Source organism: Cupressus sempervirens, chromosome 10, assembly GCF_028749045.1.
Source record: "Cupressus sempervirens isolate cs-2001-9-10 chromosome 10, ASM2874904v1, whole genome shotgun sequence".
Classification (NCBI taxonomy): domain Eukaryota; kingdom Viridiplantae; phylum Streptophyta; class Pinopsida; order Cupressales; family Cupressaceae; genus Cupressus; species Cupressus sempervirens.
In genome coordinates this window covers 651737067-652014558 of record NC_143127.1, presented here as the reverse complement: position 1 = coordinate 652014558, position 277492 = coordinate 651737067, and the positions used below count along the sequence as shown (strand labels likewise).

General features: G+C 34.4%; 6 protein-coding genes across 7 annotated transcripts; 4 read left to right on the top strand and 2 right to left on the bottom strand.

Moving 5' to 3' along the window:
- Positions 1-33948: 33948 nt before the first annotated feature.
- Positions 33949-34643, bottom strand: LOC149535518 (uncharacterized). The gene is made up of 3 exons (XM_089806154.1): positions 34314-34643; positions 34121-34198; positions 33949-34038 (listed from the first exon to the last, which is right to left on the bottom strand). Exons 1-3 carry the CDS (start codon positions 34626-34628, stop codon positions 33949-33951), a joined length of 483 nt encoding a protein of 160 aa, XP_089662280.1. The 5' UTR covers positions 34629-34643.
- Positions 34644-49790: 15147 nt separating this feature from the next.
- DEG8 (Trypsin family protein with PDZ domain-containing protein) lies at positions 49791-175071 on the bottom strand. Its single transcript, XM_089803330.1, has 13 exons — positions 174810-175071; positions 164394-164521; positions 128972-129054; positions 128720-128818; positions 127858-127924; positions 127295-127370; positions 127107-127173; positions 126736-126953; positions 75443-75510; positions 57607-57686; positions 50659-50745; positions 50416-50523; positions 49791-50281 (listed from the first exon to the last, which is right to left on the bottom strand). Exons 1-13 carry the CDS (start codon positions 175007-175009, stop codon positions 50153-50155), a joined length of 1410 nt encoding a protein of 469 aa, XP_089659456.1. The 5' UTR covers positions 175010-175071; the 3' UTR covers positions 49791-50152.
- On the top strand, positions 95251-96556 carry LOC149535517 (uncharacterized). 2 transcript variants are annotated; one of them, XM_089806663.1, is made up of 2 exons: positions 95251-95413; positions 95606-96556. In XM_089806663.1, exon 2 carries the CDS (start codon positions 95635-95637, stop codon positions 96253-96255), a length of 621 nt encoding a protein of 206 aa, XP_089662789.1. In that variant the 5' UTR covers positions 95251-95413; positions 95606-95634; the 3' UTR covers positions 96256-96556. The 2 variants fall into 2 exon arrangements, with proteins under 2 accessions (XP_089662789.1, XP_089662788.1); XM_089806662.1 differs by having other exon boundaries at positions 95603-96556.
- On the top strand, positions 96989-98756 carry LOC149535516 (uncharacterized). Its single transcript, XM_089806661.1, has 3 exons — positions 96989-97362; positions 97467-97872; positions 98008-98756. The coding sequence occupies exons 1-3, from the start codon at positions 97030-97032 to the stop codon at positions 98577-98579; spliced, it is 1311 nt and encodes a 436-aa protein (XP_089662787.1). The 5' UTR covers positions 96989-97029; the 3' UTR covers positions 98580-98756.
- On the top strand, positions 170985-171749 carry LOC149535515 (uncharacterized). The gene is made up of 2 exons (XM_089803331.1): positions 170985-171131; positions 171277-171749. Exons 1-2 carry the CDS (start codon positions 171031-171033, stop codon positions 171614-171616), a joined length of 441 nt encoding a protein of 146 aa, XP_089659457.1. The 5' UTR covers positions 170985-171030; the 3' UTR covers positions 171617-171749.
- LOC149535514 (uncharacterized) lies at positions 171780-174040 on the top strand. Its single transcript, XM_089803493.1, has 5 exons — positions 171780-172115; positions 172213-172436; positions 172547-172734; positions 172831-173302; positions 173869-174040. The coding sequence occupies exons 1-5, from the start codon at positions 171888-171890 to the stop codon at positions 174038-174040; spliced, it is 1284 nt and encodes a 427-aa protein (XP_089659619.1). The 5' UTR covers positions 171780-171887.
- Positions 175072-277492: the final 102421 nt, after the last annotated feature.

Genomic DNA, 277492 nt, shown 5'->3' with positions numbered 1-277492 from the left:
AACACTTTCATTGTTTTTCAATATACTCCAAACCTATTGCATAATATATCTGGTTCTCTAATTGCATAAAGATCTTTTGTTAGTTTCATGGATGACTAGAGTTGAATTACCTTTGATGTGCAACGTTGTAACACCCTGCAAAACTACCACTTAGAGGCCAAGACTAGTGTCAGTACTTCATCTTAGTTTTTTATGGCATAAGAAATAGAAGAAAAACCTTCGAGAATGAAACCTTTTCTATTACAGATAACAAACCCCACACCAAATTTCCCTATATTTCCATGCAATGCCCTATCAAAGTTCAATTTAAAAAAAGATTGCAAGGGAGGTTTCCATCAAACCTCATTCTGATTAATGCGTTGTGGAAGATTAGGAGATAATACCCTTGAGGTAGGAATATGTAGATGCTTCTAATTCTTCAATATTAATTCATCCCATGTTGTAAAAATGGAAGATGGGTTATTCTTTGCAAAGACGTGAACATTAATTGTTTCGGCACTGTACTTCTCAATACTTGCAATGAAATTTTGAAAGGAGGGTTCTTGATGTTTGAATATCCTCCTATTTTATTCCTAGCATAAGGCCGATATAGTGGAAGATGGGCTTATTTCCCATAATGATGCAAACAAAGAGGACTGATACAAGAGTTCCCATGATTCAACTAGGTTGAACAAGTTGTTTGATAGGAGGAAAGGGTTAGTTTATTTAAAATATGATACCAAGAATCTTGAGAAAATTGACATTGAAAGAACATATGGTCAATTTCTTCAACATGAATTTTGTAGAAAATACATAAAAATGGATTGCAGATATTTAATCATGCAAGATGATTACTCGTAAGGACCCACTTTTTTAAAGACATCCATGTGAAGCATCCTTCCTTCAGGGAGATTGAAGAGTTCCAATAGAATTTGTATGGTCTTTGAGGTGGTTTATTGTTTTGTGTAATAAGTAGTGCTTCATAACCTTCTTTAACTGAATATTCTCATGTTATGGAGGGCACCCATTTGATCACATCTTTAGTTCCTAATAGGAAAATATGACACTGATTTAGGATATTTGTTAGTAGCACTTGATGAGCCATAGGAATCGAAAAACTAGAAAAGTATTTCTAGAGAACTCTCTCTATTGTGTGTTCGAGTACTCCAACATAGTTACAAAGTTTTTCCCCCCAAATCTTAGATACAATATCTGTAGTGACCCAAACATCTTGAAATGTAATCATTGGAGGATATCTAGACCATGAGTCAATTTAGAAATTTGCATCTTCTCCATTGTTAATATCCCATGTGATATAATTGATGAGAACATCTCTAGATTGGGAAATAAAGTTCCACATGGCTGAACGTAATGGTAGATTCGCAACTACAAGGATGCAAGTGTTATGATTAATATCAAGTTAGTTTTCATACATTATACATGCCCAAAGGGATTCTAATTTAGTATACATCCTTCATGCAAGTTTCATCCCAAAGTCAAGGTTTCTAAGGTGTAGATCATGCAGGCCTGCCCCACCAACTATTTTCTCTTAATTCATGATCTTAAGAGAAACCAATAAGATCTTATTTTTGGTTGTCATATTATCTCTCCATATGAAATTTGAGATATTTTTTTCTAATCTCCCTAATAATTGGTGAAGGAGCTTTAAGAACTGATACGAAGCAATTTGGGATTGGCATTGTCAAACAAGTTTTGACTAGTAGCATCCTACTTGAGAGGGAAATCCACCTAACTTTCCAAGAAGATGTTTTCATATTGAGCTTATCTATAATCAATGTCTAGTAGTTCCTTTTATTCACACCCACGAAGAACGGAATACCATGATATTAACTAGGGAGGTTTTCTTCTTAGAAACCCAGTAGAGAAAGAAGTTTGTTTTTCAACGAAGGTTTGGCATTAAAGATAAAAATTGTGGACTTCCAAAGATTGATTTTTTGGCCAGATGTAATTTCATACTGGTTTAAGATGGCCTTGACATGAAGAGTTTTAGTCATTGTAGGTTGATCGGAGAGAAATGTAGCATCAAGAAAAAGGGAGTGGTTTATTGTGATTGTAGATGGAGATACCTAGCCATTCCCCTTACTCGTGAGAGGCTGAAATGGATTTTCTTTATGCTTCTACCATGATAATGAGTAAGAAAGGGGATAATAGAAGTCCCTAATGGACTCATTGTGTGTTGTTAAAAAAACCAATTGGATTTCCATTCATGATTACTAAAAAAATTACACATTTGATGCAAGTAAGAACTCACTTGCACCATTTTTGCTTGAAGCTAAAAGCCAACATTTTTTATGAATGCCTTGACCATGTCAAGATTAACCACACAAGATGACAAATGGTTTTGTTTTATAGTATGTAAGACTTCATGAGCAACCATGGCACCCTCAAACACTTCACTATTAGTGATGAATCCTCCTTTCTCAAAAGATATTTTCTTAGGAAAGAACTGTTGTAATCTCACATAGATTTCTTTTGTGAAGATCTTATAGTTAATATTGCATATAGAGTATTTGGTCTATAGTCTGCAAATGTTTGAGGTCGATTCACTTTTGGAATTAGGACAATGTTGGTAGCATTAAAATGACTCAACATAGCTTTTTTCTTTCTCAATTCTTCCATGGCTAGTAGGAGATAAAAAGAAATGGTGTCTCTAGCTTTTTAAAAGAAAATAGAAGTGAAACCATTTGGGCCTAGAGCTTTGTCTGGACAGAGGGAAAAAACATCTCTAATTCCCTCTAGCATAAAAATCTTGAGTAGAATCATGTTATCAACATCTGAGACAATAGTTGGGATGGAATTCAACGTCGTGTTGTATCTTGTGGGATAGTTATCCCACAAATCCTAATTCAGAAGGCACCAACACATTTGTAAAAACACTAATCCTTCTTGAGAAATATCCTAATTTTTAGAGATGTTGTCACACAAGATAGCACTATGAATAAAAAAATGGTATTTATGGATTTTTGAAGTTTCGTTGCATTATGAAAAAGGGATGTATTTTTGTCCCCCTCCTTAAGCCAAACCTCTTGGGATTTTTGTTGCCAATATATCTCCTCCCTACAATGATGTTCTTCCCATTCATCTTGGAGAATTTTTTGTCTATCATATAGTTGAGAAGGGAGCCTATGTTGTATTACATATTCATGAATTTCTTTTAGATCCTTTTCCACTCAATCTGTTTGCTAGAAGATTTTTTTGAACACAAGTTTGGTCCATTCTAATATTTTTTATTTGAGATATTGTAGCCTCATGTGATACTAGTACATGTGGGTTCCCTTAACAAAAGGTGTAGAAACCCACTAGTGATTGATATTTGGAAGCAAATGTGAGTGCCTAAGCCACATCTTTTCAAATTTATAAATGGATTTCTTCCTAGGCGGCTTTAATGCTTCACAAATTGCTATGGAGATCAGATAATAGTGGAAAAATGTGAGAATGAATCTAATAACGTAAATCAATCCCTACACTCGAGATAAGAAATTTGTCCAATCATTCTACAATTTCATAGAAACCCTTCTCTTGTGTATTCAAGTAAATCTACCTTATGAGGGTTGAATATAAGCTAAAGCATTATTTTGGATCTTAAAAAAAAGATAAGTCTTCCAGAACAACTGGAGGAGGACAGATTTCCCCTTGTTTTCCTATAGTGAGACAATTGCATTGAAGTGCCCCGAAGGATAAAGTTTTGAATTGGAATTTGTTGGATAGAATTTGACAATGCTTCCCAGAAAATTGCACTTTGCATCAGTAGACATAGGAGCTTGGATATTATAGAGCATGAACTACATATCAAATAAGCATGCCTAAAATTAATGCCAATGCAAATGTGAAGATATATTGTTTACTTGCAGAACTTTTGGGTTCCACAATAACACTAATCCACCTTATGATCATTGTGTCAATTCAAAAAAGAACTTATTTTTCTTACATTTTGAGGTGTCCTAAGTGACTAAACATGAAAGCTTGGTTTCTTGAAGCTTTTTTTGCATGTTGAGTTCGTATTTTGTAGTTATTTGTTTTAGAAACCCTAGTCTGATTAGGTTATTTATAATAGATGTCATTTAGTCATCTTGAGGATATGTTTTATCATTGAAAGTTTGGTCTAAATTTTGGGAGCAATTAGAGATGTTTTTTGAAATCTTTGAGTTAGAGATTTGTCAATTGGTCTTCATTATCATAAGTCAACTTTGTAATTTGAGGTAGGTTTTTTAAATCCTTTGCAAATCTCAATCAGAAAGATTGTCTTCTTATTTTCCAAATTGTTTAGAAAACTTGGTTGTTTGTATTAAGATTATCTTGTTTTAGGTATTTGAAGGGAAGAAAAAAATGTTGGAAATAACAATGGGAAAGTAAGTTCTAAGAAGGGGGGGGTGAATCAACACTTAAACTTTTGCTTCTAAAACATATCACCATCATCCATCTCATAACTTAACATGCATCACTTCCATGGCATAAAGTAAATAACACATAACACAATAAATTGGTTACCCAGAAACCCTACAATGAGGAGGTAAAACTAGGGTGGGGATGACACCCACAAATCTTCACTATTGTAGTTGCAAAGTGTGGCCAATTAAGGCTACAAAGTATTTGATCATACGCTATGATCTACCCTATAAGGGGTTTTCCCTGTTAAAGGCTTACAAAAACTATTAGGTCTCACCTTGCTAAAGGATTTCAACTCATAATTAAGTAAGCAATCGGTTAAGAGATTTACAACAACATGTTCAGACTACTCAATTAAGAGATTTACTTTGCATCACCAGTTAGAATGATTCAGCACCTAATCTTGGGTTAGCACCTTTCTACTTGATATTAGATCTCCTCTTTACTGATTGAATCTTGATCCTTCTGATCAGATATGTCCTTTATAATCCTCTCACTACTTATCTTTTTTTTTCTTAGATTGATTATGCTTTGCCTAACTCTGTCATAGCCACCATAGCCACCATGAATGCTCTCTCAACACTTAGAATTCATCTCCTCTTGCTATTGATAAACTTCTTAGGGTTTTCCTTTCTTAAACAAACATAGGTGAAGATGAATTAGGTTAGAATCAACGGTTATGGTTGATCCTTATTGTTGCCTAATGTTTCCCTTAAGCTGATTGGTTGCATGTATTGCATAGGGATTCAAAATATGACTCCATACTTATCTCTTATAATCATAAATTCATGATTATGTTAGCCAAAAATGGTTTACATAGGATTTTGTACCATAACAAAAAACTATGCCAAAAAATATTCACTTGGCATCCAAGGGCTCTAATGATCAGCCTTCACTTTGCTTTGAATGTTGTAACTCAACTTCTATAAAACTTGGCACTTACTATTACTCGGCACCTGAATCACTCGACATATATAAATAGCTCAGCATTTGAGTGACTCGGCACATACTATCTACTCTAACTAGTCATATTACTCAGTTGTATTGTCTGAAAACTTATGCTTGATATTTTTTGACCACTCAGCTTGCACTGATTGCTCGACTCACTCGGCATGTACTATGCACTGTAATTCTGCTAGATAATGACTAAGTGTTTTGTCATTGTTTTATCAAAACCAAAATGAGATCAACAATCTCCCCCTTTGACACGAGTGGAAAAAACACGTTGTCATGGCATATACATCCTTATTTTGTGCATAAGTTAGACAAGATATATACATTGCTCGGCTTCTATACAAAACTTTCAAAATTTGTAAAATTTGTTCTCTATCTTCCATACCTTATTACTCCCCCTAAGTAGGTACTTCATTTATTTGTTTGCTTCAATTACTCCTACTGATTAGATCTCTACCTTGGCAAACATTTTGATCCAAAATTTTATAATCCCCCTTTTTTGACACTTATGTCAATTGGGTTGTACACTGCCAATGTGTTTATCTAAAAGTGGTTTGTGTAGCTCAATTATTATCTTCAATGCTGCATCCCAATTTTATTTTATTGCATCTAGGGATTGATATTGAATATCTAGTTGTGCAGCAACATCAACTAAGCCTTCATGTGTAGAAAGATGAGAATCTTTCTTCAACAATGTCTCTGCACAAGCTAGTTCCTTGTGTAATACTTCCATGTGAGGTATCAACATGGATTGGATACTAATTAGAGTAGACTAAAAATTTGCATCCTGTTCTTACAGCTAGACAAGCCTACTAATGATAGTAACCTTTGAAAATGTAACTAATATTACTTGGAGATTATTGTAGTGTGGTACCTGTGAAATTGCAAATCTCCATGCAGTTGGTCAATAGCTCATTGAGTCTCCTTAGTAAATATCCCAACATTGCATAGCTTTTTGTATAGAGAGAAAATGTTCTCTAACACCTTTACATTTTCCATTTTGATTTCTAGATCAACCTATCTAAGTGCAATAGCACTATATATCTTCTCCAAAACCTTGGTATGAAAGTTCCTTTCAGACCATTCTAATAATTTGGCATTTGTGTCTAGGTCTTCATCCTTAATCTTGTCCACAATGCTGACAAGTTGAGTTATTTCTAGGAGGCTAAAAGCATCAATGAATATGTCTTTGATTTCATGCAAAACTTTATTTTGCTTATGCTTCCTCCTTAAGATTTCTTGCCTCTTCTTCCTTTGTAGAGTGTCTTGAAGAATGCTCATTTCTCCAATTGTGATTTTGTTCAAATCAAATTTTGGTAGCTCAATCACCTCATCTAATCTTACATCCTCAAATGATGTAACTTCAGCACTTTTGGGTGTGTTGGAACTCAGCCTTGATATTTTCAGTGGAATATCATGTGTACTCAGTCTCTAAAGAGCTTGACTACAGATGTAGAGGTTGGAAAAGTAACCAGTGTCTGTATGGAAATTTGCTCCTCAGATGCAGTAGTCAACTTATCCTCTTTAGTCATTTCTCATTCTTGTTCAACTTCACCCTGAGATGGTGGAATAGGTATAGGACTTGCTTCCTTGCCTTTTTTCTTTTTGGTTCCATCCTTGTCAACAATCACTATGGATGGTAAATTTGAACTATGTAGGCTCAGCAATGATGTAGCTGCTAGTTGTGCCTTTGCCTCTTTCATCTGAATGACAAATGTCTTTGGTGTGACATCTTCCTATTCAAAGTTTACACTTTGATCTATATGTAGATTCAGTGATTCCTTTCTTTTACCTCTGTAGTTTGTGGGGGTACATTGGATGTTTATTGTGGCTTCTCCCCTACATATGCAACTTCTACCTTTTGGATCTCATCCACTCTCATCAATATTGGATTACTGCATAAAAGTGTTGCATTAGTAGAGTCTTGCAGAATTTTCTTCAAATCATCTTCAGTCAAAGGATTAACATTATGTGATGTAGTGTTGGGAACATCCTTGATGCTCATTGAGTCTTGTTGAATCTCTTAGTCATCATGTGGGGGATTAGCACTTGGCACTTGTACATCTTATGCATCCTATTGCTCTTCTCTAGCTATGGCTTCCTCTATCGTTCCTTCAGTTCCCTCCATAGTACCTTCCTTAACTAGGTTATATTTTTCAATATCTGCAACTACTTTCTCACCTTTCTCAATTATTGCTTTAGTGGATAACCCATAAATAGATTTCCAAATTGATGTACTCTTAGTTAGCACATCTTCTATTTGCTTCTTTAAAATATTGAATGCTCGATATTTGGGAGCAAGTTTCTCTTTGTGCTTCTCCATTGCCTTAGCAATTATTTGCTTATCCAATTCAAGCATCACTTGAGCTAAAGTGGTTTCCCTAATTTGTCTTTCAGTATTTAAACTGAATTACCACTTTTGCTCAACTCTTTCATATAGACTCTTTGGTAATGGGTTGGCAATTTCTAGAGGAGTGGTCTTAAAAGTTACCATCATGTCATATATGGCCTCCTCTATAGTATTTTTCTCTACACTTCCTAGATAATCAAAATCAACATGTGTGAAACTTGACAAATTTGCATCGGTCTTAATATTTTTGCACAAGTTATCAATGTCAAAAGAGGGATTGTGGCTTACCCTTTGAATTGACTCAAGTCATCAAACTTTGTCTTCTCCTCATCTAAATCTTCTTGTGGCTTATACTTCTTCCTCAATCTCTTGAAAGTCTTTTGAGTAGGCTACCTCGGCTCTATTATGATATTTTATATTTTCCCTTTAGGCTTTGCAACTACTTTAGCATGTTCAGTGGCAGCCCTAGTGCTTGACCTAGTTAAAGGTACAATTGGCTTTTGTGGAGATTGCTTCACAGTCTTCTTTGGTTTTTCCACTGCTTGTTTCTTTTCTTTCCTCTTCTTCTTGGCAACCTTAGGTGCTTCCTCGTCTTCTTCTCCCTTGGCACCTTCTACATCAAGATCTTCACCCAAACCTTGTGTAAGCTCCAAAGGTCTTTGACCTTGTGCTTTTTCTTCTTCTACTTCCTCACCACCTTCACAAACTTCTCTTTAAGATTCTTTACTATCGTGTTCTTCTTTCTGATTACTGAGGCAATTTGTAAATTTATTGTTATTCTTGATTTAGTCTCATCATAGTTTCCAAAGGATATAGAATCCTTGTTAATTTCCTCAGCTAGTAAAGTTGTGATGGTTGTAGAGGCTTCATCCACATTGATTTCATATGGCAAGAGTTTTAATCATCTAACCCTAGGTATTGTTGCTTGCACATATGTGTAATATGCATCAACTAGGAAACAAACATCATTGTAGTGTTGTTCCACTAATGATATAGGTATCCTCAATCATTGCTTCATGGATTTCTTGAAATCCTCAAAATAACTAGTCATTACTAACTCAAAATTTTCTACAAGTTACTCAATGAGCTCTACTATTTATTTTGTTACTGACATGTTTATCTTCCAAGAAACTTTTCCAAAAGTGGGGAATGTGTTTTGCACAAACAAAAATATGCAAACAATCAAAGATCCAAATTTACAATATGCACTTTTGGCCTTCTTGATGGCTTCTAGGTTTTCTGACAATTGTTGAAGTTGCAACTTGGCTAAGTCATATGAATGGTCTCTCTTTACAATCTTGTAACCAAGATCAATTGCCATGTAGGAAACACTATTCAGTCGGCTAGACTAAAAGAATTTGTGAGCAATCACTCTGACTACAAAGGCTACCAAGGGGTCTAAAATTATATCAATTGGCATGCCTAGCTTGTTCCATAAGGCACCTCTGTTCTTCTCAATAACCTCCTTTACATCACTTTGCATGTTCTTCGTTCTATCTAGGGTAGGGTACCCTGATACTCTATGCACAATCCTTTTTGTAATCCTGATTGGTCCATCCTCTAACTAGATTTGATTGTCATGTATATAGCTCAACACAATTCTGATCCACTCAGTTTTAAAACCTTGAGGAAATTTTAGGGCACATGTCAACCCTTTTCGCTTGATAATCTTATTTTCCTCCTTCAAAACTCAATTATCACATATCTTCTTATAGGTTTCTCTAATCTCCATGTCTCCAACTTCTCCAATCTTTCCAGTGTAGCAACATCTCACATCGTGAACCATTAAGACCTTTGGTGGTATCATGGATAATGCACCAAACGGATCTCCCTTATATACAATCTTAGGAATAGCTTAGAATGGAGGTTGTCTCACATCATTACTAATTAACTAGACATTGAAAACCTCCTTCCCCTCATTCCTAACTATTGCAAAAGAGTTAGCTGCCATTTCAACTTCCTAATGTTTACAAAAAACAAAACAATGAAACTCGGCACAAGATAAATACCTCTCGAATCTAATGAATGATGCCAAGTAGCGATTAAATCTAGTTTGCAAACACTTGAAACTCCTTTTGCAATTCATCTTCATGCATGTCAAATTCTGGTAGGTGGAAATGATTCAAAAATTGACAATCTAACCCTTCAAAATTGACATTAATTTCTCAATGCATACACAATTGTAAGCTTGGCTATCATAAGATTTTCAACATGCTCAGCTAACATAGCGAGCTCGACTCACACTACCATATCTACATTACTCGGCAACAACTACAATTCCTTTCATGCTTGGAAACATCATAGAAAACAATAAAATGATAGACTTTCTATTGGTTCTAATCACTTCATTACATCTTAATTCATGCTAATATGATCTTTGTAGATCTTAGATATTGATGCATAATACAACTTTTCAAATGTCAGTTCCACACATACCTTTGATTGCCTAGTTGGGGGTGATGTGATCACCTAATCCACTGGATGAAGTGATCTCATCTGCATTTAATGTTTTGCAATCTACCTTCTTTTTCCATGTCTTGTTCATCTGTATCTTCATATTTTCAACATCAACTTTTCCTTTTCCTTTGTTGCCTTCATTGTTTGGTGCAGGTGACCGAGTTGGATTTTTTCTGCTGACATGACCAGTCTTAAGACAACTAAAGCATACAATCTCATTCAACCATCTATTTTAGTTACCTCTAAAATGCATTCTTATGCAATTTTTAGGAATGTGACCATATTCTTGGCAATAGTGATAAATGTACCTTGTGTTGTAATCCCAGTCATAAGAGTTTTCATTGTGGTGTACCTTTGTCTGTGTGTTTGATGTCAATTTGGATTTGGATCTGCATTCATATGCCTTATGTTCATACTTCTAATAGTTGTAACAATAACCTTTAAATCTCTGTGTATTGGTGGTCTTGGTCTTGCATTCATGTGTTTGATGTCCTTGCTTCTTTCAGTTGTGACAGTATCCCTTGAATTTCTTCTTAGGGTTTTGATTCCAAGTGTTTCTTCTGTAAGCATTTGTTGTATGACCCAATTTTCCATAGTGATGAAAAGTGGATTTGTTGTTCTTTCCCTTATTTTTCCTTTATTTACCACTCCTAGATGATTCTCCTTGTTCAATAGTAGACTATCCCAAATCAGTAGTGTCATTCTCTAGCCTTAGTGCTTCCATCAACTTTTCAAAGTACTTGATGGCTTCACTAGGCTTGTTAAGCTTTTCCTTCTCATCCTTCATTTCATTCTATAGTAGGGTATTTTGTGTTTCCAAAGTTCTAATCTCAATATCTTTCCTATTCAGTTGTTGATTTGCAATCATCAGTTGATTCATTGTATCCAATTGCATGTTTGCAATCTTTTGCACATCTAATGTATTTTATTCAATTCTGTTAGCCAGTAATCTATTTATCTTATTCAATCATGGCTTTGTCTTCTTCAACTTTCTTTTTTAGTTCAATTGTCTCACATACAATAACGATTGAACTTCTTGTTCTATTTTCAGGTTCCTGACTTCTTCACTTAGGGAATTGTTCCTTTCCATCTGATGTGCAATTGTTGCATCAAACTCTTCTAAGTTTCCATCTTTAAATAATTCAATAGTGTTAACTTCTTGATATTGAGTGTCATCTTGTTGAACAACTATCTCTTTCCTTCTCTTTAATGAATTTTGTGGTTCATCTCTTGCCTTCTTAAGTTGATGTAGGGCAAGTTGTATTTTAATCTTCTATTTCTCAATAGTCATTCCCAACTTGTACACTTCCATCTTCAATATCTTACCTCCAAAGCTATAAAACTTTCTATTCTAAAGAACAAAGCTGGGGTGCAGTGAATCAGCACTTCAAACTTTTGCTTCTAAAACATATCACCAACATCCATCTTAGAATTTAACATATAAACTGAAAAAACTTAACATTCATCACATCCATAGCATAAAGTAAATAACACATAACACAATAAATTGGTTACCAAAAACCCTCCAATGAGAAGGTAAAACTAAGGAGGGGATGACACCCACAAATCTCCACTACTGCAGTTGTGAAGTGTGGCCAATTAAGGCTACAAAGTGTTTGATCATAAGCTATGATCTACCCTATGAGGGGTTTTCCATGTTAAAGGCTTACAAAGACTATTAGGTCTCACCTAGCTAAAGGATTCCAACTCACAATTAAGTAAGCACCTAGTTAAGAGATTTACAACAGCCTGTTAGGACTACTTCATTAACAGATTTACTCTACATCACCTATTACAATGATTCAGCACTTGATCTTCGATTAGCACCTTTCTGCTTGATATTAGATCTCCTCTTTACTGATTGATTCTTGATCCTTCTAATCATATGTATCCTTTATAATCCTCTCAATGCTTGTCGCTATCTCTTAGACTAATTTTTCTTTGCATAACTCTATCATAGCCACCATGGATACCATGAATGTTCTCTAAACACTTAGCATTCATGTCCTCTCGCTATTGATAAACTTCTTAGAGTTTTCCTTTCCTAAATAAACATAGGTGGAGATGAATTAGGTTAGAATCCACGGTTGTGGTTGATCCTTATTGCTGCCTAATGTTTCCCCCAATCTGATTGGTTGTATGTATTGCATAGGGATTTGAAATATGACTCCATACTTATCTCTTATAGTCATAAACTCATGATTATGTTGACCAAAAATCAGCAAATCAAGTTTATGTCAAATTGATACATAATTTTAAAGTGGTTATGGACTTTATATCAAAAAGTTGTAAGAAAATAATTTGTAGAAAATTGAATGTAGTTTCTAAACTACTAGGTCTTATCAGGAGAAAAAAATAATTGATTGGTCAAAAGTTTGAATTTTAATGCAATACTAAGAAAATTTCAGGGCGAAAATAAAAAGTAGGTGTATGTCTGACCACCTTAATCAAAATCAAATCATAATATTTTTTTAATATAATTATAGATATGAAAACTAGACTCATGCCTGGATGTGAAGCATATTTTTTGATATTTTTATTCCAAATAAATAATTAAATATGAATTTTCTACCAAAACTTTTTCAGATTAAAAAAAGTCTCGTGTCTGACCACCCTAACTAATAGAAAATTTGATCAAATTTTATTTTTTATTTTTTTCTTATACTAGGTGAAGTATAGAATGTGACGCAACTTTTAGATTTAAAAAATGTTATATCGTTTGAAAGTTATAGCTATTTTTCATTCAGTATGTCAATCGGCACTTTACAATAACCTTCATTGATAATTAACTAATAAATACTTATCGAACTTAGAATTTGACAGAAATTATATTGATGGAATCTAGAGAGCGATATTAAAAAACTCATTTCGTTTCATTCAATTTCGATCAAAATAACATTGTCAGATGGCTACCCAAACTCTGAGTATCACTAAAACTCTCTATAAACACGTCTTTGGGGTTGACCGAGTAGGCTTGGTAAATACCAAGCCTGATCGGATTTTCGATTTGAAATCAGATATCCGATATGGCTCGGTAGTCAAATTCCAAAAATATTCAAATTTTGGAGGGAAATTCGATTTAAACGTTCTAGTTTTTTATTTTTAAATTATTTCACTTATATTAATATGTAAAGGCATATTTTAATATATATATATATATATATATATATATATATATATATATATATATAATAACGTAATGTAAACATACAAGATATAATCTAGTAATATATAATAATATCTTATGTTAATCTTATTACAATCTATAAATATAATTTATATTATTATTATTTTTACTAAACATAATAACGTAATTTATATATATATAAAATACGTATTATATATTATTATATTAATATGTATGTTATTAATATATACAATAACATAATATTTTCATTAAATGTAATATGTATTATATATTATTATATTAATATGTATAATAATATAATATATATATATATAACAACGTAATATTTTTATTAAATATAATATATATTATAAATATTATATTATTAATATGTATGTTATTAATATATCTATATAATAACATAATATTTTCATTAAATATAATAATGTAATATGTATATATATATTATTATATTAATATGTATATTATTAATATATATGTATATTATTAATATATAAGAGTCAAAGGGGGTCATAAGGTGACCTATGACCCTCTTTGACCCATTAAACAATGATATATGTCTCTAAGGGTCCTAAGACCCCAAGGGACATATTCGAATGGGTATTATGGGTCAAAGGGGGTCATAGGTTGACCTATGACCCTCTTTGACCCATTAAACGATGACATATGTCCCTAGGGGTATTAGGACCCCTAGGGACATAGTCGAATCGTTCATATGGGTCAAAAGGGGTCATAGGGTGACCTATGACCCCTTTTGACCCATTAAATGATGACATATGTCCATATGTGTTCTAAGACCCCTAGGGACATAGTCGAATCGTTCATATGGGTCAAAGGGGGTCATAGGGTGACCTATGACCCCATTTGACCCATTAAACAATGACATATGTCCCTAGGGGTCCTAGGACCCCGAGGGACATATTCGAATGGGTAATATGGGTCAAAGGGGGTCATAGGGTGACCTATGACCCTCTTTGACCCATTAAATGATGACATATGTCCCTAAGGGTCCTAAGAACCCTAGGGACATATTCGAATCGTTCATATCGGTCAAAGGGGGTCATAAGGTGACCTATAACCCCCTTTGACCCATTAAACAATGACATATGTCCCTACGGGTCCTACGACCCCTAAGGACATAGTCAAATCGTTCATATGGGTCAAAGGGGGTCATAGGGTGACCTATGACCCTCTTTGACTCATTACACGACGATATATGTCTCTACAGGTCCTAGGACCCCTAGGGACATATTCGAATGGGTAATATGGGTCAAAGGGGGTCATAGGGTGACCTATGACCCTCTTTGACCCATTAAAAAATGACATATGTCCCTAGGGGTCCTCGGACCCCTAGGGACATATTCGAATGGGTAATATGGGTCAAAGGGTGTCATAGGGTGACCTATGACCCTCTTTGACCCATTAAATGATGACATATGTCCCTAGGGGTCCTAGGACCCCTAGGGACATATTCGAATTGTTCATATGGGTCAAAGGGGGTCATAGGTTTGACCCATTAAACGACGACATATGTCCCTAGGGGTCCTAGGACCCCTAGGGACATATTTGAAACGTTCATATGGGACAAAGGGGGTTATAGGGTGACCTATGACCCCCTTTGACCCATTAAACGACGACATATGTCTGTAAGGGTCCTAGCACCCCTAGGGACATATTCGAATGGGTAATATGGGTCAAATGGAGTCATAGGGTAACCTATGACCCTCTTTGACCCATTAAACGATGACATATGTCTCTAGGGGTCCTAGGACCCCTAGCGACGTATTAGAATCGTTCATAAGGGTCAAAAGGGTTCATAGGGTGACCTATGACCCTCTGAACCCATTAAACGACGATATATGTCTCTAGAGGTCGTAGGACCCCTAGGGACATATTCGAATCGGTAATATGGGTCAAAGGGCGTCATAGGGTGACCTATGACCCTCTTTGACCCATTAAACGATGACATATGTCCCTAGGGGTCCTCAGACCCCAAGGGACATATTCGAATGGGTAATATGGGTCAAAGGGGGTTATAGGGTGACCTATGACCCTATTTGACCCATTAAATGATGACATATGTCCCTAGGGGTCCTAGGACCCCTACGGACATATTCGAATCGTTCATATGAGTCAAAGAGGGTCATAGGGTGATCTATGGCCCCCTTTGACCCATTAAACGACGACATATGTCTCTAGGGGTCCTAGGACCCCTAGCGACATATTCGAATGGGTAATATAGGTCAAATGGGGTCATAGGGTAACCTATGACCCTCTTTCACCCATTAAATGATGACATATGTCCCCAGAGGTCCTAAGACCCCTAGGGACATATTCGAATCATTCATATGGGTTAAAGGGGGTCATAGGTCACCTTATGACCCTTTTTGACCCATTAAACGACAATATATGTCTCTAGGGGTCCTAGGACCCCTAGGGACATATTCGAATGGGTATTATGGGTCAAAGGGGGTCATAGGTCACCTACGACCCTCTTTGACCCATATGAACTATTCGACTATGTCCCTAGGGGTCTTAGGACCCCTAGGGACATAGTCGAATCGTTCGTATGGGTCAAAGGGGGTCATAAGGTGACCTATGAACCCCTTTGACCCATTAAATGATGACATATGTCCCTAGGGGTCCTTGAACCCCAAGGGACATATTCGAATGGGTAATATGGGTCAAAAGGGGTCATAGGTGAAACAGGGGGTCATAGGGTGACCTATGACCCCCTTTGACCCATTAAACGATGACATATGTCTCTAGGGGTCTTAGGACCCCTAGGGATATATTTGAATCGTTCATATGGGTCAAAGGGGGTCATAGGGTGACCTATGACCCTCTTTGACCCATTAAATGATGGCATATGTCCCTAGGGGTCTTAGGACCCCTAGGAACATAGTCGAATCGTTCATATGGGTCAAAGGAGGTCATAGGGTGACCTATGACCCCCTTTGACCCATTAAACGACGACATATGTCCCTAGGGGTCTTAGGACACCTAGGGACATATTAGAATCGTTCATATGAGTCAAAGGAGGTCATAGGGTGACCTATGATCCTCTTTGACACATTAAACGACGATATATGTCTCTAGCGGTCCTAGGACCCCTAAGGACATACTCGAATGGGTATTATGGGTCAAAGGGGGTCATAGGGTGACCTATGACCCTCTTTGACCCATTAAACGATGACATATGTCCCTAGGGGTCCTAGGACCCCTAGGGACATAGTCGAATCGTTCATATGGGTCAAAAGGGGTCATAGGTCCCTTTGACCCATTAAATGACGACATATGTCCCTAGGGGTCTTAGGACCCCTAGGGACATAGTCGAATTGTTCATATGGGTCATTAAACAACGACATATGTCCCTAGAGGGACATGTTCGAATGGGTAATATGGGTCAAAGAGGGTCATAGGGTGACCTATGACCCTCTTTGACCCATTAAATGACAACATATGTCCCTAGGGGTCCTAGGACCCCTAGGTACATATTTGAATCATTCATATGGGTCAAAAGAGGTCATAGGGTGACCTATGACCCCCTTTGACCCATTTAACGACGACATATGTCCTTAGGTGTCCTAGGACCCCTAGGGACATAGTCGAATCGTTTATATGGGTCAAAGGGGGTCATAAGGTGACATGTGACAACCTTTGACATATTACACAATGACATGTGTCCCTATGGGTCTTAGAACCCCTAGGGACATATTCGAATGGGTAATATGGGTCAAAGGGGGTCATAAGGTGACCTATGACCCTCTTTGACCCATTATATGACGACATATGTCCCTAGGGGTCCTAGGACCCCTAGGGACATATTCGATTCGTTCATATGGGTCAAAGGGGGTAATAGGGTGACCTATGACCACCTTTGACCCATTAAACGATGACATATGTCCCTACGGCTCCTACGACCCCTAGGGGCATAGTCAAATCATTCATATGGGTCAAAGCGGGTCATAGGGTGACCTATGACCCTCTTTGACTCATTAAACGATGATATATTTCTCTACGGGTCCTACGACCCCTAGGGACATATTCGAATGGGTAATATGGGTCAAATGGGGTCATAGGGTGACCTATGACCCTCTCTGACCTATTAAACGATGATATATATCTCTAGGGGTCCTAGGACCCCTAGGGACATATTCGAATGGATAATATGGGTCAAAGAGGGGTCATAGGGTGACCTATGACCCTCTTTGACCCATTAAACGATGACATATGTCCCTAGGGGTCCTCAGACCCATAGGGACATATTCAAATGGGTAATATAGGTCAAAGGGGGTCATAAAGTGACCTATGACCCTCTTTGACCCATGAACATATTCGAATCGTTCATATGGGTCAAAGGGGGTCATAGGTTTGATCCATTGAACGACGACATATGTCTGAGGACCCCTAGGGACATATTTGAATCGTTCATATGGGTCAAAGGACCCTATGACCCCCTTTGACCCATTAAACGATGACATATGTCCCTACGGGTCCTAGGACCCCTAGGGAGATATTCGAATGGGTAATATGGGTCAAATGGGGTCATAGCGTAACCTATGACCCTCTTTGACCCATTAAACGACGACATATGTCCCTAGGGGTCGTAGGACCCCTAGGGACATATTCGAATCATTTATATGGGTCAAAGGGGGTCATAGGGTGACCTATGACTCTCTTGACCCATTAAACGACGATATATGTCTCTAGGGGTCCTAGGACCCATAGGGACATATTCGAATGGGTAATATGGGTCAAAGGGGCTCATAGGGTGACCTGTGACCCAATTTGACCAATTAAACGATGACATATGTCCCTAGGGGTCCTCAGACCTTAAGGGACATATTCGAATGGGTAATATGGGTCCACCCTATGACCCTCTTTGACCCATTAAACGACAACATATGTCCCTAAAATTCTTAGGACCCCTACGGACATATTCGAATCGTTCATACGAGTCAAAGGGGGTCATAAGGTGACCTATGACCCCCTTTGATCCATTAAATGACGACATATGTCCCTAGGGGTCCTAGGACCCCTAGCGACATATTCGAATGAGTAATATGGGTCAAATAGGGTCATAGGATAACCTATGACCCTCTTTGACCTATTAAAAGATGACATATGTCCCTAGAGGTCCTAAGACCCCTAGGGACATATTTGAATCATTCATATGGGTCAAAGGGGGTCATAGGGTGACCTATGACCCTCTTTAACCCATTAAACGATGATATATGTCTCTAAGGGTCCTAGGACCCCTAAGGACATATTCGAATGGGTATTATGGGTCAAAGGGGGTAATAGGGTGACCTATGACCCTCTTTGACCCATTAAACGATGACATATGTCCCTAGGGGTCCTAGGACCCCTAGGGACATAGTCGAATCGTTCATATGGGTCAAAGGGGGTCATAGGGTGACCTATGACCCCCTTTGACCCATTAAGCGACGACATATGTTCCTAGGGGTCCTCAGACTCCAAAGAACATATTCGAATGGGTAATATGGGGCAAAGGGGGTAATAGGGTGACCTATGACACTCTTTGACCCATTAAACGATGATATATGTACCTAAGGGTCCTAGGACCCGTAGGGACATATTCGAATTGTTCATATGGGTCAAAGGGCCTTTGACCCATTAAACGATGACATATGTCCCTAGGGGTCGTAGGACCCCTAGGGACATATTTGAATCGTTCATATTGATCAAAGGGGGTCATAGGGTGACCTATGACCTTCTTTGACCCATTAAACGATGACATATGTCCCTAAGGGTCCTAGGACCCTTAGGGACATAGTCGAATCGTTCATATGGGTCAAAGGGGGTCATAGGGTGACCTATGACCCTCTTTGACCCATTAAACGACAATATATGTGTCTAAGGGTTCTAAGACCCCTAGGGACATATTAGAATGGGTATTATGGGTCAAAGGGGGTCATAGGTCTCTTTGACCCATTAAACGACAATATATGTGTCTAGGGGTTCTAAGACCCTTAGGGACATATTCGAATGGGTATTATGGGTCAAAGGGGGTCATAGGATCTTTTACTCATTAAACGATGACATATGTCCCTAGAGACATAGTTGAATCGTTCATATGGGTCAAAGGAGGTCATAGGGTGACCTATGACCCCCTTTGACCCATTAAATGATGACATATGTCCCTACGGGTCCTAGGACCCCTAGAGACATATTTGAATCATTCATATGGGTCAAAGGGGGTCATAGGGTGACCTATGGCCCCCTTTGACCCATTAAACGATGACATATGTCCTTAGGGGTCCTAGGACCCCTAGGGACATATTCGAATGGGTAATATGGGTCAAATGCGGTAATATGGTAACCTATAACCCTCTTTGACCTATTAAACGACAACAAATGACACATTTGAATCGTTCATATGGGTCAAAGGGGGTCATAGGGTGACCTATGACCCTCTTGACCCATTAAACGATGATATATGTCTCTAGGGGTCCTAGGACCCCTAAGGACATATTCGAATGGGTAATATGGGTCAAAGGGGGTCATAGGGTGACCTATGACCCTCTTTGACCCATTAAATGATGACATATGTCCCTAGGGGTACTCGGACCCCAAGGGACATATTCGAATAGGTAATATGGGTCAAAGGGGGTCAGAGGTCTCTTTGACCTATTAAACGATGACATATGTCCCTTGGGGTCCTAGGACCCCTAGGGACATATTCGAATTGTTCATATGGGTCAAAGGGGGTCATAGGGTGACCTATGACCCTGTTTGACCCATTAAACGATAACGTATGTCCCTAGGTGTCCTAGGACCCCTAGCGACATATTCGAATGGGTAATATGGGTCAAATGGGGTCATAGGGTCACCTATAACCCTCTCTGACCTTTAAACGATGACATATGTCCCTAGGGGTCATATTCGAATCGTTCATAAGGGTCAAAGGGGGTAATAGGTCACCCTTTTTGACCCATTAAACGATGATATTATTCTCTAGGGATCCTAGGAACCCTAGGGACATATTCGAATGGGTATTATGGGTCAAAGGGGGTCATAGGGTGACCTATGACCCTCTTTGACCCATTAAACGATAACATATGTCCCTAGGGGTCCTAGGACCCCTAGGGACATAGTCGAATCATTCATATGGGTCAAAGGGGGTCATAGGGTGACCTATGACCCCTTTTGACCCATTAAATGATGACATATGTCCCTAGGGGTCCTCGAACTCCAAGGGACATATTCGAATGGGTAATATGGGTCAAAGGGGGTCATAGGGTGACCTATGATCCTCTTTGACCCATTAAATGATGACATATGTCCCTAGGGGTCCTAGGACCCCTAGGGACATATTTGAATCGTTCATATCGGTCAAAGGGGGTCATACGATGACCTATGACCCCTTTTGACCCATTAAACGATGACGTATGTCGCTAGGGGTCCTAGGACCCCTAGGGACATATTCAAATCGTTCATAGGGTCAAAGGGGGTCATAGGTCACCCTCTTTGACCCATTAAACGATGGCATATGTCCCTAGGGGTCCTAGGACCCCTAGGGACATAGTTGAATCGTTCATATGGGTCAAAGGAGGTCATAGGGTGACCTATAGCCCCCTTTGACCCATTAAACAATGACATATATCCCTAGGGGTCCTAAGACCCCTAAGGACATATTCGAATCGTTCATATGGGTCAAAGGGGGTCATAGGTCATAGGGTGACCTATGACCCTCTTTGACCCATTAAACGACTATATATGTCTCTAGGGGTCCCTAGGGACATATTCGAATTGGTATTATGGGTCAAAGGTGGTCATAGGGTGACCTATGACCCTCTTTGACCCATTAAATGATGACATATGTCCCTAGGTGTCCTAGGACCCCTAGGGACATAGTCGAATCGTTCATATGGGTCAAAGGAGGTCATAGAGTGACCTATGACCCCCTTTGACCCATTAAACAACGACATATGTCCCTAGGGGTCCTAGGACCCCTAGGGACATAGTCCAATCGTTCATATGGGTCAAAGGGGGTCATAGGGTGACCTATGACCCTCGTTGACCCATTAAACGACGATATATATCTTTAGGGGTCCTAGGACCCCCAAGGATATATTCGAATGGGTAATATAAACGATGACATATGTCCCTAGGGGTCCTACCCCTAGGGACATATTTGAATCATTCATATGGGTCAAAGGGGGTCATAGGGTGACCTATGACCCCCTTTGACCCATTAAACGACGACATATGTCCCTAGGGGTCCTAGGACCCTTAGGGACATATTCGAATGGGTAATATAGGTCAAATGGGGTCATAGGGTAACCTATGACCCTCTTTGACCCATTAAACGATGACATATGTCCCTAGGGGTCCTAGGACCCCTAGGGACATATTCGAATCGTTCATATGGGTCAAAGGGGGTCATAGGGTGACCTATGACCCCCTTTGACCCATTAAATGACGACATATGTCCCTAGGGGTCCTAGGACCCCTAGGGACATAGTCGAATCGTTCAAATGGGTCAAAGGGCATCATAGGGTGACCTATGACCCCCTTTGACCCATTAAACGATGACCCTCTTTGTATTATATATTATTATATTAATATGTATAATAATATAATATATATATAACAACGTAATATTTTTATTAAATGTAATATATATTATAAATATTATTATATTAATATGTATGTTATTAATATATCTATATAATAACGTAATATTTTAGTATATATAACGTAATATTTATGGATATATTATTTATACTATTTTAGGATAATAATTATAATATAAATAAACACTAAATATTAATATTATTATATGTATAGTAATAATATTATTATTATTATAGCTATAATAATATTATTATTATTATAGCTATAATATTATTATTATTATTATAGCTATAATATTATTATTATTATTATAGCTATAATAATATTATTATTATTATAGCTATAATATTATTATTATTACAGCTATAATAATAATATTATTATTATAGCTATAATATTATTATTATTATTATAGCTATAATATTATTATTATTATTATAGCTATAATATTATTACATATTAATACTATATATTGTAGCTTAATATAAATAAACACTGTATATTTATACTATTATATCTATATTAATAATATTAATACTATTATAGGTATAATAATAATATTGATACTATAGGTATATTAATACTTTTATATATTAATATTATTGATACTAATACTAATATACTATTGACTTAGTTATAAGTTAAAGTCGTTTGCCTACAATTATTTTCATAATATTAATATTATTATGGAAAAGGAGGGAAACCTTAGCAAGTTTTCCCCCCCAAAAGTCATTTTCCTATATCGGATATCCAATTTCAGATCGGATATCCGATATCCGATTTCTTATCGGATATCCGATATCCGATTTCTTATCGAATATCCGATTTTACTGGCATCAATTTCAAATATTTGATTGTCCCTACAGACCGGACAACATTACTTTTTTACCTTCTTTTTCATAGGATTTGTAAAAAGTCGCGTTTTGGGGCCCAACCAATCGAAAAGAATTCAAAAATATAACTTTAGGTGTTCGAATTTGTCATCTGAATGGGGAGCAACAGTCGTCGAAAGGATAAACGTAAAAGGAAGATATCCAATGAAGACATTGCAGCATATAGGGAAAGGGACAAAATGAAACACCGAAAAAAAGACAAGGTATGCTAAATATCAATCAAGTTGACGATGAATTAATAGAAGGTGAAATCATAGAGTCAGATAATGAAAATGTATAGTTGGGGAATGAAAATGTACCTATTGAAAATTATAATGCGGAAATTGAAAATGTAGAGATTGAAAATTTTGAAGAAGAAATGCCACCAAGTCATAAACCAAATTGCATAATTGACCATGTCGAAGATGACAATGCACAGGAACCTAATGCACAAGAACCTTACATATCTCCTAATTATAATCGACATGGAGGTTCTAAAACACCAAAATGGATAATTGAAATTGATGAAACGATTATGACTGGTTTGGAAGGAAAAAAATCAGAAAGAACCATTCGATTATGGGCTTCAAGACTATATTAGATGTTTTTCGGCAACAAAACAGTGGTAGAGCAATGTCAGCTTTTCATGCACTTATTAAAGATGCAAAAGATGAGACCTATGCTTTCCAAATTGAAAATTCATGTCAATAAAAAGTTGGAAAGAAATGCCATTATTGTGAAGAATCTTTTCAGTGCTCTCAATAGCGTTGGAAAAAATAGCAGAGAGAAGGATAATAGAGCTGCTCGAAGGGTTATTACAACCTCTTTGGTAAGTCATCATTTGAGAAAGGGTAGATATATGAGACAAACTTTTATTGATTTGAATCTAAATCATACTACTTTGAGAAGAGCACTTAGTCGACGAGAAAAAATTGATGATCCTCTTCAAAATGAAACATGGGCATTTGGTGGGAGACTTCCACGTTTTGATAAGAAGCTATCCGATGATGTGAAGGAAGAAATTATACAATTTTGGCACTCTAACTCACGAGTATCACCCAATGCTAAAGATGTCTTAAAGTTGAGAATTGGCATCAGAGACCGCACGCCACATCCTAAACACTATTTGGAGGTAAGTCAAACTATGTTGTTCAAACAATTTAGAGAGAGTCATCCAAGTGTTCATATATCACAAAGGGCTTTTGAATCTTTGAAGCCATTTTATTGTGTGCCACTCAAAATTTGAAATACATGTTGTTGCAAATATCATGTTGAGTTTTCTATGCACCATGAACTATTACACTCCATCCGTTCTACTTTGCATAGTAAAGAAATGTTGGAGGATTGTGGGGCTAGTGGGCTTCCAAAATCATCAAGAGACTTGTTAGATCAACTCTTATGTCGTAGAGTTGATGGTTGTTCCTTTTATAGAAATGCTTGCTTAAATGAGAAGTGTTCAGAATGTGGTGGCTTATCCAAGTTTGACACATGTTTCCATGAGGGATGTGAACAAGATCTTGTAAAGACAATAGTGAAAAAAAGGGTCTATGAAATGGTGAAATACACATTGAAGAGTGGGAGTGAGAGCTCTAGATGTGAATTGGTTGGAAAAGATATCAATGTGGCTAATTTTATTTCAGATTTCAAGGCAAATCTTTTTTACAAGTATGCAAGACATAGTCACAGGTCTCAGTGGTTGGATCAACAATTTAGAACGTGTAAGGAGACTTTTCCCATTAGCACTATTATATCAGTTGTTGATTTTGCTAAGAATTACACATTGCAACTTCAAAATGAGACACAATCTCAGTATTACAACTCTATTCAGATTGCAATTTTTGTTCACATATTATATAAACATGACCCTGATAGTGCGGAAGATAATCGAAAGATTATTAGAGAGTATCATTTTTATATGAGTGATGATAGATCTCACTCTCACGAGTTTGTGCAACATTGTTTCGAGAATTTTTTTGATTTCTTACACGAGCATGCAATTGCTATGGATAGACATATCATTTGGTCAGATAACTGTACAGGTCAATTCAAGAATGCTCGCATGTTTTATTGGTTGTGTAGGATGCACCTAGAGAGAGGGGTGCCTCATATTTGGAGTTTTTTTGAGTCCGGCCATGGAAAAGGGGAACATGATGGAGCAGGGGCATGTGTGAAGAGAGCTCTAGTTAAGGAGCAACTCAAGATTTCAACAACAGAGCTTCTTGATGCTCGTAGCATTGTTGATTGGTGTAGTTTAGCATTATCACAGGGGGGGACTCTTAATTCAGTGGTACACAGGTTCTTTTGGTTGGTTGAGGAAGGGTCCATAGTTGATAGATCAGATTGTGCTACAGTGAGAGACTCATCAAAAATGCATTCATTTCGGAGCTCTAATTCTAGTACATGGACCATTTGGACATGACAACTAGCTTGTTTTTGTCGTACTTGTTTTTAGTGTGATTGGGATCACTGTGAGTCAAGTGAGTGGGTGGACACATGGGCTCCACATTATCTTACTCCATTGTCTATCATACCCTCTATCAAAAATGATGACATGGAAAGTTCACTTGAGCATAACCATCTATCAGATCTACTTCAGCCAGGACATGTCTTTGCATTGGTTGCACCACAAGGGAATGATGAGAAATCCAATTATTGGTTAGCACGTTGTGTAAGAGGCAAACAAAAACTTGCACAACCGATCACAGATGATGATGGATTCGCGTATCCTACTGGTTCAGTGGTTGTTGTTGGAACATGGCTGCGGACATACATGCTTAGAAGGAAGGAAATTCCTGCATTTGAAGAATATCAGAAGCACAAAGTAATTCTCATATATTCGCATCTTATTATAGCAACAAATGTAAAGTTATTGAAGCATCAAGGAAGACCAAAAGTAAAAGAACTTTTTACTATTGCTAATGCTAATCATGAAGCCTTGTTGGAGACCCTAAAACAGAGAGAGGACCCTATTGGAATACTCGACTAGGTATATATACTTCTTATGTTATTTTCTTCATAATGATTTAATGAATTGATGATTATCTTGTTTAATACAATAAGTTACTAATTTTTGTATGATATTGGAATGTAGGTACATCATGAAGAGTTGGAGGGGGTGGTATTGGGGAGAATTTCTAAAATTTATGATGTATTATGATGTAAAATGTGTAGTTTTTTGTATATGGTTTTTGTATTTTGGTAGGTTCTTTGTAAGGAATTATAAGAGGAAGATATTGAACAAGTTCTTCCAAATCATATTTGCATGTGATACAAGGCTATAACAACAATTTTAAGAGCATTTATAACTATATGAAAGATAATTGCATGCAGATATCTTATTACAAATTTGGTTTTTTCCTTATCTGACATAAAGCTGACATTATGATTATTAAAACTATTTTTATCAAACTAATCAAATAAGAAAAATCTAGAAAGTACGGATGAACAATTAGAATACTTGATTTCTTCCATTTTGTAACCAATCATAGCATTTGAAAGCATAAAGAGTCATAATATTGTATAATATTGAAAATCAAATTCAATTTATGAAACTCCCCTTAGCAAAAAATGTAATCAAATATTTGCATTTGACGTTTTGACTTGGTTGAAAAAGTTTGACAATAATTGATAATATTGCAAGCTTGATGTTCAAAAGCAATTTTTTTTCCAAGAAAGATAGTGACACATGGAGTAGTCTTCAAACAATCAAGCAAGGCACAAAGCAACCTTTCATGATACAAGTCAAAGGGGTCAACCTTTCTTGACAACTTTTCAAAATCTAACTCCTAACGGCTACAAGTCAATGCCATTAGCTCCGAGTGGGTGGGTGAACCATAGTGACACCCTTGTTCCAACCACGTAGACCCTCGATCGAATCGTCAGTGCCATTAGCTCTAGATGGGCGGGTGAACCCTAGTCACACCCTTGTTCTGGCCATGAAGACCATCCATCATTTGCGGCCACCCCGTACCGAGGAGTCTCCAAGGTGCTCTAAGTGCATTTGGAGGTCGATCTTTCGAGGGTCATAACTCAGAGCTCATGAGGGCTATCAATGAACTATCAAATGCTACAGGACGGGGATCTTGAGGCTTAAAATAACCTATCTCATTTTTTAGATATCACATTTCGTTTGGATTCAGCACAGCGATCTCGCTCGATGCCAAAACTCGTAGTGTGCCTTAGTTCATAGGTGCACCACAGCGTAACTTTGAAACCGCTGATCTTGGCATCGAATCATCAGTTCCATTAGCTACGAATGGGTGGGTGAACCCTAGTCACACCCTTGTTTCGGCCATGAAGACCATCCATCATTTGCGGCCACCCCGTACCGAGGAGTCTCCAGGGTGCTCTAAGTGCATTTGGAGGTCGATCTTTCGAGGGTCATAACTCAGAACTCGTGAGGGCTATCAATGAACTATCAAGTGCTACAGGACAGTGATCTTGAGGCCTAAAATAACCTATCTCATTTTTGAGAGATCACATTTCGTTTGGATTCAGCACATCGATCTCGCTCGATGGCAAAACTCGCAATGTGCCTCAGTTCATAGGTGCACCACAGTGTAACTTCAAAACCGTTGATTGGCATCGAATCGTCGGTGCCATTAGCTTCGGATGGGCGAGTGAACCCTAGTCACACCCTTGTTCTGGCCACGAAGACCATCCATCATTTGCGACCACCCCGTACCGAGGAGTCTCCAAGGTGCTCTAAGTGCATTTGGAGGTCGATCTTTCGAGGGTCATAACTCAGAGCTCGTGAGGGCTATTGATGAACTATCAAATGTTACAGGGTGGTGATCCTAAGGCCTAAAATAACCTATCTAATTTTCAAGAGATCACATTCCGTTTGGATTCAGCATAGCGATCTCACTCGATGCCAAAACTCGCAGTGTGCCTCAGTTCATAGGTGCACCACAGCGTAACTTTGAAACTGTTGATCTTGGCATCGAATCGTCAGTACCATTAGCTCTAGATAGACGGGTGAACCCTAGTCACACCCTTGTTTCGGCCACGAAGACCATCCATCATTTGCGGCCACCCCATACCGAGGAGTCTCTAAGGTGCTCTAAGTGCATTTGGAGGTCAATCTTTCGAGGGTCATAACTCATAGCTCTTGAGGGCTATTGATGAACTATTAAATGCTATAGGACGGTGATCCTAAGGCCTAAAATAGCCTATCTCATTTTTGAGAGATCACATTCCGTTTGGATTCAGCACAACGATCTCGCTCGATGCCAAAACTCACAGTGTGCCTCAGTTCATAGGTGCACCGCAGCATAACTTTGAAACCACTGATCTTGGCATCGAATCGTCAGTTCCATTAGCTTTCGATGGGTGGGCGAACCCTAGTCACACCCTTGTTCTAGCCACGAAGACCATCCATCATTTGCGGCCACCCCGTATCGAGGAGTCTTCAAGGTGCTCTAAGTGCATTTTGAGATCGATCCTTTGAGGGTCATAACTCAGAGCTCGTGAGGGCTATCAATGAACCGTTAGAGGAGACAAGTTTGTAAGGATGGAGCGGCTTAGTGTTTTTGCTAAAATAAGTTAGTGGGAAGGCTTTATTAGAGGGTCTTGGCCAAACTAGTGGGGTGTTTGTCCACTCTCTAATTTTAGAGACACGTAGGTTTTGGAGGGAGATTAGGGGAGCTCTACTAAAACTATCCTTACCCTAGCTTGGACCAAGATTGGTATCTCAAACTTGCTTCTTTTCCATTTCTTTATTTTAGCATGGTTAAGCAAATATGCAAGTGTGGAGTTTATCAATGGAGTATGCATTGCATTGCATTATGGAGTAACATTCATGTGAGTGCTTGAATGGTGTTCATTCCATGTAGATTAGTGTGACACCATTGTGCATCTTGTTGTATTGTGTGGAGTATTGTGAGTATGAGGTTTGGATTTCGTCTATTTCCTTGTTGTATTATGGGTGTTGATATTGTGTTGTGAAAATGTGATGTGCTCTTGAAAATTTCTTGTTTTATTTCTACTTGGTTTTGTTTTCTTGTTTTGTGCTTGAGTATTGTTATGGGCGTGGAACTTACACTCAACCTTGTGGGAAGAGAAGAGAAGTCCAGGGTGAAGGGCTTAAGTTGGCTTCGAAAAATGTATTGAGAACCTTGGAGTATGGGCTCCATTGTATGCCATAACATTTCATATCTTGCTAGGGGTGATAAGGAAAGTATGGTGTAGAAAGGAAGTTTGAGCAGTTACAGCTGATGGTAGTGGGTTTGGAGGAGGAAATGTGGAGGCCCCAAGAGGGCATTAAATGGTTCATTTATGATAGCCCCGAGAGGGCATGAAAATTGTTTATTGCAAATATGGTTTGGTATGGCAAGTCTCCATTTTAGAACACACATTCACCCTATGTTTATGGTTCCATCTGTGAAGCCATTATGAAATAGTCTTGGGGGGAAATTGTTCAAGATTGAAATGTAATGGTTATGCATTGAAAGATTGTATGTGTATCCCAGTTTGAGCCTTGTTTCCTAGTGTGGGGGTGGTCTCTTTGAGGCCTATGGTTGGGTGGAAAGCACCCATGGTCCTTGTTATTTTGTTGTGTTGCATATGCAGATTTGTGTCCAAGGGAGCAATGGAAATGGCTTGGAATGATCATCTTGCATATTGATGTTGGATGAGAAAACTTGACATTGTGCCCTCATTTGTGAAGGAGGATTCACCAGCTTGTTCATGTTGTCAACGATCATGTTGGACAATTTTCATTCTACTCATTGTCCATATCTTTCAATGTCCATGTTCCTTATGATTTTGAAAAGTCCCTTATGTTGCCCCATTGTGATGGAAGGAGATTGTATCATTGTTACCTAATGTACGTGTAGAAGAAACAATTGATAAGGTCATATATGCATGTTTCATTTGGAGTTTATATTGTTATGAAAGCATTGGTACGAGTCACAGATTTTCTTTGACATCATTGTTATCATTTGAAAATGTGAAAGAAAGTTTTCTCCTTGTGGTATTGTAAATGACTAGTTGATAATAACAATCCATAGATGTTATGTGATACCATTGATTGTATAAATTTAAAACTTAGTAGATTGCTTCCAATCTTGTTGTGCACTCAATAATTTGGAAGGAAATTTTTATGTTCATATCACATGCATGGATAACATTGATTTTAATTACCAAGCTTAATGCAATTCTAAGCAAGAAAATCATCAAATTAATTTTATGATATAACAAAATGAAGTTTGTTGTAAGAGAAGACATAATAAAATCTATGAGATACATTGTTGTAGGCATGCATTTTCCTCTCTAGAAAATGTATGGTAAAGGCAAATAAATCCCTTCCTTAATATAGAGCAATAAAATATTAAAGAATATTCCCATATTCTAGACTGCTATCCAATAAAAATAAAAATAATAATAGCATATAGAGACTAATGAGTGTCCTACACTAATATATTTTCTAATGACAGAATGGTACACATTACAATCTTGTGACCTCTAAGTCACATCCAACACTCAAATAATAAATTAGTAATTAAATAAATAAAGGCATATTAGTGTGCATGTTAGAGAATATGAAAAATTTAAATATTTAACTCAAAAATAAAATAAAAGCCAAGATTGATTGGATGTACATATAATAGGGTTTTAATATGAAGTAAGTTGTCGGGATGATGGGATTGGAGAATCAAGGATAAGGATGGATGGTGGATTAAAATAATAACTCAAATCTAGTTTTATCTAGTCAATAAAGCACATTGATACATTGATACATATATGTCAGAACGACAAGGTATGTTATATACAAACCTTATTTATACGCTTGCACCTAATCCTTGCATAAACAATTCATCTAACAAATTTAAATTGACACACTCAATACGATGGTGTAGTAGGATGTGTTTAAATATGGATCGTGAATTATTATTGAGTTAAGTACTTTGAATTGGCCCTTAGACTTACTAAGAGTTCCTCATTTTATGTGCTTACTAATTCGTACTATGAAACTACTTTGAATCTTAACATGCTTTGATAATAATAATATTGATAGTGAGAAAGTGAGCTTATGGTGAATAGTTAGATGTAATTTAATGTAAAAAGTAAATGTAATAGTATAGTAATTATAGTAATTAAAATAGTAAATGTAAAAGCATGGCAATGTAGCTAGATTAGTTAGTAGTTGATGAGCTAGATAGTTAACACCTTTGACTAAAATGTTAACACCTTCACACTATTCACATGAGTCTTGAACTCCTATTCAATGATAAACTTGTTTTACAATATGTAATTTCTTATGCGACTTCATAAGCTACAAAAAAAATAAAAAATTGTTGTGTTTTTACTAGTAAAATTTAGGGCATGACACATGATCCACGATAAATTGAACAATACTAGATACTAAATTAATATGTATATCATTGTGCATGTAAATGACAAAAATATATATCAAAATACATGTATCCATAGACAAAATTTTACACAAATATATATCAAAGATCATGTATCCATAGACAAAGTACTCAAATATATATATATATATATATATATATATCAAAATACATAGATCCATATACAAAATGTGGCTGATCCTGCCATCAGAATGTGTATAATATCAATGTTTCTGTATACAATGTGGCATATGCCATCTCAAAATGTCTCATGATGCATCCTACGAAAACTATACTATCCTAGGGTGTTGGTGGATGATCAAAATGCAGCCTCTTCGCTGCACTAGAAACAAAAAAGGAAAACCCAAAGTTAGACTACTAAATTTATATGATTCTACGTATCTAACATTGAATTACTCAAATGCATAATGATCTTTTCCGTATTAGAGATTAATACTATCAAAATTTCATAATAAATACCTCTCTCGTCGACCTCCTGCGCTGGTCAGGAGTCCTCTCGTATGCCCTCGGCAATGCTGGTACCTCTGTGATTGTGGGTTGTATATGTTCAAATACCTTTGTCAGATGAATCTACAATTCAAACTATAACATTATAATTCATAGCATGCTAAATTTATAACATATTTAATCATGAATTCAAACTACAACTTACTATTGTAGGCTCCTCCTCAGGAGTGAGTGATCGCATCATCAAATCTACATAACTGTCCCGTCGAACCTCATGTGCACTAGGAGTCTCCTATGAGATACAAAATAGTAGTTGTTAATATCACGAAAATTAGTTTTGAATTTATTTATGAAGATAAGTGATGCAAGAGCATCCCATGCTCATCAGGGGAACATTGAAGATCCAAGGCATTACAGAGGTCATGGAACATCTCTTGAAGTCAATTGGGCAATCCTTGCACCAATTATGGCTCATGGAAGCATACAAAGTTATAATGTTGGGCTCATATGTGGAAGAAAGTTGTAATTGGGCATGAGATAGGATTTTAGGATTTCATATGGTAGATGAGTCATTTGATAGGTTCATGTAGGTTGTCATGATCATATCTTGTCATTAGACAAGTCAAAACGTTCTAGAATTGAGTTTTCGGGTTTGAACAAGCATGCCCTGGTTTTTAAGCCATTTTAAGGAGGGTTTTGAAGTTTGGGTGTTTAGGAGTGTGACCAAGACCTATAATCTTGAAAATCCTTAGTGTGTTGGTCCCTTTGTTGAAGCCTTGGTGTGTCTAATTCCTCCTTGTGTGTCACACAGTTGAAAGGTACATAAGTGGTGTCCAGAGATTTCTTGGTGAGGAAAGAAAGAGAATCAGTGAGTTGGCCCTTGGGAAGGAAGAAAACTTGTTGTGAAAATGCCTCCTAAAAATCAAATGGCTAGAGAACTTGAAGAATTGAGAGAAGAGTTGGCAAAAGAGAAAAGAGAGAGGAGAGAACTTGAAGCATCTAGAGTGAGGGAAGAAAGACAGATGAGAAGAGAGAGGCTGAAGCTTATTGCAAGGATAGAATCCTTAGAAAAGGAAAGGCAAGAACCTAGAGGAGAAGAGGTTAGAGGAAGAAATCATGGAGAGAACCATGAAGAAGAAGAGGTTGGTAATGCAAGGCAAGAGCATGAGACAACAGATGATCCTAAAGAAAGGCGATTTATGAGAATCATTAAGGCAGTACAAGGTAATGGTGGGAAGAACCATATTGATTTTCCAATATACCAGGGTAAAATGGATAGTGAAGAAGTGTTAGGGTGGATAGAGGCCCTTGAGAACTACTTTGATCTTGAAGACATAGAGGCAAATAAGAAGGTAAAAGTAGCAACAGCAAGACTGAGAGGAACATCACTCACTTGGTGGACTAGTGTTCAGAATGAGAGAGAGAGGAAAGGTGGTGCAGGGCACCTAACCTATGTGGCAGGGGGGAACAAGTATCTCTGTTGCCGGACACCTTGCCACTCCATGAAAGCGAGGATTCAAGTAGATTAGGAAGTTGGAATAAAGGTTTGGTCCATATTTTACAAGTTGGTCTATGTTTTGTAATAAAGGCACATGTAAGGCCCACAAGCATTTTGGTGTGGTTATAAACCAAGTGACTCCATGGGACCAAAAGGCCTTAGAATAGGGTATTTAGAGTCTAAATAGTATTAGCAAAAAGTGGTTGTTTGTTTGTTTTATGGTTGGGAACGCCTATATGGTTGTTCCAATGGTCATGTAGACCTTTATATATGTCATATGTGATCTCAGTTGAAAGGGGGAGATTAGAGTGTATGGTGGTTTGGAGAAAAAACAATAAAAACTTCAATTTTCTGGAAATTTACTTAGTTGCATTTAATAAATCCATATGACCAATTTTGAGTCAATGGAATAGTTTAGAAAGTTAGGGAATGCATAAAAACTATAGTTTGAAATTTGAATTTCAAATTCAAATGGTCATATTAGTTTTGGAGGGAAAGTAGTAATTTGGTATTTGTTTGATTAAATAAACCTTTGTAACCAACTTGGTCGGTTGGACAGGTGCATATAAGCCTATTTAAGTTGAAATGAACATATGCAAGACATGAATCATTATTGTTACGGAAAAAATCACAGAAATTGTATAGAACAACAATCATACTTTCTTCTGCATCAATTAAAAAAATAAAAAATAAATGATACTTATACATACAATGGGGCTCTCTGTGCGAATGAAAATCCCTGATGATCTAGGACACCAAATCTGTACAGGCTCATCGCCAGTAGCCACACCCTATATACAATAAATAATGTAATTAAATGAGATTACCACAAAAATTTTACAAGAATGCATCAATATTTAATCAATTAGAAAACATCTAATTACCTTTCCTTTGTCAATGCATGCTGGCTCACCCCCCGCACTTTGTCCCCCTGGGGCAGGTGGTATCTGCAAGATAAAAGAAAGATTAGCAACCATATATGCTACAATATCAAATAGAAGAAAGAAATGCGAACACAACATAATGTACCGTAGATGTCTCAAGGCCAAATGAAATAGCCGAGAGTGTAGCATCATCTATCTGTCCGAGCTCCTCCTCGGTCATCAACTAAACATGAATGAAGATCACATACATGTAAAAGTCAGCATGGCTTAAAAATTAAAATTACTCTATTATAAAAATTAACTTTAAATCACATATGTCATAACAAAAAAATGTATACATGTACCGACACCGAAGGCGTCCATGCCTCTACATTCCCCTCCTCTCTCGCATCAAGGTCTGTAGCCTCTGCACGTGCGTCTGGTGTATCCTCGTCTAATACAAAATGATACTCAGGAAGATCACCTATGGGACCCAGGAAAATATTCTTGCATGTAATGCAAGTGTGAGGCACACAAACGTGTGATGAGCTAGCCGATGATGAACTGGCACCAACATCATCAACACGAGGAGGCAGGACTGACCTAGCCTGAGATATCATTAGGTTACTCAGCCTATGAATGGCTCTGATGGTTTGAGAGCTAGCCTTTGCCATAATATCTGGATGCTGCACTCGAGGAGGGGGGGAGATATCCTAGGGGGGACAAAAGTGCCAAGTTTCTTCCACTGGGAAGAGGGTCTATCCTGAGGAGCTCCTAGTCCTAAGCCTATGTTGGGCTTCATGCTCCAATAGTTCACTTTAAGTTTCAACACAAATTCTGCATATAATTTTCTAAGGAAATAAAATGGTATGTCTAAATTGCCATGTGGAGGGATATCAAAGACCATCCACCAATGGTCCCAAAAATTTGCACGTATGGCATCATTTGTGCACCATTTAATTGATAGTTTGGTTTTTTTTGTGTCAACTGGTATACCCATTTTTGGGTTAGCAAAAAGGCTTGCCAAATCGTCTTTGGTTATGTTGAGGGCCACGACCTCATCATAATCCAAACCATCATCAAACATCTAGTGCATTTCATCACACCAACAAAGAGCGGCATTTTGTTGGTTTGTAAGGGTTTCAATGTTATCCACTATGGTGTTTAACGTGGATAACATAGGAGCCAGTGCAGGTACATTATTGTATGTTCTATGCAAACCTCTCAACTCAGTGAGATTTTCATTTATCAAATCCTCGATTCGAGGAGGGTTTTGAGGAGGTAGAGGATCATTTGGTGGACGATTTTGTGGGGATACTGGATCGTTTGGTGGTGGGTTGCGAGGAATATTATTCCCTGCCTCAGTGTCATCATTTTGATCAGCCATTCCTATTGAATTGCAAAACGTAATATATATTAAAAAAAGTTCTAAATTTTAACCATTTTTGTCAAAAAAACCCTAGATTCAACTAAAACAAACAAAATCATGTTAAAATCTATTAAATTTAGGTTTAAAATGAGTCAGGGGGGGAAAAACATACTTGATATCTGATATCCGATTTGGTATCTGATATCCGATTTGCTATCTGATATCTGATCCGCGATGGCAATACTAGCCCAAATTCACGTAAAATAAGGGTCGTGCGTCTGTGATTTTGTTTAATCCAATCCACAGGTATCGAATATTCGATATGACAATATATATAATATATAATATATATTACATTTTATATATTTTTATATTATATTTTATATTTATTATACTAATTTACTATATATTATAATATAAAATATTATTATTATATTATATTATATATATATATATATTATATTACATTACTATATATTATAATATATGAAATATTATATTATATTATTATAATGTAATATGTTATTATAATATTATTATTATAGTATAATATTATACAATTATAATATAATAATATTATTATTATTATATTATAGTATAATAATTATTATAATAATATTATTATTATATTATAGTATAATATTATTATTATTATATTACAGTATAATAATAATTATAATAATATTATTATATTATAGTATAATAATTATTATAATAATAATATTATTATTATAATATGATAGTATGATATATTATTTAATATTATTATTATTATTTTATATCAATAATAATAATATATCATACTATTATATGATTTTAATTATTAGTCGGATATTGGATTTAAAATCGAATATCCGATATGATATCGGATATCCGATATGGCTCGGCTTAACCTTCCAGGTTTGGTTCCTGGATAGGTAAAAAAAAGTCAGAGCGGATTTCGAAGCGCTTTTAGGCGTCTTCAAACTCTCTTTTTTTCACATCGCCACTTTTTGGCACACCATGATCCTGCACATACCCAGGACTTTGTCCCATAACAAAAAATTATGCCAAAAATTGTTCACTTGGCATCCAAAGGCTCTAATGCTCAGCCTTCATAATGTTCTAAATTTTGTAACTCGACACTTACTGTTACTCGGCACCTAAATCACTCGTGTATAAACTGCTCAGCACTTGAGTGACTTGGCACAAACTATCTACTTGACACATACTAGTGCTCAGCACTAACTAGTCATATTACTTGGCTATACTATCCGGAAACTTATGCTCTACTTGCTTTGATCACTCGACTCACACTATTTGCTCAGCTCGCTTTGATCACTCGGCATGCACTATGCACTATAATTCTACTAGACAATGACTAAGTGTTTTGTTACTACTTTGTGAAAACCAAAATGAGATCAATAAAAAAAGGTTATGAGAGTTTTCTTGTAGAAAGCTAAGTTAATTCTAGTCAAACCATAGAATTCATTTTGGAAATTTGAGGTAAATGGATGCAATAAAGCTTAAATATTTCTCAATTAGGTTTTTTTAAAGAAAGATCATTATATTGATTTACTAAATTACATGTCTATATTAGTTGTATAGTTGCATGGAGACTTGGGACTATATATATAGAATGTGTAAATATAAGATATTTTGATTTAAGAGAATATAAATATAATATTTTCATATTAAATAAAAAATTATTTATACTATTATGCACATTTGTGAAAGTAAATCATGTGTGTGTATGTTTTAAGGAAAAGATTGTGTTTAAAGAATATTATATGTGTGTGTGTGTGTGTATGTGTTAGTTTTAACGAAAATATTGTATGTACATACAGATACATAGATGCGTACATACATATACATATACATTCATACATATATATATATATATATATATACACACACATACATACACATGTATATGTGTACATATACATATATATTTATGCACATGTATGTATATATATATGTGTGCGTGTGTGTGTGTGTGTGTGTATATATATATATATGCATGCATATATGTGTGTATTTTTAAATGTGTACATGTATATATGTGTGTGTGTATATACATACATACATGTACACATATATGTATATATCCATATGTGTGTGTGTGTGTGTGTGTGTGTGTGTGTGTGTGTGTGTGTGTGTGTGTATATATATAGAATGTTTGAATATAAGATATTTTAATTTAAGAGAATATAAATATATTATTTTCATATATAAATAAATTTTTATTTATATTATAGATATACATGTTTGTGAAAATAAATCATATGTGTGTGTGTTTTAAGGAAAAGATTGTGTTTGAGAAATTTTATATTAAAGAAAAGATTGTCTTCACAAAATTATTATTATAATATATATATACACACATAAATACATACATATATATACATACGTGAATACATATACATATTCAAATACATACATATACATATAAACATATATACATATACACATAAACATATATACATACATATACATATATATACACATGTATATATACACATGCATATACATATATATGCACATGTATGTATGTATGTATATTGGTTGGAGAGGGTTGCTTTCTGTTAACCCCTTACCCACCCCCCCTCCCCCGAGTCTTTTCCCCCTCCATATATGTGTGTGTGTGTGTGTGTGTGTGTGCGCGCGCACATGTATGTATGTATATTGGTTGGAGACGGTTGCTTTCTGTTAACCCCCCACCCCCGAGTCTTTTCCCCCTCCTTTGTATATATATATATATAATGTGTGTGTGTTTGTGTGTATACATATGTATGTGTGTGTGTGTGTGCATGCATACATGTACACATACATGTGTATCTATACATATGTATGTATGTATGTACATGTATAGATAGATAGATATGTATACATAGATATATATTTATATATAGATGGTGAGGGCACGACCCAAGACAAAAATGAACACAACAAGAAAAGGGGAATATTATTATCAGAAGTGATATGCTATTACATCCAGTACAACAAAAATAGACTCCACGACATGACCTATGGGCTTACAATGTTATCAGATTCTAGAGAAAACCCTTCTCACAGTACCTTCTCCCAAACTCCACCAAAAACTGTCTTTACAATGCCAGAAATATCCTTAAGTAGGTTTAGGGTTAGGAATACATTTTAGAATATGCCATTTGGCATCCACTACCAAAATAGAAGGTTCTAAAAAATACGTCAAAAGTTAGTGTGAAATTAGAAGAATTCAGAAATGGTAGTCCAACTTCCAAGAGGCATAACTTTTGATCTAAGACTCTGATTGATGAACCGTTTACATTTTTGGAAAGCTCTCCAAGTGCTCTATAGCCCTACAGACCAACTTTTCTCATCCCCCATTTTTTGGTCCCGTGCAAGGCCATTTAGTGCCTCAAACCTGACTTTGAAGTGCTCTTAGGAGGTCTCTAGGCAACTTAAAACTGTAATAACTTTCAAACCATAAGGTCTTTTGACCTAATTCTTTTTTTGGAGTGCTTTAAATTACAAGTATAATCATCCCTCCAACTTACACCAACTCATTATAATTATGGCTCAATTACAAAATAACCTATTTTCTACATTGGCACGTATCCCAAGGTGCTCAAAAACTCTAACCTAGAAAACCAATAGTGGAGCTATGAGAGTTGGAATCTTTATTTGACCCAAATGGGTATCTAGAAATGAAAACACCTTAAACAGAAACTAGCACTAAGAATTTTTTTGGGTGATATAGAATTCACCTTACACCATTGGATGCTCCTGCATCAAACACCCAAGGTAGATTGAAAAGTGACCCTGTCATTTTATAGCTGGTAGACGAAAACCCAAATGGGAAACCTCTGTTGTGGATATCCAAGTTGAGTCTTCTATCGGTTATCCTTTCCACTTCACCAGGTATTCTTCATACTATCTATTTTTGGTACTCCAGCCCATACGACTATCCAGAATTTCTTCAATCTCTTCTTTCGCAGAAGTAGGAATTAGACATGGCTCCAGCATCAACTCCTCATCTGCACCATATCATGATATTCTGTTAAGTCTACAATACTGAAAATAGGACAAATGTGAATCCCATCTGGCAGCTCCACCTCATATGCATTCCCTGAATCATGTTTCTTCAAAATTTTGCTAGGGCCAAATTTCTTCATCTTCAGCTTGTTGTAGGTACCCACTAGAAAGTGTTCCTTCCTCAAATATACCATAACCTAATCTCCAACTTGGAACTCCTTATGTCTCCTCTTTTGATTTTTCCTAGCCTTATATAGTAGGTTAATCTTGGTAATATGTGCTCACACCTCCTCATGTAGGTTCTTGACATGTTCAGCAAAGTCTTCTGCCTCAGCACTTCTCCTCTCCCCTTGCTCCATCTTCCTCAGCTCTGGTGTAGTCCTTGGACTACTCCCATACACAATTTGGAATGGTGATCTACTAGTACTCCTATTTACAGAATTATTGTAAGCAAATTCTGCTTGTGGTAGAATCAAATCCCATCCCTTGGGTATATCTCCTACTAAACACCTCAACAAATTGCCCAGAATCCTATTCACTACTTCTGTTTGTCCATCGGTCTACGGATGATGTGCAGAACTAAACTTCAATTTTGTCTTCAACTTCTTCCACAAAGTCCTCTAGAAATACCCCACAAATTCAATATCTCTATCAGAAACAATACTTTTTGGTAGACATGTAACCTCGCCACCTTTCTGAAAGACAAATTTGCAATATGTATTGCATCATGAGTCTTGTGGCATGGAATGAAGTGTGTCATCTTGGAGAACCTATCAACCACCACAAATACTGAGTCATTACCCCTTTGTGTCCTTGGCAATCCAAGAACAAAATCCATACTTATGCCCTTCCAAGGCTTCAATGGAACAGGCCATGGTTGATAGAGTCCAGTATTTTGACTGAATCCTTTGGCTATTTAACAAACTTGACTACTCTGCACAAACTTCTTCACATCCTATGACAATTGAGGCCAAAAATAATGCTCTCTAATAATGGCAATGGTCTTATCTCAACCAAAGTGTCCTGCCATCCCTCCACTATGCTTCTCCTTGATCAAGTTCTCCCTCGTGGAACTCCTTGGAATACACAATTGACTTCCCTTGAACAACATACCACCTGAATCATGTAATCTAGCCACCTGGTCCTATCTAGAGTAATAGGTTCTTTACAAGCCTTCCAAGCCTCTGCAAAGTCAGGATCCTTAGGGTACAGATTCTTGAGTTCATCAAACCCAACCACTTCAACCTGCATTACTGTCAGCAACAACTATCTCCTACTTAATGCATTTGCAACCCTATTAGACCTTTCACTTCTATGTTTTAAGACAAATGTATAGCTTTGCATGAACTCTACCCATTTTAAATGTCTCTAATTCAATTTTCCTTGGCTATTTAGGTATTGCAATGCTTGGTGATCAGTATACAAGACAAATTCCTTTGGCAACAAATAATGCCTCCATTTCTTTAAGGCTTGAACTATTGCATAGAACTCCTGATCATAAACAGAATACTTCTTTGTATCATTCAATTTTTCACTAAAATAGGCAATAGGCTTACCTTCTTGGCTCAACACAACCCCAATCGCACTGCCACTAGCATCACAATCCACTTGGAATAATTTGTTGAAATTAGGAAGTGCCAATACAAGTTGTTGTGTCACCTTCTTCTTCAGCATTTCAAAACTCCTTGCGGCTCTTGTAGTCCACTTGAACTCTTTTCTCTCCCCCCTCATTGTTTCAATTAAGGGTGCACATATAGTACTGAAATTCCTAATGAACTTCCTGTAAAAACTAGCCAAACCATGGAATGACCTTACCTCAGCGGCAGACCTTGGAGTAGGCCATTCCAAGATGATCTTCATCTTCTCTGGGTCCATTTTGAGACCTTCAGTTGATACAACAAACCCCAAATAGAATAATTCCCTTTTGACAAAGCTGCACTTCTTCAAATTAATCAACAATTTCTCTTCCCTCAACCTTTCAAGGACACTACGAATGTGCAATAAATGTTCATCCAAAGACTTACTAAAAATAAAAATATCATCCAAATAGACAATAACAAATTTTCCCAAAAATTTCTTTAGTACCTCATTCATAAGCCACATGAAGGTGCTTGGCGCATTGGTTAGTCCAAAGGGCATGACTAACCATTCATATAGACCCCCCTTGGTCTTGAATGTAGTCTTCCACTCATTTCCCTCTTGTATTTGTATCTAGTGATAGCCACTCTTGAGATCTATCTTTGTGAAATACTGAGCTCCACTCAAACAGTCCATAAGATCTGATGCAGGAGCATCTTGCATCCAAAATAAAGGGGAGACATGTGTTGAATGTAAAATTTAAAATTTAAACAAAAAAAAAAATTGGAGGAGAGAGAAAAGTGGCAAAAATTAGAGGAGAAATAATTTAAAAAAATTATAAAAAAGGAAAAAGGAGAAAAAAAAGAAAAAGAAAAGAGGAATTTCTATTTTCAAGGTGCGTAGGTGGCGTAAATAGAAAAATAAAAAAAATAGTTGTCATTCCATTAATCGAGGTGTGTAGGTGGAAATTCTAGAAGGTTTTGGATAAATCATGTATTTAATATTTGTTGGGTGCTTAGTTGTATTTGGGTGGGAATTTAATATTTATTTGAAGGTAGTTGTATTTACCTTTTATCCCACATTGGTTGTGTTTGTAATGTCTTGGATTAGAAATGCCTATTTAAGCAAGGCTTATTATCATTTGTAATGAAGTTCGGAAAATAGAAGCTCTTCAAGTGTAAGCTCTTGTAGTGAATTTTCAAGTATTAATGGATGCTTTATGAAGCATTTTTATCATCTCTATCTTCATATTGTTTCATTCTTGATTGTGAGTGGGTAGAGTGGTGTGGCCCTCCATCAAGATCATCCATTCTTGGAAAAGGAAAGTGATAATTGATAGTTAATCTATTTATAGCTCGAGAGTCTATACACATTCTCCACTCTCCATCATTCTTTGCTGCCAGCACTGCAAGTACTGCACATGGACTCAAGCTCTCTCAAATCAAACCTTTCCTCAACAACTCCTTAAGTTGTCTAGTTAGCTCCTCAATCTCAGTAGGAGTCATCCTATGAGCAACCTTGTTAGGAAAACTAGCTCCAGGGACTAAATCTATTTGATGACTGATTTTCCTTACTGGCAGCAACCCTTGTGGAACATTATCAAAGATGACATCTCCATACTCAATAGACTTGAAACTTCAAGTGGAACTTCACTACTACCTTCCTTATCTTTTCAAGGAATTAAAGCATAACATCTATGTTGATGTTTCATGCCATCCAAAAAAATTATTCCATCAACAAGACATACCCTAGCACTACTAAATACCTTTTCACCCTCCTTTATCAAGGGCTTCAATTTGTGGCAAACTCCATCCTTTGTCAGAGAGTATTTATTTGCATGACCATCATTTATAGCATGCCTATCAAACTGCCATGGCCTTCCCAACAATAAATGGCAGAAATCCATTGGAATGATGTCACAGAGAGCCTCATCATGGTAACTCCCAATCTTGAACTTTACCACACATCGCTCACTAACCAAGACCTTATGATCATCCTACACCCAAGCAATCCAATAGGGTTGGGGGTGTTTCTCCCTCTTAAGCTTTAGCTTTGAGACCATCTCCTCTGATACCAAGTCGTCGATGCTTCCACCATCAACAATCACATCACAACATTTACCCTCACACTTGCACCTGGTACGAAACAAACTCCTCCTTTGTCCAGTTTCAGTCTCACTGCTCAATAAGACCCTTTCATTAACTAGAACCTCTCCTCTTTCTGCATCTTCTAAATGTGATGATTGTGCATCATCATCCACATGGGCAACGCTTGCTTGATCATCAGCTCTCCTATCTGTCCTTCCTTGGCGTTGAGGGCATTCGAAGGCACAATGACCTTCTTCATTATAATGAAAACAGGTACCATGGAAGCCTCCTCTTCCTGAACCTTGTCCATGTCCTCTACCTCTTCCTCTCTGATCTCCAAAGTTTTGATCATGGGAGTGGTTGAAACCCTCGTTCCTATGATTTTGGCTAGTACCCACATCTTCATTTTTCTTCTAGTTCTCATTTCGGCCTCCAAATGACTTGTTACCACCCCTTCCTCCTTGACTGCACCCTCTTTGTCTTTCATCAAACTTTTTGTTTATCTTCTCCTCAACTCGCAAGGCAAATTGGTATGCCTCTTCAATGCTAGTCATTCTAACCAAACTTAACTCCTCCTGAATGCTAGGTCTTAACCCACTAAGGTAACGGGCAACCTTCTCCTTGTTTGCTTCAGCATGCCTTGCCCTAATAAGGACTCAATAAATTTCCTTTGTGTATTCCTGGATAGATTTTCCCACTTGCTTTAACGCTTGCATCTTTTTGAACAAATCAAGCTTGTAATCAATAGGAATGCACTGCTTATTTAGTATGTTGACCATGCTATCCCATCTTGTGATTTTCTCCTTTCCTCTTCTATTTCTTTCCAACTGAATCTCTTACCACCAAATTTTGGCATGGCCTTTCATTTTTCCCTTCACAAACTTAACCCTATTAGGGTCCCCAATATCCTCATACTCAAAATATTCCTACAGCTCATTGATCCAGTCGATCAACTCATTCGGGTTTAGATTTCCCAAAAACATGCTGACGTCAATTTTAAGTCTTTTTCCAAGCTTGGTAATGGCCCTAAAAAGCCTCTCCTCCGCCTAGTTTAGGACTTCTCTATCTACTTCCCCTTCCTGCCCAATATTTCCTTCTTCTTCATTTTCTTCCTCACTTTCATCACCTACGGCAACATTCATCCCTCTATGGATCTCCCCCTGCAATACCTGGACTTGTCTCTAAAGGGCTCTAACCTCAGGAGTAACAACTCCAACCCTTCCACCACACTCCCTTCATGGAGGCATCTTCTTGTATCAAAACCCACAACCACACAGTTCTCGTACAAACTGCTTCATAGTCGACGCTCTGTCTACACACTCAGGAAAACCTGCTCTGATACTACTTGATGGGGGCACAACCCAAGACAAAAAATGGAGACAATAGGAAAAGGGGAATATTATTATTAGAAGTGATATGCTATTGCATCCAGTACAAAAAAAATAGACTCCATGACATGCCCTATGGGCTTACAATGTTATCAAATTCTAGAGAAAACCCTTCTCACAATACCTTCTCCCAAACTCCACCAAAAACTACATTTACAATGCCAGAAATATCCTTAAGTAAACCAAATTAGGTTTAGGATTAGGAATACATTTTAGAATATGCCATTTGGCATCCACCACCAAAATAGAAGGTTCTAGAAAACACGTCAGAAGTCGGTGTGAAATTAGAAAAATCCAGAAATGGTAGTCCAACTTTCAGGGGGCATAACTTTTGATCTGAGACTCTGATTGACGAACCATTTACATTTATGGAAAGCTCTCCAAGCGCTCTATAGCCCTATGGACCAACTTTGCTTGTCCCCAATTTTTTAAGCCCACACAAGTCCATTTAGTGCCTCAAATCTAACTTTGAAGTACTCTTAGGAGGTCTCCAGGGAACTTAAAATTGCAATAACTTTCGAACCGTAAGGCCTTTTGACCTGATTCTTTTTTTGGAGTGCTTTAAATAGCAAGTATAATCATCCCTCCAACTTACACCCTCTAACTCATTATAATTATGGGTCAATTACAAAATAACCTATTTTCTACATTGGCACGTATCCCAAGGTGCTCAAAAACTCTAACCCAAAAAATCAATAGTGGAGCTATGAGAGTTGGAATCTTTATTTGACCCAAATGGGTATCCAAAAATGAAAACACTTTAAACAAAAACTAACACTAAGCATATTTTTGGGTGATATAGGGTTGCCCTTACACCACTAGATGCTCCTGCACATGTGTGTGTGTGTGTGTGTGTGTGTGTGTGTGTGTGTGTGTGTGTGTGTGTGTGTTTGTGTGTGTGTGTGTGTGTGTGTGTGTGTGTGTGTGTGTGTGTGTGTCTTCTTTGATAAATAAATATATTGATTGTGCATTACATGCATGACTCTTGACACCATTATAGAAGGATTTTTAGCCTTTGTTTCATGAAGTTAAATAATAATACTAGCAATCAAACCTTAGTGTGCAATGGGTATGTCGAAGAAGTTCTATTAAGAAAAAAAAATGTCTCCTTTAATACAATTGTGTGACTAATTAAATCATACAAATAGATATAGATAGTGGTAAATTTTAAATATATGTAGATAAATGAAAATTATGTAATGGAGGAGTTTAAGAAAGCTAATAAAGGAACATTATGAATCTAAAATAAACATAAGATTTTCATGGTTTGATCTATTAGATCATAATATATAACTCATATACCATTACCACCTTACAATCTTATAAGGTTAGATTACCTCTCCAATAATATTTCCCCTCTCTTATGATGTGTCACTCCATTTGTTCAATACACACGAATAACACCAAAGCATCAATCCATGATGTAAACATAATAAAAATTCAAGTCTAACATTCTCTTATCTCAATGCTTTCATAAATAAAGCTACATAATTCCTTAAAATTAAAATAATGCACATGCATAGTTGTGCTTAATTTACCATAACTTGATCTCATATTGGATTGATCACATTAGTGGATGCTACTTTGTATCAAATTCCTATAATACTCATGTTCAGACACAAAAAATATATTATATTAGTATAATTATACTCACAAATGTGTCTCTCTGTGTGCGCGCATGCATGCATGTGCTTGTGTGTGTGTGTGTGGGCATGTGTGCACCCGTGGGCGCGGGCGCACATGTGTGTGTGTGTGTGTGTGCGTGCGTGCATGCGTGTGTGTGCATGTGTCTGTGTGTGTGTGTGCGCGTGTGCGTGCGTGATTATACATAAAATAGTGTTATTTTGTAAGATTTTTTTTAGAGTAAATAAATGCAATTTTATGATGACAAGCAACTTGCAAGATTCACAAGGAAACACAATTTTACAATGCCTCTACAATAGTTTAAACATGGCAACCATAACCAAAATGCATGGGTCGAAAAAGGCAAAATAGACAATTTAGATCAGAACTAATGATTTTTTAGGATAAGGAAAAAGTTGATTTAGGTATTTTCTTTTTTGCATTGTTGATGGAATAGCTAAATGGGAGAGAGAGAGAGAGAGAGAGAGAGAGAGAGAGAGAGAGAGAGAGAGAGAGAGAGAGAGTTGTTGTAGGAACATCTCAGACATGTAAGCCAATTGTGGAAGCATAGTAAAGGTTGGTGTTACTATTTGAAGAAATGTATCAACAAAGTGAGGTCTCATTAAATTTGATAGAGTAGGGTATTGTATCTATGCAATTGGCATGTGTATTAATTCTGCAATCTTCTCCACATCTTCCTATTCATGCTAAATGCAAGATTGAAATAGGCTAAATACATACATCAAACATATATAACTAAGGATATTTTATCATGTAATATATTTACATATGCCTTACTAGGGAAACGTGCAAAGTGTTGAATCATAGACCATGCCTTATAATTGTTTGACAGAATGTTTTAAAGAGATGCAATCTAAATGTAAACTATGATCAAATAAATTTGTTGAAAAGGATTTAGAAATTGGCAAGAAAATGGAAGTTACAAAGCTAAATTGGAAACCTAGCCAACATCCTTCCAAGACATAGAGAACCAATTCTAAAGAAAGGAACATGGATGCAAACATAGTTGTATGGTGGTTTTCTTGAGTTTTAATCATTGATTAGAGTATTCTAAAATATTTAACAAGTTAATTTAATTCTGAAATTTAAAATTTCAATACTTATTAAATCTTTAATTATATCTACAAAATAATTTATTTTAATTTTAGAATTACAAATTTACTACATAAATGTATATATAAAAATTTTAAATATATTATATAGATAATTGATTTTCATAAGTAATATTTTTCCTATTGTTAAACTAATTTTAAATAATACTTAAAATTTAGTATAATTTTGAAATACAATGAAATGTATTTATATTGGTTATAATGGGTTATTTAAATACAAGACGCTGCTTACTTTAGTTAATTTAGAATGATCAAATGGATTAGTAGTTAGTGTCTTTATAGTAAGCATTATTGCATTATTGGTAATCATTTTTGTTGGCATTGCAAGTATTCACACTGTTTGGATAGGGTACCCTATGCCCCCAAGCGCCCTATAGCCCTACTATCTAGTAAGTTCATTGGCACTCAACTAATAAAGATAAGACAATTGATGTGTAGAAAATAGTCGAGACTTGCTATAGAAAATATCTCCTACTTATCACTATATCATTAATTTTCAATAAAATAAAAATATTAGATAAAAATAAATACAGAATCTTCCCCAAGATTATTGTTAGAAGTTATTGAAGTCATTGGTGATTTATTGAGAAACTATTCAAAATGTTCCTTAACTATTAATGGAAGCCAACTACAAACTTGTGCTTGTGTTTGTGTAAATATAGATATTTCAAAGCATGCCAAGTGGGTTATTATACTAAAATTGCATTCAATAATTATAATTTCGTGTTAGATTTTGAGTATCTAACTTTGAGATGTTTTAAGTGTTGTAAAATTGGTCATATTACAAAGAATTATTGGAAAGTTGGTAGTAATGTAAGTGAAGTTTTGCAAGCATGCATCCAAGACTATCCATACCTAACCAAACATGACTTTATCTTGTCCTGGCAATTATTTAAATAAATATTTATTATTTATATATATATTCTACCCTTCACATTTACCTTTGACTTTAATCATATTTATATTTATTTACCAATGTCTAATTTTACCCGTAAAATATTCGAATTTAACTAATTAATTAATTAGCCCATTTAAGCTAATTAATCTCCACCACAATTATCTCTCAATCCTTATTCATTTAATTTTTTGTTATTTAATTCATTCGCATAAATCACTATCCAAACTAGCCATCATGTGACAAGTTTTCTGACATATCTAACCAACATTTTTTCTAAACTCATTTGAACTCAAACATTAGTCAAAAGTCTAACTAACTTTTAATTTATTTTACCACATATGATACTTGTCTCATGACAACTTTGATCCAAAATCCTAACCCTCGTTCAATTCTAGCCATCTATTAACCAATATATCTTGGCCCTTGGTTTTATTATTTGGAATTCTATAAATTAGATACATCTTCCATTTGGCATTGTGTTATATTATTGAATTTTCTATCCAAACTACATTATGATATCTCCAACATATCCTTGTTCCATGTATTTGACCATTTATTGTATTAATTCTATAAGCACACTCTTAATTTTATAAGAAACTGCATTTCTACATCAAAGGAGCAAATGAAGTAGAGCTAGGGTACATTCCACTTTAGCTCATGATGAAGATAGAAAAGGGTTTTAAGTGAAGGTGTTATCTATGTATTGCATTTGTCTTCCATTTCTTATTTTCTTATCTTCATTTTCATACATCATGTGGGACTCACATTCCCATCTATTTGATTTTGAATGTTTTTTTTAACCCAGTCTGTAAAAGTGAATTTAAATTTTGCCATGCAAACAAACCATTTCAAGACTAACTTGTTTAAAGGGAAATCTTAAAATAAAGCCCTTGGATTTTAAAAAAATTTACCAATAACTTTTGAATGGATTAAAAAAATAAAGAAATTATTTTCTAATGTAGTTCTTTCTTTTTCTTTTTTTCTTTTTTTTTTTCTTTTTTCTTTATTAGAAAGATGGTTTAATTCTTGGTACATCATAAAGTACATAGATACATCCAAATAATCATTTTTTAGTCCCAAATTACATTTTTTACTTCCTTCTAGGCCATTCCTCGGCTTTCCCTTCTTTTGTCTTCGATCAAGGTATGTATATAATCTAAGCACTACATCTTGTACTTATGTTAACAATAAAGTTCTGAAACATCAATAGAAAGAACATAGAAACAAAATGTTAAAGTGATAAAAGCATTTTTTTAAACAAAAATAAAATATACATTTAAACCATCGAAAAATACATCTAATAGAAAGCATATCTTAAGCGGCATGATTATCAATTTGTTACACAAAAGGTGTTTTGCCAGCTTAATTAAATAAGAATACAACAGTAATAGACTTAAATTACTCTAAAATGCAGTGCTTTCTTATTGATTATTTAATTATGAAAATTAATTGTTTCTAAAATATTTGCATTTCTAATTTACATAATATTAAGACTAATTTATCAAATCCTTTAGGTTGAGGGGTTTCAAATTAGTTAGCTATGCCTACATATATGCTAGCACCCATAATAGTTTGCCTAATTGTCATTTCCTTTTTCTTTATTTTAGCCCTCGACCACGACTTGGGTCTACCTTGGGCACTAACATATTTATATATATTAAAGACAACTAGCGATGACAAACTTATTAATCTTTGAGTATGTTAACTTGGGAGAACTCGGTGAGAATGCCAAGATCAGTAGTTACTCCCGTATAGACTTGGTTTTGGATGAGATTTTACTTCAGCATTATGAACAGCTTGTTTGCATTTTACAATTGGGAGTAAGTCCAAGAAGGGGTTGAAACATTAAACTTCTACACAGAGACCTCAAAATGGTTAAAACAAATTATGGATCACGTACAAGTCTAGCTCCCGGAAATGGGAGAAGTTTAAAAACCAACAAATGGTTGTGCCAAATAGCTCGATCGGGGATACTAAATTGACTAATTTTGTAAGAGCTTATAAAGCAGACAATAAATTGAATAATCATTATAATTGTGATTACTCGACTGTACAAGACGGTGCACTTATATATCACCGTAATTGTTGTTCTTTGAATAAGATATTCATTTGTCCACCGAATTTCATATCCTGCTCTCTTCCAATGTTAATGGTATTTCTACCATGCCAGTGTTTCGTTTAACTTTCAGTACCACGTTATCTCCCACACTATAATCCTCCAAGACCTTAGAAAGTTCTGTAGCATTTTTAATCTGCTTCATTCAAAATGCAAAATATACAAGGTTGGTTATCACGATTAAATGTCATTTTAATTGCTTGGAATACTTAATAGAAGTGAAAAAACAAGGACAAATGGAAGATACGGGTGTTGAATTGACAGTCATACAGGTGAATTCCCGACTCCAATAATTACATCGCCAAGAATTATGTTGCCAGTAAATCCTCTCTTTGTTGGAATCAACCCTACGTTTGCTGCAGCACTTTCCCCTGGAACCTTTAATAGATCCCACAGATCACATGTCATTTATATGTTTCAAACCGAGCAAAATAAAGATGTAAATGGTCCATGGTGGCTTCTTGATTGTCTAATCACTCTTCTTATATTAATCATAGTCAAGAAAACTATTACCGATAATATAAGAGCCCCGGTTCTGACATTTAATTGATTTGCAATCGCATCTGGAGCTATCTCTATATTTAAACCTGGACGGACTACCTGGCCATCAATGTATTTCCACAATTAGTATCTACTGATACATTACAAAGCATGTTATAGTGACTTGCAATAGTATACCAAACCCTTTATGAATGAACATTGGATTATAGAACTTCAAATATATAAATTCTAAGAATTTTGTCTTCAAGTTTTGTAAATCTTGCAGTCATTCAAATTCTGATATTTGGTAATATGTTGATATCATCAAGGAATGTGCGGCATCGTAGAAAATGTAACATTTCATGAGAGAGACTATATGTAGAACTCTTCTTATGCACAATTACAATAGAGTGTTATACAAGTTTTATAGTCTTCTTTGTGCTAAGTAATCGTATTACATCAAATAATTACAGCATGGACGAAAAGCCCACCCTATGTATCACCACTACTAATGATCAAAGTCTACCTCCACGTTCTTTATGAGCTCCAACCCTTTGTGAAACCTCCCATCTGTGCTACCATATTTAGGTTCCAAGTCCACCCAATGTTTAACCTTAACCAACAAATTAGGGGCAAATGATACAGCGTGACTTTTAACACCACAAACCCAAATTCACATTCTCACCAGCAGGGCACCTTATATAGCCTTAAGGATATCTTGAGAGGGTTATATTTGTTTGGATGGTAATATTTGCACTAGTATTTAACCTCATGGGAGCGCCCTTTTTTGTGATTAGCTGTCATATATCTTTAAAATCTCGACATTTGATTTAAATGATTACTTTGTAGTTGTCAAATTATAAATATTACACAGCAACGTAGAAGTCGCTAAAAGTAACTGTGACCCGTGTAAGTTGTGTAAGAGTTGCTAAGATTGAAAAACCGTGAGAAAAGGGAATTCGCTATGGACTTCAAGAAAATCAGGGAGGCTCTTTGGTCAGCGATGACACATGAGAAATCTTTCCTAAAGATGAGTTAGTCCAAAATGGTATATACTCTAAATTGATGAAGGAAGATATGTGATGCTTCAAATTCATTTCTAATTTCATTGTACTTTATGGGGCCACACGATTTTGTGCATGATTCGGATGCATAAACTTGCTCATAGTTTTAGCACATGGATTTAAAAACCATTTATGGTTTCTAACTTTCTGTTTATGGGCTTGGCTTTATATATTGGGTTCTTAGGATAATGGAGATTGAGACGGATTGGTCATCTTGCAAGAGTAATCCAACTAGAATTTATCCAAATACAGTTGTTGATTGTGTAGAGAATACACTCTAATATTGTATAGTAAGCATGGTATTGGTGGTTATTGAATAATGCACTGAGACTCCTTTGTTGTCGGAAATATTGCATCATAGGATGATGCATAAAATAATTATTTGTTAGGTTTGTCATAGTTCATTAAACAGGTTAGTATAATGGTGGTACAAATGTGTTGAGATAAAAAAAACTCAATAATTTAGGAAAGTTATTTGAGGAGTTCCCTATTTGCAGCTTCTTTAGTCCCTGATTAGATTTTCTCATATGGTATCAGAGCCAAGATGAAGCGTTGGCGAAATTGTAGAGAAAGCCTGGCATTTTGAAATCCTCTTTCATTGTATAAACTGCCCAGCATTGCACAACAGCATGGAAACGGAGGGATTCAAGCCAGAATACAGACACACCACCATATGATGCTCAGCTCAATATGCAAACTCTTTTACTGTTAGAACACTTAATAGAGAACAAAATTATCCCCAAAATCAGATCACTGTTAGAAGTAGAACAGTTTCAAAAATAATTTACTGTCATTGTTATACCTGATTGGTTTCTTGGATGAGCAAGAAACAGGATTGTATTTCACAGAGTACAGCAGAAGCAGAATATGTAGCAGCAGCAAATAATTGTAATCAGATAATTTGATGAAGCAAATGCTGAAGGATATTGGAATTGAGTTTCCTAAGCTATTATCATACAATGTGACACACAAGTACAGTGAGTATGTCAACGAATCCAGTTCTAGATTCAAACACAAAGCTCATTTCAATTAAGTATCACTTTTTGAAAGAAAAGGTAGCAGAGAAAGAGATCAGATTGGAATATGTTAGCACAAAGGAACAGAGAGCAGACATATTTACAAAACCTTTGGCTAAAGATACATTTGAGTATTTGAGAGGCATGCTTGGGGTTGTGCCCCAACCTTCTTCAGAATAGTTGATGCAAAGAATGCAGCAGTCGAGTATGGTCATGATGCTTCTCCTATGGGGGAGTCTTTGTGCTTGAGCTGAGTCATTGAGGACTCTTGGTATTGGTATTTAACAATGTTTTTGGACACTTTGTTGAGAGCTCAAACAAATTGTTTTGTAAATGATTGAACTGACATAATGATACCTTTGTCATTGATGTCAATGGGGGAGAGTACTACATTAAAAACATTATTTTGATATATGCTCGATAGGAGAGAAAGAGTAATCCTTATGGGGGATAGTTACATATTGATTGATATCAATGGGGTAGAGAGTATTGATGTTTCTGTATAGGGGAGATTAACACCTTGGTGCATACTAATTATTTGATATACTGTATGGTTGTGATCAGAACATGAAAAACTTTTTACAACATATCTGAGTTTGAGATGTATGTTTGCAATCATGGGCAGCATGAATGAAAGGAGAAAAGGCAGATAAGAAAGAAACATATTTTGGTATTCTATGTTTCCATCAATGCCAAAGGAGGAGATTGTTAATCATGAATGTTTGATGCAGTTGTATGGGGAGTTTAGCAGTGTGTTAGAGATATGATTGAGTGCTTATGTGTTGCATTCATATAGTGTTTTTCGTTGATGTCAACATATACATTGTTCTGTAAAGATTAGCAGAGTTGTAGAGGAAGAGGCATTTGACGCAGTCAGTGTATTATGAGTTGGGTTCCCGCACTCAGGGAGATATTCAAAAATGTCTATAGATGCTATGTCTATGAGCACAAACAAAAATGTGAAAATATGTCAAATTTATGCAATGTTTTATGGAGAGAGTTTGTGGAAAGTGGGTACTGGTAAATCAGTTGTATCTTTTAACAGAGATGGAATTTGGTTCAATGAGCATAGAAGATGGTCAAAGACATGTTCAAGATGCTATGTTCAAGATGGCGAAATCATATATGCAGTTTGAGACCACTTATGAAGTCTATTCAGCATGTTGTTTCTAATGTGCCATTTGTTGATAAAATCATTATGGGAAGCATTAATTGTAATGTAACATGTATTGTTATATCCTACTGATGTCCTATATTATTCACTGTAAATTGGGAAATCCTTAAGGCCGACTCATTACTTATTTTAGGACTTGGTATAAAGGAAAGGTCGTTTCCTTGGTTGTAAGTGTGGTATCATTTGGATCAGTGTGATCATTGTGTTTTGCAAACTTTGGATGCAAATTATGTTTGATCAGAGCAGAGATTGATGTTAAGGATGTACTGTGAGCTTCAAAGGAATTGTATAGGCAAAGAAGTTGTTGTTTAGTCAGTTCAAAATATGGATATGTTATCCTGAAAATTGTTTAGCAAAGACAGTCTGAGACTATTTGAAGAGTGGGTTCAATTGTCCTCATTTCAACTCCTAACAGGGTTGGAATCTTCTAACAAGGATTCAAAGTCTCCTAGCAGGGACTCATATGTAATGATTGTATTCCATTGGCTCCTAATAGAGTCCATCCTTTCACAAGGAACTTTTTATATTAGTACATCATCTTGTGAGCATCATTCCTGCCGAGGTCTTCCCTCTAATCAAGGGTTTCCCTAGTTAATATATCTGGTGTTATTGTGCATGGTTATCTTCTATGATTGTTGCATCTATTGTTTACATGTTTTAGAATCAATAAAGATATTGAGAGTTGTTTTAAATGCATAATTGATTCATTGCCCTCCCCCCTACCCCCCATCTCAGTTATCTTGGTGGACATTGTTTTCTAACAAAAACATTGTAATTTTCTTATTGGCCCATGATTTGGTACCCCCATGTAATTGGTTGTAAATTTGGCCACCCTAATTAGGGTTTCTAGGGATGAATCTCGCTCCTTGATCTTCAATTAATCATGGGCCTTCATTGTATTGGAACAACTATAAATGGTCAAGGCCTTATCATTTGTAAGGACTTAAAAAGTTAGCAAGTTAGTGAAGCTTGAAGCTAGAAGCTATAAGAGCTAGTTAAAGAATTAGAGAGGGTGGACTGAGGGGAAGACTTGATCAAATTGTTGCTATGACACTTTTGAAGCAATAGCTAATTGTATGGTTTCCTCGATCTTTCACTTGGAGTACATTTCTTTTCATGTTGAAGTAGTTTAATTGAATGAAAGTTATTGTGGATGTTTCTTGCTTGACTCGAGCATATCTAGGCCACTAGCCTCTTGCTGATGATAGGAGTGTCTTGGGTGGTTAGCTGATGATTGAATGCACTTAACTTAAATTGGTATTGAATCCTCAATTCGCATTCATTTGATGGGATTCAAGAGGAGATATCGATTTGAATATCATTTAGGTGTTCCTTAGAAGCTTGCACTAGGTGGGTGTTGTCACCGATTAGTAGAATCCAAGCAATCCATGATTCCTTCCATTCATAGTTAGGAGGAGTATTAGAAGATAAGTTTAAGTTGAAGTGGATGTTTGAAGATCAAAACTATTTTCATTGTACACTATGAAGCTAAACCTTTAGAAGTGCAAGCAATTAATATTCATTGAATGAATAGTGTAAGTCTCCTAAGTGATTACCAAAGAGTCACATTATTTCACCGAGAAAGTATGCACAGTTATAGGAACCTTGAAGTCATTTCCTGATCTTACTTTAAAAGCTTAGCATGAGAGATGACCTTATATGAAGAGAGTATTGAGTATTTTGTGTTTCATCTTGAAGCATTAAATGATTGATTATGAATGTTGTAGTGGAAAAAAACTCATGCTATTAGAAATTGGCGCTAGAAGGAGGGCTTGAACCAACTTCATTCCTAGTAATATTAACAAGTGAGCTTTCAAATTACATTTGAGATGAGGAGATCTTTTAAAAAGTGAAAATCCAAAATAGCGTAAGTCCCCTTAGTGCTTACCAAAAAATCACATTATTTCATTGATCATCCATAATTAAAAAAACCGTGAAGTCATTTCATGATCTTACTTTGCAAGCTTAGCATGAGAGATGACCATTTATCAAGAGAGAATTGAGTATTTGGTGTTTCATCCCGAAACATTGGATGTTTAATTATGCATGTTGTAGTGGAAGAAAACACCCACCACTTATGTAACAATGTTACTTGTAATTGTTCTACAATAGTGTTGCATTCAACATGTTTAAAAAAAATAGTTGTCTTACCCGAGGACGCATCCCCTGCCTAACACTCTCATCCCCATACCAGAATCATTTTTGAGACTTGGGGATGGCCAATGGACGTCAGCAGTCCGTACCCACTTTTTGAAAATTTACAGGAAACATCCTGACAACCCGGAATTTTTTCGGGGACAGAGAGGGATGCTTTGGATGTCCCTAGGATGGATTTTCGGGGACAGACAGGGATGCCTTGGATGTCCCTAGGATGGATACGTGGTATCATCACTTACAAAAACACATTTTTCTTTTATAGAACTTTCTTTTATAATTTAAAAGTGGGCCCATCCTTCCAAGTTTGCCTTAACATGGTCTCCTCTGATTAGTATTTAGCAACATTACATTAAGAATCGTGAAGTTGAGAATCTTGTTACAGTCATGCTACACAGTCAGAATCAAATGGCAGATTATTTTCAAGGTGTTGGAAAAGTCTGAATACTGCAATTTCAAATGTGGAACATGCATTTTTATGTCATTTTGTGGCACTACATCAAAGTTGGATTGGTTTTGGGTTGATTTGGCCTGTGTGAAAGATTTGGTGAATATTGAAGTCTGCATCAAGGTGTCGTCGTGCTGTAACAGACCTGTATTGTGATCAGTTTTATATAGAAGACCTGTTTGTATTCATATCAGTCCACTTAGCTGGAGGTGTTGTTTTAGGGGTGTAACTGTGTAACCCCTATTTAGATCGCTATTGAAGAGTATTGGAAGACATACTTGATCCACTATCTATAGCAGCCCTTCTTGGAGTCAATGTCAAACCTGCAACAGTCAACTCCAACACAATTCCCGAGGTTTTTCATGTTAGTATTTCATAGGAATGTCATTTCATATACTGGCACTACTGCGTGAATGATCATCTTCCAAAGCAATTGAAACACTATACCTATAATGTGTATCTCATTGATAATTATATCAAATTTAAATGATAGTAGTGTTTTTCAATTTGGCGGGTTATTGTTCATGTTGTTATTGACAATGAACTCTGAATTATGTTCTTAGATGTATTTCAATTTTGTATGTTATTATTAATATTACATGCATATTGACAATGAATTGCAAAATATGAATGCATATTGAGTTTGACTATTGAAATGTTGTATGTTAAGGTTCTATGATGTTTAAATGGCATCCTCTATCCATGATTTCATATAAATATAATGTATATATGCAAATTTCCCTATATATTTTAAGTTTTCCCCATATTTATATAGCCATCCCCTTTCTTGTCCCCAAACTTGGGAAAAATATTTGCCATCCCAGAAACTTGTCTCACCATCCCCTGCTGCCCCCATCTTGGAAACTTGAGCTCTTAGATAAGTTTGGTTTGGTCAATGCATGAGAATGCTTTTCTTTGTTTTTAGTAAAAGCCACATTTATAGCTACCATACATTATCTATAATACATCATGAATATCTTTTCTGGTTTTAACTCCTTATTATGACCAAACTTCATTTTTAAAGAGGCAATTAAATCTTTAAGATACGCAATAGTGCATTTAACTTAGTAATTCATTTCAATTAAAATCATGGCTCATGGAAATGCATGAAGTATAAAAGCTTACCTTTCCAGATTGGATCAACTGAGGTATAATTTTAAGGACTATGTCAGATGGAATAGCAAAACCTACTCCTGCTGATGTCCCTGTAGGACATACAAAAACAGAAAATTTAAGTAAACATTTTATTTGATAGGACAAAATATGCAAACCTTCACATAATTTGCAAGCAGGAGAAATACACTGGAAACCAACAAATATGAAATGAGAAAATACTAATAGGATCAAAAAAAATTATATCAAAGCATTGGGTATTTCAAATCCCACTAAACAAACAACAAATTACCCAAGTGTATGTAATTTACTAAAGGCTCCCTAGAAAGCATGCAACGATACCCAACAATTTGAGAAATCATGCACACATCTATACTATGACTCACCAAATCTTTGACAAAATCTACATTTTCTAGAAGATTATCATGACATGCCAAGATTTTGCAGGAATTTCTGATCAGTCCTGAAATTTGGAACTCTTAAGCTTTAGATCACTAGAAGCAAAAAGTGAAAAAGGTACCAATTAAATTTTTTAAACATATAAGATGTCTTCACCTTGACTTTGGGTGAAATTACACCCTGTTTTTGGGCTGGGCTTCTGTATGCTTTGTTATTTCTTGTTTCTAAGAATCTTGTTGTTCTGTAGCTGTTGATAGGTATTTTTCTGGGCTTAATGCTTTATCTTTATACATGGGACCGGGGCCCTTTCAAAATCCCTGCTTGCTTAATCAAAAACATATAAGATGTCTTTACCCCAACGCTAAATTTTTAGATGGTTTCCATGCAAGTGTAAGATTGTGGCTTAGGCAATGAAATGAAGGCCACAAGAAAGTGCCTTGTGGTATAGGCTCATAGTGATTGCCCAAGTTTATGATGACTAATAGAGACAGTCCAAACTTTTTTAGGGTTGAAAGAATTAAATACTATTCCTGATTTCAATCATAACATTATCTAATGATGGAAATACCACCATTTGGTGGCATGAACAAATGAATAGAAACATACCGGTACTAACTTACAGACTTAGTATACAGTGCAAAGCCTGTTGAAAGCATCTTTCTAAAACTAATTGTGATGCCAACACAGCCGCAAAGTAAGTCAGTATTCCCAGATTAACTAGTAAATTAAAGAAAACAATTTCAATGTCCCTTTTCCTCAATTTGTTCATTGCTACCTACATTATAATTAGCAAAGTAATGAGAATCGGAATTGGCATGGCCGAATTAAATCGTGAATCGGGGGTGAATCGCCGGTGAATCGGCGATGAATCGGCAAATTTGAAAAAACCCTTTAAATGTAGAGATTTTAACAATTTAAGACTTATTTCATGCACCCTTTATTGAATATAACTTAAACACACTATAAAATCATCAAATAGAAGTTAAAACTTAACATACATAAACATGAAACATAAAATCCATCACATACGTAACTATGTTATCATTATGTACTAAAATGTAAATTGTAGGCTAGCTGAAGTAAATAAAAATCAAATGATCATAATGATTCAAATCATAGAATGTATGTAAGATGAAATCATGGAGATCTATAAGACATCAAATCATAAATGTATGTATAAATCTAAGATGAAGATCCATGAAAGTTTGAAATGGATGTCTATCAGTGATTCAGTATCACTATCAATATCTATACAGTGTAAACAAAATATAAAAACAAGGCTCCAACTCAAGCCTCATCATCCTCTAGCTTTGCTGCAGCCTCAACCTCAGCCTTTGAGTATCCAGTGTGCCTATGAGAAAGGCATCTAAGGTATGTCCTAGAGGACTGTCGAGCCATGTCCCCTGCATGGGCAATGGGCTCACGAACAACGTCGCTAGGGCCTGCATCTGTGCATGCGCGTGTGTGTCTACCAATATCAAAGTTTGAAGCTAATAAAAGCTAAAAAACAACAATCCCTAGTTTGCAACTTAGTAAGAATAAAGAACATTCAAGATTTAAATTAAAAATCTTGAAAACTATAAAAAAATTAACAAAAAATGCATAAAACACTAAAAATTTAAGAAAAAATGCATAATACACTAACATGCAAAAAAAATGAGCACTTACCTCTTGCAAATGAGTTGAGTGTTGATATTGGCTCCTTAATGCTCCCAATGCAATTGATGGCCCCCCCAAATGGACTGTTGATCTCTTTGGTGCTCTTCCTTCTTGCCGGTTAGAAACCTATGGCTTTTCTTTTCTCTTCTTCTCTCTCACTTTTCCTCTCTTCTACTCATGCTTAACAAATAGAAAGCCCTTTAGGGTTATAACAAAGAGAATAGGTCAAAAAGAAAGTTAAAAAAAAAAAGTTATTTTTTAAAAATTTACAACTCCATACTTTTCTGGCCGCGGGCGATTTCTTGCCGATTTTTTCATCTGATTCATGCGATTTTTTTGATGAATCGCCGATACCAGCGATTTATGCGATTCATCCAAAAAAATCGGGTGTGGCGATTCCCGACTCCAAAAAAATCGCCCACCTTGAATCTTATCGCTAAATCGCCGATTCATGCTATTTTCGAGCGATTCTCGTTGTTATGATAATTAGTAATTACTCCTGTTAATTGATATGTTGGCATATTAATCCACTCCAAGAGTGAAAATCATGTGTATATGGCTTGTCTAAATTTGATCTTTTAACATTGACACATCATTACGAAAGGTAGAGCAATTGTTCTCTACTGGTTGTGATAAAATATAATAGTTCTCTACTATTGTATTTTATCACCCTCTTCAAATTTTTCCATATTCACCCTTCCAGATGTGGTGCATGCGATTTTGACAAACCATTTGAAGCCTATTTTCTACACATTTTTACATCATCATGAATCTTAGAAGATCATTTTCATTATTTTTACATGAAAATATTGATTGAGATGTTGCACATCATGTAAGATAGTGGAATAGTTCAGGCTAGTCAAATCCATAATTACTCCATAAAAAGGTTAAACGTTTCTGTTACTGAAGCATCCTAAAAATCAGATTTTATAGCTCATTATGATCATAGGATAAGCATGTAAGCTATGTAAGTTTGCATCTAAACCCTCTACAGGGATTACATGTGTAGTTTGATGCTCAATACATAATACCTTGTGTAATGTATTGGTGGCATATGGGAGCTGCGTGGATAAGAAAAATCAAATTATGTGAGAGGGATGTACCCATGTTTTCTTAGGCACTAACCACACTAAACCCAGATTGGCATTGTCATGTCCAGTCTCACATTACATATTCTTATCTTTGGTCAGAAAACATGAAAGCATTTGAAACAATATTTTAAATATGCCCATGTCATACCCAGACTAGCATGGTCAAGTTTGGTCTCACATTTACTTGTTCATATCTTTGGTAAGTGAATATGGAATAATTTGACAAACTGCAATTTGCTCATAGGATAATGAAAAAGGGACATAGCCATGTTTAACTGCATCTTGTTACAATTATGCCATGGAAAAATTATGGTATGGTGGTATCTTTAGACCATTATTTTCTCTATAATTTCTTGTTTGGTTACAGTAACAGTAAGATAGGACTTAGTTACTTCTAATGGTTTACCAATCCTAGACAAACAAATTAAAATTTTATTTTATCAAAGAAAGGTTCTTAGACTAGCTTTAACTGCATCTTGTTACAATTATGCCATGGAAAAATTATGGTATGGTGGTATCTTTAGACCATTATTTTCTCTATAATTTCTTGTTTGGTTACAGTAACAGTAAGATAGGACTCAGTTACTTCTAATGGTTTACCAATCCTAGACAAACAAATTAAAATTTTATTTTATCAAAGAAAGGTTCTTAGACTAGCTTTTCTGCCTCTTTTTTCTTCTATTCCTTCATGTTTTATTCTGTTGAAGGTTCTTCTCCCTCTTCTAAAGCATCATCAAATTGTGCTAAGTTGCTAACCTTTTTTGCACTTGTTTTTTTCTGTCTAGATTTTTTCTATTGTTCGCTTGTAGCTTTCTCCTTTTTTGAAATCATTTAGAGAAGTCTCTAGGATTTATTCTGCTAGATTCTTTGTTGGTGAACATTCTTCAATACTAATGGGTTCTTCATGCTGTCTTCTTACCTTTCTTCTCTTTTTGCAATTTCTCTTCTATGACCGGTTTTTCTTTTTATGTGGGGTGCTCCCAATAGTAGAGCTGAACCACTTAGATCTCCTTTTTCTTTGCTCCAGTAATGATTGTGTGACTCGTTCCTATAAGAACTCTTCAACTATTGGGTAAAAAGGGTTTTGTGTGGCCATGGCTTCCTTTGTTGCCTTCTCTTTCTTGTTATCAATCTTTTCATTCAGGTTTTTATTGGCCTTTTATCAATATATCCCATCACATATCAAATATTTTTGTATTTGGATCCCTAGTGTGGAAAAGTACTTAAGCTATACCTTCTAAAACTCATTTGATGCCTTATATGACAGTGTCAGTATTATGAAGGTATATTGCTCAACTACTTCCAAATGGACAAAAAAATTCCATCTCTGAATCCCTTGTAACAATGTGGCTCAACCATTCCCTCTCCTAGATCCTTTTTTCACATTTGTTGAAGACTGACTCGTATCCATACAAAAAAACATTTGGAAATCAATCTTATATTCCCTTATTTTCTTTGCAACAACAATATTGGGTCTTCATAAATACGGATTAATTCTCAGTAATTCTCTTAAAATATATGAAGCTAGATTAACCATCTTAAATCATAGTCATAGTCCCTCTTTGCATTTCACATAGATCATAGTCTTTGCCATTGCTGACCATTTTATATGTCGCTTAGATGGAAGTTGCTAGCATATATGCTCTCTTCCAGCATTAAAAAACTTGTATGCAATGTACTTCAAGATCACCAATCCTATGGACAAAAAGGAATCCCGTATCAAATGTGGAACCTACTGTTGTCGTGGTGGCTTCGTTGTCAACCTTAGATTTTCCTCTTTTGTTCCATAGTCTCATTATTCTACAAATAGCTTCCTTGGTGATTAGGAAGGGCTTGTCCAAGTACATTAGTTCACTTGCTGTTTTTGCTGCTCAATACCAACTAGATCTATTTGTGGTCATTACAAAAACTTGGAAAATATTCTCTAATATCAAGTTGTAGCTTTTAATTGTCAATATACTTAATAGATTTCTTGGGGTTCTACTTTAATATGCGAAGCTATTATACACCTTTATGAGTTTTACATGGATGCACTTTAAATGTCTTCTGCATATTCCAACTTGTCTAGAATGTTTGTAAGAGATCCTTTTTGGCTTGTTCTACATCTCATTCCTTCATAGGTATTTTACGAAATGGATATAGTACATTTTTTCTCTCATTTCTATCTAATATGCCTTTGAAGATTTTATAAATATGATAATATCTATGACTTAAAAGTTATTTGTTTGTATTTATACTCAATGAAATCTACTTGTACATCTCTCCTAGTCCCTACAAAGTGTAGACACCCAAAAATTGGCAAAAATATAAATCACGCAATTCTGATCAATCAGTGAAAATTAAACAAAAAATCATCTATCAAATTAATAAGACCTAAATCAACTTCAAAAGAGGAGAGAAGCAATTCAAAATCATAAAATAAAATTCAAAAAAAAGAGAGGGAAAAGACAACTTTTTGAGAATAAATGGAACTTTTATTAAATCAATAAATCCATTTATTCTCACAAAATGAAAATCCTCCTTTTATATAAAGAATTAAAATAAATCCAAATTTAGTCATAAATCATGACTTTTTGGGCTCCTCTTTTTGTCTCTCATGAGACATTTTTGTTAAAAATAAAAGTCATATTTAGCCACAAATCATGACTTTTGGGCTCCTTCTCTTGTCTCTCATGAGACATTTTTGTTGAAAATAAAGTCATATACTTTGTTAAAAATAAAAGTCATATTTAGCCACAAATCATGACTTTTGGGCTCCTTCTCTTGTCTCTCATTAGACATTTTTATTGAAATAAAGCCTTATTTAGCCACAAATCATGACTTTTGAGATCCTCCTCTTGTCTCTCATGAGACATTTTTGTTGACATGAAAGTCACATGGACCCTCCAATCAAGACTTTTGAGCTCCTTTCCAATTTCACTTCCACCCACCAAGTGAAAAGCTAAAACCCAAATTCTTACCCCAAACCCTTCTAAAATCCTATAAATAGAAGGAGAATTCAAGAGAAAAAGAACCCAAGTCTTAGGCATTTGCACGATAGGCACATTTTGATTCATCATCTAGCATTCTTATTGTAGCATTTTCATAGCATTTTAGCATTATTTTGTGTTATTTAGCATCATTTATCACTTGTTAGTTCATTGCATATTTATTTTTCAGCATTCTCCCATTCTAGAACTGTCACTAAGATGCTGGTCTGAGAGCTATTTTAGCAGTTGTAGTTAGGGAAACATGAGACGCTTGTAGAGATTACATTCTGATGATGATATCTTGGGTTTAGTTTAGTTTGTCGTCAGTACATTTGCATTCTACACTAAGGTTTCATGAATACGCATTCACACCATGTACAAATTGGCGCCCACCGTGGGGCTATTGTTGTGGACTTCCCTAAACAACACAAGGCCTTCAATGCTGAAAAGGGGCTATAGTTGAATGGTTGATTTTCCATCTCTGAGACAAATTTTGGTTCTTTGTAGCTTTCCATTGCAATTAATCAAAGATAGCAATAAGAGAAAGGGGTAGCACTTACAGTTGAATTATTTGGAGGTATTTGGTAGAAGATTATTTGTTTATCTAGGGTTGAGAAGCTTATAGCCTAGGCTAGAGTAGTCTGTCAAGCTATTATTTGATCTAGAATTAATTTCACACATACCCAATTGAGAAACATTTGTGGGTTACAGTTCTGAAGTCTTTTGGCATCAGATGTGGATTCATAGCAACAAAAATAACCAATATGGCAGCAACAGTAAATCAAGGGAAACAAAGCTTGTAATGGCAATAATAATAACAATAACAAGAGCAAATCAAAGCCCTTTTCCTTGATGGAATGTACACAGCAGTGGAAACAGCTAGCATGACAGCAACAACAAGGAGCACAACACATTCAACAACACATGGAGTCTGATTATGCTTCGAGATACCATAAACATGAATTGCAGGAGAATCAATGCACATCTGCGCCATTCACCTTGCCCAATGATCTCTAATATAAATTTTAGCCCTTAGTCAACCCACTTGGCGTCATGAACTTCCTTCATTACCTCTTTAGGTACCTCACATGGTCCTGATTACCCCCGTATTCCACCAAATCTCACTCACATCCTCCGTTTCACCCCTACAGATGCAAAAATCATCCAAAATACCAAAAAATTCAAAAATCATCCAAAATTATCAAAAAATATCCAAAAAAATTTCAAAAATCATCCAAAATTATCAACAAAATTCAAGACTTGTCCAAAAATGCCAAAAAAATCAAAAAATAGCTTAAAACTATCAAAAAAAAATCCACCAATGCCAAAAAAATTCAAAATAACTCAAAACTATCAAAAAAATTCACAACTAGCCAAAGGCATTCAAAACGAGGGCAATTCCTGTCAACAGCACCCCAAAATTCCTGTCAATTTCTCAATTTGACTATCCAACAAGACATCAGCTCCCCACCCACCTCGTTAATATTAAGAAGAAGCGTGGTAATGTCCTGAAACATTTCGTAGGACTTTGGAAAATCCAACACAACGCGACTAGTACAAGAGGTGCTCTGTTTTCCTCCTCTTGTCAAGAGCAACAATTCTCCACGAATCATTAGTCTTATTTAAGTTGCAGTGGCCACGATTAGTCTATACCCCCCTCCTACGCCTTTTTAGGTCCAAAGCGCATTTTTCAGGCCCCTCTAGCGCCTTTTACAAGGCCCACACGTTCTTTTTGGACCACTCTAGCACCATTTTAGGCTCACAGTGCCTTTTTAGACCCCTCAAACAACTTTTTCAGCCTAAACGCCTTTTCGTAAGCCTCAAGAATGTCCGTTTTGTCACACACCTAGAAAAACGTCCCCCCATTGGCTTTATTCTTATCTATAATGGTTCTTGATATACACACAAGCGTTCTTGCCTACCAATCACAGTTATCCTCACTCTACAGATTGTATTGTTCCCACCTTTACAAGAGCCAAGCCATTCCAACATTAATCACAAAAACACAAAAACATTCAAATATCTGCCAAAAATCCCACAAACATTTAAATATTCGATAAAACCACAAAAACATCCAAATATATTTCAAAAATACACATGACAATGCTTTACAATCAACATCAGTTGCTTCCTAGCAGAACTAAACAAAACTCGATACTATTTTGCACAACTGGAAACATGCCTGGTCTGCAAATAATGATTTCCTATGCTATCATGTGCTTTTAGTGCCTCGATGATGTACTTGACTATAGGTACCAGGATAAAGTCATAATTTTTTATTGATTTTTCACTATTTTATTTCAATGATCCTGTGGTTTTGCACATTATTGGCGTCCACTTATAAGTGCCTCCTCTCATATGGAACGCCATGTGAACCTCAACCAATTTTGTGCGATATCTTAAGTGAGATCTTTTATCTGCCATGTGACTATTTGCGTGCCTACTTTTATTATTCTATGGCTATAGCTTCTAGTTCTTAATGGTTGCCATATGTTCTTGTAAATTGTTCATCCTTTCTAGTACTTCTCGGTGTGACATAGTATTCATATCACTATAGCTGAGCTAGTGGTGGTTGTACTTCGTCACTTTTGTTTTATTACAAGCTCTATGATGACAATTAGTTTGCATCTTTTAAAAAAAAAACAAAGTGACAATTAGTTGCATTCATTTAGTCTGCATATTCATCTTAGGTTCCTTTGCAAACAAATGGTTGGCACATAAATCAGGATACAATTCACGAATGTCAGTTCACAACTTCATGACTGGTTATCAAAAAGTGGACAATAACATCAACATCAACATCATGACGAGCTCCTAGCACTCCACTCTCATAGACTTTGTCTCTTCACAATATCCACGCTAGCATTACACTTCATGCATTCACCTTCTCATTTCACTCATTGCATTATATGGCTTTCGCATCTCAAAGAATTCTAGTCATTATCAAATTGCCCAACATCATATGCTGCCTTGCACGACTTTCGCATCTCGAACAATCTTGTTTCACCACATTCCATCTCCTCTGATTCACTGCATCATCTTTTCCCATTCTCCATCTCCTTTCATTTTCACATTCTATCTTACCACATTTGATGTCATGTCATATTACCAACTCACATTTTCATTACATCATTAGTAACATACCATCTATTCTACCTCATGATCCATCTACATTAATCATTCACATAGATATACACATCTGCATCCACTGCTACCATAATCATCACGTCAGACCATCACATGCATGCATAAGTCCATGATATCTCAAGTGCACAAGTCCGAACATCAAAAAAGCTCAAATGTCTCATATATCAAAAAGATTGAATCATCAACATCAGAGGTTCTCACCACAAAAGGGTCCTCATCATAAATGACATACATGATGGCCAATAAAATGAAGCTCCACAAATCAACCCTATGTCACACCACCTACATCGTCTGTTTGTGATTGATTTGAGGATCCCCTGTCACTCGAGAGCACTCACCTCATCTTGAACAATCGAACACCGAAAATTGACATCAATATTTCATCACAAATGATCATCCTACATCAATCAAATCTCAACATCTAGCTATTCAGCTAATGGTTCTATCTTGAACCAGTTATTTGTCCTACTCTGTATCCTGAGATGGACATGTTAGTTTTCCCTACTCTATATCCTAATGGGGGCACTTTTTCAATGCATCAACATTACTTGATTGATTCTATCCATCACTTTGTGACTACACCTTCCCTACCAACAGTTCTCATCAAAATTTTCAAAAATCAAATTGGAACGTCCCTATTTTGCACATACATTTTTTCCAATTTCATTTCTGAGGGGGCAGTATATCCATATCAAACCAGGGACATCCAAGCTAGGGCATCAAAAAAAATTTGAAACACCAAAAACGTCCTACCCTAGCCAAAAAATTTCAAACATCAAGCCCACCAAAACCAAGGCATCCAAACAAAACTATTGCAATACCAAATCAACGTCACAATCAAATCATCAAATCAATGACAATCAAATCATCAAATCAACGACAATCCAATCACCAAATCAATGGCAATCAAAACATCAAGTCAGCGACAATCAAATCATCAAATCGTCAACAATCAAACATCAACGAACAGACATCCAATCATCAAAATTTGACCTAAAATCAGAAAATCAAGATAGTCTTTGAACTAATATGCTTCGCATATTAGCTCAAAGAGGGGCATTTGTAGACACCCAAAAATTGGCAAAAACATTAATCACGCAATTCTGATCAATCAGCGCAAATTAAACAAAAAATCATCTATCAAATTAATAAGACCTAAATCAACTTCAAAAGAGGAGAGAAGCAATTCAAAATCATAAAATGAAATTCAAAAAAAAAGGAGGAAAAAGACAAATTTTTGAGAATAAATGGCACTTTTATTAAATCAATAAATCCATTTATTCTCACAAAATGAAAATCCTCCTTTTATATAAAGAATTAAAATAAATCCAAATTTAGCCATAAATCATGACTTTTTGGGCTCCTCCTTTTGTCTCTCATGAGACTTTTTATTAAAAATAAAAATCATATTTAGCCACAAATCATGACTTTTGGGCTCCTTCTCTTGTCTCTCATGAGACATTTTTGTTGAAAATAAAGTCATATACTTTGTTAAAAATAAAAGTCATGTTTAGCCACAAATCATGACTTTTGGGCTCCTTCTCTTGTCTCTCATGAGACATTTTTATTGAAATAAAGCCTTATTTAGCCACAAATCATGACTTTTGAGATCCTCCTCTTGTCTCTCATGAGACATTTTTGTTGACATGAAAATCACATGGAGCCTCCAATCAAGACTTTTGAGCTCCTTTTCAATTTCACTTCCACCCACCAAGTGAAAAGGTAAAACTCAAATTCTTACCTCAACCCCTTCTAAAATCCTATAAATAAAAGGAGAATTCAAGAGCAAAAGAACCCAAGTCTTAGGCATTTGCACTATAGGCACATTTTGATTCATCATCTAGCATTCTTATTGTAGCATTTTCATAGCATTTTAGCATTATTTTGTGTTATTTAGCATCATTTATCGCTTGTTAGTTCATTGCATATTTATTTTTCAGCATTCTCCCATTCTAGAACTATCACTAAGATGCTGGTCTGAGAGCTATTTTAGCAGTTGTAGTTAGGGAAACATGAGACGCCTGTAGAGATTACATTCTGATGATAATATCTTGGGTTTAGTTTAGTTTGTCGTCAATCCATTTGTATTCTACACTAAGGTTTCATGAATACGCGTTCACACCGAGTACACAAAGCATATGGAGCCTCTGTCTACAAGGGAAATGCCGGGACACATTTCATTATTTGATATTTCCTTTGGCACAATGCTTATGTCTATACCCGAATCTAGTAAAGGTTTTTCTACAATTTTTTCCTTTTACTTTTACATCCAAAAAGACTAGCTTCCTTTTCCACTTTTTTCTTAGTGTCTGCAAAGAATCTGATTTGAGGTTCTTTGTATTACTTCTACCATTTCTTTCAGGCTTGGGGTCTCGTTTTCTTAAAAACAGCCCCTCTTATTTTCTTCTTGTTTTTTGTATTTTCTCTATTAATTCTTTAGATTTTCTAACTACTAATTCATGTTCTTTTTATCACAGTAATTTTGTTCTTTCTCACTTTTGTCTGTCTCTTCTAATATCCACTTCTTTCTATTTGCATGTGTCCCTCCAAGGATTATCACTTCATCTCTATTCTTGTTTTGTTTTTTTTGTTTTTTTTAAATTGCTTTCCTTCTTAGTTTTTGCTTTATTTCTTTACTCTTTTCCCAATTTTTCATCTTTTGTCATAGAAGGTTCCCCTATTTTATATTTAGCTTCTATATCAATTTTTTTGCATCTTCTAAAACCTTATCCTTTCTTAGGTTTTTTTTTAACACATTAGTCTTGTGTAATGCAATTGGACAAGGTAGTTCTTCACTTTTTGTTTCTTATAGTCATGCACAAAGTTGGAAGACTCAGACTCAACAGCCCAAAATAGGATCCGGACTTGGGACTTGGCAGATAAACTCAGCTAGGACTTGGCAAAGAAGAAATACATGGTTTGACAACAATAAAATTTTATGCATTTAGAGAACATAAGAGCCACAATTCAAAGTCAAACATTACATGTCATATGATCTTCAAACACTCAATATTTGAAATTACATTATTCATACTCAAGGTTTTAAAGTTTTAAATATATAACAGTATCATAAGTTTGAAAATGTTTAGAAAAGTACATATAATGATATGTCCATAACAAAAAAACGATCAAATAAAATCTATATCTTCCTCTTTCCTCTCCTAATGTAACTCATTTTTTGCAATTTTGAACAAGTACATGCTACAATAGCGTATGCCCATGTTCTTCAAACCTACTTCACAATGCAAACCTATTTTGGGCACCAAAGAGAAAAATGAAGTGAAAACAAAACAAAAAAAGTTGTTTTCTAATTGGATGGGCGTTTCTAGACAGGTACAAAAGTCTTAGGTCAAGACTCGTGAGTCTGACCCTAGGATTTCCACGACTTGCAATCCAAAACTCAAGGGTTTTGGGGGAAGACTCATCTGGACACAGCTGATGGGTCTATGGCAAGTCAACTTGGCAAGCCAATGAACTCACAAATCCTATGAGTCCAAGAGTTCCAAGCGAATTTTCAAATTTTGATCATGCATTCTTGTAAAACTGTGCAGTGAGGCAACTAAAAGCATTATGTGTAGTATCACCAAGAAACCCACAACTTGACTCTTCTTTTTTCTCTTATCTTCATTAACATACTACCCTAGCTAAAACATAAGCAAATTGGTCTTTTCCTTTTCCACAACCACTTCTATTGTTGTTGTAGTAGCCTACCTTGCCACATCCTTTAGAATAACCATTGATTTAGCTTGTTAGAGGCTCCTCATTTTGATTATGGGATAATGAACTGTCCATATTATTAATTTTATTTGTTATTTCCTCCATTGGAGTCTTGGTAACTATGAGTTGTATTCACATTTAGTGCTCATGTGGCCAATCTTTGTGGTCCACATCTCTAGATATAAAGGATTTTTCTCCACTCACTCCTTTGACCAATGGTTCATATCCTTCTTCAAGTGGCACTAGAAAACCATTTGTTTAATGTTTACCCCATTGTCGACCTAAACCTCAATATGAATTTACTTTTCTTTTGGAAAATTTTACAGATTTTACAGAGCTCTTTTTATTCCTTTTTTCGTCAAACATTCAATCCCCATGCATCCTTATTGTAGTAAGTAGACAAAACATTGGTCCTTTAGGCTAAGAGAACCATCACTTCTGTGACCTTTTTGCCAAAATTTCCTAATTAGTCTATTTCCTCACTATCATGAGTCATTTTCTGCTCTCCAATATTGGGATTCCATTATTGGTGTTAACTCTCCTACCTCCTAATATGTGGTGAATACACTTATATCTACCAAAACTCTAGTACATAATCTTAATCTTAATCTTGATACAAACCACTCGATACTTTACTTTTATGTCAATGATCCCTTCAACTTTCTAACCACACTTTTAAAATGTTAAGTCGTACTATTTCTCTAATTGGCTTATCCTTTGTCTCATTTCTCCCATTTAGCTCATACTTTTAGTTGGGACATCTTGAAACTAGAAATTTGTTTAAAACCAATTATTTATTTCTCTCTGTGATTTATTTGATTATGAGTATGCCATAGCGTCTACATATGCAAGGTGATTGTCAATGTGGAGGCATTAGGTCTTCTGATACATGTGGTATGTTGATGGCATTAATACGGTTGTTATATATTTTTGTTGCTTTTGGTGGACAATTGGATGGTTAAGATTCCCTGTTCCTATCTATTTGTATCATCTCATCTAAGGTGCCAAGGTTAGGTAGCTGGACAGATTGAAAATGATTAGCGTTGGATAAAATATTGTTGAAGACATGAGAGCAATTTTAGATGATTGTGTTATACATTAAGACTACATAAAAGATTCATATTGAGCTCTTAATTTTGAATTAGAGTGACTATCTTTTGATGGTGGAATTTCCTCTCGTTAGGGTTTCCCACATAAACTTTAAGTCTTATGTAATCTTGTGTAAGAATACTATTCCATTTACTTCCATTAATGTTATTAGATTTGGAAAGTATCATTGACTATATGTTATTCTTTGACAAAACTTGTAAAGTGCCACCAACTACATATGATAGAGGGATGAGATGGGTTTGACCCATTCTCAAAAAAGATTAACTGCACTTTCCTATAGAAACTATCAAATGAGGGAATATTGAGGCTTGGATTATATTTACGTGCAAAGAGTTCTTGAAATAAAGTTTGTCTACAAAATGCAATGAAGTCAGATAAAATATATTTTAAATATTGTAATACAATAAACATATTGGTTTACATGTGGTGATGTTATGATAGCAATTGTAAGTCATTTGGATAAAAAAACTCACAACTAAATATAAAAAATAGTATTGTTGGAAGCCCAAATAATAATGCAGGAGAACTTCTAACAGAGTTGGAGTTATGCAGCACTATTTTAGAGCATTGATAATATTCAGGAAGATTACAGTACCAAAAGTGATGTAATGTTTGTGAGAACCATCACAATCTTGGAGCTATCATGTGTTATACTGGCCCTAATTATCAAACTCTAAAATTATTAATGTAATCCTTCACTTCAATAGTTTCAACCTCAAACTTTGTAACTTCGTCAACAAATTTAATTGGTATTTGGCAGGGATAAACTTGGCTTTCAATTTTGAGATCATCTTAACTCAGATTTCAGTCTTCTGTTTTCCTCTTCTATGTTTTTCTAGCTACAATTCTTTCCACTACAGTGCAACATGAACTTTCGATTTTATCTTAGGAAACGAACTCATAGGATCCAAGATTTCACCATACTCAAAATATACTTTTATTTAAGTCAATTAAACTATCAGCTCTTTAGAATTCAAACTATCAATATAATTAAGATTGCCAATTACCAATTTTTAAAATAACAAGGTTATTTTAATTATATTGATAGTTTGAATTCTAAAGAGCTGATAGTTTAATTGACTTAAATAAAAGTATATTTTGAGTATGGTGAAATCTTGGATCCTATGAGTTTGTTTCCTAAGACAAAATCGAAAGTTCATGTTGCACTGTAGTGGAAAGAATTATAGCTAGAAAAACATAGAAGAGGAAAACAGAAGACTGAAATCTGAGTTAAGATGATCTCAAAATTGAAAACCGAATTTATCCCTACCAAATACCAATTAAATTTGTTGACGAAGTTACAAAATTTGAGGTTGAAACTATTGAAGTGAAGGATTACATTAATAATTTTAGAGTTTGATAATTAGGGCCAGTATAACACTTATGATAGCTCCAAGATTGTGATAGTTTTCACAAACATTACATCACTTTTGGTACTGTAATCTTCCTGAATATTATCAATGCTCTAAAATAGTGCTGAATATTACATCACTTTCGGTACTGTAATCTTCCTGAATATTATCAATTTTGATCTTCATCCTCAAATTCTTTCGTAGCATGATCAATTTTTATTTTGGTTTCTCCGTTACTTTAATAATCTTTAGATACATTACCTATGCATCTATTCTATTCAACAACATGCAATCGAATTTAGAGATTTTTTATTGACTTGAATACTTAGTACATTCTTACTATCTCTATCCACTCTTCATGAAGCCACAATGACTTAAATCTAATGCACAACACCTCACAATTTAGATATCTCTTTAGAGTTGAATTTCACTCAAAACCTTCTACCCAACTCAATATTAGAAGATATCTTTGCTCCTCTTCAAAAATCAATATTGAAGGACACAATTACATATTATCCAATATGTCTATATATATGACCTATTCAACCATCCTTCTTCAAAGATATACAATTGAATATGGACAACTCAAAACATTTCTTCCATTCTTAAGCTGTAATATAGGCAAGACCTTGATCTCTACCCACTCTTCAAGGAGACATTATGACCTAAGTCTAATATAAACCACCTCAAATTTGGCAATTTATTTACAACTAGATTTCACTAGGATACCTTCTACCAGACAATTGTTTATTGAAAGATATCTTCTCCTTTCACTCTTCTTAATGGAATCAATATTGCAGGATCCAATTCAGGATTATTCAACCATGCAGCCTAGCACAAAAAACTCCTAATTTCAGGCAACAAAATCCAAATTCTCATTATCTTCACATCACATATAAATGCATTGAGCAATATTTTATTGAATCACAAATTGAAAAACATTAGTATGCTCTCCCATTAAGGCTTACAATCAGAATCAGGCTTCAACCTTCAATTACAATCATAAAAAAGCACCAAACACATTTGGCTCCTCAAAAGCTAAGCCATTGAGAAAATAATTTATATAGTACTCTCTAATCTTTCAAACTCTAGCTCCTTATCTAACTTTTACTTCCAAACAAAATAATCTCTAAAAGGTAAATGAGGTAAATGTTGATCTTTTATACATGGTAATGAAGTAATATCAGTGTGACCAAAAAAATTGTATGTTTTGTCCCATAAACATGGAGTAAGAATCATGGATCCCATATTGAATGACTGCTCTGTCATTTTACTTTTGAATTAGATGTCTTGTGAAACATGCAAATGACCCCTCTTTACATGAGTGTGACAAGATGTAAGCTTTGAAACTCAATACATCCTTTAAAACAAATCTCCATTGGACCAAGAACTCCCTAGGTAACATTATCAATTGTCAGAAGATTCAGATATATTGTACAAACCTTCCTTAAGTAGGGGCAACAAGTCATGCCACATCAGTCTACATAAAACACTTGAGCAAACACGTGGACATGTCATTAAACCTTAAAGAGACTAACTACAATTTAAGGCATTTTGATTAGCCAATGGTACTACACAACAGAATAACTATCAGCTATTTTGCATTCTCAAGATGAAGATTATAGTAAAATTTTAAAATTATGACAACAAGAGAATAATTGTACCAAGAAAGAAAACCTGCAAAAGTTCAATAAATACAAAACAAATATTTTGTTGTGACAAAAGATTTTTCTTACCTGTTTGATGTTGTTGCATCATACATATGTGTGTGTGTGTATATGTACACACACACACATATATATGTGCACACACACACACATATATATATATATACATATTTACATATATTTATATATCTATGAAAATATATATATATATATTTATTTATTTATTTATTTACACACACACACACTATATTTATATATATATGAAAAGATATATATATATATATATATATATATATATATATATATATATATATTTATTTATTTATTTATTTACACACACACACACACATATATACACATCTCTCTCTCTCTCTCTCTCTCTCTCTCTCTCTCTCTCTCTCTCTCTCTATATATATATATATAGACACATACATACATACATGTACATGTATGTATGTAGGTACATACATACATGTACATGTATGTATGTAGGTACATACATATATATGTGTATATATGTATGTACATACTTATGTACACACACATATATATGTATGTCTTATGTATGTATGTACATGCATACATATATGTATGTGTGCGTGTGTGTATATATAGATAAATCGATAGATAGATAATTTGTGCAACATAATGGAATTTTGATGCCAAGTCCTTGATATGAAAGGTATACATATGTTTACTCATAAGACATTACAAGTTAATCATTTCTCTCAAGTTACCTGTTTGAGTAAAAATTGCTGTGTTGATCCCAATTAGTTTTCCTTTGGAGTCTAGTAGAGGACCACCGCTACATAAAATAATTCAAAAATAATCATTATATTTTTAAGAGGATGATGGTAACATCTGCGTGGAAGTGAATAAAATTAACATAAAATAACTCAATAGCACTATATTAAGCAAATGGAATTCAATTGTCTAAGCATGCAACAGTGTATCATTTTTAAGATAACAATGGTGTGAAAAAAATAGATAAGTTGTCATAAAGTCTTTGAATCTTTTCTAATTATATAAAGACAATTCTGTGCCAATAAATAGGCTTTCTCAGATTCATGTTACATGTTGGAATGTGTATCTTGAATAATAACATGCTCCACCAACTATACATATTTTCTGGATAACTGTTTTTCCATCCTTATTTTTTAAGGGAAAATAGATTATAGAGACTAAGTTTTGATTATAGCTAATGAACAAGAGACATCCTACATCTTAGGGTAGTGAAATGTACTATGTTGCATGTAGATGTCTGGCTTAACCAATGTGTTTATCTATTGGGTACACTTTGTCATTTTTCTATAGTTCAATAACAAGCTATCAATGAATCTTTCAGCGACCTATTAAGTGAAAATCATTTTTTGTTGTATGCAATAGTAGAATCCTTCAGCAACAACAAACAAGAGGTTAACCTAAGAGTTGATAAGTTTAGGTATAGAGGTATGTAAGATATGTTTAAAAGGCCATTTGACAATTCAAATTCTAAATTCTAATAATGATTACAATATCCCATCCTTTTCTGGATATTTGACTTCACTTTGTTTTTTAGTTTTCCATGTATTTTGATATTTTGTGAATTTTGGCAATTTTCTGATTTTTCTTTTTAATTTTGATTTATGGACACTGAAATATAATCACTTGGAAACAAATTCTATAAATTAAAAAATGACAATCCAGACAATACAATAAACATTTTTTTCTATCCCTAAATCCAGATTGCATCTAAATATTTTAACAAACATACTAAATCAGCTACGGGAAAGAACAATAATTCTGAAAATGTAAATCCAGTGTACCAAACCCTACACTTCAAATCTATCTGGCAAGAATACTCCAAAAGCCACACAAGAAATAGTTGGAATGAAGAGGAAGAGGGTGGCTAGTTCCAGCCTTGCCTATAAACCTTGTAGATAGCAGACATTGTCTTTTGATTGGATTCCCAATCTTTCCTAGCAACTCTTTAATAAATTCAATCAGCACTGTAGTTCTTCATATAACATATTAATCGATATCACCTAGTTGTAGAAAGATGGTAGACACAATACCCAAAACCAAAAAAAGCTTCCTCCAAAAATACGAACCAAAACCAATGGTTAATATTTTGTAGCTTTAGTCAAGATAAACCTTTGAATAATTATAGTTGAAACATAATTTATTCATTATATATAAGGTTATTATATCTATCTATCTATCTATATATTTGTTATTATATTAATGAATAGACTTGTCCCTTAAAGGGACATGTCTCTTCGTAACCTTATTCCCAATATAAATGCGAAAGAGATTGCTGCGTTTGAAATATACAGAAATTACAGGCAGTATTAATTCACGCACAGCAATCCTCTAACTTTAACATGGTATCGGAGCAGGTTCTTTTACGAGCATGTAGATTTTGTTGAGTAATACATGTGTGCAGCCTTGAGTTGATAATCAATGCATAAATTTACAGTGTTAAAAAGATTCTCAGACAAACCAGATCAAATAAAATAATAGATATTATTGAAGGAAACAACGAATGGTCAGTTTTTTCCTTGGAAGAAGTAATAAGAGACTGTGAAAGCCGTCATACACTGATACTGGTTGGTGATGCAATGAATGTTGTGATGAGCGAGATGCCAAAAAGAGCGCCTAAGATGAAGGAAAATATGTTGCTTGTGAAAACTAAATACTAGCACATATACAGTAAAGAGGGAACGAATCGTGTGCTATTCTGTGAAGAGAAATAGACTTGACAAGCCATTACCGTAATCGGCGTTAAAGTAGAGAATTGTTTTAAGAGCACACTCATATCTTAGACTACAACGTAGGAAGATTATAGTCTGGTTAACCATATTATCCGAATCAATAAACCAAAATATATGAAGCTTCGTCCATGATTTCTTATCTTTCAAAACGGCTGAAGGTGAAGAATAAATAATATACACAAGGATGATTTGTGAAGTTTGAGATCCCTCAATCGAGCATGGAAAAAGAAATTTTCAAACACACTAAACAAAGAGTGCTACACCATTTGCAGTGGTCTCAAATTTTAACTTGTTCCCCTTTGAACTATCTAAATGGCATTATATTCTACACTGGTGCAATTTGTTTAAGATTTGGATGTACACTTAGAACATGGGTATTTACATTTGATGTGGGTATCTCTCCTATGACTTGAGAACTTGAAAGAGTTTGTATGTTGAACTCTCCACTGCTAAAAGGAGTCTTAAATCTGAGTAGTCTTTAGACAACCATGTATAATGCTGCAGCTGCTCTATTTTATGAGCAATCGGCTTCATCTATGAGCATTGAGATGAATGATGTGAGGAGGAAGAAAATTGTATGCCAAAAGGGGGGTACCTATAATTACTAATCCATAGTTTGAGGGAGTCTTTTTATTAGATATGTGTTGGAGGTTTTGACTTGACATAAAAATAAATAATAATAGTAATTATGATCATTCATTCACTTAAGACTATATGTTGATGTGGAGGGATGGTTTGGATTCATTATAGAACCATGGGTCGTCACATACAGCCAAGGATTCTTCTCGTTTGTTGTATATAGACTACATGCATATCTTCGTGTATAGACATCTCTGTTGCTATTGGTAAATTTATGGATGTTTGGACCTTCGTCAATGAAAGCACTAAACTAAAACTTGGAAGAAGACTAATAGTCATAAAGAAGAAAGATGTAGATTACATAAAGACAAATGTTAAGAGGGGGGAACAATAATCAATGTTTCATTCTTGTTGTTTTTTATTTAATGCATATGGACCTTCATTGTAGAAACCTCTATCAAAGATGTGCAGATAAGTATTCATTAGCTTTGAGTATTACTAATCTCGACATTCTCTCTCTTAATTGTATTTCCATATATACTATAAGAGTTACTTGCCTTGACCTTTTTTCCTTGTCTCTAAGGATGTTCTTGCAAGAAAAAGAATGGTACATTAGGCATGCTACTTAATATGAGTACCCTTCTATAACAAGAGGGAGTTTGCCACATCTGTCAGAGAGGGAGCAAATAAATGATATGTTTCAGTTTGCTTCCAAGAACCTTGGTCATATTGGTTCAGAAGGAGTAGACTATGCTGAGATGGTTTCTCTACTAATTAGAAAGTTATAGCAGTTAAAGGGACTATGATTCATGGGATGAAGTTCCATGTGAACCAAGAATGTCTAGACTATAACATTCCTAGATAGATGGATACTTGTTGAACCAGGGAGCATGACAATTCATTAGAGGCAACTTTGGACAAAGCGAGGGAGATGATAGAAGATATTTTTCATATTCAATGGGAGTCTTGACACCTTATTGGAAATAACCTTGACAAGGAGGTCAAAAGGTTAGTATTTCTTCAAGAAGAAGAAGTTCCAAGCGAAATCCCTCGTAATACATTCTTCTCTATGAGAGATAAGTTTAAGTTGAAAACCTTACTCTCTGATATGATCCATGGTGGATGTCATGACAACACCACATGATAGTATTCGTGGTGACTTTATGTGTGTATGGGCCTACCTCCAGTGTACATCATGAGGAAGTGACGACTTCCAAATGCTAATCACTTGTACTTACAGAAGTTATTGAAAGGTGACGATCTTACAATAACTTAAGTCATGATATACATTTTATGTAAATGTTGAAATAGATCATGAAAGGCTTTATCTTGTAAATCAACTAAGTGTTAGATGTCATTGAATTGATGGTCTATAAGTTGTTTTTATAGATATATGGTAGGTATTTGGTGAATAACTTGCCTTGATATTCTGATAGGTCATCACCGTATTGAGTTCTTGGTGGATATCATTAATTTGATGTTCTGACAGGCCATTACTCGAAGTCATTGGTGGATATCATTCAATTGATGTTCTAATAGGCCAATGCTCATGCTATCTGATATGATATCGAAGTCGTACTTGGTGAATATCCTATGTTGATATTCTGATTGGCCAATACTTATATGATATCATATATTCGAAGTCTTCTAATCAAAGACTTCCTTTGTTTTATTATTTCTAAATAATACCAATGGTGTTCTATTTATCTTGTGTTTATCCTCCCTAGCTAAGAGGGAGTATAATGTTTTGTAGCTTTAGTCAAGATAAACCTTTGGATAATTATATATGAGATATAGTTTTTCATCATATATAAGGTTATTATCTATATATATATATATATATATATATATATATATATATATATATATATATATATATATATATATATATATATATATATATATATATATATATATATATATATTTACGTTATTATATTAATGAATAGACTTGTCTCTTGAAGGGATGTCTCTTCATAACCTTATTCCCAAAATAAATGTGAGAGAGATTGCTGCATATGAAATATATAGAAATTAGAGGTAGTATTATTTCATGTGCAACAATCCTCTGACTTTAACACCTATAATTGAAGCTCAAATGCAAGCCTTGAAATAATTGACCAAAATCTTCAAATAATGGCTTAAATGCAATCTTTGATCGAGGCTACCTATAGTTATGTCTTTCGGTGATCTCTCACACCTGCATACACATGAATCTAAGGAAAATTTCGTTCTCAAAGATAAAAGTTTTCCAAAAACCCCTAGTTCTCCTCAAGCTCTCATTTTGGCTTCAAAGGAAGATAACAGAATGTTATTAGAACCAATCACTCTGAAGGAATTAAAGGCTGTTGTTTTTGGATTAGGAGATAAAGCACCACGCCCAGACGGTTTTCAAGCATTTTTCTACCAAACGTTTTGGGATACATTGAAGGATGATCTGCTGAAGTGGTTGAGGAGTCCACATCCAAAGGTTTCATGTTAAAGAATTTTAATAGCACTCTTGTGACCTTGATTCCTAAAAAGGAGAAAACTGAATCCTTTCAGGAAAATCGCCCCATTTCATTGTGTAATACTGTTACATCCCAAATTTTTGCTTAAATTAAAATGTTCATTATAGCCATTGAGACTTCAAATGTCATTTAGTTGGTTGTTTAAATTGTTATTCATCTTTGATTTCATGTGAAAATGAAGTGTTAGTTGTTCATTATGGTTTCATGTGAAATTGAGGAGTTGGTTAATCATTATGTTTCTTGAGAAATTGAAAGAATGGTTTTCGTTATGATGTTATATGAATGGCAAATGTATTAGCTAATATGATTGTCTTTTATTTGTTTAAACAATTTGCAAATATGTTATTATCCTGATAAACTTCTTTTGCAAGATCGCAACGAAGGGGGCAAGCATTGCTAGAAAAGGAAAGCGGATGAGGGCACCACCTACCATTGAGCTAATAGTTATGGGTTCTAAACCACCTTGGTCAAGGGAAAGTTGGACTAGGCAAGTAAGGGTATACCCAGTGATTACCATGAGCTAATTTGGTCATCGCACTTAATAAGATAATAAAATAATTAAAATAGAACAAATTGTTACCTTATATTTATTGGATTCTTGGAATGATCTCAGAGCTTCTTGTGATAATAGACGAGGTACGTACATTTAGAATATTATGAATGTATATGTGTATGTGCACATGCATATACGAGTATAGGTAGATACACGATGGTGTCTTTATATTAACACATCGAAAGCAAATTAATAATTCCACCTTTGGTAATGTTTTAATATTATTATTTTGAGTCATCGGCATTTATATTTCCAGCGGCCAATTTTTTATATTGTTGAAATAGTCATTTGTTCTATCGGCCTTTCAATTTTATAAAGCCAAGAATATAACTCATGCCTCCACCACCTTCACTCATCTGGTTTGTAACTCCAATCAAGAGTGCATGTCTTGGTATCAGGCATGTATTTGAGAAGGGGAAGCCATTCTTCTTTGGTGTGATTTGCAAAGATACTAGCTTATACAATCAAATTCATATATACAGTTGCATTCAAGTCTACTATCTACGTTGCATCCATAGCCCCGTGAATACATATCTATGAATTACATTCTTGTATGTTGTTCATATCATAGAGTTGCATTCACTGTGTTGTTGAATACCTCCGTGAATTACATCCATGCCTGGTTGATTTCATATCACAATCGACATATTGGTGGTCATTTCCTCTACCTGTGATTTCGCTTTTGGTGATTGTTTTTCATACTTGTGTTGCTAGAGGCTTGTTGATTGGCAGTCAAGGAGTCATGCTAGGCTTCATCAATTCATACCAACATTGAAGGGAATCAACCCACTGTTTACAAAGCCAGGTCGTGCATCCAACTACAATCCTCTTCTCTTAATCATTTTGATTGATAGTTTTGTAATTTTAAACTAGTAGCATCAATGCTGCAAGTATTATTTGGATAGAGCCTGATGGATTAGTGTAAAGTTTCCTACCAGATTTCAATGTGAGGTTGACTGATGCACAAATTTGATTGCAGGTTTGAACATTGATGTCAATGAATCTTATTTGCTCCAAAATCTATATATGTTAGTACAGAAATAACAGAGATAACAAATATGTTCTTGAACTTGAAATGCTAACAATCCTTTGATATGCTTGCATTAATTGATTTTGATGCCTTGTTATGTCAGGAAAATTGAGTATATATGTTACACGGAGGGGTGTGAGAGTGAATGGGCATGTCTCCGAATGGAAACATGACAATTCACCGTCATACCTGTTTAGTGTTTGTTTATCATACCCGATATTAGTTAGACTTAACACAAGTCTAAACATATATTACAGATCATAATGAACTTGATTCATATGCAGCCTGATATTTATATAGATCAATGATGATCTTTAAATCAAAGGAATCAGAATAATATATATGTATGTTCATCGGTTCAACTATATCGATCATATACAGAATTACATATACTGAGATTATATATATATATATATATATATATATATATATATGTATGTATGTATGTATGTATGTATGTATGTATGTATGTATGTAAAACATACTAGTATACATATATACATACGTATATAGATCTATAGATCTTTGATCACAGTCATTGTCAGACCAAAGCTACATGCTTTAACACTCCCTCTTAGCTAGAAAAGACAAAGTGCATATATATATATACAAGTTCTTATTTGAAAATGATATCTCCTAGTTATTGATATACATAAAAAAATCAAGTCTCGTGATATTCTTTCCAATTATGGTGCGTACACAGATATCAAGACTCATGATATCTACCATACGAGATCATGGTATATCCATAGATATTATGTCACATAATACCCACCATGATAAGATGACCATGTTGATCTTCTACAGATATCACATCACATGATATCTATCAATATGTCCTTTTAACTATCATGCCTTGTTCATGAATATCAAGGCACATGATATTCATCATGAAAGTAATTTAATCATTATAAAGTCATCTTATAATAATGTACTTAGGGTAGGCCCATAGAGTCACACATATGACAAAAAAATTTACACTTAAAACATCTTTATTAAAAATAATACAAATTTACAAGTTGAGACTCAATCTCATAAACTTACATTTCAACTATACCAAGCCTCAATATGAAATGATCAGCCTTCACTTTAGGAAGAGGCTTGGTGAGAATGTCAGCTGTTTCATCCCCTGTATTAATATATTCCAACTAAATAGCTCTTCTTTCCACCATGTCTCTCACGTAGTGGTAAGGGATTTCTATATGCTTGGATCTATCATGAAATACCGGATTCACAAACAACTTAATACAAATTTGGTTATCACAGTGAATAATGATAGGTTTCAGAGGTTCGCAAAATAAACTTGAAAGCAATTTTCGAAGCCACACTACTTCTATTGTTCCCATTGATGTTGTAATATACTCTGCCTCAGCAAAACTGTGAGCAACTGAAGCTTGTTTTATACAAATCAATGAGATCATAGCTGATCCTAAACTAAAACAACATCCTGATGTGCTCTTCTGGTCTTTTACACTTCCGGCCCAATCAAAATCAGTATATCCATGTAACTCCAAGATGGCATTCTCATATTTAAGTTCATACCTAATTGTGCCTTAAAGTTATCTTAATATATGCTTCAAAGCAACAAGATGTATTTCACGAGGTTCACACATGAACTGACTTAATGCATTCACACCATAGTAGATACTAGGTCGACTATTCACAAGATACATCAAGGACCCAATTATCTGTCTATATAAAGTGGGATCAACTAGTCTGGATTCAGTACTTGCTTCCTTTAGCTTGTGTAAGCTGGTTTCCATAGGTGTTGACATAAGTCGACAATTCCACATTCCAAATCTTTGAAGATATCCCTAGACTTTTAACGAACTTCCAATCCAAGGAAGTAATGAAGAATCCATAAGTCCTTCATGTCAAATTCAGAAGTCAATTTTTTCTTACACTGATTAAGGAGATGGTTTTCTTCTGTAATCAGAAGGTCATCAACATAAAGAATTAGAATCAACATATTACCTTTAGTTACTTTAAAGTAAAGATTTGGATCAGCATCATTCTTGGTGAATCCAAGACTTAGAAAATATTTTTCAATCCTTTCATACCAGGCTCAAGGAGCTTTAAATCCGTATAGAGCCCTTTTCAATTTACATACATAGGAGGCAACATCATGAGTCACAAATCCTTCTAGTTGTTCCAAGTATACTTCTTCCTCAATTGTTCCATTTAGAAAAGCAGTGTTTACATCCATTTGATAAATTTTCAAACCTATAGTTGCTACAATGGCTATTATAGTTCTAACTAAGGTATGCCTGGCAACTAGTGCAAAAGCTTATTCAAAGTCGATTCCTTCCTTTTGAGAGAATCCTCTAGCCACAAAACGAGCTTTATGTTTTCAATGCTACCATCTGCAACATACTTAACTTTGAAGAGCCATTTGGATGAAACAACAAATTTTCCTTTAGGTCTAGGAACTATATCCCAAACATCATTTTTCAGTATAGACTGATACTCTTCCACCATTGCATCTTTCCAAACTTGATGTTTAAGAGCTTCAGAAGCATTAGAAGGTTCAAAGTTTGGAATCTCACACATAAATGCATTGTATGTTAATTTTCAAAGTCTTTTGTTTTCTCTAAATGTCCCTGAAGGTGTTGCAAATTGATCTCCTTCCTCTATAATATTTCTTGCCCAAAGTAGCCTTTTAGAATTATTGTCAAGACTCTTCTTGAGTCTCAGGAAGTATCTCATTTTCATTTGAAGTTTCTTCAGGGTACTCCCTCTAAATCTCAAGAGCAGTAGCCTCTTCTAGGGAACAGGACAAGTCATCGGTATCTAGTTCATCTGAAATTTTGGCTCTTTTGAAAGCATGCCTTCTTCAAAAATGATGATTATAATGTATCTAAAAGAAAAACCTGAAGCTTGTCAAAAGTTTAAAAGGTATCTGGCAAGAGTAGAGAAAGAAACTAGAAAGAAGCTGAAATGTTTGAGATCAAATAAAAGAGATGAATTCATTTCCAATGAGTTCAATGAATTATGCATTGAGAAAGCAATTAAGATACAAGTATCAGCGCCTTGTACACCTCAGCAAAATGGTATAGCTGAAAGAAGGAACAGATCCATCATGGATTGTGCAAGAACCTTAATGATAGAAAAGAGTGTTGGAATCAAATATTGGAAGGAAGAAATCAGTACTATAGTGCATACCTTGAATAGAGTACAGTTGAAGAAATACTCAAATAAAACTCCTTATGAAATATGGTATGGCTACAAACCTAATGTAAGTTACTTGAAAGTATTTGTTAGAAAATGTTATATCCTAAAGGAATCTAGGAAAGGTAAATTTGATGTCAAAGGTGATGAAGGCATATTCCTAGGATACTCCTATAGAAGTAAAGCATACAAGTGTTTGAATCTAACTATTCATAAGATCATAGAAAGTGCACATGTTAGAAATGATGAATTTGCAGAAAAGAGTAAAGAAGAAAGCAATAGGGAACCTGAGGATTACAGAAAGTTTATTTATCATGAGCTTGATACATTGCCAAATGTATTTGGAAATTAGGAGGCCTTGCCTCCCAAGTCTCCAAAATCTCCAAAAGCTACCAAGTTGCAACCAGTGCAACCTTAGTCACAATTTGAACGACTCGAGTTGCAATCAAAAGCTACCAAGTTGTTGCCAGAGCAAACCAAGTCTAATAGACCTCACTCACAGACAATGGGACCTAAGCTTAATATAGAAGATCATGAAGAGGTTAATGGAACATATTCTAAGTCCAAAGAACTTGTGTTAGCAAAATAAGTTAGAAGGAACCATGCACCTAATCAGATCATTAAAGACAAGTCATATGGAACAATGATAAGAAACAAATTGAAAGGTACATGTTTGCTTGTTGAATTTAAACCCAGAAATGTAAAAGATGATTTGGATAATCAAATTTGGATTGAAGCTATGAATGAAGAAATAGAATAGATAGAAAATAATAAGACTTGGACTCTTTTTCCTAGACCCAAGGATAAAAATGTAATTGGCACAAAGTGGGTATTCAGAAATAAGTTGAATAAAGATGGAAAAGTTTTAAGAAACAAAGAAAGGTTGGTTTGTAAAGGTTAAGGTTATTCTCAAGAAGAAAGTATTGATTATGGTGAAACTTTTGCTCCTATTGCAATATTAGAAGGTTTTATAACTTTATTAGTATATGCAGCACATAGAGGATTTAAAGTTGATCAAATGGATGTAAAATCTGCATTCTTGAATGGAATTCTTGATGAAGAAGTCTACATAGAACAACTTGAAGGTTTTGTAGATCCTAGCAAAAGAGATATGGTTTGCAAATTACACAAAGCATTGTATGCTCTCAAGCAAGCTCCCAAAGCTTGGTATAAAAGACTTCATAACTACTTGATAAAGATTGGTTTTCAAAGAAAAAATGATAAAAATAGTTTGTATATCAAGGAAGGACCAAAAAAAAAGATTGTGTTGGCATAAATATTTGTGGATGACACTTTATTTATAGGAATTGATAGCTTATGCAAGGCATTTTCAGAAAAAACGAGTAAATAATTTGAGATGTCCATGTTTGGAGAGATAAAATTCTTTGTTGGATTGTAGATCCAGCAGAAGAAAGATGGTATTCACATTACTCAATCCAAATATATCAAGCAAATACTAAAGAATTTTGGAATGAAAGATTCAAAACCTATTGGAACACCTATGTCTACTGGACATAAGCTTTCTAAAAATCATGATTCCAAAGAGGTAGATCAAACCACATATAGATCAATGATTGGAAAATTGTAGTATGTAGTGCACACAAGGCCTAATATTGCATTAGCATTTGGTATGGTGGCAAGATTCTCAACAAATCCCAAAGAAAATCACATGATGGTAATTAAAAGAATCATGAGATATCTGAAAGAAACTAAAAACTATGGACTATGGTACAAAAAGGGAGGCAATTTGGATTTGAAATCATTCACAGATGTTGATTGGGCAGGAAGTGTTGATGACAGAAAGAGCACAAGTGGTGGAGCATTCTTTCTTGGTAAAAGACTAGTGTCTTGGACAAGCAAGAAGAAAAAAATGTATTTCTTGGTCCATAGCAGAGGCAGAATATGTGGTACCAATAGTTATTTATTCCAATGTTGTTTGGTTCAAGCAACTATTGGTAGGTATGAAGATAGAGATCAAGGATCCAGTGGCAATCTTATGTGATAACACTAGTGCAATTAATATATCCAAGAATCCTATGATGCACACCAAACCAAAGCATATTGCTATAAAATATCATTTTTTGAGAGAATTGGTACAAGACAAAGAGGTAAGATTGGAATATATAAATACTAAAGGTTAATTGCAGATATATTCACTAAGTCATTACCTAAGGATGCATTTTTTTATCTAAGAGGTAAGTTAGGGGTGATTCCCCTATCTGAAGCTCACTAAATATTGTTTAGTGATGCATCAACCAAAGCATGATGAAGATTGGATAGTTGATGCAGTATTGATAAGTCAGATTGCAAATAAATTTGTACATAAGGCACATTGATATTCACTAAACATTGTCTTTGGCATGAGATGTCAAAGAGGGAGAAGTTCATTATCATATCTCACAGAAATTTTATTACTTTAGAGATGTCAAAGAAGAAGAGCTTGGTCTAATTACAAAGAAGGAAAGTTTTCTATCAGAAGTAGATGTTGAAGGCAAAGTTTTGTTGGTAGAGAAGTTCACACTAATAAAGGGAGTTCTCATAGATGAGAATCAAAATAAAACTAAGGATATATTCCTTACTTTATTCTTGCTCTAAAATTTCATTGTATTATGACATGTTGTGTTGCCATCAATGCGAAAGAGGGAGATCATTGATTAATTGTGTATTGTCTTTGATGTTACACAAAATGTCATATCATTACCAGTTAGTGTATGCCAAGCTCACTCAAGTGATGAAGACAGTTTCTTGTGTCTATCGAGCATTCCAAAGTCTACCAAGTTTAGAAGTTAGTGTCTACTAAGTTCACTCAGTTGTCAAAGGAAAGTTTTCAGAAGTTGAGTGTTCACCGAGCTCACTCAGTTAATGAAGAAAATTTTGGATGGAACCAGTGTTAACCGAGCTAACTTGGTTACCAAAGGAACTTTGTGAATATGTAGTGTTAATCGAGTTCACTTGGTTAACACAAGAAAATCATTTCTGAGTTAGTGTCTACCAAGCATGGTTAGCTAATGAAGGATTTTCTTGTTTTGGCATATTGAGTTCAATTGATTTAATTGTTGGTTCTAACCGACTGAGGGGATGAATATTAAGTATTCTAAGTTGTATTCAAGCCAACTTGACAATGTGTAATATATAAATATAAGGTCAAGTTGAGGATTGAATGTGTAAAAAAAAAAAAAGAGAGATTTGATGATGGTTAGAGGAAGTAAATTAAAAGGATAAGCGGAATATCCTTGTTGAGCTGCAAAGATACATTCGATCAGGAAGGATCAAGTATTCAAGCCAGAATTGAGATCTTTAATCAGCAAGTTAGTTGCATCATAAATTAGGTCATCTCATTGTTACTATCTAACTTTTGTAGTAGTGATATAAATCTCTTAACAGAGTTGCCATTATAGCAGTGATCTAAATCTCTTAACAGAGTTGGCTTAACAACTATTTATAAATCGTCTTACAAGGTGGCATTTCTAGATTGAAATGTCGAAAGACCTCTAATGGGGTCACACCTAACAATTTATTTTGTAACCTTTAACAAGGTTAGATCCTAATAGAGCTCACTTCATAAGAGTGAAAATCAGTAACTAGTAGCATTTGGTGGTTTTTCTGAAATTGGGTTTCCACATCAAATCTTGGTTTCACTTGTGTTCATGGTATTTATTTTGTGTGTATGAAACTAATTTAACCTTAAGGCTAATCACAAAAAATATCTTAAGTTTTACATTTTTTGAGTTACTGTTCTTATTTCAGTTATTGTCAAATGATAGTATTTTCTAGTGTAAATCGAGTGCATGTGTGTTTGTCGTGTTACAACATAATATAGTTTAAAAGAAAAACCTGGAGAATCAGCACTAAAAAAATCAGTTTTGAATATAAGCAAGTAAAAAAGATTGAGTCAGCTCATGTTGATCAATGGGTGTAGATCTTGTTGTCAACTCGAGTGGTGGATGATCGGGCATATAGTGTCCATGTAAATCCCTGGCCAAGGTAGGTTTAGTGGCATGCTTGGTGTTGTGATCACTAGAGGTCAGGGTTGCACGCAGTTTGATAGATGGGTTGATGAGAAAGACTTCATAGCCTAGCTGGCTGTATAGCCGACACTCGAACACTAGGATGCTCAATGGCAGGACAAGGATGTCCCATGTCTAATCCCGAGTAGGGAGGGCCTTTCTCAATTGAGATTGTGTGGGGAAACTTAAGAGTCCACAGTTGGGAAGTTCAGCCCTTGACAATGCTTCTCCTCTCCACCAGATGCCAAGACTTGCACAAGATAGAGATATGATCTACATTCAAGTTATCTTTTTTTAACGGCTATTTTACTTTTATGTTCTTGTATTCAGTTGAAGATATGTTTAGATGGTTTATATTCTTACGTAGTATCTCTCTTTTCAATTGATTAGGATTCAATTAATCTATTATAATCATTGATCTCTTTCATTTGATTACGTGTAGTTGTTATAATTGTCTTTCGTGTGATTATGAAAAGTAGCGTATCATTTATTTATATTATAATTGTCATGGAAAAATAGCTTGTTACAAATACTAGTTAAAAAATCATCACAAAAGTTGCAGCCAATAGATTGAAGAAGGTGTTGAGAAAATTGATATCCTCAGAGCAAAGTGGATTCACACCCAATAGATCTACTGTAGATGGTATAATTATAGCACATGAGGTGATTCACTCCAACCAATCAAGTGAGATGAGGAAAATGTTTCTGAAGTTGGACATTAGAAAAGCATATGACAAGGTGGATAGGGCTTCTTGGTTAAGGTATTGCAGAAGTTTGGTTTTGATGATTCTTGTGTGGATTGGATCAAAGGTATGACTCTGGAATAATGGGCTTCCATCCTTGTTAATGGAAGTCTATAAGGTTTCTTTCCCACCTCAAAAGGGATCCACCAAGGTGATCCAATCTCACCTTTCCTTATCATTTTGTTGGCTGAAATCATTGGCAAGATGATCACTAGGAAGAGATCTCAGGGCCAATGGAAAGGTGTATGAATTACAAGGGGTACGAATCCAGCCTCCCACACTCAGTTTGCAGATGATAACTTCTTGATGGGAGAGACCTCTATGACGGAAGAGGGAAGCAAGATTAATAAAGAGTCCTAGACACCGACAACCAAGCTTTGGGTCAATCCATTAAATAATACAAAACCTAATTCTTCGAGGGATATTGCTAGGGCCTTTGGTGGATATGCAAGCTTCCTGGTAAGTTTCTTGGTATCCCCATGTTTGTTAGTGCACGTAATTCTTCTCTATGGAATGACATAATAGATGGGTGTACTTGGAGGATAGAGGGCTGCAAGGGTCAAAGACTTACTTTTGCCGAGAAGAGTCAAAGCGTAACAAACATCTCTGCTATGCCACTTTGTTCAATGACCGACTCAAAGGTACTAGTAAAAATAAACAAAGCAATTAAACAGTGAGTGAGGAGATTTCTGTGGAATGGTAATAAGTGAAATCTCTCAAATCGATTTTTCTCTACTGCTGCTATAATTTTTAATTATTTAAATTATATTTTCCTATAGAATTTTTGTCATCTTATAAAGCTAGACAGAGGTTGCAGAAGAATGTTGGTTCTTTTTGTATTTTTCAGAATATAGGTATTACAATGAATAAATAACAGTAACTGATAAAATATAAGTGATAGAAATCATATGCAGCAATACATACTAATCTGGAAATAATTCTAAAACTGTACCAACAAAGTCTGATTTATTTTGGAAGAGTCCCAATACAGATGTACTTCAAACAAGGTTAACGTCAGCTGAAGATGGGAACCAGCTATAGCCAAACAAGTTCAAATGTAAAGCCTAGACTGCTGCAATAAAACAATTCCAGTCTGCTGCAATAAAACACCCCAAAATTCTTCATGTGAGCTACTGCAAGGAAACGCCAAGTTGAACCAAAGTGGTAACCTTCCCTAAAATCCACTCCCTGCAAAGTGTGACTACAATACTAGAAATCAATCATTTGCCTTGATCAAACTATATGCCTAAGAACCTTCAAATCTGATCTTGTTGAAGGCTACGTCCCAACAAATCTGCTCTCAGCACTAGGGTTTGCGTCCTAGGTGAGGAATACTCTTCCAAAGCAATGGCGTTCAAAATAGGCTGACAAAATGATAAAAGATACTCACCTTTAGGTTACCATCTCCTTATATCCCCTCTCCAAGGAAAATCAAACCCTAAAAGAACCCTAAAGTGGATTTCATTTGAACTTTATAATATAACATTATTTCCCCAATAAAGGCGTCCAAATAGAAAGAAATCATTACTTTATTAATGACAAATAGCTCCAAACATCAAATAAGTCCCGGCAAGTGATAATCAAATAGTAGAGACTGAGCTCTTTCCAACAAGCTATCACACATAGGCAAATCGATCCAAATGGAGCCAGAAAACTCCTTATTACTCCAAAATGGCTAAACACTTAGCCTTATTTAAATTATTAAAATGCTAACTTAGGAGAATATTTAAAAATATTAAAATATTTCCCAAGTAGCCAAAGAACAACCCAAACACTTCTAAAACATGAAACTGAATTTGTCACCTGCCTGTGACTGATGTCGAACAACCTAGGCCAACTAGCAATCTCACCCTCAAATCTAGGGATACTCCTAAAAAATAGGGAACACACCCAAATCTCCTAAAATTGAGACTAGGGGCTGATCTCATAGAACCTCAACTCTGGAAAACGTCACCACCTCCTAAAAGGTAGGAATATCCTCCTACAATCAAGTAACTGCTCTCAACTGATCTACTACTACCTGTAATACCAAATTTGGACGCTAAAAACCCTGACTGAGTCCCTAATCACCAGTGCCAGCCTACACGACTCCATAATAGGCTAACTATCATCTCACTGCTAGACAAAGCTAAAGAGGGGACATGACATCAAGAGCAAGATAAGATCCCTCTCCTTGCCTGGGACTAGATTTGTAAGCCAAAGAGGTGATGGTGCAAGTCTTCGGAATTGGAAGTTGACGAAAGAAGCGATGTGTAGTGCCTGCCCCTAATTCGCATTTCAGTTATCATTGCCAAACTCTTTTATGCCAGTTTTATGTTTGATGATTAGTACTATTGTTTTGAGACTATCAGATATTGTTTTACATCCAGTTTATTATATGATGAGGTTACTTGGTACTCTATATTTCATGTATGCATGATGATTATTTAGTGTTTTCAGTTATTTATGATGATTAGTTAGATGGATTATATGTGTTTGACTTATGGATACTTACCCCATACTGCATGTGTATGGTGTGTGTGTTTGTTTTCTTTATGTATGGCGTTTCTGATGTGGTTAAGGAAGGGAGTCATAGTCACCTGCTAATCGGGATCTACACGATGCACCACTTCCTACCATTGCCTGTTTACCTTAGAATATTGTGTTTGTACATGCGTAGATTTTATGCAGGTTGCAAGTACCGAGTATCGACTTCCCTGAATTGCTAGGATGAGCGTACCCTATCACATTATCTCAATGGTAAGAGAGGGGAGATAAATTCTCAAGTCCAAATCCTAAACCTTTAAGCCATTGTCCTAATTAAAAATTAGGACAAGAATCTGAGTCAAGTACCCTCCAAATGCGTCGAATGACGTAATTTCGTGATTATAACCCTTTTATTTGATTTAGTATGTGTTTTTCTATGATGGGTTTTTGTATGTAGTTTTATGAGTCCTTGGTGTATTTTCTATTAATTAAATTTATTAAAAGATTAATTAATGATTTAATTTAATGAAAAATTATTATGACATTTTAATATTTAATTATATTTAATTAATTGAAAAATTAATTAAATAAAAAGAATTAAATTTGGAGATAAATTTCTAAGTTTAAATTTTAGAACGTGATAATATTTATTTAATTTAATAATAATATATTTAGAGTTCTTTTTTAAATAAATGCTAAATATTATTGTTATTTAAGTTAATAGATATTTTATCAATTAAGTTTCTAAAATAAATTAGAAGTGAAAAAGATATTTAATTATTAAAAAGTTTAAGATCGCATGATCTAAGCATGAGTTTAAATATGAGAAATTAATTAAAAAGATAAAATAAGTGAAAATAATAATGTTATTTTAATTTCATAAAGTGCACATGGGATTAAAAGTAATAAATTAATTAAAAATAGAAGTTAAGTGGAAAATTAAATAAAGTTATTTAATAATTCAGTTAATGTGCATGAAAAGATAAAGCAAAGATTAATAAAAGTTAATTTAGAGTTTGAGTCTTGTGAGCAAGGAGTCCTCTTGGGTGAACGCACAATTAGTGCCCCGATTTGAGGAGAAAACTCCTTATCACAACTTTGGGGTTCATTTTTGAGGGATCGCGAATTTTGGAGACACGAATTTTGGGAGACGAATTTTGGAAGCGAATTTCAGAAAGAGAATTCTAGGAAAGATTTTCAGAGGAAAGTTACTGAAGAGGAGCGAATTCTCTCACAGTTTTTCGGGGATTTCGTATTAGCATCAGGATCAGGTAGGGTCTTGTGCTTTGATCGCTGATTAATTTCACAGTTATCCTTTCCTGTCTTCTTCGTGTCTGTGGATTGTAAATCCGAATTCTCTATGATGGAAGTTTAAACATTTCAATATTATGAATTATTAGATGCTGGTCAATTAACTTCTATACACGTAGGGATTAGAAAGGAAATCGGAAAAAAAAAACCCTTGTTTTCTAAATTAAAGAACATAGGATTTAATCAGGAAGGGGTTGAATCTAAAGATGAAATTCTAAATTTGGACGGTTGATAATGCCTTCTCCATCAGATTATTGACGAAATCAATTTTAAAAAATATATATAAAAATAAATAAATTGATTAATGAATTTATTTATTTATAAATGTTATAAAATAAATAAATTTAAAAAAAAAATTGTTTGAAATTTATTAGCAACAAAGTTTTATTTTAAAAAAATGGTTAACAAATTTATTTATTTATAATTTTTTATAAACTAAATAAATTGTAAAAAGGAAAACTATTTAACACTATAGACAAAGTTTATTAAAAAAAATGTATTAAAAAATTTATTGGGGATGGGCGACTTAGCCACCCCCTGTCCCCATTTATTATTGTGCAACAGGTGACTGCGCCAGCAGTCCCTGCGCAGCGTAAAAAGGTCGCAGGACAACGATTTTAAATTGCTAGTTTATATTTTATTTAAAACTATACATGCCCTTTCCAAACAATTAAATTCATTTGCGATTTAAGTTTTAAATAATATAAATTACATTTAGTTTTTTATAAATTTTAATTAAATTTAATTTATGTTATTAGTATTTTTATTATTAAACTTTTATAATATTTTATATTTAGATACATTAATAATAAATATAATATATTGAAATAAAACTTTAATCAGTTTAATTAAATATGTTTCAAATAATATTTATTAAAAATAGAAGTTATTATTTTAGATTAAATTATTGATTTTAATAAAATCATAGTTATTTTATTTTAAATCATTAATGGTTAGTTTTTTTTTATAAATTAATAAAATAAAGATTATTCCAGATTCTTTTAGGAAATTTGACTTTTAATCTGAGAGTAACTTTATATTTATGAATAAATAATAGAGTTAAAGTATATGGGTAATAGTGAGAAACCTTTGCACTAGAAATGTTCATTGAAACCATAGTAACGAGTATCGCCATAAAATCGCCTGAATCGGCGATTCGGCGATTAGATTCAGCAATGGCGATTTTTTTGGAGTCGGAAATCGCCATTGCCGATTTCTTCAAGTGAATCGCCTGAATTGGCGATTCAGGCGATTCAGGCAAAAAATCACATGAATCACCTGGAAAAATCGGCAGGAATCGCCCGCGGCCAATAAAGTATAGAGTTGTAAAATTTTAAAAAATTGCTTGGTTTTTTTACTTTGTTTTTGACCATTTCTCTTTGTTATAACCCTAAAGGGCCTTCTATTTATTTAATATGAGTAGAAGAGAGGAAAAGTGAGAGAGAAGAAGAGAAAAGAAAAGCCATAGGTTTCTAACCGGCAAGAAGAAAGAGCACAAAAGAGATCAGCAATCCATTTGGGGAGGCCATCAATTGCATTGGGAGCATTAGGGAGCCAATCTCAACACTCCTCAACTCATTTGCAAGAGGTAAGTGCTCTTTTTTTTTTTGCATGTTAGTGTATTATGCATTTTTTGTTAAATTTTTATAGTTTTCAAGATTTTTAGTTTAGATCTTGAATGTTCTTTATTTTTACTAAGTTGCAAACTAGGGTTTGTTGTTTTGTAGCTTTTATTAGCTTCAAACTTTGATATTTTACATATAAATTTTTATTGCAGCAGCCTTTGCTTTCATTTTTTGCAAATTCGCAATGGGTAGAAAAGATGAATGTTGGAAATATAACGAAGAGTTTCCTGGAAGAACCAAATATCAAACAAAATGTATTTTTTGTAAAGAAAAAATAACTTCTGGGGGTATTTATAGATTGAAATACCACATTGCTGCTATACCTGGACACGATGTTAAAATTTGCACTCACCAAACTCCTGAGGCAAAACGCACTTGCTTAATGGCATTAGAAAAAATTGAAAAAGACAAAGCCAATAGGAAAATGCAACTTGAAGGGTTAAGGGGTATTGGCTCCCATGTTCCCGCATCCGCATCTGCAGCCGCATCCACATCTGCATCTGCATCAGCTTCTGCATCTGTAGGTTGTGTTGGAGAGGGTTCTTCTAGGCCTCCTTTTTATCCTAGTTCTTCCACTCGTGCTAGTGCTAGTCGGTCACATACTGAGACAGAGTCTCACACCAACCTATTGCAGCCTAGAGTGCGGAAAAACAGAATGGATAGTTACTTTGTGCCCCGCACTACTCCTGGTTCCCAACCCACGCTTGAGGGCATGGGTTTGAACAAGGAAATTCATGATGCTGCCAGAAAGGAGATATGCAAATTTTGGTACTTTTGCAACATTCCATTTATTGCAGCCAGGTAATTGATTCTTTTTTCGTTGTTTTCTTTAAAGTTAAAATTAAAAGTAAAAGTAAAACTTTAATTATATTTACTTGTTTTATAATTTGAGTCTTTGACATCTAAATTTTTATTTGTGACAGGGCTCCTTATTGGCAGAACATGATAGACGCGGTTGCTATTTGTGGTCTGGGGTTTAAAGCTCCAACTGAGGCTGAGTTGAGCGGATACCTCTTGGATGAGATGGTAGAGGACATGAGGGCTGAGCTCGAGGAGAACCGAAAGGAGTGGATTGCAAAGGGTTGTACCATCATGACTGATGGTTGGACAGATAGGAGGAATAGAACACTCCTCAATTTTCTTGTATCCAGTGGAGGTAATTGATCATTCTACTTTCCTACATACATAATTGTAAATTTTGATTTGTTGAATGCTAATTTGTTGATGATCCATTTAATTTTAATATTCTAATTCGTTGTTTTGTTACTTGTAGGATATACCATGTTCATCAAATCCATTGATGCTTCCGCACATGTAAAAAATGCCACATACTTATGTGAGGCTATTGAGGAAGTCATAGCAGAGGTGGGAGAACAAAATGTGATCCAGGTGGTGACGGATAATGCAGCAAGTTATGTTGCTGCAGGTAAACTTTTAACTTTTCAAGTTTTGAAAATAAATTTATTTGAATTTTGAAATTTGAATTTCTAATTGACTTAAAATTGTTGTAGGTAAACTTTTGATGCAGAGGCACCCCACCATATTTTGGTCCCCTTGTGCGGCACATTGCATTGACCTCATGTTGGAGGAAATTGGCAAACTTGAGTTTGTCAAGTCATGTGTGGAAAGGGCAAAAAACATATGCAAATTCATTTATAATCATTCATTTGTCCTTAGCACAATGAGGAAGTACACAGAAGGCAAAGAGTTAGCTCGCCCAGGTATCACGAGGTTTGCCTCGAATTTCATCACCTTGCAGTCCTTGTTGACATCAAGGGATGAATTGAGGAGCATGTTTGTTGGGCGGGAGTGGATTTCCTCTTCCTATGCTACGACCACTGTAGGGATAGATGTGGCGGATTGCATATTTGATGAGGATGGTTTTTTGAAACCCGCTAGAGAAATCCTGCAGGTAAATTTATTGCAATTTAACATTTAGTATTTTATTTTTACTTTAAGTTATATTATTTTATATTTAAGTTTTGACTCAAGTTTTTTGTTTTACTTTATATGTAGGTCACTGAGCCCCTTGTAGCTTTGCTACGAACTGCTGATGGGGAGAAGCCCTCTATGGGCTACATTTATGAGGGCATGGATAGGGCCAAGGAGGCCATCAGAGCCCAATATGCAGGAGTGCAGGAGAGGTATGGCCCTATTTGGGACATCATTGATAGGAGATGGCAGAATCAGCTCCATCGACCCATCCATGCAGCAGCTTACTTTCTGAATCCGGCATATCGTTTCCGTCCTGAGTTCAAGGCGGATGCGGAGGTTCTCACTGGCTTATACACAGTGATTCAGAGGTTGAGTAGCGATGAAGATAGCGCTGCTGCGATTGTTGAGCTAGACCAGTTCAACAATAAAGAGGGGCCACTTTTCTCTAGCAGGATGGCCATAAATGCTCAGACAACACTACAGCCAGGTAAAAATTAAATAATATATTCAATGTTCATGAATCTAGATTCTAATCTTAAAGTTGATTATGTAATTTTAGAGTTAACTTGTAATTTGTAAATGAGACTAATTGTTTCTATTTTCAATTTTTCCCTTATTGCAGATAGATGGTGGCAAATGTTTGGGGCCACAACCCCAAAACTTCAAAAAATTGCCATTCGTATTCTGAGTCAGCCAAGCAGCGCTTCTGGATGTGAGCGTAGTTGGTCCATGTTCGAGCACATCCATTCGAAGAGGAGAAACAGGTTGACAGTGCAGAAGTTGAATGATATTGTCTTTGTTCATTACAACCTCCGTCTTAGGATCAGACAGATTTTGGGCACTGACTCCTCTCCGATCATTCTAGAGGAGATTGATCCAGAATCAGAGTGGCTCACAGAGGTTGTGGATCCAGTCTTCACTGAGGAAGACCGTGTGTGGGTTGACCAGGTGGATATAGAGGCTGAGGCAGCTAGAGCACGTTCTTCAGGCATTGGTAGACGCACACGTGCACGCACAGGCACAGGCCCTAGCGACGTTCATGAGCCCATCTTACATGCGGGAGATATGGCTCGGCAGTCCTCTAGGACCTACATTAGACGCCTTGCTACTAGGCAGACTGGATACTCAGAGGCTGAGGCTGAGGCTGCAGCCGAGCTTCAGGATGATGTTGAGGACTATGAGTCTGAGGCTTGAGCTGGAGCCTTGTTTTTATATTTTGTTTACAGATATTGATACTGAATCATTGATAGACATATGTTTCAAACTTTCATGGATCTTCATCTTAGATTCTTACATACATTTATGATTTGATGTCTTATGGATCATCTTACATACATTCTATGATTTAAATCATTGTGATCATTTGATTTCTATTTACTTCAGCTAGCCTACAATTTACATTTTAGATAACATAGTTACATATGTGATGGATTTTATGTTCCATGTTTATGTATGTTAAGTTTTAACTTCTATTTGATGATGTTATAGTGTGTTTAAGTTATATTCAATAAAGGGTGCATGAAATAAGTTTTAAATTGTTAAAATCTTTAAATTTAAAGGGTTTTTTCAAATTTGCCGATTCATTGCCGATTCACGATTCGATTCGGCCTTGCCGATTTCGATCCGATTCCGATTCTTGTTACTTTGATTGAAACACAAACTGAAACTTTAACTTAAACCCTATTGTGTATTCTGGAAATAAACCCAAAACTATGAAACTGTATTGTACTATTTTCTTTATGCTATTATGATAATTTGTTCTCGATCTTTCTAAACCCAACCATGGTGATGTGTGATATGCTCTATGATGGATGTATTTACTGGTTGTTATTGCTTTCCAGTCTTCTTGTGTCAAGCTGAGGTGTATGTTTATGTGACATCTGACTTAACCATTTATGAGTCCTCGATCAGTTATACTTGGGTTGCTTTCCAGTCGCCTTGATGGGATTGAAGTGTTTTGCTATGTTCTTGATGATGTCATGTTGTGACATGTTCTGTCTTGACCATTTTGGAGTTTTCGATCAGTATTGTGATTTATTTTGGGATAAATCCTGGTTGCTCGTTGAGAACCATTGGTTATTGTGACTTATCATTGATGCCTTCAGTTGCTGATAGAGAACTGTTGTGATCATTACGATTATTATTTGATGCTTTCCAGTTTCCCGTGGAGAACTAATGTGATTATTGCGGCTTATCTTTTGATGCTTTCTAGTCACTTGTATAGGACTGAGGTGACTTTGTGATTTGTGATTTCATGAGCCTAGGGTAGGTTATCTATATGAAGTGTCGGGAGGTGGCTTGCAATGGGGGACGAGAGACCCTAAGTGGCTCTGGGGATGACTCATTGTAAGTTTTTTTTAATAAGTGATAACATTACACTAAATACTGACTTAAATGAACATAATAAGATTAATTGTATGTTCTCACCCATGCCTCGAGTGCTAGTACAGACCAGGATGGGAGTTGAGAAAACGCTTGGTTACGACCTTGCATTCCATAATATGCCTCGTTAGTATGAGAGGATACTAGTGGCCGCAGGATCACTGGGGACTCGGGATTCCTAAGGGATTGCTCGGGTAACTTCCAACGTGATTTGTGTGATGACACTTTCCCACTTGCATAGTAGGTTTCCTATGTGTCAATGTGCCTCTGGGTCTAGACATCAATCTATGTGTTGGAACCTTTGAGTTAGTATACTTCTAGGATTTCCTGGACTTAGATAGTATTTGTGTTTCGTGTTTTGATATCCTGTTTGGGACTTGAGACTATCTCCTCAGCACGGTGGGAGTGGACCATTTAGGTTCCACGCAGTCGAGTGGTAGTGCTTTTTCACTCTTACCATTGAGATTCGTCTGTAGTCACCGTCGCTGGAGCATTCTTTGTTGGCATTTACCTTCATTCTGTTCATGGATCATTATGATGGATGGTTATATTTTATGATGGATGTTATATCTTTTTGATGTATGGATGTATCATGTATGGTGGATGATTTCACTTATTTTACTATATTGCATTTGCATCATGGATCCGAAGAGGATGATGAATTTCTATTTTTACATATGTATATTCTTTTAAGCCTTTCATACCCTGTGACATGTACAGTGGATGAATGAGCATTCCGAATTAATTTGCCAAGAGGCATTCGGAACAAATGTATATTAAATGGACTTTGGACTTTCTAATTATTCTTTCATGTGGATATGGTAGTTGATAGACTTAGAATTAATTAAATTCAAATGTGACTCAACGTCTTGGGATCCTTATGGAATGTAACCTATTATGTATGTTTGTTGATGATTACATGTTATTGCTTCCACTACTATGTGTTTGATGTGTATGTTATACTTTCTTACTTCAAAAAAAAAAAAGTTTAGCAAACTTAGTAAAACTTTAGGTTTATTCTTTTGGATCCCTTGGCAGGGTATTACACGATGGGGGCAAGTTTGTATGGCAAATGTATCAAAAATCAAACCAGAGATGGGTTCAAATATTGCAAGCAAAGTATTTAGACAATGGTGAAAGGAAGAGAATGTTGACAATTGACAATCCGCCAACGGGATCAACGTTATAGAATTTCATAGCTAGTTGCAAGTCTGTAATCACTAATCACTTGACGTGGCAAGTAGGGCAAGGTGATCAAGCAAACTTTTGGTTCGACTCTTGGGACAGACAACAGGTTTTGCAGCACGGAAATATTTTGCAGGCCATTATCACGACAATAGACCAAAGGTGGGGTAATAAGGTTTGTGACTTTTTATATGTGAATGTGTTGGTTAAAATCCTTTTGTCTCTCCAAAACATTGGGAATCAAAGAGTCAAGTTATAAAATCTAATAGGAGGACAAACTGTTAACCAACAATTTTTGGCGACTCTACTAGGTAGATTCAAATCAAAGCTTTGAAGAATTTTCCTTCATATTAATTTTGCAATCAAATTCCATATATTTGAGTTGCAAGAAAAGGTCTTGTGGAAGTCAGGTGTTTTCCATAAGGTCTTGTGGAAGTCGGGTGTTTTCCATAAGAACTTGATACCAGTTTTACAACCTCAACCTACTGAAGAAAAAAAGCGAATCCAAAGTTGAAGGCTGGTAAGGTAAACTCAAAACACCATTTTATAAAACATTTGATATACCTTGGATTCCAAATATACAAGGAGTGCCAAGGCAAAAGGAAAGATTGACCCAATATACGAGGAGCTCAAGAAGGCCAATTTTCCTATCCTAGAAGATCTTTGCAAAAGAGGAAGAACACGTGCAAGGGAATCTATAACCAAGCAACTCCAAGATACTCAATTGTCTACAATTGTTCCTCCCAATAGAACACAGAGAAATCAATCTTCTTCTCTCCTGTTGCTAGGACTTCCATTCCTATTGCTTTTGATGCTTTCTTGTTGATTGGTGCAACACTTCCACTTTCTGTTAATTTTCAAATAAACCAAATCACTGTACCAGCAGCTATGGCACAACCATGGGGAAATGCTATTGGTCCTCTTGCCCTTGCAGCTAATAATGATTTGCCAAGAGCATCAAGGAAGAACTTTCCAAAATTTAATGGTGATGGTACCACCTCTACAGAATAGCACTTAAGTGCTTTCCATAAGGCTTGTGTTGTAGTAAATCCTCAACATGAGGATGTGGCTGTCAGAATGTTTGTAGATACATTGGTAGACAATGCTGCTGATTGTTTTCAAGACCTACCTGCAGGATGCATCACAAATTGGGATAGCATGAAACAAAGGTTTGAAGAACGCTACGAAAGTACAGAGGATGCACAGGTATTGTTGTTGCAATTGGAACAGATAAAGAAAGAACCATCAGTTTCCATGAGAGATTTTAACGCTAAGTCAATAAACTCATCAAAAGAATACTTGCTGCAAGTGCACCTACAAATGATAATTAGAAGACTTTCTACATTAGCTCTATGCCTCCTAATTTGGGATATCAAATTAGAAGAGCTAATGTAGCAAACTTGCAAGCTGCCCTAACACTAGTTGTGGAGATGGAGGATGATATGATAGCTTCTGGTAAATGGAAGAGAGAATTCCAATCTGGAACCATGAGTAATACAGCTAGTACTTCTAATAATATAGAGGCCATGCTTCAAAAATTGTCTAATGAACTCATTTCATTAAAGGAACAAATCAATGGGCCTGCCCATTCTTTTCATCAACCTCATCAAGAAGGTTATAGAAACCCAAATGGAGGTAAAGCATTGCAAATACCACCTATTCAACAAAGATTAGCAATAGAAGGTGCCCCAAAAAGACAAAATATCTATGCTTTTGATCTAAGAGCAGATCATGATGGAGATACATGTGCTGATATGATCAGATATAGGCCGAGGGTGGATAACAAAGAACAGACAATTGAATATCCTAAAAGTGAGGACGATCATGCTCCTTGTGGCGACTCTCAAAATTTTTTCTTGGAGTATGAATCAGATTCAGAAGCAAAAGGTGACTATTTTGCTACTCTAGAGGGACTTCAGTTAATAGTGATGATCAGAGGTCAAAAGAATAGAAATCACACTAACAATTAAGTTCCTGTCAAGAATAATGCACCATCAAACAAAGCTGATAAAAACAATGGCATGGTAACTTCATCTTCACAGAAGGAGCAAAATGGTAAATCAGTTAATTCTTTTGACATCATACAATACTGTAAAGAGGTAAGGATCCAAATGTCTCCATTGGATTACCTAAAATCTAATCCTGATCAATTGAAAAGATTAGTTGAGCATTGTAATAGTAAAGATGCAGGTCATGTTAATATTAATGCCAATGTTGATCACTACAATAAAATTGGCACCAGTGAAACTTCTTTGACTAATGAAGATTTTTCACTCCCTAAGTTGTTTAAAGAATAAGGACCTCTTGTCTTAGCCACATGCCCAAATGAAAAACCAGATCCCTTCTACATTTCCTTGTTCATCAATGGAAATAGATTGAGTAATTGTATCATAGATTCAAGAACCTCTGATAATGTAATGCCTGCTTATGTAGAAAAAGCTTTAGGACTTCCACTATCTAAAACTTTTGGTAGATGTTATTCAATGGATGCAAAACAAGTGCCTTTGCTTGGACAAATTGAAGATGCTCAAGTTGCCCTTGCTGCCTATCCTTCCAAAAGGCTAAAACTCAATATTCTAGTAGTAGACATCCCTACAAGTTATGGCATGCTCCTAAGTAGAATTTTTTGCAAAGACATGGGTGGGGAGATAAAACTAGATTGGTCTTGTGCCACTATCCAAGTTGGAGATAAAAAGGTGAAGTTAGAACAAAAAGAGAAGGCAAAATTCACTGTCTTGAAATCAAATGATTCTAAGTCTCAGATCTTGTATAATGAAATGCAGTTTGGTAATTACATGCTTTTCTCTGACACCCTTGATATTTCAGAATAATTAGAGCAAACTAAAAATGATCAGTTGTGGACTCTTGAATTTGATGGCAATTGTGCTAATGTTGGTTCAGGTGCAGGGGTAGTGACTGTTGACATCACCTAGAAGAAAAATGACTTGCTTGGCTTATAAGTTAGATTTCAAAAATACTAATAATATTGCAGAGTATGAAGCGCTTCTCCTTGGAATAATGGCGGCAAAACAAAAAGAAGTCAAGATACTTAAAGCTCAAGGAGATGCAGAGTTGGTGGTAAGACAAGTCAAAAATCAGTATGCAGTAAGGAACTCAAGATTGAGAAGCTATCGTAATAAGGTGTGGGATGAGATTGAAAGTTTGGATGCTTTCTCAATTACATCAATACTCAGAGAATTCAATTCAAGAGTTGATTCTTTGGCAGTTTCTGCATCATTGCTTCTACCACATCCTGATTTCAAAGATCAAGTTTATAAAGTAGAAGTTCTATTCAAGCCTAATGTCCTTGATAATGAAGGTTCATGGCAAGTATTTGAAGATGATAACACATACTAAATTCATTGAAGGGGGAGACCCTTTTGAATGCTTGTATTTTGAAGGAAGAACTAATGCAAATGGTAATGATTCAGTGACAGGTGATAAAAAGAAAACAGAGCCTGATATGATTCAATTGAAAGGTAACAAGATTCCACCCCATCTAATCTCTTTAGAAAAACTTTTTGATAGGCATGATGCATACATAAAGAGGGAAAGAGCTAAGAAAGGAAAAACCTCTGGTGAATATAATGGAATCAATATAGGGACAAAAGCCAGCCCAAAGATGATAAACATAGGAAAGTGTTGCACACCAGAGGGGAGGGTAGAGATCAGGAAATTACTTATTGAATTTTAAGACATATTTTCTTGGAGTTATGAAGACCTAAAGAATTTCATGGGTGGAAAGTTCAAACATGAAATCCCTCTTAAACCAAAAGTAACACCATTCAGGCAGAAACAAAGAAACTATAACCCTATAGTTGAACTAGCGATCTTCAAGGAGATTGACAAAATGCTGCAAGCTAGGATTATATATCCTATTCATCATTCTACTTGGGTTACTAATATTGTGCCGGTGAGGAAGAAGAATGGAGGGATAAGGATTTGTGTAGATTTCAGAAATCTAAATCAAGCCTCACTCAAAGATAACTTTGCTCTCCCTAATATGGATCATCTCTTACAACCTATTGCAAGATCAGAAATGATTTCCATGTTAGATGGTTTTTCAGGATTAATCAAATTTAGGTAAATGAAGCAAATCAATTTAAAATTGCATTAACCACACCATGGGGTACTTTTGCCTACAATAGAATGCCTTTTGGCCTAATTAATGTAGGTGCAACCTGTCAGCATGGTATGAATTTGACCTTTGGTGATTTGAAAGATAAAATAATTGTAATATACCTTGATGATTTGATAGTCTTTTCTAAGAAGGGAAAAGATAATATCAAAGATCTGGAAAAAGTGTTACAAAGATGTAGAGATCATGGTGTCTCACTGAATCCAAAGAAGTCAATATTTTGTGTGACAGAAGGCAAGCTGATTGGTCATATTGTATCCCAAAAAGGAGTGAAGATTGATCCAGACAAAGTTAAAGCTATCTAGCAATTAAGTCTATCGTTGAGTAAAACAGGAGTGAAGTCCTTCTATGGCCAGGTAAATTTCTTGAGGAGATTTGTTCCTGACTTCCCAGAAATAGTTAAATGTATAGTTGATATGATGAAAGGCAATAAAACTTTCAAATGGAGTGATGTTGGGAAAAAGGCTTATGAAAATATCGAGGGTGCCATTGCCAAAGCCCCTGTGCTTGTCCATCCTGGCTACACTAAAGAATTCATCATTTATTGTTATGCCTCAGAACATAGTATGTCAGCTATATTGGTGCAAGAGAATAAAGAAAGAATACAAGCTCCAATTGCTTTCATAAGTATACCATTGAAGAATCAAGAACTCAGATACTCACAGATGGAAAAACATGCATATGCAGTGTGAGAGCCCTTAAAAATTTCAGGTTTTATGTGCTACATTCCCATTCAGTGATATATGTGTGAGATCCTGCAATAAAAATTATTTTGACACAACTAGAGGTTGGTTGTAATAATAGAGGAGTTTCGATAGCAAAAGTCCAAGAATATGATCTAGAAATTAAGCCAACTAAACTTGTAAGAGGTAATGCACTCTGTAAAGCCTTAGCAGAAGATCAACAATTCAAAGAAGAAGATACTTCAAAAGTTCTTATGGTAAGTCTTCAGGATCCTTGGTTCTCTAACATTGCTTATTTTCTGACATATGGTGAATGCCCTAATGAATTGACTACTAAGGAAATAAGGGATCTAAAAACAAAAGCCTTGAAGTATGTGATTCGAGATGATGTCTTATACAAGAGAGCAATTGATGGAACATTTTTGAGATGTGTGGATAAGGAGCAGCAGGTAAAATTATTGACATCTTTTCATAATGAGGCATGTGGAAGACACTTCTCTTCTACTGTCACTGCATTTAAGATTTTGGGAGAATGCTATTATTGGCCTGGCATGTTCAAAGATGCATATAATTGGGTTGCTAATTGTGAGAAATGCAAGATGTTTACTGGTAAACCTCAGCTTGCTGCCTTACCTCTTAGGCCAGTGGTAATTGAAACTCCCTTCCATCAATAGGATTTAGATTTTATAGGCCCAATCAATCCTCCTTCCAGTCAAGGAAACTCTTACATACTGACTACCACAGATTATTTCAGTAAGTGGGTTGAAGCGAAGCCAATGAAGAATACTTCATCAAAAGTAGTATGTGAATTTATCAAAGAGCACATATTGATAAGTTTGGAGTTCTTGTGAAGTTGATTATGGATAATGCATCTTGTTTTTCCTCTTCAAAGATTATTGAATTTTGCTTTGATAATAGTATTCAAGTTGGTCATTCCTCTGACTATTTCCCTCAAGGAAATGGGCAAGCTGAGTCTAGTAATAAGAATTTAATTAATATTTTGAAGAAATTGGTCTCAGATAATCAAAAAAGTTGGCATAAGAAGATTCATGATGCTTTATGGGCTGACAGAACCACACCTAGAAGAGCTATGGGTATCTCACCTTTTGAATTAGTATATGGAGTGGAAGCTGATTTGCCACTGCCTTTGCTACTTGTAAAATAAACACTGTAATTGAAGAGGATGTTTTCAAAGATGGATTAGAGAAGAGAATCTTGTATCTTACCAAACTGCAAGAAGAAAGAGAAGAGATGGTTGATAAGATTATTGAACATCAAGGAAGGATAAAGAAGTTGTTTGATAAAAGAGCAAGGCCTAGAAAATTCATGGAAGGTGATTTGGTGTTGTTATGGGATAAGAGACATGAACCAAGAGGTATGCATTCTAAGTTTCAGTCTTTGTGGAAAGGGCCTTTTCAGATCATTCAAGTGAATCAAAATAATTCCTTCAAATTGACATATCCCATTGGAGAAACCCTGCCATGTTCTTATAATGGGCAGGATTTGAAGTTGTATCAAATGCAAAATTGGAAGTAGGTAACCCCTGCATAATAGCTAGATAGGTAAGTTTTCCTTTCATGCAGTTCACTTTAGTTTAGTTGCTTTCTTTCCTAGGCAGTTTGTTGTTGTTTTCTTAGTTTAGTCTGTTCTTTTTGTTTCCAAGTTGTCACCTTTGTGCGGAACCAAAGATTACTAGAATTCTTTCAAGCACTATCATACTTAAATCCCCAGACAAAGCCAATTGTTGCCCAAGTTTTAGTTCATATCTTTTTGCTTAGGGTTTTGAGTCAAGTCAAGTGTCAATGTCTTGAGTCTAAGTCTAGATTGCCACAGTATGACCTTTCTTCTCATCATTCCTTTGAGCTAACCTGATGCGGGAAATCATATGAGCAATGAACCAGTCCAATGGCTAGGTGATTAGGTTTTGGAGGGTTTGTTATGCGTTTCCCTAATGAGAGGAAGGTCTGGATATTCTACTAATTCATCTATCTTTGTTCCAGAAAGATTCTGAAGATAAAGATCTACAGTAATCACATTTCAATGGAAGATATCACAAGTGATTGAGCTCAGAGTATAGAGAAATCAATTTTGTATCAGCAGTCTATGTGGATGAGTGGAAAAGTCAATCAACAAAAGGAACGCACGCCATTGGTCGGTTGAAAAGTCAATTGCTTTTGATAAAACCTTGCCCATCAGATAAATTTCAGATCGACGAGTGATGTTTTAAGATTGGATTGAAAGTATTTAATGTTACATCTCCTCAGCCGTAAGATCTTAGTAGATCTACGTTCGGCGTATTCCCACTTTTCAAAGATGTGAGAAGTTTAACCAATATGGGAAAGCGAGCATATGACACGTGGAGCAAATGGACCCACAGCACAGAGCAGAATCTAGGTTAGGGTCTTCTAATTTCAACCATCAGATTATTAAGATCAACGCTTGTCGCATATTTGCAAGTGATTAAAGATAACCCAGGATCAACACGGCAAAGTTGTGAAAACCATGGTCACAACAGTTAATTTTCAGTTTTCGAAAGAGTTGTCTCATCGAAGGAAATTTGAATAGCAATTGGTTCAAGTTGCGAAGTAGCGAACACCAGAAGATCGCATCATCACACATTGTCAACGTTAACCCTCATAGAAAGCTGCAAAGATGCAAAAGAAAGTTGTGGTTGGATCAAAACAGTTATTGCACTGTCACAAATGGTTAATGTTAACCATGAGCTAAGGCTGCGAAAGAACGACAATGTGTATTCACATGTTCGCATGAGGTTAAAGTTAACCCTAGGTCAAGGCCACGAAGTGGCAAAGCTCCTTTTTGTAGCATTGCAAGTCTAAATGGTTAACAGGGAATTAAAGTGGCGAAACCACGAAATGTCAGAGATGACCGTTGGGCGCAAGATCGCAAGATGTTGATGTCAAGTTTTAAAGTAAGTTGTGAGCTTGCATATGAAGTCAAAGTCAACCTGGAAGCAGTTATCGCACCATCACATCGAATGAGGACATCGTATGAATCACAACTGCGATGTTACGATACAGTTAGTCGCTTGAACCTTATGATTTAGTTGTTAAAACAAATGTTAAGGTTTGAAACTGCAATGAAGATGCGGCATATAAAAAGGAAGATAAATTTTAACCGTCAAATCTAAAGGAATTGACGACGTTGACTTGCCCGCTTTCTAAAGTTTCACAAAAGATAACTAAAGCGGGGAAATGACGTTTCGACATGTGTATCAAGGTGGACCCACGAAGAAAGTCATAAAGGGAAATGGCTGGGTTTTAATCATGATAGTTGTTTTAAAGATTGGTTGTATCCGTTGAAATATAAATTATACGAATTTGGCGCCAATAGCAGAATATGAAGGAAATGAAGAGTTTAACAGGGTTTTTTGAAGCTGCATGAAGATGAACAGTTTCCAAGTATTCTTAGAGGTGTCATGGAATCAAGACATTGCTAGGAATGACGTCATATGTCTATACCATGATGAAGATTAGATATTTTTCATGTATTATTCATATTTTCTTTTAATTTTGTGACTGTCGCTCTACCAAAAATGAGGGATGACAAAAAACAATAAATGTAATTTCTTTTGACAATACAAAGGTCGGCAAACTTGACAGTGAATTGTTCTGTAATTCCATTTACCCCATTTGCTTGTCATGCTTTGTGGCCCATGCATAGATTAGTTATGCATTAAGAGTTGAAAGACAATCATGTATGATTCTATGAATAATCAGATGAATTCCATTTCACTTTGATGTTTGCAGTACAGTGATTCCATTTACTTTCTTCATGTATGGTTATGTTCCTTCACTTGCTGGTTTCATAATATGTTAGATAGTTTCATTGGGAAATGAAAGATAAATGTGTATGAATCTATTAGTTATTGGTTGGATTCCATTTCATTCAAGGCTAAGAAAGAAATTCTATTTTCCCTCATGTGCATATTTTCTCCATTACTCTTCTGCATTTAGACAGTTAATCTGCATTTAGAATAGAAGTAAAAGTCAGAAATATCAAGATAATCTAGTACAGTCATTCCATTAGGTGTGATAGGTTATTCAAATTCATCTTGCCTGAATTGTTTGTGCCTACAAACAATTTGGTTATCCTTTACTACTCTTAGGTTAAGAGCTTATAATGTCAAAACTTCTGATCTCATAAAAACATATTCATTGCATATCATTGCAAATCATAGAGAGTTGTACCTAGTAATTCAGAGGGCAGTGATAGAATACTTACACTGACCCATTTGTTGGTAAACATCCTTTTGTCTCTCCAAAGCATTGGGAATCAAAGAGTCGGGTTATAAAATCTAATAGGAGGGCAAACTGTTAACCAACAGAATGGAAGGCCTGTAGGTGAGGATTGTAAATGGAAAAAACCAGAGATGTTGGGTTTATACAAAGATGATTTGAATTGGTGGAAAGAAATATTAAGACAGAGGAGTGTTGTCCTTTCTAATGATCCTAATGAAATTGGAAGGTGCAAATCGAAAAGCGAGCCGTATTTGGTGAAATTCGTTGTTGGAAAATGAGGAAAGAGGTGAGGAATGGACAGAGCAGGTATGCTGGAATAACTTCTGTTTGCCAAAAGTTAGAGCATTCACTTGGCTTGTTGGTTAAGGTCAAATTACAATAGGGGACAGATTGAAAAGAATACAATTTGTTGAGCCTTTTAAATGTTTTCTATGTAAGAAAGACACTGAGACCTTAGATCATCCTCACCTCAATTCTGATTTCTCGCAAGCTTGTTGGAAATATGTCCTATGGCAACTGGGGTGGCAATTACCTATGCCTCTAAACCTTTGGGATTGGCTAGTTTCTTGGTTTATTCTAAAGGAGAAATTTTCACATTTTCCTCTATTTGGCATCTCGTTCCCTCAATAACTCTTTGGGAGATATGGAAAGAGTGCAACCGGAGGATGTTTGAAGACAAAGAAGAGAATATAAATAGATTCTTAAGTTGGAGAGGGCTATATCTGAAATGATAAGCAATGTTGCGGCACAAGTTATTATAAATAAGATCCCTTTCAATCAAAATGATAGTAATACACAATCTTATTGGCCCTTGATTAAATTTAGGCCTGTTCGTGGACCTTTGAGGGTTCAAACTCTTGAGGTAACTAAAAAATTAGCAGTTTGGAGACTGCCGGATATAGGGTGGATTAAGGTGAATTTTGAGGAGGCCTCAATGGGCAACCCAAGTCAATCTAGGGCAGGCTATGTGGGAAGAGATGAGGGGGGCAATATTCAAACAATATGTGTAAAAAGACTCTCGAGGGGAACAAACAATGCAGCGGAATGTCTTGCTGCAGTAAACGTGATTTTAATGGTGAAGAAGATGGGAGTGAGGAAGCTTCACCTTGAAGGGGACTCAGATTATAATCAATGGCATTGTAAGAGGGGAATTGGACACAAAATCACTCGTGTTTTGGGTGAAGCCAATAATGCAGCTAACAAACTCCTCAAGCTAGGACTGCAACTTTCAGATCGGGATGGGCATGAATTCTTAACACAATATTATTCACGTGGATGCACTTGATTAAGCATTGGTGTCTTAGGATATAATATGCTTACATTATTTCCTTAGCACGATCCTATTTACCATGGTGGGCGCTGGAAGGTGCATTGGAGTATAGTTAAAAACTTGTATATGGGATAGGAACGTATAATTGTTGCTATGGTGACCGATCAATTGATGATGACGGCAGCATAACATTGTCATCCTTGCTTTTTACATTTGAATTGTATCGAGAGAATTCCAAATTGTTCCATGCCCTTTTTAGAAGATTAGTTTGGGGCTTTGTTTAATCTTTGATAGCGGCTGCCTTGTGGTGTATTGGTGAAAGAGCCGAGTATGGAGGCAAACTTTTCTCTAAATTCATAGAGCAAATACCTTTGTTTAGAGGGGAGATCATAGAATAGCGGCTGAGGGGAATTTTCAAATTTGGCAATAACAGATTATGTGGTTGCATCTAGGACACTTTTGGGGATGACTACATTAGAACTCATCTTAGGCCAAGGGCAATTTTGGGTATATCTTCCCTATTTTTATCCTAGGCACTCCATCTTGACAACCGCAAGGAGGCTTTGGAAGTAATGAGAATGTGTGTCAAGCCTCAATGGGCTAGAGGAACAATTTTGGCGATTGGATGTGAAGAGGTGGGGATTGGACAAAGAACTAGAGATGTACCATAGTGGATAATAGATGGGGCTTTTGTTGGGCCCAAATAAGGCAAGCACAACTAAGAGGAGGGAGTGAATCAATTGTATCAATTCTTGACACAAAACCTATCAAACATGAACAGATTTGTATAACAAACAATAAAGCAAGATCCTCAACACATAACACAAGAACACCAAATTTGTTCTCGAGAAAACCCATTAGGGAAAACCCCCATGGGAATTCAAACCAGAAGATGATATACTCTATTACAAGTATTGTCCGGCTAAGAGCATGTAAAATAGAGAACAAAAGGTGTGTTGGTTCCCAAAACCACAGATTGGAAATCTAAGAGCTTGCCACTTCTCCGATAGGATTTCTCAATTAGTTATGGCCAACGAACGGGAATATTTCTTGATTCCCTTGCACTTCAGGCTTCACTACACTAGGCGAGTAAACTTTCACCCCGAACCTAACCACCTTGTTCAAAGCCTTTATATAGCGAATTTAAACTTAACGAGTTCTCTGGTTGGCAAGATCCTCAAACTCGGTCAAAATAAATTAAATGCGGAATGCTTAAAATGGTTGAATGTTTTGTATGATGTTATCAATAATTAGTTTGATGCTTGTAAGAAGGAAGATATAGATTTTATAACTTCAAATATAAACCCAATAATAATACTTCAATGATTCAAAAGACCAGTGCCCTTCCTTATTTGTGCAACAAAGTCAACTACAATGGAGGTTTTCATGTACAACTTTATAAAGTTCTATGCACTTATAATGTCAACAACTTAATAGTCGAATCTTGATTATTAAATTGTCACATCTATATAAAGTTGTACGTGAAGATCTTCATTGTAGTTGACTGTGTTGTCCGAATAAGCAAACACACTAGTCTTTTGTATCATTGAAGTTTTATTATTGGGTTTATATTTGAAGTCATAAAATCTATATCTTCCTTCTTACAAGCATCAAAACCAATTGTTAAGAACCATATACAAAACATTCAATTCTATCAAGCAAGCATTCAACTTTCTTTTGATCAAGTTCAAGAATTTTGCCTGCCGAAGAACTCACAAGGCTTAAATTCACTATAGGAAAGCCTTGAACCAAGCAGTCGGTGTTTGAGGTGAAGGTTTACCCGCCTAGGTGTAGCGAAAACTAAAGTACAAGGGAATCAAGGTGATTCTCGTTCGTTGGCCAGAACTGATTGTGGAATCCCATTGGAGAACTGGCAATCTCTTGGATTTCCAATCTATGGTTTTGGGAACCAACAAGGTGCACATACACCCAAAAAGGGTTATAGCCGAATCAGCAAGGCACACTGCTCACATTACAATCTCAGATATGGTCCTCGGTCAGGTTCAACGATCTCATTATAATTACATCAAGATGGACAACCAGTCCACTACAACCAAACTGACAAATACCATCTACAATGCCTACACAATTCCAATGAAGTACAATATCTCTTTGCTCATATCATCCTTGCATACTCACACATTCCATATCTCACACACACTCACAATTACAAAATGATCTCTCATTTATACTGATTACAAACAATTAGCATCCACTAGGTGTAATAGTCGACCTAGCATAATAAAATATATAGCAAATATGCTCAATCACCGATGCAATCCAAAATAAGTCGATTAGGATTTAGATAGCACCCAAATCTTTAATCCATGAACAAGTTACTTCATCAAATTGGTTAGGACCTAAATGAAGAAACATCCACACACTGCCAAAATAGCAATTCTAATGTCCTCAATCAATGCAAACCACCAGCATGATCATCACACGATCCAACAACATGAATCCCATCTAGAACCTTTGCAACATCTCCAGCACAAATCCAAACTCATCTCTAGCACCAAACATCAACAACATTGAACTACCAAACTTTGTCAAATCAAAAGATAGCTTGCTATGCTCAAAATCATGAACAATCGCAACTGCGGACATAATGATAAGGTATAATGACAATACCAATAGCAACCTCTAAATCATAAAATCTAGTTCGTACTAAACCAGATAATCACTATAATACTAGTAACCAAAAACTTGATCAAAACTCATTCACACAACAATGCAAACCTCTATAAGTTGACAATCACCAACTAGACATTCTGAAATCACCAACAAGAATAACACTTCTATGTCTTCACTCTAATAACCAAATTATCCAAATTACCAAAACAATACATTGTCTACAACAACAAATAATATATTGACATCAATGACAAAACATTAATGCCAATATACCTCATCAACATCTCACCAATCCCTCAACATATAGCAGCAACATCTAACAATCTCTAATAGCTTCCAGAGAATTTCAACCGTTCATCATTTGGAGTTCATCCATGCCCACAGAGCACCAAATTGAAGCCTTGAGGGTGGGTTGGGAAGACTTTTTGTTGTATGTCCAAGAAGCAAAAGCCTAAATGGAACTAATAGAGACGGAAAGGCGAAGGAAAATGAAACTGAACCCTCTGAAATCCATTACTAAGTTGCATCCAGATGAGGGTGAAGGCGTTGTGAAGCAAGTGAAGCAAAGGAAGAAGAGCAAGGTGGATACCCTTGGCAATACCTTCATTCTCAATGTGTCAAGGGAAGATATGGTGCAAAAACGGTGTCCATGAGTGGGCCTAGGTGTGTTTCTTTTTTCTACTTCGATGTTATATCCGGTAGGCCCAAATTTGTTTAAATAGGCGTAGTTATCTTTTGAAATATGTAATGGTTGATAATTTGTCTTAAGGGGTTTAGTTCGTAATTGAAGAAATTTTTTGTATTAAAAAAAAATGGATTGTAAGCCAAGTGGTATAGATTGGGGAGGCATGTCAAAAGGTTGCATTTGATGGGCAGTTTGATTTTCATCAGCCAAATATTAGTGGCATGGTATGTTAAAAATACTTTGAATTAATAAAATATTATATTGCCGATTAAAATAAATCTGTTGGATTTTCATAATTTTTTCCCTCAAAAAATTCTAGGAGGGTTTATAATTTTTTGGTTTTCTCCTCAAAAATCGAGGTGTTGAATAATATGGATCACTACAAATGTAGTGGGCACTACCTATTCAGTATGTGTTTTTCAAGAGCAGCGATCTCTCTCTTATTTGTATTGTGGATGAGACAGGGAGAGACATGTCCCTTCATGGGACATGTCTATTCATTATTATTTAATTAATAGATTACAATTGATTATATATATATATATATATATATATCTTCTATTTAGTCTCATGTGTTTATCCAACTAAAGCTACCAAACATCAACACTCCCTCTTAGCTAGGAAGGATACCAATAAACACAAGATATTACCTCAATGTAAAATCAGAATGACAAGTTTTAAGAATATCTTTGATCAGAAGATAACCACCATTTAGATATCATCTCATAGTATCAAGAGTAATGGCCTCCTAAATGTCAAGTCACATGACATTCACCAAGTACTCTGAGAAACAATATTTAGAGTAACGGCCTCTTAAATGTCAAGTCACATGAGTGTCAAATTGCAAGATATTCACCAAGTACTCTTGAGTAATGGCTTCATGAACATCAAGTCACATGATATTCACCAAGTACTCTTGAGTAATGGCCTCATGAACATCAAGTCACATGATATTCACCAAGTACTCTTGAGCATTGGCCTCTTGAACATCAAGTTGCATGACATTTACCAAGTACTCAAAAATGTTCATAAGGTATGTGCACACATATACTCAATGATACTTACCATAGGAACATTCCTGGTTTATTTAACTTAATCCACCTTGCAAGATATGATCTATTTCAAACACCATATGATGTCTATCACAATAGAAGGCCATGGTCTATTTAAGGAACTTAATCCAACATGCAAGTTATCATCTATCATGATCTATCTCAAACATCGTAAGATGTCCATTACAATAAAAGATAACGTTATTGTAAGATTGTCACCTTTCAATAACTTCTACAAATATAACTGATAATCATTTGGAAGTCGTCACTTCCTCATGAAGTACACAGGGGGAAGGACCATTAAATCATGTAGTCACATGCATGACATCAAAAGTGTACAGGAAGTCAAAACAGCCTCTAATTCTTATATCAACTTTTCTGAACTCCTTATACAAAGTTACCTCCGATGAAGTGTTAGACTCCCTCTGAATTTGATATCAATCTCCCTTTTCCTACAAGAACATACTCAAAAGAAAAGATCAAGGCAATAGCTCTTATCGTACGTATTGAAATAATAAATAAATAAGAGAGACTAATGATACTCAATATAAGATCTTTCCGATAAAATGTAGACAACTATAGACTAACATCATTCCCCCTTATCCTACTTTGAGAATGATCCCCATTATTCCAATAGAATTTATCCTTTTTTTTTAATTATAAATCCCCATTATAATCTCATTAATTATTAATGTTCTTATCCTAATCAACTATTATAACATATTCATAAGGAAATAAACACAATTGTAAATGTAATCACTACCCGTATTAAGATTGCTACATGTGGTCCATTGTGCTTGTGTGATTATGACACATACCTGCCTCAATGGTGACGTGGCTCTAATGTCATTATCGGGTGCTCTTCTCTATATTAATAATCCCCACATATATGAGTGTAAGTCCATCCCCCCTCCTTTTTTTTGGTGTCAAAGTGTATTGGGCCCATTGAGAAAGTGAATTTCTTTTGTTTATAAAAAATTGTTCCTTCTTTTCTATATGCCTTTTATTCTCCTCTCATAACACTCACACTTTGACCTTGCACGTAGAACATAGAAAACAATGACATGTTGATACTACTACTGTTATGATGCAAGAACTTGCTCGACCACCTTATGATAGACAGTTGCGTGCTTTGCCCGATGACGTGGGTCCTTCGACTATTATCTGCTACCTTTTCTTATGGAATGGTGTTGATTTTAGTGCATAATATGTAGAGTGAAATTTCTTTAGTATGTGATGGTGGGTTTGATTATATATCGATGCTGACCCTAGACAAGTCAATGTCCTTGGGCATTGAATGATAGTCTCACCATTAATGTACCTTGCTCGTGACCTAATACTTTTCGCTCCTCCCAATCATTTGATGGTACTAGGGATCTCATTTTTAACAGACCCCCCATTACGATATAACTTGGCACATAAACCATTGCTAATGAATCCTATTGATCCACGCAATGGCACTAAATGACCCTTCATTCAAGGCCTAAGTTAAGTTGATGGCCTCAAGAATATCTCCTTAGTTTATGTTCTCAACTGAGGTGTTGTCCTCTCTGATTGTTGTCGACAGTTCTCCTAAATGGTGATACGATTAGTCTGCTCATTGTTCCCACATATATTTATGTCACTCTTCCACAGTCTAAGCAATAGCGCTCCTCTATTCCCATTAGTGCTTTAATAATAGCTTCCCTGCAATTTGGACGTTTGTTTGGATCCACTTCTTAAGGTTTGTATTTCTGCAGCATCTCTTGTTTTCTTCCATTTGCACCCTTGCTCTGATACCAGGTTGAATAATATGGATCGCTTCATATGTAATGGCATTGTCTATTCAGTATGTGTTTTCCAAGGGCAACAATCTCTCTCTTATTTATATTGTGGATGAGACATGGAAAGACATGTCCCTTCATGGGACATGTCTATTCATTATTATTTAATTAATATGATAACAATTGATTATTTAACTACCTATATATATATATATATATATATATATATATATATATATATATATATATATATATCTTCAGTTTAGTCTCATTATTTTATCCAACTGAAACTATCAAACATCAAAAGGAAGGTTTATAATTTTGTCCATAAAAAATTATTGCTAGCTTTTTTGGGGTTGTCCTCAAAAATCATTTCCAAGTTCTATAATTCGCAAACTTGTATGGGATTACTTTGTGGGTTTCTATCTTTTTTCTGAAAAAAAAAAAGATTTGTAAACTTTTGTTGCAAGGTTTGACGGTTTTCTCTCAAAAATCGTAACTTTTTGCAATTTGTTCTGGGGCATCATGCTCATCTACAAAAGTTTGGAGGGTTTGTCAATTTTTCCTCAAAAATCGTAGTAGTCATTCTTGGTGTCTTTCGTAGCAAGGAGGGACATCTCTATTATCCAACATCAAGTTGGACATTTTGTGATGATTTATGGTAAGAAGATTTGCAAAGTCTGGGAGGGTTAGTAGCAAACTCGTCTCAATAGCAAAGTCAATGGCTCAGCTCTTGTCTCTTGTTGCAAAGCATTCTGAAGAACGGGCAGCCTTCTCTGTTTTTTTTGGACGGATTTCAGCTACTCTTGGTCATCGACACATTTTGCACATCCCAGGAGGGTCTTGGCTGTAGCAAAATGTTTGAAGAATTTATGACCACAAGACTTGTACCGTCTTCTAGAGTAGTTAGACAATGACCATTAAGGAATGGTATTAGAATATTGTAATGTTTCTTGAATGGTCATCCAAGATAGTCTTTATTGTATAAGTTAGTTTCTTTTTACGGTGTTAGTTACCAACTATTTTGTTTAGAAACTTTGTCTTTGTAAACCCGTATATGTAGACTACATCACCATTTGTAATTACTCATTTATGGACAATGAAATATTGTAAGAGTCAGCACCATTACAAAGAGCAAAATTGGGAAACAAATCATCACAACCCAAGAAACACATTCTTGTAGCAAGTCAACAAAGAGTTTCGAAAATGTTGACCACCCTCCCATAGTCATTTGACATTACATATAGCTATATCTGCATAAGTATACATAGATTAGCAGACTAATAGATACCCAAACAAAATATTTATTAGTTGTTGAGGCTACATTTTCTAGAGGTCTACTCCCAAATGGGACAATTAGGTCAACAATTGCGATGCACATCCCTTTCATGGCATTCCTAATCCTCGGTCAAATCTTCTATGCAACAAACTCATCCTCTGTGTCTCTATTGAATCCCTCACTTCGAATATAGTTCTTAATCCATCTCTCTCCTTCATTCAACATGAACCCAAACAGCTTCTTCAAGAAGACAATGGTACAGCGAGTGGATGGATTTCTTTCTTCTTACTTCACTTCTAGTGAGGAGATTATTGGGAACTTCTTTATCTGTGCGTCGCACTAAATAGTAGTCTTAAGGCAACAGTATGCTCTTTGCCTTGTCCACGTTTTCCAATACACATATTCTAGGACAAAGTAATGAAGCAAGTAGATAATTAAGAATATAGGGATCGAGGTAACTGAGATTACAAACATGATGAGCAACATGACACAATAATCTGATTGGCAAAAGGGTATCATTGTTTGGATCGAGGTAATCATGAGAGCAACATGCACAATAATCCGATTGGCAGAAGGGTTTTGAATGGCTCCCTCAACCATGAGTGTGGAATTACCACTGACAACTGAAACCAAAAGAAGATTGTCACCCCAAACCCTCTACAAGCATCCAATGGAGGGAAGGACCCTCAAAAAGCTTCTTCTAACCTCTCCCAAACTCCCACTCTCCACCTCCGTAGAAGAAACTCCCATCTCTATAGGGAAGAAAGAAGAAGGAAAGAAAAAAGTTGAGAGTCTCAACCCAACCACAGACACAAAAAACATCTTCACCTCTATAGAAGAAAACTCAACCTCGGTAAGATCCAATTGAGGGAGGGTCGAGGGAAAGCAGGGCCACACCTTAAGAAACCATGCCTAGACATGCTCCAAAGAAACCCAACAAAGACACCTCTGCTCTTGAGGGAAGAAAAACTAAGCAAAGAAGAGCAGCAAAAAAAGAATCCTGATACCGGGAACTACAAAGAAGAAAGTGTAAAAAACTCCACAAAGTCCAAAACCCTCAGATGACAAACCGAGGCAAGGGCCTGAAAACACCAACACCAAACTAAAGCCCACACGCACCCCACATTGACTCCACGAAATGGCCACACCATTGTCTCCATACTTAAAATCATTACTCTCCTTGCTTACTCTGTTTTGTTTCCTACAGCAATATAATATCATCCTTGCTTTAATCTATCTAATGCTTAACTAAGTGTCATTTGTTAGGAGCATTAATGACCTTAGCATTTCAAGTTAAGAGCCTCATTGCCCCTCAAGAAGGAGAATATCTTTCCACGATCTCAAATCGTATTGTCTGTTGGCATTGATTGTTGCTTCCAACTTTACTTTATTGGATTTTGGTCCACAATTTCTTTTGGTTTTGATATTGGATTTCGAATTTCTTAATTTTTTACTATGTTTGCTCAGTGCTACTTTCCACAAGGGTCTCTCCTTCCTCATCTTCATAGCTTCCCTCACTACTTGTTTCTTCTTCATAACCTCTAACTCTAGAACATCATGGTCATCCTCCTCCTTGCTCATTTCCAAAGCTTCACCTTCCTCTATTTGTATCTGGTCCATAATTTCTAAAGATCCGATGTTGAATTTTTCTACTTCCTTTTCGGCATCCTTTGTTTGCTCCCCAACCATAACATTGTCTCTTCCATGGTCTCCCCATCTGCTTGGGGATTGTATACCTAATTCTGTTCTTGAAGCAATGTAGTATCCCTTACTGATTGAGATTCCAATTTTCTGATTTTTTATCTTGTCATACACTTTGCACACAAGGAATATCTTGGGATTGTTTCTAATATGCTTAATTTCAATTGGTAATGATAGAAATGCTTGCAAAGACTTCAAAACATGTCTAATGTATTAGAATTAAAACGCAATTGACTAATTACAAACATTGAGTAAAACTCTTGGCTTACAAGGGAATACACTTCTGAAGCTCTTAAATTCATTGTCAAAATTTCCTCAATAGAGAAATTGAGTTACCTTGTGAAACCAATGCCCAAATGGATGTCAACAATCAACAATCTACATACTTCATACCAAGTCAACCTCCATGAAAGCTGAACACAATGATACCAATGTGAAAGGCTAAATGTCTCTCACCACCTTAATTATGCTCATCAATGGGAGTGATCATTCCCAATGACCAAATGGAATAACTTGCAAAAACCCTTGGCTCCACAAATCTTCTTGTCAAAACAATTATCAAGACATAATGATTAGAAGCTTAACTAATCCCCTATTTAAACTTTTCTCCAGAATGAGGTGGATAATTCAAGAAGCTTCTAGGAACATGAGGAGGTGTGTCATTCAAAAAGCTTCTTGAAACATGAGAATGTAGACACTGATGGAGCCCAATTTTGTAGCTCTATGAGTAAAATTATGTTGATGAAAAGAAATACTAATCAGGAAATTATGGGATCCGGTAATGGAATAAAGGATACTAGATTAAAGGCATCCAAGTGTACAAATGATTTGTAAAATTTATAACAGAGGTTATGCTGGGTACAGGGCAGTCATGAGGCACAATCTGTAACATTCATAAAGGGCATTCATCTGATCAATTTGGTGGTGGACTTTGATAAGACTCATATGGGAAATTTGAGAATTCTATCATAGCATATATGAGCCAAATTATCAGGTAATGATTTCCAGATTTTCCAGATTTTCCAGATTTCCTGAGGCAGAATTCTGAAGGGTGTTTTAAGGAGATCAGAGGCCTTTTGGTCAGAATTGAGGAGGCCACACACAGCCTGTAAAATCTAGAGATGCTTAGGATATTTTTAAGAAACATATTTATGAGGAAATATGCAGGTTGTTTATATGTTACTATGGGTGGATTTCTGGTTAGAACCAGTGTTCTGGAGGTCCAGTTACATACTTACAGCAGATGAAAAGAAGATGAAGCCATATGTCAGAATAATATACTCAGAAAATAATTAAACATTTGGGACAGGAACAAGCTTTTGTTGCATATAAAATGAAGAAGCATCAGATTTTATAGACGGGAATAAGTGTTTTATTTTGCAAAGACTTAAATTTTTTATAAGGAATCTGGATAAATATATAACTCAAGGAAAGGTTGAGGGATCTGTCGAGGCTGTTCGCACAGCATTGAAAAAACTTGAAGAAGTGGCAATATTGATGATGCTAAGGCTGTCTGTGCACCAGATATACTCCTGAATATGGCGAGATGGAGGAACAAATTAAAAGTTTATTTGGCACCATTTCTACATGGGATGCGCTATACATCATTCCATCAGCATTTTACCAAAATTAGTAAACTGCAAGAGGTGGTTGAAAGGCTTCATTGGTATGTGAGCAAAGGTGACATGATTGTGGATTTCCGTTGTGGAGCTAATGACTTCTTGAGGTTGATGAAAGCAAAGCTTGACCAGACTGGAAAAAGTGCCTTTTTAAGAATTTTGACATAATTCAACCTAAGGATGATTTTGAGATTGTGAAACGAGATTGGGTGACTGTGATGAAAGATGAATTGATAACAAGTACCAGATTGATAACGGGACTGAATCCTCTATTTAGTGTCCATGCCGCCCTTGCGAATAAATTTATCAACAAGGCTTTGGAGTTCCTTCCAAAATTAGTCATACTTATTGTTCCAAAGGAAACAAAAAGACTAAACGAGAAACCAGAAAGATATGATCTTGTTTGGGAGGATCCAAAGCTATTGGGAGATGAGTCATTTTACCTATCAGGTTCCGTAGATGTTAATGACAATCAACTAAGCCAATAGAATACAATTGCACCACCACTTCATCTCTGGAGCCGACCTGATTGGACATCAGTACACAAGGATTTTGCAGTAAAGCAAGGATATTTAAGAAATCATTGATAACTCACATGGGTGTTGGTTGAATAGAGTTTTTTCTTTTCAACGTCAACAGCTTCCATAGGACCCTTTGGTAGTTCTTTCCCATAAAATTATTACTTGTATTCTTACTTATAGTGTTCTATGTGTTTGATGCAGGGAATGACCAGATCTGATAGCCACTTACAGTGATATATGCAAAAGAATGATGGAGTCGAGAATTTGAATGGACGAGTCTTGATCATGTCTCCCAAAAATTGAATTGTGCCTATCAAAAAAGACTACAATGGCAATCCTATATTGGGAGGAGATTGCCGGTTGTATTTTTTTCAAGTTTCCTCATAATTGGAAATCAAAATATTAGAGCATACGAGCACTGAACATCTATGTTAGTGGCTATGCTGGAAAGAACAGTTTCTTGGATCCCGGTTGGAAAGGATATGCATAGGCATGGAACTTCTGTCTTCTCCAAGGAATCACGTTCGAGTCAATCGGAAGAGGAAATTCAGAGGTATGAAATGTGTATCCAAGCCGTGGATGCCAGGAATGTAAACACACACTGATGGAGAGGAAAAGGAAAAACAACAATAATAAAACCGTCGGTTGTGTTGGGAGTTAATTAAAAATATGTTAATACTTAAAAGTGGTCAGTTATTAATTCTGAAAAGGTGCAATGTTTGATCATGTAACCGGTGCCTTCTAGTGCTCTATAAGTATGTAATGTAAAGTACACCAATACGCTCCGTTGATTCATTACAAAAAACATTATCTGCATTCCTGAGGTAATTGATTATTGTAATTTCTTTGCTGGAAGAGATCGAATTTGAACTAAGCTCCTGGATGTTGAAACATTGAGCATACATTGCGATATTCTGTAAGAAATTTTGTTGAGTACAGTATCAATATGTGGGTGTCTTCAGCACAAAATTTTTCTGCAGTATAATCAATGAGACTCCTATTTACTTTAGAGTACAATTATTATATTGTTCGTCCTTTCTGATCATTTTAATTTTCTATCAATAAGCTATTATTAGGATAAGTGGATTGAATTATTCGTTGCTGTTTAAACCTAATAAATACAAATATTGTGGAATATTATAATTGTTTCCTTATTTGTATCTATTTTGTCCTTCTAAAGGTTAAAACATTATAGACTGGTTTTAATACACATAAAACGAAATAATTTGACGCATCTTAATAATTGAATTGTTTATAAATTTAATATCATAATATCATAAAGTTGTATGTGAAAACTTATAATATTGACTCTATCGCCCATTTGAATTTCAGCACTAATCTTTAAATCGCTCATTTTCCTCGATCTGTTTGCTAGCAATATTTTGATATTTTTCATGTTAAGGGTTTAATATCTATTTGTTTTGAGTGATCCATTTTTAATCTTATTTCAACACTCCCAAACTTATTAAAGTGATCATAATTTGAAGATTAATACTCACAGTTAACAATCCAGCAATTTCCTTAAAATCTTGCCGTATCAGGAAATTGTCTTTGTGTTGAATTTATCTGCTATAAACGTCTTGGATTCAAGTTTGTTGTCCAGGATCAGGTGTACAGGCCTTGGTTTTGCACAACTAGAAGCGCAGAGGATCTAGATCAAATTGATCTATCTTGTCAAGTTGGCCAAAATCAATTAGATATCCCAGCATCGAGCAGGCAAGGCTTGTAGGATTCTAATTTACGATTTTGATAACCAACAGACACTTCAAGAAGCTTCTAGAAACATGAGGTGATCCTTCAAGAAGCTTCTAGAAACATGATAAGGTGGTCCCTTCAAGAAGCTTCTAGAAACATGAGGAGGTGGGTCCCTTCAAGAAGCTTCAAGAAATATATTATTTTATTTTTGCTACTTTATTAAATTAGTTATATATAAGGTCACCTTTTAATATTCATTTCTTTGTGACTTTACAAATAATTAATTAATTTCTCCCTTATTTATCCACTTAGCCTTCAGAAGCATAAAAAGGGTAAGAAGATAATTGAGATGGCTCCAAGAAGGGGACATTAAGCAAAATCTGAAAATGATTCGCAATCTTTGCATCTTCTATTGTTTCAATCTAATTACCCGCCATTGTCTCAATCTCATTCGTTTTGTGAGATTAAAGTCTTTGTGAGCATACCTTGCTCTTCAATTATCTTTTGTGGTGCTGGTATAATCTGGCCTACTTCCTCGTCAAATGTGATCCCTACATCAAATTATTATGGCTTGGGCACTGACTCCTAAGTGTGCATGGCTTTGTTTGTTTCAAAGACCATCTCCTGCCTAGCATTACTTGTTTGGTCTGTTCCACATCAACATCTTGTCACTTTACTTCTAGTCTCTGCTTCTTGATTAAGAAAAAGAATAACTACTTCTAGAGGCTTCTTCTATGCTTGTTTGTTCCTTTTTGAGGATTTCCCTCATAAAATTTGTGTTTCTTACAATCAAGGTTTTGCCCAAGCTTTGAATCGTCTCTCTTATCTTCCATGGCTTGGGATGATGCCCAACATTCCAATTGTATGTGACCCTAGGATTTACATTTACAGCATAGAATGATTTAATCCTCTCTTTCCACCTTTTGTCTCCAAATTCCACATTCAAAGTGATTCACTATCACCTAAGGGAGAGGGGGGAACAACAATGAGGTTAAGGCATATTCTCGCATATGTTCCAAAATACATGTCCTCCAAACTTTTGTCCACTTGGATGAAAGGGCTCAGTTTCCTTCCTATCTCCATTAATATCACCTAATTCCAATATTACGTTAGAAAAATGTACAGGTAAATCCAAACTAGCCCCAACTCTATCTTCTACTTCTACATGTCAAAATTAGGTGTCTTCTTTCATGAAAATGTTGGTGTTATCCATTAGGTAATTTCGTGATTCATTATCTTGCATCTATCTTTTGATGTGGGGAATTCCATCAAAAAGAGTACATTTGGAAGGGCATGAAGTAACACATTTTGACCTCAATTTTTACAACACCAAGCTCTCAACTTTCCATAGATCAATCAGCCCCCATCCCATCTAATGAACATTTCTACTTTTAACTGAGCGAATAATGGATGTAGTATTTGATAATCAAGATAGATGCATAGGTATCTTGCAATAGGCTTACCAAGGTCATGGTACTTACCAATTGTCAAACTTCATCAATCCTTTGATTGTTATTGCATGAACCTTTTTTTTCTTTCCATGGTTCATTGGTTCGTTTGTCAAAGGGCTTTTTTCGTTCTTGGGAATCTCTAGATCTCCAACTATCTAATCTCTTTGCCTTGTTATGCTTATCTTGTTGAAACTGTCTATACCTTCTAGTTTCTTTCTTGCTCTAAGCATCGGGATCACTAAATGAGAGATTCCTCCAATAATCTAGACTCGGCCTATGGCCTTTCATATGATGGTTGGGGGTGCAACTACGATAGTTAATTCCTTTGATATTGATTTGTAATGCTTTGAATCATCCTACTTCCCAATGGAATCATGTTGGCTCTTGTCAATGGTTCTGGGCCTAAATTAGGGTTTGTCAAAATTTGGTTGCACCAGTAGTTCTTGTTAATGTGAGTTTTGTGACCATTCCAGCGTGCAAAAAAAATACAAAGTACTTTGTCATCTCTTAAACAAGGAAACTTCAGACGCTAACCAATCTGGCAAATGTGTGATCAAATGAAGCAACCGCAAGGTTTACAATGCGTACGTGCGACCATAGTTGAAATAGTCAAACTCAGCAACTTCTCACAAACGCCCCAAAAAAACTTGGGGAAAACTCGGCCAAAAACTCAGCAACTAAAAAAAATACTTAAATATAATTAATAATGCATAGTTTTTGAAAAATTCAATGAGATGATGCATCTAATGAGTTAGTAAATGAGTAAACATAAGGAAGAAGCCAGGATTTAGTCCAAGTTAGAACTGAAAATCGATACCTATAAGAATGATTTTCTTACATTTCAGAACTAATTTAAGCATTTCGGATACTAATCCGAGTTGTAGAACTAGAAACTAACACTTGATATTCATCCTAGTGCTTAAAACTAAAAAAAAGTAACCAAAAATATATAGAAAGGGGTATATAGATGCAGAAACATTTATCATGGAAGCTGGTAAAAAACATGTAAGTAGTGGTATGATTTTATTAAAACCTGTTTCCAGGATTGATTGCTGCGTCTGTCTGAATACCACCACGTATAGTCACACCTGCTTTACTAAATATTTCCCGGTTCAATCCGCTAAGAACCCCAGCAGTCAATGTGTGGTCAAAACCAAATGGGTTTCCAATTGCAAGGCATCGTTGACCTACTTTGAGTGTGGATGATTTCCCAACTTCAACTGGCCGCAAAAGTTCATCAGAGGCATCTATCTGAAGCAAAAAGGGAAAAAAAGAGAAATATTGTTTAAGCAGGTATTCTTGACACTCAAATCAAGGATATCTAACAAGATACTATTCTAGAATGGTATGAGAACAACCTAGATCAAGCTAAAAAATGCCAAAGTTTGTACAATGAATTTCTACCTTCAAGACAGCAAGATCCTTTGTACGATCTGCACCAACCAGCGTGCTCTCAAAACTCTTCTGAACCCTTGAACAAACAATTCATGAAACTACAAAAGCTTAATATGCTTGACTAGATCAAATAAAATGAAAGAGCAATACTATCTCCAATCAAGGACTAAGCAAGCAGTGTAGAAATAAGGACTCACCCATCAGATGCAAGGATATTCACTCGGGCTACAACTTGGTTGCGGCTGGGATTCTTTGAGAGAGCATTACCAATCACTGAATAATAAATTGACAAAGAAAAAATATCATCCTCAGCCAAAATAAACTTTGGTCAATGAGATAGATTCACCTGATGAACCAAGATAACAGCTCTATGTTGATAGCAGGAAAACATTAGGCAAACACAAACGAATGCTTGCCATATGCAGTCACTGATATTGCTTCAACTGAACAAACATGATTGAGACTTTTGCATGCGTGTCAATAGCAGGAGAAGAATGGAAAATAACATATGGTTGAGACATATAGACACAATATCAGTGCTGAAATTTAACAACATACAGTTATGCAATCCCTAATATGCAAGCTACAATTGAAAGCATTTATAAGGAATGAACCTTAGCAACTCTTAGCAGCCACATCTTGAAGAAATAGCAACACTAAACAAATAATCTTGTCAGTTTCTGTTATATGAAACTGATTCAAACATAACGCAAGAACTTCATCTCTGGTTTGTCTCATGATGTTGGAAAATAACTATTACCATGATAATTTGTCACAATATGACCTTGTTCATCCCAGACTATTCCAGAACCATTGCCTTCAGGAACCTGGGGAAATATATACAGTGGAGAAATATAAGGGCAGATAAATAAGATAAGATAAATTTATTAATGTCCAACAAGAGACCACCCAGTCAATGCTGTCATAATGTAAATATGATACAGACTATGGTGATGCCTAAATGAGGAAAATACTTGAACTCTGAAACATATACAAAGGAAATACAATAGATGTACAAAAATTCAGAAATCGCAAAGTTTTCGAATAATTTCCCAAAGTAATTCACATTCTGGTAACTCAGATGTTTAGCATACAATATTCCAAAAATGGCTACTACCCAAACTACCCATCACATAAATAAAGTTTTTTCTGTTTCCAGATTGAGTGCTACCATACTTCATGTAGCATTAATATATTGACTGTTCTGGTCAAAGCTAAAAAATATAGTGGCTTACATTATTGCCTAGGAAGATTAAGCAATTGATCTGAATATATGAAAAAAAATTTGCAAAAATTATTCTGAACCTTCACAGTTTTTTTAGTCACATACATTGGTCAGTGGAAAAAGTTGATCTGAAACTCAATGTAGATGTTCTTGCTTATTATCCATGTCACTTGACAAAGACTTGACAATAGAAAATATGAACCAAAACAATAGCTAGGAGTGGCATGCACAACGATAAATATTCCCATATGAATCAAGAATACCAATGTTGCAATTATCCAAAAACAATTAACATTTAATGGACTTGAATTCAGATATGGAAGAAGAATCTCAAGTTAAAGAGAATTCCACATAATTATCTTATGCATATGCATATGTTGTCCAATAGTGTACAAACCTCAACCATTCCTGTCATGTTCAATTGAGGGCGGAGGGTTACATCAAAAATATTAACCACAGAATAAGTGTTCCTTTCAAACAGCTCCACAGTTCTCTCCTGCCAGGAACCCATCCATTAGACATTTGAATGTATTTTTGTGCATGTGTGCATCATCAGAACAAAAATGTTCATCTATTTTATATTTGATTGTATCATTTGAATTGTGTTGAAAACATGTAAAGAACAGTATGTAGCATTAAGCAAGCTTGCCTCAGATGGGTAAAGTTTCCCAGTCGGGGACACAATTGGAGTCACTTCTTCAATGGTCACTGTTGGATCACCTAAAGCATATGCTGCAAAATGCCACATGACCAAGTAGATTACAATTTTCAAACATCCATTTTAACAGGTTGCTTGTCAAAGTTCCTGATGTAAGGCTTCATGTTTCTGTTCTTTTAGTAAAGTAAGTAATTTGAGCACAATAACTAGAACAGTGAGATTTTCCTTAATAAGAAGAAAGAATAAAAGAAATATTGGATAGTTAAATTATGGACTAAAATAAAATTAATATGATGCTTATGCAACTGCATATTAAACATGAAGGTCACGCAAGTCAAACCCCTTCAAATGAGAGTTGTCACAATCAATTAATTTAAACCTCTGCCAAAAGATATGATCTAAATTGCCAACAACAAAGTGGAAGCTGAGGCATCAGCTAAGTCATAGTCAGAAAGAGAGGAAAACCTTCCTCAAAGAACTCTCAAAGGTAAGCTGAAGCACCAGCTGAAGTCATAGTCAAAAAGAGAAGAAAACCTTCCTCAAAGAACTCTCAAAAGGTAGCTGAAGCACCAGCTGAAGTCATAGTCAGAAAGAGAGGAAAACCTTTCTCAAAGAACTCTCAAAGGGAGATTGGGAAGAAATTGCTAGACACTTACCACTACTCAACGAACATACCAAGACCTTGCCAACCAAGCAGGAGAGCATCCGTATAGACGATAGAAGGCAACGAAGAAGAAAGAGACCACAGACATGAATTAACCAAATCATTTGAGAATAACATCTGTCAAATCCAAGAACTATACATTGCAAGGGAGGAACCAAACCAAAGATGACAGGATGAAAGGAGTATCAGAACGAGTCTCAAGTTATCTGGAGTGCTAGGGACAGGAGGATGTGTAGAGGACTTGTTTGTGGCTCTGAGTGCAAGGCAGGCACCAGAATGTCGAGATCAACATAATCTGCCCCATGGCCAACATACAAGAACAGAATTAGGCGAGAAAATGGAGACTTCCCCGACAAGTCTGAATGTGGAATCATAGAAACTCCCGAATTTCTTAGAGCATGGGTGTGAAGATATTGTGAGGCATGGCAAAAATGGACCAACCATTTGAATAGCTAACGGCCAGAAAGAAAAAGACTACTGGCTGAGACTGGCTCTTGTGACACTACAAAGTATAGCCATGAACCGGTTCACAAAACTTGACAAAGAATCTACTACCTCATGAGACACAAAATTCAAACTATTGAGACAACAATGAGATTGTGGCAGTACAAGCTTACAAGCATAGCTTGACTTGTGGGTAAAGACCAACTAGTTGATGGGTAAGGAACTAGTGGTTCATCAAGGGACTTATACCCTCATTGAGCAAAAAGATGAAAGAGGTGCCTCTTTCCTCATACATTGATGCTCACAATGGGTGATGGACATTGGGAGTGAAAATAAAACACCCTCTCAAGGGAAGTGGAAGATGGAGGATGATGAGAGCAGTGACAAAGAATTGAGAATGGTTCAAAAGCCCAACAACAAGATATGCTGAGAATGATAAAAGAATTGAAGTTAGCAACAAACCAATAAAGAAACTAATGAACTATGGTGTATTAGTGTAAAATTGGGAGGTACACAAAAGGTAATTTGCTTAGAAGGATATTTTGTGAGATTTTCCAAGTGATGGGTCATTCAATAAAGGAGTGTCCATACGTTTTGAAGACAAGAAGTGCACCTGTACTCTTCGCACAGGGGGTGTCCACTCATTTGAAGTCATAGAATGCACCACTAGGTATTTGTCAAAATCAACAAGGGCAAAATCAAATATAGTATGACTCCAAAGGACATCCTATCATAAAATGCCAACAATGAAACAAATGTGGAAACTTTCTGACAGGCTGCCAAAGTAAGAATGACAACATACAATTATTGTGCAAATAGTGTGTAACAGGTGACCATGAAGACACCAACTACTTGAAACAAAAGGGCATTACTGAGTTGGACGTTGAGAAACGAGATGAGGCAATTTTAGCAATCCTAAGAGCACATACAAAGAGGGTGGTGTACCCAAATCCTAGTACAAGGAAGGAATGGTTCCCAAAAGCCAAAGTAGAAGTAGAACAAGTAATGGAAAAGGAACAAAGAACCTCCAATTGGATTGCAAGTACATCATTGTAGACAGAGCTAGAAAAGAACGTAATACAATAGGTGCTACAAACAATTGTACCAATCAAGGTGATAGACCTTCAAACCATGCCGCAATTGAGAATAGCAATTACCAACATGGTAGGTGACGGCAAAAGTCAATGACAAGAAAACTAAAGTAAAGATATGATGGTAGAGCCACCACCCGAGGGTGAACAAGTCATTGACCCAATGTTGTTGACCGTGAACATCATAAAGAAGTCAACTATCATTCAAATGGAAATCATAGGGAATTAAAACTGGAGGCTAGGAAGTAAGCGTACTACCAAAAGACACCTAGAAATGCCTTGGGGAACCAACCCTCTAGCCACCAACATTTCACTTGGTAGGAGCTAATTAGCATGGAATCTAGTTGTTGGTGACATTGATGATGTAGAAGGTAATGATTGAGACCCAACAATTCCTCCTTAATTTTGTGCTCATCACATTTTAGAAGAAAGAATATGATGCATTAATTGAGAGAGTATGGTCGGTAGTAGCCAAAGTAAATCACAATTGGAAAAAGAATACAATCTACCCTGAAAACAAGTGTCAATGATTTAAAGGACTATAAGAAGCTTCCTTGGGTTCATCAAATTCAGACTCAACTTCCTTGGAAGCATCACCTAGATCCAATGCGTGTTAAGTGTTCCATTCATTCTCATGAGAGATGGGTTCTATGAACCACTACTCATGAAACATGGGGTCAATGAGTTTGACTCAAAAAACTACACAATTGAATCCTGATAGCCATATCACAATTCAACTTGTTGTGGAAAATATCTCCTACTTATTGATATCTTCTTTGCTAAGAGGGAGTGTTAATGTTTGTAGTTGCTGGACATATCCTAATTACTTGCATGATGCTCTTTCATAAACACATGTTTGGAAATATGAAAAGACATGCAACATGCAAAGAGACATTCACTTGCATTTGAAAAATGAAGAGACTTTCAATTATGATATGAAGAGTCTCTCAATTCAAGATACATATGATTGCTTTGTATGATGAGTGTTGTATTCAATTAGAAGCATTGTACTTATACCTCTATTATTTAATAATAGAGACATTTTTTTGGTGTGGTTGGGTTTTTTCCCTCAAATTGGAGGGTTTTCCAAGGATAAATTGTTGTCTCTTAGTGTTCTTTATTTTGTTTATTGTTAGTTATCTTTATTTTTGGGCAAAACATTAACATAGCCATAAGAATGTGTAATAAAGTTTTGTTGCTGACACATATGGGTGTAGCTATTGTGTTTGTCATGACATGAAACCTACAAATGATATCTCATTTGCTAAGAGGGAGTGTTGATGTTTTTGATATGTTGCAGGAAGAATCATTTACTTGTGAAGGTTGTGTTCTTATCATGCGATGGTTGATTGCTCAAATATCGTTATTAACAATGGCTTCAATTCTACCTATCATGTTTGCATAACCTTTCAATAATTGTCATGTGGCCTTAATATCAAATGATTTGGTGAATTGGTTATTTGTCTCTACCATCACCACCAAGACTCATGTGTAAGTATTATCATTCGGTGTGTTCGACTGGAGTCATTATTCCATGTGAATGTCATGGCATTCTAACCATGTGGCATCATGACTATGTGAATGATACTCTTGGCATGTGGCATTCAAAAAGGTCAACGATTCCATATGGAACTATGTGTCTCCTTTTATTCTTGAGAAAAGGCTATTCACTCAACTATCATAAGAGGTTCGTTTTGAATAGGTTCCACCTATTTATGTGTATTGAGATGGCATCGTATTTTGTCATTAATTGTCGGGTGTATGTTCTTTGCATGAGCCTTGCATCTTGAATGAATTCAAAGCTGCATATTATCTTAATTATCATTGTTTCTTTTGGAGTATATCAAGTGTTCGTCATTTTTTGTTAGACAAGATGTATCTTGATATTATGAAGTTCTTATCATGATTGTTCCTCTCAAATACTTACAGGTTGTTCTTTGCAACTATGAAAAGACGTTTTTCCTCTACAATGATGATTTTTCGGTGAGATAAAGATCTCTATCGCAGCTAGAAAATTCAACATCATGCATGTGTCTCAAATTCATTCGATGCATGATCTATGTCTGATTATTACAGTATGTTTACTATTGTCTTGTCTTGAGTATCTGTGAGAGACTTTATCACTAGTATATTTTGTAATTGTCAAATAAGCGTTGAATGAATTATTATAAGGCATGATACTTGATTGTTAAAAGTTAACAATCATTGGTTATCCTATCTTCTAATCAACTTGAGGACATTGTATTCAGTTTTATTTTTGAGCTTTCAATAAAGGATCTACCTATTGTGGAGTTTTCACACCATCGCTCCATTGCAAATGGGGACCCCCTCTTTTTGCTTTAGCAAGTAGGAGTCGTCGTCTTAGGTGGTTTTAATTGGCAACATTTTCAAGTTGCCAAGTACGAGGGTGAGTTTGAGCAATTTTAGCTTCTTAGGAAATAATATTTGTCTAGGGTTTGTCTGAGGATTTTGATGTCCTTTTTAGGTATTTTCATAGCCTAAGTCCCGGTAGGGGTGTACACTTTTAGTCTACATGAGAAAGGTTTACACGTTTTGCAGATGGGAGAAGGGTTGTAAGTAAATTTATAAAGTGGTAGAAACCCTCCAGTCAGAGGATTTCCCCTGTGGAAATCCTCAAATCCCAGGATTTCCACTGTCATCTCTCTACAAAACTCTCGAGATTTTTCCTTAGGACAAAGGGATGTGGTGGAAACTTGATTGTGGGGGATCCTTGCTAAGGCAAAAAAATGATTGATGTAGTGTTAAAATGATGAAGAGAAGGAAAAATGGTGATTTGTTAAGGATAATTGTTGCAATCATGGTCTTGGTTTATATCCTCTAACCAGAGGATTCCCAGAGGATTCCCACCATGGAAATCCTCTCCTTGGGATTTCCACCCTTCTCCTAAATGACTCAAAATTGATCCAAAATCATGCTAAGGCATGGCAACTAGAAAATGAATAGGATGAGGGATGTGAATGGAAAGTTTTGGGAGTCTAACTTGATATTCAATCTTTAGTTTGTATCCATTTGATGGGTTTGAAAAGAGGATATTGATGTGAAAACCATTTGTGTATTCCTCAAAAGCTTGCACTAGATGGGTGGAGTTGTTGATCAAATCGCATCTAGTAGAGTCCAAGTTATAAATGATTCCTTGCATTCATAGTTAGAAGTAGAAGTAGGAGCTTGAAGTGGAACATTTGGATATATTTTCATTACACATTGTGAAGCCAAATTTTTAGAAGTGCAAGAAGTTGTTATTCATTGAATGAATAACATGTTGAACGAATAACATGAGACCCCAAGTGATCATCAGCATATCAAATTATTCACTGAGCGGGTTTCCACAATTAAAGGAACCTTGAAGTCATTTCATGAACTTAATTTGCAAGCTTAGCATGAGAGATGACCTTATATCAAGAGAGGAATAAGTATTTGGTGTTTCACCCCAAAGCATTGAATGTTTGATTTTGCATGTTGTAGTGGAACAAAACTCACATCAACACTACCTTTGTGCGGCTGGGTATTTCACCCTCAAGTGGAGGGTTTTCCCAGGATATATCAATGTCATTGCTCTTGTGTATATTATACTTGTTTTTTAATTCTCTGCTATATTGGTTCTAAAATTCAATAGATCTTTCCCAACCTAGAGTTAATGAGATATTTGGTTGCTTTAATAGTTTACCAACCACAAAAAGTATGCATTTATTGAGAAATAGAAACATCTCTCATTCATCAGTGGACTTGTCACCTCTTTCGTATGATATGGCAGCAATGTACTTATCAATTCAAGAATCATTCTTTTTAGATATTACATGGGGCTATGAAGATCAAAAGGTAAGGGAGTTCCTTGGTTACATGGCTAAACAAAACATTTACTTGGCAACCTTTAATGAAGGAACACTAATTTGTGGAAAATATAGATAAAATTACAACAGCTATTTGGAGGTAGTGGATAAGTATTCAACACACATCCCTTGTTGAAGATTGGCTCATTCATGAATTCCTAACAACATTGGTGGTTGGTAAAAATTGTGGCTTCATTGGAGTGAAGTTCTCAGCTGGTTAGATTATGTAGAGGTTCACAACACGAACATAATGAGTATTAACCAGTGTACCCCAAGGATGCGTCCTCCCCGAAAATCCCCGGCATTCTCGAACTAGGGATGTGGGGATGGCATTCTGGCAAACCCAACGGCGCCACCAAATCATTATCGTTCTATCAAAAACGCAGGGACATCTCGGCATCCTTGGAGGGGATAGGGGGCCAAAACTGTGTCCCTCAACCCCTTGCACCTAGGCGTCCCTTGTCATGGCACATAATAAAGTGCAATTTTAAAATAAAAAAATTGTTTAATGGGTTCTATTCTAACTATAGGGGTATGTGTAGCCTTTAAATGATAGAACTCATACTTTTGATATCTATTATAAAATAGAACTTATCCATTCGTTGATTCAACTATTTAAAATTGTATTGTTCAATGTTCAAGTAATTTGTAATTCTAATTTACTATTTTACATCTTTATGTCTTATATCGTTATACATATTTTCATAACTAGCATTTAAAGTCCCACATGTATAGTATATAGTACCCACTATGAGGTTGTTTTCACTAGACCATGGTTGTGGGTGTTAGTTAACAAGTTTGTCCTCTCAAAAAAACACTTTCACAAATGACTCTTGAATACCCAAAAAGAAAAACAAACTCTGAAACTAACAATAGTCACTTGCAATTATCTTGTCAAGTGCTCTCTGAATTTTGAAATGAAGGTATAGCTCCCTCCTTTTGATTTACAATAAATGAGTTTTTGGTTATGCCTTTAACCTAGAAGGCAATGAAGGAATACTAGCATCCATTCATCAACATGACGAAATATTAAAATAAGAAGTAGATGGACAATTTTAACTTCCTCCTTCAGAACCTTTAAACTCCAAAACACGTTTCCAATATGCAACAAAGGAAAGCTAAACTTTCACATGCAATTAATATCCACAAGAACATGAATCACTGTAAAGTAAACAATAGTATCTACTCTAGAAAGTTTAACATAACATATAAAACTGTAGAATTTTATATACTTTGCCACAACTTCAGAAAGTATATTCAAAGTTTTAAAGCATAGAATACTTAGGCAATAATAGTTCTGACTCAATAGTCTATGGAGAGATGAACTTTTTCTGATACAAAATTGAAAACCTAAATTGTCTTCCCTTTCCTTCAGAAGTGCAGACCTCTTCAAAATGGGAGGAGCCCCCGTACAATAGGACTTTCCCCTATTTAAGAAGTTTTCCCCAAGAAGTTGGTAACTACCACAACTTCTTCTTACCAAACCAATTTACAATGTATTTCCCTATGTCATCCCTTCACTTTTAATTTCTAAAAATTGAGTGCAATGTTTATATTACACTTTATTATATAATATTAATTCTTAAAGAATTAACTTATCTCATGTATAACAATTTGCCTATTTTCCATTTTCACTTTCACGGTCACATGATAATAATAATAATTAATTCTTGGTAGAATTAATTATGAGGGAAATAAAATATTAGCTTAAAAGCTAATGTTTAATTATTTTGCATTTAGTGATATTTAATTATATAAATAATTAAATATAATGCAAAATAATTAATAATGGTTTTTTTACCTTTAAGATATTTTAATCTTTTAAATTTTTGGAGGGGTAATACTTAGGTTTTCAAACCCTAGGTAACAGTGGGTTTGAGCAATAAGTGCGAAAATGCCTCCACGAAGGAACTGTGGAATAAGAGCTAGAGGTGTGACAAAGAAGGGTTTTAAAGCCCTCCAAAGACAAGTGCAAGCATTGCAAGAGGAGATTCGTAGAGGAATGAATATTGTAGCAAGAGATGAAAGTGGGGATGACTTTGAAGAAGAAGGGCATGTTGAATAGGAAGAAGTAAAAGCGGCTAGGGATCAAAGCCATTTCCAAGATTTGGAAAAAACCCAAGATTGAAGTCCCCATATTTTCAAGAAATCTTAACCCAAAGGAGCTGATTCACTGGATCAATAATCTAGAAGAATACTTTGAGTATGATGCATCAAAGATCCTGAGAGGGTCAAATTTGCAAAGCCCAAGTTGAAAGGGCGTACAAAAATGGTGCCAAGAGATTTAGTTGGAGCGGAATAGAAGAGGAAAAGACAAAATCACAAGATGGGATCAAATGGTGGAGAAATTGAAGAGACAATTCATTCTTGTTGATTATGAGCTTAATTTACTGAAGAAAATGCACGGGTTGAAGCAAGCGCAAAGATCTGTTTAGGAGTATACAAAAGAGTTCTATCAAGTCCTCATTAGAACATTCTAAAGATGCTGAAAGAGGAGAAGTCCTAGTTGCCAAAAGAGTCTTGTTGAATGATGAGAATGAACCTGAACAAAGGAGGACTTTGTTTCGCAATAGGTGCAAGTGTGAGGATCATTGTTGTGATGTGATTATTGACAATGGTAGCACTAACAATTTGGTGTCAGAGAAGATGGTCACAAAATTTGAAGCTCAAGAGAGAGAGACACCCACACCCATACCGGATTACCTAGGTGCAGGATGACCTGCAGAAGTTGGAGATTTGTTGGATGAGTTTAAGATATTGTATCTGACAATGTGCCTGATGGGTTGCCACCTGTGAGAAAGATTAGTCATCAGATGGATTTGATTCCAAGAGCCATTTTGTCGAATAAGGCAGCTCACGGAATGACTCCAGTGGAAAGTGAAGAATTGAGTAGATAAGTGCAGGAGTTGTTGCAGAAGGGGTTGGTTCGTGAGAGTTTTAAGTCCATGTGTTGTACGAGCATTATTAGCACCAATGAAAAATGGAGGATAGAGGATTTGTACAGAATCTTGAGCCATCAACAAGAGTATCAAGTACAAATTTCCCTTGCCAAGGATGGACGATATTATGGACTGTTTGAGTGGATACGCGTATTTCACAAAGATAAATCTGAAGAGTGGATAACACTAAACCTAGATCAATGAAGGGGATGAATGGACAACAACCTTCAAGACAAAGGAGGGCTTGTATGAATGGTTAGTCATGCCTTTTGAGCTAACCAATGACCAAGCACATTCATGTGGCTCATGAATGAGGTACTAAAAGAATTTCTTGGTAAGTTTGTCATTGTTTATGTAGATGATATTTTGATCTTCAGTAAGACATTGGAAGAGCATCTAATGCATATTCGTAAGGTCTTTGAGAAGTTAAGGGGAGAGAAATTACTGGTTAATTTGAAGAAGTGCGATTTTGTGGAGTTAGTATATCTGGGATTTGTAGTTTCAACAGAAGGTCTCAAAATGGACCCAAAGAAGGTGAAGGCTATCCTCGAATGGCCTACTCCAAGGAGTGCTAGTGGGGTAAAATCTTTTCATGCTTTGGCTAGCTTTCACAGAAAGTTTATCAAGAGTTTTAGCAATGTCTATGGACCCTTGACTGAAACAATGTGAGGGGATAGGAAAGAGTTTAAGTGGAATACAAGAGCAAACAAGAATTTTGAATTGTTGAAACAGAAAGTTATAGAACAACCTATTTTAGCGCTTCCAAATTTTAATAAGGTGTTTCAAACTTTCAAGTAGACTATGATGCTAGCGCTAATGCAATTGGAGTTGTTTTGAGCCAAGGTAGACCTATTGCTTACTTCAGCGAGAAGTTAATTGATGCCAAAAGAAAATATTTTGTTTATGATCAAGAGTTTTATGCTATAGGCATTGAAGAAGTGGAGACATTATCCTTTGCCTAAGGAGTTTGTTTTATATATTGATCATCAAGCTTTGCAATATTTGAATAGTCACGGAAAGTTGAATCAACAGCATTTGAAATGGGTTGAGTTTTTGCAGAGTTGTACATTTGTTTTGAAACACAAGAGTGAGAAGTCTAACAGGGTTGCAAATGCTCTTAGCATGAGACAGATTTTGCTAACAGAGATGCAAATTGAGGTTATTGAGTTCAAGGAACTCAAGAGTTTGTATCCAGAGGACCCTGATACTGGTGAAGCTTGGAAAGCTTGTAAAGAACCTGTTACTCTAGACAAAACTAGGTGGTTGGATTTTATCATCCAGGAGAGTATGTTATTTAAAGACAATTGTGCATTCTGAGGAGTTATATGAGGGAGAATCTCATCAAGGAGAAGCATAGTGGAGGGTTGGCTCGACATTTGGTCGAGATAAAATCGTTGCTCTAGTTAGTGAGAATTATTACTAGCCATAGTTGCAACAAGATATCAAGAAGTTTGTATAGAGTTGCAAAGTATGTCAAATGGCAAAAGGAGAAAAACAAAATATAGGGTTATATCAGCCATTATCTATACCAGAGAAGCCATGGGAGGATATCAGTATGGACTTTGATCTTAGTTTACCAAGCACTCGGCAAGGTCATGATTCAATTTTTATGGGCACTGACAGGTTTTCAAAGATGGCACATTTCATTCCCTGCAAGAAGACTAGTGATGTTATTCAAGTAGCAAAGTTTGGACCATGCAAGATGCTATAGAAGCATGATTCGAGAAATGCCTATGAAGTAGAGTTGCCTAGTGAATTGAATATTTCACCAGTGCTAACATTTCAGATCTAATAGAGTATCATGAAGGAGGAGTTGAAGTTGAGGTCACAAGAGCACAATAGAGTAATCCAACAACTACTTCAGCTATAGAAGAAATTGGGGATATATTGGACAATTGTGTTGGCAAAAGCGCAAAAAATTGGACATATGAAGAATATTTGGTCAAATGGAAAGGACAACATATTGAAGATTCATCATTGTTGTCAAGGGATGAGATTAACAGTCTTAATTTTCCTCTAAACACTTGAGATGTGACAAGGTCACTTCTCAAATGATCCCGGGTGTTTGATGCAGGAGCATCCTGGGTGTAAGGACAATCTTGCATCACCCAAAAACATTTCTAATTTGTATTTCACTAAGGGTTATCTCAGTGCAAAGTTACTATTTTTGGAGGCTTACTATTTTTAATAAGTTGGTCGTTTGAGTGCAGAATGTTCTAATGTCATCCTTGGAGGTTCATTTTAGATGTATCAGCCTAGCAGTAATGTTTCATGGCAATATCAAGTCTATTAGTGAAGTTATTGAAAAATTTCGGTATTGGCAGTAGGGTACAAAAACTTTGAACTCAGTTGTAAAGCCTTTAGAGGCTTCAAAAAGGGGTCAAACCTCGACTAATTGGAGCTTGCACGAGTTATTAGGTTGTAGATCAAGTCGTGGAGATTCTAAAATGGGGTCATAATAGTCAATCGAAGCAATGAACAATGAGTTATAGACTTTGGAAGTCGCGCCACGTAAAATAGGCAAAAATAAAATTCCTTCAAAAAAAATTATGTTCTCGAAGTTATTGAGGCTACTCTAATGTAATAAACTATGAAAAATAATAATAAGTTGGGTTGATCAGCCTCAAGGTCTAGGGTTAAATTTCTAGAACCTTCTTGGGTGGTGGAAAATTGCCTATATAAAGAAGGCCCGTAGAGTTGTCTAGGACAATTCTAGGATGTTGGTGGTGGCACTAGCTTATAGAATATTGTAAGGAAAATGCTCATGTGGCTTTGCATGTTGTATTTCTAAAATTTGTAACTACATACTTTTGGAGATAATAAGAAGCCAACTTTATGTTCTTGCAACTTGTTATTTCTCTATTTCTATACATGCGTGGTGTATTTACTCAATGGTATTCAAGATATAAAAGTTGAGCATGAAATTTACAAGAGAAAGGTACTTGTCTCTACTGAACATTTGCCACCAAGGACTGAGTTTAGACATTTTGGAGCAGCTGATATAACTCAATACCAAGTGATTAATAATGAGTGGCTAGAAAGAGAAAAGCAAGCCAAGAACAATCTTCAATACGTTTGTGAAGTTCACCTTTCATTTGATGATGTGAGACATGCGTTGCTTAATTAAAATTTTCCAATTGGGGTATTTGATTGTTCTCGTGATGGTTTGTTCTTATGGATAACAGATGTTTGGCCAAATTTGGGCAACTTGATGAGCTACTACTTCTTCACCCTGTACAAGGGGTTTCATATCATGGTGTGGGATCTAGGTAGTGGTTTTGTACTTTGGTTGACTCAATTCTTCACCCACAAGAGTATTTGCAGGTTTATGTGATGTGTGTTTGTTTTAAGGCACTTCTATATTGGAATTATGGCAGTGTACTTCATTGTCTTAGGTCTTATCATGTTTACATCAGCTTAGAGCAATGCAGATTCGAAGATGTACCAAGATTTCTTTTGGATCTAGGAATTAAATGTTGTACTTGATCGTAGTCAAATTTGATTATAGTGATTCCCTGGAACAAGCAATCTCGGGGTGGTAAGACTTGTAATGTCCTTGATATGGAGCCAAGGGTAATAAGGGTATAAAACAATTAATTAAATAAGAGGCCAAAAAGCTAAAGTCCCAGCAAATATTATTTTTATTACTCATTATGGGACCACATCTTAAGTTCCTATTTTTCAGTCGTAAACATGGGGCCATTTTTAAGTTATAAATGATTTTACTTGGCAAATTATTCATGGAAGGATTTCTAATAAATGGTAGTCTTAGTTCTTATGGCAAGTCACCTAAAAGCCAGACTTTATGGAGGAATTTGTTGCTTTTTGGGATAGAGAGTCTTTGTAAAGGGAACCGATGGCAATCAGAAGATTATTATATGCATCTTGGTATTTTATTTATCTTCTCTATAAGAAATGGCTAAGTGGTTTCTAGGACAAAACCCTTGGATGCGAACCCACGCTTTTTCAATGTTTTTCCTCTCAGCTGCAGGCCACAGAGGAGTTTGTGAATCATGAAAGGTTGCAATATTACTTTCAATCCAGAACAGATTTTCAGATTAGCAAGGCATCTATTAGAAATCAGTTGGAATAGAAACTGCTGCATGTTTGAAGTATTCCAACAGCATTTAGTTTGACTATTACAGCAGCCAGCTGGGTATTACCAGTAGAATCCACAACTTTAAGAAAGGAAGCATAAAGGATGCAACCTGGTATCTTGCTGCCAATATGAGTATCCCACTGTAATTCTTTCTTGCAGCCAACAACAAAAAACTGGCATTTCTGTTAAGACTGTTCCCAGCTATTTCTTGTAACTGAATTTATAGCAAAGTAGTAGGTTCTGTTAACATGAATGCTGATGATATTCCTTTGGGGGAGTATCCTAAGCATTGGAGAAAGTATGTACATGATTGACATGTTGCATTCATGATTGTGTTTGTCATTGAGGTCAATATAGTATTGTGTCTGTGAAGACTGGCAGAGTAGCAAACAGAGAACGAGGTCGTACTGAATGTTTATTGATGATCAGGTCAAGTGCAGCTGAGGACGTATTCTATATTGTGTCCTGATGAAGTGTACAGTGAGTTGAAGACATGCAGAAGCTATTCAAGATATACAGCAGACAGTCAGTAGACAGAGTACCTAATAAGTGGTTTTTGATGATTGATTTGTATCTCTTAACTGGAATAGAATCATGATGAGTGCAGTTCAACAGTGATAGAAGACAGCCTGATGATGATGTTAGTAAGTGTGCAAGGTCAGCAGTCGCATGTATGAGAATGTCATGCCCAAAATACAAGGGCAATAACATACGTGAATTTATTTATTTTAAGTTTAATAGAACTACTATGTTAATATTAATTAAGTCTATTATGACAAAATAATATATATTTTAATTAAATTAAATTAGTCTAAAACAATATATTATTTTTATTTACTTTTCAAATAATCCATACGAAACTCAGCATTATACTATACCTACTAGTAAAACATAAATTAAAACTAAATTAATTTAAAATAATACCAACCTAATCATTAGATTGTTAACTAAACAGAATACTAATTAACAACATAATCAAATCAATTTAGTGACAAATTAAACAATTTTAAATCTAATTAATCAAAATATAAAAATTACAACATAATAACCAACTACACTAGTGTTAACATCTAAAATACAACTTATCTTAAAACTTTAACATAATCTAATGAATTAAAACAACTAATTCTAACATTAATATTCTATCTTACTATTTAAAAACAAATTATAATTTTTAAAAAAATAACATCATAAAACTATCTAACTTTAATTATTTAAAACTAATTATTAACTCACTAACTACTACTAACATTTAACGATATTCTAACATTAAAAACAAATCCTAACTTTTAATAATTAAATTCATATTACCTAAACTAACTTACTTTTACCTTTTTCTAATTACTAACATCTAAATTTAAAAAATTAAAAATTAAAAATTACGTGTGTTTTTGTCCTTATATTTTGGGCATGACAGAAAAGTTGTAAAGACTATGAGCCGAAAGTGACTTGTAATTATCAAAAGATGTAATGTTTTGTAATATCTTAACGAGGTCCTATTATAATTAATTGGGAAAGCCTCAAGGCCGACTCAAGGAATTATTTTGAGGACATGGTATAAAGGAAGGTTATTTTCCTTCTGATGAAGTATGCAATTGATTAGAGCAAGAGTGCAAGTGCGAATTGTGCAACTAATATGCGAAGTTGGTAAATGCGTGTAAGCGATCCAAGGGATTATTTGGATGCGAAGTTTGTGATCTGGTATTAAGATCAGAAGAGGTTTGATTCAATCAAGAGGAAAGAGAAGGCGTTGAGGTTATTTCATTTCTATTATTCTGCAAGGAATAATACAGAGACCAATTGGACAGTGAGCTCGGCGGTCTTGTCCTGAAGTTGTTTGGACAGTGGGTCCATCTGCCTTCTACAACTCCCAACAAGCTTGGCACAACTCCTAACAGGGTTGGAATCTCCTAACAAGGATTCAAAGAATCCTAACAGGGACTGATATGTATTGAAAGTATTTCGTTGGCTCCTAACATAATACATCTGCTTACAAGGAACTTTTATATTAATACATCATTTTATGAGTACCATCGCCACCAGGGTTTTCCCTCTAATCAAGGGTTTCCCTAGTTAACATATCTGGTATTATTGTGTATGTATATCTTCTTATGGTTGTTGATTATATTGTTCACATGGTTAAAGATTAATAAGGTTGATAAATGTTTTAATAGTTGGATAACTGATTCACCCCCCCGCAATTATCTTGGTTGACTTTAATTTCTAACAATTGGTATCAAAGCATCAAGTCCTTGAAGAAAAAGCTTAACAGCTTAAGGAGATCAATGGCGGGTCACTTCAGAAAAGAAAGTCCTAAATTTGATAGAGTTAACTATGACAGCTGGAAGGAGAAGATGAAGACTTATTTGCTATGTATGGGTCTAGGGTATTGGCTGATGACAGAGTAAAAAGGAGATTGTGAAAAAAAAAGCAAACTTGAGGAATGCAGTGAAACTGAAAGAGGTCTGTTTATGTGTAATATGTTTGCCAAAGAAGCATTATTGTCATCTTTTCCTAAAAACAAATACAGTCAGGTAAAATCCTTAGAGACATCTCATGAAATTTGGAAAGCCTTAGAATCTACTTTTGAGGGTGATAAACATGCTAAAAGAATTAAACTACACAATTGGATATGTTTGTTTCAAGATGCTAAAATGATGGAAGATGAATTTGTGAAAAGTTATATTGGTAGAATATCATAAATTGTTGCAAGAGGGATCTAAAGATGAAGATGATATTATATGGAAGATTTTGAAAACTTTGACACCACCATCCAAACAAACAGCGCAGATGATTGAGCAAGTAATACCTTGCACTAAGAAGTTTACCAAGGAAACTTGGAAGATTGGAAGCAGCAGAAGTAAGCCTAAAGCAATCAAGATAATTGCCCAGAGTGGAAATAGCTTTTAGTGCATTGAGTGTTCGTCCCTCTTTATCAAGAAGTGGAAGCACCAGTGGAGACTATGCTAGCAGTAGCAGATCCAGATCTAAGGAGGATAGAAGAATGAAGAAGGAATTGTCTTGCTTGTAAAAAGAGGACCAGATGGTAAGAGAATTTTTAAATGTTGGACCCGTAATGAATTTGGTCATTATGCTTCTAAGTGTCTTAAAAGAGAGAAAAATTATAAGAAGAATTTCAAATCTAGAAGGCCCAGAGATTATTTGTATACAAATGAAGATGATGAGTCTGAAGAAAGAGTTAAAGTGAAAATGAATTAGGATTTGTGGCTATAAAAGAAGAAAATTCTAAAAAATAAATTAGAGAAGAAAAAGCCCTAGTTTCACAAGTTGAAAAGAAATCTTCAATTGGATTATAGACAGTGGATGTTCACATCATATGACTAGAGACATGAATAAGTTTGTTAAGTTTAGTAACCATGATGGAGGAAATGTCAAAGTTGGAAACAATGCAGCTTGTCATATCAAGGGGATAGGATCTATTATTCTTGATGGAATGACTAACACTAATGATGTTTATTTTGTTGATGGATTAAAGCATAACCTATTGAGTGTTGGACAAGTGGTTGATAAAGGTTATCAGTTGCAATTTATACAGAAGACATGCATTATCAAAGATAAAGATGGTAAATTTGGCACTGGTACAAGATCCAGAGGTAATGTGTTTCAATTGAACCCTACAGAGATGACTTGTTTGGTTCTAAAGGTGGATAACAATTGATTATGGCATAGAAGATTCTGTCATATAAACTTTGATAACATTGTGAAGGCTAGTAGTACATTTGTTATCAGAGATCTACTTAGAATTGTGAAACCTACTAATGTTGTTTGCAAAGAATGTGTTATGGAAAAGCAAAAGAAAGTTTCTTTTCCTAGCAAGAAGTTCATTACCACAGCAAAATTGGAGATTGCTCATACACATTTCAGTGGTCTTACCAAAACAAGAGGATTCTATGGTGAAAGGTACTTTATGATCTTTGTTAATGATTTCACTAGAATGATGTGGGAAGCATTTCTTAAAGAAAAGTCTAAGACATTTGAAAAGTTTAAGTTGTTCAAGATAGAGTTGAGAATGAATCTGGAGTAAAGATAAAATGTTTGAGATCAGATAGAGATGGAGAGTTTACTTCAAGAGAATTTAAGATCTTTTGTGAAGAAAATGGTATTAAGAGACAACTATTAGCACCTAAGACTCCTGAGCAAAATGGGATTGCTGAAAGAAGAAATAGGTCTGTAACAGAAGTAGCAAGAGCCATGATGTTTGAGAATGATGTATCCAAGACATTTTGGAGAGAAGCAGTCAACATAGCAGTATACACCATGAACAGAGTGCAGATCAGAAAAGGTAGAAACAAGACTCCCTATGAATTATGGTTTGGACATGCACCTTCGGTAAAATATTTCAGAATTTTTGGAAGTGTTACATAAAGAGAGATGATGGTATTGGTAAGTTTGATGTAAGAAGAAAAGCTTATAGATATTTTAATCAAAGAACTATGACTATTGTTGAGTGTGCAAATGTGAAAGTGGATGAAAAGTTTGGAGTTAAAGAGAGAATGTTGGATTTTATTTCTAATGAAGAAGAAGATAATCATAAACCTGTTAAAGAGAATATTCAAGTTTTCTTTGGGACTAACAATGATTTGCAGAATGATATTCAAATTGTTGAACAAAGAGAATAACCAAGATCTAAACCTAGAGAAGAATTAAGACTTGAAACAGCAACGCCTGCAACAAACAGGAATTTGACAAAGAATCACCCTGCTGATCAGATTATTGGTAGCAAAGACAAAGGAGTTATGACAAGAAACAGAGTGCATGATGAATTGTGTTTGATTTCTCAAGTTGAACCAAAGAGTGCAGATGAGGCATGCAAGGATGATCATTGGATTCAAGCAATGAAGGAATAACTAGATCAAATTGTGAAGAATGAGACATGGGAATTGGCTCCTAGACCTAAAGACAAGAATGTTATAGGAACTAAATGGGTATCAGAAATAAGATGAATGAACGAGGTGAAGTTGTGAGGAATAAAGCAAGATTGGTATGCAAAGGATATTCACAGCAAGAAGGCATAGATTATGAAGAGACATTTGCTCTTGTTGCCAGACTTCAAGCAATAAGAATGTTCTTGGCTTATGCAGCAAGTAAGAAGTTCAAAGTGTATCAGATGGATGTAAAGTCAGCATTTCTAAATGGAGAACTTGAAGAAGTTTACATTAAGTAGCCTGAAGGTTTTCCTTTGACAGAAGAAAAAGACATGGTAAGCAAATTAAAGAAAACATTGTATGGTCTAAAGTAAGCATGTAGAACCTAGTATGCAAGATTGGACAAATATTTGGCAAAATTGGGCTTTGCTAAAGGTATGGCAGATAGCAATTTGTATTTAAAAGAAATTGAGAATGGATTGTTGATCATTGTGATATTTGTTGATGACATAATATTTGGTGGTAATGATGAAGCAAGTGATAAATTTGTTGATGAAATGAAGAATGAATTTGAGATGAGTATGATTGGTGAGATGAAATTCTTCTTGGGTCTACAGATTGTACAAAATAGTGATGGTATTTTCTTATCACAGGCTAAATATATGAAAGACTTGTTGAAAATATTTGACTTGGAAAGTTGTAAGCATGTTGGAACACCTATGATGAATGGTCTTAAATTATCCAACAAAGATGAAACATCTATAGTTGAGCAAAAGAAGTATAGATCTATGATTGGAGGTTTGCAATATCTGACTCACACCAGACCAGATGTAGCAAATGTAGTTGGGATAGTAGCAAGATTTCAAGCTGATCCTAGAGAAGCACATTATGCAGCAGTAAAGAGAATATTCAGATATTTGAAGGGTACACCTGATTTTGGTTTGTGGTATGACAGATGAAGTGAGTGTGCATATCCTAATGCGGATTAGGCAGGCAGTATGGATGACAAAAAGAGCCCCAACAGTGGAGTATTTTTCCTTGAAGGAAGATTAGTTTCTTGGCTAAGCAAGAAATAAGATTGTATTTCCCAGAGTACAGCTAAAGTAGACTATGTAGCGGCAACAAACAATTGTAATCAAATCATGTGGATGAAGCAGATGCTGAAGGCTACTAGAATAGGATTTTCAAAAACTGTTATCATACATTGTGATAACATAAGTACAATGAGTATATCTAAGAACCCTGTGTTGCATTCTAAGACTAAGCATATATCTATTAAGTATCATGTTTCAAGAGAGAAAGTTGCAGAGAAAGAGATCAAATTAGAGTATTAAGTACAAAAGAGCAAAATACAGAGATCTCTACGAAGCCTTTGCCTAAAGATACATTTGAGTATTTGCGAGGTATGCTTGGGGTTATGCCCCTATCTACTTTTGAGTAAATGATGCAGAGAATGCATCAGTCTAGTGGTACAAAGCACTATTATCTATCTGGACTATATGTTGATGCTTCCTGTATGGGGAGTATCTGTGATGAGCAGAGTCATCAAGGACACTTGAGCTGATTGAAGACTTTTGGGCAGATGATTGACACAATGAAGCCTTTGTCATTAATGTCAATGGGGGAGAGATTGTATGAAAAACATCTCCTATATATGGAGAAGTGTTGTAGATAGAGAATATAAACTCTCTAACATAATGGAGGAGAGAGATTGTAAACAATGAAGGAGAAATACTATTGAAAGTAATTGATGTCAATGGGGAGAAACATTGAATGGGGGAGAAGTGTGAAAAATGATGTCGATCCTAAGAGTGAGGAAGCAGACAAAGCAATGTTCTTATGAGTTTCAAGTTTGATTGATGAAGAAGATTTAAAAAGAAGAGAACAACATCAGAGTTTGATTTGGTATTCTTGGAACTTAGATGTTTTTCATCAATGTTGCCATCAATGCCAAAGGGGGAGATTGTTAGCATGAATGCTGATGATATTTCTTTGGGGGAGTATTATTAGCATTGGATAAAGTATGTACATGATTGACATGTTGCATTCATGACTATGTTTGTCATTGATGTCAACATAGTATTGTTTCTATGCAGACTAGCAAAGTAGCAAATAGAGAACGAGGTCGTAGGGACTGTTTATTGATGATCAGGTCAAGCATAGTCGAGGACGTATTCTACATTGTGTCCTGATGAAGTGGACAACTGCACATATAGTGAGTCGAAGACATGCAAAAGTTATTCAAGATTTATAGAAGACAGTAAGCATACAGAGTACCTAATAAGTGGATTCTAATGATTGATTTGTATCTCTTAACTAGGATAGAATCGTGATGAGTACAGCTAGACAGTGATAGCAGATACCCTGAAGATGACGTCAGTAAGTGTGCAAGGTCAGCAGTTGCACGTGTGAGTAGTTGTAAAGATTGTGAGTCGACAGTGACTTGTAATTACAAAAAGATGTAATATTTTGTAATATCTTAATGAGGTCCTGTTATAATTAATTGGGAAAGCCTCAAGGCCGACTCAAGGAATTATTTTGAGGACATGGTATAAAGGAAGGTTATTTTCCTTTTGCTGAAGTATGCAATTGATTAAAGCAAGAGTGCAAGTGTGAATTGTGCAAGTGATATGAGCAGTTGGTAAATGCGTGTAAGCGATCCAAAGGATTATGTGGATGCGAAGTTTGTGATCTGGTATTAAGATTAGAAGAGGTTTGCTCCGATCAAGAGGACAGAGAAGGAGCTGAGGTTATTTCATTTCTATTATTCTACAAGGAATAATACAAAGACCAATTGGACAATGAGTTCGGTGGTCTTGCCCTAAAGTTGCTTGGACAGTGGGTCCATCTATCTTCTACCACTCCTAACAAGGTTGGCACAACTCTTAACAGGGTTGGTACAACTCCTAACAGGGATTCAAATTCTCCTAACAGGGATTCATATGTATTGAATGTATTTCATTGGCTCCTAACAAAGTCCATCCTCTTATAAGGAACTTTTATATTAGTACATCATTTTGTGGGTATCATCCCCACCAGGGTTCTCCCTCTGATCAAGGATTTCCCTAATTAACATATCTGGTGTTATTGTGTATGTATATCTTCTTATGGTTGCTGATTATATTGTTCACATGGTTAAGGATTAATAAGGTTGATAAATATTTTAATAGTTGGATAACTGATTCACCCCCCCCCCAATTATCTTGGTGGACTTTACTTTCTAACAAGTTCCCAATAAGAAATGTTTACACGATGTGGAATTTTCTCATGGCTGTGATGATAATTGGTTTTTGTTTGAAATAAAACTATGGAACTCCCTATCTCTTGGTGAGAATTAATAGCAAGGATATTTCAAAGGTTAGATGGAACCAAGCAATGAATGAATTTTGGAGTTACAATCATGCTCAAAAAATGAAACAAATTCTCTGTGTGGTCTGTTTGATTGGCAAATGGAGAGCTAGTACATGTGTAATTTCCTTGAAGCTACCACTATCAGTGAGAGCAACCAATGGAAAATGATTTTGCAAGTCAAACAACTTATGTGTCTTGGACATAGTTCTTGGTTTGCAAACAACAACACTTTCTACAAAAGTATCCAACTTTGCAAAAGAATACAAAGTTATTGACGGTATGTCTCAAATTACTAAGCAATTACAGAAAAATAAATTTAAAAAATTCAGAAAAATTGGATCAAAATAGAATTTCCAATGAAAATTATAAGAGTAATAATCATACGGTCGGACCACTTTATAATCATATCACGTAGCATCATCAAATAGACAAAGCACTCATTCAATACTAAAGAGTAATTAAAATTGATACTATACAAAAGATTAAATATCGAACTCATTCAATACATAGTTGGCATCATTAAGTGCATAAGGCTTAATGATCTTCCACCCATCATATGGCCACCAATTTTCACCCCATGGTTTGAATTGTGTAGTGTACGACCTAGCAATGTATAAAAATCCTTGGTGATGACCATATGTCATCAAAACCTACGCCAAAAGTGGCGAAAACGGTTGGCCTTACGATGGCAATATAATCACATTGCATGGTGGCCTTGGAGGTATGTTATATGATAGCATAATATACTTGTATGGTGGCAGTTTTATCACATAGTCTAGTGGCCTTGGAGTTGGAGGTATGCCATACAACATCACAACATCCCTGCAAGAGCAATTTTATCACACCATAGGGTGGCCTTGGAGGTATGATGTATGACATTCAGAGGAAACATACATTCTATTTACTATATTTTCACATCAAACAACAATAATTATGATGCATTGAGCAGAATTTTTAAACAGCCTACAATTGTGTTATTCATTCTCCTCTGCATGACATCCTGTGAAAGTGCGGCCATCAATTTTGAAGTTGAGAGTTGAATTTATCAGAATTTTGACATCATGCATTGGTTAAACAAAAAAAAAAAAAAAAAAAATCTCTATTCTTTGTCTGTCAGCATTACTTTTGGCATCCTAAAGTCATGAAAATGATGTGCTACCCCTTGACCCTGACATTGCCCCTCGACCCCCATTTGATTTTCCAAGTACACTACAAGTTCGAGTTTGCAAGTTACACTTCCAAGTTTACATAAGTCATCGTCTACAATATTAGCATTAGTTTTCCCAAATATTATTTTAAGTTTACTTGTTTGGAAGACAACATTTTCTTTTTCTTTGTTTGGGTAGGGGGCATGGGGGGCGGGATGTTGTAGTCAGCACATAAACATTATTATGTTTTGATAAATGGTTATCTAAATATGTACTAAGTTGTTTGTCATTCTCCTGGACATTATAGGCATTGATTGGTTAGCGGTTGTGTTCTTCTTGGGAATCATTGAGTCATTCATGTCAATTTTAAAGATCTCTAATAGATAAAACTATTATAATAGATTTGAATAACAATGAATATCCTTAATGGTCAATTGCAGAAACTAAGGGGCAGATCTTCGTCTTTGAATGGCAATCGATATATCTTGATCTTCAGATTATAATATCAATGGAGAATCAACAATTCTGAATGTGTTAACCTGCAGAGAGAAGAATGCAGATCGCTGGGACTTGTATTATCATGGATTGATATTTGGCCCATCAATCTGACCACATACATATAACATAGTGGAGAGTCATGTCTCTGTAGAATCATGCCTCTACAGGTGCATGATTAGCATTAATTTGTTTAACTTTCACATGTAATCCTTTTTTTGGTCGGCAGTAGACTATCAAGTCCCCCAATAATAATAATAATAGCCCATAACTGTACAATTTGTAATGTGAGCATTTCAATGTATCTAAACACACACACACACACATGTGTGTGTATAATATCTATAGAACAAAATCCACATAACCATTTACATTACTTCAACTGACGCTATACATTAACACTCCCTCTTACCAAGGGAGCAGTAATACATCTTTTAATAGATATCAGAATAGGATATCTAAACACATTATCTGACTTTAACACTCTGAAATAATGACTCGTCAAATAATTAGAATCACCATGCTATGAACACTAACATAACATATATTATGATCTCTAATTGTCCAAAACAATATCTAGAATTTTCATGATAACAGGCCTATCATTTGCAAGATCGTCACCTCACAAATGATTACCTTTTGAATATATATGTATATGAAAGATCATCACCTTTCATTACATATTTGATGCAACTAAACTATAATAGAAGCATAAACACATATAAATTGAAATTTTAAATTCAATATCCAATATTACAATTTGATCATACCAAGTTTTCCTCTGAAGTATTCCAACTTCACTTTACCAAGAGGCTTAGTAAAGATATTTGTTGTTTGCTCATTAGTACTGATGTAATCCAGTTGAATAACTCCTCGATCCACCATATCTCTAATGCAGTGATAAGGAATTTCAATATGCTTGGAATGATTGTGGAAGACTGAATTAGCTGAGAGCTTGATAGAACTCTGATTGTCACAATGAATCACAGTGGGCTTCAAAGGTCTTTTGAACAAATCAACCAGCAACTTTCGTAACCATACAGCATCTCTAGCTCTTAGAGAAGAGGCAATGTATTCTGCTTCAGTAGAACTTAATGCAACTGAAGATTGTTTTCTGCTAAACCAAAAAACCATTCCAAATCCAAGATTGAAGCAACATCCAGAAGTACTCTTACGTTTAGTAGAGCTGCTTGCCTAATCAGAATCACAATATCCATGAAGATTGATGTTTACTTGATCATATCTAACTCCCATGCCAATAGTGCCTTTTAGATATCTCAAGATGTATTTAGCTGCATGTAGATGTATCTTCTTCGGTGCACACATAAACTAGCTTAAGGTGTTAGTCGCATAACATATGTCAGGAGTATTCACTAAGTACATTAAGGATCCAATAATCTGTCTGTAGTAAGTAGGATCCATAGATTCAGAGTTGATCATATCATCCTTCAGCTTGTATAAGTTGACTTCCATAGGAGTAGTAGCTAGTTTACATTCCATCATCTCAAATTTTGTTAGAATATCAATGGTATAGTTTCCCTAATTTAGAAAAATGTAGTCCCTTTTGCCAAACTTCCAATCCTAGGAAGTAGTGTAGAAGACCTAAATCTTTCATATCAAACTCTGTTGTTAGTTCTTGTTTGCACTTCTTTATGAGATATTCTTCACCTGTTATCAACAAATCATCAACATATAACACAAGAATAATCATATCATCACCATCTATCTTGAAATATAAGTTAAGATCAACTTCATTTTTAGAGTATACTAAGTTTGTTAGATAGTTGTCTATTCTTTCATACCATGCTCTGGGAGCCTATTTGAAACCATATAGTGCTTTCTTTAACTTACATACGTGAGATTTACTGTCATGAGTGTAGAACCCTTCTAGTTGCTCGATACAAACTTCTTCTTCAATTTTACCATTTAGGAATGTTGTTTTAACATCCATTTGGTGAACTTTCCGTCCTTTGGATGTTGCAATTGCCAAGATAGTTCTAACTGAAGTGTATCTAGCAACTGGAGCAAATGTTTCTTCATAATCGATACCTTCTTTCTGTGAGAAACCTCGTGCTACAAATCTGGCTTTGTACTTTTCAACGCTGTCGTCAGGTGCATGCTTAATTTTGAACAACCACTTAGAAGAAACAACTGATTTGTTTTTAGGTCTAGGTACAACATCCCATACATCATTTTTTAGTATGGAATTATATTCTTCAATCATTGCTTCTTTCCAAGGTTGGCTTGATAGTGCTTCTTTAACATTTGAAGGTTTTGTTCTTAAAAGTTCAGTTAATAATGCTACATAGCATGACTGGTTTCTTGTTCTTTTACTTTCTCGAATCACTTCATTAGGTTCAACATGATTCTCTTCTATCATTTTCCTAGCGCAAAGTCGCCTCTTTTTATTGTTAACATTCTCAAAATCTTCATGATTTGATGTAGAGGTAGAAGATGGTTCAATATCATTCTCCCTCTCAATTTCTGTTGTGTGATTTTCATCTATTTCAGGAGCAGGTTCTATAAATGTTTCATCACTGTTTTTAGAAATATTGAAGGCAATATCTTTTTCAAATTTCACATCTCTACTAATCTCAATTGTTCTTTGACCCGGAACAAAAACCCTATAGCCTTTGGTTGTTTCACTGTATCCAATGAGTATCCCCTTCTTTCCAGAGGGTTCTAGTTTTGTTCTTTTCTCTTTAGGAATGTAAATATAAACAGGACACCCAAATATTCCTAGGTGACTTAAATCTGGTTTAATACCCGTAAATACTTCTTCAGGAGTGGTGTTCTCTAATATTGAGTGTGGACATTTGTTTTGAACGTAGACTACAGTGCTAGATGCTTCAACCCAAAAGAAAGTATGAAGGTTTTGATCATGCATCATTGCTCTAGCTGATTCAACAATTGATCTATTTTTATGTTCTGCAACTCCATCTTCTTGAGGATTATATGGTACAGAAAACTCCCTCTTAATCCCAACAGTAATGCAAAAGTTTTTGAAAATTTCAGAGATGTATTCACCTCCATTGTCTAACCTTAGTATTTTTATTTTCTGTCCTGACTGGTTTTCAACTAGAGCTTTGAATTCCTTGAATTTTGATAATACTTCAACTGATTCCTTATGTTTTAGGAAGTAGATCCAAGTTCTTCTAGAATAGTCATCAATAAAAATTACATAAAAGAGACACCCGTTTAGTGAAGGTACAAACATAGGACCACAAAGGTCGGTGTGGATAAGTTCAAGAATAGATTTGATTTGTGAACACTTTTAGGAAATGATTGCTTTGTGTTTTTGCCTAAGGCACATCCTTTGCAGATGCTTAAGTTATCAATTTTCAGACTAGGTAATCCTTTTACAATTTGTCCTATAGATGATAATGAACGATAGTGAAGATGACCTAGCCTCCTATGCCAAATTTTGGTAGAATTTGATGTTTCAAGACTTAGGGCTAAGTTTTGATTATTACAAAGTTTATATAAACTTTCCTCTCTAAATCCAATAGAAATAGCTTTCTTGATATTAGAGTTCTTCGACCAAGATAGAACTTTGTCCTCTTGAAAAGCGACTCTGAATCCTTGATCAGCAAGACCGGAAATAGAGACCAAATTTCTTTTTATACTAGTTACATATAACACATTTTTTAGTTGGAGAGTAATTCCTGAATTTAGGTGAATTGAGCAAGAGCCAATACCTTTGATAGGATGAGTAGAATTATCTCCAATTGTGACTTCTTCTGAGGAGTATTCTGAGAAACTTTCAAATTTGTCTCTAAAACCTGTTATATGCCGAGATGCTCCACTATCTATAATCCAAGTATTTTTATTTGAGTTTAATTCACTTGAAAGAGCTAAATAAAATGCATAGTTTACTTTTTCCTCTTTCTCTGCTTTCTCTTTTGTGATTTCTACTAAGGCTACTTGAATTCTCTTTCATTTAGGACAAAAGTTATGAGAGTGACCAATTTTATCACATTTGAAACATCTTGCTTTGGACCAATCGCGTTTCTTATATGTTTTGTCAAATTCCCTTTTATTATGTTTGAATTTTCTTTTCTTGTTTGAATTTGCATGAAGAGCTTGAATGTCTCTCTCTTGATTTATACTTAGCCCTCTTGAGCTAATCTTCATTCTTCTTGTGTGAATTCATTTTTTAGTAATTCAAATTTATGAAGCTCAGGTCAGGAGCTTAGACCTCGAATAAATGTTTCCCAAGATAAAGGAAATCCTCTTAATGCTATCATACTAAGTTCTTTGTCATCAACTCGATTTTCCATTGTTGCAAGTTGATCTTTTAATTCAGAAATTCTTAAAAAATAGGATGTAATTGACTCCCCTTTATTCATTTTTATGCATAGTAGATCTTGTTTCAGGGTTAGCAGTCTGCTAGTATTGTTGATTTCAAACGTGTCTTTAATAGTAGAGAACATGTCAAATGCAGTCTTAAGACTGGATATAGAGGGCAGAATATGATCTTTTATAGAGTCTATTATAATTTTCATGGCCTTGTTATTGTGTCTTTTCCATGTCGTTTTATCTGGATCGTTTTCAGGCATGGATTTGTTTGTTTCTATGTATTTCTCTAATTCCATTTCTCTTAATATTATCATGACTCGAATCTTTCATGATGAAAAATTTGATGCTCCCTCAAGTCTATCCTCTAACCTTGCGTGATTCACCATTTTGATTTTGAGTTTAAATTTTATAGATCTGAGATTCTAGATTTAATTCTGAATAATACAATTTCTTATCAAAATGACTCTGATACCATGTTAATTTTAGAGATCTCTGATAGATAAAACTATTATAACAGATTTGAATAACAATGAATATCCTTACTTGGTCGATTGCAAAAATTGAGGGGCAGATCTTCGTCTTTGAATGGCAACCAATATATCTTGATCTTCAGATTATAATATCAATAGAGAATCAATAATTCTGAACGTGTAACTTGCAGAGAAAAGAATGCAGATCGCTGGGACTTGTATTGCCATGGATTGATATTTGTCCCATCGATCTAATCACATATATATAACATAGTGGAGAGTCATGTCTCCGTAGAGTCATGCCTCTACGGGTGCATGATTAACATTAGTTTGTTTAACTTTCACATGTAATCCTTTTTATGATCGGCAGTAGACTATCAAGTCCCCCAATAATAATAATAATAGACGATAATTGTAAAGTTTGTAATGTGAGCATTTCAATGTATCTACACACCCATATGTGTGTGTATAATATATGTAGAACAATATTCACATAACCATTTACATTACTTCAACTGACGCTATACATTAACAGTTCAAACATAGTGTACAGTCATGAAAGAGAGTACGATCTAGTCGAATAAACTCCGATCCTTGGCTGATCATCACTGGATTTCTGTGATAATTTCATGTGTGAATAAATATATATTTTTCTCTTGTATGTGGTATGCGTTGTCATAATTATTATCACTTCAAGTATTAAACTTATCAGATATGTACACAAACATCTTGATTTTCAGCAAAACAAGGAAAGAGCACTTGAGGGATCTTGACAAAGTGTAGAGCACTCTTTAGGGAGAGTTTGTGTTTCATAAGGAATCTAAATGTGTATTTGGGATGATAGAGCTGCTATACCCAAATCACATAATCAGTTCTATGGGAGTTAGTGTGTGTCAATTCTTGATTGGCCTCCACCCACAAATTTTACACAAATGAAGGATGTTTTGGGTCTATATGGTTTCTACAAGAGGCTTGTCAAAAGTTTTTCACATAGTTGGATGCTTCACTTGCAAATTAAACCAATATAGGGGCCCTTCATGCTCCGAATCAACACAGAAATCATTTGATAATTTCAAGTGATTAATGAGCTTGTGCCCTATTTCAGCTGTCCTCAACTTCTCCAAGCCATTTGAACTTGAAAGTGACAGCTTTGATGAGGAGATTGTTGGTGTCCTAATGCAAAATAAGCACCCAATTGCTTATGAGAGAAGTAATAGTCAATCTATGATAAGGAGATGTTTGACATCATTTTCAAGCAATACCTTGTAAAATGTAAGTTTATTGTCAAAACAAAGCATAATAGCCTCAAATACTTTCTAGATCAAAAGGATCTCAATGATAGGCAACATAAGAGGGTGACTAAGCTTCAAGCTTACAATTTTGACATCAAATATATTAAGTGGACAAGGAATGTAGTGGCTAATGCATTGTCAAGAAGGCCACATTTGAGTTCATTGATGAAGACTATAGCAGAGGAAAAGATCATATTCTTGTAGAGTACATCAAGAATACACTTGCCGACAAAAATTTGGATTGCTCTTTACATGATATGTATAAGGTATGGGATGAGCTCATATTTATAAGATGTTGTTTGTTCCTAGATCAAGGCTTAAGTCGAAGGTATTGAAGACAATTCATGATTCTCCTACGGCTGGCGACCCTAATGACTACAATATTTACAAGCACATCCATCGGAAATTTTCTTGGAAAGGGCTTAAGAATATGGTCCTTAAGTATGTTTGGGAGTGTCTTGCATGCCAATAGAACAAAAATGAGCATAACTATCTTGCTGATTTGTTGTAGCCCCTACCCGCTTCCAATCAAAAATGGAAAAGTATCGCTGCCGAATTTATTATGGGGCTTCCCAAGGCGCAAGGCAAGGATTGCATATATGTGGTAGAGGATAGATTGACCGAATTTGCTCATTTTTTACCATTTCAATAGTGTTTGAATGGGATGCCAAAAAACATTGTGAGTGATAGGAATAGCATGTTTGTGAGAATACTTTTGCAAGATTTTTTTCTCTAATTGAGTGGAATCGAATTGACTCCTAGCACTACTACTTCCTATAGACAGATCATAAATAGAAATTGTCAACAAATCAATCAAAGGATACCCACGCAATCACGTTTGAGGACAATAGAAGGCATGGCTGAAATGGTTGGATTTGGGTGGTATTGCTTCAACTCCACCTATTACACAACCTTTAAAATGTCTCCCATCATGGTGGTGTATAGATGTGAAGCTCCAAGCTTCATTGATTTTAATATTTCTATATGGCAATAGGAGGTTACCTAAGGCCAAAGATTTATTCTAGCAGAATCCAGATATGGCAAGATATTTAAGAGACAACCTTCCGCATGCTGAGAATCAGCAGAAGTTGTATGCAAAGCAGCACCATGTTAAGCGCACATTTGACATGTGGGACATGGTTGACTTGTTCTTGCAGCCTTATAAACAGTCCACTCTCTAAAATAGTGGGTTGGAGAAGTTGAATACATAGTTCTATAGACTATTCAAGATCTCCAAGTGAAGAAGTGGTGTATGAGCTGGAGCTACCTAAGAATGAGAAGGTGCACAATGTCTTCTACATAGCTCGCATTGAGAAGGCTATTGCATATACTTTGGTTCTCTCTTCTGTGTTGCCTCCTTTGAATGAGGAACGTATTTTTTGTTAATTCCATACACTTTGATTTACTGCAAAGAGTGTACTTTATGGAAGAGGACTATTAAGGAGTATTGTAAAGTAGAAGAACTTGCTAGTGGAGGATGCTATTGTTGAATTTCCCGGATCATTGCAAATGTATTTGCCCTGCCCAGTAGGTATGTGTTTTCCAAAGGCAGTGATCTATTTGTATTTGTATGGAGAATAAACCAAAAGAAGAGACATGTCCCTTCATGGGTCATGTCTATTCATTATTATATGGTTGATTATAATAACACTTTTAGTCATAGTTATATGAATACACACACACACATACACTTCAATAATTCAGTCTCGTAGGTTTCCAACCGAAGCTACCAAACATCAACACTCCCTCTTAGTTAGGGAGGATAAACACATGGATAAATATTACTTCAATGTAATATAAGAATATCTTTGATTAGAAGATATTCAACATTTTTTATATCATTTATCATATCTAGAGTAATGGCCTCATGAATGTCAACTCAGATGACACTCCCCAAGTACTTCTTGAGTAATGGCCTCCTGAATGTCAAGTTGCAAGATATTCACCAAGTACTATGAGCAATGGCCTCCTGAACATCAAGTCGCATGATATTCACCAAGTACTTTGAGTAATGGCCTCCTGAAAATAAATTTGCATAACATTCACCAAGTACTCAAAATGTTCATAAGATATGTGTACAGGCATTCTCAATAATGCTTACCATATGAACAGCCATGGTGTGTTCAAGGAACTTAATCCACCAGGCAAATTTGCAATCTATTATGATCTGTTTGAGACATCATAAAATGTCTATCACAATAGAAGGTTAAGTTATTGAAAGATCATCACTTTTCAATAACTTCAACAGATACAAGTGATAATCATTTGGAAGTCGTCACTTCCTCATGATGTACACAAAGGGTAGGCCCATTAAATCATGCAATCACATGCATGACACCAAAAGTTTACATGTAAGTCAAAACTCCCTCTGATTTTGATATGATCATGATTTTCAAAAAAAAATTACCTGAAACATATCCTCTATCCACTCCTATAAACGGATGTGTAGACTCCCTCTGAATCTGATATCAATCTCCCTTTTCCTGCAAGAACATACTTGGAGGAAAAGATCAAGGCAAATAGCTCTTATAACATGTATACAAATACAAATAAGAGAGAGACTACAAAAATAAATAAGGTAGTTTTCAAAATCAAATTATATTTTATTATATTGAATAATATCTTGGATTATCTTCATAAGATTGTTTCCCCAAATAAATTATATCAACGTATTAATGCTTGATAATGAATTGCTAGGACTATATTTGTCACTCACCTCCTTCCCATGACATTGATAATTTTTATTATATTACGTATATCTTTAGTCAATGTTTTTATTTATAAATGTGAGTTGGCAGATCGTATATATAATTTTTTTTCATTTAATCATTAATTTAAAAGTCAGATCATGCAAATAAGCATGGAGCACATACCTGAAGTTAATCTTATAATACTCACCTTTGCATATCTTCCACAGTGGCTTATCTGTTATTCTTTACCCCTTTGTTATGGGCTTTTCCACGTGAAAGTATCTACTTGAATTATGCTAATTTTTACATAACTATCATGAATCTCTTTGCCCTCATAAACATTTTGTCAAACACTTTGTGTGCGTACGCAATCCTTCCACATTTGGCATACATAGCCAAGAGAGCATTACCTGTGAAAACATCGGACGGAAGCCCACTTCCCACAATAAGACAATGAATCCACAGCTTCTAAAACACCATTGGCTTTGGGAATACAAAGGAATGAATAACTGTCAGGAATAACTCCTTGTCTCTGCATATGGCTTACCAATCAAGGACGTCCATCAAATGCATTTTGAATGCCACTTATAATAATATAGGTGCGGACTTGCTTAGCTTCTCACATTGCTTTGAGATTTCCCACAGGCCACAAACACACTGTCGTAGCTGCTCTCTGCAATATGTTCAATGCCTCTTTCAATTTGCTTTCTCTACAGAGGATATCAATATAGATGTTTGGGTTTTGTTTTTGTTTGAATGGCATTGATATAGTGCTCATCTGCACATGCCATCTAGACAATAAACGTCTGCTACCAATTTTGTGAAGGTTTACCAGAACTACCATTCAATTTATAAACGGCAGAAATATGCTTATCGCGGCAGCACATGATGTCAATATTGTGTAGAATCCATCGCCACCAACAAATGTTAATCGAATCAGACATTTAATGACTGTAGAAACATATATATTTAGAACCCCGCACCAATGATTCCATTTCATAAGATTATAAGCAATCTTATCTGATTTGGACTTAGCGGTGAGTATTCCTACCCACCAACGTATTCATCGCTTCTCATTCGATATCCAACACTCATGATAATCTGGTACAAATGCAATTGTGGGTTTGTTCAGAAGAAATCATTTTTTTACTAAAGAGAAGGTGTTGACTTTGCTGTATAGTCTGTATATTACCAGCGCTCCCAATGACATTCATTTAATACAGGTCGCTCATTTATTTCATTGCTGAGATATATTCAGCTAATTCTCACTATTATTCTCTACCTTCTTCCTTTAATCACTTCTTACATTTGCAGCTTGCTCTGATACCCTATTGAGTTTCCTGGATCACTGCAAATGTATTTGCACTGCCTATTAGGTATGTGTTTTCCAAAGGCAGCGATTTATTTGTATTTGTATAGAGAAAAAACCAAAAGAAGAGACATGTCCCATTAAGGGACATGTCTATACATTATTATATGATTAATTATAATAACAATTTAGATCATAGTTATATGAATACACACACACACACTTCAACAGTTTAGTCTCAGAGGTTTATCCGACTAAAGCTAGCAAACATCAACAACTACTTGGTGGGAGGAGTAGAATTTACAGCATCTGACTTTGAATTTGCTTGGGGACAAACAATTTTGTAGAGGGAGGACTGTAATGTCCCCTTCTTAGACCTATTCTTAGGTTCTTGTAGGCTAATCGATGATGGTTAGGTGACTCCGACTATCTTAGAACTCTGTTCTAATTTTCTTAACATCTAATTGTGCGGGTGTTTATTTGGTATTCTAGTTGGTGGAAAAGCTATTTGTAGCACTTTTGGCCTTCTAGGTTGCTATCCACAATTCTTGGAGAACAGTTCTATCTTTACTAATTGCATATTTTGGGACCCGACTTCATTTTTCAACTTCAATTATGTTTCAACGTGACCAGTTTCGGTTTCTGGTGCTTTTGCAGGGCTTTCAAAAATTTGATTGGGATTATTTTAGTTACCACACTAAGTTATAATGCAATGTTATAATCACTTTAGTGGTTTACTTTTATTAAGTGATGTTATATTCCCCACGTAGGATGGCTAGGGAAAGCGGATCTTGGATTTAATTTTTTTTTCACTTGTTAAAGGGGCCTTTCCAAGGGAAATGAATTAATTTGAGTATTTAAGCTACCTTTTTTCCTTCCAACTCTATATATAGGGGTTTTGGCTCTCATTGTCATTCATTCAGAGTTGCACATACCAAGATATTGTCAAAGTGAACAATGAGTTCTTCTAGGAGTTGATTAAGGACAAAAACTCTCATCAATATTGAGTAGTTTCGAAGGCGAAAGATCCATCCTAGCTGATTAGGTGATTTCACTTAGGAACCATGCTGATTTTCATAGTTTCGCAATCCAGGGTTTCAGAAAAATAAAGGTTTTCAAGGTAAACTAAGTGCAATTTTTCAAGAGATTGTTGGTATTGGTTGGTTGGCATATTTTGAATTTTTTCAGGTGAATTGTATATGTTTTTGGGATTGGTCGTGCGTCTCTTTTTACTGTCTGTACCCTTGAATTTTAATGGCAAGGCTGAACGGTTTGTTGAGTGGTTGTGAGTATCAATCTCATCTTATGTCGGTCGTTGAATGATCAGTTATGCCTCATTTTTTAGTGACATTGATCAAGGTTCGATTTTTTTAGAGTGGCCTAAAGCAGGCTGTACAGATTGATGTGCTTTGGCGTGGGGTTTCGGTGACTTGTTGTAACTTTTTGGGGTCTGTTGTTATCTCCAACGTGCATGTTCAGGTACTATTTGCAGGTTTCAGATCCACTAGACGCGAAAGAGCCCTTTTTGGGTGAGTTTATGGTGTTTTCAAAGATATTGCCCCAGTTCTGCCGTGATAAGTTGATGGTTGTAATTTAGGCCTGTTCTTAAACCACTTTTCTACTATTTTAGAGGTGGATAACATAGCTGGTGGTGCCTTTCCTTTTGAATGACCATGTTGGATGTATAAGACAAGGTTTTTAGGCTGAAAGAAACTAAGACATGGCTGTTGCTGACAATATTTGACGGATTCCAGACCTATTCTGTGTGAATTTATTGTATCAGACAATTGTTGTTCACTTGGGGCTCCCAAATTGAGTTATTCTAAGTTTACATTCATTAGTTATGCACAATGAGCAATGAATTATCTTTAATAAAGGTCTATACATCAGTGAACTTGTGTTTGCAGCTACTTGGATTTTAATGAAAGACTATAAGAGTATGACAGAAGCAAACAACCTAATATATGATCAAGTTATTAATGTATGTTTACGTTGTTGAGTAACTTGAGTTTATTTGCCAAAATATTTCCCAGAAAAAAAATTAAGGTGCATTCTTACATGAAAAAATAAAAGTAAATTGATAGTATGCAAAGATGCCAAAAATGCAATCTGACTCCTTCCTTGTGTACTTCCTTGATGACCAACAAAGTCATCATTTCACAAGAACAAGTGAAAAAGGATGGAAAGATTGACAACTCTTAGGTACAAAATTACTCAAATTTTGATGAAAACTATTTTTAGGTATGCTGAGCTCTGCAATTAAATAATGGAATTTTGTAGAATACCATTATAGCTAAAATTTTAGAACTTAAGTTCAAATAAAGATGTCAGAGAAATCTGTTCTGCAATGATATATTGAATAGAACAGAGTGATTGAGTAGTCCAAACCTGATGAGTACCTGAAAAATGGAGCCAAATAAGATAACATCATGCTGAAAAAGAATAGCCGACGGTTTGAAAGTATGCTTTGGGAACAAAGTCCATGATAAAGACCTTCCGCAATACCTTCATTTCTTCTAAACAAGCAGGAAAAATTTACATCAAAACATCATTAATTTATTTTAAAAACTCTAGACATTGTTCTAACTTCTACTTATTGTTCCATTTATTTCACCATTTTTAGGGAGAAGATTAAGATGGTAAAATCCAGATCCACAATCTACTTCCTAATAATGTGAAGAAATTAAAATATAATGATAAAAATAGTCTATAGATCAGAAGGCAGATTTCAAATTTGTCTATACACCAAAGAAAAATATTTAGTGAAATGAACCTGGAAAATACTTAATGCTTAAAAGACAAGCAGCATGAATCAGTTGTTTAACAATGTAAAACTCGTTATTTGTTTTCTGAGCTTAGAATTTGGTTAACTTTCAAGTGGGTAACAATTATTGAGACACAACATGCATTAAAGAACAGCGTTGTAAATTTAAAAAATTGCCCAAAACTCATTATTTATTTTCTTTGGGCATCAATTATGGAGACCCCACAGTTTTTTACAAGCCATAGTGTAACTGTAAAATTTGCCCAAAATTTTACTTAAACAGTTCATCAATCCAAGACTGACATAGAAAAGGCCAAATTTCTGAAAAAATATTTTATTTGTTAACGTCTTCATTGAAAACAGGTTTTTCCAGCTGCTTTAAGATGAATGTTTTCCTCTCTTTGTGACACAGGGGTTTCGATGCATCTTTTGTCTTCATTCTGGTTTAAAAATTAAAACAAAATAGATATGGGCCATCACAGAAATCATCAAGCCAAGATAGCCAAAGAATTGTAGGTATATGACTTACACTACTAAATTGTTTAGGCTTGCCAACATTCCCCTCTGCATCCTATAAGACCTAGAAGCCATCATATATTGTCTGAACTAGAGGGTAGAGTGACCTCTCATCCCTAGCTGACACCAATTGTAGTGCCTCTCATGTTTGCAGTCTGTACCTTGTCATATTTTGATCCGTGATATATTGTTACTCATGTTATCTTTACATTTGAGATGACCTAATGGTCATATGTTATACTTTGATTTCATTATCATAGATGTTAGATTACTATGTTGTTCAGTTGATCATATTTGCATGATCATGCCATTTTGAGATGACAATAGGTTTATGATGATATTTGGTTATCCGGTATTTGGACATATCTTTGATTTGGTTATATGATTGGATTTAATGTTATGGTTATTTACTTCATTCTTGCTTTGTGATGCTTTATGCGAACGTGAGTGATGTAAATGGATTATTTTGGTATAATTAAATAATGGTCAAATTAAGGTATTTAACGCATTTATTGCTTCGGCTATGTTATTATATGCAATTGCACTTGATCATGTGTTTTAGTGTGTAAGATTTATATCCCTAGCAGTGGCGCATGGAGTTAGTGATTCAACCATTCATATTTAACCAATGTCGTCCCTGTATGGTCAACATATCTTATTTAAGTGTTTAATTTAAACCTCTCGGTGATTTGATTAAATCTGGACTCATTTGCATTATGTGATTAGACTTGTGAACGTGTCTATGCATTTAGAGGTTCGCATTGTCGCAAAAGTTATTAAGGAATTTCTATGATTTTGGGTTTTCGGGCTTATTTTTAATTGATTTTAATTTCTAGCAACTTTGCCATAGATGAATTCTAATTACTTGGAATAGCTTGGTTACCTGGTTATTTGCCCTAATCGATTATTCACTCAAAAAGTGAATAAGTATCCAAAGAGGAAATTAATTCCTCACTTCTCACTTTTGCAAATTACAAAATTGAGAGTTTTTTCCAAAATCCTCTTCTGGAGGATTGTGTTTTTGTTCGTTGTGAGAGCTACAAGCGTGGGATCTTCGCGAGATCAATCTCGTTGGATCTAGCTCGGGAGACCTTGCTTTGTCGCGACTTTTAGCAACTTTTGCAGGATATTTATTTTGTCTAGTTGATTCCCATTTTACCCCTTTTGACTTTCAAGTAGGTCTCCCGTTTTTATGTTTCAGCTCCGTGTTTGCTTCCATTTCTGGTAGTTGTTTGTTAGGAGGCTAAGAATTAGTGTTACCCTTTGTTTTTTATTGCTAGTTCTGCCCAGTTGGGCAGGTATGAACATTTTCCTGATTTTTAGAATGAGGGTTTGAGGTTTTGCACTGTTATGCTAGTCGTTTTTGCATACGGTGTCCGAACCCGAATTTTATTGGATTTTTGTGGCTTTTGTGCCCTAAAACCAAATGGGTTTGAATTTCGAAATTTTTGAGTTTTGAGGTTTTTGCCTCAATTTGTGTGCTGCTCAGTTTTCTCGAGTTTTATTGGTATTGTGTTGGTCGTAGACTTAGATCATCTATAGGATGTCAATCAGACCATTGTTGCACTTTTATGTTACATTGCGATGTGTGTCGCATCCATCCTCCCGAACTTGTATTCAATTGAGTGTTATTTTGCTTGTGTTCTCATTCAGCCCTTGTGTTTTAATCTTCGTGATGGTGGTGCACCACACACGAGCACGTGCACGTGCATTTATCGGGTGACTTGCAAGGCCCGAAGTCCAGTTTGTATTTCGGTGAGCATGTTCATTTGGGGTTGGGTTGGGAATATGCATGCATACAGGCACTCATCGTTGAATGAGCATGGGTAGGGTAGGGTAGCACCATGGAGGGGGATTCTATCTCGCAACCTGGTGATCATTGTGCCCAGAAGGTTGGCGTGAAGAATTTTTAAACAAGTGATAACTAAATAAAATACTGGTTAATAAAACTAAGATAATAAAAGGACATAGTGTGAGAGCCTTCCGTTGGGAAGTTGAATCACACAATATCTAGCTTGGGCTATTCGATGCCAAGCGGCTCTCCATGCAGTGAGTCCCTACATAGTTAGCCATTGAGTGTCTAACCAGGACCTATTGTACTTGCATTGTCTCATGTTCTTGGTTTCAATCATCTTTACTGTATGGCATGAGTGTTCGCCATGGACGTTTGTTTTATGTGTGTTTGCGGTTGGATCATTATCTCCATCAGCATGGCAGGAGTGGACCTATGGGTTCCACGTGGTTGGGAGGTGTAGCTACCCATACCACTACTGGGGACCAGTGTACAGAGGGTCTATTATTCTAGTGCGACCGGCGCTTGATGTTTCACTTGGTATATTCGAGATTCCGAAGTATGCTTCCTTGTAATTTATGCTTTTATTGGAATGTTTGGATATCATGTTTAGATAATGTTAGTTGATTTGACGCATTCCTATATTATGGTGTTTAGCATATGGTTAGATGGTGTGGTTTACTTAGTTGGAATATTTATTGCTTTACTGGATTAGCATGTTAGATTCCTTGTTCTTATGATGTTATTACACTTTAGTAGTGATGCCCTCATAAGACAACTCCGACTATCTAGTTGGCAATTTGGGATGTTATGCGTAGGGGGTGGCTAGGGCCTTCGAGGTCTCATGATGCTATTATGGTTGGGAGGAACCACGCATGACTTTTGTTATGTTCGTTCATTGCAATGTTGATTTCAGTATGATTCCTTTAATGCTATGTTTCAGATGGTTACTTGCTTTTTCGTTATGCCTTTCTTGTGTTCGAGTGTTCAAGCCTCGATTTGTGGATCTAGTACTCCCTAGTGTGGAGGAATTGTTTTCTCTATCTTTTCATATTTTGTTTTCCTTGCTTGTTGTTGTGATTCCTTGCATGAGATTGTACTCTCTCGCGAGAGAATTTGTTGTTTCACGTGGTGGCTTGCACTTCCTCGTGCGAGCCTCGGCATCAATGCAGTGGTTTTGGCAACTAAGCCAAGCGTTCCTTCGCATGAGAAGGTAGTTTCTCATGTAGCATGGCGCACTTCGTCGCGCAAGACTTTCAATTGTCTTTTCTCACGCAGAAAACAAGGGACATCTCCGCTGTTTTTCGAAGAATGCAATTTGATGTTTCGAGTACCCTTTAGGATTGCTTGTATTTCCAAGCTTCAACAATTCGGAGATTATATGTTCTATTGTCATCTTTGGTTTTCGTTCTTCAGTTTGAGCGTGTCAGTCGGTAGTGGCATTTGGAGATTCGTTGGTAGTCGGGATTGTTGGTTAAGTCTTCCATTGCAATCTTTGTGAACCTTGTATGTTGGTTGTCATGTGCATCCATACTTGTATAAAGAAAAATATCTTGGCTTTTATTTATCCTTGTTCCAAGGATCTCCGGGCAGGGCATTACACCAATAAGATGAATTTCAGATTTCTAATCTATAGTTTCTCGAGAAGGTATTTTGGGTTCTTCAATCACTATCAAAGATTTCTAATAAATTGAGGAACAACCCAGTCATTAGATTGAACAACCCAACTTACAACTCTTTTACTCTATCAAAAAATATAGATCAGATATTCTTGAGGTGTAAAGATCCCTAAGCTAATAGGGAATCATTTAGTGCATAGGCCCTAATTCAAGAGCTTTGACATTTGAACCAATATCATACAACTGATCAGCACCTCAATTATCTTCAACAAATCTTCCTATTGCTGTTCAACATTACCTAGGGCAATTTGTTTTTCAACACATCTTCCTATTGCTGTTCACCCTGTAGTAGAAAGTTGTAAGAGCATGATATATCTCCATTGTCGTCTTTCCAACAATACAAGGAATTATGTGGTCTTTCACTAAGTCTAATATAATCCTCTTTTCCTTGGCAGCATCGTTCTCATAAGCTGCAAGTTGTTGTGGATCTGTTGGAAGAGAAACTTGACCATTCATAATACCCCAATAATATAGCTCTTCCATGAAAATTTGGAGCCCAGATTTATTAGGGTAAATTTGAGGCACCCTCTAACCTACCACATTCTCTGAAACTGATTACACTTGTATTAACTATATCACAATAACTCAAAGATCAAAGTTTTCCATTAGAGTTTGGAATCTGAATTCCCAAGGAGTAAAACTGGAGGTTCCTTTAAAGCTACCACATTCTCTGCGACTGATTTCTTGTATTTGCAGTATCAACAAACCCTTGGAACGCAGCTAAGAAAACAATTCCCAAACAAGTTATTAGCATTCAAAGAATATGGACCAGAGCTTTTTCAAGTTTCTAGTGTTACATGTTATCTGAGACAGCAGAAAACTTTCCCAGATTTCACAGATGGATGGGAGAAAGCTGCTAAGATATGAAATATATTTGAAATATAAAATTAAAATAGAACTACAAAATATTAAATAACAAAATGTTTATCTAAAATATGACACTGTCAAATTAATCATGAATGGTTGTAATCATAGATGGAAAACTCGCCGAGTACTCGGCGAGTTTTTTAAACTCGCCGAGTTTCCTAGCTCGGCGAGTTTTTAACCAGTTAACTCGCCGATTTAAAAACTCGACAATCTGGTAAAAACTCGCCGAGTAATCGGCGAGTAGTCGGCAAAAACTCGGCGAGTTTTTCCTAAAAACTCACGATTTACTGGTGAACACGGCTTGTGACGGATTTAAGCGGCAGTGAGTGTGTTTTTTCTCATTCTTTCTTGTATTTGCATTGTTTAGAACCTTGAGGAGTGAAGAGAAGAAGGTTTGGAGGCATTCTTGGCTGATTGCAAGTGATTCAAGGCGGATTTGAGTGGATTGTAGAGGATTCTAACCGATTTTAGAAGACAAATTTCTTTCCAGGTATGTTCATCTTATCATAGTTTGAAAACTTTTTATAGTTTTATAACAAATGTTCTTTTGTTTTTGTTGTTTTTTGTAAATGTTTTCAAATCATTTAAAATCATTTTGAATCATTTGAAACCTTAGCTTCTAAGGATATGGTTGAAGTTTGTTGTTTGCTAAGGATATGGTTCAAGTTTGAAGTTTGAATCATTTGAAACCCTAGCTTCTAAGTTCTAACTTTGTTTATTCATTTCTCTATATATTTATGTGTAGGGCAGCGGTCAACCATTAAAAAAATGACAAACCCACAAGAAGAGTGGCCACAAACACCATGCCCATCTGGATATATAGGCACTCGGCCTAAAAATGCAAGAGATAAGGCATGGCGGTATGCCTATGAAGCTCCAAATCCAAATGATATTGGGAAGGTGATATGCATTCCCTGTGAGAGAATTATTTCTGGAGGCATAAACCGCCTCAAATACCACCTTGCAGGCATAAAGAAACATGACTCAAATCCTTGTCTCAAGGTAACTGATGAAGAAAAAAGATTCATCCATGCCCTACTTGCAGCTGCTGAAGAGAAAAAATTGAATAGGGAGAGGGCAAAAATAGCTATGAGGGCAGCCATAGCTGAATCTAAAGGAGCTCCTTTTGATATGCAAGAGGAAGAAGAAGCACTTGAGAACATACCAGGATCTCTTCGTGGCCCACGGATCCGCAAACAAAATTTCTCTTTTACCGGTTCCACTTCTTCTACATCTCCTACTTCTTCATCATCACCATCCGGATCCCCATCAGGGATAGGTGGTTATTTTGTGCCCAGGAACACACCTGAAGCACAGCCATCATTAGAGGGCACTGCATGGTTTAAGGAGGTGCATGAGCAAACTGATATTGCAGCAGCTGATTTTTGGTTTTTCAACAATATCTCAATGAATGCCGTTGATAGTCCCTATTGGGTCAATATGGTGAATGCAATGACAATATCAGGCAAAGGGTACAAGCCGCCTAATCGCAAGGATATGAGTGGAAGGTTAGTATTTTACTATTTAGTAATTGTAAATAATTGAGATTCACTTTAGTTCATTGTTATATTTTAAATCTTAATTGTTATAACTTATTTCCTAATTTTTTACTAACACTTACACTTTATTTAATATTACATTTAAATTTTGTAGGTTGCTTGACAAAGCGGTTGGTAGGGCAAGATTGTTGATAGAAGACCAAAAGAAAGAGTGGAAGAAGTATGGCTGCACCATTTTATCTGATGGGTGGACAGATGGAAGAAGTAGAACCATTATTAACTTCTTGATTGCTTGCAAAGATGATGTGGTGTTTTGGAAATCTGTCGATGCCTCCAACAAAGTGAAAAATGCAGCCACATTGGCTTTAATGTTGGAGAATGTTGTCATGAAAGTGGGAATAGAGAATGTGGTGCAAATAATCACAGATAATGCAGCAGCATATGTGGCAGCAGGTAGATTTAATTTTTTATATTTGAATCAATATGAATCATGAATGTAATGCTATGGTATTATTCAATTTAGATTTGATGTAATTTGTAAATACTAAATATGGAAAGTTTGTTACTGATTATTGATTTTTTGCTAATCTTTTAGGTAGAATCCTCCAAGAGAGGCATCCCACACTTTTTTGGTCACCTTGTGCAGCACATGTCCTTGAGCTTCTTTTGGAGGACATAGGAAAACTTGATTGGGTGAGTCCAGTTGTGGAAGATGCTAGGCGAGTCACGAAATATATCTATAATCACCCATGGGTTCTCAGTTTGATGAGAAAAGCCACTAAAGGCAAAGATTTGATGAGACCTGCTATGACAAGGTTTGCAATGGTCTTCTTGACGTTGCAAAGTATTCTTGACCACATATTGGCTTTGAAGCAAATGTTTATGTGTGCTGATTGGGTTGCTTCACCTTACTCAAAGAAGCCCGAAGGAGAAGCTGTGGCACGAATAGTCTTTGATGATAGCTTTTTTGCAAAGGCTAAGGAGATTGTGGAGGTAACTTCATTATATTTTTAGTTTATTCAAGTTTCATTTTCAATTCATAACTTACTATGTTATTAACTAATTTGTATTTTTCAAATTTCAAATGTAGATGTCTCTGCCCCTGGTTCTAGTCTTGCGCACATGTGATGGGCAGCAATCCCCAATGGGAGGTCTTTATGAGGCCATGGATAGGGCAAAAGAGGCTGTTAGAAGTTACTATCATGGGGACAGTCTCAGATTTGACCCCATTTGGGAAATAATTGATAGGAGGTGGAACAATATGCTCCACCAACCTATTCATGCAGCAGGCTACTTCCTCAATCCCAAATTCAGGTACTATGATAATTGATTGTCCTTGAAGTTGGGATTTTAATAAGTCTTTATTTTACTTTACTTTTTAAGGTTGTGTAGTAAGACTTGATATCATTTTCTATTTGTTTTAGGGCTGATGATTCCTACTCAGATCCTAATGGAGAGGTCATGGAAGGTCTCTCTAAATGCATTGAGAGAATGATATCAAGTGAAGAGGAGAGAGACTTTATTGTGACCGAACAACAAATCTATGTGGAATCAAGGGGTCCTTTGTTCTCTTCTATGCTAGCAAAGAGAGCAAGATCTACTCAAGCACCAGGTAAAGCGTCAAACTTTAAAACTTTTGCTAATTGATAAGTTGTGCTTCTGATTTTGTTTTTTATTGCTTTATAACTTTTTAAATTTTGTTTTGCAGATGCTTGGTGGGCAAGTTGGGGTGGCAATACCCCCAATTTAAGGAAATTTGCTCTCAGAGTCCTATCCCAACCTTGTAGCTCATCCCATTGTGAGCGCAATTGGAGCTTATTTGAGTCCATCCATACAAAGAAAAGAAACAAAATGACTCAAAAATGGCTTAATGACCTTGTTTATGTGCACTATAATCTTAAGTTGCGCATAAAAAAGTCACAGCTCTTAGAACTACTTGGTCCGCTTGATCTAGATGAGATAGATCCTTATTCTGATTGGACAGCACAGGAGCCAAGTCCATTTTTTACACCAGATGAGATCGCTGATTTGGAGAGGCAGGCCATGGAGGGGGAGGTTGACACTGATTTTCAGTTCACTATGGATGACATTGAGGATGAGGACGAGGATGATGATGATTCAGGCGAGGATCAGACATCACCATTAGGAGGAGATGCATCCTCTTCTAGGACACCGAGCCAGTCAGTAGGGACGTCAAGCGAGGGGCACAGCCACAGAGTTCACAGTCACACAGCTCACGCCCTATCCCAGTGCGGGGCACTTCTTCTAGGACTAGACCCCCTCGCTTTCCTGCTAGTGCAAGTGAAAAGAGGAAGATGTGATTGGCATTGTCACATTGTATTGATGTATTTAGACTTTTAGTATTTACTTCTAGTTTGACAGATTGAAACTATTTAGTAATTTACCATTTTGCTTCCTACCATGAGCATTCTGCATGAGAATGCAATTTTGTACGCATTATGCATTTATATATATCTAAACTTTGTTTCTTTCTTTTGTATTGTCTTTAATTAACTTATTAGATGCATCTTCTCATTAAATTTTGCAAAATAAATGTATTTTTAATTAAATTTCAGCAGTTTTTTAGGTTCCCGAGTTTTTTTTAGTTTTTCCCGATTAAACTTTTGGGGGGCTTGGCGAGTTTTTGCATTTGGCGAGTTTTCCAACTATGGTTGTAATGATAAAAGATTCAAAATTCATATTCTAATGCATATAATGAATAATCACCCAAGAAACTTAACTGCAGGACAAATTACCTGGTTCAAGCTGAGACTGAATACTCTAAGGCAAGCCTTCTTACAAAGAATCCAGAGGTTAGACCATTGGGGTTTCGCCATTTCCAGAGCTGGGGTGATTCCTCCACAATTGTGCATAATTCTATGGTTACACATCACCCACCTCTGGAAACTGATAGATAAATCCACTAGATAATTTCCCTCCAGTTGAGCTTTGAGCTTGGAAATCAAATAAGCATAAGTTCACAACTGGACCCTCAGCCTGATCAACTTGGGTTAAAAAAGAGGGAAAAAAACATTATTTCATCTTTGCATGCCAACTGTACCAATCTGCCAGCTAGTTATATAATGCTGCAATAGTCATCAAATTCACCTGGAGGAGTTATTGCCCAGAGAGCAATTGTAAGAGCATGACCAAGGTCCAAAATATTCTATCCATAATAAGGCAGCCTTAAGAATCTTTGCATTCATCCAAATATGTTCATTATCTTGAAATCTCAAGAAAATGACCAAGCTTATGCCAAGGAGATTAATAATCTCGCCCAAATTAACTATAAAATTTTGAATCGCATGAGACTATAATTTTGTCAAGCTGTCAATGCCCTAGGATCTCTAGCGTCCTTTTATGTACGAACCCAGCTAATAAGACTTAATTCTCCCTGTATGTTAGTAATTTTAGTTTGCAATAGCGATACACATGTATTTTATGTCGTCATTTACTAAATATCAAACTCCTTCTACTATAATGATTCATAAAATTGCGATAAACCCATTGATGAAACTGATAGACGAAATTACAATGATCTAAAACTGTAGTATGAACAAATTTGCCATTAACCGTATTCAGATACAACATTTCTTATAGCAGAGTATTACCTAGATTGAAAATGAAACAGATGAAGTGGACAAGAGACGATGTCCATTATCAGCAAAGTGATATAATAATGCTAACCTCTCGATAGGAGGAATGTGGTCACATGATTTTTCAGAGTTGAGTCTTTCGGGAATACGGAATGCACGAATTCCTCTGAAAACAAGCTCCCTTCGACCATAATGGGCATCTGTAAATGCTTTAAAATTGTAGATATGAGTGGTGTAGTGTCGCAACGGTCGAGAAAATGAGCGGGCAGGCATTGCAATTGGAAAATCCATTTGTGCTACTGGAATGGATAAGGCTACGGCTCCCTCCTCTGCATGGTCGTGGAAGAGCGCTCATTTGCCCTCCTTCAAATGTCGTCACTTTTTAATTTTGTAAAAAATAATGATTAAAAATTAAACGGTTATAATAATTTAGTTTATTTATGTGTGTATGTTTTTTTTGAGTTGTTTTTTTTTGTGCGTGCTTGGATTGAGTTGTTTTCAATAAAATTGCTAATTTTGCAATTAATCCATTTTTAACATATAAAAGTTCAAATTTATTTTGGGTTTAATAATTCTTTTATTTCAAGTTAATTTTGCGATGTAATAATGATATCAAATTCTTCAAATTGAAATTTTGTGCTCAATTCTACTCTCTTATTATTATTTTACCTAGTCAAAGCAAGTGTGAATTAACATATAAAAAACTCATATTTATTTGTTCTTTTATTCAAAGTTGATTTTGTGAGTGTAAAAATGTTTCTAAAATTTTCAAAGTAAAATTTTGGGCTCAATTTGACCCCTTTCTACTAGTTTATCTTCTCAAATCAAGCATGAAAAATACATTTATTTGTCTAGAGAGATGTTGTGAAGAAGGATAGACTCTTATTTATTATTGATAATTTGGTATACGTCTAAGACCTACCAAGAAATATCATTTGATAGTATTACTTCAACATGACATTGAAATAATTACACGTGATTATGATTCTCTTCTCTTTGTTTAAATCTAGGGCCTCGACCAACAAGAAGATCCTTACTTAACAAGCTCTTGAAAAATCAACCATTAACAAGCATTTATTGTAGCTTCGAACACCAAGGTAAACAAGGATCTAAAGTTTTTAACAGTAAGTTGAATATACAAATATAAATAGATCAATTTAATGCACAAACTTTAAATCAATGGGCACAAAGGTCATTTCCATGTATGTCAAAATAACCTAGAACATCAAATGGTAAAATTACTAGTTTGGACACATTCATCTAACAAGCTATAGAGTTCTAACACAAGGACAAACTATCTTATGTATCATCTAACATAGTCAAATCAATAATAGTTCTCGTCATTGTTTTAATTTATTTTATAAAGCATAATAATGAGCATGGTTTAGTAGTGTATATTTGATGCAATCACAACAAGAGGATCCTCAAGGAGGGCAGTCCAAACCATGCATCTTTTGTCACACATCAGAAACAACAACCATAAGAATAACAAGGAACTCAAAACATGTGACATCAAATGTTTGCATTAACTCAAGTTCACGAACTTACATAGAGTTGGCCAACAACATGCAAGCTCGCTTTAGGTATACAAGTCTGATTATAAACTAAAATCCAAATCTAACCCTAATGCTAACCTTCTAAAGATTATTCTTCCAATTGCCTCGCTCTCTTCTTATCAAAGATCAAATGCCTCAGTATATAGAGCATTTGCATGAAACATGTCAGCCAAGAAATATCACATTTTTCTAGGTAAAGAAAATATAATACCAAAAGTACGTTGGTTAGATCTATTAAGGGAATAGATTGATTTGATAACTATTTTGATTATGGAGATAATAAAATGCATGGGTGAGTTTATTGATTTGATTAATTAGAAGACCAGCTAGTTGGATTAGAAGAATGACTTGATTGAGGACTTAACTAATTGCTTAGGGTGGAATTCTAAAATATTTTATATTACGGAAAAATAGGTTTTGAAAGGACCCTAAAACCCTTACAAGTAGATTTTGAAGGGGATTTGGAGCCTCAATAAGATGAATCACTATAAAAGATAAGGCATTTATAATCAATAGACAAATAAGAAAAAATCTAGCAACACTTCAATTGCCTAGAAAATAAATTACAAGGTTGAAGCCTCACATCAAAGAAAAAGTCTCATGAACAAAGAGATCCTTTGGATTTTGAAAGGATCCTAAACCTTAACATTGGGTTTTTGTGATTCACTAATCTATATGACTGGTAGGATATCTTCATTAGTAGTAGTTATCTTCATGATAGATAACACTACTATATTTGGCCCTAATTTTTTACGTCAATTTCTGATGACATCGCACATTTTGTGAAATTGGTAGGTTTTTTTTTTCAATTTCCCCCTATATCATTGAAATATCAACAATCTTTTTCGAGGTCATTGAAATTCTAACAATGACATGCTAACATAAAATAATTTTTTTTTTTAAAAAGACAGAAAAAATCATTTTCACAGTTGACCGTGCATGAAAGGCAAGATTCAACTAGCGTGAGGTTTGAGCACCAAATTTTCATGTGAGTCACTTGACACTACCTTGGTAAGGATGTGTATTATTTAAAGTTTATGTGATTTGAAAATGAAATTGCTTGAAACCTTATTTATGTGATTTGAAAAATGAAATTTTTTGAAACTTGATTTATGTGATTTGAAAATGAAATTGTCTAGCTTAAAACTTGATTTTATTTAAAAATGAAATTTCTTGAAACTGCTAAAATATGTGCAAAAACTCCATCAAGTACACCCTAAGAACATTGTGACCCTTGTCACATTTGAGCAGCACAACTTGTGGTACCAATATTTTTGGGATGACTTCAAATTAGCATTAAGTTGCAGCCAAAATATACCTCATGTCCTAACTATACAACATGCTCATTCCTATGGCATTCATATATTCATTTAGTATATCCACAAACATTGATTATGGTTTTTTTTTCCTAATTTTGGTTTGTAGGGTTTTGATTTGTAAAGCTAGGTGGGATTTGATAAGAAATAGCTAGGATTTTTCCAAGGTGGGTAAGAATATAAATAGTCATCAATGAGAAAACACTTAACAGTATAGTTCCTCGACTATGGTCATAAAAAATAACTAGGCCTAGGCATGTCCATGCCCATCATATGTTCATACATCAGGCAATCCAAATAATCCTTTATCGATCTTAGCTACCTCCCCACAAACTCATTTTTGTTCCCCTGTGACCTAGTTTTGCATTCACTTACTTTCTACCATTTTGTACAACACACATATTCATGTGTGCACACATTCTCTTTCTTAGGCTTTTGAGATGCATCTTTGATTTGTTCCTCTCCACATGTCCCATCCCGTCTCATTTTTTACCTCTCATAACACCCATATAAGAAGTCAACACAACATCCCCCCACAACCCACATATTAGATTTTGCAAAAGGCTAAGTGGGCATATTGGGACGATAATTCCATAATGGAGACTCTTTACTTTGGCTACAGTCATGATAACAGTGATTAACAATAGCCTCCTAGATTCAGGTTCCATCCCACTAATGAAGATCTCATAACACATTATCCCATGAGAAAGGTTTTAGACTGTTATTGTAAATAATTAATTATTATTACACTTTACTTAAGTTTACTTAGGTTAATGCATTATTATATTAGTCATCATATAGACATCTAGGAGTATGCGTAGTCATATGAATTATCTTGTTGACAACACAGTTGTTTGCACTCCAATTGAGCACATGATGTCTACAACATATCTTTACAAGATACACCTATGTAAGCTTATCCTCTCATAATCGCACAAACTTATGTGCTTAATGGAGGATAATCCACTCTTGGTAGACATGTGCTTAATTGTGAGGCTTATCACTTTGTTGACTCCTATTCATTCTAGATGCCTGTATATACAGGCACTTCTAGTATGTATTTAGATAATATTCATTATCATTATTGTTATTATGATCATATGTTATTGGTCCATATTGTGCTAAGTGCTTGAGCTTCTTGATCTTGGTGTCATTTTGCCCTAAGGCAAATTCTTTCATGGTATCAAACCTGAGGGAGCTTCATTTCATAGCAATTGGAGACCATTTTTGCTTCCTCTCAAAGGACCATGATTTAGATCTGGAGTATTTGCAGTTATTGGGAGCGTCTAGAGCCAAAGTGGACCTCACTATTGCTTCTAAAGCATCAATTTGATGAATTTTTACTATAAATTTGCCAACCCTAGGCCATAGTCAAATCTGAGGCAAAAAAATTTTGCAAACTGAAACCTGAAGGCCCAATTTGCAAAATTGGTATGATCTCTTCAGATTTGTGCAATCAATTTTCAAATCTACATTTTTTATTTGCGTCTCTGCAATTTTTTTCGGATTTGCATTTTCTTTTTCAATTTTTTTTTAGCCTTTTAGACCTGTAGGAGAGCAATTTTTATTGCAAGCAAACTAGGCAGTCAAACCCAGACAACCTACAACCGAAATATTCCATATTGATACTGGTGTTCACACAACATACTAGTGGACTTCACATTATAACCGGCAACTTACGAGTTATTTTATTCACCGTGGCCCCACAGTTTTAAACAACATTATTTTTTCAAACACCACGCATGTGGGACTAATCTCCCACCACTCACTGGCTTCACCAATCACTAGTGGCAAAAAACTCATGGCGACCAATGTTGGCCTTCCTCCACTTTCATCAGTCAAACACTTTCTAGCATGGACGACTACTTCCTGGCACTGTCATCACTCCTCTATCGGATGCCACATCAATTGCCTTCATCAACTACCATGTCAAAGCCTTGTCTGCTCCCACCAGAACCATCACCATTTGCACCTGCCAACTTCTCCTCTTCACAACACCTTCGTCACTCCTGTTGGCACCCACCCTTGGCCACATCAGCACCTAAATTGTCTGCCACGCAGATCTCCAGTGACACATCAGCCTCCACTCTAGCTGCCATTGCAGCTACCATGTTAGCATCCATGTTGCCGACATGTCAGCACTGTACAGATTTAGTCTACCGAATCACTCACTATAGAGGTGGAAACAAGGTTGAATTTCTTCCAGATTCAGTTGTTGTGAAAAGCATCAAAGATGATTCTATGGTTGCAATAGGTGAAGCTAAACATGATTCAAGGATTTACACTTTCTCTTCCTTTGTGCCTAAATCTAATGCACAAGCCTTCTTAATGCATTCAAATATAGAAAGCAAACTATGGCATGAGAGATTTCAACATTTCAACTACAAGTATCTTCAACAACTTGGCAACATGAACATGGTTCATGGTCTACCTCAAGTCTAGTTCTCAAATGGTGTTTGTTTAGGTTGCACACTTGGGAAGCATCCAGAAAAAAATATTTGACAAAGGGAAGTCTTGGAGAGCACAAAGTGTCCTTGAACTAGTTCATAGTGATGTGGTGGGCTCATTTTCACTGCCATCATTTGGAAAGTCTCGCTATGCACTCACCTTCATTGATGACTATTCTCACTATACTTGGGTATTCTTCATATCTCACAAGAGTGAAGTGTTTGAACGATTTCTCACCTTCAAGGCTCAAGTAGAAAAGCAATCAGAGAAAGCCATTAAATTTCTTCAAATAGATAATGGAAGGGAGTATGTGAACTCAAGACTTATAGGCTTTTGTACTCAAGAGGGAATTGACCTTCAACATTTAGTACCATACACTCCATAGTAGAATGGTGTTGCCAAAAGGAAGAATATAACCCTCAAGGAGATGACCGCTTGCATGCTACTACATAAGTCTCTTAATCAAGTTTTTTGGGTTGAAGCAATGGATTGTGCAAATTACATCCAAAATAGGAGTCCTCATAAAGCATTAGATGGTGTAACTCCTTTTAAAGCTTGGACTAGAAGGAAACCTTCTATAAAACACTTTAGAGTCTTTGGTTGTCTAGCATGGGTATGAATACCTCCACAGAAACGTAGGGCATTAGAACCTCAAAGTAAACTTTGCATCTTTGTTGGTTATGCGGACTCTCATAAAGCCTATGAATTGATGGATCCAGAGACACATGAAATTTTCTATGAGAGGAGTGTACACTTTGAAGAAAGTTGTCCAAGCTTTACTTCTTCAACTCATCCTTCTTCCTCCTTCATTGAAGAGAGTGATAGTGATGACAGTGACTTGGAAGATGTTTGTCCATGACCCAAGCAGGGGCAATAGATAGATGAGGTAGAGGAAATTCCTTCTACTTCTACATCTTCTTCCACTAGACCTAAATGGGCTCAGCAAACATTGGATGTAGTAGGACCATTGGCTACAAATCCTTCAGATACTAGGAGGACAAGATCACAATACAATTCACTCCCTCATGCTTATATTGCAGTTGATTCTGATCCTCAATCATTCAAAGAAGCTTTAGGAATTCTAGAATGGGATAAAGCAATGGAGGAAGAATATAATCATCTCATGAGAAATAACACGTGGCACTTAGTTTCTCTTCCTAAGGGAAGAAAATTAGTTCAGTGTAAGTGGATCTATTAGACGAAGTTTGCCATGGATGGAAGTGTGGATAAGTATAAGGCAAGACTTGTTGCAAAAAGGTTTCTCTCAAGTGCTTGGTATTGACTACATTGAGACCTTTGCCCCAATTGCAAAAATGAACTCCATTTGTTTGACACTAGATATAGTTGCAACTCAAAGATGGGTTGTTCATCAGATGGAAGTGAAGAGTGCATTCTTGAATGGTGATCTTCATGAGGAGATTTATATGGAGTAGCCATAGGGGTTCATTTAGGATTCTACTTTGGTTTGCAAGTTGAAAAATTATATCTATAGACTAAAACAAGCTCCAAGAGCTTGGTATGCCAAGATGGATTCTTTCCTTCTCTCGACAAGGTTCACCAGATGTCATTTAGATCCAAATGTCTACAATCTCTAGCAGGATGATTCTCACTTGCTACTTGTACTTTATGTTGATGACTTAATCATTATAGGGAGTACAACATCCATCATTAATAGTGTCAAGTCTACTTTGCAGGACAAATTTTCCATGACCGACTTGGGTTTGCTTCATTATTTCTTTGGTATTGAGATACAATAGTCTTCATCAGGGATCACATTATCACAACCCAAGTATGCTCTTGATCTACTTGCTCGATTTTGCATGATTGATTATAAGGCTGCATCTACTCCATTTCATTCAGGTGTTAAGTTAGAAGCAAAGTGTTCCACTCCACTTGTTGATGCTACTTTGTTTAGACAGTTGGTTGGAAGTCTCATCTACTTAACACATACACACCCTGACATATCATTTGTACTTGGCACAGTTTCTTGCTTCATGCAAGAGCCACATGAACTTCACTGGAAGGCAACCAAATGCATCTTACATTATATTCAAGGTACACATACATATGGGATATGTTATGTAGTTGGTATTGGACTACAGTTAGTGGGTTATACAAACTTAGACTATGTATGGGATCTTGATTCTTGCAAATGCACTTCAGGATACATGTTTCATCTTGGTTTCGGCCCCATTTGTTGGCAGAGCAAAAAGCAGATTACTATTGCTCTTTCCTCTACTAAGGTTGAGTATTAAGGAGTTGTCACTATGGCTACATAAGCTATTTGGTTACAACATATTCTGGAGCAGTTTGTGTTTGACATTCCTAGACCCCAGTCATATATTGTGATAATCATAGTGCCATTGAAATCTCAAAACATCTAGTGCAAAATCAATGCACAAAACACATTGAGGTTCATATGCACTAATCAGAAAGTTGATTCATGAGCAAGTCATTGTGTTGAAGTATTTTCCTATAGAACAATAGATTGTAGATATCTTCAACAAGCCTTTCACTAAGGTCAAGTATCTTCATTTTTGAGATCTCTTGGGGGTGTGAGATTTTTCACCGGAGGGTCAGATGACACTTCTCTTCTTTATTGTACTTATCTCTCTTTTGGGGGGAGGGTTTTTCCCATGAGGTTCTCCCTCTTTATCCTTTTTCAAAGAGATTGCATTGCATTATGTGTAGAGTATTGCATTTGTACATGGGTACCTAACATGGCCTAGTAGCTGGGACCCAATATGCATTTTCATCATAGCTTTTGTGAGGTTAAATGCATTCCCCTAAGTTGCACTTAAGGGGGGGTGTTAGTGTAAATAATTAATTATTATTACACTTTACTTAAGTTTACTTAGGTTAATGCATTATTATATTAGTTATCATATAGACACCTAGGAGTATGCGTAGTCGTATGAGTTATCTTGTTGACAACACATGAGTTTGCATAATCATCTGAGTTTTCATGTTGACAACAAAGTTGTTTGCACTCCAATTGAGCACATGGTGTTTATAACATCTTTTTACAAGACACACCTATGTAAGCTTATCCTCTCATCATCACACAAACTTCTGTGCTCAATGGAGGATAATTTACTCTTGGTAGACATGTGCTTAGTTGTGAGGCTTATCACTTTTCTGACTCCTAGTCATTCTAGATGCCTTTATATATAGGCACTTCTAGTATGTATTTAGATAGTATTTGTTATCATTATTGTTATTATGATCATACATTATTGGTCCATATTGTGATAAGTGCTTGAGCTTCTTGATCTTGGCATCATTTTTCCCTGAGGCAAATTCTTTCATAGAAAATAGTTTCACAAGAAGGGTCATTATTGAAGTGAACCTCAATAAGTGTGAGCCTTGGGACCTCCCTAATATATTCAATTCCCTCTTTTATTGTTCATTATTTTATAATCCCACACACCCATTTGACCTTGAATGATGATCTGTGCATAATGAATGCTAAGTGTATGTAATGAGTACTCCAAAATCATCCATTTCATGCCTTCATTTGTACACAATGTTTTTCTAGTTTCTTTGTACTCACAGGCCCATTTCATTTCATATGATCATCTAAAAATTGTGCCAATCTAAGCACTTAATTGTTTCCTCTCACTTGATCATCTCATAACAGCTAAATGATGATTATTGTAGAGGAGTGGTTCCATATATTGATGGAATTTATTGAAGAGTGGCCTTTGGGCCTTCCCCTTAGGGCCTTTGACTAGCATTGACTTGTGGACTTGACTCTTGGTCCACATGACCTTATTGAGTCTAAAGAAAAATACATCAAACAATATGATGAACATAAATACATCAAACAACTTATTTAGTGCTACCTATGTTTCTAGAAATATAATAACACCATTCACATATATGTTTGTTTGATTATAGATTTGTGTCTATAACATAGTTTATCTAAGGTTAATAATATGAGATTCCTTAATTCAAAATATAAATAAATTTGATATAATTTCTAGATTAGAGTGTATCTTATTATTTTAATCCAAGTTTCAAATCATACTAACTATGATCTATTATCAGAATGATAGATGAAATATTGATTAAAAACTAAGATAGCTTTCTACATTCTGATGATAAATCATAGAAAGTGGTCATAAATATTAATAAAGAAACTAAGACATGCTATAATCTAGAAGCAACATTAAAAGATAAATATGTTTACTTTTTGAAACATTTTACTTCTTGCCAACTTAGTTGGTGAAACATTTTACTTTGTACATGATGGTGAGGTATATTATTAAAATTTACTAGCAAGACTGATTTTAATTGGAGTTGTACATGATCTTACAATGTATAATATTCTACACATGGAATAGAACAACGTTAGCACTTTTCCTACTACCAAACCAATATGAGTGTTATGGATAACTTGAGTTTTCCCAAGAAATATGATCGACAATTAAAATTTACTCACTATAGCAGTCATTAATTAGATATCAATGATTGATATTTGAGGCTAACTATTTGGAGTATATGTCAACAAAAATCAACAAAAGAGTACTCTTCTATGCCTTCTTTCTGCACTCTCTTCAAGATCCGAGAAAAGTAATATCTTCTAAAGAGGAAGAGCAATATAGAGAACAAAGGAAGAGAGTAGCACCAAAAATCAAGCCCTTAACTTGTTTTAATAAAACCTTGAGTTGAGTGTATGTATTTATGTGTAGGGATTCTGTTATATTTAAGTAGATCTAGGAAACTTTCTTATTCAAGTTTCTCTTAATAGGGATAAGGTTCAAATGTAGCCATTTATCTAGATCATTGATATATACTCTTTTCGACCCCTTTTCAAAATCAATAGGTCTAAGTATTGGTACAAATCGTTTATGCCATACACTCTATTCTTAAGGCCAGATTAACATTACAATCAATATTTTTATGAAGCAATAATTATATGGTTATTCTGACTTTGATCTCATGCCTCCAATCATTGCTCTTTTCAAACTTTGATATTGTTCTTTTTAAAAGGAAAGTTTGAAAAGATTGTGGTGTGAATTTGAAATATTTTAGAGAGATTTAAAATTAAATTGTGCCTAGATCTACTTTGTGTTATTTGAAATATTTTAGAGAGATTTAAGATTTAATATTTATCTGAGAGAATGCCATGGACATCCATCAAAGTAGAATGAAAAGACTATTATTGTCCAATAGATCTTATAGTTGGAAATGTACGAGTAGATATGTATCCAAAATATAGAAGAATAGACATAGCACGTCATTCTTTCATAGAATGCTTTAAAGAGATGTCATCTCATGGAAATCCATGATTGTTGGATATACAATAAATGGATATATTAAATATTGGTTGTTCGAACTTGTAAACAAATGGAATGGGTGTCTTGTACAGATGGGCCAAGGGGTTGTGTTTGTGTTACAATTTATTGCTAGAGAGAAAGAATTCCACCATTTGATAGGAAACAAATTTAATATAACTCCTTAATGATCACTATTAAATCATGTTGTAATATTGGATATCAATGACTCATTCAGAGGTTGAAATTGGTGTTGGGTTATTCTTTAATAGAATGCTTTAACGAGATGGCATCTCATGGAAATCCATAATTGTTGGATATGTAGTAAATAGTATGGGTATGTGTAGGATCATGTTGTGCCAAAAAGTGGCGATGTGCAAAAAGTGGAGTTTGTGATGCAATAGAACAAGTAGTGGGTTAAAACAAGGTTCCTAGAATCCTCTTCACTGAAGGTCTAATGCAAATGGTGTCCTTACAAACCCAATATACCCCTAAAAACCTATCACAAGTGTTCAAAAAGATGGTTATGGTTATATCAACCTAAAACCACTCCTAGGAAATCCCAATCACAAGGAAAACCTATCACAAAGTCAACTAATCACTAGTTGCTCTAAAGGGCATTAAAAAGGCATTTTTCATACATTACTCCCCAAACACAAATAAGGACCAGGGGTGATTCTAAGAAATATTTATGGTCTATTTAGGTCCTAAAAAACATGAATCAACCATTAGAATCAAACTATGCAAAATATATTCAATAATTGTTTCACAAACTCAAGATAAGGCTTGGAACCCTTGAAATCTGAAAAACTTGATTTAGTTTCAAAAAAATCCAAACAACCCAAGGAATGAATTACTAATTTAGATACCATTTTGGGGTTTATAAAACATACCAAAGCACTAGGATACCAAGATGAGAATGCAGCAATTAGAACTTACAATCTCACCTAGAAGGATTAGCCAATTATGCCTCCATTTACAAAGGAAGTACCAAAAAATCCTGACCCAAAATCCAATCCAAAAATTGGAACATGAGGGAATTGACATAATATTTTTATAGACAAGATCCCAGGCCTTGGATCCTCTTCTGTAGCAAGTTGTGGGAGTTGTTGTTGCAAATTACTAGCATGCACATGGATCTTGCATGCCTAGGGCATCGAGTTTCTCTTTGTTGTATGCATCTTTTCATATGAGACCAAGAAAATATTAAAATAAATTGTTCCTACTTGGATTCCATCTAGGGCCATCAAATTCCCATGGTGGAATCTCAAGATATAAGAGAAAATTGATGAAACCCTATGTAGATGAATGAAACCTTGGCAGCAATCAGTAAAACTTGAATATCTGGAGTTGTATGATGAGTTAGGATCTCATTCCAAATGTATTTGAGAGGTGATCTGATATTCTGCCCAAAAATTTCATAAATGTGTAGCTATGTGTCAAAGGGTGTTTGTACAACTTGTTACAACATCAGATTTGGCAAAAAACTTGGTATTTTTATTGATTGAAAGCAAAGATTACACATTCTATGCCTAACACCTGCCTAAAATGGATATGTCAGCCTTCCCAATGGTTTTATCAACCATTTAAACTGAATATGGCTGTTGGGGATTCAAATTACAACTTTTGCAAAAAGTTGCTTGACAACATTTTAACAACTTTGTAACTTTTAGTGCAACTTTGCCTATATTAACCAAAATTAGTTTCTAACCGATCCAACATGGATCAAAACATGTTAAAACATGAAAAATTAATCTATCCTAATATTATGGGCTACTTGACACCTTTGACCATAGTTGACCAAAGGCTTATAGGGCGCCAATCTTGGAACTAGGTCTCACAAATGGGTCACTATGAATAGTCAACATTCCTAATCAATCATAAAGATTCAAAAGACTTTAAAAGAGTCTTAACATTGCATTTTTATAGTATTTATTGGGGTGCCCCTGTACCAGTTTGAAAATCTCTAAAAGTGTTTCAAAATTCACTCTGACTTTTTTCCACCCATCTTGATACCAAGGCAAAAAGGTTGGGCCAAACCTTATCAGGTATCTGATCTATTATCGGGTAACTGACATAATATCAGGTAACTCATATGAGATCAGACACCCGAAACCTATGATTAGGAATTTAAAAAAAAAATGAGAGCAAATATGGCATTTGCATTTGAGCTTGGTTTTTTTTGCCTCTATTTCAGATATTAGATATAGGAATGGGTACACGATATAGGTAACAATTTTTTTTTGTATTTTGAATGAATTTTAATATAAATTAGGTATTTTAAATAGAAATTGTTGAAAATTAGGTTTTTTTTAATAGAAATTGTTGAAAATTAGGTTTATTTTTTATAGAAATGTTGTTTTGCAATTTAATAGGTATGTCTGACCCGAATGATGACACTAAGCCAAGAAATAATGTTCCTCAAAATCCTCCACCAGAAAATCCAATACCCCTCAAAACTATCCACTAAATGATCCCCTACCCCCTCAAAACCCTCCTTGAATTGAAGATTTGATAGAAGAAAATCTCACCAAACTGAGGGATTTGCAAACCACGTATAACAATATACCTGCATTGGCTCTCATGTTATCCATATTAAACACCATAGTGGATAATATTCAAACATTTACTAATGAACAAAATGTTGTTGTTCATTGGCATGAGAAAATGCATGCCATGTTTGATGATGGGTTGGACTGTGATGAGATTGTGGCCCTAAACATAAGTGAAGATGATATAGTTATCTTTTTTATGGACCCAAAAATTGGCAAAATAGTAGACCACAAAAAGCCCAAATTATCAATTAAATGGTGCACAAATGAGACTATGTGTGCGAACTTTTGGGATTGTTGGTGGATGGGTTTTGATAGACCTCCACACAACAATTTAGAGGTGTCATTCTATTTCATTAGAAATCGATATGCCAAATTTGTGTTGCACCTCAAGGTGAACTATTGGAGCATGAGACTCAACATGGGTGTAGGAGGAGGAGCTCCTTGAGATAGACCCTTTTCCCAACAAAAGAAAGCTTGCACTTTTGTCCCTTGTACTGATGTCTCCCCCCTCCTCCAGTGTAGCATCCTGATATCACTATAGAGGCTAGATTTCAAAATATTAGAGCCATCCATAGATTGAGTAGCCCATTGATATCCCCGGCTAGGTCAATGTTGCCTCTGCATGTTGATGATGTTGGCACGAGTTCATCATCAATGATCCCATCACATGTTTGTGTGCCCCATACTTGCATAACGTACAAGAATATTTCTTTGGGTCCCGTAGGTGATCATTTTGAGTATCAATTTGTATTTGAGGATGATACACCAGACACATGTACAGAGACTACACACCTTGACATGAGAGAGGAGGGGCATGCAGAGCCATGGGATCCTTTTGTGTTGGTACGTGTATATATTTTTTTGTTACAACATATGTGATTTAAAGTTAATCTTTATAATAGAGTAATTTTAACCCATACTAACTTATACATGTATGTGATCTTCATTCATGTTTAGTTGATGACCGAGGAGGAGCTCAAACAGGTTGATGATGTCACACTCTTGGCTATTTCATTTGGCCTTGAGACATCTACGATATATTATGTTGTGTTTTCATTGTTTTTCTATTTGATTGGAACATATATGGTTTCTAATATTTCTTTTCTCTTGTAGTTATCACCTACTAGTAGGGGGCAGAGTGTGAGGGGTGAGGCACAACCCATTGACAAAGGAAAGGTAATTAGGTGTTTTTAAAGTGATTAAATATCGATGCATTCTTGTAAAATATTTATGGTTGTGAATGTTGGAGGCTCTCCACAACCAAAAGAAGGGTTTCACTAGGGTTCAACCACCCATTCAAAGCTAATGGTACTGATGATTTGATGCCAAGATTAGCAGTTTCAAAGTTATGCAGTGATGCACCTATGAACTGAGGTACACTGCAAGTTTTGGCATTGAGCGAGATCATTGTGCCAAATCCAAACAAAATGTGATCACTCCAAATGAGATAGGTTATTATAAACCTCAACATGACTGTCCTATAGCACTCGGCATTTCATCAATAGCCCCAATGAGCTCTGAGTTATGACCCTTAGAAGATCAACCTTGAAATACACTCAGAGCACCTTGGAGATTCTTTGATATGGGGTGATCGCAAATGTTGGAGGCTCTTCGGAGCTAGAAAAAGGGTGTCACTAGGGGTTCACCCACTTATTTGGAGTTAATGGCACTGATAATTTGATGCCAAGATCAACGATTTCAAAGTTATGCAATGATGCACCTATGAACTGAGGCACACTGCAAGTTTTGGCATCGAGTGAGATCGTTGTCCTGAATCCAAACGGAATGTGATCTCTCTAAAATGAGATAGGTTATTTTATACCTCGACATGACCATCCTATATCACTCAACATTTCAACAACATCCACAACGAGCTCTGAGTTACAACCCTCGAAAGATTGACCTCGAAACACATTTAGAGCACCTTGGAGACTCTACAGTACGGGGTGGCCATGAATTTTGGAGGCTCTTCGTAGCCAAAACAAGGGTGTCACTAGGGTTCACCTTCCCATCTAGAGCTAATGGCACTGATGATTCGATGCCAAGATTAGCAGATTCAAAGTTATGCAATGATGCACCTATGAATTGAGGCACACTATAAGTTTTGGCATCAAGGGAGATCCTTGTGTCAAATCCAAACAGAATGTGATCTCTCTAAAATGAGATAGCTTATTGTAGACCTCAACATGGCCATCTTGTAGATCTCAACATGGCCATCTTGTAGCACTCAACATTTCACTAATAGCCCCAACGAGCTCTGAGTTACGAGTCTTGGAAGATTGACCTCAAAATGCACTTAGAGCACCTTAGAGACTCTTTAGTATAGGGTAGCTGTGAATGTTGGAGGCTCTCTATGGCCAAAAAAAGGGTGTCACTAGGGCTCACTCACCCATCCAAAGCTAGTGGCAATGATGATTTGATGCCAAGATTAGTGGTTTCAAAGTTACGTAGTGATGCACCTATAAACTAAGGCATATTGCAAGTTTTGGCATCAAGCAAGATAGTTGTGCCGAATCCAAATAGAATGTGACCTCTCCAAAATTAGATAGATTATTTTATACCTCAACATGAATGTCTTGTAGCATTTGACATTTCAACGATAGTCCCCATGAGCTCTGAGTTGTTGGCATTCGACACAATGCAAGTTTGGTGTTAGCATTAATTAAAATCATCATTTTTTAGGTCCCGCCACATTAATTACATTAAGTAAAAACATCCCTTTTTCTTACATTAAATCAACAATTTTACATTTACAATATCTAAAGTGTTTCGTCATTAGTACATCAATACACAACTACCAAAAATTGTAGTGTCAAAAATAGAATAGATTTTTCTTCATTCTACTCCTTATTTAGTTTTTATCTTCATGCACAACTACTCTTCATGATGTACCTACATTCCAATATCATAAAAAATATTAGTAAATAATCATATTAAACAAGATAATCATCAGTTCACCAAATCATTATGAACAAAAGAACATAAGAAGTAAATATACTTAGTGGAGTGTTCTTATGGGGTCCTCTCTCTATTTTTGGGTCTCCAATAGGGCTTCATGATCATCATTAGTTATAGTAAAAAATTCTTTTACTTTTGGTCTTCCTTGATGCTTCAACAACTTCACATTTGTTGCTATAATAAGATGTGAATATATGAGATTTTGTTGTGCTTCTGATAGTCTTCGAATGTAGGAATTCCATTCCTTCTAAGTATGTATGTCCACAGTCATGTTCCAGCACAAAAAATTGAACCAGTAGGATATGTGAATCCATCATCATCTCTGATCAGTTGTGAAATATTTTTTTAACCTCTTACACAATGTGCTAACCAATAATCTAATTTCTCATCATTCCTCTATGTTGCAACCAATGCAAAGATATGTCCTAGCTGAAGAAGATTCGATAGATGGTTATGCTCAACTAAAATTTCCATGTCATCATTTCTAATAGAGGGTATGATAAACAATGGAGCAAGATAGTGCGGAGCCCATGTGCCTACCCACTCACTCGACTCATAATGATCCCAATCACACTAAAAACAACTAGGACTAAAGTGAGCTAGTTGTTGTGTCCAAATGGTCCGTGTACAAGAATCAGAGCTCCAGAACGAATGCATTTTTGATGAGTCTCTAATAGTAGCACAATATGATCTATCACCTATTGACCCTTCCTCAACCAACCAAAAGAACCTGCATACTACTGAATCAAGAGTCCTCCCCTGTGATAATTTTGAACTACACCAATCAATAATGCTATAAGCATCGAGAAGCTCTACTCCTAAAATCTTCAATTGCTCCTTAACTTGAGCTCTCTTCACACATGCCCCTACTCCATCATGTTCCCCTTTCCCATGGTCAGACTCAAAAAAACTCCAAATACAAGGCACCCCCCTCTCTATGTACATCCTACACAACCAATAAAACATGCGAGCATTCTTGAATTGACCTGTGTAATTATCTGATCAAATGATATGTATATCCATAGAAATGTCATGCTCCTATAAGAAAATCAAAATAATTTTCAAAATAATGTTGCACAAACTCGTGAGAGTGAGATCTATCATCACTCATGTAAAAATGGTACTCTCTAATAATCTTCTGATTATCTTCCACACTATTAGGTACATGTGTATATGTTATGTGGACAAAAATAGAAATTTGAATGGAGTTGTAATATTGAGATAATGTCTCAATTTGGGGCTGCAATGTGTAGTTATTTGCAAAGTCAACAACTGATATAATAGTGCCAATGGGAAAAATCTCCTTACAATTTCTAAATTGTTGATCCAATCATTAAGACTTGTGACTATGCCTTGATTTCTTTGAAACCGTTGATCTTGGCATCAAATTATCACATATTTATGCCAAGATCAACTGTTTCAAAGTTATGCAGTGATGATTGATATTGTCTTGAAATTTGAAATAAAATGAGCCACATTGATTTCTTTTGCAACCAATTCAAATCTAGAGCCCTCACCTCCACTCTTCAATGTGTATTTCATTGTTTCATATACCATTTTTTTCTACTATTGTCCTCTCAAGATCTCATTTGCACCGCTCATGGAAACATGTGTCAAACTTGGATAAGCCACCACATGTTGAACACTTCTCATTTAAGCAAGCATTTCTATAAAAGAAACAACCATCAACTCTAGGACATAAAAATTGATTTAGAAAGTCTCTTGATGATTTTGAAAGCCCAATAGCACCACAATTCTCCAACATTTCTTTACTATGCAAAGTAGAATAGATGGAGCGTAATAGTTCATGGTGCATAGAAAACTCCACATGATATTTGCAACAACATGTATTTCAAGTTTTTAGTGTCACAAAATAAAATGGCTTCAAAGATTCAAAAGCCCTTTGTCATATATGCAATCTTGGATGACTTTCTCTAAATTCTTTGAACAACATAGTTTGACTTACCTCCAAATAATGTTTAAGATGTGGCGTGCAGTCTTTAATGCCAATTCTCAACTTCAACACATCTTTAGCATTAGGTGACACTCTTGAGCTAGAGTGCTAAAACTGTGTAATTTTGTACTTCACATCATCAATTATGTTATTTTCAAAACATGGAAGTCTCCCACCAAAAGCCCTATTAAGAATAAAGGATCTTTGATAGACAAATAATTACAAAATGTTTGTAGATAAATTCTGATTCAAATATGCAGAATGAAAGTACTTATCTTTCACTGTGATTGCAGTAATGTCTTTGATAGTCTTCCTTCTTCAACAATGATCACTGTATTGGATTACTGTAATACAAATGATGTAAATAATAACAATAATATTCAATAATGTTGATCTTATACTGTAGGTACTTGAATGCCTATTATTGATGCTTTCACTACAGTTGAATGAGCGCGCGCGCGCGCGCACACACACACACACACACGCACGCACGCACGCACGCACGCACGCACACACGCACGCACGAACGCACGCACGCACGCATGCACACATATAAATATAAAAAAGGAGATAGACATGACTCTGAAGAGTCATGTATCTATGTGGCCCAAAGGCCACATAGGGACATGCCTCTTCGGAGGCATGTTTAGTTAACATGAAACTATTTCAATTTTTGTTTAAGTATTGTTGCCCGATAACAACACAAGAGCACAATAACAGTATTCATAATCAAGGCATGGGTTAGAAACTTGACACAGGCCATGAAACTTGACGTGAGTAATATGGAACCTAACGGAGACAATAGTATCTATCATAGGTAATATGGAACTTGACAAAGCAATAATATCTATCACAAGTAATATGAAATCCAACCAATTAACTTGGTCAATCATTATGCATATTTACTGTCAATTATTCCACATGTATAACAGAGGTATATGCATACATATATGTATGCATAAATTAGTATGAATACATGTACGTATACATATGCCTCTATGATGCATATTAGATAGTGGCATAGTTATATCTCTGTAATGTATGGCAAATATCAGTGACATAATACAAATGCTTATATCTCTGAAATGTATTTGCAAATAATAACATCATAGAAGATTCAAGTATTGCTTCTCTTGATGCTAAACATCAACACTCCTTCTTTAGCTAGGGAGAAGAAAAAAACATTAGTTAGAGTCATCTTATAAGCAATACTGCATGAACAGTAAATGCTCTCTACTTGCACTTAAGCAATGTCTAGAGATAACATACATAATCTCTACTTGCACTTAAGCAATGTCTAGAGAAAGCCAAGAGTAATCTCTATTTGCACTTAAGTAATATCTAGAGAAGGCCAAGAATAATCTCTACTTGCACTTAACCAATGTCTAGAGAAGCCCAAAAATAATCTCTACTTGCACTTAAAACAATGTCTAGAGAAGCCCAAAAATAATCTCTACTTGCACTTAAGCAATGTCTAGAGAAGCCCAAAAATAATCAACTATTTACAAGATCGTCACCTTGTAAATAATTTTCTATAACTGAATATGTCCATGAAAGATCATCACCTTTCATTACATATAAAATAATATTAAGTAACTAGTGGAAACAAATGAATAACTCTTTTATTTCAAAAAATTTCATTACAAATAATCATACCAAGTCTTTCCTTGAAGTATTTCAGTTTCACTTTAGCAAGAGGTTTGGTAAGGATATCAGTTGTTTGATGTCTGTACATATATATTCCAATTGAATGAATCTTTGATTAACCATATCTCTGATGTAATGAAATGGAATTTTAATGTGTTTAGAGTGATTGTGAAACACAGGGTTAGAGGAAAGCTTGCTACAACTTTGATTATCATAATAAATAACGATGTGCTTCAAAGGTCTTTTGAAGAGATATGAGAGCAACTTTCGGAGCCATACTGCTTCTCTGGCACCCAAGGAAGATGCAATGTACTCGGCTTCAGTAGAACTTAAGGCCACATAAGTTTATTTTTTACTAGTCCAAGAAATCATACCAAATCCAAGACTGAAACAGTATCTTGAAGTGCTCTTGCGCTCAATAGAACTTTCATCCCAATCATAATTTGAGTATCCAGTTAGCTCAAGATTGACTTTTTCATATTTGATTCCCATTCCAATAGTACCCTTTAGATACCTCATTATGTATTTAGCTGCCTGCAAATGTAGCTTCTTAGGTGCACACATAAATTGACTCAAGGTATAAGTTGCATAACATATGCTAGGACAGGTATTAACTAGATACATCAAGGATCCAATAATATGTCTATAATAAGTAGGATCCACATCTTATGATTCATTCATATCATCTTTTAGTTTGTGTAGGCTTATCTCCATAGGTGTAGCGGTCGGTTTACATTCCATCATTCCAAACTTGGTTAATATGTCAACTGTATAGTTTCCCTGATTAAGTATAATACAGTTGTCCAGCTGCTAGAATTCTAACCCTAAGAAATAGTGAAGTAACCCTAGACCCTTAATTTCAAATTCAATAGAGAGATCTTGTTTACATTTCTCTATAAGATGTTCATCACCTGTAATTCGCAAATCATCAACATATAATACAAAGATAACCATATCATCACCTTCAATTTTGAAGTATAGATTTGGATCGGCTTCATTTTTGGCATATCCCAATTTCAGTAGATGATTATCTATTCTTTCATACCAGGCTCTGGGAGCCTGTTTAAGACTGTAAAGTGCTTTCTTCAATTTACAAACATGAGTCTTGCAATAAAAAATACTAGACCCTTCTAGTTGTTCAACATAAAATTCTTCTTCAATCTTTCCATTGAGAAATATTGTTTTGACATCCATTTGATGTACTTTCCATCCTTTAGATGCAACAATAGCTAGGATTGTTTTGACTGAAGTATACCTGGCAACAAGGGCAAAATTCTCATCATAATCAATGCCTTCCTTTTGAGAGAAACCTCGGGCTACAAATCTTGCCTTGTATTTTTCAATACTCCCATCTATAGCATGTTTAATCTTGAAGAACCATTTGGAAGAAACAACAGATTTGTTTTTGGGTCTTGGTACAATGTCCCATACATCATTTTTCAATATAGAGTTATATTCCTTAATCATATCTTCCTTCCAAGATTGATGTGAAAGTGCTTCTTTAACATTGGTAGGTTCAGATTTTATGAGTTCAGATAGCAGAGCAACATAACAGGATTGATTCCTAGTTCTTTTGCTTTCCTGAATTACATCATCTGGTTCAACTTGATTTTTAGCTAACATTTTCCTAGCCCAAAGGGGTCTCTTCTTATTGGTATGGTTGATGTTTTTTGATTTTGTATGATTTGACATGGAAGAGATGTCAAAATTATCCTCCCTCTCAATTTTTGTAGCTTGATCTTCTTTTGAAATGGATTCATCACTATTACTAGAAATTTTGAAGGCAGTGTCTTCTTCAAATATGACATCTCTGCTAATCTCAATTTTTTTTTGTTCAAGAATGTAGATCCTATACCCTTTTGAAGTTTCACTATAACCAATGAATATTCCCTTTTTTCCAGAAGGCTCTAATTTGGTTATGTTTTCTTTTGGTACGTGATTATAGAACGAACATCCAAATATTCTTAGGTGACTTAAATTTGGTTTAACACTAGTAAATGCTTCTTTTGGAGTGGTGTTTTCCAATATAAAGTGGGGACAACGATTTTGAATGTAGATAGCAGTATTGGATGCTTCAGCCCAAAAGGAGTGATGAAGATTTTGGTCAAGTAACATGGCCTTGGCTGACTCAACAATAGATATTTTTTTTTTCTAGCTATTCTATTCTGTTGAGGATTATAAGGTACAAAACACTCCCTCTTAATCCCAAAAAAAATACAAAAACTTTTAAAAACATCAGATGTGAACTTACCCCCATTGTCAGACCTAAGGGCTTTGATCTTTTGTCTTGATTGATTTTCGACTAGGGCTTTAAATTCTTTAAACTTAGATAAGACCTCAGATGACTCCTTTTGTTTTTGAAAATAAATCCATGTTCTCCTAGAGTAGTCATCAATTAAAATTACATAGAATTGACATCCATTAAGGGAGGGAATTAACATAGGACCACAAAGATTTGTATGAATCAATTCAAGTATGTTTTTAGATTTATGAACACTATTGAGAAATGAGTGTTTAGTATTTTTACCTAAGCACACCCTTTACAGATACTTGAATGATCTCGTTTTAGATTTGGAAGCCCTTTTACAATTTTACTTATAGATGATAAGACTCGAAAGTTAAGGTGACCTAGTCTTCTATGCCATATTTCAATGGAATTTGTCTTATCATTACTAAGAGTTAAGTTCAACTTTGGATTTTGATAATTTCAAAGCTTATAAAGACTTCCATCCCTAACCCCAATGGATATGGCTTTCTTAATAGATGAGTTCTTAGTCCAAGATAGAACTCTATCTCCTTGAAATGCAATTCTGTACCCTTGATCAACAAGTCGAGAAATGGAGACAAGATTTCTTTTAATCCCTGGCACATATAGAACATTCTTGAGTTGAAGAGTGATATTAGAATTCAATTGAATAGAATAAGTAGCAATTCCTTTAATGGGTGAGAGGAATTTTCTCCAATAGTTACTTCTTCTAATTCATGATTTGAGAGGGTTTCAAATTTATCCTTAAATTCGGAGATATGACGAGAAGCTCCACTATCTATGATATAGGTGTGGTGATTAATGCTTAACTCACTTGAGAGAGCTACTATGAATGCATAATTTTCTTTACCTATTTTCTCATTATTTTCTTCATCTATTTTCTCATTATTTTCTTCTTTAACTTCTATTAAAGCTACTTGAATTTTCTATTTTTTAGGGCATACATAGTAGGAATGACCAAGCTTATCACATTTAAAGCATCTTACTTTGGACCAGTCACGATGTTTGTGAGATTTGTGATTTTTGTTGTTGTCCTTCTTGTTATGCTTGAACTTTCTTTTCTTATTTGATTTAGAATACAATGCTTGGATGTCACCATCTTGATTTGAAATTAAACCTCTGGAGGCTAATCTGGACTCCTCTTGAGTGCATTCATTCTTTAGTTGATCAAATTTTGGAAGTTCAGGATGAGAGCTTAAACCTCTTATGAAAGTTTTCCATGATAGGGGAAGACCTCTAAGGACAATCATACTTAAATCCTTATCATCCATTTGACTTTGCATAGTAGCAAGTTGATCCTTTAATTTAGTAATTCTAAGGAAGTAAGAGGTAATGGAATCTCCATTTTTCATTTTTATGTAAAGTAGATCTTGTTTCAGAGTTAGCAATCTACTTGTATTATTAATTTCAAATGTATTTTGAATAGTGGAGAACATATCAAATGCAGTTTTAAGATTGGCTATAGAAGGAAGTATATGATCTTTCACTAAATCTATGATTATTTTCATTGCCTTCTTATTATGCCTTTTCCATGTTTCTTTCTTAGATTCATTTTTAGGCATAGTTAAATTTGTTTCAATGTGATTTTCTAATTCCATCTCTCTTAGAATTATTAATAGCCTGGTTTTCCAAGATGAAAAGTTACATGCTCCATCTAGTCTATCTTTAATTCTTACGTGGTTCACCATCTTAATGCTTAACAAAAAAATTTCTTTCCTTTTAATTTAGACTCAAAATTTAATATTTTGTAATGGTTTTCTTATCAGTGCAGCTCTGATACCATGTTAAGAATAAAGGATCTCTGATAGACAAACAATTACAAAATGTTTATAGATAAATTTTGATTCAAATATGCAGAATGAAAGTACTTATCTTTCACTATGATTGTAGAAAGGTCTTTGATAGTCTTCCTTCTTCAACAATGATCACTGTATTGGATTACTGTAATACAAATGATGTAAATAATAACAATAATATTCAATAATGTTGATCTTATACTGCAGGTACTTGAATGCCTGTTATTGATGCTTTCACTACAGTCGAATGAGCACATGTGCACGCGCATGCGCGCGCGCGCACACACACACACAAAAGAGGAGATAGACATGACTTTGAAGAGTCATGTCTCTACATGGCCCAAAAGCCATGTAGGGACATGCCTCTTCGGAGGCATGTTTAGTTAACATGAAACTATTTCAATGTTTGTTTAAGTATTTTTGCCCAATAACAACAAAAGAGCACAATAAAAAATATTCATAATCAAGGCACGGGTTAGAAACCTGACATAGGCCATGAAACTTGACGCGGGTAATATGGAACCCAACAGAGGCAATAGTATTTGTCGCGGGTAATATGGAACTCGACAAAACAATAATATTTGTCACAAGTAATATGAAATCCGACCAATTAACTTGGTCAATCATTATGCATATTTACTGTCAATTATTCCATATGTATAACATAGGTATATGAATACGTATATGTATGCATAAATCAGTATAAATACATGTACGTATACATAAGCCTCTGTGATGCATATCAGACAGTGGCATAGTTATATCTCTGTAATGTATGGTAGATATCAATGACATAATACAAATGCTTATATCTCTGCAATGTATTTGCAAATAATTACATCATAGAAGATTCAAGTATTGCTTCTCCTGATGCTAAACATCAGTAAGCCCATGTATCATTTTTAAAGAGGATCATCAATTCTCTCTCGTCTAGTAAGTGCTCTTCTCAAAGTAGTACGATTTAGGTTCAATTCAATACAAGTTTGTCTCATTTATCTACTCTTTCTCAAATGATGACTTACCATAGAGGTTGTAATAACCCTTTGAGCAACTCTCTTATCCTTCTCCCTACTATTTTTCCCAATGCTATTGGGAGCATTGAAAAGATTCTTCACAATAATGGAATTTCTTTCCATTTTCTTATTGACATGAATCTTCAATTTGGAAAGCATAGGTCTCATCTTTTGCATCTTTAATAAGTGCATAAATAGTTGACATTGCTCCACCACTCTCTTGTTGTTGAAAAACATCTTATATAGTCTTGAAGCCCATAACCAAATGGTTCTTTGTGAATTATTTTCTTCCAAATTAGTAATAATTGTTTCATCAATTTTAATTATCCATTTTGGTGTTCTAAGAGCTTCATGTCAATTATAAGTAGGAGATATGTAATGTTCTTGTGCATTTTCATTTTCGACATGGTCAATCATGGTATTTACATTATGAACTAGTAAATTTTCATTCTCCAAATTTTCCATCGGCATTATCATTATCAATTGGTACATTTTCATTCCCCAACTAAACATACTCATTTTATGACTCTATGATTTCACCTTCGATCAATACATCATCAACTTGATTCACATTTAACATACCTTGTCTCTTCCTTCAGTGGTTTACCTTGCCCCTTTCCCTATATGTTGCAATGTCTTTATTGAACATATTCCTTTTGTGTTTATCCTTTTGATGACTACTGCTCCCCATTCAAACAACAATACTAGAAACCTAATCAAATCTTGTAGCAACCTTTTCGATCGAATGGGCCCCAAACAATATTTTTTCTCCAAACCTATGGAAATGACCCAAAAAATGTGATTCTCGGATCTGCAATGATAGGGAATATTTTGGGAAAAGTCCACTAGTAAAAAAATTTGGGTACCTGATCCCATATTGCATATTTGATTCAAGATTAGATACTCGATATGATATCGGGTACTCGAAATGATCACCCAAAATTTGGAGGAAAATCAATTGGGGAAGTGTAGGAAATCAACAACTATTATATATTATTATATATAAGTATATTATTATATAATAGTATATTATTATATAATAGTATATTATTATATAATAGTATATTATTATTATATAATCTAGTAATATATTATTATATTAAACATATAGTCATATATTATTATTATATAATATAGTAATGTATTAATATTATTATTATATAGTAATGGGGTCGTGGGCTAGCCTATGACCCCATTTGACCCATAACATTGATTACCCTATCCCTAGGGGTCTTAGGACCCCTAGGGACACATGTCATGATGCAATGGGTCAAATGGGGTCGTGGGCTAGCCCATAACCCCATTTGACCCATAACATCGATTACCCTATGTCCCTAGGGGTCCTAGGACCCTTAGGGACATAGGGTAATCAATCGTATTGTAATTTAATAAACGATATAATACTATGCGATAATTTCTAATACTATGTAATAATATACATTATAGTAATATATATTTAATATAATAATAATATATAGATAATATTTATAATATTATAAATAATATATAATACTATATAATAATATATAGTAGTATGATACTAATATACTATCTAATCATATTTAATATCATATATAATATTATAAAAATAAAATTTGTTATATTAAAAAAAAAAAAAATAGTATTCAAATATATCATTATATTAAATGTGAAAACATATTTAAATATGTTTTTTAATTTTTTGTTTAAAATGTACAATTGTTTCCCACCACCTCAATTTTTGAAAAAAAAAAATTGCCACTACATTTCAGGTACCCAATTAGGCTTGCTATTTATCGAACCTCTTTGGTCAACTAAAAAAAAAGTGTTTGAGACATGTTTTTGTGACATTCAAATTTTGAGTAGCCATCTAACAATATTTTTTTCATCCAAATTCAATGAAACGAAAAGGGTTTTTTGATAACACTCTCAAGATTCCATCAATATAATTGTTGTCAAATTATGAATTCAATAAGTATTTTTTAGTTAATTTTCAATGAAGATGTCTGTAAATTGTTAATTGACATACTAATTGAAAAATAGCTATAACTTTCAAACGGTATAACATTTTTGAAATCCAAAAGTTGCATCACATTCTATGCTTTGCCTAGTATAAGGAAAAAAGAAGAAAAAAAAAAACAATTTTATAAAGTTTTCAATTAGTTAAGGTGGTCAGACACAAGAGTTGTGTTATTCTGAAAAAGTTATAGTAGAAAATTCATATTTAATTATTTATCTGGAATAAAAATACCCAAAAATATGCATTGCATCCAAGCATGAGTCTACTTTTCATATCTGTAATTATATTAAAAAATATTGTCATTTGATTTTGATTAAGGTGGTTAGACATACACCTACTTTTTATTTTTGCCTTGAAATTTTTGCAAAACTACATTAAAATCCAAAATTTTGAGAAATCAAATAATTTTTCTCTAAATAAGGCCTAGTGTTTTAGAAACAAAATTCAATTTCCTACAAATTTGTTTCTTACAATTTTTATATATAAAGCATATAACTACTTTATAATTATATGTCAACTTAACATAACCCTGATTTGTTGATTTTCACTGCCAGTAAAGGCCATAGTTTGGTTGACCATGATACTATACTTACTTGTATAGGTTGTTTGAACTTGTAAACAAATGAAATTGGTGATGGTAGTTGTTGGAAAACATTTCACAATTTTTTTTAGTATGCTTCCTACCTATGTTAAAATGAGAGCTTGGGAATAGGGTATTGACATCAAGAAAAGCATAGTGGTTAATGGTGGATGTATTCCTCTTCAACCAATGAAATCCTATCATTCCTAAAAACTACCATCACCAATTCTATTTTTTTTAAAATTTTGATCTAGGAGCATCATAGGTACTTTGGCAATCTTGCATCATCCAAAACGATTTCCTTTTAAAAGCCATGTATGTTGTTTAAAGAATGACCATTATTGTTCATTTTTTCTTCTTCCATGTAGTTAGCTCTTTAATGTGGACCTATCATGGATCCTTTTCCTAAGATCGTATAAACTAATTCCATCATTTGTGTGTTTGAGGCGTGTTGATTTCCTAATAGCTTGAGTAACATGTAAGTTTGGCTCTGGTGAAGTTTTGTTTTGCATTGTGGAATTTTGTACACTTGGGAATCTCTACTTAGATCACATGTGGACCTATCCTTATCCCTACAAAATTTTATTTTCTTTTTTGTAAGGTCGTTGAGTTCTCCTTTGTGCAAGACCTATAATCTGTTGTAGGGTGGGAGACTTGGTTTTTGAACTATAACTTGTAAAAGGTTACAATTCTTGTATGAACTGTCATCAAAATGGTTTGAGGTAGAGGAAATGAAAAAAAATTATATTATGGACATGTTGAGATAAATTATAGCTAGAATTAAAGCTATTGAAACAACTTGGAGAAGAGGAGTACATCTTGAAGATGCTAGTGATGAAGAAGAAGCAACAACACCAATCTTGAACCTGAAGTGGAACAAGATGAAGAGAGACTTATAAGAGCTTTGAATAGAGAGAATTCCATACCTTCTTTTGAACTTTATACTTACAATGGAAGGCTTGATACTGATTCTTTTTGGATTGGATCTTTGAGTTTGAGAGTGTTTTGATTATGAAATTATTCTCGAGGATAAGAAGGCGAGGATAGTAGTTGCAAAGTTGAAAGGACATGCATCTCTTTGGTGGGAATACTTGTAGATTGATAGACAAAGAAAATATTAAGACTTGGGTAAAGATGGTTTGAAAGATAAAAAATAAATTATGTGCTGGTAATTATCAAGCTAATTCATTGAGAAGAATGTGAAATTTGAGACAAGAGGATATGACTGTGAAAGATTATACTGAAGAATTCTATAGGTTGGACATTATACCTAGACATGTTGATTATGCAGTTGAGAAATTTGCTATATATTTGAATGGATTGAGGACTTCTATACAAGATGAAATTAGTTTTATAAAGATGGAAAGTGTAGAGGAAGCATGTTTGTATGCCTTGAAAGCTAAAGAAAGTTGGCAAAGAAATAAGAGCATAAATAGAGAGTAAGAGGTGGAATATTTCAACGAAGAAGAGGAAGATCTTATGGAGAGAGTAGAAAATCTAAAAACACATATAATGACAAAGGAAAATCTTAATGGAAAGAAGACAATGGAAACAGAGGAAGAGGTAACTACACTAGAAGTAATTATATTGGTTACTCTAGGAATAGAAATAATGGAAAAAGTGAAGATGGTTCTTGACTTAAGGGAAATTTTTAAAATGTGGCAAAGAAGGACATAGAGATTTGAATGTAACTTTTTTGTTAAGGAAATAGGAAGTAGTAGTAGAAATTATTTGATTCAGATAGATTTATTGAACCTAAGAAAGGAGGGAACCTAATAATGAGAAGGACTCTGTGGAATGATTAGTTGGATAAGGAACCTCTTTTGAGGAAAAGTCTTTTTAAGACCATATGTAAGATTGGAGATAAATGTTGCAAGGTGATTGTTAATAGTGGTAGTTCTAAAAATTTGGCATTTGAAGGATTGGTACCTAAGTTGAAATTGTAGAGATTGGAGTACCTTAACCCTTTTCACATTCCTTGGATCAAGGATGAACATAAATTTGTGATGGTAGAAATATGAGTCATGGATAAGAGCCTAAGTTCATCACATAACCTACTTATACCTATATATAATAGAGGGAGGGGGATCAAGGAAAAGAGTCCTTCCAATCCCAAGTCTATAGAACTAGGTCTAGAGAGATTAGTGCTAACCAAATCAGCGAGGAGCACTAATGCAAACTAGGTCTAGGTAGAATAGTGGAAAGGTATTAGTCCTTGAAAATTTGAGATGAATGAAAGAAGCTAGAGATAGATATCAGTAAATGTGCTAAAAGGATAAAAAAAGGTAAAAAATACACCTTTAAAGTGTGGTTTATGCTTGTTGTTCTGATCAAAATGAATGGAAATTGTCAAATCTAGGTCTGATAGTGCGTAGCAAACAAAACCCATAATATTTTGGTGATTTTTCAAGGGTGAACTAGATCTTCAGGAGAAAAATGGATCACCATGGATGCAGTGTGCCCTTGATTAACTGTGTACGATGCTAATTCTGATTTCATAGTTTCAAAGAAATCCAAAAAAGGTACTCAAATTTGTAACCTTTTTGTCGATTCGATATCTATAACCTATGGTAAAAAGGGGGCTTTTTGTTGTTGATGGGGGCTTTGCCTTGGTCAAATCCTATTTTAAGAATTAAACTTGAATTGAAATAACATGAATGTAAACTAAATGTATGAATTCACCTTACAATAGTCAGATCTTTTGAATTAAATGCAATGTGCTTATGTCACCAATCAATTTGGATAATGAAGATGAAGATGAATGGATGTATAAGCTATAACAAAGGATCTTGAATGGATTGAAGAAGATGTTGAAGATAAAATCCTTCAATTTCTTGAATGCTTGAATCCTTTATCTTCAATGGAGGAATGCTTGAAGACTTGGAGGCTTGAACGCTTGAATGCTTGAGCGCTAGAATTATTGCAAATGAAGTTAATGGATGTGAAAATGAAGAAGTGGAAGGGTTTATATAGAGATCAAAATTGACTAACTCACATAGGCTGACCTACATGGAAATTAACACCTCAAACGTATCTGGATGTGGGACCCAAAGAGAATACCCAAAATAGGTCCCAATTAGGAGTGCATTGTGCCCCTAAAAAAGGGCCTAGAAACTCTAGGATCCTTTTGGGATCCCAAAACAAGTCCCAGATCTCCAGAATCATGTAAAAAGCTCGAGGTACAGTTGCTACGATGCAAGAAGTAGATTTTAAGTGGATAGATGAAGGAAAGTGAGTACCTAGGAGGATAGATCCTACCTTACACTTAATGCAATGAAAATAGGATATTTAGAGAGGATCTATCGGGTTTTATCCCAATTCCACCTAGGAGAAAGGATAGGAAAGGGAAGAAGGAATGAAAGATACAAGGAGATTGGTGATATCACATTAAATAAGTGTTAAACCTTCATTAAATTGGAGTACATGCAAATTAAGATGATACATTTAGCCCCCACTTTAATAAGAGTATGGACTCGATGAAAACTCTTGGTAAAGTAGAGCACAAGGTATAAGATACTCATTAAAATATAAAAGACAAAGAATTCATCAAGCCCCCAAGGGATTGAGACTTTGCTAACTCTCAAATCACAAATAGAGAGAAATTGTTGATCGAAAAGAAAGAAGAGAGTAGTGATTATCTTGCTTGGTAGAGTGCCCACCTTACTGTGAATCATCAAAAGAGCTACTATGAAAGATGGCATTGAAATTTTCTAATAGGGTGGCAACCCACTAGTGAATCCATCAAAAGGACCATCCATGGATCAACATTCTATGTATCACCATGGCAAGGTTTAATAAGAATGCAATACCCATGTATGAGACTTAGAAAATTATTATGCATTACATGTAGATGAAATTTAGCATATGTACATGTAAAGGAAAGAGAGACCCAATGTTAAGGAAGCTCACTTCTTGTATTAAATGTATGCATAGAGAATCCATTCTTTAGGATTGTGCATTATCCATAAAGGAATTCACAAGACGTGTGTATTGAAAAAAAAAGGATGAAGTAGTAATGCATAGATTTGAGGATAACTTAGGAATCATACTAATCAACTAGCGCTAAAGTACCCTAAGCTATACTCAGAATTTGTATTCACTACCCCATGAGTGGAATGTAAAAATTAGTAGAGCATATGCCCCCACATTAAAGACATTGATAACGCTTTAAAAGGAGCAATGACTTTCATGGAGTATACATACAATCATTGATAGACACTTCCACTATGAAATGCCCCCAAGAGAAGACAAATCAAGGGAAATGATACATAACATATAAGAGCACAAAAGGAATCTACCAACCTTGGGGTCAATATGATCATATGATAACATATAAATATTATATCAAGTATGAAATTTCATCATTCCCCAAAGGAAGTAGAACTACAACACAATGGAAGAAAGACACATAATAGTTATGAAAAAGAGTTTTTTTGGACCACCAGCATAGAGACAAAAAAAGAATTGGTGCTACCATGTTGTAAATCCATACAGAAAACACAAGGATATAAGTACAAACAATAACACATGTACTTACAGATAGAAGAGGTAAGATAAAAATAAAAGAATGATACAACATATCAATTTCTTTATCATCTTGTGTCAACAGAACAAGGGTTGTTTAAAGAAATCTAAACAAACTTTAAGAAAACATGATACAGGGGATGCACATAACAATAAGCAAACATAAAAGAAGTTTCTATGCTATAGCACTCACTTCTAATGATCTATCCTATGAGGGATATTTCCTATTAAGAGCTTACAAGACTTATTCTGTCTACTTTGATTAAAGGATTTAAAACTTACAAAAAACTAAGGAGATTTACATAGGCTTATTAGGACCACTATGTTAAGAGATTTACCTTAATTCACTTTTCTTGAATGTATTAGTGCCTAATCCTTTGGTTTGCACTTGATATGCTGATTATAGATCTCTTCTTTCAAATCTCTGATCTGATCTTCAATATGATATTTCACTATTATGCCCTTCACTACTTTTCTCGATCGCTTTGTTTGATTCTCCTTCAAACTTCACTTCAAGCATCTAAATGCACACACACATGCACATGCACCATAGTAAAAAAATAAAGTTTGGATCCTCCTTTTATAACCAATTGGAGAAGGTTCTAGATCAAGATCAACAATCCAAATTTCTCCCTTTTTGTCACTTAAACCTTTCATTTTTTTGATTGGTAAATACCTTGCATAGGGATTAATGATCCATAAAAAAAAGTGTAATCATCTCCTTAAATTAATCCTCGATCATTAAAACATTCATTAAGTTGGCCAAAAATGTTTTACCTTAGTGTTTGTGCAATTCCAAATGAATATATCAAAACTATTTCACTTGACACATGGACACTCTAACGCTCAGTCATTACTAAACTTTATGTTATCCCTCAGCTTATGTATGATCAACACTTATTGTATTACTCAACATGAACTAACTTGGTATAGTTCGGTGTATATTGTCTTATGTCTCACTCAACATGCATTGGAGTACTTGGTGACCATAGACTTTCTCGACAATAATAATTGCTCAGTTTAATTGAAATAAGAACAAGTCTAACAAACATATCTTGACCTTCATTAGATGGCTTAGTCACAGTGTTGATCGACCAACACTATCAAATAAATGACTAAGTGTTTGACACTAATAGACAACAAACTGTAGGGATCAATAATTATCATGTTAGTTTTGTGCTAGAGCTTTTAGAGATTTTATGCTTAGAACTAACCCTTTGGCAATTTTTGCATTGTTTCTTTGATTTCTCTTGCATGTTCATTATAGATTTGCATTGTTATCTTGATTATCTTGCATCCATCACACATCCTTTGAATGGTCTCGAGAATGGTTGCTTCCATAGCCATTTCCTGAGGTATTCTTCACTCGTTTACCTCAATTTCATATCATTTTAGTCACTTGAAGATTCATAGTTGTGTCTGGGGAGAGCACATACACATCCCTCAATCTTGAGGACACAAACAAGGTCCATTTGTGTGCCCTTGTTGAGCTACTTAGAGGTTGTGTGGGGATTCTTTCTTTTGATTACACTAGTGTAATAAAATTCAAGCTAGTTGATAGTTCTTTGATTTCATTTTGAATCTTGATATACATGTGCTACTAAAATTTTTCTTATTTACACATGCTCCCAACATATTATATTTTTATGTATACAAGAGGTTGAGTCCAAGACTAGAAAAATCCTAGAAAATAAAATGATTACAACAAAAGTGAAAAAGATTGAATAGTATGAGTTAAATAAAAATGGGGAATACAATACAAAATATGTCTACCACTAACCTATGGAAAAGCATCAATTAGTTAAAACAAATATAACAATGAAATTATGTTGGGATAAAAATTCTATGTCAAAGAAAGGGATGTTTGTGTGGGAAACTCTCCCAGAAAAGGATTTTGATTGTGGATTGGTTTACAAAGATGGGATATCAAGGACCATCAAGATGTGTCTTATGTGAAAAAAGTGAAGAACCAATGGATCATATTTTGATAAAGTGTGAATACAAAAAAAATTTCTAGCACTGGATGACCAATAAATTAGGATGGATGAAAACTCTAGTAGATGACATACTTAGTCTCTTTTGGAGTTGGCCTAGAAAATAGAAAGTTGAGCTTCATAGAAATATATGGATTATAGTTTCATCATTTTTAATCTACGAAATATAGAAAGAACATAATAGGTGCATCTTCAAGGGGATAGTTATGGGGTTGAAACAAATAACCTATAAGATAAAGGTTTCCATTATGGAAGTGGTGAATAAAACACGATAACTAGCTAATTAGTCTGGTTGAGAGGGGATTATAGAATTTAGAAAACTACAACCATAACTTGGCTGATCAGATGATAACTCTCCTCAATTCGATCAATGACAACATTCTCTCCTTAATCGGTGTGCTTAAAGATAGAGGCCTGCTGGCTAGTGAGGACGATAAGGACAGAGGTAGAGCCAGGTTTGATGAAGATATGGCCACTGATATCACCTACACTAATTTGGACCAGGAAGTGCAGAAAGCCCAAGAGCAGATGGTCAAGGAGAACTAGAAGGCTTATGATGTAGCTCAGGCCATGTAGGAACTTGAGAGGAAGAATGAAGAGTAGTCCTCTTGTTTTGTCTTTTTTTTTTTATTGTATCTTTTTTGGCTTTTGGTTCTAGCTTTTTCTAAGTTTTGCTAAAAGATAGGTTATTTTTCTAGCCTTTCCATTAGCCTCGATTTCTGGCTAGGCCTTGTGCTTATTATCAGCCGTTAGACATGCTTTTATCTAGGTAGGCTTCTATTGCTTATTATTAGCCATGTTACTATAGTTACTCTTGGGTTTCAAGGTCCCTGTAAAACCTGTTTATCTTATAAAAAAGAATAATATGCTCATGGGGTTCACCCAACAACATGACAATTATTTCATGAGCCTTAGTTGATTGAGGTCTTACGTTCGAAACTATTTGCCTACTATTTTGAACTGTTCATCCCATGTGAGTATTATTACCCACTATACATGCTTCACGAGGTGACTGATGTTTGGGTTGATAGCTATTCTGGCTTTGCCCCTGTCGCCACTGTTGATTTTCATTTCCACCCTGTTCCATCATTCGTGCTGCATCTTCGAGCCTTCTCTATTCCATACATGTTCACGCCTTGTTGAGGTGAAGTATTGTTGTCATTAGCATTGGGAGATATAAGGTGGTGGAAGTTAATTGCCCTAGAGGGATAAGGAGATGCCATGGAGAGATAAGGGTTCGAGGAATGAGGAGGAAGGAGCTATTGAGTGATAAGGGGTTGATGACTAACTCTATGAAATTTATTGGTATGATGTGATGTGTTGTGTGGTATATATAATGTAATGAGGTGTTAATGTCTGCTTAATGGATTATAGAGATGCATTTTTCTACCAAGGATGAGGTCCCCCATATGTGATGCCAATGTTTCAATAAATAATATATTATCCGGTAAGGCCATGGTAATGGTTCCCACTTTTTGGCCGTTTGACACTAAAGTAGATTTTTAACAAAAAAATGATCTTAAAATGCATATTGCTACAAAAAAAGTAACAAATTTGATGATGATGTAAACTAGTGATTTTAGAATTTTCTATCTAGTTTCTTAAAGTATTTTCATTTTTTTTTAAAGATTCAGTTGAAGTCCATTTTTCCATCTCTTTTGAGAAGTGGTTTATATGAAAATCAACATTTTCAAAGAGTTACGAGTCATTTGATCAAGTTAATTTTTTTTTTTAAATGATAATGAAAAAATTCTTTCAAGGTTAGAATAGTAACATAAATATCTAACATGTTTAGTTGATTTCATTCAATTTCATTAAAAAATATAGATTATATTTAGCGGCAAAGTGATGCTAACGATAAATTAGAAATAGCTAGCTTTTTATCAATATAATTTGATTTGTATTTATCAAAATGAATTTTTTCTTGATTTTCTAGAAAGGTAACACACATATCTTTGATAAACATATTTTTGAATTTTTTGAATTTTCTCATTATCTATTTTTCCCGAAGCTTGAAATCCAGATTTGTGAAATGGCTAAACAACCTATATTTAATAAAACTAAAAATTAAACATCATGATAAGCACAATATATACTAAAAATATATTCATTGAAAAGCTTATTCAGATTACAACAATTTTTAAGTATTTAGTTTTAGAACATGGACCTATTTAGCCCTTGTTTGAGCACTCAAAAGGGAAAAAATTGATAGAAAGTTAAGTAAGTTTGTAAAATTTCTAATTTTGGGACCTTTGAATGAAGCCCTTGGAGAGGCTTCAAATGAAGGGGTTATTTGGGTGGCCCCAGGGGGGTTCAAACAAAGCCCCCTTGCCCACTTTTCAACCACTTGGTGGCCCCATGAGGGTTCGAATGAACCCCCCTAGCCCACATTTTGGCCACCTATTGGCCCCAGGGGGTTTGAATGAAGCTCCCTGACCCACTTTTTGGCCACCTATTGGCCTTAGGAGCTTCACTTGAAGCCTTAAGGCTTCGTTCAAAGCCCTTGTGACAATTGGCACAAGGGGCTTTGAACAAAGCCCAGGGCTTCAAATGAAGCCCTGGGGGGGGGCTTAATTCAAAGCATAAGCTACATTTGAAGCCCCTAAAAGATGATTTTCCCACTTTTCATCCGATTTCATTGTGATGAAAAGTGGGAACCATTAATGTGGCCTTACCCTACCAATAAAATAAAATAAAAACAATATGCTCACAAATTGGGATGAGAGAATAAAAAACAAATGGAACGACTTAAAAATCCCTCCTTTTATTGAAAACAAGAATGGTGATAAAAAGCAAAAGGGGAAAAATTATAAGTGGGAAGCACCTCATCTAAGGTACTTCAAATTAAATTTTGATGGAGCCTCAATGGAAAATGTAGGGGGTGGAAAGCATTGGATGTTGCATTCATGGATGAGGATGTAAATTGGTTTCTAAATTGGAAATCCCAATTGTATTAGAGTCAAACAAATATATGGAATTTATAAATTTTGATAGAAGAGATGCTATTGTGTAAGGAACTTCAAATAGAGAAACTTGAAATCAAAGGGGATTCAACTATAGTACTATGTGGTATAAGGTATGGATCTACATCAAACTAAATCTTGAATGTGTTACTCCTAAGACACATTTGAATGTTTTCATTAGCGTCAAACAATTCAAAACACAGTTAATAAGACATAAGACATTGATCAGTGAATGAAGTTGTTGAATCACAATATTCATCAAGTTACACTAGTGCTTGAGAAAGAAGAGTCAAGCAGAATAAAGTATGAAAAGGTATAACCAAGTCATAATATTCACTATGAAGATAGAGGTTCACCCAATGCAAAAATTATTGAGCTTCACAAGCATTATTGAGTCTCAAGGACACCGAGTGTCAACATGGCTATCAAGCAAGAACAAAGTGCACATCGAGTTGTACATAGGCTACATAAAAATATCAAATGTCATAAAAATTAATGTAATGATCATACCAAACGGGAAACATAATTTTATACATATTGAGGAAAAGATTTGAATTTTTTTTTGGTAAATGTGAATTGAATTTTTATGATTCCAAGGCTGTAACACCCCGTTCGAGAGCCCAAAAGAAATAAATCTAATATGCTACAAAGTTTCTTGAACTAATTTTAAAAAAAAAATTTAAACAACATCAAAATAACAATGTGAAAGTAATATACACATACACATCATTTACTAATAAGCAATACAAATAAAAATTTCATTCCTCAAGGATTCCTTCATGTTGAGTCATGTTTAAGAAGTTTTATTAATAGTTTAAGTATTCAATACAATGTCCATAAATAAAAATGAATGATAGATATAATCTCACAAGAACATATATAAGAATACCCAATATGATAAAGTACATCTAGATAATATCATGATCCACTACACATGTCACAGGGTATGTAATAATAAATACAAGTACATCAATATAGAATACAACATCCCATAGGATCTCAAATACAATATACACGATACAAAAGATACAACATTTGAATAGAAGTCTCCAAGACAAGAATAAGAATGATAAAGAAACAATTGCATCAACAAACATCCAATAACTGCCAATCTGTAGGGGACCCAAATGGTAAGAAGTTACTACCTCCCAATTGCGTGGTCACCTAATTAGGCTTCCACTCCTAGTGTGTAGGAGAGATAATGTATGATCCACACTCATATTATCAAATCATTAAAAAATCCAAGGAAAGGGATCCTGATACCCAAATCTACCTCAAGGGTAACTCAAACTATTGATATAGAAATAAAAAAGACAATCAACAATCCAATACCAAAATCAATGACATATACCAAGTACAAATCAAATATCAAAACCAAAAAGATACAACCACCTCCAAATCAATGTCAAGTGTCACAAGAACAATAACCAATAGACAATAACTATCGTCAATAAAAGTAAACCACCAATTACTAACTCCAACAATAAAATACCGCCAATTAATAAATGACACTCATCAATAAAAGTCAATTGTCAACAATAATTGACGTCCAATAAATAAATAATAACTCACAATAAATACACCATCAAAAGTAACATCCAACAAGTACACCACTAAAGAAAAATATAAAAAACCCATCAAGGAGACTCAGGATACATACTATGAAGTGTCATCACATGAGCCAACTCTAAGGTTAGCTTGGCAATCTCTTAGGACTCTGACCCTCTAACGACTATGCAAAACCAAAATACCCTCTCGTGAAGATGAGGAAACTAGTCATACCTCTAAAGGTATCATCACAATCCCATCCTTAGCCTATACAAGCACTCAATGCATGGATGAGGAAAGCTTATATTTTTAATTTATCTCTAGGTACGAGGGAGGAAAGTATTTTAATTACTATGTTATCACTTGTTACACAACTTACAATGAGTTGCCGTGGTAGCCACTTTGGGCCCTGACCCCCATTGTAAGCCACTCCCATAGACATGCATCTAGACTACCTTCCCAAAACTCACAAACCACAATTGTATCCCATACCACAAAAGTAATAATGATCGAATATGATTCCTTAATAGACAACCTAAAAATAACATTGATTCTCAAAACCTAAGTTCTCATAAATGCTTATCAAAATAAATCTCAATTTGAATCATAAAATACATCATGACATCCATTCAAATAATCATAAAAGAAATCTCAAAAATACCTGTAGTGCACATCCTAACTTGGCCAACTAAACAACCCAAAAAGAAAACCATCACAAAAATAAACATCACAAGACTATAAATAAAATATATAAGAAAACACATAGTTTCTAGTCACATGATTTAATTCCATCATTTTCTCTTGTTTAGTTTGGGCCATACAGATGTGCTTAAAAATAAAGTAAGAATATAAATGTTAATATAAATTGTTATGCTAATATACTTATTTAAATCAATAAGTATTTAAATACCAAATCTCTTTGTGCATATAAAATATCATGCAATATTACCATGTTATTAAATAAAATAATCTTAAATCATGAATGATTTAATTAATAACATAAATGTATATTATTAGATTTAAATATTGATATCAATTCCATTTCTTAAATATTAATATGATTTCTATTTCAATCTAATATTTGTTGATTGATGGAGGTATAAATAGGATAAACAAGATAGTGAGGGGGGGGGGGGGTGTGGGGAGGTGGGGGGGATTGTGAATCAAAATCTTAAACACTTAAACTTTTCATTAATTCACTCACATCTATCAATAAAATTGTGTGTAAAACTTGTAATGTAAATATGTTGTAATATATAAATCTGATCAATCACATGCATGACAAAACATATATAATACAATATTTGTTACCTAGAAACCCTCCAAGGTGAAGGTAAAACTAGGGTGGGGATGACACCTACAAATCTTCACTACTATAGTAATAAAGTTAACCTGTTAAGGTTACAATGTTTGATCATAAGATATGATCTACCCTTTGAGGAGTTTACCCTGTTAAAGGCTTAAGAGACTGCTAGGTCTCACCTTGTTAGAGGATTCAACACTTACAACAAAGTAAAGTCTCTGTTAGGAGACTTACAAAGATCTATTAAGACCATTCTATTAAGAGATTTACCATGATTAAAGTTAGTTAAAATTGATTTAGTACTTGACTCTTGGTTTGCTCAATAAGCTAATTTTGAGTTTTCTCCTTGTTAACTAGTCCTCTCCTTTGATATGATGTTACTTGTCTTTCCCTTTCACTTCACTACCATGAATATGTCACTTGCTCTATTAGATCATAACAAAACCCTTCATTGAATTCTGATATGATCTCGATCCTTCACTTTACTCCTTGTTTGCATGCATACACTTCTCTACTCTTGCTCTTACTCTGCACACCTCTCTCACTCTCTGATCTAGGTTAAGATCATCTTTATTTAAAAGGTTTTGTAAAGAGTTTTTTAGATCCCTCCATAATAGCCTCCATCTGAATCATTGATCGCATAACATAGGGATCTGTGATCCATGTCATTTAAATATTCTATAACAACCTCTAGAATTTTTTAATGTTCCTTCCATGTCAACTTGTAAAATGTGTTGCCTCAATTTCTGATCTATTTCAAATTTTTATGTAAACTCTGCATTGCTCGATCTTTACTATTTTCTAATGCTCAACATTGTTGTTGCTCGACCTGTATTACTCTTCTGATGCTTGACATGTATTGTGCTCGACACACACTATATAACTCATCACTTGTACAGTTAGAACTTGCTTGGTCGCTGATGAGCTCAACTCATATCAAAATACTCGGTGACCATACACTTACTCAGCTCCCATAGATCTTGGTACATACTTGCTTATGTATATGACTCGACCTATGTAGAGTATCTCGGTCACAGTGATGACCGTCTCACTCTGCCTTGTAAATGACTAAGTAATTCACACTAATAGACAATAATGGTTAGAGATACCAACAATATTAATATTTCTTTTCCTTTAATTCATAATGCAACTACAAGTAACTCAAACTTGAAATTATAATTATAATTAAGTTTTTTACAATTTCTCATAATATTTAAATATTTACAACTAGATGATTATACAGTGAACTCCACTATAACTTCTGTTAAAATATAATTACTTCACAGATATATATTTATTAATTTTAACTCCACTTGCATTAATAAATATATAATAAAGTATAACCTACTAAGAGTTTTTAAAATTAATATTTAAAACCCACTTATAAGAAAATAAGTACTATTTATTTATTTTATTTTTGAAATATATAAATAAATAATAACAATTTTAATTAATTTTTTAAATAAAAAATGAAAAAGTAATCATATAAAATGTTTTAAAAAAATTTGAAAATTAAATTATATTTTTATAAAATAAAAATAAGTATGCAATTATTATTTTTGTATGCCTTTGATCTCTCAAATCATGCAACCATAATATACTTAGTTTTCTATTTTTAGTATATTTGTTTTCACATGCATGTATAAGTTTAGTTACAACATACTTTCCTCTCAATTAATCTTTTATTTCTCCAATAATTTTTGTAACCAAATTATTTTAGATATAAGAAGAATATTTATCTTTATTTAGAAAATTCGTGATAATCACATGGTTTTAATGGAAAATTTAAAGTTGAAATCCTAGTTGTTCAATTTTTTGTTATCTTCCAATTTTCTATAATTGAATTTTTCCTATATTAGAAAGGGTTTTAAAAGAATACAGTCATAATCATTTACTAAATTTTTCTACAATTTTCCTCAGTCGAGTTTTTTTGATTAATAAGTTTTCATTTTCAAAATCTACAACATAATTCTTTATCCAAAAATTAATACAATAAATTAATAAGTATTATGCAAGCACCCTGAAAGACACAAAGTAGACAAATCTTTCAATAAAATTCTACAACAGGTTTTCAAACCCTACCTTAAAACAACAACTAAAATTTGAGACAATCTGTAAATGCATCCAAATCCAAACCCTCCAAAAATTTCAACAATTCTTTTGCTCCAATTCCAAATTTTGCTCCCCAAAACATGTGTGCCCCTCAAATGAACTAAAAACCCTCTAATAAAGAACCATAACCTTAACTAAGGTTTTTGTTCTCAAATATTTCAAAAACCACTAATTTTATAAAAAAATATTAATTACTTTAATTATTTAATCTTTTCATGCACACTTGAAGAACTTTTTAATTAAAATATTCTTTTAGTTATTTTTCCTCCACTATTTTTTTTGTTTGGTAAAAGGCCTAAGCCCTTGTATTATATTAAAAAATGAAATAAAAGTTAGAATGTCTCCATTCAAACAAGCACTGGTAGGAAAAAATGGAGTAAGAAAACCTCCAATCTTTCCCAAGACCATGGTCCTATCAAATGATTACATTTTAGAAGGGGCATTCCCCAATTTACAACTTTCTTGCTTTGAATTTATTTTTGACACTTTGTAAATAATTTTTGTTTTCTTTAAGAGAGTTCCATGTTGAATTATTCCTCCCTTTTTCGAAGAGGGTCTTTCTTACTTCTCAATCACGATTCTTTGATGTCATGCTTATTTGAATTGTGTCGAAGTAATTTTGTCTCATGTATAGCTCAATCAAAATTATTAGTAGTTAGAATCAATAAAAGTGAAAAATTAGAATCTTTTATTTGCCAATCTATCCATATCTGGAATAGGTTAATTTACTCATGAGAATCTCTATAAGTGTGTCAATGATAATTTAAAATCTTGTAAGAAAACCATCTAGAATTTTTTGGAAATTATATTTGAAGGTTGGGTTAAGCCAGATTAATTTATGTTTTAGCCTCTTTAGTTTCACATTTAGTTTAGGGATTAACAATTTTCTTGATTTTATTGTTATTGGTACTCTCTCCAAATTGAATTTTATACTTAGTTTCATTGATAGTTTAAAGTTTGAAGTCTATCTAATCACTTCTCTCTATCTTTGTTAGGTTCATCTCATAGGTGGGCACTGTCTGTATTTATTTACCATTTTTATTATTCCTGCTTTCATTACTCCATGATCTCCTGTCCTATTTTACCCTTATATGTTGATAATTGCATATTTGATCTATTAAATTCCAATTTAGCATTTGTTTTGTACATTTTTGTACTATTTTATGTTCTGCATTTATTAAGTGTTTATTTAAAACAAAGCACCTTCGAGTTGGTAAATTTACAAGGCTTTCTTGATTTCCCAAAAGTGATGATTATTTTAATTCCAGACTGTTAATCTTATCTAATTTCTTATTGCCATTTATGGCGATTGGTAGGTTCTTTTATTTCCTTCTTGTCTATTTTTCTTTTAAGCCATTTACAAAGATTAGATGATATCTTAATTACCCAACTTTGAAAAAAATAACACAAGAGGGGAATTCAAACACAAAATGTCTTTATAAAGTGTTCGATATATTCATTGATCTTCAAGATATTTACAATGATAAGGACCAAAATGCAGGGCCTTATCATCTTGATATTTAAGTTTTCCCTATATAGAGATATGAAGATGCGTGAACAAACATAATACTATACCTAGAAAGGACTCCAAACAATACATAGTATCATTATACTTCTATCATTTATCCTTATATATAACAAAACAAAGGGCATTTCCAATGAAAAAAAAATACTGAGGACATAGATCCAGGCTAGATTGTTATAAGGGAAAAAATCTCAAAGGGAAAAAGCAGACAAAATGTTAAACAAAAAACCAGAGACCCCTCCTCTAAGCCTTCAATGAAATCCTTCGCCCTGCAAATACCATTCCATCCATTTGTTGTGAGGTGGAGCTTAATAAGGCTCAAAGGTTTATTCTACATGGTTTTCCCCCAAATTATTTCTATGGGGGTTTGGGGGAAGCACCCCTAAGATGGGATCAAGGGGTAGCAGTGCCCCTTGTCGTAGTACAAGGTGGGGTCGAGGGGCAACACCCTCATGGGGGGTTTTGAGGGGTAGAGTCCCCAAAGCCAAAAAATGACTCCACTATCATAAAAGATGTCGAAAACTATTTTTTCTATTAGACAACTTCTTCTAACCCTAATTTTTGTAAGCTCAACAAATGATTGTATAAAATGGCTTAGGGTTAGGGATTTCATAATGTATGTTGAGATTGTAGCTTCTTGTGGCAGTATTGAGCCATAAGGGATTATAGATTGTAATCACTGGATAAAATAATATTAGACTTGTTGTTGGTGGATGTAGCCCAAGGATTAGGTAAACCATGTTAAATTGTTGTGTCTTGTGTTCTCTTCTATGCAATTTATTATTTTTTGATATTGGTTATTTTTGCATGTAATTACTATTTCTATCTATGGTTGATCCTAACAAGTGGTATTAGAGCCCGATTGTTGTCATTTTGTTTAGCTATCCTCCATAAGAAGGTCTCACGGTTGAGTGGGGGCGATGAAAGATGAGGGTGAGAAGTTTAATGGGTAGAACTATCAATTATGGAAAATGCAAATGGAGGACTATCTTTATCAGAAAGAATTTAGGGTAGCCATTGGAAGGAAAAGCCAAGAAATAAGGAAATTTGACAAATGAGGAGTGGGAAATTTTGGAAAGAAAGACACTTAGAAGTATTTGATTATGCCTAATACAATCAGTGACATATAATATTACAAAAGTGAAGACGACTGAAGAGTTGATGTAAACCCTAACAAATTGTATAAAAAGCCCTTTGCTTCAAATAAGGTATTTATCACAAATAATTTATTTAATATGAAGATAAAAGAAGGTGGATATGTTGTAGATCATTTAAATGAGTTTAATATAGTTACTAGTCAGTTATCTTATGTGAATGTCAATTTTGTGTTCTTTGCCTGAAAGCTGGAATGACTTGGTAATAGTTGTGAGTAATTATGTTTTTGGATCTAATACCCTAAAATTAGATGATGTAATTGGTGTTATTCTAAGTAAAGAAACTCGTAGGAAAACCTCAAGTGGATCTACATCAGGAAGTACTTTGAACACACAAAGCAAAGATATAATGACAAAGAGAGGAAGTAATTCTGGGAATCATGGGAAATCAAGAGGAAAATCAAAAGGGAAGATGTCTCAATCTAGAGGACCAAGAGATTTTTGGTACTGTGGGAAACCAGGTCTTAAGAAGAAAGATTGTTGGACTCGAAAGAACAATGAAGGAGATAAACTAGAATGGAACAAGGAGGCAAATATGGTAAGTAACAAATCCAAAGAGGATGCTTTGCTTCTTTCTTTAGAAAGTGTTGATGATTCTTGGGTTTTAGATTATGGGGCCTCATTTCATGCTACACCCCATAGAGGTTATTTTATTGATTATGTTTAAGGGGATTTTGGGCTTGTTTATTTGGGGGATAATGAAACTTTTCATATTTTTGAAAAGGGAAAAGTTAAGATTAAGTTGTGGCATGGGAATCACTGGTTGCTACATGAGGTAAGAAATGTTCCAAGGTTGAGTAGGAATTTAATTTCAATAGGGCAACTAGGTGATGAGGGTTGCACAGTTACTTGATGAGCGAGAAAGGTATGAAACTATTTCATTCATAGAAAGTTTTACCAGGTTTGAAATGTGTCAATATAGATTTCTGTGAAAGTTGTGTGTATGGAAAACAAAAGCGAGTGAGTTTTGTGAAGAGTGGGAAGGAAAAGAAAAATGAGAAATTAGAGCTTGTGCATAGAGATGTATGGGGACCAGCTCAGGTATCTTGGCTTGGTGGCTCTCATTATTATGTAACACCTCGCCAAGGGATCCCAAAAGAATTAACCTAAAGTTTTACTAATTTTGCCAACACATTTTTTTTTTGAAACAAGAAAGATAAATCATTAACATCAAACACATAGTAGCAAAAGTAATAACATACAATCAATTAAAACATACATAATAGGTTACATTCCTTAAGGATCCCAAGATGTTGAGTCACATTTAAATTTAATTAATACTAAGTCTAACAACTACCACATCCATATGAAAGAATAATTAAAAGTCCAATGTCCATAATATACATTTGTTCTGAATGCCTCTTGGTGAATCAAATTCGAAGTGCTCAATTATCCACTATACATGTCATAGGGTATGAAAGGCTTAAAAGAATATACATTTATAAAAATAGAATTACATCATCCTCCTCTGATCCATGATACAAGGTACAATACAATAAATGAAAACCATCCACCATACATGATACATCCATCCATCATAAAACATAACTATCTAATTACGCAGTTCCTCCCAATCGTTAATAGCATCATAAGACTATTGTGGGCCCTAGCCTCCCTTGCACCTAACATCCCAAGCCACTGATTAGATCGTCAGTACTATCATAATAGGGACGTCACTACTATACTACAACACAAGCATAAGGAAATCTAACATGCTAGACTAAAGTATAAGATGATCTTACAAAGTAGATAACATCACCTATCACATGATAATCATCAATATAAAGAAATGCATCAGTAAATAACATCATCTAAACATGATAAACAAGCATCCCAATGAAAGCATAAATCACAAGAAGGCATACTTCAAAACTCGAAGTACCAAGTGAACATGTCAAACAATGGTCACACTAGGACAATAGACCGTCTCTGTACACCATCCCTAGCAATGGTGTAGGTAGCTATGCCTCCCAACCACTTGGCACCCATAGGTCCACACTCGTCGTGATGAGGAGATAGTCTCAAGTCCTAAACAAGATATCAAATCACATAACACAAGTACTCTCTAAGTCTAGAAAATCCTAAAAATAATCTAACTCAAAGGTTTTAAAATATATCAACATCTAATTCCCAAAAGCACACAAGACACGTAGGAAACCTACTATGTAAGTGGGCAAATGTCATCGCATGAATCACGTTGGAGTTACCCTGGTAGTTTCTTAGGACTCCAGGGCCCCTAGTAATCCCTATGTGGCCACTAGTATCCTCTCGTACTGACAAGGCATACTATGAAATCCAAGGTCGCAACCAAGCATTCTCTCTACTCCCATCCTAGTTTGTACTAGCACTCGAGGCATGGGCGAGAACATACAAAGACTCTTATTAGATTCATTTTAATCCCCATTTAGTGTAATATTTTCACTTATTAAACAACTTACAATGAGTTACCTTGGGAACCACTTAGGGCCCCGACCCCCATTGCAAGCCACTTCCCAACACTACATGTAGATAACCTACCTTAGGCTCATAAATGCATAAATCAATAATCACATAAAAATCACCTCAATCCTATACAAGTGACTAGAAAGCATCAGAAGATAATCATAATAATCACATCAGTTCTCTGCGAGCAACTAGAAAGCATCAAAGATAAATCACAATACCCATCGGTTCTCAATGAGCAATCGAAAAGTATCCCAATAATACTGATCAACAACTCAAAATGGTTAAGTCAAACACATCACAACATGACATCACCATGATCAAAGAAAACACTTCAGTTCCATCAAGGCGACTGGAAAGTAACCCAAGTATAACTAATCAAGGACTCAAAAATGATTAAGTTAGGTATCTCATATACATACACCTTAGCTTCACATAAGAAGATTAGATAGTAATAACAACAATAAATACAAACTCATCATAGAGCATATCATCACATCACCATGGTTGGGTTAAAAGATTGAGATTAAAACATTAGCATGACATCACAAACTCATAACGCTTGAGCCTCTGGTAACATCCTAAAACTGGTCAATACTAGCACAACCCGAACCCCATAGCATAGACAACACATAGAAAACATAGTAGTTTCACAGTTCACCCTTACAGTTAACCCATTCTTATCTTTAAATAATTTGTGCAATTACCCCTATTTGATTCTAAGTCAATTATTCCAAATGACTTATAGGTAATTATTTATTTAAAATAATAAAATAATACTCGTTGATTCTAAAATAAAATACAAATTTTATTTAAAATCAGTATTACAATACTAATTAAATAAATTTAGATCTTTATTAGATAACTTAATTAACTTACATTTAATTAAATTAAATAATAATTATACAACTAACTATATTACCAATCATTAATAATTTATTAAAATTATTAATTACTAATAAATAAAATTTATTAATAAATCTAATAATTATTAATTACTAATTAAAATTGCTAATATTTAATAACTATTAATTACATCTCTTTAATAATTAATATTTAATACTCTTAACTTATTTAATAAATATATTATAAAATATTAATAATTAATAATTAAAATTTAATTACAAATTAAATTTAATAATATTAAAAAAATTAACAACTTTTAATAAAAACAAATTTAAATCGCATTTTTTTAAAACATGCATTTATTTTAACAAGGCCTACTGGCCTTGGCCTGTAGCGGTAAGCATTACTGTTGCTGCAGGCGGTAGTACAAAGTACTACGACTGTGCAGCAATACTTCTTGCCATGTGTAGCCCTTGAGGCCATGACCAAGGGTGTTGGGAGGTGGAGGGTGGTGGCCCCACGTCCCCCCCAATAATTTTTATTTTTTTTAAAAATATATATTTTTAATAATTTTGTATAACAATAACCCCTCCCCTATATATATATATATATATAAAACATTTACAACCATAGCCTGATAGGAAAAATTCAATTAACCATTCAAATTCCTAATATGAAATTTTTCTTTTTATTTCAAACCCTTCTTGAATAAAACATTGAATTCTTTAATCTAGAAAATGAGGGTTTTTGATTACTTTTCTAATCTCCACATATGCAGAAGATATTGGCAAGCATTTAATTATTTACAATATTGAAATGTTTAAGAGTTTATCACAAAGAATTCGAATTTACAATCCACAGGCATGAAGAAGACAGGAAAGGAAAATTGTGTAATTAATTAGTGATCAAAACAAAAGACCCTACTTGAACCTTATGCTAATACGCAACCACCTGAAGATTGTGAGAGAGTTCGCTTCTATCCAAAAACTTCTTTCTGAAACTTCCCAAAAATTCCCTTGCAAAATTCGCTTCCAATTTGCTTCCAAAATTCACATCCCTCCAAAAAATGAACCTCAAACGTTGCTAAGGAGTTCTCTCCTAAAATTAGGGTACTAATTGTGCGTTCACCTGAGAGAACTCTTTGGTCACCAGACTTGAACTCTATATTAACTTTTATTTATCTTTCTTTTATTTTGCATTAATCTTTTTCATGCATGTTTATGAATTATTAAATTACTTTATTTAATTTTCCACTCGACTTCTCCTTTAATTAATTTAAAAATTTTTTTAATCTCATGTGCACTTTATGCAATTAAAATAATTTGAATTAATTTCTTATATTTTAATCTCATGCATACCTCATGTGATCTTAAAAGTTTTAATAAATTAGTATATTTTTCACTTTTAAATTTATTTTCAAAACTTAATTGATAAAATATTTATTAAATTAAATAATAATAATATTTAGCATTTATTTAAAAATGAACTCTAAATATATATTATTATTAAATTAAATAAATATTACCACGTTCTAAATTTATTCTTATAACTTTTATCTTCAAATTTAATTCTTTTTATTTAATTAATTTCCCAATTAATTAAATATTAAAATATCATAATAATTTTCCATTATATTAAATCATTAATTTAATCTTTTAATTAGACTTAATTAATAGAAAATTTACCAAAGACTCATAGAACAACATATGAAAACTCATCATAGTAAAACACATACAAAATCAAACTAAAGGGTTAATAATCACGAATTAACATCATTCAACACATTCAGAAGGGTACTCGACTTAGATACTTGTCCTAATTTTCAATTACGACAAATGGTTTAAAGGTTTAGGATTTGGACTTAAGAATTTATCACCTGTTAGCAAATTTTGGATGGAAATTTTTGGGAAAGTTTCAGAGAGAAGTTTTTGGATAGAAGCAAACTCTCTCACAATCTCTGGGTGGTTGCGTATGAGCATCAAGTTCAGGTAGGGTCTTATGTTTTGATCACTGATTAATTACACAATTTTCCTTTCCTATCTTCTTCGTGTCTGTGGATTGTAAATCCGAATTCTCTGTGATGAACCCTTAAACATTTGAATATTGTAAATAATTAAATGTTTGCCAATATCTTCTGCATATGTGGAGATTAAAAAAGTAATAAAGAACCCTCATTTTCTAGATTAAAGAATTTAGTGTTTTATTCAGGAAGGGTTTGAAATAAAAAGAAAAAAATTCATATTAGGAATTTGAATGGTTAATCAAATTTTTCCTATCAGACTATGGTTGCAAATGTTTATATATATATATATATATATATATATATATATATATATATATATAATACTATTATGGGGGAGGGGTTATTGTTATACAAACTTATTAATTTTTAAATTTTTTTTTTAAAAATATGTATATTATTGAAATTGATTTATATATTTTAATAAATTTAAAATTAATTTAGAAAAAAATTATTGGGGGGGAGGCGGGGCCACCACCCCCACCTCCCAACACCCCTGGCCACAACCTCAAGGGTCGCGCGCGACAGTACTTTGTACTACTACCTATGGTAGCAGTAATGCCTGCCATTGTAGGCCAAGACCAACAGGCCTTGTTAAAATAAATACATGTTTAAAAAAAATATGATTTAAATTTGTTTTTATTAAAAGTTGTTTATTTTTTCAATATTATTAAATTTAATTTGTAATTAAATTTTAATTAACAATTATTAATATTTTATAATATATTTATTAAATAAGTTAAGAGTATTAAATATTAATTATTAAAGAGTTTTAATTAATAGTTATTAAATATTAGTAATTTTAATTAGTAATTAATAATTTTAATAAATTATTAATGATTGGTAATATAGTTAGTTGTATAATTATTAATTAATTTAATTAAATGTAAGTTAATTAAGTTATCTAATAAAGATCTAAATTTATTTAATTAGTATTATAATACTGATTTTAAATAAAATTTGAATTTTATTTTAGAATCAACGAGTATTATTTTATTATTTTAAATAAATAACTACCTATAAGTCATTTGGAATAATTGACTTAGAATTGAATAGGGGTAATTGCACAAATTATTTAAAGATAATAATGGGTTAACTATAAGGGTGAACTGTGAAACTACTATGTTTTCTATGTGTTGTCTATGCTTTGGGGTTCAGGTTGTCCTAGTATTGACCAATTTTAGGAGGTTACTAGAGGATCGGGGGTTATGAGTTTGTGATGTCATGCTAATGTTGTGATCTCGATCTTTTAGCCCAACCATGGTAATTTGATGATATGCTCTATGATGAGTTTGTATTTATTGTTGTTATTACTATCCAGTCTTCTTGTGTGAAGTTGAGGTGTATGTATATGAGATACCTGACTTAATCATTTTTGAGTCCACGATCAATTATACTTGGGTTACTTTCCAGTCACCTTGATGAGACTGAAGTGTTTGCTCTAATCTTGGTGATGTCATGTTGTGACATGTTTGACTTAACCATTTTGAGTCATTGATCAATATTATTGGGATACTTTTCGGTTGCTCATTGAGAACCGATGGATATTGTGATTTATCTTTGATGCTTTCTAGTTGCTTGTAGAGAACTGATGTGATTATTAGGATTATATTATGATGCTTTCTAGTCACTTGTATAGGACTGAGGTGATTTTTGTATGATTATTGATTTATGCATTTATGAGCCTAAGGTAGGTTATCTACATGTAGTGTCGAGAAGTGGCTTGCAATGGGTGCCGGGGCCCTAAGTGGTTCCCAGGGTAACTCATTGTAAGTTGTTTAATAAGTGAAAACATTACATTAAATGGAGATTAAAATAAATCTAATAAGAGTCTTTGTATGTTCTCGCCCATGCCTTGAGCACTAGTAAAGACTAGGATGGGAGTAGAGAGAACATTTGGTTGCGACCTTGCATTTCGTAGTATGCCTTGTTAGTACGAGAGGATACTAGTGGCCGCATAGGGATCACTAGGGACCATGGAGTCCTAAGAAACTACCAAGGTAACTCCAACATGATTCATGCGATGACACTTGCCCGCTTACATAGCAGGTTTCCTACTTGTCTTGTGTGCCTCTAGGAATTAGATGTCGATCTATTTTAGAACCTTTGAGTTAGATTACTTTTAGGATTTCTTGGACTTAGAGAGTACTTGTGTTATGTGATTTGATAACTTGTTTGGGACTTGAGACTATCTCCTCAGCACGGCGGGTGTGGACCTACGAATGCCACATGGTTGGGAGGTGTAGCTACCTACACCACTGCTAGGGACCGATGTATAGAGATGATCTATTGTCCTAGTGCGACCATTGTTGGATGTGTTCACTTGGTACTTTGGGTTCTGGGGTATGCCTTCTTGTGATTTATGCTTTCATTGGGATGCTTGTTTATCATGTTTAGATGATGTTATTTACTGGTGCATTTCCTTATACTAATGATTAACATGTGATAGGTGATGTTATCTACTTTGTAGGATCATCTTATGCTTTAGTCTAGCATGTTAGATTTCCTTGTGCTTATGTTGTAGTATAATAGTGATGTCCCTATTATGATAATACTGACGATCTGATCGGTGGCTTGGGATGTTACGCGTGGGGGATGGCTAGGGCCTATGATGGTCTTATGATGCTATTGACAGTTGGGAGGAACGAGTTACTTAGATAGTTGTGTTTTATGATGGATGGATGTATCATGTATGGTGGATGGTTTTCATTTATTGTATTGTACCTTGTATCATGGATCTGAGGAGGATGATGTAATTATATTTTTATAAATTTATATTCTTTTAAGCCTTTGATACCCTATGACATGTATAGTGGATGATTGAGCATTCCAAATTTAATTCGCTAAGAGGCATTCAGAGAAAATGTATATTATGGACATTGGACTTTTAATTATTCTTTCATATCGATGTGGTAGTTGTTAGACTTAGTATTAATTAAATTTAAATGTGACTCAACATCTTGGGATCCTTAAGGAATGTAACCTGTTATGTATGTTTTAATTGATTGTATGTTATTGCTTTCGCTACTATGTGTTTGATGTGAATGATTTATCTTTCTTATTTAAAAAAAAAATGTGTTGGCAAACTTAGTAAAACTTTAGGTTAATTCTTTTGGGATCCCTTGGTGGGGCATTACATATTATGTTACATTTATTGATGATGCAATTAAAAAAGTATGGGTTTATTTCCTTAGAGAAGAATCTAATGTATTTGTAACTTTTAAAAAATGAAAATGCTTGGTTGAAAATGAGACTAGTAAGAAGCTAAAATGTCTCAAATTTCATAATGGTGATGAGTATTGTAGTAATGAATTTGAAGATTATTGCTCCACTAATGGTATTCATAGACATAAAACTATTCCAAGGACTCCATATGAAAATAGAGTGGTTGAATGCATGAACATGACAATAATGGACCATGCATAAAGCATGAGGTTGCATGTTGGGCTACCCTTAAACATGTGGGATGATGCTGTCAATACCGATGTATATTTGATCAATTGAGGTCCCTTTGCTCCTTTGGGTTCTAGTATTCTAGAGGAAGCATGGAGTGGTAAGAAGGCGAGTTAATCTTTTCTGAGATATTTGAGAGGAACATTGAGTAGGTGTTTACATTCTGGGGGCTCTACTACTAATTTATAGGGCTATGTTGACTTAGATTTGGAAGGGGATATTGATACCAGGCAGAGTACTATAAGTTGTGTATTTACCATTGGTGAGACAACAGTGAGTTGGATTTCTCAGTTGTAGAAGGTTAATGCTTTATCCAATAGGCAGAGTATGTTACTGCTATAGAGTTCGTCAAGGAGATGATATGGCTTCAATTCTTAATGGGAGAGTTGGGGCACCCATAGATGGAAAATTAGTTTTTCATAGATAGCCAAAGTCCCATTCATCTTGCAAAAAAATTTGTTCTACATTCAAAGACAAAAAAATATAGTTGCGGTACCATTTCATTCGATTAGTTTTGGATGATGGACAGTTAAAGCTGGAGAAGATACATATAGATGATAATCCAACGGATATGTTTACCAAGGCATTAACAAGGGAGAAGTTGAACCCCTCTTCTACTTTCGTCGGTCTTCTAAACAAAACAAAACAAAAGAATAGCAGAGTCTAGCGTGGTTTGATATTGTAGTCGGGGCTACAAGTTTAGTGGTGCCATGATCAATCTCCAAGTGTGAGGTATATATTATGGAGTTTGATCAACCTCCAAGTGGGACATTATATTGATGTGGAGCTTAAGCAAACTCAAAGGTTTATTTAGCACATTTCCCCCCTAGATTATTTCTATGGGGCTTGGGGGCAACACCCCCAAGATGGGGTCAAGGGGCAGCGACACTCCCTATTGTAGTACAAGGTGGGGTTGAAGTGAAACACCCCCAGGGGGGTTTTTAGGGGCAACACCTTTGAAGCTAAAAAATGACTCTACTATTATAAAAGATGTCCATTGCTATTTTTCTATTGGACGACTTATTATAACCCTAATTTTTATATGCAACAAAAGCTTATATAAAATGGCTTAGGGTTAGGGATTTCATAATGTATGATGAGATTGTAGCTTCTTTTAGCGGTATTGAGCTGTATGGGATTGTGGATTGTAATCACTAGATAATAATAATATTGGAATTATTGTTAGTGGACATAGCCCAAGGATTGGGTGAGCCATGTTACATCTTTGTGTCTTGTGTTCTCTTCTATGCGATTTATTATTTTTTGATATTGGTTATATTTGCATGTAATTGTTATTTATGTTTGTGGTTGATCCTAAAACCCTTGCCATTCCATGTAAATATGCATCTTAGTCACTGCTAGGAGGAACATCTAGTTCTGAATATTCTCCTCACGTCTTTCTACAAACCTTTGGAAGTCTTTGATCTTGAGAATGGGGTAGACCTTCACAACTAGATCTTTGTTAGCACAATTGATTTTCATGGGAGGTAAAGATTACCATCAATGTTTTCTAAAACTAAGTCTAGATCCTTGATGATATGCCCCTTGAACATTGATTTGTAAAATTCTCTAATGACATATATGTCCCTATCAAAATTAAGGAATATGTCTACAAACATGGCAACTACAACTGTATTATGCTTCTTCCTATCAATTACAAGAGAAAATTCTCTATCAAAATGATAGTAATGTCCCTATGTATCATCCTATTATTGGGCTTGACCATTTTCCTAATCCTCATAACACTAACCTCGCCCCAAAAATACATCTCTCTCTTTCTCGATTTCATGCGGATAGGAGTATCCATCAAAATCTATAGACACCTACCCCTCTAAGCACTACACACTCTAATTAAATCTTATACTAATGCAAAAAAACTAATCATCATGCTTGTCTTAAATAGATGAAAAACATTCATTAGGGTGTCATTATACGACATCTCAAATTATTGATCGCCTTCCCTGGATTTTCCATCATTCTAAATTGTTTAGGGGTGTGGTTAAAATAAATATTGTCCTTAATGTACTCAAAACTCCATAATATGGGGGTGAGGTGTCTGTAAATGGTACTATAACCATATATTGGGTTGATGGATTTAATGGACATATGATCTTTTCGCATGTATGTTTACACAACTATTATCATATCATATCTTTTACAATTTTTTATTTGAGGGCAAAGAATTATGGGTTAATTATTACTAGGGATGGAGCCATGGTATGAATTTTAAAATACTTACAATCATAGTTTCTACTTATGTATGCTAGTTGCAAAAATATTTGGTAATCTAGGTATCTTCAGTCTTCTATATTGAAAGTTTAAATGTCATTTCTTTCTACACCAAGATTGGCTAGTTTGTTTGCTTTAGTACTGCCTTCTCTATATATATGCAAGATTTTGATATCTTTGAATTTTTCTGTGAGAGGAAAGGCTTGTTCTAAAATGGAATTGATCATCCAATTTGAGCGCTTTCTAATTGCATTCAGAATGATTTGTGAATCACCTTCTATCACTAGTTTTGGGGACTTTAAGCTCTAATTGTAGTTTTAATCCTTCTAGTAATGTTTTCAATTTTGCTACATTGTTAAAGTTAACCCCTATATACTTTTGGCTCCCTATACGATACATGATCCAAAGCTAGAGTTAATAATACATCCAATGCCATCCTAGCCAGGATTACCTCTGGAGGCCCCATCAAAATTAAGCTTTGCCCATCCTTCTAGAGGAGGCTCCCATTTCCAAAGAGATCTTCCTTTCTTACTAGCTTTTGTGTATGTCAATGGTGGGTTTAGAAGATTTTTCCAATTCTTGCGCATTTCTACATCCCAATATGAGAATGCACCCTCTTCTTTCATCATGTTCCTTAAAGATGATTATTTATAACTTTAATTATGCTAGCTTCTAGTTTGTTCTAGAGAGATTTTACATTCATTTCTTCTTTGTTAAATATCTTTCTATTTCTCTCTTTCCAAACATCCCATAGGAGGATTGCAGGGGATGTCTTCCATAGTCCATTATATATCTTTGATCGACCTATTCTAGGCCAACAATGAAGAGTTCCCCACAAATTTTTGGGGAAGGCTAAGAACCAGTTACATTTTTGAGTTAGCCATTGCCAACATTCCTTAGAAAAGTCACATTGGAACAATAAGTGATATGTTGTTTCCGAGTCCTTTTTACAAAGGGGGAATTTGGAAGGACCTTTGAAGCTCATTTTAGTGAATCTATCTACAATTAAAATTCTCTTCTGAAGGGTGGCCCATAAGAAAATGTCTACCTTTGGTAGGCATATTGGATCCCAACAGAGATCTAATGGAAGAGTGATCCAGTCCCAACTTTGCAAATGAATAATTAATTCATAAGCTTTTCTTTACATTATAGGATCCTGTCTTGCATGCACCCCATATCAGTTTGTTTTTCCTTTCAATTTTTTTGATTGATCTTTGGTTTATAAAGTTAGTATATAAAGATTTTTCTTGAGTTGTGAGGTTTGTATCTTCCATCAATTCCCATTTCCACTCATCTTGAATGTTATGTTGATATTCTTTGACCTTATTGCCCCATAAATTTGTAAGCATATTTTTAATGTTGAAGGGGAGATCACTAGAATAAGGAGCAGGTAAACCATCCCAAGAGTCTTCCCAAAAAAGGGCCTCTACCCCAGGTAAGATTTTTGTGAATCAGGGGGCTACAATGCATCATAAAGTTCTAGATTTGAGATCCCTCAAGAGGATTAATGGTTCTAAAGAGAGATAAAGGATCCAAATGATTGGGATATTTGAGGTAGAGAAGTTGTGCCCATTTACTATCCTTCTCAATGAACATCCTCCAAACTAATTTAGCTCCTAAGGACATATTTTTCCAGTTGAGATTTTTGATTCCTAAGACCCCCCCCCCATTCCTTTGGTTTACAAATATTTTCCTATTGAAGCAGTGCTTTCTTTTTTCTATCATTAGTTCCATTCCAAAAAAGTTTTTTGCATTTGCAATCTATTTTTTCTTTGACTCCTTTTGGTAAGGGTAGACATGATATTTGGTAGGTTAGAATGGTTGAAAGTACTAATTTGATTTTAGTTACTCTTCCAAATTTTGTTAGTCATTTTCCTTTCCAATTTTCAAAAATTTTATCCAATTTATTTAGTATGGGTTCCCAAGTCTTTTTATCTTTAAAGTTTTTGTCAATTGGCACTCCTCGGTATTTGCAAGGGAAGAGTCCTTCATTTTATCTAAAAAATTCAAAATTTTATCTTTGGTAGTTGGGTTAGTGTTGAGAAGGAAAATTTATGATATTTATGTGTTCATCATTTGTCCTAAGGCTTTCATATAAGTACCAATTACATTTTTGAAGTTGCGAGCCTCCTCTAGAGTACCTTTTCCTAGAAGTATAGCATCATCCACAAATTGTTGATGTGTTATGTTATCTATCTTTTCAATAGCTGAGATGCCTTTAATTTTAGTTTCCCTATGCGCCCTTTTATTTCTCTCCAAATGCTTCAACCATGATTATAAAGAGGAATGGCGAGATAGGGTCCCCTTGCCTTATTTCTCTTGAGATACTAAAGAACCCTTTGGGGGTCCCATTGATAAGAAGGGTTGTTTTAGGTGAAGATATACAATTGAATATTAAATATGTCCATTGATGTGAAAAGTTGAAGGCTTCTAAAGTTTTGTATTGAAATCTCCAATTAACCTTATCATAGACTTTTTGTATATCAAGCTTCATTAACATGCAAGCTTCCTTTTTCGAGTTAATTGAATGAATTAGTTCTTGTTTGATTATTATGCCATCTAGAATGGATCGGTTTAGGATGAAACCTGTTTGTTTTTCTGAAATTAGTTTGGGAAGAAAAGCTTTAAGTTTATTAGCTAGTGTTTTGGTGAGAATTTGGTAAATAGTGTTGCAAAGATCTATCCACCAGAAGTCTTCAGGTCCCTTGTAGTTAGATTTCTTGGGGATAAGAGTAAGAAAGGTGTTATTGATTTATGCCAAAAGTGATCTTGACTTGCTAGTTGCTTCAATAACTTGCCATAGTTTATCCCCTAATATATCCCAACATTTTTGGAAGAAGAATACTTGGAATCGATCTAGTCCAAATGGTTTATCTGGGTTAAGGCTAAAGAGAGCCATTTTAATTTCTTCCTTTGGAAATTATTTATTTAGATATTTATTATCTTCATCAGTAATCAACTTTGGGATAGTGTTTAACATGTTGCTTTGAGTTGTAAGATTGGAACTTTCGTAATCGTTTAACATATTCATATTAAAATTGACAAAGACTTTAGCTATTTTAGATGGTTTGTCTACTTCTATCCCTTCTTTATTCTTGATCTTGGAGATTCTATTAATATTTCTATTCTTTATTGTATTTTTATGATTTTTTTTGTATTCCTATCTCCTTCTTCCAACCATGTTTCTTTGGATTTTTGTTTTCAGAAGATTTCTTCTTTCACTAGAATATCTCCTTGTCTTGAAAGTAATTCTTTTTCTTTTAAGTAGTTAGTGTTGTCCATTCCCTGTTTTATTACTTCATCATTTATTTTTGCATAGTTCTTCAATTTCCAAATTCTCTTTGAATATATTCTTAAAATATCTTTTGTTCAATTTGTGAATATTTTCTTTTAGTAGTTTTAGTTTGGAAATAAAGAAAAAACATTATGGATCCTTCAAATTACCTTCTCGCCACCATTTTTTAATGCTTTACATAAAATTTGTATCTAAAAACCACATCTTTTTGCATTTGAAAGGATTTCTAGATGGGTTTTTTTCTTCTGCTAATTCAAAGCAAATTGGAAAGTGGTATGATTCAACATGCTTTAGAATGGTAGATTAAATGGAGAATTTAAAGGATCTCATATCTCCTTTGAAAATAAATCTATCTAATCTTTCAACTATTTGGCATACATTTTTCCTTTTATTGTGCCACATGTATAAACCATTGGTTGGTGGAATATCTATGAGATTATCTCTTGTAAACCATTCTTTGAAATCTTCCATTACTTGGGAAACTATTTGTATTCCTCCATATTTATCTCTTAATTGTAAAATTGCATTAAAATCTCCTCCTATCCAGAAATTATTAGATTGGTGCATATATATAAAGGTGTTGATTTCATTCCATATTGTCTTTTTATCTATTATGGATGTAGGGCCATAGACATTTATGACTGTGAAAAGTATATCTCATTTGAAACCTTTGATATGTCTAGCCATCTAGTTTCGATTGGCTATTATTATAGTTACTTATAATTTCCTGGGGTCCCATATAATGTTGATTCCACCTGATGCTTCCTCTGATTCTACCAAGGAAGTCCTCCATATTCCTAATTTCTTATTTAGTTTCTCTCCTTCTATTTTGTTTAATTTGTTAGATTGCGCTTGAGTATGTTAGGGATATTTAGTCCCCTAACATTCCACAATATTATCCTCATTGTAAGTTGGGAAGGCTCTTCCCCTTCCCTGCTTTAAAGACATCTTGAATTTTTTGTTGGTTATTCACATTTCCTACTGTTGTCCTAAACTCCATTAGTGAATTTCTTCCTCTTTTCTTTTTGTGCAATATTCCACTATTTGGTTGTTTAATGCCATCCATAGTTTGTGTTATTCCTAGTTTGTTTATATAATCCATAGTCTCCTTACTTTGGTCTTTGTTTTCTTTCTTTCCTTCTTCCTTATCCAAAGTTATATCTACCATTAAGACATCATTCTCAGTTGATTCCTCATGAAATGCAATATCTTCTTCCGTCCCTAACTAAATAGATCTTTGAGGGGTCTCAATGTTGGTTTCCTTACCTGTCTCATTTAATATTATGAATTCTTCCCAATAGGATTTTTGTGTCACTCTATCCTTGGCTAAACCTGACATTTCTATTTTTGTCATCACTACTTCTATTTTGAGGGGAATTGGATTGATTGGAGATGTTTACTCATTATTTATTTCTTCAAAAGGGTCAGATCTGTTAGTTTGGGTTTGCAAGAATATATATATATATATATATATTTCTCTTCTTCCTTATTGTAATGTGCTATGTTTCCCTATTATTGTTGGTAAAAGAGTAACATCATGCTTGGGGATCTTATTTGAAAACTAATTTGTTTTTCCACAGTCTTGGAGGATATGATTAGTGTTGTGGTTCTCTCTTTCCTTTTGAGATTGGCTTTCAAAATCCTCTCCTTTTGAGACTATGCTCTCATTGCTAGCTAGATTGATCAGAGTGTTTCATGTGCTAGGATCTTCTACTTGGAGAGAGGTATAATGACTAATGATTATCCCTTTCTCCATGATTCTTATATTTTTAAGGTTTATGTTCTCCTTATTTTTACCTTCTAGGTACTCCTTTGTATTATCCTTCATTAAATATTTTATTGATAGTTCTACCCCTACTTGTTCCTTTACTGCACTTCATATTATAGACTAGAGCAATTTTCCTTTATGTGAGTGATTCAAATGCTCTTCCTTCCATAGCATAAGTTGATCATTTATATCATTGTTGGTTAACACTATATTATGAGACATCCTATCTAAGATTAGTAGGCTATTTTTTATTTCCTGGGCATATGATTCTTGTTGGGAGTAGATCTGACATTGAGGTAAATACTCCATAGTTTTTTCCAGATGCATTTTGTTCAAACCCTCTTTAGATAGGAATTCAATCAATATTGATCTCCCTTTTCCCATGGATTCATTTGAGATAAATCATTTATTCTTCCTTTTCTATGGATCATTTATCCCTATTAGAGCTCCTTTATCTATTTCTTGCTGACCTAATAATGTTAGCTTCATTTGTAGATAGCTCTACTCTTCTACCCCTATTTAAAAATGGAAATGTCTTTTCCAAATCCAAGTTTCCACTAGTTGATTCAAGAGAGATAGGTAATGATGAATCTAGGATATGTATACTGGATATACTTCCATTATATCTTGTTATATTTATCTCATTTATAGATCTATTTGTTATTATTTTAAGTTTTGATTTCTTGTTTATTTAATTATGAGTTGATTAGTAATTTTATGTTGTTAGATTGAGAGTGATTCTTTTCTATACCCTATAAGGTCTCCTGTAGCAAATCCAATTTTCTTTAAAATTTCTAAATTAAGAAGTTCAGGGGGTAATGATTTAATGTTAATCCAAATTAGGGTTTTAGCATTAGAAATTTTGTCTTCACTAAAGTTTGGCTTCCATTTGAAGAATTTAATTAGGCAACCCTTAAAGAAGCAATATTGGGTACAAAGAAAATTATTTCTAATTCCTGTGTTCTGACAATGCAGATATAACATATGTGAAGAATGGTTAAAGATACTTACCTAGCTATTGCAAAAATCTTTGAGCCAACTTATTCGATTCAATTTATTTGATTCCTCCCCACTCTAGTATGAAAATAACCTCAATCTTGACATTCCATCCACCTTTATTCATTATGAATATTTCTTATTATAATGAAATTGTCAAGGCTGTCAAGTTCTTTTTGTTCCCATCAGGAGATATTTCTTTGTTTGAAGTCTGATTGATCATTGAGATACGCCTATCTTCATCCTGCCTTTCCATTTATCCTAGCTACCTATTATTGGAATATTATGATAAGTCCTAGAAATTCTATGTGGAGGAATGTATGTGTTTGTGATAGAGTTTGTGTTTAATGGCTTAAGTTTAGATAGGTGCTAAGTATTAGTCTTGGCTAGGGTTGATCCTAGAGTCTTCTCTTCCCAATTAGAGATTTTATGATGGGAGAAATTCCTACTGAAGCATGCGTAGGTTTGAATAGAGTTTACATGAGGAGCTAAATTCAATTTTTTTTTTTCAACTAGCTATTGTCACCCATTTATCTACTTTGCAATCACTCAATATAGATTCCTATTTTTTTTGCTTGTCTAGGGCTTTAGAAATATAATTTGATGTCCAGGTGAAGCTTGAATATTTGGTTTTGGAAAAAAAGGACTTTGGTGAGTAATAGGAGGAGTCCTAACTATATATTTTCTTGAAGAAACTAGCTTGTTTTCCTTCAATTGTGTAAAGACCAAACACACAACATTTGCCACATATGCAAACAAGCTCAAGATGCAAAAAATATGCGGAAAAATATATATAGAATTTGAAAAGTCAAAAGTCGATTTAATTCACATAACTATATAATTCATTGTCCATTTCCAAATGGAAATCTATACATATTGACAATTAGTCAAGAAATAATTGGAATCACAATCATTGTTACATATCACCAATTTCTCTAAATACACTTGATAATGCAAAGTTGACCACATATCAATACCATTTACAAAGCAAGGTATAATTGCTGGAAATGAATTAGGTGAACATGACAACTTTTGTCAAGACTATGTAAATCTTGCATGTTGAACATAATTATAACATGAACTCATTGTATGATATAAAACATATATAACATAATCATATAAAATTAACATGCCATCGAACCTTAGTGTTCATCTGCATGAAATCTCATCTCTGAGCCATCATAACAATGTCCATGTGCTATCATGAGATGGAAGAGTGGTCTAGGCACTTTTACCGTCCAACCATGGAGTGGTTAGCTCCCTAAGGTTCTCCAGTTAAGGAGAACTACCCGACCCTAGCATGAGAAGGCTAGCAACTCGGCACAATTGGATCGAAAGGATCTAGTGCAGCCCTTGTGCCTAATCTACTTACACATATGTCTAGTAGAAACATACACAAGGATGTGGAAGAGGGAAAATATAAATAACCAATGCATCTCAATCATATGCATAAATATTTTACTGAGCTTGGCCAAGCATCATGAACCAGTTTAGTGTAAAAGACTAGCAAATAAATTTTCTAAGGAAAAAATAATACATTTCCCATAGATTACCGTCCTCTTTGATCCCACATTCAACACCGTCTCCTAAAGTCAAAGTTTATTCCCAATTACAACTTCATGTAATCCAATAAACATTTATCTCAAAAACTAGACAAAATTATAATTTTATAGCAAGTACATAAGTCTGGCAATAAAATTGGCAAAATATAAACCTAGGTTATATTTGCTTATATATATAATTATATATATAACCTCCTATCTTTATAGACAAATTCATTATTTCTTGATGTTTCATATTAATGCCCTGACCACTATAAGTTTATGAACTGAAACTCCAATTATCACTGGTGAATTTTTGACCAATAGTTATTTCTCTATTATAATCAAGCCCTCAATATCTACTCTATTTAATTAAAGTGCCAACATAGCATAACAAACAATGAAGAGTTATTGAATTACATACAAAAATTTGTACACCATCAACCAAAATCTAGATACACCACTGCCTTTTTGGCCAAAAATGTTTTGCAAGAAAAACATTGAATCAAATCAAAGCTTCATGGATCCAAAATTTGGAGATCTCTAATCAATAGATTGTTCAAGATTTTCCTATGATCACCTTGCACTAAGAAAATATAAGTTTATCTACACTGGAAAGTATAAGCCAAAACATTTTTTTAGGGTGTGAAATTTAACAATAAATCTAGAACAGAACCAAGCATGATTAGTGTTGTGTCGGCAATTGAAGCTAACAATCTTAGCATAAGATATTGGAAAGTGGAATGAAATCAAAAGATAGGGTGGAGTCTGTTGCATCAGATTTCTCGAAATTGTATGAAGGTATTTCACAAGATGCAAAAATGGTTTTAGATCCAGTAACCTTAACATCTGAAGATCGCTGTTGGCATCACAAGCCCCCTTGTATTGGATAAGATAAAACAATCTCTCATGGTTATCCTCCTACTTTATAGTAAGAAAAGATTCAAATTAAATAAAAATAAATAGACACATGTAGAGGACTGAACAAGAATATAGGAAAATAAGATGAACGACTGTCCTCTCAGATCTTGTAGGTGAATTCCTCAGGATTTAGTGGTTTCACAAATACATTGATTTCTTAGAAAAAAATAAATTTGGAAATAAATTTGGAAAGAAACTATCCATATTACAATGGTACGGCTACATTACCTATCCAAATAAGAGTCAAACAATATATTACTATAAGATGCAATTTATAGGTGCTAATTTCTCTATAGAGAACAATGAAAATTAAGTGGACAACAAACACATTAAAAAATACAAAATAGTTCTATCAAACTCCTGCCAACATTTTTTTTACTAATTTACTTCTATTTGGTATTATGACATCTTATTCCATTCAAAGCAGATTTTAAGAAATAAATCTTATGCTCTTAATAACTTTATGATGCATACAACAAAAATCTTCCCATAAAAATAAAGGAGCAGAGCATGGAAGAAAAATATAGCAAAAATCTTCCCATAAAAAATAAAGGAGCAGAGCATGGAAGAAAAATACAGCAAAAATCTTCCCATAAAAAATAAAGGAGCAGAGCATGGAAGAAAAATACAACAAAAATAACAATAAGAGGAACCTGGTTCTCCTTTCTTTCCAATTTCTTCTATCCAACAAGCAAAAACAAATGTGGAATGACTCCCTCCACCCAGTAGCTTTGTCTATGATTTCCTCCCAACAACAAAACATGCCCTCTCCCTTCTAAAACAATAGGCTTTCAGTTAAATTACTCATCCCTCTACCTAGTCTCCTCCCTTGCAGTTTTCTCTAGTGCTTCCTTATCATGTTTCTTCCCTTCAATAATAATAATCCCCAAAATAACATGCTTCCTCCTTATTTTAATGGCTTCCCCTCCTTTAATGCAACCGACAACAACATGATGATTCATAATTAAAAAGTTACACTTGGCTTTAGAAATAAATAAAGTTACACTTCTATTAAATATAATTTTAAACCAACTCAAGATCACTTTCATCTTCTTATGCGATTTTAATCATGATCATCAATTTTAAAATTGTTAGCAATCAATTAATTTTCCTTATTTGGATCTACAGCTACCACTTGGCTCAAGAACTTTAAATAAACTTTAAGCTCTATTAAAGCTTCCACATCTAATTCAAAGCCACCATTTTCAAAATAGAAAAACTATTAATTACCATTTAATTTTTCTGACTAACTACTACAATTTCAAATTCATGCTTGTAATTACTAAGGAAAAATAAATTGAAAGTATAATACTTATTTTATAATCTAAATTATAATATTTCTAAAGAAATAATATTTAATCATTCATTTAAAATTTTTTAAAATAATTTATGCCACATTATCATAAACAAGTTTTTTAATCCATCTAGATTAATTAAAATTCAAAGCAAATGTTCTAATTTCAAATAAAAACAACTAAGTGTGTGTGTGCAACTACACTATACAAATTCCAGACCAACCCTACCAAGGAGCTAAACTCCTCTACCTCAACCACTCTTTTTCCTTCAATACCTACACACTCACAAACTCGACATCATCCATTGAGTTAGTAACGTCATCATCATGAAAAATAAATAACATCTTCAATACAAATTTTTAAACATTATTCATACATCATCAAATATAAACATGTAAAAACAACTATAATTTTAACCATTATGTTGTAAGCTCATAAGATCAATATATAATGACTTATCATAATAAAAAAATAAGTTAATTACCCATCTAATAAAATTGACAGTAAAAGTCTAATAAGAGCCTATAAAGTATTCGACTCAAGTCGAGTCATACATAGTAAACCATAGTCTTAGTCAAAAAGTCAAACAACATACTAAGTCCTAATAAAAACATGTCAAAATAATGAGTTGTGACAAATTGATCAAGCACCTCGAAGTTTTCTTAGAGTTGGAGTGGGAGGATAATTGCATATTTGGTTTTTGCAAAATAGTTTTTCTGAGTTTTCGCACAATTTGCAATTTTTGCTTTGTTCACCATTTTTAGGTGTTTGCACAACTTTAGCATATTATTTTTATTTTCTCCCACTTTATTAATTAGTGTAAGCATTATTTAAAGCGTAGTTTATTATTTGAATTAATAATAATCAATGGTCATTATTTACATATAACTCCAGTTTAATTATTATTAATTAAATAGTTATAATAAAGCAATATTAAATCTTTAATCTTTTAATATTTTAATTCTTTTTTTATCCAACTTCTTAAATTAGTCTTTTAAATTGAAGCACATATTTAATTAATTTCCAATTAATTAAATACATCATTTAAAATTTTTTCTTTAACTAATTTTCTAAATTAGGCTTCCAAATTAAGTCTTTTAAAATAAAGCACAATTTTAATTAGTTTTAAAATAATTTAATATTCTCATATTTTAATATTTTATTTTTAATCAAATAATATTTAATAATTCTCAATATTATATGATTAACCCAAATATTATAATTAAATCATTTACCAAATAAATCACATAGCCAAATCTACTTAAAAGCCACATAAGCGTGATCGACCAAAACCAAAATCAAACAACACATTTAAAGATAAACTCATAGGTTTAAAAAGGGTGGAAAGTCAGATACATGTCCTCCTTCTCAAGACAAGTAATTAGGCTATGGCTGGGATTGAACCTAAATATGATCTCCCCATTCTTACCATCGAGTTATTGCAATAAGGCACGCTCATCCTGGCAATTCAAGAAAGTTGATGCCTGGTACCTACAAATCTGTATAAAAGATGAGTATGTACGTGTGCATATATATCTAAGTAAACATGCAATGGTGGGGATTGGTACATCGTGTAGATCCTGACTAGTAGGTGACTATGACTCCCTCCTTCAACCATATCAGGTATGTCAAACATAAATACAAAATAAACACACATACCATATACATGCAAGTCTAGGGTAAGTATAATAGTAAATCCTAAATATAAATAACATCATTTTTTAAACTAGAATATTTCATCATCACGAGGACATAATAAACATATTTCTAAGACACACAATATGACAACATTATAAAAGTAATTTCATTAAGTAACTAAGAGCAAAGCATCATCACTACAAGCATAAAATTGTTTCAACTTGACATAACCAATTAATAAACATATCAAATAAGAGCTAACACATCTATAGAAGAGTCATATAGAACTTTAACAACTAAGTCTACAATGATAGTAAAGAAGGGGTATTACGAAGGCAAAGAAAACCATTGAAATAACAAGGCAAAGTATGGAATAAGGACTATTCTAGACAATATATTTCAATCTGTGATACATTCTAGAGAATTCCTAAACCCTAGTTAGGTCAAACATATTAAGAGGAAAAAGTAAACTATTTAAGGACCTACATAGAATAGTTTATAGTTGTTGCTGAGATGAGATTTTATGTTGCAGTTAGTATTATGATGAAAAGGGTTAAATATAGAAGGATGAACAAAGATTCAAGAAGTATAAGGAAGGATTTGTTTTCATCAATCACAAAAGGTGATATATCAGTGAGAAGAAGAGGGATCTGGACCAAAAAAGTAAGTTTCATTATACATATCAATTTATTGCCACTCTTTAATCATTGTAGTAGATTAAATCCTTTCACAAGGTAGACTTAAAAGTCTTTTGTAAAATCTCTTTATTGAGTACACACTAGTACAATGTTGTAAGTTCCTTGAAGAAGGTAGATCCTAATAGATTTGTTTGTATTACTCCTAGTATATTAAGTCACAAGAAGTGACATCATATTGTACCCCTAACAAGGCACCCTCTTATTGCAGTAGTGATGGATTTGTGGGTACCATCTCCACCGCAATTTTCCCTCTAACCAAGGGTTTTTGCATGACCAAATACTTGCGTTATGTGTGATGATTTTATGGTATATGTTTATGGTTTAATGCAAATTATATTAGACAAATTACTTTCATTTTCAAGTATTGCGATTACTTTTATATGTTTACCGAATTGTAAAAAGGGACAAAGGCATTGCAGATTTAGTTTGAGAGTTAAAGTTTTAGAGGATACTCGTTCACCCCCTCTTAGGATCCTACCTTTCCATAATAATACAAAAGAAAGGAATGGTCAAAAGTTCCATGGAAATACTAAAATTACTTAAACATTACACAATTAATCACATATATAGGGAAGGGAATGGAATGGCTAATCATTTACCCAATCTTGGAGTTGATGGGGATTATTATGAAATGTATGGTTTAAGGTAAGTGAGGGATATCATCTATGCTAATAAGATAAGATAGTTTTATAGATATATGTACGAATTCATGTTGTCTAATTTTCACCTTGCAGACTCAATCAAGATGATATGATATAGGAGGTTGAATTCAATGAGAAATATAAATATGCTACTATAAGAAAGCATGAAAAGACTGGAAATGCATGCTGCAGGAGAAAGCATAATGAAGTACTATTGTAGGAAGTAAAGTGTTGTTGTAGGAAGTAAAGTGTAGCTATGAGAACAAAAATGTAACAGTGGGAAAAATACACATTTCATTAGATGTACAACCTTAATTAATGACCATTTTCATCAAAGTGTGTTTCTACAATAAATATGAAGTTATATGTTGCTGCAGGAAGTGTGCAATTTAACTGTTACAACCACTTTGCAAGCATGGTACTAACTTGTATAGACACATGAATATATAGTATCGTACTCAAATGAAATATATCTGAGTAAAATTTAATTTAAATCAATTTTGAGGAATTTTAATAAAGAAATGAAAGAGTTATATGTATTTTGGGGACAACACCTTGGCCATAAATTGTTTTTGAGTTTGCAACAGAGAATTTTTTTTTGGTACGACCACATATCAACTTATAGGACTCTAAAAATTGGTGCAAAGTTAGATATTGATGTTAAGAACAAATTTTATTCTTTCCAACAAAATTTATATTGACATTTAGGAGGTCATATAATTCATTCTCTATAAAATGAATGATGAAGCATATTTTTTAGTGGCTGAATAATTGACTTGTAAATGCCTAGATTTTAAGGAGTTGTTATGCATTGATTATTATTGTAAAATATTAAATAAAATGATGCCTTATAGATCATTTTATTTAAATGCTATCTATAAATGCAAATTGGGGAGTTGACAAGTTAAAATATGCAAGTTTTAGAAGGGGATTTGTTTGGTGGATTGTGGAAGATATATCAGCTAATTATGTGGGGGTATCCAATGTTCAAATCTTAGGAAGCATGATTCATGGAGTTAATTTCCTTTATGCATACTTTTTAGATATCAAGGAATTTCATTTTCCTTATTCATTCCTAGGTCTTGTGGAGGTGATAGACGTGATTCTAGATTTTGGGGAAAATGCAAATTTTGGCTTGAAGCCTATATATTTCCTTGTTCTTGGAATTTTTTTAGTTAGTTCTTGAATCCAATCTCATTATAGCAGACATTTTTCTTTCTCCTTGAAAAGATAGCCTGTTTGTAGCTCATGTCCTATATTATGATGCTGGTTTTGAGCCTTCACTCTTTCTAAAAGTAATATAACAATGATCCTGTAGCAACTAGAAAATAGGTTAAATTAATAACATACTATTAGAAAATCACAAAATGAAATAATCATATATTAGCACCCACTAGTCTACCATGAAAGCCAAACTAATAAAGAAAGCAATAGAAACCCCCTCTTTCGTTTATAGCTCCCATGTCCTTCTTTCTTCTCCAAATGATGTAGCTCCAAAGTTGCCTACAGTACACACAAAATTGAAGCAAAAGTCTATGATGTGGATAATGCCATGAGAATACTAGAAGTGTGATTTTAGTGTGAGAGCAAGAGTGAGAAATCTAAAAGAAATTAGGACCTAAAGACTTCCAAGACTTCAAGGACCAAAAATGAGAGAAAGAGTGTCCATTTTATAATGGGCATGGAGGGTGAGAGCATTGGATTTGTCACCCATAGATATGTGATGTGGCAAGAGATTCCTTTGAGAATCCATGATGCATATGACAAAATATGCCAATTGTAAGATTCTATGACACATGAAAGTCAAACTTGGCTAAATGTGGAAGAGAATCTATGATGCATCATAAGACACCTCAACCCACTTAAAGCCAAGAATCTATGACAAATAAGCCAAATAGAGACATGCGTAAGAGAATAAGAATATTTGGTTATGACATATCTTATCCAAGTGTCAAAGGAGAATCCACGAGGTGTCACATCAAAATGTCATGATGATGCAATATTTTATGGAATATTTGAATTAAAAATCCTTTTATTCCACAAAATAAGAATTAGTAGAAAATGGAATTAATGATGGAAAATAGAACTTAGGAAATTAAGAATTTCCATGGTTTGCGAATGATCAATCAATTAATTAATAAAATTAATTAATTGATGATGATAATTAGGGAGAATAATTAGTAAGAATGATAGGATTAAATTATGTGTTATTTAATCCTATAGAGAATATAGTAAATGATTGGCCAAAATTGATTAAATAAATGTGAGTGTATCCTTTGATAAAAATATAATGATGATGGATATCGAATAAGATGATGAAAAGTAGACCAAAGCCATGGTCAGATTGATTGATTGAAGTTGATAACATGAATGATAGTTTGACCTAGCACTGAGAGCCACAATAGTACTAAGGTCAGATTGATAAGATTGATAGGTTGATAGGTTTCCAAGGCACTAAAATCCACAACAATACCTAGGAATTGATAAGTGATGATTGATTTGAGATGTTTGATATGTTTCGGGTTGATCAAGAATGATTCAGAGTGATTTTGAGTTGACATGAAATTGATGTGAAAGAGGATACAAATGATAAAGTATGATTAATTTGGCCAAAAGATCAAAGTTAGTAGAATGAGAAAATGGGACAAATTAGTATGAAGAAGTGATGAAATCGTAGATGCGAACCATTTTTGAGCATCTATAGATCCTCTTTGGCCCTATTGTTAATTTGTCATTATCTTTTAAGGATTTTTTCCTTTAAGTTAGTGTGGTTTTCATGAATCCTTGGATTAAAATTTTAAATTTTTGAAAGACATTTGAGAGATAGTTTAATGAGAAGAGTAAGTGTAATTTGTGTGCAATACAAGTTTGAAAGTTGTGAACAAGTTTCCTTCTTCTAAACCCCACCTTGTAACATTTCGTGTACTTAAATTTAATAGATCCTTCTATGATCAAACTATTATAATCATTTCTATTTGTGAGTTTTCCATTGAAAGTTGTATCATCCTCATAGTTTTGATGAATCACCTTCTTGTACTGTTTATTTTATTTCATTTGTTCTATCACTCTCATTTTCCTACCAAGTTCAAATCCACTTTTATTAGGTGATTAAAGGGAAGCCGACCCTTTGTACTGGAGGTTGATCCTCTTTATGGCATACCCACAAGCCAAGGATCATCCCATGTTTCCCTAGATTTCTGAAAGTTAAACTTCAACACAAGGTTGCAATCTAAATGACAACAATTTTTGGCACACTCGATGGGACAAACATTCAAAGATTTTAGTTTGATAAGTCCACCAGTTGGCCAATTTGAGATCTATTCATTCTTTGAGAATTCAGGTGTTATTCTCAATGAAATCAGCCTTTGGAGGCATTCATCTAACACCATGGAAACTCTATACATTTACTAGCTTCAAGAAGTAATCGTGTTGATATGTGTAAAGATCTTTTGACCTTTTGTGTTTCTGTAGGCTTTTTATGAAGATTTTTGTTTAAATGCTTTAACATGGACCCACTTCATAGAAATGTATCCCACTTTCCCCCATATCATGAAGAGGGTGATTTTACTCCAAGTTATCATGTCATTTTTTTCCATGAATGTGTTAAAATTTCTCCCACCAGGTTCATCGTGCAATCCAAGAGTTCTAAGATTGTTTCCATGAAGAGTAGCAAGAGAGGAAGATCAAATCAAGCATGCGTGTAGATTCCTCCTTGAGTCCAATTTTCCTTGCAAAATCAAATGATCATCTTGCTCAATCTCCTATGAGCCCTACACTGATTCCATATTAAAGCTAGAAGACCTCTCAGACTGTATGATCAATCTAGGCCTTGAATTTTCTAGCTATGGAAAGATTTTATAGTTTGTCCCTAACCCTTATGAGCATAAAGATTGTGGGAGACTTTTGTGTATTATTCTCGTTATGAATTGTTGGCTTAAGGAGTTTCACAGTGACAAAGAAATGTGGGAGGATGAACCATATGTTTGTAGCATGATATCTGAGGCACTCAATATTTTTAATAAGGCTCACTGGGCCCTCCTCAAGTTGCAAAAAGAAGAAGAAGTCCAAAAGAGGTGACTTGAGGAGAAACTTGTTGCAAAAGTTATTCTAGCAAAAGAAGAAAGGCATAGTACTACCCCAAATGAGCATCGAGTTTACCAATCTACATCTACTCATCAAGAAGAGGAACCTGTTCTTCAACAGATAAGTTGCCATATGAAAAGATTATTCCAAAAGCTCAGTCATCTCCTGACACTTCAATGAAACATGAGAAAGAAGTTTGAAAATTTGAGTTTCCAAGTTCTAAATATTTCCTTTCTAAACAACGGTTTAATGTTGAAAAATCTAATTCTCCACAAGAAGGTTCTCATGTAGAAAAATATGACATGTTTGGAAGCTTGCTTGATTTGTTTGATGCACTTCCTAGTTTTGTAAGTAAGGAAGAGGATGAGGCTCAAACAATAGAGGAGGAAAACCATGATCTTTTCACATTGAATTCAGGACAACAAGTAGCAGAGGTCCAAGAGAAGAGTTATCTAAGACAAGAGGAATCAGGTATGCCCTTTGAGATGCCTATGTATTTTGAGCATAATGATGAACATACCTCATTGGCCATAGGAGAGAACAATGGGAAAGAAGAAAGGGTCATGATTTTCTTTGATCATTTACTTTCTTTTGTTGAGAATGATGTGATTCAAACCACATTATCACAATAGAAAAATAATAATGAGATGGCAGCATACCAAAGCTTAGAAGATTATTTTTACAATACTGTGGAGGTTTTTTGTGAGAACCTTACTACTGAAAATTCAGAGTATATACATGTTGCACAAGCTCCTATTTTGGAAAGCATTTTTCCTAATAATTCTAAGAATGAATGGAACATGGATCTATTTCTCAAGAACATTCAATAGGTTGATAGTTGTGATGAACTTCTAGATATCTTAATAAAAGAAGAAGATCCATTGACCATGGATGAATAGTTGACATTGTTGTCAATAATGCATGGTAACCATGATGAATCAACAAAAATGAGTAACACTATAGAAATTGGCAAAGCAAGCTTGAAGTTTGTGCTTTCAAGATGTCCACTCAGGTATTTGGCATAGCTCAAGGCAAGTGAGGAATCATCATTCATACCAACACTTGAACATGAAGATGTTAATGGAGAAATTTAAATGCAACATATTGATTCATTCCTAGATGTTGATACTTTCAATCAGCAATGTGAAGTAAGTCACACCATTTTCATTCCTCAAGAGATGCTACATAAAATAACTTAGTATTGCTCATTTCTCCATATTCTTGTATTTTTCCTTAATCATGTCAATCATGACACTTTGAAGAATAAAGGTAGATGCTTTATCCAACTCGTGAATGGATTTATTTAGCATTTGTCTTGTTACAGGTTAGGCTAGAGTAGGTTAGTTTTCCAACTTTCCATAAGTGTTGTCAAACATTATTAGTTTTAGTTGTAGTTTTCCCAATTTTCAATAAGGGTTCCAAGTTCAAAGGCTTTGGTGAGTTACAAGGAAGGTGTAGTGCCTGCCCCTAAGTCGTATTTTCAGTTATCTTGCCAAACTCTTTTAGGCCAGTTTTATACTTGACGTTTAGTAGCATTACTTTCAGATTATCAAATATTGTTTTACATTCAGTTTATTATATGATGAGATTACTTGGTACTCTATATTTCATGCATGTATGATGATTATTTAGTGTTTTCAGTTATCAATGATGATTAGTTAGATGGTTTATTATCACATGTGCTTTCTTATGGATACTTACCCCATACTGCATGTGTATGGTGTGCGTGTTTGTTTTCTTTATGTATGGTGTTTCTGATATGGTTAAGGAAGGGAGTCGTAGTCACCTGCTAGTCGGGATCTACACGATGCACCACTTCCTGCCATTGTCTGTTTAGCTTAGAATATTGTGTTTCTACATGCATGAATTTTATGCAGGTTGCAGGTACCGGGTATCGACTTCTCTGAATTGCCAGGATGAGCGTACCCTATCACATTATCTCAATAGTAAGAGAGGGGAGATAAACTCTTAAGTCCAAATCCTAAACCCTTTAGCCAATTGTCCTAATTGATAATTAGGACAAGTATCTGAGTTAAGTACCCTCCGAATGCATCAAATGATGTTATTTCGTGATTATAACCCTTTTGTTTGATTTAGTATGTATTTTTCTATGATGGGTTTTCGTATGTTTCTTTATGAGTCCTTGGTGTATTTTCTATTAATTAAGTTTAATTAAAAAGATTAATTAATGATTTAATTTAATAGAAGATTATTATGACATTTTAATATTTAATTATTTTTAATTAATTGAGAAATTAATTAAATGAAAGGAATTAAATTCGGAGATAAAAGCTTTAAGTCTAAATTTAGAATGTGATAATATTTAGTTAATTTAATAATAATATATTTAGAGTTCATTTTTAAATAAATGCTAAATATTATTATTATTTGATTTAATAAATATTTTATCAATTAAGTTTCTAAAATTAATTTAAAAAAAGTTGAAAGACATTAAATTATTAAAGATTTTAGATCGCATGATCTAAGCATGAGTTTAAATATGAGTAATAAATTAAAAGATTAAATTATAGAAATTAATAATGTTATTTTAATTTCATAAGGTGCACATGAGATTAAAGTAATAAATTAATTTAAAATAGAAGTCAAGTAGAATATTAAATAAAGTTATTTAATAAATCAATTTAATGTGCATAAAAGATGAATGCAAAATAAAATAAAAGATAAGAAAGGTTAGTTTGGAGTTAACTTAGTTGTGCAAAGAGTCTTCTCGGGTGAATGCACAATTAGTGCCCCGATTTGAGGAGAAAATTGCTTATCACAACTTTGGGGGTTCATTCTTGGGGGACACGAATTTGGACAGGAATTTTTGGGAGACAACTTTTGGAAGTGAATTTCAGAAGGCTAATACCAAGAAAGTTTTCCAGAGGAAGGTTATTGAGAGAAGCGAATTCTCTTACAGTTCCTGGAGATTGCATAATAGCATCAGGATCAGGTAGGGTCTTGTGTTTTTGATTATCGATTAAATATGCAATTATCCTTTCCTGTCTTCTTCGTGCCTGGGGTTTGTAATTCTGAATTCTCTGTGATGAATGTTTAACATTACAATATTGGGATTTAGCAGATGCTTGTCAATAAACTTCTGTATACATGAGATTTAAATGGGAAAAGGTTGAATTTAATATCAAAATTCTAGATTAGAAGTTCAGACGGTTGATTATATTTCTATACCAATAAAAAAAAAAGAAGAGAGGCTATTCTTTAATATATTTATATATTTATATATTAAAGAGGAATTGAGTTAGTATATTTATAAATTTATATATTTATATTTAAACGAAATTAAATTTCAATTAAAAAAAGAAATTGTTAAAAAACAAATTCGTTGTTTTTTTTTTTAAAATAATATATAAAACAAAAAAAATGTATTTAAGTGGGGGGGGAGGGAATCACCCCGTACCCCAACCCCCACTGTCGATGGGCCGACAGTACCTGCGTCGCAGGTACTGCGATGGCAAGTACAGAGTACCTGCCGCCGCAGGCCCTGCGACCGCAGGCCTGCGGCAGAGCCGACGGGCTTTAAACGTTTGTTGTAAAGGTTTGTTTATTTCATTTATATATATATATATATAATTTTTATTATTTATAAAAACAAAATTTTATTTTTATTTAAAAATTTTTAATTAATAAATTTTTAATATATATATATTAATTAATAAATATTTTAATCTTTATTAATATTTAATAATTAAATAATAATACATTTAACATAGTTTGTAAATATTAATTTATTAATAATTTTGGGTTAAATATTAATAAATTAACAATTAATGAATAGATTAAAATAAGTAATTAGAATAAGCAATTATTGATTAATTTAATTAAAATTAGTTTAATTAAAGTTAATTAATAATGAATATTATTTGATTAAATTATAGATTTGGATTATTGATTTAATGAAAGTTATTATAGAAATGGGTTAATCGTAAGGGGTAGTTGTGAAAACCTAGTTACTTGAAAATCGACGTTAAACTGAAACATAAACCTTACCTTAACTAAATAATATACTTTCAAATCCAATCTCTGAGACTTTGATGTTTTCTATGTGTTCTCTGTGTTTTGGGGTTGTTCTAGTATTGACCAGTTTAGGTTGCTACCAGAGGCTCGGGGTTGTGAATGTGATGTCATGATGATTTGGTCTCGATCTTTCTTAACCCGACCATGGTAATGTGATGAAGTGCTCTATGACATGATTGTGTTTACTGTTTGTTATTGCTTTCCAGTTTCCTTGTGTGAAGCTGAGGTGTATGTATTTGAGATACCTAACTTAACCATTTTTGAGTCTCGATCAGTTATACTTGGGTTGCTTCCAGTCGCTTTGAGAGGACTGAAGTGTATGATTTGTTCTTGATGATGTCATTGTGTGACATGTTTTGACTTGACCATTTCGGAGTCTTCGATCAGTATTGTCATTTATTTTGGGATACTTTCTGGTTGTTCATTAGAGAACCATTGGATATTGTGATTTATCATTGACACCTTCAGTTGCTGATAGAGAACTGTTGTGATCATATGATTATTATTTGATGCTTGTCAGTTGCTCATGAGAACTGATGTGATTATTGTGGCTTATCTTTTATGATGTTTTCAGTCGCTTGTATAGGACTGAGGTGATTTTTTTTTGATTCTTTGATTTATGATTTCATGAGCCTAGGGTAGGTTATCTATGTGTAGAGTCGGGAAGTGGCTTGCAATGGGGATCGGGGCCCTAAGAGGCTGCCTGGAGTAACCCATTGTAAGTTGTTTTAATAAGTGAAAATATTTACACTAAATGGGGATTAAAATGAACCTAATAAGATAATTGTATGTTCTCTCCCATGCCTTGAGTGCTAGTATAGGCTAGGATGGGGTAGAGAGAACGCTTGGTTACGACCTTGCATTTCGTAGTATGCCTCGTCAATATGAGAGTATACTAGTGGCCGCAGGGATCACTAGGGACCCAGGATTCCTAAGGGATTGCTTGGGTAACTTCTACGTGACTTTTGCGATGACACTTTCCCGCTTGCATAGTAGATTCCTACATGTCTTTGTTGTGCCTCTGGGTCTAGATGTTAATCTATGTGTTGGAACCTTTGAGTTAGTATACTTTTAGGATTTCCTGGACTTAGAGAGTACTTGTGATTATGTGATTTGATATCCTGTTTGGGACTTGAGACTATCTCCTCAGCGCGGTGGGAGTGGACCATTTAGGTTCCACACGGTCAGGTGGTAGTGCTTTTCACTCTTACCATTTGAGATCCTTCTGTTGCTACCGTGGCTGCAGCTTCTTGGTATGCTTGTTTATCATATTTAGATGATGTTGTATACTTATGATTTATTCTAGTATGTTAGATTTCTTTATGCATATGTTGTAGCATGTTTTAGGTGTGATATCCCTATTACTATAGTACCGACGATCTTATCGGTGACTTGGGATGTTATGCGTGGGGGATGGCTAGGGCCCACGATGGTCTAATGATGCTATTGACGGTTGGGAGGAACCACACATTTAGTTAGTTTTGTTTTATGATGTTATACCTTTATGATTGTTAGATGTATTGAATGTATGTTATTAGTTTCATTTATTTTATTGTACTTGTATCATGGATCCGAGGAGGATGTTGTATTTTATAATTCTACTTATGTATACTCTTTTAAGCCTTTCATACCTTGTGACATGTACAGTGGATGATTGAGCATTCCGAATTAATTTGCCAAGGGGCATTCAGAACAAATGTATATTATAAGGACATTGGACTTTATAATTATTCTTTCATGTGGATGTGGTAGCTGTTAAACTTAGATTAATTAAATTTAAATGTGACTCAACGTCTTGGGATCCTTAAGGAATGTAACCTGTTATGTATGTTGTTGATGATTACATGTTATTGCTTCCGCTACTATGTGTTTGATGTGTACGTTATACTTTCTTAGTTTAAAATAAAAAATAAAAAATGTTTAGAAAACCTAGTAAAACTTTAGGTTAATTCTTTTGGATCCCTTGGCGGGGCGTTACAGAAGGGTTATCCTACACTTGTATCCAAGTTTATAGTTCTATTCATGATTGCATATTAGACTCCATGCATAATGGACAAGGTAATGCAATTGGTCACATGTCTAGCATGTAATAGTCATTAGAGGTTGCCAAAATGGTATCAAATTTTCACCTTGTAGGATCAATCAAGATGATATGCTACAGGAGGTCACATTCAATGAGAAATAAAAGTAGGCTACTACAGGAAAGCATGAAAATATTGGAAATACATCTTGTAGGAGAAAGCATAATGAAGTGTTGTTGTAGGAAGTAAAGTGTAGTTACAGGAATAAAAATGGAGTATTAGGAAAAATAAATGATACATGAAATGTGAAACCTTATTTAATGACCATCTCCATCAAAGTTTGTTTGTACAAGAAATCTTAAGTCATATGTTACTATAGGAAGTGTATAGTTTCACTATTACAACCACTTTGCACATATGGTATTGACCTATATAGACACTTGAAGATATAATATCATACTCAAATGAAAAATATCTAAGTAAAATTTAATTTAAATCAATTTTGAGGCATTTTAATGAAGAAATGAAAGAGTTATATGCATTTTGGTGATAGTAACTTGGCCAGAAATTATTTTTGAGTTTGCGACAGAGAAATAAAATTTTGGTACAACCACATATCGACTCATATGACTCTAAAAATTTGTGAAGAGTTAGATATTGATGTTAAGAACAATTTTTTTTCTTACCAAGAAAATTTATATGGATGTTTAGGGGGTCATATAACTCATGTTCTATAAAATGTCTTGTTAAAATGAATGATGGAGCATATTTTTTAGTGGCTAAATAATTGACTTGTAAATTCCTAGATTTTAAGGAGTTTTTATGCATTGATTATTATTGTAAAATATTAAATAAAATTATGCCTTATAAATAATTTTAATTAAATTTTATATTTAAATGCAAATTGGGGGAGTTGGCAAGTTAAAATATGTAAGTTTTAGAAAGGGATTTGTTTGGTGAATTGTGGAAGATTTATCAATTGATTATGTGGGGGTATCTAGTGTTGAACTATTTGGAAGCATGATTCATGGAGTTAATTTCCTTTATGCATTCTTTTCAGATACCAAGGGATTTCATTTTCCTTATTCATTCCTGGATTTTATGGAGGTGATAGATGTTATTCCAAATTTAGGGGAAAGTACAGATTTTGGCTTGAAGCTTATACATTTCCTTGTTCTTGGAATTTTTTTAGTTTTCTCTTACATTCTACCTTCTTGTGAGTTTTTACATTCTACCTCATTGGAGAGATAGATTTGTTTTGTAACTCATGTCTTATTGTAATGCCATTTTGAGCATTTTGGCTCCTTCTAAATAATACACAATAGTGATCCTCTTTGGCCCTATTGCTTATTTGTCATTTTCTCTTAAGAATTTCTAGCTTTATGTTAGTGTAGTTTTATGAATCCCTAGCTTAAAAGTTAATTATTTGTGATGCATTTGAGAGATAGTTTCACGAGTTAAGTGTAACTTGTGTGTAATCCAGATTTAAAAGTTGTGAACAAGTATTCTTCTTTTGAATGCCACTCCTTGAATTTTATGCACGTAAGGCAAGTAGGGTTTTTTTGTGACTGAGCCATGAAATTCATTTCAAGTTGTGGGTTATTTAGTCAAAGTTGCATCACCCTCATAATTTTGGTGAATCACCTTCATTTCAAGTTAAGTTTATGTTATTTGTTTTCTCTTTATTTTGGTGAATCACCTTCATTTCAAGTTAAGTTTATGTTATTTGTTTTCTCTTTCCCCTTTTCCTACAAACTTTAAGTCGAGTTTTAATAGGTGATTCAAGGGAAGCCATCCCTTCATATTGGAGGTTGATCCTTAACATGACATACCTATAGGCTAAGGATCATCCCATGTTTCACTAGATTCCCAGAAGTTTATTTTCAGCATAGGGGTGTAATGTAAGTGACAATAATTCCTCTAAGCCATATTAGAAAGGGGATTTGATGATATATATATCTATGAAAGAGAATGGGTAAGGGTCCTTAAATCCTTTAATGGATCAAGGATCAAGATGATAATAGGAGATATACTATTCATTTCTAGAGAGACATTTGTATATATGTGCGTGCATACGTGCATGTGTGAATATGTGTTTAGGAATACATAGACACGAGCACACACATATATTGACATATATACCAATATAATATATACTTATATCAGATGCATAAATTTTCTTAGAGGGGTTTACCCTACATTCCATCCTTTTCTTAGCATTCTTATTGCTGGAAATATAAGAGGAGTAACTAAGAGGGGAGGGGTGAATCAATTACCACAAAAATAAATCCCAGATCCCTTAGATGTCAATACAAATCAAAACCAAACTCTACTAAAACTGAAAACATTGTTGTAACTCGGTTAGCACTTAATCACTCGAAAAACACTAAGAATTATTGTAACTTGGTAAGCACTAAAATATTACTTCTTTAGATGTTTAATGTGATTAGACTTAATTAACTTAGTTGCAACAATAGAAAGCAAATAAAATGAACACATATGACACCGGGATTTAATGTGAAAACCCAATTTGGGAAAAACTACCAATTGCAACTAGTTACTATTTTTCACTCTTCTGAAGTGAGCCCTATTAGGAGCCAACCCCATTAAAGGTTACAAAGCACACTGTTAGGTGTGACCCTGTTAATGGATTTAATCACCCTATTAGGAGTGACCTTGTTAGAGGTCTTTAGACACTTCAATCTAGAAATGCGACCTTGTTAGAGGATTTGGCAAATAACTGTTAAGCTAACTCTGTTAAGAGATTTGATACACTGCTACAATGATTAAAGAGTAACAATGATACGACTTGATTGCTGATGCAAATGTATTGCTGATTTTAGATCTCTGTTTTGGCTTGAATACTTGATCCTCCTTGATCAGATAAAACTTTGCAACCCTTTCAACTTAGGATACTCTCCTATCCTTCCAATTCACTTCCTTGGTTTATCTTTTCAATCCCATGCTTCTCTTTTTTAATCCCACAACTTGACTTTATACTTATATCTTTTTCCTAGTCAAGTTGGCTTGAATACACTTACAAATATTCAATATTCATCCCTTAAGTCAGCTAGACTTAGCAAATAAATTCATAAAACTGAATATGATGATTCAAGAAAATCCTCTGTTGGCTGACCCAACTCGATCAATACTAACTTAGAAAAGACTCTCTTCAGACTTCCTTTGTTAACCACGTGAACTTGGTTATCACTGCATCTTGAACTGAATTCCTTTAGTAACCGAGTGAGCTTGGTTAACATTGGTCCTGTGCCAACTTCTCTTTGGTGCCTGAGTGAACTCGGTAGACATTATTTTCTTGTAAACTTTCTTTGGTGCCCGAGTGAAGCTTGGCACTTACTATCTCTACACTTGGTTTACTTTGGAATGCTTAGAAGACACTAGAAACTGTCTTCATCGCTTGAGTGAGCTCGACAGATATTGATTGGTAAAGACTTGACATTTTGTGTAACATCAAAAATAATATACAATTGAATAATTGTTTTCAAAACTTATACTAGTTGAGTTCCCCTTAGTGGCTCCCTTATTTTAGGCTCGATCGATCACTTATTGTTTATGCCATCCTTATCAGTGGTTGGACTTGTATTCAATTTATTTTATATAGGTTCTTCTAATGGCTTGTGTGGATTTATCCCTATCTCCTCTCTTCATTTCCCTGCTCATTTTTTTTACATACTTTATTTTTGAGAGTGATTGTCCCTTTGTTTTTGTTTTCTTATCCTTTCTTTCCTTTATTTTGTCTCCTCTCTTTGTTTTCCTTTATTGTTTAGTCTTTGTTCTTATGAATTTATTTTCATCTCTCCTCTTTCCTCTCAAGCTTATAAATATATTTTCATTTATTTATTTATTTTATGGTTATCCATATACCTTGGGAAAGGAAGGTTGCCTTAAGCACATATACTTGAGACAAGTTTGAAGGGTCATCTTTGGAGTTTTAATATCAACCTGTATTGTATTTTTCTAGAGTTATGAGTAGGATATTTAGATATATTCATATTTGAGTTATAAACCACATTAAAGGAAAAAATTTAATTCCTTATTTACCCCTCATGTATGAAAATGGGAATGTATTAAATTCATAGAAAATGTAATAATTAAGAAGTGAAACTTTTCTTATTGTATTTCACAATCATGTAAATGAGGTTGCCTATGTCCTCATCATTACTTAGCCCAAGGAATATACTATACATAAATTAGACTTCATTTCTCTTTTTTGTGGGACAAGGCTAGAGTTTTTCTCTGCCCAACTTTTTCCTACCAATGCCCCTAGAGAGCTAGGTTGTAAATAGGTTTAAAAATTAATAAAGTTGCACTGCTTAGGCCTTTTATCGAGCAAAAAAAAAGGAGTAAGGGGATTAATTAATTAAATAGGTTACATTTCAAGTCATTAATTAATTAAATTCATAGCTTAATTGATTAGATTAATTTAGCTAATGGATACCATTAATTAAATAATGTGTAATTATTTAACTAACAAACATAACTAGGATAACTAAAATTAATTAATCAAAATTATGTGTCTACAACTACTACATCTATAGTAATCATTTTTTATATATAACTAATTCAAATGATCTTGTGTAGCCAATTTTATTATGCATACAATCAAGAATAACTTGCATGCCAGGTTAAATAGAAAATCAATCCGACACAGGATTTTGGGATAATGCACTCTAACGCTACGATCTAGAGAATGTGGTACAACTTCTACATTTGTGTGTAGTGACCAATCTTATGGTGCATCTCAAAAGATCACTCATATTATAATAATGTCACATGACATATACACTAGATTGTTTACACTTGCTAGGTTAGCTAACCAAGTTGAATTCACATCAAGTTTAGGTCATCAATCATACATTGAGAATGTATCATCATCATCATCATCATCACACACACACACACACACACACACACACACACACACACACACACACACACACACACACACAGACACACACACAGACACACACACACACACACACACACACACACACACACACACACACACACACACACACACACACACACACACACACACACACACACACACACACACACACACACACACACACAAGAAATCATTATTTTAAGTGCATCAATACTATATTATCAAAAATCAACTAAATATAAAATATAAGGCCTATTTCATCAAAATAAGGTCTATATGGACTAAAAACATTTTAGGAGAATGTTATGACATACATTGTTCTTAGTTTGACCATAGTCTGATCTTTATCCATATTTATTCTATTTTTATATTCAAGCATACATATCCGATCTCCCTCTATATTTATTCTTTTTTTATTATGAAATATCCCTACATTCATCACTTGTTCATCCCATTCACATTTACTTCTATATTACTTCTTGCCTAAAAATTATTTTTTAAACTAGAGACTCATTTCTTTACTACACAATACTTGACCTAGTTCAATCATGTAATAATGAAGTCAAAATTTGTTAAACAATAAATTTATGGTTCTCACCTAATAAGAAGTTGACTAGAACACTAATATAGGGCTCAAATACACATCTAGAATGTAGCTCAATTTTTTAAAGATAACAAGTTTTTTTAATCGAGGGAAATAATATACAAATTTAAATACGAGGAATAAATTTAACCACTTTTATATAGATAGATATTGGAATATTTGTCTTTATAGAGTAGATTAAAATGATCCATTAATACATAAATGCCAACATGTCTACCTTCATGAGTCTTTATATAACAAATTACAACAATTTGAATAAGCATACATTGATATATCAAGTTTTATATAACAAGTTATAAAGATCCACTAGATACTGACATCTACTTTATAAATCTCATACGACCTTTTGGAATATTAGATTAAACTAACAATCACACCTTAATGTGCAATGGGTACGTCATATTAGTTTAGGTGAATTGAGAGTATTTTCTTTATTGTTATTAATGGACAATTGCATTATAATTCAATGAATGCAATACAAACCATTTTGAAGCAGAATGTAATTGTTGATTCTTTTGAGTTTTATTTGAGGAATTTCAATATTTTTAATCCTAATTAATTGTGTGAAAAAAAAGAGGAGAGTTCAAAATATTGCTTACTAATGTTTAGTAGTCATTTTGAAGAGTTTGTGCACACAACACGAAGTAAATATAAAGTTGATAATTATAAATGTAGCCAACATGTTTTGAAGTAACATGGAATCACTTGGAGAAAAAGATGTATGCATTGTATAGTTTTTTGGGTATTAAATTGTTTGTAAATAAAGTAGTGCATATTTCAAACAAACCCATATTTTTGTTTGTTGTTTCTCATATTTTTATTTATACTTTAAAGAAGAAGGAAAAAATACATACATCATCATAGGAGTTTAAAAGCTATTTATATATCATATTTGTAGTGTAGATGCTTCAAAAAAATGTGGATTAATTATAACAGAGGTTGAAAAGGTGCTATCAAGTTTTTTTCCATTCCATGATATTAGACATGGTGATTCAATCAAAATAACAAGTGGAGCTGGTTGGACAGGCATATCAAATATTTGTGTGCCTTCAATTTTCTAGTACGTGACCCTATCTAGTGTAACAACTAGCTTATATATATATATATATATATAATGCTGAGATTAATGATTCTCGAGGTGCCAATTTTCATTAAGTCCCAAGGCTAATTTTTCTCAGTTGGGATTCATGAAAATAGGCACATTGAGAATGATTACTCTCAACGTAATATATCTAATATCTAAGCTAGTGGCAATCATGACACAATAGGAAAAATATTTTTTAATTTTTTAATTTTTTATAATGTAAGTATTAGATTATTAATTTTTTTTTTCATTATAGTTGTATAAAGTTACTATAAAATTATTTTTGCATAAAGTTACTGCAGACACCTAAATCCTTTAGAAAATAAAGTACTTTTATTTTTTGAAAAAAGTCCCTGATGACATCATCATTAATTAATTAATTTATTTATTTTTATGCCATTAAACCCCTTTATCTTAATTAAAAATATTTAAGTAAGGAATCCCTCCCAAAAATGTTTAAATCTTATGTAAACATTATTTCCTTATTTATTAATTATTTAATTAATAAATTGACCAAAATCCCAAAATAAATAATTAATTTATTTTTTGCCCAAAACTTGGCCAATTTCCTTAAGACCACTAACCTCTTCCAAAATCTTATAATCCTACTTTAATTTCGATTAAAGGCCAATCCCATCATTTCCTACCCCTAATCCCAACTCAAAATATTTAATTAAGATTAAATATTAATCCTCATGCTTATTAAAAATATTTTAATAAATATCTCCTCAACCCAAACCCTTGAAATAAATAAAATTTTATTTATTTCCTAAAAACCTTATTTATCCTCATCCTAGGAAGTTCTAGACTCTTCTAGAAAGTCTTCATCCTCATCCAAAGCCTAGACTCTTCTAGAAGATGTCAATCCTTATCTTTGACCCTAATCCTAACCCCCCCCTAACCTTGTCACATTCTCTAAAAATGGGTTAAGACTTGCTAACCCAAGCCAAAGCCAACAAATATCTCCTCCTTCACCCACCCTCATTAAATGCCGTCCACTTACCCATCTCTAACAAGCCTAATCTAATCTTAACCCAAGCCTAATCCAAGCTTTAATCATTTTCACATTCCTAAGTCAAGCTTAAGATTTTCTTAATCCAACCCAAGTCAAAATATCTCAACTCTCTCACAAATATCCCAACCATAAAACTTTATGAAGCCCACAAAGCCATAAATGACTCTTACAAGCCCATTCATTGCTCTTACAAGCCATTATGAGGGTCTTTATGAGCTTTGAGCCTCCTTTGTTGACCCCTCAACCCCTCTTGCTCTAACTAATGACCCTGTGACATGTGTAACTCTCTGATTGATTATAAGGAAGCACAATCCATGTGCTCTCCTCTCATTCAATCTAAACCTTCCATAAGCTTTCTCCCATCCTTGCATCCTAGCCCTTGATCCCTCAAGCCCTTTGCCTATTTAAGAAATCCTCTCCCAAGCCATTTTAACACAATCTAGAAAGTAAAGCCATAATGCCATTTTCAGAAGCCATTTTTACATCAAATCCATTCACCAAAATCTATCAAAAATCCTCCATTGAAGCCCATTTGAGCATTTGAGCATACATACATAATCAAGCCATCTTAGCTATTAGACACACCTCTACATCAAGTGATCATCCTCATTGAGAGAGCCTATCCATGACTCATATTCTCATTTGAGGACTTCACTTTGTCTCTCATGAAGTTATGTTAAATTAGTATGCAAATGCTTTTGATTGTTTTAATTTGGTGTTTCTAACATACTAAAGTAGCATATACAGTTACTTTAAAATTAGAGTTATATATAGTTGTATACTATTTTTTTTAATAGTTGTATAAAGTTACTATAAATTATTCTTCAAAGTGTTATTTTTTAATTCTATATATGATGTTTAATTTGCATCTCTTTAATTGGTTTTTATTTTAAGGAGAATGTTACGTAAAATGTTACAGTCATGAGTAGAGTTAAGGTTATGGTTATGGTTAGGATTAGGGTTAGGGTTAGAGTTAGAGTTAGGGTTAGCGTTGGGGATAGAATGAGGGTTAGGGTTAGGGTTAGAGTTAGGGTTAGGGTTAGTGTTAGGGTTTGAGTTAGGGTTATGTTTAGAGTTACAGTTAGGCTTAGAGCTAGGATTAGAGTAAGGGTTAGGGTTAGAATTAGGGTTAGAGTTAGAAATAGGGTTAGGGTTAGAGTTAGGGTTAGGACCAATAATTTTGACTGACTTATGATTATATTTAAGGTGTATGAAACATGATTAGGGAAAGGGTTACATTTAGAAGTTGGGTTAGGTTGTAGTTAAACTATGCTTAAAGTTAGGTAAGGTTAAAGATATGGTTATGGATAGGGTTAGTGTTAGGGTTAGGACCTATAATATTGATTGACTTACATTTAGATGCAAGGCCTTAGAAACATGATTAGGAAAAGGATTACATTTGGAAGTTCAATTAGGGTCATTGTTACACTTCTAATTAGGAGTAGAGTTATGGTTTGGGTTATAGTTAGAGTAAGGGTCAAACATGTAGTTGTTTAAGATTATAATAGAGGTTACAGATAACAGTAGGGTTAGGGCTAGGGTTTTAGATTATATGTATTGTTATAGTTTTAGCTTTCTATAAAATTTGCAAAGGTAATGGGTAATGTAATGGATAGGAGTACAACTATGGATACAATTAGAGTTAAGGTTGGGGTTAGGGTTAGGGTTAGAGTTATGGCTGAGGTTAGAGTTAGGGTTAGGGTTAGGGTTAGGGATAAAGTTAAGATTATAATTAGGGTTGGGGTTAGGATTTAATAATAGGGTTAGGGTTAGGATTAGGATTAGGGTTAGCATTTAGGCTTAGGATTTAACATTTCATGAGTACATGATTATGGTTAGGGTTAGGGTTTAGGATTATGGTTAAGGTTAATTATAATTTGAATTGAGTGCTAAGGTTTAATGTGTGGGTTAGATTTACAGTTAGGGTTCTAATTGTGTGTTATGGTTAGGACTACATTTGGGGTTCACATCAAAGTTAGGGTTAGAGTATGGATTAAGATCACAATTTATGATTAGTATGAGGAAATGGTTAGGATTGAGATTGTAAAATACATTGAGATGTATCAACACATTGATTTTTTTTAATTTAATAGATTTATTCAATTGAATGATGAAAAATTAAATGTATTGATGCATAATGCATTTTATACATAGATTATATATTTGTTAGTGTAAGGATTTGAATTATTATTAAGGTTATTATTTTAAAATAGAAGTTTAATTATGATATTTATTAGGGTGTAGTTAGGGTTCATGGTTATGGTTATAGTTTGAATTATGCTTAGTGTTAGGATTAGGGTAAGAGATAGAATTTATGCTATTAATGAAAATATAACAATAATCCAAAAGAAAACCCTAATTTTAAATATGATATAGACCCCAACAATAAATTTAAACCCAATCCTAGATTCTAAATACTAATTCTCACCCAAACTAATAATAACAATATTATTAACCATATGTAAACTCATACTGTAATCATAATCCTAATTGTAAACCTAAATCTAAAAATTGTAAACCCTAATCATAAACATTGAACCCTAATTGTAACCATAATCTTAAATTATAAACCCTAATAGTTATTACTTGACCCTAATCCTAAATGCTAAAACCATAACACAAACCCTAAGTTGTAACCCTTAAAAAACCTAACCCTAACCATGATACTATAACCCTAAATTATAAATTTAAAACCCTCACCCACACCCTAATTACTAAACCCTAATCCTAAATTCTAAAACTTAAAACCCTAAATCCTAAGCTTAACCATAATATTAAATGGTGAACCCTAACCCTATATGTTATGCCCTAAATGCTAAGTTGTAATCCTCAATGCAAACCCTTAATCCTAACCTTAACTTAATACTAATGATTAAGTAAACTCATATTATGACTCTAATCTTTATCATAACCCTAAATACTATATGTTGAATTGTAATCCTTATTTCTACAGTCTAATTCAAACCCTAATTGATAAATTATATAACCTTAATCCTAAATCCTAACCATTACTCTTAGGATTATGATTAGGGTTCTAGGGTATACATCATGGTTAATAGTATGGTTAGGGAAATAATTAGATTATCATTAGGGTTATGCTTTAGGTTAAAATATAATTAGGTTTAGAGTTAGAATTATGATTAGACTTAGGCTAAGATTAGGGTTTAGAAATGGTTAAGTTTAATATTATGATTTGAATTATGCTTAGAAATAGGGTTAGACAAAGGTTAGGATTAATAATTAAGATATAACAAGAAGCCCAAACCAAACCCTAATTGAACATGTGAAATGAAACCTGATACTAAATGTGAACCCTAATATGAGATGTTAACTAATAATACTAAACCAAGTTGTAACCATAATATTTATCATATGTAGACCCATATTGTGATCATTCTCTTAATTTTAATCCTAAATCTAAAATTTTAAATCCCAATCATAAATGCTAAACCCTAATCCTTATCACTTAATCATAAACATAGTACTAACCCTAAATCATAACTATTATGAAAACCTAACCCTAACTATAATAATATAACCCTACATTTTAAATTAAAAAACCCTCATCCCAAACTTAATTGCTATACCATAATACTATAAACCCTAAAAACAAAATCCTGGGTTGAACCATAACCATAAATGGTAAAACCTAACACTAAATGGTAAACCCTAATCCTATGTGTTATAACCTAAATGTTTAACCCTCATCCTTAATGAAAACCCTAATCCTAACCTTGACCTAGTACTAATTATTATGTGAACCCATATCCTAACCCTAATCTTAATCATAACCCTAAGTCATATATGTTGAATTATAATACTTCATTCTAAAGCCTAATCTTAACAATAATTGATAAATTCTAACCCCTTTCCTAAATCCTAACTATTATATTTAGGATTATGATTAGGGCTTTTCAATATACATCATGATCAAGAGCATGATTACATAAAGATTTAGAATTATCTTTAGGGTTAGGATTTAGATTAGTTGTAAAATGAGGGTTAGGATGTGAATTATGATTAGACTTAGGATTAGGGTTTAAATATGGTTAGAGTTAAGGTCAAGATTATTATTATGACTAAGATTTAGGGTTAGACTTGGGATTATGGTTATGGATGAGGTTTACGATAATGGTTAATATTTTGGTTAGGGCCCTAGGTTAACATCATGGTTATGGTTAGGATTAAATTATGGATAGGGTTCAAATATTGATAGAGTTTTAATTCATTTAGTGTTATGGTTAGAGCACAATTAGGGTTAGGGTTAATGTTAAGTTATAGATTGAGGTTCGATTAGAGGGAATTTTTTTATGAAAAGAGTTTGATTATTGGAAGGGTTTAATTATATTTAAGATTATGAATTAATATTTCTAGAAATTTCATGATCCCATTTTTTAAAGATAGAATTATATTATAAATATATTCTGAGAATAGTCATGAAATTTCACCATCCTTCATCACATCATAAACATTGGTAATAATTATTCCTCTCTAGATTTTATTGCTAATTGTTGATATAGATATATTTTCCCATTTATGCAATAATAATATTGGTTCATCTCTAAAAAACCATAAAATATTATTGATAATAGAAAGTAATAAATACATTTTTATAGCTATATTTATATTTATATATAAAAATCACTTTTCTAATATTCTCATTAGAAAAATAGGATGCTTCTCACAACTTTAGAAACATCCCAAATTTTAATTAGAAAAATAATAAGTTTCTATATTCTTATCTTTCTTATTTTTTTTTTCTAGTTGAGAACAAAAATATTTTGTAATGCCCCACTAGGGAATCCAAGAGAAATTAACCTATAATGTCACTAAGTTTGCTAAACATTTATTTTTAAAGATTAAAACAAACAAGAGATAACATAGCAGTTCAACAATAACTCATATACATATATAAGCAATATATTAATAGTTACATAGACTCTCAAGGGTTCCATAACATTGAGTCACATATATAAGTGTTAATAAGATTAAATTTTATATTAAAAAAAGTCCATGACATAGAATAACCATAGGTATGAAATCACATGAAAGAATATACAAGTACATAAGATGCCATATGGCATAACCATTATACATACTCATCCTTTGCACATGTCATAGCGTGTGAAATGCTATAAGAATATACATCATGATAAGATACAACATCTCATAGGATCTCAAATAACTAACATATGTAATATACCTGAATATGTCCATAGAATATAATCACAAGATAAGAAGAATATAACAACTGCACAAGGCACATCCAAGATCAACATCCAGCTATTGTATCTCAATGGTATAAGAAATAATACCATCTGACCTCATGGAACTTAAATGGCCCACTCCCACCATGCTGAGGAGATAACCTCAAGTACCAAATGGATAGCAACCCAAAAGTCATAACAAGAATCTAGGTCAAGGAATCTTGATAGAAATGTATCTCAAATGTATTAAGTACACAAGTAACATCTAATCCCAGAGGCAAAAAAGACACGTAGGAAACCTAATATGCATGTTGACAAGTGCCATCACATGAGTCAACTCTAAGGTTACCCTAAAAATCTCTCTTGACTCCTACCCCCTAGTGACTCTATGCAACATCAATATCCTTTCTTACAAGTTCAAGACATACTAATGAGCTTGCATCGTCTCTACTCCCATCCTAGCCTACACTAGAACTCAAGGCATGGGTGAGATAATACACTGACTCTTGTTAATTCATTTTAACCCCATTAATGGAATGTTACCACTTACTAATACAACTTATACTGGGTTACTTAGGTAGCCTCTTTAGGGCTCTGACCTCCATTGCAAGCCCCTTCCCAGCATACACATAGATAACCTACCCTAAGCTCATAAAAATTATATCTCATGAAATCACAATATTCATCTTAGTCTTATACAAGCAATTGGAAAGCACTAATAGATAATTGATTGAAAACCTCATAGGTTACACCAAGAAAATCACAATACACAAGCTTGCAAAAAAGAACTTGATCTTATCATAGAAACATGTGATTATAGCACATCAGTTGGGAATGAAATAATCGTGACAAAACAACATCACATAGTAACATCATAAAACAACCACTTCCCAAGCCTCTAGTAAACAATCCTATTTGGCCAAACTACTAGGTTTTCCAAAAACAACCATCACAAGATAAAACATGACATTTTGACATACATTTAAAATAAGTGTAGTTATTTAGTCTTAAAAAAAAAAAAATTCCATAAAAATTGATTTGCGTCAAATTCAAGTTTTTTTAAAAAAAAATATTAGAAATAAGAGTTTTAGAACCAAAAAAAACACTAGAGTATCAATACGAATATACATAAGGAGGCCAAGCCTGACCTAGAAGAGAAAGTATCAGCTGAATATACAAAGCAACAAAAGGAGGAAAAGCAAAACTATCTAGCTGAGAAGATCATAGTGATTGTCAACCCAGGTAGTCCAGCCTAAGGGACCTTCCATCCAAACTATACTTTTATGCCCTTGAATCTGCACCAACATAAATAACTCTTCTTTTCTGGCATTCCCTTTTTCTCTAATATCTTTGTTCAATCTATTGCAAGCTTGCTCAAAAACATGCAGATCATCCAAAGTACTACGCCACTGGTACCCACACTTAAGCTCAAGGTAGTAAAGAGCAGCATGCCCATCACGAAGGAACCTCCTCATTTTGTCCTGTTCAATCATCATAGTAGTCTGCACCTACAATAAGATTTTAAAGTAAGTGAGTTTTCGAAAAAACTCAGTAAGATCCCTATGCTTACCTTGATACCTTTCCTCGTTCCTGCACTTCCAGATCTGCCAGAGAATGTTAGACGACAATATATTCCAAAATAAATTGGTATCTTTAGGAAGACTATAATATGACCAGAAATAATATAAAAAATATTAACATTAATAGGATAAACAATGCCAAACATTTTTCATATATCTTTAGCAAAAATACAATCAAGAAGGATATGTCTACCAGTTTCAGGAACTCTACACAAGTTACAAATATCAGAATTAACAAAATCTCTCTTTATAGGTAGCTTGTCCAACAAAACTAACCATTTGAAACATCTAATCTTGGGTTCCACAGGATTCTTCCACAAGATATCAAAATACTTTTTCATTTCATAATCGTTTCACAGTTGGATAAAAGTTATTAATCATGCAATATTATCATGTTATTAATTTAAATAATCTTAAATCATGAATTATTTAATTAATAAAATAAATGTATATTATTAGGTTAAATCTTAATATCAATTTCATTTCTAAAATATAAATTTCACTTCTATTTAAGTCTAATATTAATATTTACTTTTCTTTTAATTCATAATGCAACTCGAGATAACTCAAACTTTAATTTATAATTATAATTAAACTATTTATAAATTTTCTCATAGTATTTAAATATTCATAACTAAATGATTATATAGTTAACTCAACTATAACTTTTCTTAAAATATAGCTACGTCACAAATATATATTTATTAACTCATAACTCCACTTGCATTAATAAATATATAACAAGTTATAACCCATTCAAGATTTTAAAAAGAATTAATATTAAAAACCCACTTATAAGAAAATAAGTAGCATTTATTTATTTAATTTTCAAAATAAATAAATAATATTTTTTTAATTAATATATTTTAAAAATATTTTTTAATTTCTGAAATTAATAATTAATCATAATTTTTAAAAAATAAATCTAAAAAATAAATTATTTTTTTATAAAATAAAAATAAACATGCAATTAATATTTCTATATGCCTTTGATCTCTCAAATCATGCAACAATAATATACTTAGTTTTCTATATTTGGTATATTTGTTTTCACATGCATCTATAAGTTTAGCTACACCATGCTTTCCTCTCAATTAATCTTTTGCATTTCCAATAAATTTTACAATTATATTATTTTAGATATAAGAAGATTATTTATCTTTATTTAGAAAATTCATGATAATCACATGACAAATTTAAAGTTCAAACCCTAGCTGTTCAATTTGTTGGTTTCTTCCAATTTTCTATAATCAAATTTTTCCCATATTAGAAAGGGTTTTAAAAGAATAAAGTCATAATAATTTTCTATTTTTTTCTACATTTTCCCTCAGTCACATTTTCTTGATTAATAAGTTTTCCTTTTAAAAATTTACAACATAATTATTTATCCAAAATTTAATACAATAAATTAATAAGCATTATGCAAGCACCTAGGAAGACATGAAGTAAACACATCTTTTAATAAAATTTTACAATGGGTTTTCAAACCCTACCTCAAAACAAAAGCTAAAATCTGAGACAACCTGTGAATGCATGCAAATCCAAACCCTCTGAAACTTTCAACAATTCTTTTGCTCCAATTCTAAATTTTGTTCCCAAAAACCTAAGTCTAGGAATGAGTTCAAATCTCTTAATAAAGAGTTTAACTCTACCTAGGGTTTTTGGTTTTCAAACATGTAAAGGCCTCTCCTTAAAATAAACTTTTATTATTTTAAATTTATTTAATTCCCCTGTGCATGCCTTTTGCCTTTAATTAGAATAAACTTTATTTAAATCATTTCCACTTTGTTTTTTAATAAGAAAAACATTTTTAGAAAACATATTAATTAATTAAATTAATAATAATATTTAAAGTCCATTATTTAAATGCAGCTTGTAAATTTATTATTATTAAATTAAATAAATATAATTGCACCAAATTTAGTCTTTTATTTAAATCTTTAAATATATTTCTTCCATTTAATTAATTTCTCAATTAATTACATATAATGAATTAATTTTTCTTTATAAAATTTCATTGAATTAAATCATTTAATAATCTCTTTGATTGATTTAATTATACTTAAAAATCGCAACATACCCACAAATTGGATAAGATAAAACTTGACTAAAAAGATAAAGTATGAATCAAACACAAAGGTTAAAATCTCAAATTCACATCAATTTGATGAATTCAAAAACATGAAGAACTTAGGTACTTGTCCTTTATTCTAGGACAATTAGGCTCGGGTTTAGGATTTGGACTGAGAACTATCTCCCCTCTTTTACCATTTAGATACTATGATAGGGCACCCTTATCCTGACAATTTAGGGAAGTCAATACCTCGTACCTACAATTTACATAAAAGCTAAACATGTACATATGCACATATATCTAAACTAAACATGCAATGTCAGGGAGTGGTACATTGTGTAGATCTCGACTAGTAGATGACTACGACTACCTCCCTCAACCACATCAGATACGTCAAACATAAAGTAAAACATGCATGTACACCATACACATGCAAGTATGGGGTAGGTAACCATAAAACCATATACTAGCAGTTACACGTTTTAGTACGTTCAACGAGAAGCCGATAGGGATGATATTAAAATTGGTTAATTGAAATGATGACAAATAGATATAGATTTTGAATTATGTAGAAATTTGCAAGTTACGATTGATTTTAAATTTGATATTTTGAAAAAGAAGTAGCATACATTAAGAAATAAGAATAAAATAAAAGATTTTTTTTTGGTATTGGATAGAGTGAAGAACAATAGTTTGTAAGAAGCCATATTTTTGTAACACATGTAAATTTTGAAGTACTTTGGAGTACAATTGTAATAAGGGAGTAGTAAAATTGCATTGTTGTTCTAGGAGAGTACTTAATAGTGCAATGTTAATAATTAAAAAGCAATGAAACATAATAGAAAATAAGAGCATTCATTTTATGTTGTAGTGAATGAGCTCAATGACTTTGACTGTATTTGAGTTACCTGCAATAAAATAATTTACAATTGTTAATTTGTATGCCTTTGGAGTATTAGATAAAATGATTATTTATGGTTGCATTTTTTTTATAGTGAAATAGTCATGTGAGTTATTTTGTAAAGAAAGAAATATTTGTTTCTTCATTCTTTCACATTAGTTTTAGTTAAATACCTTGAAATATGTGGAGTGTGAAGTTGGCAGTACTTACCCATGAAGATTTGAATGTGTTGTTGAGAAACGGTTTGTAGCAGCCATATGAGGAATGGTTATGTATTAGTTTCCTGCAATGTTTTTCGAACTGAGTTAGTAAAACATAATAGAAATTTGTAGTTAATTTTTATTTTAGTTATACGAGTGAATTTATACATATGACTAAATATAGAGAATTGACTCATTACCTTCCTGGCTGAAATATTGCTTTTTGTGGGGAATGAGGTTGGTGATAGTAGTTGTAGACGTGCTTCCTCTTTTTTCCTAGCAACTGTATAAGTATTATTTTCCATCTTGCAGTACCTTTCAAAAGGAAATGGTTGGTGAATTTGCAGGTTGTTCAAATTTTTTACTCTTGATATTGCTATAAATGTCAATCCTTGTCTTTCCCTTCTTCCGATGTCTATTGTCGCTCTATTTAGTGTGAGTCCTTGAGATTTGTGTATGGTGATAGCCCAAGCCATTGTCAGTGGAATTTGTGTATGACTACCTCTTGTAATTGGAGTGATCATAACATTTTTTGGGTTTTGTGCATCCCAAGGTGGTCCAGTGTAATTGTCAAATTTTACAACTACATATTTTGGTAGATTTGGAGGAGATGAAAGTGTATCATAAACTATGGAATTAACTTATCCAATTGATCCATTTACAAGACCAGTTTGTATCCATAAGTTTGTTGTTAGCATTACTTGTTGGCCTATGCAAAGAAGCACCTCACGTGGGAGTTGTTCATCTTCAATATGTTCATTGGAATTGTGTGCAACAACTCTAGCAGTGCTATGGGCAATTGGAAGGTTCAAGTTTTTGAGCATTTTCCTGTTATGGTTTATTATGTATTCATTGGTTGCGAATAGATGGGTGGGTTGATCAAACTCATTGTTCTGATTTTCATTGAGATTTTCTTTTGTTCGAGTCATTAGTGATTCCCAATCTTGTTTGATTGGTACAACATTTCAAATATTTTGCAAGATTTTACGAAACTGTATATGGAGTTCAATATGTCCTTGTTGGCGAAAAACAATATCTAATGTGATTGCTACATTAAATGTGTTCCACAACATAAGAGCTATTGAGTGTGAGGCATAAATTGGTTTGTCCATAACTGGTGGAAGCTGGCCTAAGTCACCGACAAGAATGATTCAAATTCCACCAAATGGTTCATGTTGGTTTTGAGGAAATGCCCGACGTAGATGATTGTCAATTTTCAATAGTAGTTTTGGGCCCAAGAAGCTCATTTCGTCGATTAGAATGTATGTGACATTTTTCAAGTCTTCTTGTAGAGTTGTTAATGACTGGCCTTGTAAGGGATGCATATCTTTAATTGGAATGCATAAGCATGTGTGGATTGTTGTAGCTTGTATATTGTATGCAGCAACACCCATAGGAGCTAGTGCTAAAAATGTATTTTTTCCATTTTGAGTGCTTGTATTAATGATTTCTCTAATGCAATGAATTAGGTAAGACTTTCCAGTACCTGTTGTTCCTTGAATAATCATGCGCAATGGTGTATTTTTAGATTTGTTTGTCGAGTGTTTAATAATGATATCTAATGCAAGTTGTTGTTTTTTGTTGAGTTGGAAATTTTAATGTGTTTTTTTGAAAGGTGATATTATGTTATTTGTATCTAATTTTCCCTTTGAGATGAATGTCGTAGCTGATTCATCTAGTTGGTGGCAAACGTTATTGGTATTCCATGAGTAGTTAATGTCAATATCTCTTTTTCCTAGCATGTCAAGGTCATTAATGTTCAAGTTATTGGATGCACCCATATGGGATAATAATTCCCATTCATATAGGTCTGGGTCTTCAGGATTTTCAAGGTCATCATTGTCAGTATCATCTGTTGGTTCTGCAGTGGGTATGTTTTGAACTCTATTAATGTGGCAAACCATGTAATTAGTTGATTGCAATGATTTCTAGTTTGTAACAAATTCTTCTTTTGTAATGCCAATTTCTGTTGTGATATGTCGAAATGGTTTGTATAGTAAGAGTTCTGTCTAGCAAAATGTCTCAAACGTATCACTGTTTTCATCTAGAATGTTTTGGAATAGGGGGTAGACATTGACAATTGCATTAGTTTTCCTTTTTTGCCATTGATTTTTCCTACATTTTGATGAGTATGAGTACATCTGGGTCATTTGAAAGAGTGTCAAAGAATGTAGGTCTTGGGGGCGCTCAATGTATGACTGTATATAAGTGGTACTCAATTCTTCTTGTGTTTGTGAATTGTTGATTCTATGTAGGATTTTTTTGCTAACATTCAAAGACACAAAGGTTCGGCTACACATTACAAGTGGCAATTTTTGCAACATATGACATGTTTCATGTGCACCAATATCACGTTCTGCAATGAAACCCATCATGAATTTCTGATATGCAATTAATGCATTATCATCTGATTCATTTGTATCAACTTTTTTTAAAAAAATGGCATTGTATGTTTTTGATTTTTTTTCAATTTTTGAGGCATATTTTGAGATGTAGTTGAGCACTACTTTCCTTGAAGTCACTGGTTGGCAATCTACATTAGGCCTCCATATGGCTAGCATTTTTGGGTTGTGGATATTGAGGCGATCATCATTTCTAGCTGCATTATAAGTTTTCTTTTCTTCTGTGTCACATGTTAGGCTAGATGTTTGTTGTTTTTCCCATGGAGCTTTGTAGCGACATTGCATAGTTTGTCCTTTTTTCCGCAGACATGTTGACTTAGTGCATTTTGTATGTCATTGTACAATGTTTACAATTTCTTCATAATCTGTCAATGGGTCTAATGACAGTATTTGTTGAGTATTTAGTATGCAAGGGTCATCGTTAAGGCTATAGTGTAATCTATTTTGTCTATCAGATTAAATACGAGGATTCCATGTAGAGACATATCTGTCAAAGAATTTTCTTACCTCATCTAATTGAAGTTGGTTTTTCCAATTAATTGTGTCCATATTCAGTACATTGTGTAGCCAAATGAAGCCATGTATATGTGCAGAACCTCGGTGTTTCCACTCATACCTATACCAAAAATCTTTTGCTTGCAGTAATTTTTCTGTGACTTCTTCACGAAATATAGTGAATCTTTGGTGAATGTATAAGGATGTAATATGTGGGTTTTCAACAATATTATCTATGAATTTTTTCCTTGATAAGCGTATTGTTGAGTCTGTATCCTGTGGGAATAATGCATGTAGATCTGCCCATTTTGTGTCTGCTGAACTCAAAGTGAAGAATAGTGTAGGTGTCCCTAGTTGGTGTATCATTGTCAATAATTCCATTCTTTTTTTATTCCAATAAGCTCTTGTGCCCTATAATGATGTTCCAAAATGCATCAGTTGATTTGCTAATTGATTATCAAGTACATTTTGTAAACTCTCATGAAGGAGGTCGATAGTTTTTGGTATATGGTCATGTAAGGTTGTTTTAAAGAAAACAACTGCTGTTTGTTGGCTACGATGTCTCATCATTAAGTTGTAAATAAAATATCTGAATCATACATGTTTCCCAAATCTGTTATCATGATATCTTAATAAATGTAATACATATTCATGCATTTGTACGGGTTTGCTTCTCGGTTGTAGTGGCAATGATGTTCCAGTTGGGAATAGGGTGGGAAAAGCTATGCTTAGTAGGCCCTCAGTATTGTATTCATTAATTGGTGAGTTATAGATTTCTAGCCAAGGGAGGATATGTGGTTCATTTGATTTGATGCCTATCATTTCCTTAATTGTTTCTAGCTCACGTTGTTTATTAGGCAATTTTGGAACAAATGACGATGTATTGTAGTAGTCTATTTCATCAGTGGGAGTAGAAACATTTTCACTGGCTATTGTTGTATCAGGAGATGTTATTGTTAAATTGTGGAGCAAGTTTGATATATCTGTTGTTGTGTCAGGCAATTGGTTTAGTGCATCAACATCAATATTGACATCCTTATAGTATGGGTCATATTGTATTTTGAAATTTAAAGCATCTAGAACAGTATATCTGTTGACATAGCAATCATAGTTTTGTCCTTTCAAATTTTTTTTGTGTATAATTAGGAGTTCAATGTCTAGTAATCTTCTAGGTAGAAGACGAGCAATCATTGAAATATCTTGTGGGAAACTAATGGTGTGTCCACTATATTTGTATTGTCCTCCTCTTGCATGGGTGACTAATAAGATAAGAGTAACCCTTGCAATAAGCATTTCTTCAACTTGAGACAATTTTGTGAGGATGTTTGGCTGTTTTCCGCGGTCTAAGTTATTTTCAAAAGAGAATCGATGAACCCCTTTTACAACAAAACATCTAGAACAAATGGTTTGGGTTGTGTTTTTTTGAATGGTCATACCTGTGTAGCTTTCATTACAAATGATGCATGTTTTTAGTTTTGATAATGCATCAATTCGTTCTCTAAACTTTTTCATTGATTTTGAGAATTTTGTTGTGAAAATAGTTGTTGGATCAAATGTTTGTACTCTTTGTTCTTGTGACGGGAAGAAAGTCTGGTTACTATTTGTATTTGTTGAAGATACTGTGTTTTGATTATGTTTTTGCCTTTTTAAATCATGAATATTGAGGCTTGGTAATGTAGAGTGAGTGGTATTTTCTGGTATAGTTTGTTCACTCAATGTTAGACCTCTTTTATGATTTGTGGTACAATGGTACACATTGTTGGAGTTGAAGTTTGGTTGGGAACAAACAAGTTTCAATTTAGTTGTTGGGTACAATGTCAAGCTGAAATTTCCTCTTTATGGCAATTGTAATATGTTTTATTTTGCAGTCTTTTTCGAAGTATCTTTTCTTGTGTGATTGAAACCTGCATCTATATAATTTGAAAATAAATCTATATCAATTTCGTATAATAAGAGGACAAGAGAAATGAATTTTTGAATAAAAGGACTATAAATAAAAGTAGGCTTGAAAATTTTCAAGTCAAATTAAAGTTTACTTCAATTTGGTAATTAATAATAAAAAGAAATTGTAAATAGAAAGTAATAAAGAACTATCTCTTTTTGAGTAGAAGGGAATGTAAGAAAATAGAAAGGATTTAAATAACTAATAAATTGAGAAAACAAAATATAGTGTAGGAGCAAATAAAATGATAACTTCTTCTTAAATTGAAATAGATAAGATCATAAGTATAGACTGATATTGTATATGAAAATGTATTTGATATATAAATTTGAAGAACAACTGTGCATATCACATTTATTTTTAAAGGAAATAGTACAATTTTACTTTATTACATTTCTATGTTCAAACCATTCTAAGAAAGTATGATTGATGACTGAAAATAATGTTTTAGACAAACAGTTTTGAAATTTCAGAAAGCATATACTCATTCATTGTTTGGAAATTTATTTTCTCAGCCTTTGCAATGGTAGCCTTTAGTCTAGTTTTTGAGTTGTAGATCTCAACCATTAATGACAACATGAAAATGAAACTATTGAAACACATCAACTTGAGGATGAATTCAGGAGTTGTGTCAACTATGCTATCATATTACAACATGTAGAGATCCTTTGCTGAAATTTGTAGAAGATCAGTACCCACTTCATCAAAAGCAACAGTCCAAATGGAACTTGTAGTTTAACCTGCAAGATGTACTTGTAGTTGCAATCTGGGAAATTTGTGGAACATCTTAAACAAAACCACGTCTTATCTTGATTCTCAACACATTTTTTCTTGCACTCTTTCCCATCCACTTGAAGTGGGCATGCTGGGTAGCAAAAAGAATCATCCTTGATGAATTTGATAGTTTCCTTTATTGTAACCTCAATTGGATTTTCAATTGTTTTATAATCTTTGAAGATTGTAGAGATAGTGGCTGAAGTAGTTGACGAATTCATTTTTGTTGAAAACATTGGCAATGAAAGTGTGTCAATCTGATTTGCTTTTATCTTTGATCTAAGGGATTAAGTTTCTGGTATGGATGGTTCAATGGTGAGTACAGTTGTTGATGTACTATTTATGACCTTTCCTTTAAATTCACCAACACGATCATTTCTAATAGTAATGACGAGTACCTTTTTGGATTCTTTCAGTTGTTTGATTTCGTCTCCCTCTTTATGAAAAATTGGCCCCCATAAAGTAACATCAATACATAAGAGTGATATGTCGATTAACTTTATAGTCCTATGGAGGACCTCAGTTCCATCCCTTTGTCTTATCATTGAAATGCCTCCAACAGTAACAACCACTCCAATAATGTCAACCAAAGTATTAGTGCTGATGTTTGCAATTTCATTAATTGGCTTAAAGTTGTAGTGAACATTCGCAGTAGACAATTCATCATCACAACATTTCAAAATAGATGTGTGGTCAAGAGTGATTTCAATGCGGTTGTTTAGATTGTTGTATTTGATATTTGCATCTTTGATAGAACCCTTTGAAATGGTATAGACAACACCTATATGCACTCTATCATAGTGCAATTCAGCTACCTCATTATAGCAAAAAATTCTAGTCTTCGTGCCTTCATTGTCCAAAATGTCAAAACTGAAAACTTGTCCACTACCTCACTGGTTATTAAATTGTCTCATTTCCTTTTTTGTCGTAACCCTCCCTTTGATTGTCCACCTACTTTGGTAATGATTCAAATCCTTGATCGGGCTTATAGTTTGGGGCAATGGTAGTTCCTTGCGAGGTACATGGATACCATATTTAGTGATTTTCATGGGTGACACAATTGGTTTGTCTTCTTTCATCTGTTCTTCTTGACATTTGTAAAGGTACTTAGGCCTCCCAATAATTTTGTACTCTTTGTGAATGATGTCAAGGTTGAAGATGATTATGATCCTAAA

What these genes read in the sequence shown, in the direction of transcription:
- LOC149535514 (XM_089803493.1), top strand. Translation starts at nt 171,888, where the DNA reads ATGAGAAAAGCCACTAAAGGCAAAGATTTGATGAGACCTGCTATGACA. An exon ending in AGGCTAAGGAGATTGTGGAG is followed by an intron (nt 172,116 to 172,212) that starts GTAACTTCATTA and finishes TTTCAAATGTAG; the next exon opens with ATGTCTCTGCCCCTGGTTCT. An exon ending in TTCCTCAATCCCAAATTCAG is followed by an intron (nt 172,437 to 172,546) that starts GTACTATGATAA and finishes TATTTGTTTTAG; the next exon opens with GGCTGATGATTCCTACTCAG.
- DEG8 (XM_089803330.1), bottom strand. Translation starts at nt 175,009, where the DNA reads ATGGATTTTCCAATTGCAATGCCTGCCCGCTCATTTTCTCGACCGTTG. An exon ending in TATTGTGACAAATTATCATG is followed by an intron (nt 127,371 to 127,857) that starts GTAATAGTTATT and finishes TTTATTATTCAG; the next exon opens with TGATTGGTAATGCTCTCTCA. An exon ending in GCAATCAATCCTGGAAACAG is followed by an intron (nt 75,511 to 126,735) that starts GTTTTAATAAAA and finishes TATTTTATGTAG; the next exon opens with CGGTGGTCCTCTACTAGACT.
- LOC149535515 (XM_089803331.1), top strand. Translation starts at nt 171,031, where the DNA reads ATGAATGCCGTTGATAGTCCCTATTGGGTCAATATGGTGAATGCAATG. An exon ending in CGCAAGGATATGAGTGGAAG is followed by an intron (nt 171,132 to 171,276) that starts GTTAGTATTTTA and finishes TAAATTTTGTAG; the next exon opens with GTTGCTTGACAAAGCGGTTG.
- LOC149535516 (XM_089806661.1), top strand. Translation starts at nt 97,030, where the DNA reads ATGTTGGAGGAAATTGGCAAACTTGAGTTTGTCAAGTCATGTGTGGAA. An exon ending in CCGCTAGAGAAATCCTGCAG is followed by an intron (nt 97,363 to 97,466) that starts GTAAATTTATTG and finishes CTTTATATGTAG; the next exon opens with GTCACTGAGCCCCTTGTAGC. An exon ending in TCAGACAACACTACAGCCAG is followed by an intron (nt 97,873 to 98,007) that starts GTAAAAATTAAA and finishes CCCTTATTGCAG; the next exon opens with ATAGATGGTGGCAAATGTTT.
- LOC149535517 (XM_089806663.1), top strand. Translation starts at nt 95,635, where the DNA reads ATGGGTAGAAAAGATGAATGTTGGAAATATAACGAAGAGTTTCCTGGA.
- LOC149535518 (XM_089806154.1), bottom strand. Translation starts at nt 34,628, where the DNA reads ATGGCAAAGGCTAGCTCTCAAACCATCAGAGCCATTCATAGGCTGAGT. An exon ending in CGCCTTCGGTGTCGGTACAT is followed by an intron (nt 34,199 to 34,313) that starts GTATACATTTTT and finishes ATTCATGTTTAG; the next exon opens with TTGATGACCGAGGAGGAGCT. An exon ending in TTGGCCTTGAGACATCTACG is followed by an intron (nt 34,039 to 34,120) that starts GTACATTATGTT and finishes TTTATCTTGCAG; the next exon opens with ATACCACCTGCCCCAGGGGG.